Source organism: Lonchura striata, chromosome 18, assembly GCF_046129695.1.
Source record: "Lonchura striata isolate bLonStr1 chromosome 18, bLonStr1.mat, whole genome shotgun sequence".
Lineage (NCBI taxonomy): Eukaryota > Metazoa > Chordata > Aves > Passeriformes > Estrildidae > Lonchura > Lonchura striata.
The window spans coordinates 13,744,813-14,033,170 of record NC_134620.1 but is presented as its reverse complement, the minus strand read 5'-3'; the positions used below and the strand labels follow the sequence as shown (position 1 = coordinate 14,033,170).

Below are 288,358 nucleotides of genomic sequence, written 5' to 3'. Positions count from 1 at the left end.
CAGAACATTCTCTCTCTGCCCTGCTGAGCTCTGGCCAGCAGCTCGGCCATGGCATTCTGTCTGCCCTCAGGGGGTGTTTGCATTTTATACCAAAAACTGCCTGTGCCATGTTTGCAATAACGTGCCATTATCTGTCATTTATGATGGGCAGTGTGTCTGTGCCTCAAACCAGCAGAAAAGTGTCACCAGCACAGCAAGGCATGGAGGGCAAGGAGAAGGAGAAGAAGGTCAGGACATGCCCAATCCCTCCATCTTGTCCCCCTGAATCCCATTCTAAAACCCCCAAAATTCTGCTTTTTCACCCTGTGTTAATTCAAATATCACACTACTCAAACCCTTGTGGTTTGTAATTGCTCACACAGAGTTGGCAGCTTTTTCCATGGGCTAAAATGGAAGCCACAGGTGTTTGTGACTTGGTGCCAAGGTCTCTGAGCCCCTGCAGGGTCTGGGGCAGCCAGAGGATGTGCTGGCTCCCAGAGGAGCTCCCTTCCCCTGGCAGCAGGAGATGTCTGGGTGCTGGAAGGGGGAAGGATGCTCGGGGCTCTCTGAGGCTCCTCACACCCCTCAGCTGCCTCCCATGGGTGTGCCTGGCTCTGGCTGAGTGTGAGAAATGATCCTCACCTTCAAAAAATGTAAAAGGTTGATTAAACCTTATCAAAAATACAGCAGGAGACTGAACAGAGGAAGTATCACAGCGCTGGGAGCAGAGGATCTGTCTCACCTCGTGCTCACCCACAGGATGGAGGTTTTGCCTTTTCACTCTTCAGCTCTCCCAAATTTCTGTCCATCCACTCCTCCTTCGCTGTCCAGTGCTGGAGTTTTAATTCCTCAAATCCTGACTGGAGCTCAGGTGCTGCCACAGTGGCAATCCCACCCTCCCAAGTGTCCCAAACCCAGCTGATAGCAACTCAAGGGGCGGGGGGGTGTAAAACATAACAATAAACCTATAAAACTTTTCCTAACATATCCATAATATTTGCCTTTTAATTGTGAGAGTCAACCATGGCATCACTCCTCCATCACACGAGTTTTTGGCTTCCCCTGGGATCCATCTCTGGTTCCCCAAACATTTCCCTGGGTGGGACAGGAGCTGCCTCACTTCTGCAGCTCAGTCAGATCAAATCTGCATTCCTGCAGGAGGCAGGAAAGATTTGCAGTTGTTGAGATAGCCTGAAGACCATTAATTTAAAAAACCCCAAATAAATAAAATCATTAGTGCCATCTCTTCTCCTGACCGAGATTTTTCACTGGAAGGGACTCAGCAACCCCACGTTGAGGTGGGAGCTGGAGGATCTGCTGAAGTGGTATTTCATGTTTAAACAGACTTAAATTTACCAGATCTAATGGATAACAATATTTCAAAAAGAGACTTAATCTATTTCATTGCATTTTATATTCCTTTGTTTAATAAATCATCTTCCACTAGGAGCCCAGTCTAAGATGAATTTAACAGACCTTATAAATGATGGGTCAATATCAACTTCGTCATAAATTCATTTTTACTTTGGATACAGGCCTGATGGGTACTTTTGTATTGCTTTATTTCAAATGATCCATAATTCATGGTTAACTTTGACTTTAAAATGTGACAACGTATTTTCTTTTTTCAAGAATGGTATTTTTCCCTTTAATTTTCCACTGAAGAAAAATTAATACCATTTTAATTAGAGGTTTAGATAATGCTAATTTCAATTTACTTTTCTTTGTTGCATAGGATGGTTTGAAACCCATCCAGCAGCAGGAAGAGCAGGATTAATAATGAGCACTGGCAAAAACAATGCACGAAGGAACAAGGGTAATGATTGTCAATGGTTCAGGGAGCTGTAGGGGGAATTAAACTTCCTTAATGCAGACAAAAATATTTGGTTCTGTTCTCTTTTTACTCAGATATTGGCTTTTGCAGGTATTTCCAGCAAATAAATCCTTGTGTTAGCAGGGAGACGAGGTGCAGGCAGAGGGGTTGTACTGGTGAGAGAATTAATTGGAAAAATTCCATCTCTGGGGGGACTGGAGTAAATGGTGGTGATGCAGTGTGGAAAGAAAGTCACCTGCACAGATGGAATATTGTCCTCAAGCATGGGTTGTACAGGAGTGAGGAATGGGGACAGAAATAAATGTAAAAAACAACATGTGGAGACCTGTGTAAGGGAACCGAATGGGACAAAGTCACAAAAGTCAGCTGAAATCTGAATATCCTTTTAGGCTCGTCACAAAACTTGAGCAAAGGCTGAGTCCTCTGCCTAACAAGGATGTTCAGGTAGTTTAGAGACAATTAATTACCAGATCTGAGAGCAGAATCTGCTGCAGGAAGGCAGGCAAGTCCCCCAGAGGTGGTGGAGGTGGTGGAGGTGGTGGAGGTGCTGCTCCATGGCACAGCTCATGGTCAGGGGCTGCAGTTCGTGCCAGTCCCAGAGTGAGATGGTGTCAGAACTCCAAATGTCCCTCAGACATTTTTGGAGGTTCCAGGCCCGGGTCAGAAGCATTTGAGACCCTGGCAGGCAGCTGTAAACAGCTGGGATTTTGGGTTTGAGCCATGGAATGATTTACCAACCTTGCAGGAAGAACAAAAGTTTAGATATTAGAGTAGAAGTAGTCACAAAGTAGAGGGAATAATTTTTGAGTGCTGTACAGGGGGGTTTTGGTTTTGTACATGGGGGTCAGAGGTTTTAAAATGGATTTGGGATTTTGGCCTGCCCTGTCCTTCCTCTTTCTCCTTCCTCACCTCCATGTTCTTGGTGATGTTGGCACTCACAGATTGGTTTAGAGTAGAAAAACACATTTAATATAGGTAATAGGCATTGGGGAAAACTGTAAACATGTAACACATAATGTACCATATAAAAGACAGAAAATCACCATTTAATATAGGTAATAGGCATTGGGGAAAACTGTAACCATGTACCACGTAATGTCCCATATAAAAGAGAGCAGCAGCCCTGGGTGGGAGAGAAGAAGCAGTCGGGGTCAGAGAGGATGTCAGGGTGTGTGTGTGCCTCTGCCTGAGCTCTGAGCAAACCACAGCAGCCCAAGGAGAAAATCTTTTAGATAACTTGCAATAAACTGCCTTGAGACCCAACAACAGAGACTGCTGAGCCTTTCTTGGGAAGCTCGGGCTGGAGGAGAGACTTTTCCAGCACACGGAGCCACCCTGACCGAGGGTGATCTCCGACAAGATGGAAACAAAGCAGAGCAATCCAAACAAGGCAGAAAAGGTGCAGGAAAGCAAAGCTGGGAGCTGCAACCACCAATGCTGCAACCACCAATGCTGCCTCCTTGTTCTGCTCACAGTGGTTTTCTCCTCTGCCAGCTGGGGAATAAAACAGCCCATGGAGATCTCGTTCACGCTCAGAGAGGGCTCTGGAAGGGAAATGCCACATTTGGGTTCAGACCTGCTGTGCTGCAGCTCCTGTGAGCACCATTCCTGCTCTCTGCCTCTGCTCTGCCATCCCACACCCCAAAGGCAGCTCTGAGCCCCCCACATTGGCCCAGCCTTTGATGGAGAACGGTTTTAGGAGCTCTTTGATCACTTTATGAGGTGGCAGCCAGCAGCACCTACCAGCACAGGGATGAGAGAATCCACATTACACCTTCTCACTCTTTTTTCTGGTCTCTTTTTAAGCATAATTCCTCTGTTTTCCTCTCTGCCCTGAAATGAGAGCATCTGGAGGTTTCCTTGCCTTGTTATCCTGTTTGGCTTCACTGATCAGATCCCAGCCTGGGCAGGGTCCTCTGGGGAGGTGTTTGGAGGGGTGATGGATGAGCTGCAGAGGAAATGAGCATCTCTCTCCAGAGGGGCAGCCCTGGTGCTGCTGTGTCCTGGGCACTGATGTGTTTGCTGTTCCTCACAGCTGCCCCCAGTGCTGCTTCAAAGAGCTCTCTTCTCCTGCCGTTCATCATCTCTGGCACATGGCTGCAGTTTGCTTTTCCCTGGGTTCAAGGTCAGCCTTTTGCTGTGACAGAGGAGCACAGGCTGTGTCTTTCAGCCCTAGCTCTGTGGAACATGTGCAGCTTCATTTCTGAGCCTGGTTCATGCGAGGAACGTTCTGCTGAACTTCCCCTGCGTGAGAAGTGCGTCCCAAGCCCATCAGCAAGCACTTCCCAGCTTTTCACCCCAAATTCTTTCCTTTTCCAAGGGAAGATCTGGCTGAGATCAAAGCTGGCTCTGTGCTTCAGCTCCCAGCCCTCTGGAGTGTTTGCTGGGATCCTGGTGAATTCTGCTGATGCCTTTTCAGGATCACCTAAAACCAGGTGGTTTTAATTTTTCATGTTTTATATGAAAAATACAAAAGCTAAATTCCTGAGGCATCATTGCAAGAGCTTTGAGATGGGCTGTCCCAGGTTTTCCTGTTTGAATTGGATGCAGAAACATTTACTCAAGGCTTGTATTATCCACTGTTTGCATCAGCTGTTAATCTGATCACCCCAAAAATGCAGGACTTAAAACCCAAGTCAAGTTAGGAAAATCCCTTCTCTTGGCATAAGGAATTGCCACTCATCAGATGCCATCACACTCCAGTCCTGTGATGGCAGGATGCTCTTCAGGTATTTCTGTGGTAGCCAAACATCATGAAAAAAGTGTCTAAGCAAGCAAATAAACGCAGAGCCTTTATAAGCTAATAAATAATGTTATAAATATTATTTGTATTGTTATGTACGGTATATTATTTATACATTATAAATAATATTTGTATTTCAAAATTCCCCAGGGAGTTTCAGGGACTGTGCTTCTTATTGCAAGGACCTTTGAACAGAGCCTCAGAACTGAATCACCAGCCCTTTTCAGTTCCAGAAAAATGTTTATTTCAGAGTCTTGGACAAAGCCTCGGAGGTGCTGTTTTGTATACCTGTCACATTTCAGACTGCCTTTGAATGTCATATTTAAATGGGAGTTTCATGTAGATTTGGGCTGGCTGCCATTCTCCAGGCAGAATTCTCAGGGATCTGAGAGGGAGGCCCAGTAGAAAGCTACCTGGCAGAGGCTCTGTAGTTTTAATAAGTGACAGAAAACCTTTTTTCCCCCTCTTTTTGGAAAAGCCAGGCGACATTCTACAGCTAAAAAGTGAAAATGTTCTGCCTGATAACATAAACAATTGATTTTTTTCCAACTTTGCAGCAGTTGTAATTGGGAGAAACATTTTATCAAAAAGAGCCACGAGCTCCTGTGGAGAACTTTGCCATTTAATAAATAACTCCCAGGTGAGGAAAGGTGAGGGAAGGCAGGGATGAGCTGTGACAGGCTGGCACAAGTGCTGACCCCATGCTCAGGTGATTCTAATGCAGGAGAGCTTCAGAGCTTTTCTCTTTCATTAACATAAATCCAGAGCTATTTGCTGGATTCATCTGGATTTGGTTTTCCTTGGCTGCAGGAGCAGAGAACAAGTGATTCAATTCACTGGTGATTTTTGGGTGCACAGCTTTCCTTGTGCATTGTCCTTCACTCACCAAACTTCCTTTCCTCCTGCTGCTGGGCAAATCCAAAATAAATGAAGACCAAAGAGCTGAAAAAATACTATCAGTGGCTGCCAAGTTGCTGCATGGAGTTGAGTTGCACCTGTGCAATTGCTCACTTGGGTTTTACTGGGGTTTTCTGTTGTTTTTTACAATTCCAAGCTCACTCCTGCCCTCTCTGGATTCAGTCTTCACTGGAAGCAAAACTGAGCCTTGAGATTTTGTGCCACAACAGCCCCTTTTTTCCCCCAAGATTGTTATCTTGAGAGAACAATCCTGGAAAGGAAAACGTGTTGTGTTTCTGAAGTACAGGAATGGATATTTCACACAGGGCGCTGCCTTCAGCTGCCATCTGCAAAACTGTAATGATGATGATGATGATGATGATGATAATAATAATAATAATAATAATAATAATAATAATAATAATAATAATAATTGTCCCTGTGCATTTGGGTAGAAAGCTCAGGAGAATGAAAGTGTCTCTGGTTTTCTTTGTGGGCAGTGGCATTTTGATCCTGGTGAGGCCTCAGCAGGCAGTGACCAAATAAATAAAATGTCAGTGGTGACTGAGCCTTGCACAGACCCCTCTGAACCCCATTCTAAAAACCCAAAATTCTACTTTTTCACCCTGTATTAATTCAAATACGAGAGTACTCAAACCCTTGTGGTTTGTAATTGCTCACACAGAGTTGGCAGCTTTTTCCATGGGCTGAAATGGAAGCCACAGGTGTTTGTGACTTGGTGCCAAGGTCTCTGAGCCCCTGCAGGGTCTGGGGCAGCCAGAGGATGTGCTGGGCTCTGACAGCTGGGGAATGTGGCCACAGAGCAGAGGTGGCACTTGCACCAGCTCCACTCTGACACCAGGGCTCTCAGCTTTCTGTTTGTAAAAGTGCTTTCCACTCTCCAAAAAAGAGGAAAAAACGAACATTTAATGAGCTTATGCCAATGACTGGATGCCCAAATAATTATTCTGACACTGGGTTGAAGCACATATATTCTGCTTTTGTGAGAAAACCACTCCCAACCCCTCAGCACTCCAGCATTAACATCCCTGAGCAGAAATTTAGCTCTGCAATAATCCAAACCTCTCAGTGGAGGCAGAGTGCAGTGATTAATTTTTTGTGTTGCAAAGGGAAAGGAGGTGATAAACAAGGAATGAGGGAGATCAAATTACCTCCCAAATACCTTGGGGTGCTCACAAGGTCAGGAGCAGAACAAGGTAAATGTGATTTGTTCCTTCCTCCCAGGAACCAAACCTCACTTTCTATCACACAGTGTGGAGCTCAGCCTGAGCTAACACAGCAGTGAGACCTAATCTGAAACCCACAAATCCAGGGAGCAAAAGCTACAGTGGGATGAATCCAGGCTGCCCACTGGAAATATCCAACCCTATGAGGAATTTAGGGTTCCTGCTCTTCCCTTCCCATTCCCTGTGTCCCAAAATGCCACGTGATTTATGTCCCCCTCATCCTCAGCTCTTTCCTCATGAGCACAGAGCCAGGAATATGATTAACTGAAAATCTAATCTGTGTCAATTTATCTGCAGCTTGCTGTCGGTAGCATGCTGTGAGTGAAAGTGTAAACTCCCTCATTTCTTCAATCCTGCACCCATGTCAGAGCTGCCACATTCCCGAGCTGCAGTCAGAGGGAAAAGAACTGGAACGTCCTCCCTGGATCAGCCCTGTCTCTGCTGACACGGCAAGATGCCACAAAAACTGGAGAGGAAAAATGCTCACTGCACACAGAAGTAAATTAATGCCAGTGCAGGGAGGGCAGGGGTTCCTCAGCTCTGATGCCACCAGCTCCATCAGAGCCCACTGAACCCATGGCCCCACAGGCTCTGCCCTTCCCCTGTGGGACCCAGCACATCCTCTGGCTGCCCCAGACCCTGCAGGGGCTCAGAGACCTTGGCACCAAGTCACAAACACCTGTGGCTTCCATTTTAGCCCATGGAAAAAGCTGCCAACTCTGTGTGAGCAATTACAAACCACAAGGGTTTGAGCAGTGTGATATTTGAATTAAAACAGGGTGAAAAAGTAGAATTTTGGGGTTTTTAGAATGAGGTTCAAGGGGACAAGATGGAGGGATTTGGGCATGTCCTGACCTTCTTCTCCTTCTCCTTGCCCTCCATGCCTTGCTGTGCTGGTGACACTTTTCTGTTGGTTTGAGGCACAGACACACTGCCCATCATAAATGACAGATATTGGCAGGTTATTGTAACCATGGCACAAAGATCAATCCATCATTTCTCCCCACCCACAGAGAAATCTGTAAACTATTCTATTTTACATGAAATTGTGTGGGAACTCTGACTCTCAAATACATAAACATGATCAGAAGGTTAAAGAAGTTTTATGAGAGGTTTAAAACTTTCAAAAGAACTATAAAAGAAAATTAACACTTTTAAAAATCAGGGCAACAGGAGAGGAAGTGCTGAGGCACAATCTGCCCCTGGCTGAGAGCTGAGCTCCAGGACTGCCCTGAGAGGCACCAGAAGGAGCAGCCCCAGCCCCTGGGAGGATTTCTCCTCGCTGTTCCCATCTCCTGGCATCCCAGGCAGCAGGAACTTGGCTAAGCAGGTCATGGGCTTATTTCAGGGATGGTTTCCTCTGTATCCTCAGAACATCTGGCTGAGCACATCTGTCCCTCAGCCAGAGGCTAGAGGAGGGTTTGCAGTTCCAGTTGTGAGCATAAATATAGCTCTAAATAGCATCTGGACCATGAAACCAACTATAAAATACTGAATTGCAGGCATTTAGGGGGAAGGCAGCTTGACTGAGCTCAATAATCAGCAATTCCTAATGAAACTCGGGAGGAAAAAAAAGACAAGAGAGATTATGGAGTGATTCTGAATTTCCAAGTAATTGTCATGAATGCAAACTCTGGCGAGTGAATTCTGTTTGGGACTAAAATTGAAGCAAAATTAAAATTTGATTCTAAAATGTGGATTCCTATAGCTTGCTCCATCCTTTTCCCACATCAGTGTAACTTTCTGTCCTCAAGCTACAATCTTCCAAGCAATGCACAGAGCAATGAAATAAAACTCGAGAGAAAAAGCTTATTTCTCCTTTCCCAAAATCACAAACCCTGGCTTTCAGCAAAAGAAGAACAAAAGCAATAGCTTCAGGACAAAGGTAGTTGAGATCAAATGAAGCCAATTTGAGATGTGATTAAAATAAAATTAAAAAAAAAAATAAAGTCATAATGAGAATATTCAACTTCTTTCCCAGAAGAAGGGCCAGTGAATTTAATGGAGAATATTTTCCTTTTAGATCTTTGTGGATATTAGTAATACAGCTAAGCAGCAGCACCCATACATCATGGTGATGGCAGCAGCTGGGTATAGAAATGTTAGAAAATTCTCTGTGTGTGCAAGTTTGTTCCCGGTAATATCAGAAAAACAAACCTCCTCCAGGGAGGAAAAAAAATTCACCTGAAACAATTTTTTAAGGGCAAAACCATGAATAAAAAAGGAAGGTTTCCTACTGCTTATCCACAGTTTATGATGATGGACTTTTAAAAAAATATCTTTAACCAGAAATATCAGGTATCCTTAAGGAGCTCACTAATGCTGAGATGCTCTTGTTTAAGCTTTAATAATTCCACTAAAGTTGTGGGTACTAATCACCTGTCTTGGCTTTAACCTGTGCTGCTGCCCAGCACTGCCAGGCACAGCAATTCCTCCCAAAATTTAATGGTTTTCATCCCCTCTGAGCCCATTGTTCCTGTGCTGCTGAGGAATAGGGGGTTCAATAGAAAATCTGCTCCTGGATACAACCATCTGGGTGAACCTCTGAAATTTTCACAGCCTTAAAATATTCTTAAAAAAAAAAAATCTAAAAAAATCTTAATTTGAATTGTGAGAGGCAGTAAAATACCAGAGATTTTTAGATGAGGGGAAGTAACTTAGAGCCCATTGCTCTGAAGGACCATGAAGGAGATAGCCTCTCCCTAAATCCTGGCTTATTTTCTTTTCCAGCTTCCCTGGAAGCTGAAATTGGCTGTCCCCATGCTGAAGGTGAGGTAAATAAAGTGTTTATTGACATCCCAACCTGCCACTCTGGGATTTCTGATTTGGGAAACCCAGAGAGGACTCTCTAAGATCTCATTATATGAAAGAAAAAGTGGTTTTAGTTGCAAAGTGTGAGTTCCACGGATGAGTGAGCATCAGTAAACAAGCTCAGTCTGAGCTGGTACCTTGGAGAAGCAACTCCTAAAACAATTAGTGATGGATTAGTGATGAAGGTCATTAAAGTGTTCCCTACCTTGGCAAGTACAAAGAACATTCCCAGCTCAAAGACGGGGATGGAAATCTCCCAGGTGTTTTCCAGCCAAGGGAATTTTCAGCTGGGGAACAAAAACCATTCCTGCATTTGGTGTGGGGAGTTCAGAGGGGCCATCAAACAAAGATTTCCAAATCTTCCCACGGCTCTCAGGCTTCACATTCATCCTAAAAATATTCCAGGACTCCAAAGGGGCTGAACTGAGGTGCTTTTGTGCCACTCCAGCAGTTCCAAGCCTCACCCATTTGCCCCCTCCTGCCCCGTGCCCACCTTGGCACTGCTGAGGCAGAGGGACAAAAATGGGGAGCCCACGGAATAAATTAATAAATGAATAAATGCAATAAATCTCCTGAGGAATCGCAGCTGAGTGTTGGCATCTGAAATGTCAGAACCTCTCAGGACTTTGGGCCTGTCAGCCAAAGCTGAGAATTAAACCCAGGGTTTGATCTGAGACCTTGGAAAGGCTCCCAAATTGAGGTGCTAAAAGGGAGAATGTGGATTTATAGTTCAAAGCAGAGACACGTTAAGCTAAGTAAATTTTAGCGTTTTAGAGTTTAAGATATAAAAATAAAAGTAGGTAAACAAGAAGTTTAGAGTACAGCACTGTAGGTTTGTGTGCCATAACATGGTTAGCTCCTGAGTGTGTGTAAACAAGTTGGTGTCTGATTCCATTTGTACCTCTGACACTTGCTCTTAAAAGAGGCAAATTGGGCATTTTTACCTTAGGTAAAACACCCGAATAAATCAGTGCATGGAAGGCCCGGGGACAGGGGAAGGAATGAAACTGAGATCCTCTGGGCTACAGAATATATGAATTCCTTTTAATGAGATTTTGATTACCAGCAGTAGTGCCTTGCAGCAAAAACTCCAGCAATAATCTCTAATGTATTATTTTGCAGAAGAAATTTCAACATGATAATGTTAATCCAATGAATGTCCATTTAGGCTGGCTAATGATGAAACACTGGATATTACACAGTGCTCACCACGAGTATGAGGAGAGATGTCCTTTATGGGATTATATAAAAAGAAATCAGTTTCATCAAGAATGCAGTTACTCACTTGGAAGCCTTCTCATTTACTGAGTCTCAGGCATCATGGGGGATCAAAAACTGATATAATGAGATCATTTCCCCCAAGTAAAAATGCAATATGTGATTAGCCACTATTGACTATTACACCAAATGAAAAGGAGTTCAATCCCACATCCATATCCTCTCACATGCTGAAACCTGCTTATAGAAAGAGGCCTATAAATGTAATTTTTTTGACTGGAGGAACCAGGGTCTTTCATTACAGAGACTTATTTTCAAGGGAGAGTGGTGTCATTATGGAGTACTGACAGATTTTTTGGAGAGGAGTGCAAAACCTCCACATCAAACACCAAAATGTGCAAATTCTCGAGGAGTTTTATCACTGGTGATGGCTGCGGCTCCTGGGTGAAGATACACCCAGAGATGCTCCTGTGCCTCTGGGCAAATTAAAAACAGAAAGAAGAACTTGGATTCTGAACGCAGGAGGAATGAGAGGAGCACTGGGCCAAGCAGGAGATGCTGCAGAACATCAGAGGAGGCCCCCAGTGGTCTGTGAGCACTGGAATAATGGAGAGCAGTGCTGGGACAGTGGCCAGGACATTCACTGGCAGTCCCTGCTCCCCCTGAGAGGGCAGGTCTGCTCTGGAGGTCAGGGATGGGTTGGCTTGGCTTGGTTTGGGTTGGATTGGGTTGGCTTGGATTGGGTTGGATTGGATTGGATTGGATTGGATTGGATTGGATTGGATTGGATTGGATTGGATTGGATTGGATTGGATTGGGTTGGGTTTGGTTGGGTTGGGCTGGGTTGTGTTGTTTTCAGTTGGATTGGGTTGCGTTGGGTTGAGTGTTCCCCAGCCTGTCCTGTTGCTGTTAATTCCATTTTCCATCACTCTCCGACTCTCAGCCTCCTTTCTGCTGAGTTTTTAAGCCCTGCAGTTGGTTTTGGCTGCAGGACCCTCCAGTGGGGTCACGCCTGCCCAAAATAAGGCCGAGGCAATGAGCAGGCAGGTGTGGAGAGGGAAGTGAGGGATGGGAGTGGAGCCAGGTCCTGCCTTGGCAGGCAGTGCTCCATTCTGGGGTGGAAATGGTTGGGGTTATGTCCTGTGGGGTGATAAATGAGGGTGGTTTGGGGTGCTGGGTTTGGGGTGATAAATGAGGGTGGTTTGGGGTGCTGGGTTTGGGGTGCCAGCCTGGGCTGGGCATTCCACCCTTCCTGGGCTTCCACGAGCTCCAGAGGCTGGCAGTTGTGCATGGGGTGCCGTGCCAACATCAGCTGATGTTTTCATGATATAATTAAATAGCAATTACTTCCCTTCCTTCCTTCCTTCCTCTTCTGTCTTCCTACAGCAAGCTGTGAATAGAGCATGGTGAGATCTATTCTTGGTGAAACCCTACAGTTGTGCTTCTTTTTATTTTAATTATTATTTTAGCAGAGGCTTTCTCTGCAAAATTCCAAAATAGGAAACTTGACAGCTCGTATTTGAGGCTTCCAAAATCTGATCTTTGTTCTCCTGGGTCAGAAGCAGGGCATTAGTAATGACTGAAATAGATATTTGTTGGATTTATTTTATATATTCTGTATCCTTTTACAAAAATAACAGCTAGATCATTGGACATTAATAGGCTACAGGTTTTGGAATTTTGTTCTTGCTATAAAATGAGTTTATTTGGGTTAACTTCTTGCCTGGTCATGCTTGTCTTCAAAGTTCATGGAGATTTTGTGTTGTCAGATGACAAATTTAAGGTAATTTGTGATGGTCAGACTGATTTGCTCATCTCCCATTTGTGTGTGTATGACCTGAGAACTTCACTCTTGCTGGAGTTCGTTCCTGGGAATTTCTTATCTCACAATTAGCAACAAGGAAATTTGACATTTTTCATCTCAGAACGATGACAGGTACCAAGTCTTCTATTTTGGTAATCTGAAAAAAAAAAAAAAAACATAAACAAAAAACAAACAAACAAACAAACAAACCCCAAAAACAACAACAAAAAAAATACCACCAACCAGGTCACTCAGAGCAATCCCAACTCTCCTTTTCCCAGGAGTTAAATCCAGGCTGTTTCTCCTGAGCCCCCTGCAGCCTCAGCTCTTGGTGTTTGGCGTCAGGTTTCCCCTTCCCTGCAGAATTCCCTCATGTTTCTTTTCTGACTGAATAACCCAGGTCTGCAAGAAAAAAGTGAAAAATAAGGTTCTTACCCACCCACCCGAGGAAGGAGCTGTCCTGAAATGCAGAGCTTGGCCCAGCTGGGGCTCAGGGCTTTTGTTCCTCCTGTGTTGCAAAGTCCCACCAGTTTAAAGTGAAAAACGTAGCCACAACTGGCTCCACATGAAATATTTCCAACCAATTCCCCTTTAGTAATTTATCAATGATGGCTTTTCTATCTGCTGCACCCTGTCTGAAGGATGTGGGACTTTGGTGTCTCCTCTGTGCTTGGAACGAGGTGTAAAATGAAAAAAAAAACAAACAGGAAAAATGTCCTCAGGGTCTCTGGAGGCTGAGCAGAGCCAGCTTTTTGGAAAGGTCTGCCCCACACTGATACTCCAATAAAATCACCTTTGGTTTTTTGGCTGCACAGCTGGAAGGGCAAAGGGATGTGCCAGAGAGGAAACTGAGCCCTTGAACATCTGCTTGGGATTTTATTCATCCCTGGGACTGAAAATTCCCCATGGCTCCTCCAGAGGAAAAATGGTTTCTAGTTTTTCTCTCAGCTCACCCCTGAGTGCTAAATAAACTTTTGTTTTCAACACTGGATCTCACTGGCACGTGGGGAGGAAGGAAGAAATGCATTTCAGGTTCAGTGTCTGAAGGAAAATTGTCTGTGCCATGACTCAAAAACATGACTGTCCTAGACAGGTTTAGTGAATGTGAGAAGAAATCTTTCTTTTTGGTCATTTAAATATTCTTGTTTTATGTCTGGAAGGGATTTTTGTAGCGCTTGCCTTTCTCTGTATCCAAGCATTTGGTTCCCTGTGTTTTTTGAGCTGAACAATTTCAGAGAAGCCTTGGCCATGGTTCTGTCTGTCCCTGAGAATTTGGGATTTCTCTGCCCCACTGAAACTGCTGCCATTGTGCATCAGCAGAGTCAAAGGGCTTGGGAACATCCATGAATTTATTTTATTTACTGCACAGTGGGAGGGGCAGTGAAACAACAGCAGGATAATTCTCCCAGCTCTCATCACACCTCCAATCAGAGTGAGCAGAAAGAAATAGAATGCAGATTGCTCAATCAGACAGGAGCACTGCTAATCCAGCATTAAGGCTCCTCATTCTTTAATGACAATCACCCACTGCAGGTACCATGGATACCTCTCATTACAGCTCGGCAAATCTCTGTTTGCTCTGCTGTCATTTACCAAATTGGCAGATTCTAGTGCAGGACAGAAATTACTGCTTAGGCAGACGTGCTGTTTATGGCATTTTCCATAGAAATGCAAAGTGGAGCAGAATGAAAATGGGAAATTTTTTAGCTTTGTGGAAACGATGAAATTCAGGGTGAAAGTGACTGATTTAAAATCTTCTTTAAAGCTGCATTCAGGAAATTTCAAAAAAAAATTCCTGCATTCAGGAAACTTTATTCCTCATCAAGGTTTTGTTTTGAGAAGCTTTTCTTCACTGATGTTTTCTTGCATAAAAAAAAGAAAATAATAAAAAAGGAGTAAATGAAAGCTGGAGCCAAAATAATTTTAGAGGAAAATGTTAAAATTTAACTAGAATACTTTTGGAAGAAGCATTTTGGCATTTTCAAAAATAACTTCAATGTGAAATTTGGCAGAACACTTGAAATTTCCCATCACTGTTATGGTGTGGAATCAGCGTGTTAATTCTCTGTACAATCCTTATTAAAAATTTTGACTGGCCAGATTTGATCTTGTTGAAATACAAAGAGAGAGAGATCCTTGACAAAATGATGTCATCCCAATCCCATTTCCCTTTGAGACTTACTTGTTTTTCTAACCTTCCCAGACTTGCTATTTAACTTCCATTTCCCTGCTTCCCCCTCACCCACAGCTGCAGTTTGGCACCAGAAAAAAAAAAAAGAAAAAAAATTTAAAAATGTACGGGAGATAAAACTTGTAAAATCTGTTCATGGAAATAGTTTAAATGACAGGAATAACTCGGCACAGAATGTTCCTGAGCGCAGGAAGCAGGATCCAAGTGGAACGCTGTCAGTTCCTGGGATCAGAGGGAGGTTTGGAGTTCTGGAGGGGGTTCAGAGGGAAGAGGAGCTGTGGGCATGGAGGGAAACATGAAAAGAGGAACGGGCAGAGCAGAGCAGTGCTTCCAGACAGAACAGCACAGAAACCTGTGAAGGATCCAGGCACCAAAGAGAAAGTGGAATTCTGACTGCTAAAAAAGGGGATTTTTCATGAAGTCATGGCTGTGGCTTCATGCAGCACTTCAGGAAAATGTGAGAGGCTCAGCTCTGGGGTGCTGGGGAACCCACAGAGAGCTTCCCAATTTTGTTTTCTGACAGGTGGAATGGTCTGGGTGTCATCTGTTGGGTGGCATCTGTCGCTCAGTTTTGGGGAGGAAAATGCATATTTTATGATTGGCTTTTCACAAATGTTGCAATGAATGTTTTATGTGTAATGTTAGAAAGTGGTGCTGTATTAATTCTCTTACGTAGTGTGTTAAGTGTAGTTTTAGGTTACAACATACTGTTAAAATAGAGACTATGTATGTGGGGGGAGTTTTTTTAGGAATGAGATACTCGCTTTGAGGAACTCCTAAATCTTCCAAAGGAGAGGAATTTATGGTTCTTATCAGAAGAAACTAATTTCTTCAGGCCTTGCTCAGACTGGAAGATGCCAGGGGATTAAAGGAAACAGTTGACATCCAACAGACAGAGTTTCTTGTTTTAAATAGAATGTATGCATAGCCATGAAGAATACATGAATGTGCAACAAGTGTATTGGTTTAAGGTTATTCCTTTGATCACAAGTCATGCTTTTCCTGGCTTAGTGTCCAAGAGCATCCAGACATCCGTAATTCTTTACTTTTATTGTCTTGTAATTGTCCTAACTCTAAACTTTATTACTCTAATTGTGTTATTATTTTTATAACCATTTTTTTATTATTAAACTTCCTAAATTTTAAAAACCAAGTGATTGGCAGAGATCCTTCCAAGCCTCCAGGGCTTGACCTTAAACTGAGATCAGCGTAATTTGCACTTTGTGGAGTTTGTAGGGAAGGGTTATTCTGTTTATTGAGCCACCCATTAAACCAGAGAAAGCCCTGCATGTTCTGCTGGTCTTGTTTTTGTTGTCAAAGCTGCTCCAGCTGATTTTTGTGCCTATGATGGACGTGCAGCTCTTCCAGGAGCAGCTTATTTAGCAGGACATTTTCACAGGCTGGATAAGATAAAAAACTTGCATTATTTCAATGGCTGAATTAGTAACAATTTGGCAACTGAAGAACAGCACCTGATTGTGAAAATGCTGCTGTAACCATTAGCAACTCTGATTTGGTGTCAGGCTTAAGTTGTTCCTTCAGATTGAAATGACTTGTCCTTGGAGATGCTGAATAATAGCAGGTGACTGTGGGAGCAAACCCTGCCTGTCTCCACCTCTGCCTCCTTTAAAGGTGGAGGTGATAGTAAAAGGGTTTTAAATTCATGGGGATTTGGGGAGTTAGAAGGAAAATTAAGCTCAGTAGGCCCTAGGAAAATACCCTGGGCCTTGTGCTTGCTAGAACTGCATTTGTGTAACCAGTATATGATAAATGATTATAATTGTTAGATGTGATGGTTGTTTAGTAATTAAATATAATTACTGTTTAATTGTAAGAATAATCATGAGAAACTGTGGTCAGGGGCTTGAGAGAGATCACAAGAAACTCGTGGCAATGTATACAATAGAACAATATAAGTTTAATAATTAATATGTAAGTTATATAAGGACAGAATATAAAATAGGTTCAGCTCGAGAGCCATGTGGGAGTCAGATTTGGGGCTGTGCCCCTGATCCCAGAGCTCCCAATAAAAGCAGCTGTATATAATGATATCCTGTGGTTATGTGTGCTCCTGAACACCAACAGAGGAATTCTTTGAGGTGTGAATACTGCACACAGAAAACCTGCAGCAGCAGAGGCAGGCTCAGGTGGAAACAAACACTTTTCACTTTGATCCTCCTTTCCCAAATACTGATGGAACAATGGGCTCATTAGCGAGGATGGTTTTAGGAAGGAGGTGCAAACTGCCCGAAGTCTCCCGGGAGAGAGATTAGTGGAAATAGGGAAATGGGGATTTAAGAAAAAAGGCAAATACCCGCAGGCAGGAGAAATGCGGATCTGCTGTCAGAATTGTGCAACATTCCATGGAAAGGGCTGGCTCCTTTCAGGGAGCTTTTGCCACTACATTCACTGGGAGAATAATTTATTGCCTTTATAATTCAGGGCAGGGCTCCCACGCAAAGGACAAACCAGCAAATGCAGTAAGTGCTGGGAGCAGGGCTCCAGGAAAATGGGAATTCCACCTGTGCGGAGGGGAAAATACCTGGAACCAGCTGGGGTCAGGAGCTTTGGCATTGCAGTTCCTGAGATTTCTAATTTTCTTTCATGGAGCACAGAAAACCTGGGAGTGTGGAAGCAGTTGGGCAGGGAGGCCAGCTTAATGAAAAATTATTTGCTACAGATAAGGCTTCAAGTCGTTTTTATTCGTATGTCTGCAGCTATCCTATCTCTTCTTTCTTAACAGAGGTCTCTCACCTCCTTAACTTTTACTGGGAAATAATTTTTTGGAGGAGAGTCAGCTTTTCAAAATGAACTCAAGATGAGTATTTTACTTTTTAACACCCCAACTTCCCCCTTGAAAAGTTGAGAACATAATTTGTTAGCTCAAAGCTATATTTTCCTCATTGAAAACTGAATATTTGGCTTCATTTTGGCTTGTGTTTTCATCCACAAATGGAAAGACTTCCATTGGAAGCTTTGGGGACAAAACCAGAAGTATTTAGAAAATTCTCTTGGAAAGTGGTACGTGTGGCTTGGCCAGAAGTCTTATAATGCAATTAAGAGAACTTGTTCAGGCAGAGAATTATAAATGCTGATCTCTTCATGGTTTATTGAATAGCTGCAATATTGTCGTGAGGTCAGTGGTTATGTTTCAGCTAAATGTTTACCCTTTAAATTTTTTTTTCAGAATGAAACTTTCCAGAAATAGGCAGAGATGTCTAAAACGTGTTCTCGTTAAAACTCTATTTATAACACACATGGAAGTGTATTTATAGCCTTACAAACGCATCTGGAAATAAATATTGTCCTGAAAACAGCCCGATTTTGATTTATTCAGGGTGCCTAATAACCAGGCAGATGCATCCACACCCCGTTGGGAAAGCACCAGGAATTTATCAAAATTTATCCAATTTATCACCTGCCCTTGCAAAGCAGAGACAAGGGAGAGCTGTGGTGGAAATAGGTGTGGAGCTTGGACCTGCCTGCCCTTACTGCTGCGGGTCAGGACAAAATGAGCCACATTTTGTGGGGGGAGAAGAACCTTCCTGGCAGGTCTGGTGTTTGTGGAGCCAACATTCCCCCCGTGCCTGATCAATTATAAATAAATAAATTAATTAATTAATTAATAAAGCAGAAACAGCAACAGGAGCAGCGTGGGGAGCTGGGGGGGACCACGGAGCTGCCAGCAGGAGAGAGAGGGGAAAGGAATCAGAATTTCTGCCCAGTTGTCACCTAAACTGGCATAAAAGGAGGAGAAATCTCATTTCCTGCAGCAGTGAACCCAAAGTTCATCGTGCACAAAGTGATGGAAGTGAGGGAAGGGAAAAGGGAAGGGAAGGGAAGGGAAGGGAAGGGAATTATCCAAGATAATTATGTGTGTAACTTTACTTGCCCTGAAAGATCTGCCCAAATATCAAGACAATAGGGATGAGTGAGATAAAACTTTTTCAAAGCATGGGAGAGATTTTTGGGAAGGAAAGGGTCTTGCTGCAGTCCCATTTGCCATTCTGCAACTCCACAGCTGGCAGAAGTTTGGGCATCTGTCTCATGAGGTGATGTAAAGAAAGTCATAGATATGGCCAGCTGCAACTTGTGAAGTGAAATCCATAAAGAAACTTTTAATTACAAGATTTACCACCCAGACTACTTTTTTTTTTTTTCCTTTAGGTTTTTCTCACCTGGGAACCCTAAAGGAGGAAAGAATTTCTGGTGCAAGTGAGAAGCAAGAATTGAAATTCCAGTGTTTCCTGCAAGCTGGAGGTTCTGGATGTGACTCCAGCCCAGCCCAAGGTGAGTTCTGCATATTCCCAGGCCAGCACATGGTGCATTCTTAACCATCCAAGCTATTAGCAAAATATGAAGAAAAGAAAAGTTTAAGTTATGAAAGAAAATGGGCTTTGGATTCCTATTAATGATAAAATTAATTTTATACCCAAACCATTGGACAATGGCCCCCTGGAGAACAATGAAGAGAGTGGAAATCCTTCAGACAACGAATGTTGAAAGCTGCATAATAGTCTTATCATTTCTGTCCAGCCTTGCTTGAGACAGCTGTAATTAATTATAAGAAAATGACAAATGGTCAAGGCTGTGCTGAAGGCAGTGGCCCTGGTACTTGACATTGTAATGCAACTGGGGAAAAGCTTGTCAAATCAAGGTTGTGTTAATTTATTAGGCAGCCATTTGTGTCAAGCTGAATAAAAGGGAGAAAAAATAAGAGGTGAAAAGCTACTGGAAAGATGAAGTATTTGGGTGGATTTTCATCCACTGTAGTTTGAAGAATGCAGTCGTTTCATTCATCTGACTTCTGCTCCAGGTCCTTGTCCCTCCGTGTCACACACTGCTGGAAATCCAGCCAGCATTTTCAGGTTCTGGTACCCTACAGAGGCAAATCTCATTTGGGGTTCCACTCCAATAAACCACAGCTCTGTCCCACTCAGTCTAATTGAGATCCTGCAAAAAGATGTTTCAAAATTCCTTCCTCAGCTCCTGGGGTCCCTCATTCTCATTTGCAGTTAGCTCCCATTTGAGCACTAAGAGCAGAGGGGTGAGGGTGGCTGTCACCAGCCCAGCACTCCTGCTTGCACCATCCATTACATTTTCACCAATCAAAAAATTAATGCACCACTCTGCATCTTGGGTGGTTTTTGAAAATGCATTTGAAATTGTCTGGTTTTGTTTTGTTTTGGGTTTTTTTCCTTTTTTGGGGTTTTTTGGGGTGGTTTTTTTTTTTTTTCTTTTTTTTGTTTGTTTGGTTTGGTTTGGTTTTGGGTTTTTTTCTGAATGAACATTTTTTTTTTCTGGCTGCTTCACCAGTTAACTCCCATTTGAGCTCGAAGAGCAGAGGGGTGAGGGTGGCTGTCACCAGCCCAGCACTCCTGCCTGCACCACCCATTAAATTCTGCTGCAAGAGGTGGCTGCCCAGACTGCAATAACCCCTCCTCCAAACATCCCTCATTTTTCACCTGCTCCGTGGGTTGTGAGATCCGTGTGGGTTTGCAGCGTGGCTCTGGCGAGAGGCACCCCTGGCTGAACGCTGAGCACTGCTGTGCTGCGGGGCAGCTCGGAGCTGGCTGTAAATCTCTTTATTCCAGGTGTCTCACGCATGGGTGGCATTGCAAATCTGTTTGAGTGGATCACCAGTTCCGTGCCCTTTTGCCAGTCTGTGTGCTCAGAGGATTCGTCTTCCTCTTAAACACGGCCTGGAGTGGGCATGGCCCTCTGGGATGTGGTGTGGGGGTTATATTTTATATATTTATGTGCTCAAATTATATGTATTTTATAGATCTAATATGTATTTTATATGTTATATAATATAGGTATTATATAATAAATATTATATATAATATATAATATTATATATCTGTATATAACATAGATATTATATATTATTGTTTAATAATATATAATATATATTTTATTATAACATAATAATATATAACCTATCTTTGAATATATTATTATATAATAATATACAATCTGTATTTTCATATATTATTATATAATAGTTAATCTAAAACATATTATATATTATATTATTATATATTTTTATATATTTAATATATTAATACAATATATAAAATATATAATAATATATATTATATACAATATATATGTAATCTATATATTATATTTATAATATATAATCTATATCTATAATACTAATATAAATATATATAATATATAAATATATCTATATTATATGATATTATATATTATATGATATAATATAATATAATATAATATAATATAATATAATATAATATAATATAATATAATATAATATAATATAATATTATATTATATTATATTATATCATATCATATCATATCATATCATATCATATCATATCATATCATATCAATATATATATTATTATATAATAATACACTAAAATGCAGATTGTATTTTAATCTGTATTTTTATATACTATTATATACTATTTTAATATGCTATTATATAATGATATGTAGTCTAGATTTTAATATGTTATGATACAATACTATATAATCTGTATTTTATATATTTATGTGTGTGTTTTGGTGCTTGTGGATAGAAGCACCTTCCCATCGGTGGTGCCATTAAAAGTGGCCCTGCAGTTCATTTATTTTGTCAGCCCAGGTTTTCTGCCTGGAGATGCCGAGTCTGTGGTTTGATTTTTTTGTTTTCGATGCTCAAGACATCAAAATGTGTCTGAAGCCTTTCATTGCCACCTAGGGAAGTGCTCCGAGGGGAGGAACCAAACAGATGGCTCTCATTAGCACGAGAGTGCTTTCATCTTCTGCACCTTTTAAATTTCATTTTCCCTGCAGCGTTCCTGAGGAAATTTGGTACAAAATTAAGATTTCACCAGAGCAATTGAATTTCACACGTTTCACTCCACGAAAGGAGGGGTGGACTCTGTCCAAACTGGGACAGCGGATGTGATCCTGACCCCACGAGTGCCCATTGTATATTTTATATATATATATATGTGTGTGTGTGTGTGTGTGTGTGTGTGTGTGTGTTTGTATATGTATATATATGTATATATATGTATATATATGTATATATATGTATATATATGTATATGTGTATATATATGTATATGTATCTGTATATGTATAAAATAAAACTATATATAATAAAAATTAAAAGCATGTAGAAAAATATATTTGCATATATAAGATATATTTATATATATAAATATATATGTTATATATAAGTGTATATATATTATATAATTTATAATAAAAGTATTAAAATATGTATAATATATGTTTTATATATCAAACATGTATATATGAAAATATATATTATATAGAAGTATATAGATTGTGTATATTATACATATAATAAAATCTATTAAAAGTATGTATAAAAATATATTTGTATATATAAAATATTTATATAAAAATATATATTATATAAAAGTATATATAGTATATAAAAATCTATAAAAAGTATATATATTAATATATATATAATACATATCTAAATATATATTATGTATCTCTATTCTATAATATATATAATAAAAAATAGAAAAAGTATATATAAAAATATATTTCTATATATGAAATACATATCTAAATATATATTATGTATAAGTATCTCTATTGTATAATATATATAATAAAAAAAGTATATATAAAAATATATTTCTATATATAAAATATTGATACATGTAAATAAATATTAGATATAAGTATATATAATATATATAATAAGAATATATTAAAAGTATATATATATATTTAGAAGAACTTTAAAACTCTCAAATAAAACCCAAAAAACCCCAAAAACCCCAAGGCTGTGAGAACCCAGAGCATCCCTCTGGTTGCCCTGGCAGGGTCAGGAACCCCCTGGACAGAGCCCCAGAGACACTGGCTGTGATCTCTGGCCATGGAAAAGAGTTTTCAATCTTACAGCATGAATTACCAGCTCGGAGTGTTTGATATCAGTAATAATTAAGTGTGGCATGGGTGCAAAAGTCAAATTTTAGGATTCTAGATGAGGGGTCCAAAGGGGACAAGCTGGAGGAAATTGGGTGTGCCTTGTCCTTTTTCTCCTCCTTCATGCCCTCCATGTCTCACTGTGGTGTTGGCATTTTTCTGTTGGCTCAGGCTGGGGACACACTGTCCAACGTAGGTGACAGATATTGGCACGTTCTTGTAAATGCAGCCCAGGGAGTTTCTGGTATTTAATGTTTGTCACATCCCACTGAGGGCAGAGCCCCACACGCTGCCCTGCAGGACAGAGCTGGGCAGGGCAGCAGAACATGTGAGAGATCAACAGAATAAACAACCTGGAAACCAGCACAGACCAATTATGGCTTCTGCTTTGGCAGGGGGCTGACAGACAGAGACTTTCTACATCTCAGGATCATCAATAGCTCAGATTCCCACAGATGCTCTAAAAAGGAGGAGTTTCCTGGTGGCACCGAGGAAATCCCATTTTTTGTGATTTTAGAGGCCCTGCACAAGATGACAAATGCAGGCAGAGCGTTCCTGATGTCTCCCCCTGTAAATAGACTTCTATTCTTTAAGGCTTGTTCTGTATGATGGAAACCAAGGTCTGATCCTCTCCTATTTATTTTTGGACAAAAAAAGGATGGAAATTGGAGAGCTGCTATGTTGGCGACATCGGAAAATGAAGAGGCTCAGGGAAAAAAAGATTTTAATTCTGTTCCTCTTAAAGAAGAATTGTGGATAAAGTGGCTTTTCTACTTCCTAGGAGTTTTCTTAGTTTCTCAAAAAGAATGTTTATTTTTGGTGGCAGTGTACAGCATACTGATTAAAATAAAATAAAAAAAAGGCTTAACATTTCAGTTATGTTGAGGAATTTTGTTTTGAGCCTAACCTTTTCAAATGGGAGCTGTTTTACCAGAAAATGGAATAAATCTCATCCTGGGAAGTTATTTTTAAGTGGGGAAAAAAAAAAAAAGGAGCATTCTCACTTGGCTAATATACAGTTTTTCAGGTTTTCCTATCTAAATTGGATGAGGGAAAATGCTTCAAAAAATACTGTGTCAGAATCTGAATAAGTTAAAAGGACTCGGTGTGTTTCTCCTTGACAAACTTTGCTTTCCTTGATATTTAGAGAAAAAAATGTTCTGTCCTGGGTGCTTTGCACACACTGCTCAGGACAAAGTCAGCTGCTTTGTGTGGGCTCCTGGGAGGCCAGAGAACATCAGAATTTTTGGGGTTTTTTTCCCTCTCAGGATTTCGATTCGGAATGATTCAACCATGATTCACAGCAGGAGAAATTCTCTTTTTTTCCTTCCTGGAGTTGTTGGAGTCAGGTGTAAATGACTCTGGCAGCAGCTCCAAACTCACCCTGAACATTTTCTGCACTTGGAGCTTTATGGATGCCCAGAGGTCCTTCCTGGCAATCCTTGGGCTTTATGGCACGGAGAGAAAAGTGTTGCGTTTCTTATTCCTCCAGAGGTGAAGAGTCCACCCACTCCCCAGCCACTTCGTGCCAGAGCTGAAATAATCCTACATTTGAAAGCCCCTCCAGGTCCCTGCCCTGCAGCTTCTGGGCTGGGCTTTTTTAACCTCATTGCTTTTGTTTCACCTTTCTCCGTGAACATTTGTCTCAGCACCGCTTGCAGATTTATTGGGCAGCCTCAGAAGAGCAAAGAGAGGAGGGGGAACACAGATGAGGTCTTTAAGAATCATAATTTCAATTGAAATAATTAATTTTTTTTACTTTTTTTTTTGGGGGGGGGGGGAAAGAAAAAAAAGATGATTTTGAAAAATCTTCCGTTCCTCCTCTGCTCCTGTTAGCAAACAGAAGGGAATGACTTTGATTTTCTTGGAGGGGTCTGTGAGCTCAGGAAATCATGAAAAGGTAACTGAGATGATGACACCAAAACCTTTAAGTGTAACAATTTATTAGGACCTTCCCACAAAGGTCTGACTGTAACAGTTGTATTTGTCACAGATATTTATACAGCTTTTTTTTTAGTGGAGTTTAAAACATAATAAGTCACAGACCCCCATGTGTTTCAGGCTTTATTGATGGGCTGTACACCAGATATAGCAGCAGATTTTTGACCCCAAATCTACCCTTGGCCAGGTGAGCAGGGCATCAAAAATGTGCTTTTTGCAGGAGCAGGAGCAGAGCATCCCCGTGGTGCCCTGGGTGAGGAAAGGAGCCAGCTCAGGAGGGTGACAATGACAGTGACAGCCACAGGCTCACCCAGCCTTTCAGATTGCTCTAAAAAAAAAAAAAATATTTTAAATTTTGGTTTTTTAAAGGGCTTATGTTGAACCCGTGCTCAAGTTCAGCCCAAGGTGGCATTTGGCTGTTGGGTCTGTTGCAGAAATTGCATTTCAGGCAGCATTTGCTGCAACAGAGGGTCCCTGAGAACAGGGGAGGAAATGAGCAGAGTTCAGCAGTGCCTCTCTACCAAAACTCCAGTCCTGCCTCTGCTGCAGCAGCTGTGCCTTTGAGAAAACACTTCCAGCCACCCGTGGAGCTTGCCCCTGCCTTTTTTCCCAGCCTGCCACTAACCAGTGGAGTGCAGTAATGGAATTTGATGGGCCCACCTTTGTGCTGTGTCCTTTCCCAGCCCAAACATAACATCAGTTATGGGTTGTGCTGGAGGCTGTGATTATCCTCTGTAGATAGAAATGTTCTATTGCCTCAGTCAAAGGCGTTTAGCACATCCACAGAAGTTATTGTTTGGAGGCCAAAATGTCTCCAGTTCATATCCTGGTTCTTGCTTCCATTATTGTATGTGTGTGGTATTAATTTCTGCCTTTGAGGGGAGAGGAAATCCATCCAGTGCCATGAGAAGAGGGCAGAAATGAAGGGGAATGTTGAGGACATCTCCCCTGAAACAGCTTTTCATCTTGGCAATAGCATATATTTAAATTCATAAAAAACTTCTTTAAATATGTTGGAAGGTATCCCAAATTCTATCTGGGCTGACATAGTTTTCTTCTCTAGGACAGGGCTAGTGTTTACCCTTGTGTTAAAAAATAAGAAATAATATCAGGGAACTCAAAAATCCACCATGGTGCAGATAACATATGAGAGAATTAACTTGCTCTGGTGGGTCCTCTTCCAGAGGTTTCATCCAGACAGAAACAGAATTTTGCTGCAGGAGTTGGTAAACAGAAACTGGGAAACAGTCAAGGCAAGTTTCAAAAGAGCTGCCATGATTTATATCTACTTAGGGAAATGCATTATAGTCATCATTGCCTTTTACCTCAGCCATAGTGTAGAAAATTACCTTCCAGTGTCACAATTTATAAAATACTCTTGGAATGTTTATCACCAGTGCACGATCATAACAAGAGCAGCAAATGGCAGGATTCTTTTAACAGCTCTTCAGGAGACTCCAGAAATCTGCACTAGAGGTAGCCAGTAATTGGCAGAGATGGGAAAAAATGTAATAAAGTTGTTGAAGTTGCTTTCCCCTAATAAAAACTCCATTAGTTAAGAAACTCGAAACTTCCTGCAGAGGCAGTGCTTGTCGAGTAGGTGTGAACACTTGGAGAGAAGTGTGAGACAGGTCCAGAGCTGCTCAGGATTGCCAGACTGAGACGCTGCAGATCCTCAGAAGTCCAGTCCCAGCCCTCTCCTCAGCAGACTTCCCCAGCCTTGCTGGAAAAAAGATTGCCCCCTTTTGTTTTTTTTTTCCCCAGTAATATTTGCACTTACCAGTCAGCAAATTTAAAACTTTTTAACTATATTAATTTAAAATAAAATTTAAAAAAAATTTAAAAACTATAGTAATTTAAACTTTATAACTATACTAATTTAAAATTGTATAACTCTAATAGTTCTAGCTCTGCAAACCATGGTTGGCACCCTTCAGCCATCCCTTCAGCCAGAGCCTCCCCAGCCTGAGCAGACACAAAATCCCACAGTGGGGGCAGAGCAGCCCAGTGCCACCCTCCCCTGTGGCAGCACATTTCTTCCCTCTCAGGATTCTTCATAGAGGAGCACAGAGAGAAATGAAAGAAAAACAATTTCTATTTCTGTTCCTTGTTTTTCCCATGTGGAATGTGTTTGGAGAATTGTTTCCCTGGGGTGATGCTTGGTTGGATTCTGGTGAGGACTGTTTGAGCCTGATGGCCAATCCAATCCAACCCAACCCAAACCAACCCAATCCAATCCAATCCAATCCAATCCAATCCAATCCAATCCAATCCAATCCAATCCAACCCACCAGGGGCTGGGCTCTCAGAGAGGGTCACCAGTTGTGTTAGAGTCAGAGAAAGTAGTATGTAGTTTTAGTATCCTCCTTTTATATAGTATATTAATGTATTTTACCATTTATATATAAATATTTATTATATATACAATTCAGAAGGCTGAATTATTTATTATATATATATATATATATATATATATATATATATATATATATATATATATATAAAAAATAATTCAGCCTTCTAAATTGAGTCAGACATCATCATTTCTTCCCATTGGGCTCGCCTGCATTTCCAACACTCCCCTGCCTCTGTGACAGCAGCCAGGCCATTTATTGGCAGTGAAACACCCCAGCCAGCTGGCTGGTGGCACTGGGCTGCCCTTGCAGGGTGTTTGCTGTGGCTGGGGGTGAGTCAGGCACTCGGAGTGTGTGGAGGTGGATTCCCTAAGGCTGTACACAAAATTGAGATTTCCAACACCCTGGCAACGAGGAGCCAGCACAGCCAGCCCAGCCTGACCCTTCCTGCCCAGCCCGAGCCTGTGTGCTGCTGCTGCAGCTCCAGCTCCCAGCTCAGGCTGGATATTCTCTCTTCCCCCTTGCTTTGTGCCTGCACGAGGCCAGACAAAGCAAAAATTCCTGTTCTGTAATTAAGGGATTCATTACGAGGCCTCCTGCTTCCCAAGTGCTCCACAGCACTGGGATTATTTAAACAAGTGGTACCCCAATTTCTTCTGTCCCTTAGAAGAAATTGATGTATTCAAGGTCAGGACTCGAGCTGCATTGATTTCGTGCCAGGGGATTTAGTCTTGAAGTGATGGATTGTGTTGGTGAGCTGATAAATTTTTAAAAAATTAGTGAAACTTCCCGGCGGGGCTTTAATGGTTGGCATTTTCTGGGGGTGGCTGTGTCACAGCTCTGTGTCCTGGGGCTGCTTCCCTCTGCAGGGAGCAAACCCTGGGCATCCCATCGTGTCTGGGAGCTTCTGCAGGGCTTTGCAAGGACTCTGCAGTGTTCAGCTGCCTTCAGTCCCTGCCACCCTGCAGGGATGTCCCCAGGAGCCTCTCCTGGCTGACCTGCCCCACGTGGGCTGAGCTCTGCACCTCAGTTTTGGGCACTGGGAGGCTTTGTGCAAGCCCAGCCAGGGCCAAACAGAGCCCCAGTGCTGCTCCAGCCTCACCTGGAAGAAAAATCTCCTGCGGTTTCTTTGGGGGGCTGCGTCCTCACGTGGGAATAAAGCAGGAGCGTGGTGGTGGCCCTTGAAAAGCAAAATCCCTTTTTTCTCCTCACCTCCTCACTGCTCAGCACTCACCACCACCTCTGGGACTGCAGAGACTCCAATAAGTTTCCATCAGCCACGGTTTTGCAGTCCTGCTTAGAAAAAAAAAATTCAGATTTCATTAAACAACGCTGTGCAATGAATGGATTGGGTAAAATTTCCTGAGATTAACTGGGCTGTAGTTTTGATGCCAGTCATCTTTAAAGCAATGAGTAATGTCAGCATGGAGGAAATAGGAAGCACTGGAGAAATGTCACCACTGGGAACCAGACAGAGACTTCCACGCAGAGAGAGGGATGTGTAGATTTGCTTTAGCAATGTCTAAATGAGAATCTCAGATTTCATTTTTCATGACATCATCAGGCAGATTTGGAAGGCTGATGTTAGTTTTCAGAAAAGGCTCACACCTCTTCTTCTGGAGGTGAGCAGGCAAGAAACCCTTCTGCAGCCTGTTCCTGTTAATTGTAATATTATTCACATGCTCTTGTAATTATTTCAGGATCTGTTCCAAATATTTTTAGCTGGAACCTGATGATAATGAACTTGCAAGGGCTGTTTTCCTCCAGCTTGCAGTGTCATGCTAAATGGACTGCAACAAGAAGTGTTGCTGTGCCTGGGCTCGACTAGAGCCAGATCATAATTTGCAAATGTGTTTTTTGGGAGCTGCTGATATTTCTCACCACCTCCTTGCAGAGTGAGCAGAACACTTCCCACTGCTGAGATTTGAGAGTGAGAACTTTCCAGGCTGATCTTCCTGCCAGTGGCCAGTAAAGCATAAACCAAGGCTTTAAAAGGGGCTGGGGAGCTGCAGCTCCCTTTTCTTCTCTGGCAGCCCCTTGAAAAGGCACCTGGTGGTTTGGAAGGACAGAAGAAATGCCTTCTAACAAATAAACAAATAAATAACAAAAAAAAACCCTAACAAATATCCATTTTGATATCTCAGTTTCCCCAGAGAAAGTGTCTCCAAAACCAGCAGTCGTGTAATCTCAATATTACTGCATTATTTAATGCTTGCCCAGCCACCTGTGGAATGTGTCTGTACATACCATGTTTTCCCCCACACCAGTTTCCCTCTGTTGGCTAAAATGAAGACAGAAATGCTGAAGAGGAGAAGGAGGCAGCTCAAGGATTAGAGCACTGATAGAAGGTGATTCAGAGAGAAGATTTTTAAAAACAGATGGAGCCCAGGAGGCAACGTGGGAGCTGGAGCTGCCCTGCTGCAGCCAGGGCAGGTGAAGGCAGAGCTCAGGGATGCTCAGGGATGCCCAGGGATGCTCAGGGATGCTCAGGGATGCCCAGGGATGCTCAGGGACACTCAGGAATGCCCAGGGATGTTCAGGGATGTTCAGGGATGCTCAGGAACACTCAGGAACACTCAGGGATGCCCAGGGATGCTCAGGGACACTCAGGGATGCTCAGGGACACTCAGGGATGTTCAGGGATGTTCAGGGACACTCAGGGATGCTCAGGGATGCTCAGAGATGCCCAGGGACACTCAGGGATGCCCAGGGATGCCCAGGGATGCTCAGCCCCAGCTCCTCAGGACCAGGGCACAGAGGATGCCCAGCCTGGGTTCAGCACAGGTTTCACTGGCAGCACTGCAGGAGCTCAGGTTCCTGCAAGGGTGAGGAGGACCCTGCAAACCATTTGCACAGGAGCCTCCCAAATTCATTTGGAGGCTGTGTAATCGTCTGGAACGTCGTTACTTCTTTTTGTCCTTTTGAGGTGGTTTAAATCTTGCATATTTCCCCCAAAAAAAACCCAAAAAAACCCCACGCACACAAAAAAACCTACCAGCACAAATGGAGCCAGCCTCACACAAAAGAAAACAACTTGATTTAGCCTGGTGATATTTGCAAAGTAATAAAAGCAGCAACATTCTTAGGTGAAATGATATCATTAACATATTATTCCTGTGTGAGGACAGTGTGTTTTTTTTCTGTAATGATTTTGGTTGCTTGATGGCAAAATTATGAGAGGAAGGTTTATTCTTGTTCTTCAAGGGCAACAATCTGCTAGAGTGAAACCATGCCATCTTTTTTTTTTTTTTCTCCCCCTTATCAGACATTTTATTGCTCAAGAAAAAAAATGTTTCAGGGAAAAAAAAAAAAAAGTAACATGGGGTAAATGAACAATGTGCCTGCTGATCCTGGAGATAAACACCAAACAGACAGACTGGAAATTAAAGACTCTCATCACAAATGTCATTTTTTTACAACAATGGAAATGTTTTCTTCAGCACCGTAACAGAAAATCCTAATGTCAAATATCAGAACACTCCCTCAGAAATAAATTCCAGTCACTTTACAGCAGTTATGTGTCATTTGATGGCTCTCAGCATGTCGGACAAAAATGTTCTTTATTGTCACTAAAAGCATCTTTCCCATGAGCTTTTCCCGTGGATGCTCACTCCCTGTCCCTGCAATGGAGCCCTGCTTTGGGATCCACCCTTGTGGATTTGAAATTTCCACCAGGAAAAGCAGGAAAATCAGACTGACAGCTCCTGTTCTCAGCACTGCTCTATTCTTGGAGAGGAGCTGCATGAGGAGGATGAGTCGTTGCAAAGACTCCGCCAGCAAACGCTAGATCCTCTTCTGGGTCACCAATCCTTGTCACCTCGTGTATTAATAGGATGTGCCAAGGATTTTTCCTGATTTCCCTGTGGGTAACAGAGGCAGCTGTGACCCTGTGCTGGGGAGCAGAGCGAGGAGGAGCTGCAGGAGGACAATTATTGACATCAACGCTGCGTGAGAACTCCTGTAGAAATATGTAAACATTACGAGAAGGCCAAAGAAGTTCCATGAGAACTTTAAAACTTTCAAAAGGACTATAAAAGAAAAAGTTCACACTTTTAAAAATCAAAGCAGCACTGACCCACCCTGGAACGCCCTGCCTGCCCCTCCTCAGCAGCAGCAACCAGCAGTCCTGCAGATTTATTGATTTCTCTCTGGCAAACCCCCCCAAAACACAGTTCCATGGAAGGAGGGAGCCTTGGTGTGCCCCTGGATGGCAGAATATAACAGTCAGCTTTTAAATTAAATGCTAAAGAAACAAATGAATAATTAGCAGATAGATAATGCGAATTAGCCCTTGTGTTATACATTAAATTCTGTTCCAGTTATTGGACTGTAGTGCTCTGTTGCAAAGTGCTAAGCTGAAATCCATGCCCTAATTATTTGCCCTGATGTGAGTGTCTCAGCTTTTGTGCTAAATGAATGTAGGTAAAGATAAAAACGAATTAAAAAAAGCCAGGATTCGAATGTAAGATAGGCCAGTGCTAATTACTGGCTAATCATTGTGTTAGAGTAATTATATTATGTGCTTTCAAAGCCTTGGTTAGTGCCAAGCTGAACACTAGCATATAATTTGTCAGAGAGGAGTTAATTTTTCTTGTTATCATAACAAGAGAGCATTTTCCCTTTTTTTCTCAATATTTTTCAGGAGTGTATAATTTTCCCACCATTCTATAGGTTTTTCCTCTCTTGTTAATCCTGGGGAACTGTTGAACAAATGCTGCTGGGGTCTGGTTTCCTTCTCTGCTGCACTAATGGGAGCGAGCACCACCAGCTCCTGTGGCTGATCAGCGCCGTGGATGTGATCATTACATTTTTCCAACCTGATTATTTCCATTTCTGGCCTCCTTGCTGGAGCCAGGCCTTTTTCTCAGGCAGGTACAGTGGCAAGGAGTCAGTTTTTTGCCTGGAAACCTCCCAGGCCTTCTCTTGTCCCGTGCTTAAAACACACCCAGCATCCTTAAATACCCGAAATAAATACAGTCATGAGAGCTGATAGCACTGAAAGTCAACTCAGTATTTTTAAATAACTGTTTACCCTGATAGCAATTATGGGAAGATGGATGGTTTGAATCTCCAGAGCAAGCAAATAGTTAGAAAGAACTATATTCTTTGCTTAACTTCTGTTCCCATTATTCCACAGACATGTGGAATATATCATTAATTTTAAAGAGGGAAATAAAACCAAATTGAAGGGCCTGGATTCAAAGGCAGCACCTAAGCATCACCATTTATTCTCTCTGTAATGGCTTGGAAATCTGTGTTGAGCTTCCTATGACAGAGCTGGCAGAAGAGTGCTTCCAATTAAATACAGATTTTGTATGGATCAAATTTAGAAACTTTTACTAGTTGAAGGTGCCTGTTAAACTTTGTGGGCACAAATGGTTCTTGGATCCCTAAAAGTTACACTATATCTGCTTTTTATACAGGCACTTCTTTCTGTCTGGCTCACCTAATATAAAACCTATTTTTTTTTTCTTCTTAGTCAAAAATAATGATTTGGTTTGGTTTAATTTATTTCCTACAAAATCTTTCTGTCTTTGACATACTGAATCCACTTCCTGATTTAGACCTCTGTGATCCTGCAGACATGGCTGGGTTGGGGTACATTTTTTTCCAGCTACAGCTATAGCTGAAAAATAGCTCTTTTTCCTGAAGATTTTGGAGCAGGTTTTTTCTTTTTGCATGTTTCTCACGATGTCTAATTGGAAGTAATCTTCAAAGGAGCTCAGGATCTGGTGCTCCTTTCCGAGGAGCTGCTCCCTTATTGCAGCACCTGAGAAGATGAAGAGAATCCTGGCCCAGCTGTGAGTGCTGATCCCATTTCAGGGCCGGTTTGCTGTTTTCTGTCAGAACTCCAAATGTCCCTCAGACATTTTTGGAGGTTCCGGGCCCAGGTCAGAAGCATTTGAGACCCTGGCACAGCTGGAAACAGCTGGGATTTTGGGTTTGAGCCATGGAATGAGTTACCAACCTTGCAGGAAGAACAAGAAGTCACAAAAGTTTAGATATTAGAGTAGAAGTAGTCACAAAGTAGAGGGAAGAATTTTTGAGTGCTGTACAGAGATGAAAACATCTGATTGACATCAAAGTGGAAGCAAAGCAATCTGCAAATAACAATATTAGCAAGCACATGACCAGGATCAGCTTTTCCTGGAAAAGGTGTCCTTCCTCATTCTGCCAGGAGATTTACACTTGGGGAGAGTCCCAGGGCAGGGACTGAGCCTCTGTCCCCAGAGCTGGTCCAGGAATTCCCCTGGAAGGGAGCTGGGCTGGATGCAGGAGCCCCTCAGGCTGCTGGAGTGCAGGAGGATGGAACAAAATGTTGGAAATGTTTGGAATTTGCAAACTGAGAGTCTGCACGTGCCCATGGTTCAGCTAACAAAGCCTTGGCAAGGTGGGAATGAACACTCTGGGGCCATTGAAACCATGGAATTCTTGGCCTCTGCCTCAGCCATGGGCTGCTTTGGTGAAAAAATCATCACCACAGAAATCCATGGGCTGTTCTAGTGATAAAATCACCACAAAAATCCATGGGCTGTTCTAGTGATAAAATCATCACCACACCCCTCCTTGGGCTGCTTTGGTGAAAAAATCATCACCACACCACTCCTTGGGCTGTTCTAGTGCAAAAATCATCACCACATCCCTCCATGGGCTGCTTTGGTGAAAAAATCATCACCACAGAAATCCATGGGCTGTTCTAGTGATAAAATCACCACAAAAATCCATGGGCTGTTCTGAGCTTCAGCCAGGCTCTGGCTGGTTGCTTGGCCCCACTGGCACAGGAGAGGACAAAACCACGGTGGTGATAACACTGCTTCTGAAAACACTGTTTGAAAACACTGCTTTTGAAAACGCTGCTTTTGAAAAAACAGATTTTGAAAAAAACATCTTTTGAAAAAAACATCTTTTGAAAACACACCTCAGTGCCAGCTGCAGTGGAGGAGGCAAAGGGAGAGTGGAATAATCAGAGGAAAATGCTGGAATAGTATATATATCAGAGGAATAGTGCCCTGGCACTATTGGACACGAGAAGTTTGGCAAGTTCAAAGAAGAAAAAAGCTCCATTTATTCAAACATCTAGCATATGTAGAATTCCAGAGGTGACCATAGATTGGAGGATGGAATTATCACCACATGGCAACCACACTGGTTCAAAAATCAAATCAAATCAATCATTTCTCTCCACCCACAGAGAAATCTGTAAACTACTCTATTTCTACATGAAATTCTGTGGGAATTCTGACTCTCAAACATGTAAACATTATTAGAATATAAAGAAGTTTTATGAGAACTTGAAAACTTTCAAAAGGACTATAAAGGAAAGCTTTACACTTTTAAAAATCAGGGCAGCAGTGCCCCATCCCTGGCCTGTGCTCAGTGCAGGGACACAAATATGGAAAGCAGAGAAAATGCTCAGAGGGAAAATGGGGTTAGAGGGAGGGAGAAATTTGGGCAGAACTGGAGCTGGGAGGGTGAGACGTGTAAATTGTGAGGGAGATGCAGAGGGAGAGGAGAGTTGTTCTTTATTTCTGCTTGTGACACGAACACAGGTGCCCAGTGACACTTTGGTTATTGAGATAAAACCCCCAGCTCGTTTCTAATCTGAAAAACGAGCCCCAAAAATGCATTTTTCCTGCTCTGCTGTGGGGATGGAGACAAGGCTGGCTGGTGGATAACGAGGACAATTGGCAGGACCGGGTCCCTGCAGGGCTGGGACAAACTGGGACAAACTGGGGCAAACTGGGGCAAACTGGGAGGCTCCTCCCTGGCAGGATTTGGGGCACTGGACATTCCTGGAGCCTTTTAAGCAGCGCTAACCCCGGGCTGTGCCCCGGCTCCGGCAGCCAGCGGATGGCACTGTTGCTGCAAGGAAACTTGGGGAAAAAAAGGAAAAAAGAAAAAAAAAAGAAAAAAAAAAAAAAAAAAAAGCCATTTAACACTCCAGAACTGTTTGGATGGAAGTTTTCCATTGAAAAGTTTTGCCGGAATGGAAACGTTTCACAGCACATGTCTGTTCCCCATGAATTTTTAATGGAGAAAAATGTAAATTAATCAGTTTGACTTTATAATTGCTGTATAGCTCGGTTTCCTTATTGTATTGAATTGCTTTATTAATTTATAGGGCTACACAATTCCATTATAATTCTTAATTTAATAGCTGTGCGTTTGGGGTTTTTTTCGGGTTTTTTTGGTTTGGTTTTTTGGGGGGGCTTTTTTTTGTTTGTTTGTTTGTTTTGTTGGTTTGGTTTGGGGTTTTTTTCTTTTTTTGTTTTGGGGGTGTTTTTTGTTTTGTTTTGTTGTTGTTTTTTTATTTTAGTTTGGTTTGGTTTGGTGGTTTTCTTGCTTTTTTCTTTTATTTTGGTTTTTTTGGTTGGTTGGTTGTTTTTTTTGGGTTTTATGTTTGTTTTTTTGGGGTTTTTTGTGGTTTTGTTTTGGTTTTTTATTTTGGGGTTTTTTTTGTTTGTCTGTTTTGTTTCATTTTTTGGGTTTTTTTTGGTTTTGTTTGGTTTTTTGGGGCTTTTTTTTGTTTGGTTTTTTTGGTTTTTTTTGTGGTTTTGTTTTGGTTTTTGGTTTTGGTTTTGATTTGTTTTGTTTTGGGTTTTTTGGGGTTTTATTTATTTTGTTTTGTTTGGGGGTTTTTTGGTTTTTTTTGGTTGGGTTTTTTTTTTTTGGTTCGGTTTTTATTTATTTTATCCTAGTGATTAAAATTTTCCAAAATCTCAAAAAAATAAAAAATAAAATGGAATGGAACCATTTTGCCGTGGCGTGCAGAAGGAGCTCTGGCTGTCCAGGAGCAGCAGCACAATTCCTGTGCTCTGGCTCCCCTGGGAGCCCCTTGGAGGAGGAGGAGGAGGAGGAGCAGATCCTCCCCTGGTTGTGTCTGACACAACCAACACCCTTGGGTGCTGGTGTCAGCAGTGCAGCACAGCCAAACCCCTCTGGCAGCTCCCGAGCAGCCCTGCAGAGTCCCCTCTGCTCCCCAGACGAGGGAGAGGAATTCACGCTGTAATATTAATAACCGTGGGGGCCTTTAATAATTAACAAAGTGCTCACTGCAGCTGACTGTTCCTTTTCCTGACTCCAGCTCCAGGGGCTTTTGGCCCAGGCTCAGCTGAGGGAAGTGCCTCGAGCAGAGCCCCAGAGCTGAGAGAAATTGTTCTCCTTTGGCCCACACAGTACATTAAATAAAGCTTTGGGCTCCAGCGGTGGAGAAGCCAAAGCATCAGGTGCTGCAGAAGGAAAAAAGCATTTCTGTGTTGGAATCTGTGTTATTGATGATTCCCAGATTGTAGAGTCTCTGTCTGTCAGCCCCACTGCCAAAGCAGAAGCCATAATTGGTCTGTGCTGGTTTCCAGGTTGTTTATTCTGTTTATCTCTCACATGTTCTGCTGCCCTGCCCAGCTCTGTCCTGCAGGGCAGCGTGTGGGGCTCTGCCCTCAGTGGGATGTGACAAACATTAAATACCAGAAACTCCCTGGGCTGGATTTACAAGAACGTGCCAATATCTGTCACCTACATTGGGCAGTGTGTCCCCAGCCTGAACCCACAGAAAAATGCCAACACCACAGTGAGACATGGAGGGCATGAAGAAGGAGAAAAAGGACAAGGCACACCCAATTTCCTCCATCTTGTCCCCTTTGGACCCCTCATCTAGAATCCTAAAATTTTACTTTTGCACCTGTGCCACACTTAATTATTACTGATATCAAACACTCAGAGCTGGTAATTGATCCTGTAAGATTGAAAACTCTTTTCCATGGGCAGAGATCACAGACAGTGTCTCTGGGGCTCTGTCCATGGGTTCCTGACCCTGCCAGGGTCCCAGGGCAGCCAGAGGGAAGCTCTGGACTCCCACACTTCTGTACCCCAGCCACTCCAAACCAGGGCTGCTGTAACATCAGAGCCTGCTGACAAATGACCTCACCTGCTCTCAGGTAAAATGCAATGTTCCTGCCAGGAGGTGACAGCTGTTCATCCCCTTGCCACTTTTCCCCGGTGTGGAGCTGAGTAGGAGGCTCCTGCTCGTATTTTCTGTCTGAAATAGAGTTGCTAGTGCAGCTTTAACGAGAAGTTTAGCATTTGGAAAACCTGCTATGATCTTTGCAAGGTGATTTACAAGCCTTGAATAAATGTTGTGAGTGTTGTGCTGCAGCACGGTGCTGTTCTGGCAGCACTCCTGCTCCCCCAGACACTGCTGCTGGCAGAGGCCAATTTAGCAGGCACAGCTTCAGTGCTCCTCCAGCCCTGCTTCCAAAGGGCTCTTATGCAACCAGAAGGGAAGGGAACCAGCAAATTCCAAATTGTCGTTACCTAGCAGCTAAAGCTGAGTGATGGAGCTGCCATGGGTTCTGCCTTCCTGCCTCTGGTTCTACAATCCTTTTTCCTTTCCTTGTTCCTTTTTCTACTCCTTTTTCATTTCCATTCCCCTTTCCTTTCCTTTCCTTTCCTTTCCTTTCCTTTCCTTTCCTTTCCTTTCCTTTCCTTTCCTTTCCTTTCCTTTCCTTTCCTTTCCTTTCCTTTCCTTTCCTTTCCTTTCCTTTCCTTTCCTTTCCTTTCCTTTCCTTTCCTTTCCTTTCCTTTTTCCTTTCCCCTTTATCTTTTCTGCTTTCCTTTACCCATTTTCCTTTTCCCTTCCCCCTTTCCCCTTTCCCCTTCCCCTTTCCTTTTCCCTTTCATTTTCCTTTTCCCTTTCCCCTTTCCCTTTTCCCTTTTCCCTTTTCCCTTTCCTTTTTCCTTTCATTTTCCCTTTCTTTTCCCCTTTCCCCTTTTCCCTTCCCCCTTTCATTTTCCCTTTCCCCTTTTCCCTTCCCTTTCCAAAACCAGCCCAACAGAACCAAACCCACTGTTTGGGTGCTCCCCATCCACGCTCGGAGTAGCTCGGGCACTGCCAGCACCGTGCCCAGAATGAGCCAGGAGGGGCCAGGATGCTGCTGGATTTTGTCACATCGTGGATGTTTTCAATAATTCCATCTCTCAAAATTACAATACCAATCTTGCCTGATCCTCGGTGCCTCTCACTGTGGGGCTTGGCCATCGCTGTGCTCTTTTCCAGCTGCCTGGCAGCAATTAATGAACCCCTCAGGGCATTCCCTGATTTTCAAATTGTTTTCTTACCACTTAAATAGGAGGAGTTGTGAGGTGGGAACAGAGCAGGGACAGGAGTGAGAAATTCTCCTCAATTACTCCTGAGGAATGAGGGGTTGTAGGTGGGATCTTCACCTGGATGCAGGGAGGAACTGGAATTTCCCTTTGCAAGCACAGAATTTTCAGTCAAAAGCTGAAATCAGGTATTTAATCCTTATTATTTAGATTTTAATTGTATTTTATAGCTAAATATCTCTGTTTCTTGGCCACTGCCTGCAGGGTTGTTCAGGTCAGGCTGTGCCTCCCACGAGGATCCCTGCTCAGAACCAGAGCCTGGGAAATAAATTGTATTTGCCAAATGTCCTGGAAAGATTTGGGCTGGGAGAGCTCCAGCCATGGAGGAGAGCAAGAAAAAAAAAAGCAAATAAACCCCAGTTCTCAAAGGCATGATTGCAGTATTTCAGAATTAACATATACTTCACTTTGGTGGTTCAGTTTTTCAGTGAGAAAACAGCGTTTTCTGCAAGAATGTTGCTTGAAACTGAAATTTCCATTGGAAATCTGGCTCTGATGGAAAAATCTCTGATGGATCTGTGTTTGTTTTTTTAAACAAGAACTGAAATTCTTACCAGTTTCAACAACACCGAGTGCTGCTGGCTGGCTCAATCTATAAATATAAATAAGAAGTACAATTGTAACCTCTATTCTGTTCTGTGGAAATATAAAAACCATTGGAATGGATGAAAATTAAGATTCTGGGAAGGGTGAAGCTTTGAGGATGATCTGCTGATTCCAAGAGGACATTAAAAAATTTTTGCACTCGTACAGAAAGCCAAAAGAAAAGTTTTTTCAGGTGTTTTTTATTGAAAGAACCCCAGCAAGCTCTAGTTAGGAGACATGAGTACTCATAGGAAACATCAAAATAAAGACAGGATTGCTCCACACATATTTTGAACATTTTGGTAAAGATAATTTTGTGGTTTCTCCAAGCCTGTTCACCCATCTGTGATCTCTTCAAATGCCATTAATTGAAAATTCTGCACCAGCAGTGAGAAAGAAAAAAAAAATAAAATAGAATGAAAAACAATAATTTGTTTTAAGAAGCAAAAGTCGTTTGTCAAGGTGATCCAGCAGAAGAAATCCGACCCTGCAGGGTTTTCCTGAGGGTGCCAGGCTCACCTTGCACAGCCCCACTGCAGCTCCCAGCACCACTGAGTCCCAAAGGAATATTCCACTGGAGTATTTCCCTGCAGAACTCCAGCAGAACCCTGCTTTCTCTCTCTGAGCGTGGGGAGCAAAGCTCAAGTCCCTGCTTTCATCTCCACCTTCATTTTTACCTCAGGTTTCAGTTTTATGTCGTGCTCACAGCCCCAGGAAAGGGAAATTCAGGTGAGATTTGTTCCATGGTTTGTACCAGAAATTCCAGCCCAGACTCAGCCAGTTTTCCCCTCAAACTCATCAAAACCAGCCTTTTGTTCCTGAAAATGCTTTTTTTTGTAAGGAAATGCTCCACCAGCTTCACTCTGGGTACTGTGGCATTAACTGTAAATAATAATTATGAGGAGAGGATTTAAAAAACCTTCACAGGTTCTGATTAGGACAAAGACCTAGATTAAACTTGCCTGAAACACTGGAAAACAGTACTTAAATCCTCAGAGATGCTTTGTTATGTCTGTCTCCTGGCCATGAAGACCTTAGAAAAGAAGGAGATTAGCAGAAAACACAAACCAGAGGGGGGAAATTGCTCTTTAGGAGAAATTTGAAATTATTACACCAAATTTACCCTTGGTGAGAGCAGAGCTTTCTTTAACTTTGAGATGTGGGGCACGAGATGTTTTGCCTCAATTTTCATCCCCAGTTTTTCAAAACCCACAAGAAGGTGCAGGTCACCAGCATGGAAAGTCAGGAAACTCCAGAGGAAAAACAGCCAGCAGACATTTTTAAGATAATCAGAGAAGAATAATCCATGAACAAGTCCCATTAAAATGCTTAGGAGGGGGAGAGTTCATTTTTTAAACTGATCTCTTCTCCTTGCAGAATCTTGCTCCCACCTTATCAATATTTTAGGAAAGAAAGAGAAACCTTGTGCAGCTGCAGAAGCAATTTGGAGGGATTAAAAATTTATCCTGTTTTGAGCAAAGCTTTCAGCAGGTGCTGGAATCACTTAATCACAGGTGGGTGACCTGCACTGCTCCCCTTTGCCACGGCTGGGGCTGGAGTGGAGATCCTGGGAATTCTCCTGCCAGAATTCCAGCCACAGTGGGGCACACTCTTTGCCTAGAAAAGCACAAAAAAAATCAAGTCCAGGATAGAAAAATGACATTTTTCCTGCTGGTTTCTTTCACTTGGTGATGGAATAGAGTCAAGGAGGTTAGATCAGGCTTTGAATTTGGCTCAATAATTAATTAACATCAGGCTGAAACTCAGAATTTGGGTTCTGCAGGAAATTTGGACAATTCCACATTGATTTTCACTCCAGAGTAGAAAAAGCCACGTGGATTAGAAATTTCCAAAATATCCCCCTCACCAAGAATTTTATTGATGTGAAGAAAAAGGAAAATAAGAAACCTCCAGCTGACACAGAAATCAACCCAAAACTTTAATCCCTGAAAGCCTTTAAAACATTTTTTTTTTCCTTTTGCTAAGGGAAACCTAATTAAAACATTTCCTTCCCAGTGTTTTTCAGTGACATTTCGCTGTGGTTGTGATGGTCAATGGAACATTTTCCAGGTGTGGAGAGCCGGGGAGATTTTTCCTCAATTTCCTTGTTCTGTGTGGCACTGGGGCAGTTGGTGGCACATCCCTGAGAGCTGCCCAAGGACAGAGCTGTGGGATTTCCCTGCTCTGAAGAGAACAAGGGGGACGTGGCAGAGCTGGGGCTGTGCAGGGTGACCCCATTGCTGTGTTTGCAGAGCTGCTCCTCATCCTCACCCACCAGAAATAATTGCTTTTAGCAACACCACTCATTAGAGGCAGCAAAGAATAATCAGATTTTCTGCCTGGCTGTGGTAAGAGCTGCTGTGTCACAGAGCTGGGAGGGGTTAGGGCAGGGCAGGGAGCAGACTGGAGGGGGAATCACAGAATAATCACAGAATAATCACAGAATGATCACAGAATGATGAGGTTAGAAGAGAACTCTGAGATCATCAAGTCCAACCCATGCCCTGACACCTCAATAGACTGTAGCACCACGTGCCATGTCCAGAACACACAGAATGTGTTTAAACACACCCAGAGATGTGATTCCACCACCTCCCTGGGAAGACAATTCCAGTACTGTGGCAGGCACATTCTTCTCCCTCTCAGGATTTTTCATAGAGGACCACAGAGAGAAGAAAGAGAAAACAATTTCTATTTCTGCTCCTTGTTTTCCCATGTGGAATGTGTGTGGAGAATTGTTTCCTGGGGTGATGCTTGGTTGGATTCTGGTGAGGATTGTTTGAGCCTGGTGGCCAATCCAACCCACCTGGGGCTGGGCTCAGAGAGGGTCAGGAGTTGGGAGTGAGTCAGATATGGGAGTTAGAAAAGCAGGTTTGTAGTTTTAGTATCTCCTTTAAATAGTGTATTAATGTATTACAGTATAGTTATAATACAGAAATCATTCAGCCTTCAGAGCTGGAGTCAGACATCAGCATTTCTGCCCACCAGCTTCACCTGCATTTACAATACAGTACTTTACAATTAATGCAGGCAAAGATTTTGCTGGGGCATGGAAAAGTGCAAACTGGAATTTCCTGGTGGGAAAACAGCCTGGAAAGTGTTTGTAATCCTGGTGGTCATGGGGTTGGAGCCCTCTGTGAGCCCAGGCTGGGCTTTGCAGACCTGGAGGAGCCTTTTGCTGGGAGGGGTGTCTCAGGTGGAGAAGGGCCAGCGTGGGGCAGGGGGGACAGAACATTTGGGGTGTCAGGAGAGCCAGGGACAGCCCTGGGGTGTCTCCATGCCCACAGGAGAGCCAGGGACAGCCCTGGGATGTCTCCATGCCCACAGGAGAGCCAGGGACAGCCCTGGGGTGTCTCCATGCCCACAGGAAAGTTTCCATCCTCAGGTGGGCAAACTGTGTCCCGTGGTGCCCATCAGCTTTGGTTCTGTCCCAGTACAAAGCTGGGATTTGTTGGAAAACAATTCCCAGCTTGGTCAGGGCTCCAGGGGAAAGAAATCCCCCCCTAAACCCCTGTCTGGGAGGAAAAATGAAATCCCCTCCCTAAACCCCTGTCTGGGAGGAAAAATGTTCTCCTGGCCATGGGGAGTGCTCTGGTGTTCCACTCATCCAAACTGCAAAGGGATCCAGCCCGCAGGGAAACAGCCCAGTGAAAAAATACAAAATACGTCCTTTTCAGTCAGAAGATTCCAGCTTTGGGCCTCAGTGCTGGGCAGGTTTCTGCAGCATTTGTCACAGGTAACACTGGAAATCTATTCCTGGCTGAGCTGTAAATAATTGCTGCCAGAATGCCATCGTGGTGCTGATGAATATTTCGCCAACAGAAGAGAAACAGCATGTTGATTCTTGAACCACAGAAAGCTATAATTGTCATTTAAAATCTGGCACGTTGTTTAAAATACCGAATTCTTTATCTTTCAGAATCTTTATAATTATACATCTAAACCATCACTCTGAATACATTTGCAAGTGTTGTTCCATTTTTAAGATCTTACTCAATTTAAATATCAAGGCCCGAGAGAAAAATGAAATTAAAAATTCCTACCTGCACAGAAAGCAAAGACCATTCTGTTCCAAAGCTATTCACTCCTGTTATACTTACAAAAAAAAAAAAAAAAATAAAAAAGAGGAGTTATAAAATTATAACACTTATTTGAAATGTCTTTTCCTCACACAATAGCAAATGTTCCTGCTCCTCCTCTCCCTATAAAACCACTATATCAAATACCTTTTTTCATGAAATTATAGAAGTGCTGGGAAAAGAAAAAAAAAAACCATAGAATATTAAAACTTCTCAGCTTCAGAGATGCCAAACTGTTATCAAGGCTGTGAGGGGGTATCAGTTTTCAGGAATATTGAAAGGAGAGGGGGAAACCCCCAAGCTTTGACATGAGCAAGATGACAGCAGCCCCTGGCTCTCGTTCACACCCCAGAATTTCAGCAGTGAGAAAATCAGAATTTCAATGGCTCATGTGCAGAGGGCTCTGACACGGACCAGACTCTGATCTTTGGCCTGGCTGTTATGATGTGCACTAATGTGCTGGAAGAGTTTTGATAAAAATAATAATCCCCCTTCCAAGAGCAGGGAGCGTGTGAGACAGGTAAATCAGAGCCTGAATGAGCTCTGCACCCCTGCGATGGCTGATGTGAGCAGAGCTCCTGGAAATCCAGAGCTGTGAACGTCTGGAGCATCTCTCTGGTGCTGATCTCGGCAGGGAACCTTCTGCCAGGAGGGAAAAAAGGAACCAGGCATTGCTCTGCTCCAAAAAGTCTTGTGGCTTCATGCTTTAAAATGGGATTACAGGCGTGGAAGATGCTGGCAGAGCTTGAGGGTTCATAAAGGAATTTCCGTGTGATTTCCACCAGTGGCAGCTGGCAGCCAAAAAGACTGGCAGATGTTCTTTCAGGTCTTTTTCCTGAGCTGATTTCTGAGCCCATGGGTTATCTATAACCCAGGGTTTAAATGGGAACAGGCAAAATGCGTTGGGTACCTCTTGTCGCTGTGAATAATTGAGATTCTGGTGCATATTTGCATCTTAAATCAAAAATTCCTGGTTTTGAAAAAGCAGCAACACTTTAGTGTCGCTGAGTTAATTAATAATAACATGCAGGCTCTGTATTCAGAGACTCTTGAGCAAGGAAAATCATGGAATTCTGTTCCCTGAAGTTTTCTCTTGCTGCCTGTGTGCTGTGCTCTGGCAAAGCCCCGAGATGTGCTTGGGAACACCCCAAGGAACACCCCAAGGAACACCCCAAGTGCTGTCTCTGTGCTCCTGGTACTGCCCTGGTGCATTTTTGGCCAGCTGGAGGAAGAGAGAACAAACCAGCACCACACTTTGCTGCAGGAGGAATTCTTTGCAAGCACTGGTGCACGTGAGCGTTTATGGGAAGGAATGAAATAATGAAATAAATAATGAAATAATGAAATAATGAAATAAATAATGAAATAATGAAATAATGAAATAGTTCCCGTGAAGGAACAGAGCTGAGGGAGTCCTGCAGTGACATCCCTGATTGCTGGGGAGAGGAGATGTAATGATTTTGGACAGCAGCTGTCAGGGTTAAGAAAGTTATTTGTTCCATTGCTTTCTGGCACAGACTAGAAGTATTTTATTGTCAAACAGAATTAGTTTTGGATCAAGAAGAGTGATTACTTGGGTTCGCTGTGCTTGAGATTAAACTTGATGATTTCATGTCCATTATTGATTTAGGTTTTACATTCAGAGGAGTAGCAGTTTATATTTTACTTAAGGGGATTTGATCACAGTAGATGGGATCTTCAATGGTTTCTGCAAAGCAATTAGTAAAGTTGCTGGGCCTTTTACAGTAACTGCAGAAGAAAAGTGAAAGGGGGGTTAGCTCAACAAAAAAAAGTGCAAAAAGAAGATGGCAAAAATGCTGCTGAGGTTTTGCAGGGTGCAGGGGACGTGGTGACACGTCGGAATGAGGTGCAGGGAAGCAGGAGCCACCCAGGATCAGCCAGGGGCAGCTCCAGTCCAGGGGATGCAGGACTGACAAAGGGCTGCCAAAGCCCCAGGGCACTTTATCTCCTCTAATTTATCCTGAAATTGCACCCAAGGAGAGAGGGACATCCAAGGGACATCCCAGGGTCAAAGGGGAGCCAGATGTGGGTGGGATCTGTGGGAGGCAGATGTGGGAAATAATACCTGTCCCTAAAAACTGTGGGAACCCAGGGCACTGGGAATATTCCTCTGTCTGCTCTGGGGTGTCCTGACCCCCAGGGCAGCTCTGCCTTTGACCCTCATCCATGGAGAAAACTCCCAAAGCCTCAAGGTAAACCAGAAACCACAGAAGTGTGAAATAGATTCTGCAGAAAGTAGTGGAGTATGTCACATGGGTGAGAAATCTAGGTTTTAGGATTTTTAGGATGTTATAGACGGGTTCAGGATGGTGGATACAGGGTGTTGTCTTGAGCTCTGTTCTTCTTTCTTCTTCCTCTTTCTTCTTGGGTTTAGGTGCTATCTTGTAATTGGGCAGAAAAATCCACATTGTGGGTCATTTATTGGGTTAGAAAGGGAAATAATTTAGGTGTCACTTCTTAATTGGGTAGCTTAGTTTTTGATTAGACTTAAAAACCTTGCAGCATGAGGTTGTGGCCATTTTTGTGCTGTTTTTCCTGCTCAGAGTCTGGTGCAGACGGCGTGCTGAAGTTTTGATAAGAATAAAAAGAAGCCTCAGCCTGCCCCAAAACCCCCTCAGCCTGCCCCAAAACCCCCTCAGCCTGCCCCAAAAACCCCTCAGCCTGCCCCAAAAACCCCTCAGCCTGCCCCAAAACCCCTCAGCCTGCCCCAAAACCCCTTTAGAGCGATGTCTCCACTCCAGCAGGGAGATAAAAATGAGGAGGAAGCAGAATCATGGCTTTGAAACTGATCATTCACTGAGATGGGTGTTAAAAAGCTGCTGCCAAGAGCATCTTTTTGTTTTGTTTTTATTATTTTTTGCTAATATGGGAGTTTGTTTATCATCTGAGTTTCTCTGCCCAGTGAACTGGTTCATATTTAATGGCTCACTAAGCTCTGCCTGCCATGGAAATGGCAGAGCATGTGTTTTCTAATTCAGGTGTGTGGACAAGTGCCCTTTTTGTGCTGGAATTAGAAGAAAGCTCGTGTGGCAAAGGGCTGGGAGCGAGTTCTGCTCAGGGTGGGGACAAAGGGGGTGGCAGGTGCCTGTCCCTGTGCTCCGAGCTGCTCCTCTTGCTGATCCAAACCTGCCAGTGTGCCCATGCTACGTGTTGTTACCTGTCACAAAAAGAATTTCCAAAAATGATAGCAGGAATCCTTTTTTTTTTTCCCTTCCCTTTAAATCCATGAAAATTGCCAATCTTTTAATTGCACAAACACCTAAAAGCTACAGAACTGCAAATATGAGGCATTTAAATGTGAATCACAGCAGCTTCCCTGGCACAGCCTGGCCTCTGGCTTGAATTGCTGAGTGTGAGGGATGTGTTTGGTCCTGGGGAGAAGGGAATTCTCTCAGGGGATAGGGGGAATTCTCTCATGGGATATGGGGAATTCTCTCAGGGGATAGGAGGAATTCTCTCAGGGGATATGGGGAATTCTCTCAGGGGATAGGGGGAATTCTCTCATGGGATATGGGGAATTCTCTCAGGGGATAGGGGGAATTCTCTCAGGAGACATGGGGAATTCTCTCAGGGGATAGGGGGAATTCTCTCATGGGATAGGGGGAATTCTCTCAGGGGATATGGGGAATTCTCTCATGGGATAGGGGGAATTCTCTCAGGGGATAGGGGGAATTCTCTCAGGGGATAGGGGGAATTCTCTCAGGGGATATGGGGAATTCTCTCAGGGGATAGGGGGAATTCTCTCAGGGGATATGGGGAATTCTCTCAGGGGATATGGGGAATCCAGCAGGATAAATTATTCTCAGGTTTGCTGTTTTCCTCTGAAGCCTGACTGTTGTGCTGTTTTTGTGTCACACACAGGGACCTTCAGGACACTGAAATAACACCATGGCAGGGTGTGTGTGTGCCCTGGGTTTTGTTTTCTGTGCCACCCTCATGTGGGGCACTCAGTGGCATCACTCTTTGTCAAAATTATCGAGGACTTTCCCTTTTAAAACCCTGCTGATTAAAAAAAAAAAAAATTCCTACAGATAATTCCATGGTATAAACGGTGTGTTCTGCTCTGCCTACCACAGGTTTAAATTGGAGGATTAAAAATATCCATTCTACATTTCCACTAAATCCTAAGCTCCTTATTTGGTTTTTCTACCATCAGATCCCATTGTTTTTTAAGCAGACTAACCCAAGATTATCAGAAGGAACGAGACAAGGCTTCATTTGTGTTGGTTTAGAAACCCTGATGCTGATACATATGTTTTTTGGAAGCAAGCTTCAGAACAGGCCTCAAAACATCACCCACTTTGCTTTAATTTCTTAAGCCAGCTGCCTCTCTCAATAAGCTGTTTTATTCTTTAACCAAAGTTCTGCAGAAACTGGGCAAGGGCGAGGAACACAAAGTTGTGCTGGGAGGAGAGCACGGAGAGGGGCAGAAATGCTGATTTTTCACCCGGGCTGCATTTCCTGAGCCCAGCATCTCCTCAGCCCCTCGACCCTGCAGGGTCCCAGGCTGGGCTGGTGCCACACCAGGGATCCTCCAGCCCCTGCTCCTGTCCAGCCCAGCTCCCAACAAGGCCAGGGGGACTTGCAGCTCAGACAGCCTCCAGGATTTGACCTGTTTAATTTGTGACAAATTCCACTCTGCAGACCTCCTGCCTGCCAGATCCTCAGGGCTCCCTTTTTTGGGAAAAAAAAAAAAAAAACAACAAACCCAGTTGTATTTGTTGGGCTGTGTCTCGGATGAATGCAGGGAATTATTTCCAGTTACACAGGTATTGGTAGTTAAAATGTACCCTGGTCAGGTGTTTGGGGAGGTTCATGTGTGTGTGCATGGATAAAACAGAAATAAAGAGTGCTTTTCTGTAAAAAATCTTTGATTTTTCTGTAGAAGATTTTTGATCTCTGGCTGTCACTAAAGGCAGATGCTGCCAAGGGAATGGGTGTCCCAGTAAAGGACAAACAGGGAGAACCACCATGCCAGGACACAAAAAATGTCATTTATAAAAACATTTCTTATTTCAGTGTTTAGAACACCAAGTTGAGTGGAATCTGCGCCTGAAGCACGCCACAGAACTGGTTCTCTGAGGCACCTCCTAAATCACATTTTTCAATCCATTTGTCCAATTGACTTCCCACAAAGGCACATCTCGATGCATTAGAAATTACAGCAGTGCAGGTTAAATCGTTCAGGTGATGTTAAATTACTGCTCCCATGGGTGCCAAGGCAGCCCTTGGCTTTGGGACAGGCGGATCCCAGGGGTGAAAGCAGCAAAAGGATGGAGGAGGCACCTCCGAACTCCTTCCCAGTGCCTGGGAGAGGCTCAGTCCCCGAGCTAGCAGGGGGCTCTGGGCTTATGGCTCTGCCAGAATTTCCAGCACCTGGAGCAAAAAACTGAGGCTCAAATTCCCTTTTTTAGCATTAGCAAAACACCTTCCTGCAGCTCTCGTGATGAGGTCGGTGGCCACTTAAGAATTTTGAGGCTCTTGGAGAGTCTAATGGGAACTTTAGAGAATTCAGAGGGCTGAATCCAATACTGACCTGTGGTGATTCCCACTGGAGAGCTCAAGGGCCAGGTTTGGTTTGTTCATTTTCCTTTAAAACGTGTTCTTTGCAGGGTTCTGCTCATGTGGGAGGTTCACTCTTGGTGCAGGGCAGGAGGACGGGGCTGGAGCAAACCCTTGGCTGTGTGTGGGAACTCAAAATGTCCCTCAGGCATTTTTGGAGGTTCCAGGCCCAGGTCAGAACCATTTGAGACCCTGGCAGGCAGCTGGAAACAGCTGGGATTTTGGGTTTGAGCCATGGAATGAGTTACCAACCTTGCAGAAAGAACAAGAAGTCACAAAAGTTTAGATATTATAGTAGAAGTAGTCACAAAGTAGAGGGAATAATTTTTGAGTGCTGTACAGGGAGGTTTTGGTTTTGTACATGGGGGTCAGAGGGTTTAAGATGGATTTGGGATTTGGGCCTGCCCTGTCCTCCCTCTTTCTCCTTCCTCACCTCCATGTTCTTGGTGATGTTGGCACTCACAGATTGGTTTAGAGTAGAAAAACACATTTAATATAGGTAATAGGCACTGGGGGAAAAAAATATAAATATATAACACAATGTACCATATAAAAGATAGAAAAGTACCATTTAATATAGGTAATAGGCATTGGGAAAAACTGTACCCATGTCACACGTAATGTCCCATATAAAAGACAGCAGCAGCCCTGGTGGGAGAGAAGAAGCAGTCGGGGTCAGAGAGGATGTCAGGGTGTGTGTGTGCCTCTGCCTGAGCTCTGAGCAAACCACAGCAGCCCAAGGAGAAAATCTTTTAGATAACTCACAATAAACTGCCTTGAGACCAACAAGAGAGACTGCTGAGCCTTTCTTTGGAAGCTCGGGCTGGAGGAGAGACTTTTCCAGCACACGGAGCCACCCCTGGCCCAGGGTGGTCTTTGGCAGCTGTGAAAAGCAGGGATTTGTGCTGCTCTGAGGAAGGAAACACACCAAAAATCCACACTGCTGGTTCCTGTTCACCTGGCAGGGGCACATCACCTCAGCCCAGCCAGCAGCTCACCCTGACCAGCATTAACACCAAATGTTTTTAAAAAAAGAAACAACCACATGAACATTATTTTTATTTCTCCAGCATAATCTGTTTCTTTCAGTCTTTCATTTGCTTCTCTTCTGAAGACTCAAGTCTTTATTTCAGACATCTGCCTATAGAAAATAAGTACTTTTTTGAAGGGCACATTAAAAGATGAAAACTGAAGGTTGAATAACTTAATCAGCATACAAATTACACAGATATAAAAGTTCTGTTTCATTGTCTTAACTTACAGTTTATTTTGTACAGAATTCATTATGTTATACATCTAAGACTTATTATATTGTATAAATATCTGGGCTGTGATGTATATACATATTCAGTGTTATAATTCAGCAGTTAATGTATGCATTTCACAATACACTCTCGTGTATTTCAATGTAGTGCACATGATTTCTAGTCCATAAAAGAGCACATCTGCTAGGAAAAATCAGCATTTCATTCGTGGGGCTCTGCCCCCACCTTGCAACAAAAGGTTTTCTCCATTTGAGAATGGACTCTCTGCACTTGTATGGCTGTAAGGTCTTCTTGTACATTCCCCAAGGTGAGTGAAGGACCAGCAGCTCCAAACATGAACATGGGGGTGTTGTAGAGTGGGGCGGGGTCCCTGCGGGGTGGGGAAGGGGCACAGAGTGGTCCCTAAGGGTGGGAAGAGCCCCAAGAGTGGGACAAGGTCCCTAAGGGGTCCCTAAGGGTGGGGAATGGGCACAGGGAGCCCCAAGAGTGGGACAAGGTCCCTCTGGGGTGGGGAAGGGGCACAGGGAGCCCCAAGAGTGGGACAAGGTCCCTCTGGGGTGGGGAAGGAGCACAGGGAGCCCCAGCTGGGCACCGTCGAGTGAATGAAACAAAAGGTTCTGCCCATGGGAACTTGCAGCTCTCCTTTCCCTGTCCTGTGCACACCCGGGCTCTGTCCCTGCTGTCCTCCTGTCCCTGCTGTCCTCCTGTCCCTCCTGTCCGTCCTGTCCCCTCCTGTCCCTGCTGTCCCTGCTGTCCTCCTGTCCCTCCTGTCCTCCTGTCCCTCCTGTCCCTCCTGCCCCCTCCTGTCCCTGCTGTCCTCCTGTCCCTCCTGTCCTCCTGTCCCTCCTGTCCCTCCTGCCCCCTCCTGTCCCTGCTGTCCTCCTGTCCCTCCTGTCCTCCTGTCCCTCCTGTCCCCTCTGTCCCCTCTGTCCCCCTGTCCCTCTGTCCCTCCTGTCCCTCCTGTCCTCCTGTCCCTGCTGTCCTCCTGTCCCTCCTGTCCCCTCTGTCCCCCTGTCTCTCTGTCCCCTCCTGTCCCTCCTGTCCTCCTGTCCCCTCTGTCCCCCTGTCCCCTCTGTCCCCCCTGTCCCCTCTGTCCCCCTGTCCCTCTGTCCCCTCCTGTCCCTCCTGTCCCTGCTGTCCTCCTGTCCCCCTGTCCCTCTGTCCCCCTGTCCCCTCTGTCCCTCTGTCCCCCTGTCCCCTCTGTCCCTCCTGTCCCCCTGTCCCTCTGTCCCCCCTGTCCCCTCTGTCCCCTCTGTCCCTGCTCTCCCAGGTGCCCTGGCAGGCTGGGGCTGGCACCAGCTGGGTTTGTGTGCCATGAGTGCCACGGCCCCCTGCCCACAGCAGCAGCCAGGGACGGGTTTGTGGGGATGCAAGCACAGGTATCGCTTCCCCAGGCTCCTGCTGAAGCAGAATTCGAATTAATCTGACAGTGCAGCTCCTATTTTTCAGCCAATTCTACTTTCCTGCATACACACTTACATACATACATACACTTTGTGCCTTTTGATCACTCGGCTACCATTGCTTTGTTCTCTCAAAAGCAGAGACTCTCTTATCAATGTGTAAATGCTGCAGTTAACAGCAAAGTGGAATATTATACATTCCATGAATAAAATATTGTATTTAACAGCGTCACTTAAAAATATTTAGGTGAATAGAAAAATTGGGGGGAGGAGGAGTTTAAAATAATTGAAAATTGAATTTGCTTAAATTTATAGAGCATGTCGTAATTTTGAAATTAAAATTTGAGATAATAAAAGGAACTGATCAACTCAGAACTCATATTTTGCATCAGATATATTCATGTTGAATATATTTTCCTTTCATCTTATGAGAAGTAGCATAAAGGCTCAAATCCAAAATAACTCCACTTTATTGGTGTTATCCCAGTTTTACTGAAAATAGGGAATTCTATCGTCCCACTTCTTTTCTTTTTTATTGTATTGCTTTTTTCCATGGTTGTATTGCCATTTTCCATGTAAGAGCTTTCATGTAATGACATGTGATGGAAAAAAAAAAAGAAAATTTATGAAAGTGCAGATCTTTCTCTTTCCCCCCAGTGCAAGATTTGGGGATTGGGTCTTTGTGAGGACAGCTGTGCCCAGTTGCAATGTTTAACTAGTTCCCAGTAGCAGCTGTGCTCCTTCCTGATGGGAATTGTCTCCATGAGGAGATGGAACCCAAAGCAGGAGTGAAGGAAAGGTTTCCATGAGGAAATGGAACTCAGGACGTGCAGGAAAGGTTTCCATGAGGAGATGGAACCCCAAGCAGGAGTGGAAGGAAAGGTTTCCATGAAGAGATGGAGCTCAGGACATGCAGGAAAGGTTTCCATGAGGAGATGGAACCCCAAGCAGGGCTGAAGGAAAGGTTTCCATGAGGAAATGGAACCCAAAGCAGGGCTGGAAGGAAAGGTTTCCATGAGGAGATGGAGCTCAGGACGTGCAGGAAAGGTTTCCATGAGGAGATGGAGCTCAGGACGTGCAGGAAAGGTTTCCATGAGGAGATGGAGCTCAGGACGTGCAGGAAAGGTTTCCATGAGGAGATGGAACCCCAAGCAGGACCGAAGGAAAGGTTTCCATGAGGAAACAGCTCCGTGCTCTCCCCGAGGCCACGGCCCCCTGGCACACTGAGGGGTTTGCACTCTGCCACAGTTGGGCTCTTTGCCCTCTGCACCTGCCAGCAGCAGCTTGGCTCCTCTGATTTCAAGACAAAATCAATTTGTGGTCAGTTTATAGTATATTGTGCAAACAATAGTAAATAGGGGTTATTTGTTCTGCTCTCTGGTTGGGCCAAATACGGAATAATGCATTGGAAAGGGAAGTTAAATTCTAAAAAGGGTTTTTTATGTTGTTAGTGATAAGGATCATTGTAGGAATTCATATTTCCTTATTTCCTGGATCACTGAAAGGGGAGAGAACATTTGTTAAACAACCCAAGACTTCATCTGACGAGCAAGTGCTGCATCCCTTATGAAACAGAAGCATATCTGTGCTCTATTATTTCCTCTCCTCCAAATTAGATTATAACAGATGCCATTCCCTCCCTGTGCAGTTCAGTGCCAGCAAAAGCAAGTCTCTAATCACTTATACAAACCTGGTGTCCTCACTTCTAGTCTCAATGTTCAAATTCCTGTATTTTGCAGCAGTGACATTAAATATGTTCCCAGTTGTGGATCAAGACCCAAACACAATATTTCACACAATTTTCTGGTTTTTTAAAATATCACTGCTGAACTATAAATTCAAATCTTGCTTTGATCTACCTAAAAATGGGAACTCCAGTATGTAAGGCAGTTGTAATTTGGCTCATGTGGTCATTGTACAGGATCCAGCACAAAAACATGTGCTTTAATTGGGGGGTTTAAGTATTCTGTAGATTCAGGTTTTTCCTAACTGTAATTTCCCACTTATCTCAGTCATCCTTCAGTAAAAAAAAAAAATAGATGTGATGCATATGAAATGGCAGCTTTGAACTTCCAGCTTGTTTTCCTTGATAAAATCGGATAGTCTCTTGTGTGGCTGCAGTCCCAATGTGTCTTTTCTTCCCTTTTTAATGAAACAGTGGTGCAAAGTTTTTCTCTTTAATGGCTTCGTGCCCACGGATGTTTTAGACAAGGTTTGGGGCTGTTGAGCATGAACCTCTCAGGCCTGCTGAACTCTACCACCATTAGAACAGAGTAACAGTGACTCCAAGCTTTGCTTATTTCCCAGGAAATTTTCCTTCCTACTTTATGAATTTCAATCCTGCGTTTGACTTTCTCACTCAGATAATAACATGTATTGTCAGCCATGCTACTGTTTCAGCAAAGCATTTCCCTTTCAAGTATGTGCTGGGTTTTTTTGGGTTTTTTTTACAGGTTATCTTTTCACATTAGCAATGACAAAAGTGAACCCAGGGCTACTCCTTGATTTTTATTTTCCAGGGTTTATTATTATATTTACAGTTCCCTGTAAGAAGACACAACCCTTTACCAGTAAGAGTTCTAATTCCTTTCTATGTTTCAAAAACTAACGACCCATATGGAAAGGAGGAAGATAATCAGTGATGAAGGAGGTATCTCTGGGGGCTGAAGCAGATTAATAAAAAAACTCAAATCATTATAAATATTACTGTACTACACTTTGGTACAACCCAAAAAAAAAAAAAACAAACCCCTTCAAAGAAAATATTTAATGTTCCCTAAGTCAAATAAAATTCACAAACAATATAAGAAGAAATTAACCACATGGGGTTTTTTATATCTGTAAAAAAGAATAAGACTACTTGGCTGCATTGCACATAGGCAATAAAATGAGATTCATTCCAATCCCTTTTTCCGTGAGCCTCCTCTCAGGCTGTAAGCAAGAAATGTCCACTGTGCTTTACAAAGGACGACGACTAGAAAAGATCAATGCAAACAAACATCCCTTTCTTTTCTGATTTACCGTTTCTCATGGGAGATGACAAACAAATGAAGTCTCCTCTGAGTCTGAGCGCAGTTGGATTAGCATTTTGCTAGTACCAGGCAGTACACAGAAACAGCCATCGTGTGTGACACCTCCAACACCTACAGGGAGCTGTTTTAGGGGCACATCCTGGTTTGTGGTGAAACAGGGTTCACCCAGCCAGCCTCTTGGACCTGCTCTCTGATATCAGGTTCTCATCTCAGTACCTCCAGGCTTGGGCTGTCTTGTTCCTATTGCTGACTGGACTGACTGCTCCACCATCCATAAACAGAAGGCATAAAGGTGATTACAAACATAAGAAAGTAGTTTTACATATTGTCTTGCAGTCTTTCCATATAGTCCCTAAGTTCCTTGGAATCGCCAAGATTCATATCTTGGCATACCCATTTAATATTATCATCACTGTCAAATAGAATTGAGTTGGTGTAGGGGCCTCCATCCTCCGGCAGTATTGTTGTATATGAAGTGAACTTTACTCGCTTCTGCTTTGGCCCAGAAGGATTTATAGGTTCACTTTTAACTTCTTTTTCACAAAGGTACTCAGAAGACCTGAGGATATGATTATGAAGAGTCTTCTGAGAGCTCCCATTAAGGAGAAAGTTGCTTTCTTCAAACTGCATCCCTCTGTCAATCATGGTAGTGCACTCCTCTGATGGGAGCGAAATGTCCACTGGGTTTTCCAGGAGCTCCACCTCATTTCCAAGCCAGACCCAGTCATGGGAATGGGGGATGTTGCCTTGCTCGCTCACAGCAAACCTTTTGTGCCTGTACTTCCAAGCAAATGCCACGCAGTTAATCAAAAAGACCAAGATTGCTAAGCAGAAAACGCAGAGCAGCGCGTACATGCCAATCTCCAGGTCTGTCAATCCTCTGGAAGTCAATGAGAGATCACTGGGATTGTTTTCTCCTGGTATTTCTACTTGGGTGGGGAAACCTGTGAAGGCAGTGGGGTTATTTTGAAGCTGGCCATCCTCCAGGGACTCCTGATCAATGGGATAGATGAAAGTTGTGCTTTTGTTCGCATTGTCCTCGGGACCGGCCATGTCCTCGTGGTTTTTGGACCAGTCTTGTGCTGTCCTCTCCTGTTCTGCAGCTTTCTCTATAGCATTGCTGGCATGGCTTTTAAAATCCTTCTCCACGTCGTCGATGTCGTTGGTGCTCCCTTTTTGGTCCGAATCTTTCTGACCAAACTTCACTTTGACGTTTCCTTTCCCCACGGCCAGAACGCTCTTGCGCTTGGTCTTCTGGCAGGGCTCACTGATCACCATCTCAATTTTGATCAGAGGCCCCTGCCCGTCCCCTTCTGCCACCACCACGGGCCAGAGGGACTGGAGGCTCTGGTGTGAGGACACCACCATCTCATCCAGGGAGGTGATGGACATGGAGAAGTCCTTGGAGTCGTAGATGTCTAAGGGCGTCACCGACCCGTCGCTGAACAAAACCCAAGCGCTCACCACAGCCTCCTGGTGGGGAGAGCATGGGGGGAGGGAAAATAGGTGTGAGAGAGACAGCACAAATCAGAAACTCCGTTGTTAAAGCCTGAAAAAAAATTAGAGTTTAATTTCTGGGCTTGTTTTTGGTTTGTTTGTTTAAAGAAAATGGAAATGTCTACTCTGCTTCTCATTTTCTTGCAGGCTTGTGTTGTCTAGACCACTGAGGCATTTACCTCACCTTCAGGAACTATCAAAGGAAATTTAATAAAAGTGCTGGAAAAAAACAATTGACGATTCTTTTTTCTCAGTCTGAAGTGAGAAGCCTCTTTTGAATGCCAGAGCCTTATGATGAAAATAATCATATTTCCAACACCACGGTCAATTAGGCTTGCAAAGGACCCATAATGGGGAATTTCTCTAATGCTGCAGTTCCAGTGCCTCATGTAATACAATGAGCAGGGCTGGAATGTGTCGGGCCAGCGAGCCCATCCAGCCTGTGGATGGAACAAACTGAGAGGAAAACACATCTCAGTGCAGCACTTTATATTTTCTGTCATGCTTTCAAATATGCAGGACTTGCAATATGCAAAAAGGATTGTGGTCTTTTCCTGGGAACCATAGAAACACTCATAAAAAACACCATTTTTATGTTTTGACCAAACCAATTTGTCTTCTTACTGGAAATTGCTAGTGCAAAAAAATATAGTCACACTTTCTGCACTGATGTAGAACCTCAGCTCTATGATATTTATTAAAAAACCACATATGGAATTTGTTCTGTGGTCTCATTAAAAGCTATTTAATTCCTTGGATTATATGGTTCAAAGCAAGCACAAACTCATCAGCTTTCAGCAATGCAGGTCATGAAAACTTCTGCAGCAGCAGCCAGAGGTTGTTTTGGCTGAGCTGACTTTGTGAGGCAATTAAGGACTGGCACTCCCAGCCCTGCTTGCACAGCTAGGCAGCGTTTCCCCAGAGAAAAGGAGAATTTTGTGGCACGTCCATGCTTTGTCTGGCACTGTGCATTCCCAGACAGGTCCATCCCTTTCCCTGTGCTGTGCAGGTGCCCAGAGCAGCTCTGAGAAGGGGTCAGGAAGATGAACAGCCTTTACCACAACAAGGGACTGCTTTTCACAGCCATACCTTCATTATATCTGCTGCCTGAAATGTACAGCAAATTCCTGTGCCAGAGCAGAGGGAACACCTAAATTATTAATAATTTGCTGTATTCCCTGGGAGCATACCTGCTTGGGAGTGCGCAGGATGTCGTGGGCAGAGGTGGTGGCAACGATGGCTCTCTTATTTCCTTTGCTGCTTTGGAAGGACACAGACAAGCCTGACACCAGCTGCACCCCCAGGTCAGTAATGGTCACCCTGTCATCCAGAACTATCACTGTCTTCTCTGCCAGGATGGAATCCGAGAGAGGGGACAGAACCTGGGGAGAAAAAGGAAACAGCCTGCATGAAACAGCAATGGAGTATTTTAAAGCAAGCTTGGCGTCTAACCAGCACAACAAATTAATCCCGGGTTTGTCACATCCATGCCTAAGCCAGAGCTGATGTTTTCCCCAAGACATTACACTCATTTGCTGCTAAGTTACTTTATTTTTAAAAAATAATTAAATAAAGCAACAAATCACTTCAAAACTGCAGCTCGATCTCGACAAAATATATATAATATAGAATAAATTAAATAGATTTGTTGGGGTTTTTTTGAAAGCCATTTTTGTGGGGTCTATAAAACTCCCTGTTAATGCAGTGCAGCACAGGACAGAGTGTAAGACTGATTAACACTGCAACTCAGTGAGGGGATAAATAAGTGCTCAAAGCCTGGCTGAGAGGAATTTGGCCTGTTGCCTTCCTAGGGACAGAGGCCCTGAATGAAATCAAAGTGAGACTTGCAAAAGAACTTTGAAAATCCCACTGGGTGCCTGCCTGCATTTTTCAATGCCAAAACACTCCTGCCAGTTGCTCTAAGACCTTGTTCCAGAAAGAGACTCATCTTCATACTGGTGACAGAAAGAGCTGGTTTGAGCCCAAAATACTGGGGGTGTGATTTGTCTAAACCAACAAGAGCAGCACAGCTCCCTGCACTGGGGCTTCCTGCTCTTTTAGGGTCACTGGAGAGGAAGAGACATTTTAAGGGCAGAAATCCCTTGACCTCTCTATCCCATTTATTTCAGCTTGAAGGGAGCTGAGCCCTAAAATCCCTGTGTTGACTCCAGAGTGTGACCAGAACATTGCAGGTGTTTGCAGTCCCAGTGCTTCCATTCCTTTATTTTGATTAAGGAAGGTGCATGAATTTGGTTGGAGGTTAGGTGGGGAACATGAACACTCTGAAAGGTGTTTGAAGATTACTTTTGTGTCCATGGTTTGTGATTATAAAAGGACTAATTTTTCAAATATGTTCAAGCATATAAAGGTGCAGGTGTATATTTGGTAAAATTTCCCAACAGTTATTATGGTCGTATGGTCCCACTGAAGTTAAAAGGAGCTGGCTGTGTGCCTCATGTCACCTCTTTCACCAGCCACAGAAATCTTGTGTTCCAGTCACACTAAGATGGATAAATCCCTACAAAAGCTTCACTAAGGCCATTTTAAGGAAGTGACAAACAGCCACAATGAAAACCCGTTCAAACTTCCTTTTCTGTTTAGCATGCCTGTTTTTTTCAGCTGCTTTTTTCCCCCCAAGACCAGTGAATTTTTTAGCCCCAGCCTGAGCCCTGCTGAGGCAGGCTGTGCGAGTGAGCCGAGCCCTGCTGGGCTGTACCTGCACCGTGGTGATGCCCTGCTCACGCCCAGCCAGCACCCGACCCTCCTGCAGCCTGGCAACCCGGGGCTCCTCCACCTTCATGAAATCTGCCACGAGCTCCGTGATGTCAAAGTGCCACTCCGAGCCCAGCAGGAAGCTCAGCTGGCCACCAAACTCCGAGGATTCGGCCACGAACTGCGTCAGGACCCTGACCAGGGCGTGCTGGTACTGCAGGCTGCAGCCTTTGCCTTTCTTCTCGTCATCTTCTTCATCCTCGCTGTCCCGGGTGGGCCTGTGAACACAGGGCTTTGTTAGCCTGGTCCCCCCAGCCAGTCGGAACTCCAAATGTCCCTCAGACATTTTTGGATGTTCCGGGCCCAGGTCAGAAGCATTTGAGACCCTGACACAGCTGCAAACAGCTGGGATTTTGGGTTTGAGCCATGGGATGAGTTACCAACCTTGCAGGAAGAACAAGTCACAAAAGTTTAGATATTAGAGTAGAAGTAGTCACAAAGTAGAGGGAAGAATTTTTGAGTGCTGTACAGGGGGGGTTTGGTTTTGTACATGGGGGTCAGAGGTTTTAAGATGGATCTTTTCTATCTGTCCCCCTTTCAAAACAGAACCTGTGAGATAAAACAGCTTTTCCCAGAGCTCAGAGAGGCATCGCAGTGATTTGTACATGAGAGCACTGCTGTCACACCTGACAGAGTTTTTTTTTTCTGCTTACAGACTCAGTCTACCACCAATATTAATATTTTTTAATTTTTTTTTCTCTTGCTCATTGCCTGGCACAAACACAGGGATCCTCTTATCTCTTCCAAGTCAGGTATTAAGCAGTAGGTGGTCACACTTTTACTCATTATGCCCCCATGCTGTGGATTCATTGCTCAGAAATAATTTCCCTCCCTCCTGTATTTATTGAGCCTGAAGCCACCTCTATATCAAGGGTGGGAAATACAGGGTAAGGCTCTCATTTTTCAAAGTATTGCAGGAGGTAGTTTTGTGGTTACTCTGTCCCTTTATCTCCTCCTTTGAAATAGCAGCTATGAAAAAACTATTATAAAACAGAATTGCTTTTGTTATAAATTGGTTTATGACAAAGCTGGCAGCCAGTAAATATCTAAGAAAAACCCTTGTGCTCTTCAAAATTACTGAAAGTCCCTGTGTTACAGAACCCAATCCACTGGAAATACATTTTCAATGCATCACTTGTTAGCTGAATATTTATATTCAGCCTCAATAAATGGTCTGTGCCACCTTTTGGTTTTGTGTGTGTAAAACAAGTGTCCATCATTACTTGCTGAATGAAATATCATTGAATAACAGTGGAATTGTTAGAGGGAAGGCTACAAAAATAGGGTTTCTATTTCCCAAAGTAATTAGTTTTGCAGAGTTTGACTAGCTGGGTATTTCAGGGAAACTTTCAGTTGTTCTCTCCTTCCCAACACTGGTGTCAGCCTGAAGTCAGCTCACAGCTGGCCAAACAGCCACAAAGAAAGTTCTAGAAGGGGAATGTTCCTCCAGCTTCTGTGCTCCATATCCATCTATGCTGTAAATGAATTCATGGACTCCTTAATGTTCCCACTTTCCATTTATTCTGTGTTCTGACCCTCTTCAGCCCAGCTAAGCCATAACCCAGCTCTGAACAATCCCAGACTTTGGCAGAACCAAGTTCAGCTCAGAGATTTTGGGATTTGACCCTCTCTTAATAACAGACAGTAACATTAGTGCCTGTGCAGAGCTGGGGAAAAACGTGCAAAAGCTGTTCAGGTAAGGAGCACTTCTGGGATTTGGGGCAAAGGAGCCCAGAACTGATGGGAACCTGCCTTGTTATGGGAAAAGAGAGCCACAGTGTTGGGAGCTTTGCAGGAGATGTTCACATACTCAACAGCCAGCATCACTTACACAATTCCCTTTCTGTCCCTGCTTGTCCCTGCCCAGGGCAGGGTTGGAACAAGATAATTTTTAAGGTTTCTTTCAACCCAAACCACTCTGTGAGTCGATGTTTTATTCAGATCCAACTGGGTTGCTGTTATCTTTATTTATGTGCTTGTTTATTTCTACTTTTTGCTGTTTCAAACTTTGCACTGCTGGATTGTCCAAGAGGAAATCTATTCAAAACAACTGCAGGGAATTTGTTTTCAGCCCCAGCTGATAAATATGAGCTGTGCAATGGCCAGAGGGAAGGATTGCAGCTCAGGGGCACAGAGGGAGCACTCCTGTCCTTATCTCCAGGACTGTGTGGGCAGCCAGGATTTACCACAACAAAACCACGATTCAAGTCCAGCCCATTCCTTGGGGTATCTCCAATGCAAAGGCTCCATTTCAGCACAAAAACATTGGAGATGTTGATCTACTTCTCCTCAGAAACATGTTTTCTGTGGCAGACAAATGTGGAGCATCAGAAAAGCCTTCCCAAAGCCCGGGATGAGCAAGGCAGGCTCTTTGTCAGTGCAGAGGAGAGGGAGGTGTCTGAATTTTCAGTACAAGCTTTGCAAGTCTGCTTTGCCAGGTCTCAACTCAAGTTCCTTCTGGTTTTTGGTTTGCTTTTTGGTGTTTTTTTTTGGGGGTGGGTGGGGTTGTTGTTTGTTTGTTTTTTTTTTTTTCCAAAGGATGCAATTTTTTCCACTTTAAAGCCACAAAATCAAGATTTAGGCAGTAAGTCAGTGCTTTGTCTCCATGTGTACAACAAAATGTTTGAGATCCAGTAAATTGCACAGCTCCCTTTAAACTCCTCATTAAAGTGTTCTCAGGAAGCTTAAAATCCTTCATTAAGCAGGGAGCTCATTTTCTGCTCCAGACAAGTCCTGATGAATGTAAGCTCTTGCTGCATGTTGTGCTTTTTTCCTCTTGGTCATCTCTGCAAACCTCTCGCAGTGCTTCTTACCCTATTTCTTGCTGCTTGGCAAATTTGCTTGGAAGGTTTTTTTGCTTTTCTGGAGCGAGCCAAGGTTGCCAGAATTACATTTAATTTCCATTTCACAGAGAGAAAGGCTCTGCCAGGGAGCTGAGTGAAAGCAGCAGCCTGTTCCAAGGGTGCCTGCGAGCACTGATCTCATCAGTGATCTGTCAGCTCCACACCCCAGACCTTGTCTCTGAGCACTTCAAGTGGGTCTCTTTTCATCTGCACCCCTCTCAAACCAGGCATCATCTTGGGCCAGATGCTAATTTTCTGTTTAAAAAAAAAAAAACAACCCTAAAAAAATCAGGGTCACTGGGTTTGGGTTTGAAACACTCATTACAAAGAGTCGTATATTTAAAAAACATTTGCAACTCCCCTAATTGAAAAAGAAATCTCTCTCAGATACAAATTGCAAACCACTAGAAGCTGATTTAGTGGAGGCTACAGAAATAAGCTGCACATAACTCCACTCACCATTCAAGAATAAATGTAATTTGGTACTTTTACAGATCTTGAAAATACAGCCTACCTATTAACAAAAATCTCCAAGGCCTTATCTCCAGAGGACATTAAAATCAATTAACTAGAGGAGCAAATTTACAGCGTGCTCCAGCTTTGTGCAGATGCTGTTACCCACCAATGGAAGGGCTGGAATCCAGTGTCACTTAATTTCCCTTAAGTACAGCTTTACTTCTGAGGGGCAGCACTCACTGAGGGTTTAAATAAAGCACTTTTTTTTTTTGTCCTGCTTTTAACTCAGGCCAGCTTTCCTGCTTTTGTCTCCAGAACTGGACAGGAGCAAAGCAGAGCTCAATAAACTCTGCCCATGCTGGTAGTGTTGGGAGCCTCCTGAAAGCAATGTCCTATCCCAGCTGCAAATATTTACTGAAATTAAATTTCCAGCTTGTTCTGTGAGACTTTGGCCATGCAATTCCTATTAATGCAAGCTGAAGCCACTCATGCCATGTAAATATGTGTGCACAGAGCTGGTGCAGGAACCTCAAGAAGAAGGTAATTATTTTGCAGATGCATGAGGAATAGAAATAAATGTTCTTGTTAGACTAGCAGAGTCTGCCTGGACCTCTTCTACACTCTAATATTTGACTTTAATTTAAATATACACCTACTGTTTGCTGAGGCTGGGGGTTTGTTTCCCTGCACCACTCAGGAGAGGATGGTGGGCTGAATTTCACCTGCCCGGGAGGCCCTTCCTGTCTGCAGCAGCACTCACCAGAGATCCAGTTCTGATAAAATTAAAGATTTGCCATATATTTGCAGCCTGATCTGGTATAGTATCCCTGTTCTTACACAGGGGAGATGAATTGGTTTTGTTTTTTTTTTTTTTTTTCCAGTTTCTGGCATAAAAGCAGCCTGTCTTTTCCTTTCTGTTCTCTGACAAGCTCCTGCTCTTGCAGCACAGTTCAGACCAGCTAAAAACCAGCACAGATCAAACTGTGCAGGGGCTGTTTGTAAAAGTTTTGTAAAGACCCTGCTTTCTCCATGGCTTTGGAAACGATTCAAGAATAGGCAACATGATTCAGATAGGCAAACATGTCTGTAAGTACATGTATTTTACAATTACAAACGTGGCAGGCTTTAGAGGGAGCAGCAAGACATTTTCCTGGGAAGTCCAGCTGTGATCTGGGCACATGAACTCCCCCAGCTCTGAAGGAGAGCAGCTGCATTCAGGAGAAGAACAGCTCTGCTGATGTACAAACATTTCTTTTGTTAACAGCACCAATAAACACGTTTAAAGGATTATTTTCTGTTTTGCCATCTGGCTCAGCCCCTCAGCCAGTGATGAGGCCCTGGGGCAGCCAGAGGGGATGGCAGAAAGTCTGGAGGTTGCTCAAGTGTCTCTGCACAATCCCTATAAAAATACTCCAATATTGATGAGCAACTTTCCAGCAATGCTCAGTTCCTGCTGAGAAGACACAAGGAGTTGTACACAAGGAGGGGGGTGAGGACACCAACCCTGCAGGACAGGAGCAAAGTGGAAAATTGTTTTGTTTGTGGTGAGGTGGGCTGTGAAGAAGCCACACTGCAATCCTGCCACGACCAGAACAGTGACACGGCTTCAGTTGATTTTGGGGCTAAGTTTAAGGCTGCCTAAGCCTCTTGACGGGGACTTTAGAAAGAATCCTTGAGTTTCCTTCAAGGACAGACATCAAAAACCTCGTGCAAATTGCCAATATTGGCTCTCACATGAAGGTGAAGTTGAAACAACACGATGCTATGGCTTCACCTGCTGGGAAATGCTTGGATTTGGGGTTTTTGCAAAGATAAAAGCACTCTGCTCACTCTCAAACCTACAGCTCCTGACTGCAGTCCAAATGTCTTGAGTGCTTCAGCTTATCACTTAAAAACTCATAAAAACTCCCCCTTGTTTAGGATTTTGGGAAAAACACAGGTGGTGGGGGTATAAGCAGATTAAAAAGTAAAGAGAAAAGTCATAATAATAAAAAAGAGCCAAAATGAAAAGCCACTAAATCTCAGGTAAAAACCATCCAAATCTAAAAACAAAGGAAATGTAAAAACCTAATGTGCAAAGTAAATGTCAGCGTGAGCACAACTAATGCTGGCTCTGAACTATTGATTCGGAATAGCCCTGCAAAGGTAAAAATTCCACATGAATGGCCAATAAAAGGAGAGATCATTTATTTCCTGCTGAACCTTTGCTGTTCTCATGGGGATGGACCTTGCAGGGGGGTGGCACAGTGTCCACACTTTGTCTCCTCCTCCTGCAGGACCTGGGCCAGCAGCTCCAGTGCAATCCAAGCAGCAGCAAATGCTTTGCACCAAAACTCTGCAGAGCTTGCCAGCAGAGCAGACTCTCAGACCATTCCCTTCATTTCAGCTGGGCAAATAAATCAGAAGGAGACACCAGGGAGGAAATTTCCAGCGCTGCCTCTAATGGGTTTAACTTGAGAAGGGCCGTGGCTGAATGTCTGCTCCTGCAATAAACTCCAGCCTAATCCTGCAGCTGTATGCTCAGCAAAAATCCCCACAGCAAGACAAAAGTCCCACTGCTGGCAGCAGGATCTGTGCCTCAGGGCTGGGACAGCACAGGCAGGAGAAGGGAGGTTCAGTGAAGATTTCAGCAGTCAGCTCAAATCCATTCATTCCTCACCCAGCACAGCTCTTCCTGCCTTTGCCACTGAAGCAAACTCTGATTTCTCTTGTGCCAGGTTCTCATCACCTCTTCTGTCATAGCCACAAAAATACCCACATCATCAAGAGGTCAGTCATTGCCCGTCTCTGGAGCTGGTGATCTGACTACCCTGCACACTGTGTGCATTCCCTTAGTTTTGTGCCCTCAGAAAGTGTTGGGCAACTCTCCCCCACTGCTCTCTGGGCTCTCCAGCAGCTGAGATGTTCTCCTGGGCACTGGAGAGCTTTAGCTGGAGCTGCCACAGTGTCCAGCCCTCCACTTGCTGCTGCCAGCAAGGCTTTTTCACTGGGTTATAAATCTGAGCTGGTGGCACACCTTTTCCCCACTAATATTTTTCAATTTCACCAAAAATCCACCAACACAGCAGCGTTCCTGGAAGTTCTTAATCTTCCAAATGATGGTTTTTACAGAATGGGCGTTTCCAGTAGGAAATGATGGGATCAGAGCTCAGAATCCCCATTCTCTTCCCTGTCCCCATTCTCTTGACCTCCTTCTTCCCTGTCCACTTTTTCCTGGTGGAACATGGTCATCAGTAGGAATTGTCTCTTACTTAATTCAGAGCTGCTAAGCAGTGCAGCAGCCAGGCTGCTGTTCAGTGCATCTGCACAGGCTGAACAACCACCCAAAGTCACGGGATCACAGAGGGCTTGGGTTGGAGGAGACCTGGGCAAGGCAGTTCACTTGTCATATTGGCATTGAAAAGGTGGAAAGGTCAGAAGGAGGAAGACTTCATTGACTTCCTCATTTTGGGACCCCTCCCCATGAAAGGGACACCGACCCATTCCAAGGGACAAACTTCATACTGAATGGGTTTTGGAGTATCAGCATAGGAAGTGAGGAATGGGATGTACCAAATGATGAATTTGTATTTGTATTTTGGGTATTCAATGCTTGGATGGATAAAAGGACTCTGTAATCACCTGGAAGCTGTGGTGTGGATTTGGGAGCGATCCCACACACAATAAACACAATAAACACACACTTTCTAACTTTAAACCATTAGAGAGATTTTGTCCCTCACAGCTGGATATCGGTACTAGATCGACATCCATATTTTTTTAATAAATCCAACACACCTTTTGTTGGAGGTGACAGGGATCCTCCAGCCCTTGACCTGGCTGAGCTCGGTGTCGGAGATCTCGATCTGCAGCGGCAGCCGCGGCACCCAGACCGTCACCTCCAGCTGCGAGCTGAAGTGCTGGTAGGTGAAGTTCACAATGGTGCCCACTTTGCTCTTCATCTCCTTGCCATTAACGAAGATGGAGTCACAGCTCTCAGAAACCTTAAAAAAACATATCATGTATTAGGAAACAAATAAAAATTCCTGAGGAAGAACAAGGATGATACACGAGCCCTAAGACAACACTGCAAATATAAGTCACGCATATTGCATTTCCAGTTTTCTAATTAGGAGCAAACAGTGATAAATGGACCCCAAGGAAAGAGTTGTGCATTCCTCAAAGGATGCTGCTCAAACTACAAAAATAATTTAACGATGTTATATAACCTGTGTGAATCTTTTATACTAGGCAAATTAAACTCTTCATGAATCAAACTCCATGTGCATCAACGTTTATGTTTACAACTTGCTTAAAGAACCAGGAAAAAATGGGGCCATATGTTAGTAAGAAAAAGACTGACTCAGAACCATAAACCAGAATCTTTTCCCTTTTCCTTGAGCACTGTAATGCTGAAAGACAAAGATCCCCTTATGGCTCATGAGCAGAAGTGCAGCAGAAGCATTATTTTTTAGAACTTCTCAGTAACTGTTTTAACAAAATGTATTCATAGCTGCTTCGTGGCATTCTATGAAATCACTGCTAAAACGAGCGTGTGGGCTGTGTACTACAACTCATCTGCCCTCCTGGTTCCAGGGACCTTCTGGCACAAAATCAAGGTCCTGAGCACAGATTTTATTTATATAAAACCATGATCCTGAAAGACAGGACTCCTTTGTCATGAAGGGGTTTCTAATATATTTATAAATATTATATTTATAAATATATGTGTGTGTAGTTTTAGATACACAAACAATATAGTTTTAGATACACAAACACACAGCCATGTATAACATTCATGCACAATATTCATGTTTATACACATGCATAACATGAGTTATAGACCTGCACGTGTACATGTATTTTATCTTTATCTGGTTTGCATTCTGCCTTGAAGAGAAGGAGGAGATCACACCCCACGGGCTCCATGTAGTGTGGTTTTAATCTTTTAAACCCCGAGCTGATGCCATGTGGTTGTGTTCCTGGAATGCACTTTGCTCTCCTGTCAGGACTGCTCTGTGTCACCAGGGCTCCGTGGGATCCTGCCTGAGCCCGTGCTTAAATTCAGGTTTCCTGGAATTACTGAGAGAACTCATGCAGCCTTCAGTGGGGAATAGGCTGAAACACAGGCTGGGTTCCCTCTGCAAACCTACCTCAAATCTTGTCAGGTATTAACAGGAATTAGGGGTTACCGAGCCAAGAAAAATTAGAGAAAATCTCTGTCAGATCCTTTATTTTGCTCAAAAAATAAACAGTTTTCAGATATGAAGTAAAAGATCTGTCCTTCCATGTTTGCCATATTCAAGTCAGCTTCTCAGATCCTTCTCAATGTGCTGAAACTACAATTTACAGAGGGGCTAAGCCAGGTGATGAGGGATGAGGCAAAGGAAACGAAGTCACTCTTCTGGAGAGAACACTCCTCCACATAAATGCTTAATGAACACAAGAATATAAAAATAATGCATCTAGATAATCTGATAAAGAGCTTAAAATGGACTTGAGGCTCAGGAGTACCACAAATGAGATGGAGCACACTTGGAATCTTTTTTTCCCTCCCTCATAATGTGTCACGGGCGTCTCTGGAAAGTTTAAGCACATTAAGCAAGCCTATTAATTGAATGAGCAGTTGAGATTCTAAACCATAATGCTTACATCTAGGGAGTTATGTGAGAATTAATACAAGACAGAAATAATTAAGAAAAGTCAAAGAGGGAGGGATAAACATCAAGGCTGGATCAGGGGAATAACTAATATCTGACAAGACAGCAGCTAATTTTTCAGATTCTCTTCTTGCTGCAGCAAATGTTCTTGTCAGCAGGCAAGAAAGGTGCTAAATTAGGGAATTGAAATATGGACATTAATTGTAGCTATAAAAATATCAGTCTAGGTGTTGGAGTGCTGGAAGCTGAGAATTTTTAAACTTTCTGTGCTGAGAGGCACAGACCCACAAGAGAACACTGCATTTGACCTGAGGCCGTGAAGGAGGCTTCCAAAACTGATTAACAGCACTGGGATTGTGGAGTGTAGTTTGATTAGAAATCTGTGGTATTTTGTGGTGGAAAATGCAGCGTTTTTAAGGTTTTAGAATATAGCAATATATGTAGAGCAAATGGAGGTTTTAGGGCAGAGGCTGGTCCTTCTTCTTCACCTTTTTCCTTCTCTTCATGGGTTTGGGTGGTATTGTGCAATTGGATAGAAAAGTCTGTAGTGCAGGACACGAGGGTTTAGCTATTGGTTTAAAAGTAAAAATCATTTAGGTGTCATTTCTTAATTGGATAGTTTAGCCTTAAAAGAGCTTGTAAGAGAAAGACAGCCATTCAGCAGCTCGCTAGTAGAATGCTGTGGAACTCAGGACTTGTGATCTCGAGAAGAAATAATAAAATCTGAGTCTGAACACAAAATTACCATCTCGAGAGCTTCAACCCCGACCTTGGAGAGGCAGAAAAGAAGCCAGGAGCAGCAGCGAGTGGTGGGAGGACCCTGATGAGGCTGGGACCTCTCTGAAGAAACAGAGATAACCGCAGCTGTGAGCTGGAAAGGAAAATTCCCCGGGAAAAGAAGGAAAAAGAACTCGGAAATCCCTAAATGCTGTTTGAACCAGAACATGGATGCTGACACCGAAACGTGGAGAAAAATTACCCCCCACATCCATAGTCTTTATTTTAACTACTAAAAATCTTCATTTTGACTACAAAAGCACAACTAACCAATATAACATACTACGTGCAGTAACCATCTGCGCAGTTACTGTATGCAAGGCATATAATGTGCATTTTTCACAGTGCAACGCTGCGGGAAAACTTCCTTTGCCCCGGGTACGCAGTTTGCGCAGCCGGGCACCGCGCGGAGCGCCCCGGTTACGCAATCTGCGCAGCCACCGTGCCCCGCACACCTCTTCCGTACGGAAACATGGCGGCGCCCTGTCCGTGGATGATGCCTGGCGCCATTTTGTGTTCAGCCTCCTGCTGCAGCGCCGCCTCTGGCCGCTTCCATTATTGCACCCTCCAATTATAAAATTCAAACAAGCAAACAACTCCTCACACAGAAGGAATTGATAGATATAAATTATAGACAGATTATAATATTGGTTTTTCGCAAATATTAAAATGGATTTTATATGTGTGATGTTAAAGTAACTTTGTTATAACTATACAGTTTTCTACTGTTATAGTAGAAATATAGTATAGTATTTAGTATTTCTGTAGTATTTCTCCTGTTAATTAAGCTTAGATACAGTAATGAAATAGCTGTGCTTGTGTTAAAATGCCTGCTTGAATGGGATAACATCCAATGAACACAGGATGAGGACACCTGCTACATCTGATATGCCAACATATACATATAGATATGCATATAGATATGCACACAGATCTGCCAACCATCAGCACTCGCCATCTCAAGGCAGTGAGGACCAAGGCCCAAACTGGAAGTGATAAGGAAAAGGAGCCAAAACCACAGCCAAGAAACACACATGCCCTAAAAAAAGGTGGCCCCAGGGAGACGCCATGTGAAATAGCTCCTGGAAAATGTAAATTAGTTGTGGATATGCATAAGGGTTATGAATATGCAACAGATTGGTGTAAGGGAAAATATATTTAAAGGGGAATCCCCAAAGGTGACAGTGTGCTCTTGGCTGAGTGCCACAATGCACCCAGCCATAAATAACCTTTGCTTTATGGTCCTTGTCTCCTCTTGTCCTTTAATAAACTTTTTACATTTTCACAGGAGAATGAAAGTGTTTTTCACCAGGGAAAGGAATGAATACCACCTCGAAACTTGAAGAAAAAACATCTCTGCAGGACACAACCCCACAGGACACAGAGAACTTGTCCCATTTCCTTGGATTCCAGAAGCCATCTCAAATAACAATACAAAAGATCCTTCAAGAGATATACCAAATTCTACCAAATTCTTGTAATTGTCCTAACTCTAAACTTTATTACTCTAATTGTATGACTATTTTTACAACCATTTTATTATCATTAAACTTTTAAAATTTTAAAAACCAAGCGATTGGCGTTTTGCACACTCTTAAATCTCTCCTGCAAACACTACACGCCGTGAGAAGAATCAGTAAAATGTAAAATGCACGGAGCAAGGCTGTTTCAAGCAGTCTGACACCATCCATTGTCACTGCCTGGCAGCACCAGAAAATGCTGTTTGAGACAGTTTGCAGGGGAGCCACCATGTGCTCCCACGTGCAGGTCAAGAGAAAGAGAGCTGCAATTAACCTCTCAGGGCTTTGAAGCAGGTGGTTGGCTCCAATCCCCACAAGTAATTGTAAAGAAGTTCAATTTGCCCTGTACAGTCCGTGACAGCCTCCTCGTTTTAGGCTAATCTAGACCAGAGGAAGACAGCAGCTCAGGAGGAGTAATTGGGAAACCATTCGACGTCCAGGTCACAAAGGTTTCCGCAGCCTTTGGGGGAGCAGGTGAAACACAGGGGACGTGGAGTGCCAGGAAAACAAGTGATGGCTGCTCGTGGCTCATCTCCGCACGCAGGCTCTGCTCCAGGCTCCTCCTGGAAGGAGCCCTCGCAGCAGACAGCACAGTCACAGTCTGATGGCTGTTTGTTATTCAGGAGGTTTTTGGTCGTGCTGAAACCCTGCTGGGCACAACCATTTTTCTCCACGCTCTCAAGCGTGGGAGGGAGAGCGAGATGTGCTCCAGCAGGGACCTGGCCACATCTCCATCCACCTCGTGGCTGCAGCACCTCGGGGTGCCCAGCCCACTCCTCGTCCCCAAGGGCATCTTTTCCAGCCAGCAGGGCACTGGGGAAGCAGAGGCAGGAGAATCTCCAGCCTGCTCAGGGCAGAGGAGCAGAGTGTTGCCCTGATTCTTAGGATTTTCCAAAGCCTTCTGAGTTTACATTCGTGCTCCTCACAAACCCTCCTTGGTGCAAAAGCCCTGCACGAGGTGCCAGGCCTCCCAAGGATCTCTTTCTCTTCCACAAGCAGGGATTTTGCCGTGCAGATAATTCTCACAATAGTTCTGCCTTGCCCTGCCCCAGCTCATCTTGTGCACTGGGCTCTGCAGATATTGCCTGCAAGCAGTTTGAGGCAAATGGTAGATTAGGAATACACAGAGTAAAGGATGGCAAATGACATGATGCTGGAATTTAAACTAATAAAACAAGAGGTTTTATTCCCTTTTAATCTTCCACGTGTGCAGAATAGTCTTGGAAGTGTCATTTTTGAAGCATTCTTTTCCTGTTAATTTGTTTTTATTGGCAAATCAGTTGTCCAAGCACCGTTCTCTGAAATAGCTGCTGTAGTTTCAGATAGAAGTGTTGTCTTTAGGAATCCCCTGAGATATATTCTAAGCTTTCTTTCCTACTTAGAAACAATAGCCGGAGTTTAAGTCGAGTATTCCCCATCCCGTGTGTTCGATATGTGTTTGTTTTTCATCTTATCATTGAATAATAATGTTCCACAGGAGCAGGATACAAACTGCATGGCTCACTGCAGCCCAACAGCTACACCTACAAACAGGATTAGAAGCATTTCCCCCTCCCTACCACCAGAAAAGGGAAAAAAAGAGATATGCCAAGGTGAGCCTGAAGCAGTTCCACTGCTCTTCATCCTAAGTAGTCTTTAACTGCAGCCTCCACCAAGAATTAAATCCCACACTTTGCAGTGGAACAAGAGGTGTCCCTAATTTTGCTGTTTGGGGAAATTGGGATTGAGGCAGGGGAGTTTGCACTGTGTTATCCTGTAAAAACAGGCTGGTCACACCTTCTGTCAGCAGGAACAGGGCTGTGTTTGGGTTGGTTCTTTTCAGATCCATCTGCCCTTTTTTTAATCACCCAAAGGCTTGATCTTAAAACTGCTGAAGTCAATCCTAATGAATCAAGGGGAGGAGGATCCAGTATCAGAGTTTCACTGGTTATCAGACATTTCCAAAACTACACAACCAAATCCATTGGGAAGTCCAGGCCATTTTGAAATCATCATTTTGTAAGTCATTCTTCCCAGTTTTATTGTTCTAAAAGAGTAAAGCAGGAGATCCAAAACTCCTGTCTGGACTTGGAGTGTTTCTAGTGAGATACAGAAGCACAGCCTGGCAGCTGCTTGGGAAAGAGCTGGGAAAGAATGTAAATAATTCTCTATCTCTCTTGTTGTTCACATTGTTCATAGTGAAGTTCTATCACTGTGCATCAAGCACTTTGTACCAATGGTGTAGGTTATTTTCACTGCAGGACCAATGGAGTTGGTTCTCACAAAGCTCTGTATAAAAGCGTGGTGTATTTTGAATAAACCAGAGTTTTACTCTCAACAACTTCTGATCAGTCTTCTCATTCCTGTCCTGCCTCAACAGCGACAGAAGCCTCTGCTGGTTTTCTCTGAGGATCAGTGTTTAACACTGCTGAGGAAGAGAAGCAGGAAATTGAGGGAGATGAGCCCAGGTATAGCCTGTGATGATGTGAATGGGTGTTTGAAGTTTTAGAGTGGTTTTAGCATTTAACCCCCATTGAAATGCACTGAACTCGAGGGAAGGACAGCATGGCAGATATTAACATTTGGGTTTAACAATGCAGACAATTGCTGAGGCTTAGAAAAGGTGCACTGATCCATGAATGCACGATGAGAGTTTAAAAACCTGCTGAACAGAACGGAGTGTGCACTGCTCAAAAACTGTTGATCTGTACAAAATTATTAAACAACACTTGAGATGTGCCAGGATTGCAGTCCCAGGTGCAGAGCAGCTGCTCCCCTTCTCTTCCCAGCATCATGCAGGGGCGTTCCTGATGGAGAGGAGATGTTGGGCAGGGGCACAGCTCCAGAGGGGAAGCTGGGTGTGCACTCACACTCCATCCTGCTGCTGAATTCCAGCAACCCCTGAGCACCCACAGCACACAGCAAGGGCAGATGCTCCATCCTGCTGCTGAATTCCAGCTCAGTAAGAACCCCTGAGCACCCACAGCACACAGCAAGGGCAGATGCTCCATCCTGCTGCTGAATTTCAGCTCAGTAAGAACCCCTGAGCACCCACAGCACACAGCAAGGGCAGATGCTCCATCCTGCTGCTGAATTCCAGCTCAGTAAGAACCCCTGAGCACCCACAGCACACAGCAAGGGCAGATGCTCCATCCTGCTGCTGAATTCCAGCTCAGTAAGAACCCCTGAGCACCCACAGCACACAGCAAGGGCAGATGCTCCATCCTACTGCCCAATTTCAGCTCAGTAAGAACCCCTGAGCACCCACAGCACACAGCAAGGGCAGATGCTCCAGCGTTTCCTCCTTATGGATTATGGAGAGGGAATACTGCAAGCAAATGGGGAGCAGCTAAAGCAGTACATGGGGCTGCCAAAATGTTCTCTGCTGCACGAAATGAGATCCTCTAGCCATCAGCTGAGATCTTAATTAACAAAAAGCAAGTTGGAGCAGAGCTAAGAGCAGGATCTCCTTTCTTCCTTATCCACTTGTGATCAAAATCCTGTCAGTGCCATTCTAGCCCCGTGAGTTTCTGTTTCTTTAGAGCAATCTCACCTGCAAGCCAGCCTGGCTCCTGCTGGCCTCGTCACCACCCTGTGCCTCTCCTGGGCCAGCATCCTTCCCTGCTCATCTCCACACACCCCTTCATTCCCAGCACTGCCATCAAGGATCTCTCACCAGCACAAATTCCGAGCACACGCTCTCGTCCGAGGTGGATTTGTTTAAATATTTGATCCTTCCACTTGTGCATTACCAGCACTTGTTGGTTGATGTAAACATCCACATTTTTCATATTCATCAGCTGCTATCCCAGAAGGGCTCAAGAGCTGTTTCTGTGGTGAAACCCCAGCAGATGGTACCAGCTCCTTCTTGCACCCATCTAATTGCAAACACGGAACCTGCTCTGTAAAAGCTGTTAATTAGGTGAAAATAACACATATGTTTGAGCTATAAGCTAAGGTGGGTTTTCCCCCCCCTCTCTCTGTTTTCCCCCAGTTGAATTGCTCATACGAATTGGGTTATAAACTGACAGAATAATTTGCAGATGGGCGAGAAAAGTAAGAGGGGAAAATACTCAGGCAGCATCAGATGCAACGTTCTTTGCAAAATAATGGGCTTTAAAAGTAATTTTCTGAGCACTAAGTAAACTTAGTGTTCATGATTCATGGCTCTAATCCCTGTGACTGAAATTTAAGATCTAAGTCTCCATGAAATTAAAGAAAAAGAAACAATTACATGCATATTCATTCAATTTCAAGTGTTGCACGTCCTTCAAGTTTCCCAACTAAATTTTAACAGGGGGGAACAGAGGTTTCTGAAGACTGTGTTTAAGAAAACCCAGCAGATCAACTGTGACTGCTGAAGCCAACACCCTGCTGCCTTCTCAGCATTCCTGGGGAATGCAGATATTCCATTCAAACTTAAATTTTAAGGAATTTAGAGATTTTAGAGGAGCTAAGATTTTAGTTAGAGATAAGCCTTACTAGAGTTAATTAAAACAAATGAGTAGGCCTTGATGAAGTTAAGAGTTAATAGTTAACTTTACCTTTTCCAGCCCAGAACCAGCTCAGGCACACAGAACAATCCTTTTCCAGCCCCAGAACCAGCTCAGGCACACAGAACAATCCTTTTCCAGCTCAGCACACAGAACAATCCTTTTCCAGCCCAGAACCAAGGACACCACTGCAGCTTCAGCCCAAAAAGTGTAAAAGAACAGAGAACTGAGGAGAGCAAACTGGGAGGGTGGGACTGCACAACCTGGAGCTGGAATTGGGCAATTTACCCCAATATGGAAATGGACCAAAACTTATAAAAGTGTGAAAACTCATGACATGCCATCCATCCTGGGTGGAGCCACAGCTGGGCTCTGGTGCTGCCCAAGGTGCATCCTTTGAAGGCCTTTCAATAAATCCCTATTTATTAATTTAACTCTGTCCAGCCTCTGCTCCAGGGAGCCTCTCCAGGCATCACTCAAGGAAAAGGAGCCCCAAGCTCCTGCCATGGGACAGAGCATCCCTTCCCCAGACCACTGCAAAGCCCCCAAGAGCAGACAGACAGGCTGTAAAGCTTGGGAGCTTAACAGTATTAAGAGGAATGCCTTAAGTCATGAATGTTTGCCACACTAATCTAGCCTTTAATCTTCTCCCAGTAATGCAAGGATACACCATCCTTATCCCAAAGGATCAACAGAAAACCAGAAAAAATCCCCAGAAAGCTCTTAAATACACAACAGCACACTTTTGTTTTGTAAAGATAGCTCTGGTCCTATGCCTAGACAGAGCTGCATCAACATTCATAAGTCTTCCCAGTTAGTTTTTAGGCTCTGAGCAACAAATAATTCATTAATTAGTAAAAAAGGGACTTTAAGACAGACAACACAGCCAAGAAAAGCAGTCCTTAAACTGCATTCATTCAGCTAAGTGCTTCAATAGAATTATTTGGAGAGAATGTCAAGAGCCTTTACCTAAAAAATTACTTTTGTCCTCTGCTCTTCTGAGACTGGACTGTACTGGACTGCCTTGTTCATCTAATCCAGGATGGCACAGAGGATCAGCATTAGGAGAGGCTCCCTGCTCAGAAAAGGGCTCTGGAATTTCCCTCTGACTGCCAGGCCAGGGAATATTCCTCAGGGAAACACAGGGAGCTCCTCTGGGTGAGAGACTGGAAAGGAAAATCCCTGTGTATCAAAAATCCTGAAAATCTGCTGCTCACCCCAGCAGCTGCCTTTGTGCTCTGCACCTGGAGAGGAGAGAATTGTCCTCTGGTGCAGGAAGGGGAGAGAATGGAACAGAAGAAATCCTGCAGGAACGGGAGAAAGCTCAGGGTGACCTCTGCTCTGCTCCCCCTGTTCCTCCCCTTCCATTGTGTCAGCAAAGCCAAACTCCAGCAGGGTGAAAGGAGCACGCCCCGGCCTCTGCAGGGCACAGCAGCTTCGTAATTACAAACAATTATTTATAATTACGTATATTTATAATTATGAATGTCATTACACAGGCGTAATTACAAATGCCTGGTGCAACTGCAATACAAATGCCTGGCTGCTGCAGGGCTGGCAGGGAATGAGCTGCACTGAACGTTCTGGCAGTGCTGGGCACTGCTGCTGTGTCTCCAGCCCCAAGGGTTGCAGGAGCGAGGGGATCTGACATCTCCTGACACCTCCCACCTCTGTTCCTCCTGCACTGACGGGCTGGAGCTGCTCTGCTGCCCTTGGGGTGTCCTGCCCAGCGCTGGGGAAATGGCCTTGCCAAGGGTGACACCTTTCCCTGCACCTTGCTGTCCAAATCCATCCATCCAGCCCCACACGCCTGCCACGAGCTGTGGGTGCTCTCAGTTCAGTCAGAGAGAAAAAGAGAAATATTTCTGCCAGGCTAAGCCTGGGGAAAATCTGGGAGGAATGGAAACAATCGATTACCTTGCTTTCCGTTCATATTGTTCATAGATCTGTTCTACCACACTGACCTAAGCCCAGTATGCCAATCAGGTTTTTGTTTTTACTTAAGATGTTTACTTTAAGATGTTCACTTTAAATGTTTTTACTTTAAGACCAATGGAATCAGTCTTCATGTTGTTCTCTATAAAAGAGAGAGGTGCTTTTGAATAAACATTCCTTTACTTCTGAAATCACACAAGTCATTTCGCCCATCCCTGGCTCAACACTGTCAATGAGCATTGAGGGGTGTTTCTGTTTCTCTGGAGGTTCCCTGTGAGCCATCCCAGTGTATTTTACAAAATAATTAACTGGCACAATCCTTCTTTTTCCCAGGAAAGGAACACAGCCTGTCAAACCCCTCAAGCAGGAGAGGAGCCCCGAGGACATGTCCCGGGTGGCCCTGGCAGCACAGGGGTGGCAGGTCCAAAACTCCCAAAATCCCAGCAAACCCCAGCTCCCTCTCTTACTTTCATCTCCTACTTGCTAGAGCTACAAAAAAACAAATGAATGTGAAGAACAGATTTAATTTCTTAATTAATGCCCATTTTTTCTTTGTGCTGCTGTTCTCCCCATCCACACTGACCAGGCAGAGGCACTGCAAGCCAGTGCTGTGGCTGTCACATTTCTGCCCAAGCAGAACACAAGTCCTGTGCAGCATTTGCATCCCAGGCATCCCTGCTGCAGGTGCTGCACTGTGCTTTTATACTCTGTGCAATTAGCACTGAAGGTTGAGTAGTTTTTCTTTATTTTCTATAAGAGGCTCATGCTCTTTTAAGTTGTTCTTAATAGTGGCTTCTCAGCTGACATCACAGGGATTTTTTCCCAATGTTTGTGCTGCAGGTGCACTTTGGAGGCCGTGGTAGGACAGCTGTCATCTCCTCCTCTGCAGCTTCACTTCCTATTTCATCCTTCATTTGAAGAATTTTCATACTTCCAATAGTTTCTTGCCTTGATCTCCCACTCCTGTGGCAAAGGAGGGTTTGGTGAAGTTCTGTTTGGGATTTTAACCACGTTTGCTGCCAAAACCCAGACATTTTTTTCTGTCCATTCACCTTATTCTGAGACAATTCCATTTTCTTGCCAGGATTTCAAGGAGGGCTCTGAGTTTTAAGGAAACTCTCTCTCCTGCCAGCAATCTCATCCTTCTGGCACGACACCCCTGCAGCAGGGGGCTCTCAAGTCAGTTTGTGGTGACCAAAGCTGTCAGCTCTCAGAAATAACTCTCCTAAAGTCCCACATTTTATGCAGGTCACTTGAGAGAGGACATTTCTTTGTGGCAGTGAGAAGTTTGTTTGTCACCACGTTGCTGCCTTCACTGCAGCCCCTACAGCTGCTGAAGGACACCAGTCCTCAGTGAACTCCTGATTCAGCATTTGGGGCCATTCTGCACCTTCCAATGCCCATCCATGCTGCCCTTCAGCTCTGGCTACACGCTGCACTTCAGGGGGATTATGCAGCAAATATTTTATTCAGACCAGGATAACCAGAAGTCACTTCTGTGCTCTTGTGGAAAACACACTGGCACTTTGAGGGTGCACCTCACACACCTGGAAGGAGCTCCCAAGGGCCATGGAAAGGATTTGGTGCAAAGGGTCCATTTCTTACGAGGTGAAAAGCCACCCCAGTTGTGACAGATTGTGCCCCTGGGCATCTCCTGCTCCTTGGAGAGCAGCACATGCACGGTGCCTGCAGCTACAGCCCAGGGCTTAGGAAAGGCTGCACCAACATTCTAGGAAGGGATGAGCTGCTCCAGGAAAATCCCTGCTTTTCAGGATACCTTCTGTTTCTTTTCCTTATTTCTCTTCTTGCCTGTCAGTCTCACCCCAGCCTTCTTTATTTAGAATCACCTTCATTTTCAGGTACCGCAGGCTTTTCCCTGAGCTTGCTGCAGCTCCTCCTGGGCTCCCAGTGACAGACAGAGAAAGAATTTTGAAAGACAGGCAGCAGCAGCTCCCTTCAGGATCCCTTCAGTCTCACTGAACAGGATCCCTGACTCACACAAGGTCAGCAGCCTTCTCTGAGGAGCCACACTCCTGTACAAAACCATCTGTGCATTCCTCAAATGGGCCAAAGCTTGGAGGCATCTTCTTACAAGAATTAAGGGGATCAAAGTTGGCAAGAATGGATTTTTCCTCAGCAGAGCTGGTTACACAAGATGAAAATATCAATAATAACATAAGGCAATGCAACAAGCCACACTGTCAAGTTTGTGGGGAACAGAAGGTCTCAGCAAATGGCTGTCTGTGAGATTTCAAACCCAAAAGCTCTGCAAACAGCAAACGGGCTGGGACTCAACAATTCCAGTGGTGTGGCAGCCACAGCAGAGCTGGGGAACATCCCCACCACGAGCAGGGACCTCAGATAATGGGAAAGCTGGACAGGACAGAACGCACATCCAACCAATGTGCTTAATGCAACGTTCTCCCTTCATTCCAGAGAAGATGGCAGTTTTTATATATTTCTGTATAGTTTACAGTTTACAAAGGCACTCTCATTGGCAAGCTAACATTGTTTGTCTTTGTCTTAAGGTGGCCTAAACTTCACACTATAAACCTGTACTGCTTCACACCCAGACAGCCCAGTGCTCCCCATCACACCTTTGTACAATTTCTAACTGTGCCACAAACTCTTAATTTCTAACGGCATCACAGGCTGGAAGGCCTCACAAGGCCCAGATCTGAGGCCTGGACTGGAGTAGCTCAAATCTCATTCCAAACGTAAATCATGGCCTCTCTGTCTCACAAATGCTGCAACACACACCCTGAGGGCTTCTGCTTTGTTCATAGGCAGCACAAGGAGAAGCTCTCAGGTGTCTGTTCTCCATGGCAGCAGCACTGGATGGATCCTCCCCAGGGCAGCAGAACCAGCACCCAGCTGTGCCCCAGGGTCCCTCCCTGTGTCCCCTTCCAGGACCTGTGGGAACCTAGAGCATCCCTGGCAGGTCTGGGACCCTGGCAGGGCTCAGGAACCCCCCTGGACAGAGCCCCCAGAGACACTGGCTGTGATCTCTGGCCATGGAAAAGAGTTTTCAATCTTACAGCATGAATTACCAGCTCTGAGGGTTTGATATGAGTCATAATTAAGTGTGGCACGGGTGCAAAAGTCAAATTTTAGGATTCTAGATGAGGGGTCCAAAGAGGACAAGATGGAGGAAATTGGGTATGCCTTGTCCTTTTTCTCCTTCTTCATGCCCTCCATGTCTCACTGTGATGTTGGCATTTTTCTGTTGGTTCAGGCTGGGGACACACTGTCCAACGTAGGTGACAGATATTGGCACGTTCTTGTAAATCCAGCCCAGGGAGTTTCTGGTATTTAATGTTTGTCACATCCCACTGAGGGCAGAGCCCCACACGCTGCCCTGCAGGACAGAGCTGGGCAGGGCAGCAGAACATGTGAGAGATAAACAGAATAAACAACTTTGGAACCAGCACAGACCAATTACGGCTTCTGCTTTGGCAGTGGGGCTGACAGACAGAGACTTTCTACAATCTCAGAATCATCAACACAGATTCCACATAGACCAAACCCATCCCTGGTGCTGTGCAGGAGCAGGGTGACTCTGGGGTGCTGCAGGATGGGCTGGGAGGAGACACAGCCCTGCCCTAAGGATTCAGGATGTGCAGCTGCTCTTTCCCTCCTGGCCTTTCTTTCCTTCAGTGTCGCTTTGCCTCTGCTTTTTGTCCTCAGATCCTGATCTCCACTTAACAATTTTGAAAGCATTTCCTCGGCATTTATAGTGCACAAAACGTGCTTAAAAACACAGCGGTGAAGCATTTACTCCGAGGAAGGATTTCCTCATTTCACTCTCATAATCTCTCATGCTAAACTCACTGCAGGTTGGGGAAATCTGAAAGTCTCCAGCTTCTGTGTGGCAGGAACTGTTGAAATCTGCAGATTTCCAGTACGGGTGTTTTGAAATCTTTTATTTGTGGGGTGGCAATAAAAGATGTGGAGAGAAAATCTCCCCTGGCAACATGTACTCTTGAAAGGCCCTTTCAAAGCAAACATCCCAGCAGTAAGAAATACTTCAGCACGCCGCGTTCCCATCTTCCCCTTCCTTCCCAGCCTGTGCTCCTTGCATTGGAATAATAAATTTCTTTGTGCCCCATCTTACAAAAGTGTTTCACATCACCTCCATGCACTTGGCTGGGGAAGACCTCGCAATCATAGGTTGGATTCTCTCACACAGCACTGCCAGTATTTCATGTCTCTTTGAAGCCAAGTGTTATCAGCTGGCCACGTAATATTCAGTTTTGGGAAGGAAAAAAAAAGATTATTGTATTCTGAAATACTGATTGCATCAAATGGCAACTAGATTGTGAGACAGTAATCACGCTGAGCTCAGGCGATTAAAAACTCACTTGGAAAATTGGTGCTTGCTGAGTCTTTATGGAAAGAAATGAATTAAGAAGGGAAACAATAAGGAAGGGCATACATTAATTTGGCTCTGCAGTGCATAATGCTGATTGTAAGAGATCTAAGGAAGAACTGTGTCTTAAGTATTTCCTCTTGTGTTTCCAGAAGGAAACCCCAGACCCACCAGAGGGGGATTGCAAATTAAATCCTAACAATAATCTCAGAAGCAGCAATTGGAAAAGAGCAAATAAATAAACAATATAAATAGGAGCCAGCACTTCCTGCTGGGAACTCCTCCTTGTGACAATGCCTGTCACACAAAGGAGTGCCCTTGCTGGCAGCCCTGCAATCTCCTGCATCCCTGTTCTGCTGCTGCCCTGGGTGTTTGCACAAGGAGCTGAGCCAGGCTGAGCTCCCTGATGCCCGTGCTGCAGCCAGCCCCGTGGGGCTCCCGTGCAGCTGCAGGGCACAGCTGCAGGGTGGCACTGCCTGCACAGCCCTGGCACGCTGCAGGGCTGAGCACGCTGCAGCCACCCTGTGAAAAATCCATTGAGCAAACGCCTGTGGGAATATGTGCTATTGAGATGATTTTGAGATTGCAGAAAGTTTTTGTCAGCCCCACTGCCAAAGCAGAAGCCATAATTGGTCTGTGCTGGTTTCCAGGTTGTTTATTCTGTTTATCTCTCACATGTTCTGCTGCCCTGCTCAGCTCTGTCCTGCAGGGCAGCGTGTGGGGCTCTGCCCTCAGTGGGATGTGACAAACATTAAATACCAGAAACTCCCTGGGCTGGATTTACAAGAACGTGCCAATATCTGTCACCTACGTTGGACAGTGTGTCCCCAGCCTGAACCAACAGAAAAATGCCAACACCACAGTGAGACATGGAGGGCATGAAGAAGGAGAAAAAGGACAAGGCACACCCAATTTCCTCCAGCTTGTCCCCTTTGGACCCCTAATTTAGAATCCTAAAATTTTACTTTTGCAACCATGCCACACTTATTACTTATATCAAACACTCAGAGCTGGTAATTCATCCTGTAAGATTGAAAACTCTTTTCCATGGGCAGAGATCACAGCCAGTGTCTCTGGGGGCTCTGTCCAGGAGGGTTCCTGACCCCTGCCGGGGTCCCAGACCTGCCAGGGCAGCCAGAGGGAAGCCCTGGATTCCCACAAATGCCCAGACCCGTGCCAAGAAGAGAAATGCTCATTTCTCAGCCTCTTGCTGACACTTGCCCCAGTTCAGGCCCCTCTGCTCATTATCCCCTCTGGCTCACAAGGGATTTGGGAGATCTCATCCTGCCGCCCAGCAGGCTCCACATCCACATCCACACCTATGGCCTTGGATGCACCAGCACTTTTTGCCTCCCCCTTTGCTGCCAGACTCTGGTTTTGGACCTCATGTTTGGGTTTGAGTCTAAAGTTCTGTATTTTGAAATGAAAGCCAGTTTTTGCCGTTGGGTGGTGAGCGGAGCTGGAGCAGATGTTGGAGCAGATCAGAGCCTGGAGCACCGGGGCACGGAGGCTGCTGCTGTTCCTGGAACTGACTGCTCTCACTGAGCACAAGCACAATGTCCACTTGTTCTGGAGCCATGGAGCACTTCCAGTGCTTTTCCTCGGGAGGAATTCATCAAAGGAGTAAAACTCAGCAACTTAATATTAACAAAAAGTGATTCATTTTCACAGTTAATTCGGTGCAAAGCTGCTTAATTCCCCAGCCAGGCGTCATAGAGTTTTAAATCTGCCCCTCAACTTCTTGCTGAACACGTGCAAATTTTAAAGTTTAATTGCTTAACACTTCTGATATTTTAAAAGATATACCTGGACCATTCTCCAACAGCCTGGCTCAACTCACACAAACAACTCCAGCAATTCAAGAAGTCTTAGATGTGGGAGTAAATGTCTTGGTACAGTGCCATGAGTATAAATCAGACCTTAATAATTGACAACACAAAACAAAATGCTAAATCCTGACATTTAATTAACCATTGAAGCCACTGCTCAAACTGAAGCTGAGAGATCCCCCTCCAGAGTGTGTAATTAATTAGAAGAAGAGAAAAGCCACACCCCAGTGCAACTATACCATACTTCAGGCAAATGGAAAAAGAAATCCACTTATAACTTCATTTTGTTCTTTCATCCTCTTGTAGTGAGATGTCTGACTCAATAACCCAGCATTAAGTACTATTCTTTAAGGCTGGGTTTTCCCATTCCCCTCAGAATCCCAGTCCAACCTGTTAATTCTCCTCCTGTTCCTGATCCTATGAAGAACACCAAACTAGTTTTTCACTCTGAATTCCAGTTCCACGTAATGAGGATGCAAAATCAGAAATAACAAAAAACCTAGCAAGAAACAGCCTGCCTTTGCCCACAGAGGAGAAAGGGAGCTGGTTACTGTCAGCAGTAGGTGCTTCCTCTGCCAAATAAATTAAGTGTACTCCAAACTGATGGTGCTGTGTCAGCCTCCTCATCTCCATCCCCAACTCCAATTCTGTATCTCCAGGGAGAGCATCTCGGAACACGTTACTAGAACACAGGTGTGGCTGAGCTAAAGCACAAAAATAAATACCCAGGCTGCCTTCAAAACCCAGCTGTGACCCACGGAGCACGGGGAATGCAAAGCTTTGGCTGTTGTCACTGCAAATCACTGCTGAGCTGCCTCAGCATTGCAGACAGGTGGACATAGCATAAAAGAAAGGTTTTATAAAATAAGGTTCAGGCCCTGCTACTCGGGCTAAGCTAGCAGCTAGCTTGTAAGTTCCCGTGTGAAAAATTCAGAGGAATGACAATCAGTTTGCAGAACAATCTATTCTTGTAAAGAAAAACAGGTTGCACCTGTAATAACAAAATATATGTCCCACGAGAATCTGTGAAGAAAATATGTAAACTAACCAAAAATAGAGAGAGATTTGATGGATGTACACACAGGCCCTTTACCAGCGAGTAAACTGAGTTTCAGTGTATCGTTAGCCAATTAGATTTAACAGGGTGCCTTCTGATATTTCCTATTAATAAGAATAAAGGATATTGTAATATATATGATATATATATATCATTTTAATATATAATAAAGGATATAGTAATATATATAATATCCTTTATAATATAATAATGCTTTGTGAATGAAGCATTGGCTTTTCTGCATGAAGAAACTGAGTCCTGTGTGTTTGTACTGCAACACCTCAGCAGCAAGTCCTCTGGAAAGGAAAGCACCTGGGGGTGGGTGCATTTTCCCCTGGAAAAGGAAGGAAGGCACTGGGGGTGGGTGCATTTTCCCCTGGAAAAGGAAGGAAGGCACTGAGGGTGGGTGCATTTTCCCTGGAAAAGGAAGGAAGGCACTGAGGGTGGGTGCATTTTCACCTGGAAAAGGAGGGAAGGCACTGGGGTGGGTGCATTTTCCCTGGAAAAGGAAGGAAGGCCCCTGGGGTGGGTGCATTTTCACCTGGAAAAGGAATGAAGGCACTGGGGTGGATGCATTTTCACCTGGAAAAGGAAGGAAGGCACTGGGGTGGGTGCATTTTCACCTGGAAAAGGAAGGAAGGCACTGGGGTGGGTGCATTTTCACCTGGAAAAGGAAGGAAGGCACTGGGGTGGGTGCATTTTCCCTGGAAAAGGAAGGAAGGCCCCTGGGGATGTGGGTGCATTTTCACCCAAGTGGTGCTGCCCAAGCCCTGCTCTGGCTCAGGATGGGATGGATGGGATGCTCTACAGCCCTGTGCTGCCCAGCCCCACATCAGGGAGGGCAGAGGGAAAGGCTTTGGCACCCAGAGCTGACAGCCAAGGGCTGCTTTACCTCTGCCACCAGTGCTCCGTGCCCTCTGCAGTGCCCCTGTCCCTCCCGTGCCTGTCACCACTGCCCTGACTTCAGCTCAGAGCACAGCCTGGCCCCGGGGCTTTTGATGACAACGGGAATCTGAATTAATTTGCCCAGCCAGAATGATAGTTCAAGAGGTATAAAAGCCTTGGAATCATGAGGGTCACATAGCTGCAATTAGAATATTTAAATGGCCAGCTAGGATGAAGTTTACAAAGTAGAGTTTATGTCCTACAGAATCTGGAGAAAAAAAAAAACTGTAAATGTTTGTTATTTTCTCCCAACAACAGCTACTTATTGCTGCCTTTGTTGAGCGCGGACTGAGTTATTTATTTACTCGTGCATTTCTTAGTATAAAATATTCAGAGTTTATCCTAAGCAATGCCGTGGTTTGGGTAATGATTGTTTCCTGGGACTGGGATCTGTGCCCTTTGCATTTCTGCTCTCCCAGCAGCCAAATGCTAAGCCATAGAATTGTTTTCTTCCTCTGAAGTAGCAGCTGCTGCCTTGGAAGACACCATAAGCATCTCTGCCGAAATCTGTGTAATTGCACATGTCGGTGTGGTCTGCTCTGAGCGAATCCTTCTCCCAGACAAAACACTGTTTTCTCAAGCTGGCTTTGAAGACTGTGTGTGTTCAAATATAGCTTCAGGAAGGCACACACATATATTTTGCTATAAACTGTGTACAATGTGTGCTGTATACAGAATATTAATGCCTCAATATGTGATTTTGTGCTGCCTCGTTGGTATCGTTATTGCCATACATGGAGCTGGCTTGTGTGCAAATAGAACTCCAAACACAAAGTTTCAGCTTGGCACAGTCCTAAAACAATATAGATTCCCACCTGTTGTAACAAGATTTTAATTCAAATCTTTAATATGCAGTAAGTGGCTGTGGTCCTCTCTTCTGATCATACTTTGTCAAGCTAAAAAACTAATTAGCAGAATCTGGTGACCTGGATGTCAGAACCTCTGATATTTCAACAAAGAGCAAAATCCTTAATTCAACAGCAGACATATTGTAGAGAGGTCTGATGTGCTCTCCTGCCCACCCCTAATGACTCATAAAGATGAACTCTGTATGGGGACAACGAGAATGGGCTTTTTGTCCAAAATACCCAGAAATTGTAAGAAGCTCTAATTTATAAGTTTGATAAATTGCAAACAGCTCGATGATAATTCATTATTGCCCTAACTTAGGCATATCTCTCTACAGATACAAAAGGCAAGATGTTTAATGAGACAACTTTTTCTTTCCAATAAATCCTCCTGGGACAGGAGTGTCCCTGGCACTGCTGAGACAGAGACAGCAGCAAAACCAGAACTCCTCAGTCCCAAAAAGACTCCTCAGCTCTGACCTCACTGCAATTGAGCAGGTGAGATTAAAAGGACAGGATGGGCAGGGAGAAGGACTCAAATTAAACACTCACACTTCAAAAGCTTTCCCAGCACACAGCCCCAGCCTGGCCCCTGTCACGTCTGCAGGGCTGCCAATCCTGAACCACTCATTCCACTGAAGAAAAAGATCACTTAGCAAATAAGATCTAGCTCAAAATTCACAGTGTGATGAGCCAAGTGGCACCAAAGTAAATCCATCATATAAACAAGCAGAGAGGATTTTCACTGCTTCCAGGAAGAGTTTGGCCTCGTGGAGGAAGGTAATTTCTGCACGAGTGATCACAAAATAAAGCTGTTAGATAATACTGCGATAGGTACTCAAAAATATGATAGATGGAGGAACAAGATTGGCTCTGCTTTATGTACAAGTCCATTGCATTTTTGATCACATACTTTAATGGCAAAGCAGCTGCAGAAGTTGCAGATTACAAGCTCTGGCTTTGTTTTCAGAGCTGCTGCATAAATAGTTGTAGTTAACAACTCCAGGCGGGCGCTTCTTTCTGTAAATTGTCCCAAGAATGTGCCATGAGTCTGCAGCAAGGGATTGTTCTCAAAAATTCAGCGTCATCTACATTGGAGAAGCTCAGTGTCTCTCCATTTCCCTGTTTGTTTTTTGCCCATGGATCCTTGCTGCAGTTTTTGTGCTGGGGTTGGAGATCTCTGTGCCCAGGGCTGTTGGATAAGGTCCTCAGTCATTCATCTGCTTTGTCTGGAAGAGGGAAGAACTCTCCTCAGATTTAATCTATTTCAGCTATTACCTCTCTGCCTTTGTTACACTGGTTTTTTCTGCATATTAGATAAAGCCTGGCTGGCTGCTGCCAGGAAAATTAGGTCTTCTATTGTTTTACCATTAATTATGGAGAGTTCAAGATAAGGTTTGTGTTCGAAAAGTAGAGGGCAGGAACGGTTTGAATTTGACTTTCATTATAATTAGACAGGAAATTATGAAAAGGTGGAAAATAATTCATTGAAGAGCTTTCCTCTAGCAAGATAACAAGGAAGGCACATTCTGGCCCAGATGGAGTTGACGGGGTGTTATTGAGCACCATTGTTCCGTGTGCCTGTGCTGGCCACGGGGAGCCTGTTCCTACTGATTCATGTGTGGGCAGAAATGGGCAGGGGAGGCCCCTGACTCCCTGCTGTTCTACTGAGGGCCTTTTCTCCCACAAAAAAAAAAAAAATATAGGCTAAATTAGTCCTAATGGAGTAAGGCATTGAGTGACTGCAGAGATTAATTGGAACAATCAGTCACTTTCTGTGTAACTTGCAAAGGACACGGAGTTATGACTAATCGAAGGATGAATTAATTGGGCAGCTGTCTCGCTTGCAGTTGAGCACTACTGAGATAAACATTTGGGCTAAGAAGGTGTCCTCGTTAGAATTTCTCCATTTGATGCTGATGGTGATGTTTACAACTACCCTGAGACTCCAGAGTTTCAGAATTTCCCTTCACGTGGAATTGCTGCAGCTCAGGCTCGTAGAGGCATTTTCCAGTGGAGGGCATGAACCTTGCCTGCAGCTCCTGACTAAAGGCTGCCGTGCCAAAGCCCCTCCGGGTCCATTTCCTTCCTCAATAAACCTTCTCCAATCAACTTCTGCCAAGCCTCCACCATTTCTTTCTTTTCAGATTTTATTTAGGGTTTGCAGGAAAAGCAGGACACGGGGACAGAGGTCCTGGAAGAGAGGAGTCCCTGCAGAAGACCGCTGAGGTGAATGAGGTGAAGATGAGGATTTTGGCCACTCAGAGTCAATAGAAGCTTCAGAAACCAAATAATGCAGGTGGAGGAGGGGAGAAGGATGAATTTCTCTCCTTGTTAGCAGATAAGGAAGCAAGATTCCAAGGGGAATGAGTGATTTACCCACAGTCACACAGGAAATCAGCAAGAGATATGGAAATTAATGCTGAGAAGCATTTCAGTGCCTTAATCATAAAGCCAATCTTTTCCCTCAAATGCCAACAGCATTAAACGTTCCTTTTAAATAATGGAATAAGCAGAAGGCTTTCACTGACTTACAGCAATGTTTCTATCCAAATATTTTAGAGGGCAGCCCGTTCCAATTTCCATTTGGTCAGTGGTAGGACTTATGTCCAAAGCTAGGAAAGAGGGATTGGGATGAACTAAATCAAGTTCACCTGTCAGAATCCTTTGAGGATCATATGCTAAAACTGCAAGGTCAAAAAACCCTGTGTGTTTTATTATATTTATGTATTATATTTACCACTAATTAGGTAGGCTTTGGAAAAAGGGGCTGAAATATTCTCTCCTTGGGAAGCTGTTAAACTGTTAAATGGCTGAGAACAGGGAAGATTCCCAGCTCTGGCACACAAATAAATCTCTTGTTCATCTCTTATCTCTTTGCTCGTCTCTGAGCAGCATCAGGTCACTACGCAGAGAAACACATTTTGTATAAATGCATAAGAGCCTGGGTGGAAGCCTGTTTTTATTTAATCTGGCTTCAATTAAATGTCTTAACTGAAAATAATGATGTTAGAGCAGTGATCAAAGAATTATCTCATTAATTGGCTATTAAATCATTAGCTATTAAACAGAAATAAAAGGTTAAGAATGCAACACTCTATTCTGCCCAAAAGAATAGGAATACGTCTCCAGCATCAAAGAAACAATAAAGGCAGAATTAACAGTGAAAAGAAGCTTAAGATAAGGCAATTAGATCCAAAATGCCTGGCAACTCTCATTAGAGGGTTTAGCACTACAACCTATACGGAACAGGCAACAGAAATTCAGAAGCAAAGTCAATATTGACTTTACCAAAGGGGCCTGTAAACAGAATATGCATTTTTCTGAAAAAATATAGGCACATAAACATTGTACTAAATTTTAACTCAGCTAATTAATTGTTATGGATTCAATCTTGCAGCCAATACATATATTTGCAGTTAAAAAATTATGCCTGAACAGCATTTGGTCTCAGTAATTGGTGACTGGAATCATGCAAGTATGCTGCAATTTTCACAAAAATAACATTACTCCCCATTTCTACCACCAGGATAAGGCAATATCAACTCAACAAAGACCACATTCAAACCTCTTGGGTTTGTTCACTATATCCAAATATTTGAGAGACGAGTACCAGGTCTGGGAGAGGGTCCCAGGAGCATTGCCTACTGTCAGTGATTTGAGACCCAAATCATTTCCTAAAGCAGGCAAATGAAGCCCTGATTTATATCAAGTCACTACCAAAAAAACTCAAAAAAACCATTGTAAATCCTGTCTGGTTCAGTCCAGTATTCTCAAAGGACAGCAAGTCCTAGGAACTCAATTAATAAAAGTAAAAGTCCCCACACAGCATCTTTTGGATCTGGTTTTCTGAAGTGCAAAAACAAGACAGTCCCAGCAATATGTTGATGATGTACAACTCGATGCTTGAGTTTATAATCTACAATTCATTGTTCATGTTTATCAACTGATAAACAATACTCACTAATCAGATAATAGCTGTATGCTACGCAGAGAAAAAAAGATAAAGAATAGCAACATTTATCAAGGCAGACTTTTCCTTTGACAATTAATTTAGTCATAAACAAAGATATTTATCCATGTTCCTGTTGTAAGGACCTTTAAAGAAATTTGGTTTCCAGAAAAAGAAAATGGGATCTTTTTTTTGCCCTGATACCTAAGGGAAAATATGGAACCCATAAAAAATACCAAGAAACCCCACCCTGTACAGAATTCCCTGTAGTTCATTTATAAGTTCATCTGAAACAAGAACACCCCCAAACAACATAATAAAACAAATGAATCTATTTAAGATATTCAAGAGCACCTCTTTTATGTCTAAAAGTAGTAATAATAATAATAATAATAATAATAATAATAATAATTAGTATTAGTATTAGTATTAGTATTAGTATTAGTATTAGTATTAGTATAATGAGCTAAAAACTGGAAGCTATGCAACGGTGTCAGAAGTCAGGCAGGCAGAGTCTTGATAAAGTCACAACACAATTTTCATCACAATGTCAGGGACACAAAACCACCTGAACATAATATTTTAAAAAAAACCACTAAAACATAGCACAATATTGTTTAAAAGCTTGCAGCTCTCATTTTAAGACTATTTTTGCAATACGGTTGTTATTTTCTATTTGTGTTACTTTCCTCCGGGTGTTGGTACAGTTCAGGATTAGAAGAATATAAGTTCATTATAAGAAACTCTTGGCTGGCGATGCAGCCAGAGCATGAAGGAAACTTCCTGCCCCCTGAGCCAATATTCTGCATTATTGCTGTGGAACCATGGACAGGGACCCGCCCAGAGGAACAGAGACCCCTCCATGGGATCCATCAGCCACGTCAGAATGAGGCAGAGGAACACCTGGGCAGCTCTGAGCAGCCACAGGACCCTGCAGCACCTCTGGGAGCTCCCTCCTCACCACCAGGGCAGCACTGGGGAACGGCTGATGGAAAATCCTGTTTTAAATCAGGAGAAACCAGGGGGAAGAATTGCTGATGTCTGACTCCAGTTCAGAAGGCTGAATGATTTCTTTATTATAACTATACTGTAATATATTAATATACTATTTAAAGGAGATACTAAAACTACAAACCTACTTTTTCTAACTACCTTATCTAACTCACTCCCAACTCCTGACCCTCTCTGAGCCCAGCCCCAGGTGGGTTGGATTGGCCACCAGGCTCAAACAATCCTCACCAGAATCCAACCGAGCATCACCCCAGGGAAACAATTCTCCAAACCCATTCCACATAGGAAAAACAAGGAGCAGAAATAGAAATTGTTTTCTCTTTCTTCTCTCTGTGCACCTCAATGAGAAAATCCTGAGAGAGAGAAGAACGTGCTTGTCACAAAAGCCCAGTGTGGAGGTGCTGGAGGAGGAACAAAGCCACCAACTCGTGTGGTGCCTCACCTTTACGACGTCCTCGTCGGCGGATCTGCACTCGGTGGAGTCCGAGACGTCGACCACGGCCCCGTCCTCCTGCACAGCGACCACCTTGACTGGCACAGCCACCGTCCTGCCCGTGAGGATGGCTGTGTTGAGGATTTCTGTGTCCTGGGTGCACACACAAACACAGGATGAGTGTTAGAGCAGCACAACACCAGGAGAATGTCACCGGGGTCGTGACAGCGACAGGCACAGGATGGGCCCCCCCCTTGCATCACCCTTCCAGTAACTTTTCAAGGAAAAGCTGCATCAGGAGCACCAAGCCCTGGGTCTGGCAAACGTGGGTTTACTCCTTCTGAGCCCATTTACAGGGATTCATTCCAGGCCCCTCAAAAAGCCTGAGATAGGAAATACTGCTCTGAATCAATCCCCTTTTCATTTTTCAACTTCCATAAAACTAATTGCTTGCCAGTTGCGGGGGGAAAAAATCAAAAAAGTTAGCACCATTTGAGGGCAATGGTACCTGTAACACAGCACTGACTGCTCAGTAGGATCCCCAGGGCATCAGCAGCTCCTCCCACCCCTTTCCAGGGGTCTGGGAGGTGATTCTCCACCATCACAACATTTCTTCCTTCCTGTTCCAGCTAACTCTGCTGTGAACCGACCATTTATTTCCATAAATACATTAGGAGAAAAACTATGCATCCATATGCAATTTTTTTAGTCTTTCCCCATCCAAATCCCACCTAGAGACGCTTAACCATGTTTATCTGCAATCCTGATGAATTCACAGTGCTGGCACTCTAATGACTCCATTACAAAGCCTTCCTCTCTGCCTCACTTTGATGAATTACTCCAAATGAGTTGCTACAGAGGCCCTGCCTGGCATAAGCAGGTCCAGGGTGAGGGAAACAGCCTCTGCAGAAGCAGCGCTGACTGCCAGCCCAAAAGTTGACACACAAGTGGGGCAAGGAATGATCTGGGATTTCACAGGGATTCATTCCGGGCCCCTCAAAAAGCCTGAGATAGGAAATACTGCACTGACTCAAACCCCTTTTCATTTCTCAACTTCCATAAAACTAATTGCTTGCCAGTTGGGGGAAAAAAAAAAAAAAAAGTTGCTTCAAACTAATCTAACTTTAAATTCCATTATTAGAATTGGTGGAAGAAGGAATGGATTTTAGTGAAAAATTTGATGGCAGCTTGCATAGGGAGATATATTCACTATCATTTGCTCTGGCTGCTGGCTAGATTGATAGAGAATAATGGGCATTGACCACAAGCTAAGGACAGCTGGAGAAGACCAATAAATACTTGCAACTAAGATGTATTATTAATCAATATTCGGAACCTTGTGCAAAAAGCGCCCTGAATTAAATGAGCTGCAGCACTAATAACAGCAGTGCCAGCCACCTCTGAGAGCCTACAAGAGGTTTATGGGCAGCCAGAACAGCATCCAGCACAGGCTGGAGTCCATTTCTGATCAGAGCAGCGCTGAAAGGACGTGCTCAGCTCCACGCTCAGACCTCAGTGTGATTTAAGAGTCATCCTGAGCAGAGAGGCTTTGCGGAATAACACCTCAGGAAATAAGTACAGGCTTTGTTCTGTTCTCTGCGAGGCACAAACCAGATGTTTTACACAGTAAATGACTCTCTAGTTTTTGTTTCTGCTGAACGGGGTCATTTATAACCAGCTGCCAGGCAGGAGAGAGGGACACAGGCAAAGAGAGAAGTATGTGACAGAAGTGGAAGTGTGAAAAAAACAACTGAAAATCCTTTACAAAGACTGAGATTTGAACAAGGCTGAGGAGAAAATGCACTGCCAGGTGAAAGACAGCACTTAGGTGCACCTCAGATGGAAAAAGGTTTTATAAGACAGCAAAGAGAAACTGGAGGTAATTCATCCACAAGTCAGAGAAGAGGTAGTTAGATTTCACCACCGCAAACATCCCATATATCCTGAGCCCTGAAAGAGCAGACATTTGATGAAGGCCTGGTGGTCCTGGGTCAAATGGCTCATGAAGAGCAATTCTCCAACACTCTCCAACAATAGATGATCTTCTTCAACGCATCTGGGGCAAATCTATTTTGGCCAAGGTCACAAACAATGAGCACACAACAAACTCCGCTTCCCAGCTCTCTGTTAGCACAGCCATGAACTGCTCCAGGTCAGGCAGGCAGCTTGTGTCCATAACAGCTGATCAAAGCACCAGGGAGTCAGGATTAACCTCTCCTGAGTCGGGATTAAAGGGCTCTCTGCACCTGGTGGCTTGGAACAGCTCCTCAGCAGGCCTGACCCGTCTCTGTTTGCTTTTTGTGCTGTTTGTTCCATCACCTGCCTGTTGACCATCCCGTGGCAAAGCCTCCAGCCCCTTTCGAAGCCTAAGAGCTCTTTAGCTGCCAAAGCTGCACTCAGACTTTGGTGCACTGAAGGACAAGGTGAAGTTTATAAAGGCATTTGCATTCCTTCCAGAAAAGATGAGCGTGGGACAAGCTCAAGCAGCAGACCTGTCCTGAACTTCCCCTGCTTCCAGCACACACAGGAGCCCTCCGTGCTAATTAGCTGGTGCAGCCTCACCAGCCCTGCACTTCTCTGTAAGCACTTCCACCAGAGAAATCAATATCTCAGCTGCCTGATGCCTGCAGCGAGTCTTACACAAATATAATGGGCTGTGTAAAGGCCTTAAGAGCTGGCTATTTATAGACTGCAAAAATATATTTCCTCTGAGGAAGAAATAGGAACTAATTCACTGTCCAGTAGATTTATAAACAGACTTTTTAGTGCTTATTCAACAAGTCATAACATTTTATCGAAATTCTGTAAAGCTTGGTTTGCATTTCCATGGTAGAGTTTCCTGCAGGAAAAGAACTCCTAAAAAACTGCTGCTGAACTTCAGCTCCCTGTGCTGGTGATTTCTGACAGCATCTGCAATGTACAGAGGGGATGTACAATGTACACTGTGCTGATTTAGGTGGGAAATCGTGTGTGACTCCACAGGGCACAGTGAAACATCAGCACCAACACCCAGGGACCACCAGCACCATCCTCCAGCTGTGGGCACTGCAAGGTCCCCAAAGAAAAACTGGGAATCCTTTCCCATTTCTTTTGCTGAGGTCAGATCTTGACCAACTCCTTCAGCTCAGCAGCCTGGGTGGAAGCTACACATTCATATCATAGGTTCCATCCCTGAATAATAATAATAATTATTATTATTGTGTGTGTTTATCTGCAGCTATCTGCACCTGAATGCATTAACACTTCAGCAGAGCTCTTCTTAATTACAACTGTAACCTGCTAATAGCATTTCTTTGTTGTCTGAAGGAATCTACTTCTCATGCAGCCCAGGCTAAATTAAAATTTAATACAACATCAGGTCGCAACAGAACTAGGAAGCAAATGACAGCTGTTTAATTAAAACCTAAAGCTGATTAGATGGCACTACTGAGAGAAATACTCAAGAGGAAGAGCTGAAAACTACTGGAACTCACGGCCGGGATAATGGCTTTATTTAAATATGAATAAACACTGCACACAGCGTAGTAAATGTTTGACAAGTGTTGGGTTTGGACAAAGGTGGAGGAAAAGTGAATGGGAGATGTGTCAGGAGCCATGAGAGAGCTGTGGCTGCAAGCACTGCTGTCACCTGGGGATGCAACCAGGAGCTGGGACTGCTGAGGAGTTGAAACACAAATTTTAAAGAATTTAGAGATTTAAGTGGAGCCAAGATTTTAGTGAGAAATAAGCCTTACTAGAGTTAAATAAAATAAATGAGTAGGCCTTGATGAAGTTAAGAGTTAGTAGTTAACGAATAACAGATTGCTTGTCAGCACAATGTTTAGTTAGCTGGGTTTGTAATCAAGAATACACAAACTGACAAAGAGCTTTTAGGAACATAAGACAATTGTGGCCTCCTCTGTTCTGAAACCAACTGAAGACAAGGAAGGGGAGTTCTACCAAGAGTTCATTTTCATATTTGCATTGAAAAGGTAGAAAGGTCAGAAGGAGGAAGATTTCATTGACTTCCTTATTTTGGGACCCCTCCCCATGCAAGGGACACCGACCCATTCCAAGGAACAACCTTCATGCTGAATAGATTTTGAAATTATCACCATATGAAGTGAGGAATGGGATGTACAAAATGATGAATATGGATTTTTATTTTGGGTATTCAATACTTGTATGGATAAAAAGACTCCGTAATCACCTGGAAGCCGCGGTGTGGATTTGGCAGCTGTCCCACACACAATAAACACAATAAACACACACTTTCTAACATTAAACTGTTAGAGAGTTTTGGTCCCTCACAGTTGGCTATCGGTACTAGATCAATATCCATGTTTTTTAGTACATCAGAGTCACTCCCATGGGTGGGCACAAATCAGCTGAGCAGCTCCAGGCACGGAGTTCCCAATAATTGTGCTTTGTACACCACCCAAACAGTGACCCAAATGCTCCTTAGGCAGGTGCTGATGGCAGCTCACGCAGCTCCCTGCACCATGCAGCACTTCCACCCTATTTTGGTTGAAAAATGAAGACGTGGAGAAATCCATTGCCCATGTCACAAGAAAGCACCTCAGGAGCTGGGCACAGGTCAGCCCTGCTGATTGCTGCCCCTGGGAGCAGCCAGAATCCGTCCCCAGAGCCCGGGCTCCCCTGACAGGTATCATCCCTGTGATTAATGCACCAGCTGCCTGCGTTTTTCTAGAGGTTAACAAAACATGCTACACTACACTAAACCCAATAAACACTCAATTGTAAATCAGGAGGGAAACCTAAAGCCAACCCTATTCCACTGACAAATGCTACAGTTAAATGCCTTTTGGCATTCAGCTGAAATGACTGTCTTTAGTGAGGAAGGCAGAGAGCTGGAACATTTGTCTGTAGAATTGCATTCCTTCATTATTATTTCTTTCCCCAGAGTGTAGCTCACGAAAATACATTTGTAATATTAGAAGGAGTCTTTTAGGAACCAGTTCTTCTGCCTGGAAACGGCATCTCTTAAAAAATGTAAATTACAGGGCAGATTGTGACGTGTGGGCTGGGCTAGGGGAGGGTTTTTTATTTGATAAATTATTCACCACCTTTTGCTTCAGATCAAAGAGCAAGGCAATATAAATCCATTAAGCAAGCTTAATATATAAATTAGATGCTTTGCTGAAATTATTATAATCCACAGCAATTCTGTACTTTTCCCCCCTCGTGGCTGAATACCGTTTTAGGTTTCCAATACATATTAATGAAGCCTGGGTGTGAGAAAACTCCATTTTCCTCCATTCTATCAGGTAAGATATACCATTCAGTCACCCAAAGGCAAGAACAAACAACTGGGATTATGTGTTTATGAAAGATTAGAAAATGTAAACAACCTTGCAAAGAGATTCTTTTCTTTGACCTTTTTTCCTTCCTCATTTCCTTTCCTTCCTCCCTCCTACTAAAGGGAATTCAGCTACTTCCTTACTCTGCAAACATCATTTCAGTGCAGCCAGTGGTGGAATCACTCATTTCCCAAGTTCTCAGATATTCCCACTCCCTCCAGCATTCACTCCCCTGCTCTGGCTGTTCCCTCCTGCCTGCTAGAGGGGTCAGTTTGGCCAGATGGACAATCACAAAGCCCAGCCAAAGGTCATCCTCATTCTTCTTGTTTTCCTGCACGGAGGTTTCAGAGGTTTCATTATCTGTGGGGTGGCTGAGTGTGGGACCCAGCACATCCTCTGGCTGCCCCAGACCCTGCAGGGGCTCAGAGACCTTGGCACCAAGTCACAAACACCTGTGGCTTCCATTTTAGCCCATGGAAAAAGCTGCCAACTCTGTGTGAGCAATTACAAACCACAAGGGTTTGAGCAGTGTGGTAGTTGAACTAACACAGGGTGGAAAAGTAGAATTTTGGGGTTTTTAGAATGGGGTTCAAGGGGACAAGATGGAGGGATTTGGGCATGTCCTGACCTTCTTCTCCCTCTCCTTGCCCTCCATGCCTCGCTGTGCTGGTGACACTTTTCTGTTGGTTTGAGGCACAGACACACTGTCCAACATAAATGACAGATAATGGCATGTTATTGTAAGCCTGGCACAGGCAGTTTTTGGTATAAAATGGGGAGCTGCCCAGGACTCAAGGCAGACTGCCATGGCTTCTGAACTAGGCAGACCTCAGCAGGTCAGAGAGAAAATATGATAGAAAATAAGAAATAAACAACCTTGAAAGCACAATCAGAAGCATTCCAGGCTCCTCCTTTGGCTGTGCTTGGGCTAAGGGAAGCACAGACTCTTTCTGATCTCTCCTGGGGTCACCCTGACCTAGGAACCCCCGAGAGAAATCCACACCAAGGAAGGACAGGCAGGTGCAGGTGTTCTGCAGCAGGAGTTGCTGCAGCTTGAACCTTACTCAGAGCTCCCTAATCACTGCTTCTCACCGAACAATGGAAGCAGCAGCCATTAGCCTAATTGAATATTATTCTAGATGTGTATCAGTGCTGCAAAAACAATTTGCTTCAGCGCAAAAAAGCACGATCCAGAGACTCCAAAGCAGAGTCTCATTTCAGAACTTGTCTTTTTGCCATGGAGACACTGAAGGAAGCTCTGATCTTAGCAGAGTGTACCTGGCACACAGAGCCAGCGGGAGGGGGAACTCTGTCTTGGAGTTCATGGAAACTAAAGCTGAGATTTACTCCATTTCATGTTTTTTCACAAAGGAAATTCAGCTCATTTTGAGGTTTATGTAGGATGAACAAGAAAAACCTGCTGCTGAAGGTGAAACCTGATTAGACACACAGAGACTGTCATTTCTGTGACCTGAGGCAGTTTGGGTTTTTTATTTTTTTTCATAACTCAGAGCAGATCTGCCCCCATTAAGCAAAGGTTCAGAACACAGCCTGGTGCACTTGGCAGAAGTAATTGCAACCTGTCAGGCAGATTCCACTGTGCCTTCTGCATGAGCAAAAGCCTTTTCCTGAGCCTGGGCTCAGGTTATTTCTCCTCAGCACATCATGTCCAAACCCTGCTTTGTGACACCGTCGCTCTCAAGTGCACACCTGGGGCTGGAGGAGCTGGGGAGCAACTATTGTGTCCCTGATCTTAAATGTCTGCAGAGAAGACAGGCAGCAAGAGCCCCTGACTCGTGTTTCAGCCAACAAACACAGGGCCTAAAGTCATCCTGAAAGTCTGGGAAACTCTGCCAGCCATTCACACTGGAATTTTTGCTGTATTCAGAAATCTGTGCAGGATCCGGATGCTCTCCTGACACGCTCAAGCCAGTCCATCTCCACAGCGGGTGACTGGGAACCATTTTAAAGCATATTTAGAGTTTCGCAGTTCATTTAAAGATATTGTTTTCTCCCTGTTTGTTCCAGGGAAACAAAATCATGTTCTGACTTAATAAAATTGTGGCTCCCCTCTGACTGAAATCAAACAATATCCCCCTGCAAGTGGACACAAAATGGGCAGAGTTCTCTACTCGAGAGCAGTGAGTGTACAAACTGATACACTAATGATTGTTTCCAAATGGCCATGAAATAATTAATCTGAACATTCCTCGAAGGCATTGTTTTCTCCGCCGAGCGGTCTAAGGAGAAATGTCTTGCCGTGGAACATAATTATCAGATCCACTTGAGTACCATCAGCAGTCAAAGATACAATTTTCTGGCTCTGTATGTTTGTCCCACAGACTTAATAATATTTAACGACATCAGGGACGGCCATTTGGAAAAGTTTCCTTCAGACACTTCTCTAACTCTTTTTCTTCTCTTGACAATTTCTTTCAGACTGGGATGGAGGGAGGGTTTTTAGAGGAAATTCTCTGCCACTGGTGCAATGGGAGAGCTGGCAACTCAGTGGCTTGAAGAGGCTTCAGTTTCACAAGTGCAAAGCTGCAGCCACTGAAACATAAGGTTGTGCAGCACGTGAGTTCAGCGCCGCAATCTGTGTGCTCGTCTTCTTCCACGAGCACTACCTGGGCAGAAATCCATGTCCTTCTGGAAGAACAGCTGCTTAATGCTATAGAAGGATGCACAAATTAATTGCAGCATGTCTACACCGCATCCCAACATGGTGCAGGAGCAGCAGCACGGAGGGAGCGTGCTTCTCCCCCTGCCTCCTTCCCTTCAGCCCTGCCCAGTAATAGGAAAACCTATTTATGAGCAGGAAAAGGTCCATGGAAAAGCAACAAAGACACTGAGAAAAATCCTCTGAGATCTGAGAGGAGACAGCTGCCCAGCAGGCACTAGACAGGGGGCAGAAGAAATGGGTTTATATCTTCCCCCTCAGCACCAAACACTGGCCAGAGCAGGATGCACATTTACTGGATTTGAGAAGTGCAGGACAGCACCAGAGACACTCAGGAAGATTTATCTCTCCCCATTGCCTATTAGAGGGCTCAGATGTCTCTTTATACTTGAAGTCAAGAATTAGGGGAGAGGATCTTTATCCCTCCATGCTTTCCAAACTATAAACAGTCAGTACCCACGCACAGCTGTTGGTTCTTTCACCAGGAGTTAAAATTTACACCCCTGCATGATCACACAGACTCACATTTGATGCACCTTTTCTCTGCTTCTCTTAATAAAGTTTCCTACTTCTGTATGGGTGTGGGACCCAGCACATCCCCCTGGCTGCCCCAGACCCTGCAGAGGCTCAGAGACCTTGGCACCAAGTCACAAACACCTGTGGCTTCCATTTTAGCCCATGGAAAAAGCTGCCAACTCTGAGTGAGGAATTACAAACCACAAGGGTTTGAGTAGTGTGATATTTGAATTAACACAGGGTGAAAAAGCAGAATTTTGGGGTTTTTAGAATGGGGTTCAAGGGGACAAGATGGAGAGATCTGGGCATGTCCTGACCTTCTTCTCCTTCTCCTTGCCCTCCATGCCTTGCTGTGCTGGTGACACTTTTCTGTTGGTTTGAGGCACAGACACACTGCCCATCATAAATGACAGATATTGGCACGTTATTGCAAACATGGCACAGGCAGTTTTTGGTATAAAATGCAAACACCCCCTGAGGGCAGACAGAATGCCATGGCCGAGCTGCTGGCCAGAGCTCAGCAGGGCAGAGAGAGAATGTTCTAGAGAAGGGAAAATAAACAGCCTTGAGAAGCAAAACCAACACATCTGGACTTCTTTGGCTGCAGGGCTGGGAAATGAGGATTTTACACTCCTGGGGTCACCTCCACACCCAGACCCCAAAATATGGGATGCAGGGAAAAGGAAACAAACAAAAAAACCACATCTACAGCCAGTGCAGCATCAGCCCTTTCCATCCTTCCACACTCAGAGATTCTCCTGCTCTGTTCCCAGATTTTGGGAGCACCCCTGCACTGCCACTCCACTCCAGTGAAGTGCTGCCTTTGACCTCTTCAACACTGAGCTCCTGTTAAACAAACCCCAAAGGAGATTTCCCCTGGCTGTGGTTGGCATTGCCTGGGAATGCTTTTGGCTTGGAGGAAACTAATTAGCTTCCTGACAAAAATAAAGTATAAATAATACAACTTTGAGATTAATTTCTTTTAGAAAAAAAAACTAAAATTGGGGTTTTCCCAAAAACCCTAAAACGGGATTTTTTTTTTCTTTTTTTTCAAATCAGAACATTTATTTATTCGAGTTGAGTTTTTAGAGTTTTCTGACTGATCTAAGAACTACTGGAGGACTTTTATTTCCTTCCTCAGCCTCTTCTTGGCTTGAGTTTTGTTCTTGACATTAATTTGTCAGTCTGCTCACCTTCTGTGACGTTCCACCTTGTTCTGACATGCTCCCGTGTCTGATTATTTCTTTTCCTGCTCAACTTTTACAAAGAACAACCTCTTTTTTATTCAAGTTCAGAACCAAATCCCTTTTTTTTTCATGATTGAATTTCTCAGTGAACTCTTGTGCAGTGTATTTATTTCCTGCAGACTAGGACAATATCATCTGTGTTTCAAAAGCTGGGCTGCTGCTGTCAGAACATCAATATTTTTCCAGAGTCCATCAGCTTTTAGGGAACACAGTCCCACAAATGAAAGAATGTGTTAAGAATCTGTGAGAAGGTAAAAATAAAAAAAAAATAAAAAAAAAAAAAAAGGAGACTGACTGGAGGTAGTAACTATAATAAAGACCAAGTATCCACAGAAATGTAAAACTGCTGTGAATTCAGCATCAAATTACTGAATTTTTCACCTTTCCCCATCTCTATTTCATCTGTTCTATGAATTAGATATACAATGATTTATTTAAACTACTGCTTCTAGTATTTGGTCTTTCCACCATACTTCCAAGCCAGTTCTCAGTTCTGCAAAGACAACAGGACAGTTATTTTAGTTATTTTCATTATACATCTAAAATAACTGAGGCAAAGGAAATCCCACCAGGTCAGAGACAGATGAGGAAAACAATTCCATATTCCCCAGTGCCAGGTCCACGCCTGTTCTGTGGCTACACCCAAACTTGCTGTTGGTTCTGACCAATTCAAACACCAATTTCCACCCCTTTCCTACTAAGTGGCCTTTTTGCATAACAAGAAAATGGGGATTTTATTGGCAGGTTCCCTGAAATTCTGCTGTGCAGCCAAACAAACATCAGTGACTGCAAGGAAATACAGAGGGCTCCAAATGCAGCAACAGATGAAAGGAAAAAATAGAGAATTACTTGCCATCCTTCCTAAGTGGAAAATGATAATGGCATATCTAATGTCTATAATGGCATGTGAGTTTATAATGCCACTGGCAGCTGCAGGAGTTCAAGGGGAAAATCACAGAATATCTCTTCAGATGAAACTATTGCAAAATGTTCCACTTCCAGGGGCTTCCAGTGTCACCTCACAGGTGGCTGGAAATGGGGCAAGGGGATGACATCAATGTTCCTCGGGAATAGAAAGTGACAGTATTATTGGTTTTCAACAGAAGTATTCTGTAAACAGACTAAGGTCTTCCACTTATTATTCTATAAAGGCAAGTAAATATCAAAATCACAGCACATTTCCTTGATAAAGGATTTTAACTGCTCCCTTGTTCTTACACCTCAACAGCAAACTCAGACCAGGCTGGGGTTCCACAGTAGCTTTAATTTTTTTTCATTTTAAGCTGTTTGTAAACTATGTGAAAGAGTGGCTGACTTGGTTTTCCAACAACAGACACTGAAGGACAGAAGGAAAGTGAAAAAAGATTTCTATCTTTGCTTCCAAAGTATTGTCTTCATAATTAGCCTTTAGAAGTCATTAAGACATGATTTAAATTCAAACCTCCCCATCTGTTTCTTCAGAACCTGTTTCATTATGAGGAATGGGAAAAGCACTGATTTTCCAGGAAGATAAACTGGGTACAGCAAGAGAGGAAAAAGAGAATTACCCAGTTTGTGTTGAAGAACTCTACATGAAGGAAAGCCTCTCCCATTTTCTGCCATTTCCCTAATGTGAGACACAAAAATACACACCCCGAGCTGCAGAAAGAAACCAGGTCAGCCCTGCTGGCCTGTTCAAATAAAAGGAATATTTGCTATTCTCCTCCATTAAGGAAATTTATCTCCCTTAAAACTGGCTGCATTCATTCTTTACCTTCCCTCTAAAAATTGGCAGGTTTTCAAATGATAATACATTTATTTCTCCTTTTGCACTGGAAATTTCAAATTGTTGCCTGCTGTAAGGGGGGAGGAAGGCCAGGTGTGAGGCCACGTCCTTTCTGCCCTGCAGCTGATGGGTGCCCTCCCTGCACATGGCTCCTGCTAAATGGACAGAGGAGCACAGGAGAAGGAGCTTTTTGCAGAAAACACAGAAAACATGTGGTTCTCTGGCATTCTGACACATCATTTTAGCAAAGAATTGACAAAGGTGGGAAAAGCGCTGCACTTAAAGGCCTCCACAAACCCGACACAAAATTCCAGCTGCAAAGTGCTTCCACTCGGAAGCACCCCTGCACAATTACCACGCAGAAAAGAGCAAGCTCTCCTCACCTTCCACTTCTCAGCACTCTGGTTTTTCCCTTTTTTTCCCCCACCATGGAATATTTGGGCACGTCCTCCCCTCCTGGTGATATTTCACCCCTCGGTGCTGAAACACACTGGGCACAGATGTGGGGCAGTAATTCCTACAGATTGTTTTCAAAGGCTTCCTCCAAAAAGGGAGGTTCTTACCTAAATCAAATTCAACATAATGATTCAGATATCTCATTTAAACTACTGCATCTCCAAATTTTCCAGGCAACAGGAATGAGCTGGCAATGGATAAACTGGACCTTGAAACAAAAATTATGTTTCTGTATACCTTTGCTCCTTTGTTACGCTGCAAGAATTTTCCAAAAGCCCAAAAATCACTGCCAGAAGGCTCCTCTAACAAAAAGCAAAACAAGGTAATCAAACATTTCCTTCTTGTGTTTGTTTTCATGGCCAATATGATACAAAGTGGTCAACCAGGGCCAAGTGGTCAACCAAGTCACAGCAACTACATCAAACACACCTTTCTATTTGGTTTTAATGTTTTTTTGTCAAATGCCACTGGCATTCAGCTACCTGCCCACCAGTTACACTCCCTCAAATGTGGCACTTCAATGCTGTTTTTCTTCCTCTGGGATAATGAAGGCAGTTGTGCAAGTTGCTGTTGATTTAGTTTGGGATTTTTCTCCCAGCAGTGTGGCAATTAATTCTGGTACCCAGATCCAATGCAATCTGACAAAAGCTATTGTGGAGAACAACCTGGAATAGAACTGCAGCTGCATTTCTTCCTAAAGACAAGTGATGAGAGGAGTGGAAGAGAAGAGGAGGGTTCCTGGCCAGTGATGTGGGGCTGAGACACAGAACAGCCTGGGACAGCTGAGCAGGAGCAGCAGCTCCCTCCTCTGCAGCAGCATTTCTGCTTTGCTTTCCTTTGGTTTCACTCCTTTCTTGGACAGGAATCTCAAAACCAGAGTTTCAATCTAAAAAGCCTCACTCCAGCATGAACTGCAATTCAGTCCAGAGGGGAATAAACTGATAATCTGGGAAAATCAAGGCAGAGGAAAGGACTGCAGGCTCTATTACATATAGCTGTGTGTAGCTGCTGTAGTTTCTATTTCACCAACTTTTGTGATAGCTCTTCCCACTTATTCTGCATGCTCTCTTGGGGTAAGCAAAGCCAGAAACCCTGCATTGGACTGAAAAACACTGACATGAAAGGTGCACTGGGATACGGAATATAAAGATTTTGCTATTTTTACATGTGCAGTGATATTTAGAAAGGTTGGGAATGATGTTTAGATCTTATTTCTTTCTGGTCAAATGGATTGCCAGAGGATTTTTCTGACAGTGGCTGTTTACAATTCCATGGCAGTGAATAATATGCAGAAAATGTGCGAGGTCCTGGGACTTCATTCACAAAGTGCTGCACAATGAATTCAGCTGGGGTGGGAGCTGTAGCCTGTTGGTGAGTGTGACTTTCAGAGCACAACACCCTGAGAACTCTCCTCTCTCCAGGGCAGAGTCTCACTGCAGATGGAGTACTACAACAATCACACCTGTTAATTTTACATTTTGTGTCCTCACCTCTGCAGCACCACGGGAAGGGGGGCAATGTGTGACTTCAGCTGCTCCAAGGGAAGCCCCCATTTATCTCTCCAAGAGCCAGTGTCATTTTGAAGAGATTTTTTCACTCAAAGCCTTCTGACAGCCGTTTCACCGATGACTAAAACTTTATATTCAATATTTTGTTCACGTGCCCACAAGGAAGAGCACAAACATGATTATACATTGAAATAAACCCACAATGATTAATTGAGTAGATTAACCTCCAGAACACTTGGACAGCTGTTTCAACATGCTGTCTTTGAGGGCAATATGCTGAACCAGCTGCTCTTACACATAAGGTAAAATTGCCCGCTTTGTTTTGCAATGTGAACACTCAAGGGCTGCTTCGTGTCTTCGTGGCTTTAACGCACATCTGGAGCGTTGCCAGGGCTCGGGATAACTTGCATACATTCCCTTTTTTTCCACCTTATTAGCAGCCTCACCAGTGTCGAGTCATTTGCTCAGCAGCGTGCTCAAAAGCAGAGTCAAGTGGCTTTGTGTCATCTTGACACGGCGTCGGCGCTCTCGGGCTGCTCCCTGCAGCAAGATCCTCACACAGGGCATGAATGACTGGTTATTTCTGCTTGTGGTTCCACAATAGCACAAGTGTTCCTTAAATGGAAAGCATGTCCTGGTCCATGGAGCTTTCTCTCCTTGTTTCCAAGGCAACTCAATACACAGACACATGCAAACACACGTGCGAGCTATTAATATTCCTTCTGGGTGGGGAAATATCTTCATTTATCAATGAAACACTCAACAGCTTCTGCAGGAGTGAAAGACTCAGACAAACTTCTCACAGAGGAATTCACAGCAGGGAAACATTCAAGAAGCTCTTCCCTTTGATAGTGTGCTTAGACCTCATGTTTTGGAAAGTTTTTGCATCAAGATCTCCTCCAGCCACATAAACGCAGAACCCTGAGTCCACCTTGCCTTGTCCTTGTGCTACAATCAAGCTTTCAGTCAAGCTCTTCCAAAGAGAGGGAATAACCTGGGAGCTTGGTTGGCACGTTCATGTCCCTGGATTGCCTCCCATGAATAAGAAGCTGCCAAAAATGCTGGCCCTTGGTGCCTCAGGAGAGGTTCTGCAGCCTGGCCAGAGCCCAGCTGCAGGAGCTGCTCTGACACTGCACCAGGGCTGAACCTGCTCCACGCTCCCAAATGAAACTCATTTCAGAGCTGCTGAGGTCTGGGCACATAAATGATTTGTCATGCTCAGCACTCCGTGCTAAATCACATTTATACCCTCTAATTCTCAATTGTAATCCTCTTTGGGATTGGCTTAATTGTGCTGCTTTTAAGAGCTGGGGGTCAGGTACAGGCACTGAGTGCTGAGTGAAAATTGCACAGGCTGTGCCTGGCTGATCCTGCTGCTTCTCTGAGAAGGGAGATGTCACAAAGAAGGGAGGCAGCTGGAAATGGCAAGAGATGCTTTCAAAGCACTTTGAACCCTTGTTGGTCAATTGTTGTTTCTGTCTATCTGATTTCCCCCCTGGCATATGAAAGGCCTGATGATTTCTGTCACTGCCTGGGAGGCTGGACTTGTCATTCCCACACTGCTTTGTAGGGTTTCAGAGCACATCACACTGTGAACCAGAGCTGGCTCTTGCCTATCTCAATACCCCCTTCATGCCAACAGAATCTGGTCTGTCCTTAGGGGTCGAGTGCCATGTCCAAAATAAAACCACGGGCACAGTACAGTCAGGGAATTTGCAGTCATACCAAATCCCATAGCAATGCAAGCTCAGGGCAAGGCAAGCTCAGGCAAAGGGTCTTACTCACATCTCCTTATACCAGGTATGGATTTGAAGGGACATAAATGTGATTTACCTCCAAGCTTAACAGCCAGCAATTGTGCTGAAATGGGACGCTGCTTACACTGAATTCAGTTCAGCTTGGGGTTGATTTAGAAACATCTGGCTGTGATTGATGATGTAGGGAATGCAGTAGAATTCCATTAACATCAGCAGAACACCTTTGCATTTCACTGGGGAGCCTGGACCTCTTTTCCATATGGAAATACAGGATGTTCCTCCTCCTTTGCATAAGTATTTGAAGTTGTGCTTTATGCTGCTGTACTCTGGATAAAGATTTGTGTTTTATGTCACCTCTTGTTTGGAATTAAATTTTTAAAAAGAGGAAAATCTTCAGTGGATGCTATGAGAAATCCCTGACCTCCATGGGAACTCCACCATCCTGTACTAAGCAAACAGTTGATGAACCCAATTCTCTTAATTCATGCACTCCCTAACTTTTCAACATTGCTCCTGTTAACTTGCACACCATGTAGCCTTAATGATTTGAGGTTATATTTATACTACATGCTTCTATTTATAAATGGTTTATAAGGCAGACTAATCAATATTTAATAGACATTTTAAGTGTGCAGCAGACACGAGCAGCATGTGTTGGAGAAGGTCAAAGGCACATCGATAGCAGGATTAGGAACACCTGTGAGCTCTGACTTGCAAATAACCCCCTGGGCCAACAGGATTCTGTAACAATATTAATAGCAATTATCCAGTTAGTAGCAGTTGCATTAATAATTGAGTCTTTGCAAATTACTTTAAATGCAATTTAAAATAATGCAATTACACTAGGAAGCAATTCTTATGTGTGAGGTGACCACGACAAGCATTAGGGAGAAATCCATGGGTTAGGGTTTAAATGTCACCCTCCTCCCATTACCCTGAACTAATACTGGAACATTCCAATGCAAACACCATTGCAGTGTTATTTTGGGATTTGGGCATTTTGTCATACATCCTTAGGGTTAAACTCTGCTTTAAGACACATAAATTCAAATCTCACGGGAGCCTAGAGCTGCTTGCTGTGCATATCTGTGCGTGCAGGAGGCCACAACTTTGCCTTTTTATTTACAGAACCATTAATTAAATTACTGCAATTAAATATCAAATCAAATTGCATTAAGATAACATTAAGCACACAGGAAACCAGAATCAGAGCTGGTATTAGGGTTAATGGGAGCTCTACGTGGATGGTTTTTAATGCCCTGTCTATAAGCCAGATCCCAAAGGATGCAGTTGACACGCACAAAACCAACACTTTATGCAAATATTCTTTCACAATGTCCTAGTTTTTGCACCATTTCCAATTGTTTGTGTGGGTTTCCTGCTATTTTCCTCTTCAGGCAAGTCACCTGAAGCGAGATGGAAGAGCTTTATAAATGACAGCTTCTGATCAACTCAGAGCAGCTGAGCACCACAAAATTCCCAACTCCCAATTAGTCCACAGGGCACAAGCTGCAATAATAAATCCACCTGAAATTATGGTTCTTCTACTTTCTTTTCAATCTCTTTTCTAATTAACTGTAACAGTAATAGAGATTTCTGGGAGAAAAAAAAAAAATAGAAGTCAAAAGAACCTAACTCCCTGTTTTCTGCACTGTCACTACCACAGAAGGGAGACCAGCTCCACCCAGCAAATCCCGGCAGGGGCAGATCCCTCCCTGCAGAGGTCCTGCATTGCCTGGGAAATGCAGGAAATCCCCCCAAAATGTTGGTTTTTTGCCACAGCAATGGAGTGGGAGGATTCAGGATTGCTCCCTGAACCCCAGGAGCACAATGCAGCAAACCAGCCCTGAGTGCAAGCCCAGCCCTCCTCAAGGATCCAACCCTGCTGCTGGAAAATCATCCCTGAAATGGAAAATGTCCCCTTGTAGAGTCTTGCTGTGTTCTGAACTTAATGGTTTTCTTGAGAGTTTTACAGCAGAATTAAAATAATAATAATAATAATAATAATAAAAATGTGATGTTTGCTTATGCACTGATCAAACTAGCACAGAACTCTGTGTGCCTGTATTTGCAACTGGAGAAAAAACATTGAGAAGATTCAATATTTATGTAATATTTTATGGAAGTTCAATAGAAAAATCCAATATAATTTCCCAATTAAAATCACCTGCTAGTTGACTTACATCCATTAACTATTATCTCAAGCCACTGTATACTGAACCTATTCACACAACAGTGTTATGTGAACATGCATAGGTTAAAAATTAGTAATTACTGTCTAGACAATTCACTGTTAGCTATAGTTGAGTGAATATAATGAATAATTTATTTGATTAATTTTGCATTCCTTTTCCTCTTTGTCAATTGATCATGACCATGGAAAACTCGAAAATGTACTCATTTATCAGAGTTATTTTCTGTGAATAATTCTTAGCCTGAACATTTTTTCACAAAACAAACTATTCTTACTTGTGGACTGAAATTCACATTATGGGATAGAAACTATGGAGACCACTGGGATTGTTGTTCCTTTTTGCTTAAGCAGTTCATCATGGAAATAGCAGCAATGCTAAAGTGCTTTTACAAAAAGAGAACCCAAACAGTTTGATGCTCATTTTGTTGTGTAAGTTACAAAATAAAGAGAACTTATACAAATGATAAGCAACAGCTAATTCTTGATTTTAAACTACAGATGAAGTGGGAAGACCCTCATCTTTACTTTGGGTTTAAAAGCCCACAACGAAAGAGGGAAAATAAGAAATATCTGAGCTGGGGGAGCACTGGAGGAAGGGTTGGAAAATTGCTGGGTCCTAGAAACCAGATGATGCTACAGGTAAATATTTCTGATTTCTGTGGGCAGAGCTGGATTTGAGCTGCCAATCCAGAGGCAAGAGACTCAGCAACCATCCCAGCTCCTGCTCTGACATGGAATTTAACAGTGCCTTTTTCCCGTTGAAATTTGCTCTTCATTAGGTGAGCTTCAAAACGGAGGCTGAAACAATGAGGGGCTTTGACTCTGCACAGATCAAATGTGCCATCCACACACTCAGGAATAAATGACACACTAATGAGACACGGAGATCAAATGCTCTGTTTGCCACTCGAATCCTCAGCAATGTGAGGCACATCAAGGCTCTTAACCCATTCCTGGCACTGCAGGGTCCAAAGGGCCCCAAATTTTCTCTCTATCACACTTAATTCCCATGGCTCCTCCTCTTCTGCAGGGCCAAGCCAACACCACAGGAATCATCTTGCTCCTGGCCACGAGGAAACAAGAGGAGGAGGAAGGGTGTGTGAAGGAATGGGCATGAATGAAGTTTGATTTTGGGGTTATGACTTCTACAATTTTCCTTCCACTATTTACAACAACCTTACAGGGAACAGCACAAGCAGCAACAGCAAACACTGGCTGTGATCAGTGTGTCAGGGCAAGGAACTGGGGAGGGCAGGAATTGGGGAGAGCAGGAATTGGGGAGGGCAGGAATTGGGGATGACAGGAATTGGGGATGGCAGGAATTAAGGTGGGCAGGAATTGGGGATGGCAGGAATTAAGGTGGGCAGGAATTGGGGATGGCAGGAATTAAGGTGGGCAGGAATTGGGGAGGGCAGGAATTGGGGAGGGCAGGAATCAGGCAGGGCAGGAATAAAGCAGGGTTGGGTTCTCTCCCAGGCACAGCAGCCTCACCAACACTGCTCCCTGAGGTTTTGGGCAGTGACATTCCCAGCTGTGGAGAGCAGCTGGAATGATCAGAGCTGTTGCCATTCCAGTGCATTCAGCAGCCCAGAAGCCCAAGGGATGCAAAACTCTGCTAGCTCCTCCCTGTCCTTGCTCCATGATGCCAACATTTCCCCCCTGGACACTCTCTGGACCTGCTCCTTCCCCTCCAGCCACAGCAGTGACTGCATTTGTTCCCTCTGAGCACCTGGAATTTGCAGTGCTGCTCTCCCTGCCCTCCCCAGTGCTGCTGCCTCTCTCCCACCCCCACCAGGGAGTGCTCTGATGGATTTTGAAAGAGCTCACCAAAAATGCCAACCAGCACAAAATGCACCTCCCAGCCCCACAGGAGGCAGAGCTGGGAACTGCTAATTCCCAAACTCCAGAACTGAGCAATGCAGAATATTCCAAAGCTGTCCCAAAGCTCTGGGTTGGAGTATCCTCACCATATTAATTAAGCTGCAGTTTAGCATTTTCAGTAAAGCTGAGGCACCTTTGCAAGAAATTTTTTCACACACAATAGCTGCTTATAGGCTGCATTGCAACTTCCAAAGCTCTTGAATTGCTCCATCTTTATGCTGCTATTTAAATTTAATTTAAAAAATAGAAATTACATGACAAATAATTCCTGAGCCTAACTGTATTGGGACCATGTAAATCAGAAATAACTACACTGAGGTCAGTGACAGCTTTGAACAGGAGTTGTGCAGAACATAAATGACTGTTTAAAAAGGAAAGCTTTCACTGCAGCCTGTACATAAGAAATATTGTATTATATATACATATATACACACAATACAAACTTAATTTATGCAGAAAGGACTCAACTTGCTGTACGTCTTATAAATGCAGGCTGACTGCTAAATATTCCTAATAATGCTTCCTCTCCAGCTAGCAGAACAGCTCAAAAACAAACATCATTTTGTTCATGTGTGTCCATTATATTCATGTGCTGATTTAATTAACAGTAATTTCAGTATCTCGGAGATTTCTTCTCTGTTTTACAAATGATGCCCTTTTGCTGAGGGCTTTGGTTCGAATTACTGGCCAATCAGCTGTGCACCAAGTCTAGAATGCTAATTGGCAATAAAACCAGAGTGAGCACGCTGGAAAAACTTAAGAGATGAGCCAGATTATGGGGGAATTGTTGAGGAAACAGTGAGTTTTTTAGGCAAAGTGAAAGCTTTGCAGCTCCCTCCAGCAGAGTGGGGCGTCCTGGGAATGCTCTGCACTGCTCAGAGCCCCCGAGGCAGGCTCAGCTCATCCCTCCTGGGTCTGGGTGTGGAGGTGACCCCAGGAGTGTAAAATCCTCATTTCCCAGCCCTGCAGCCACAGAAGGAGTCTGAATGTGCAGGATCAGCTTCTCAAGGCTGTTTATTTTCCCTTCTCCAGAACATTCTCTCTCTGCCCTGCTGAGCTCTGGCCAGCAGCTCGGCCATGGCATTCTGTCTGCCCTCAGGGGGTGTTTGCATTTTATACCAAAAACTGCCTGTGCCATGTTTGCAATAACGTGCCAATATCTGTCATTCATGATGGGCAGTGTGTCTGTGCCTTAAACCAACAGAAAAGTGTCACCAGCACAGCAAGGCATGGAGGGCAAGGAGAAGGAGAAGAAGGTCAGGACATGCCCAGATCCCTCCATCTTGTCCCCTTGAACCCCATTCTAAAAACCCCAAAATTCTGCTTTTCCACCCTGTATTAATTCAAATATCACACTGCTCAAACCCTTGTGGTTTGTAATTGCTCACACAGAGTTGGCAGCTTTTTCCATGGGCTAAAATGGAAGCCACAGGTGTTTGTGACTTGGTGCCAAGGTCTCTGAGCCCCTGCAGGGTCTGGGGCAGCCAGAGGATGTGCTGGGCTCCAACAATCCCCCAGGACCCTGTCAGGAGGGTCCCTGTGCCCTCATTCCTGCCCTGCTGGAGCTCCCACCACTCCTGCTGCTCTGTCCTGAACCTCTCCCTCAGCTTGAACTCCCATCAGAATATCTGTCATAAAAGGAAGCAAACCTAATGGAGCAGAGGTGTCCCCAGCTCAGCAGAAGCCGCCTCTTAGCATTTCCCCTGCACATTTATTATTGGAAACACTTACTTCTAACAAGAATTTAGCACCTGAGCGCCCCTGGAGAGGATTTTCTAAGAACAGTAATTGTCCACATGGATCAGAGAGACCCGAGATTATTCTGGCTGCAAGAATGCCTGATGTCCTCCTACCCTTGATAGATGGGCAGCACATCACCTCTCCCAAAGCCAGCTTTATTTAGAAACCCCTGCCCAAAGCTGCTGTGGATACCCATCCATCAGTTCCAGAGGAGAGCTTCTTTCCAAGCCAGACCTGTGTGGGGCAGAACTGAGGCACCACAGGTCTGGTCCTGAGGAAAAGCTCTGCAGAGCCCTCGCTGCCCTTTGGGGAGGAGGCAGGGCAGCAGAGCACTCTGTGCCAAGGGGATTAACCCCAGGAGCAGCACTGGCTGCAAGCAGGGGGACAGGAAAATGTGCTGCTGGGAGCAGGAGCAGAAATCCCCTTTGTCTGTCCCCAGGGTTGCTTGCCCAGGTGATCATAAATCAGCTCCAAAATTGCATTTCACAGCAATGCCAAAGAGGAACTATTGTAAATGCAGGTGAACCCGATGGGAAGAAATGCTGATGTCTGACTCAATTCAGAAGGCCAGATTATTTCTTTATTATAACTATGCTAAAATACATTAATATACTATATAAAAGGAGGATACTAAAACTACAAACCACTTTCTCTAACTCTAACACAGCTCATGCCCCTCTCTGAGCCCAGCCCCAAGTGGGTTGGGTTGGATTGGATTGGCCACCAGACTCAAACAATCCTCACCAGAATCCAACCAAGCATCACCCCAGGGAAACAATTCTCCAAACACATTCCACATGGGAAAAACAAGGAGCAGAAATAGAAATTGTTTTCTCTTTCATTTCTCTCTGTGCTCCTCTATGAAAAATCCTGAGAGGGAGAGAAATGTGCTGCCCCAAGGAACAGCAAAGCCAGACTTTGGACACCCCAGCCACGCTCAGGACGTGGTTTGTGGGACCAGCACGGGGCTCCCATGGCACAGACAATCCTGCCCCATTCCTGTGCTGGGGAATGCTCTAAGGACAACCACGGGACAGAAAAAGCCAGCCTGCAATGCTGCACTGCTTCACTCCACTTGCATTCATCCAAACTGCAAACAACTGACAATGTGTGGGCAAATCTCTGTAATTTGGGGAGGTTCCGAGTGATTTCCAGGCTGGAAATGCTGCCTGGAGGACTGGATCCTAAAGGATCTGGAGCATCTGGCATCAGCCTTCTCTGCTGAGAATGTTCCTGAATGAACGTTCATTAATGTTGTCTGAATTAATGTTCATTAATATTTTGGACTCTGATTGTAACGAGTATCAGCAAGTGTATCAAATTTCATGAAAGCAAATTATTGGTTCACAGTGGAATAACATGGTGCTTCACTCAAGCATGAGGATGAAAACCTCATATAATCTCCAGCTATTGTCATTCAATGTTTATCATCCAACACAGTAGAATACAATTCTTATCTTTGATGGATGTGGCACACAATAGCTGTTTTCTTGAGTGCATCATAAATATTAATAGTATTCACAGACCTTCTTAAAATTTGTCATGTCACATTGCTTTCATGGAAACACTCAAAATGACATTATTTTTGTCCCACCAATAGCAAATTTTCCTTTAGTTTCTTTCTTTTTCGCTCTCAAAATTAAATGGTAGAGGATGTTTAACTGAGCAGAGGGAAAAAAGGGATAATGGTTCACATTGAGCCATTCCAAAACCTACTTCAGATGCCCAGAATTAGACTGAAAGAGGAAAAAATGTGATATCCTTTGGGAAACACAGTCCAGTTAAAAATGAAACACTTGATGAAATTGAAGAGATTTGTCCGAAATTTCATTTTAGGAAGAAGACTGAGGAAGAATGCTGACATCACCAAAATATTCCTAATCTGCCATATTCAGAATGGGACATTTTCACTTCAATTTAAAAAAAAAAAAAAACCAAAAAAAAAAAAAAAAAAAAAAAAAAAAAAAAAAAAAACAAACCAACACAAAACCACTTTTCTCTCCCAAAATAGAATATTTGTACATTATCTGTCTGCCCTGGGCTGCATGCAGAGCAGTGTGGGCAGCAGGGCCAGGGAGATAATTCTGCCTCTCTGCTCTTGTGAGGTGCCACATGGAGAGCTGCACCAGCTCTGGGACCAGCAGCACCAGGACCTGGAGTGTGACATTGCAGAGACACGATTCTGCCTCTCAGGATTGCACAGGGAGAAGAAGAGAAAACAATCTCTGCCTCTGCTCCTTTGTTTGCCCATGTGGAATGTGGTTGGGGATTGTTCACCTGCAGGGATGGCTGGGCTGGATTCTGGGGAAGTTGTTTGGGGTCAGTGACCAAAGGGACCCAGCTGTGGCTCGGGCTCTCAGCAGAGTCACGAGTTTATTCATTAGTTACATGGGTACGTAAGGAGTAGTACAGTATCTCTTTAATTAGTATATTAATATAATATGGTATAGATTTAATAAAGCTATCCTTCAGCCTCCTGATCTGGAGCACACATCATCATTTCCTCCCTGCCTCTGGGGCTCACCACATCTTTTGTTACACCTGGAGCTGCTGGAGAGAGCCCAGAGGAGCCCCAGAGCTGCTGCCAGGCTGGGACACCTTGGGGGGCTCACCTGGACAGGAGCAGCTCCAGGGAGAGCTCAGAGCTCTTTGCAGGACCTAAAGGGGCTCCAGGAGAGCTGCAGAGGCACTTGGGACAAGGATGGAGGGACAGGAGCCAGGGAATGGCTCCCACTGCCAGAGGGCAGGGATGGATGGGACATGGGGAATTGGGAATTGTTCCCTGGCAGGGTGGGGAGGGCTGGGATGGAATTCCCAGAGCAGCTGGGGCTGCCCCTAGATCCCTGGCAGTGCCAAGGCCAGGCTGGACAGGGCTTTGGAGCACCTGGGACAGTGGGAGGAGTCCCTGCCATGGCAGGGGTGGCACTGGATCAGCTTTAGGGTCCCCTCCAACTCAATCCGTTCTCTGATTCTGTGATTTAATCAAGCTGAATCAAGCACCTCAGTTCTACACAGAAATAAGTTTTCTCTGCTGTGAAACAGCTGTGATCACTAAAAAATGGCTTTTCAGGGTGTCTGATGACAGCACGAGCCCATGAGGACGTTGCTCACATCTGCTCCCCACACATTTCTGTCCCAGAGTGTTTCGGAGTCAAACCTTCCCCTGATCAAACTTAATAAACCTTCATTGCTTTGTGTTTTGGTTGATGTGTTCCAAGAAACCTTTTAAATTTTCATCTTTCTCCATAAAATTCACCCTGTGGTTTTAGGAGCAGCCTGACAAAACAAAACCATTTAATTCTCTATGACAATTAATTTGGAGATGGTAATAATTGCACAAGATCTTATCTCTGCTACAGAGACATAAAACACTCGCTATGGGCATGGGAAATAAAGTAATACAAAAGCAGAATCTCTTCTTTTCCTATTCTGTACTCTCTCCACAGCAGTTAATTTGCTCTGAGTATAAAATCAATCTTTCCAATGTGGGATTTTAGGAAAGCTCAAGGCTTCAATCCTGCTTCCATTAATCAGTGTTAAAATTCACACTGAAATCTGTGATCTGGGAGCCACAGATTCCAGTTTTATTTAAAAATAATGTTGATAATCCCTAATATTTCTGGGATGAAGATCCATTCTAGTTTGAATTTACATTTAATTTTTTTTTTTAATAAAACGGTGAACGTTGGGAAGGACAAAATCCCATTCTGGACAGGTTCCTTTGCATGCAAAGTACAGCAGAAAGACACTGTTAAAAAGGAACTGCAAAGCCAAAGGCCTAAGTTATTTCAAGTGAAAAATATGCATTAAGTGCAATGGATAAACACATAGGGGACAATTTTGCACATAAATGCATTTAACCAACTTCTGAAAGATATGTAAATCTCCTGGGTTTGCTAGAAATGGCTGATCCTATCCTGGCTTTTTTATACTTGAGAATTAAGAGGGTTTGGCCTTTATACCCAACCCCAGAGCAAGCAAAGGAAAAGCTGGCAAAGACTGAGATTTTCAGGTTTAGTTTAAGGTGCAGGTAAGCTGCTTTCTAAGTCTGGGTTACCTTCCAGCTTGGACTGAGTGTGCTCCTTTAATTGGTGTCTGAATGTAAATTCCATTAGCAAACCATGACTTCTGTAGGAAAAATAAATTCTGTAAAGCTTTTTTCCTCAAACAAATCAGCCAAGTGTTGCACTCAGCAATCCCCTTTCAGCCCGAGTTACAGGAATGGGCACCTTTAAGGACAAATTTTCTGGGTGTTCTTGTCTGGCAGCGACCAGAAATGCAATTATCCAAGCTCCCATTTTAGAGAAACCTCACCAGAGCAAGCACAGCCATCTGTGCAAGTGACTCACAAGCTCAGGAAACCATCAGTCCACCAACAGCTCCCATTCTGGGGGGAGGAAAAACAAACTTCCTGAAGACATAGTTCAAATACTTGTAGGAAACAGAGAAGTGTTTGAGGCTGAGGGGCACAGAGCCCTGGGGAAATATTGATTGTTGCATTTGAAACGCTGTGGAACAATGACAGTCTGGGACTCACAATTCCATTCCCACACGGGAGAGGATTTGCAGCGTGGACATCTGAAAGAGCAGGGCTGCCAGCCTCACACCAAGCCATCATTTCCCCAGATAAGAAGACAGTGCCAGGTATTTTCCTATTATTAAATCTATTGTTGCTCAAGCCTTCAGCCCCAGCTGGAGCCCTCCTGTATAAACCAGTTAAGATACATCTCTTCAATATCTTATTCTTTACTTTAACTAAGTTCCTGGTTGCCTAGAAACTCTCTAAAAGACCTGGATTTTAATTTTTTCTCTTTTTTTATATATTTTTGCCAACTGTTAGTTAGATAACAGATTAATCAAATCACAGGTGCTTGTGACAGAAACCTGGATGGCAGACTCAAAGCTGGGGCAGTGTTTGTTTCCTGCATCCCAGCAGTGTCAGACTCCACTGACGACCTTGCTACCAGCAACTTTCCACAGCTATGGAAATTGCAGATGATGTCTGCTTAGATCAAGAGCAATAACTGACAATTATTGATTATATCATCACTGGACAGAACAGATTTATCTGTGCTATCAGTTTCTGTAATTAGCAGGACATGCACTTCCACTTTGCAGGATTATTATATCACATTTTTATATTAAGATAAATCAAGCTGTCTAGTTTAGATCCAACTTTAGAATGTTTTGCTGGACCTTCTGGACACCTCAAACACACCTTCTGCTGCCTCAGACACCAACCACATTTACAACTCCCATCCTCTGTCAATGCCATAAACATTTTTTAAATAATCACCTGCTGTGTTCCGAGTCAGCACTGGTGACAGCAGAAGACAGAACAGCAGATTTTCCCCCTGATATTCAGCAGCACAACAAACAAAGGCACCAAAAAGAGTTCTGGCTGTGCTTTCCTCACCTTGCTCTGTTCTTCTGCTGTTTGGTGGGAATGGATCACCTTTACTTTGGGGGATGTGAGTTCCGCGTGCGTGGCAAGCACATTTCTCTCCCTCTCAGGATTCTTCATAGAGGAGCACAGAGAGAAATGAAAGAGAAAACAACTTCTATTTCTGCTCCTTGTTTTCCCATGTGGAATGTGTTTGGAGAATTGTTTCCCTGGGGTGATTGCTGGGTTGGATTCTGGTGAGGATTGTTTGAGCCTGGTGACCAATCCAACCCACCTGGGGCTGGGCTCAGAGAGGGGCACGAGTTGGGAGGAGTTAGAGTCAGAGAAAGTAATATCAATTTTAGTATCTTCCTTTTATATAGTGTATTAATGTATTTTAGCATAGTTATAATAAAGAAATAATTCAGCCTTCTGAATTGAGTCAGACATCAGCATTTCTTCCCATTAAGTTCACCTGCATTTACAATACACGTGTTAATCTGGGCACCAGATGTGGGAAGGATCAGTGAGCAGAGATGTTTTCACACAATCACCAGGTTGGAAAAAACCTTCAAGATCAAATCAAACCCAGCCCTAACTCCTCAACACAGCCCTGGCACCCAGTGCCATATCCAGGCTTTGTTAAACACCTCCAGGGATGGGGACTCCACCACCTCCTTGGGCAGCCATTCCAGAGCTTTATCACTCTTGCCCTTGAAAAATTTTCCTGATATCCAACCTAAATTTCCCTTGGTGCAGCTCGAGGCTGTGTGCTCTGGTTCTGTCAGCTCCTGGAGAAAGAGCCCAGCCCCTCCTGGCCACAGGCACCTCTCAGGAGTGACAAGGTCACCCCTGATCTCCTTTTCTCCAGGCTGAGCACCCCCAGCTCCCTCAGGGGTTCCTCACGAGGTTTCTATTCCCTCTCCAGCCTCGTTGGTTTATCAGCAACAAGAGGAGAGAAGCTGCCAGGAGCAGAGGGGCTGATGTTTGCCCCTGGAATGTTAACCTGAGCAGGTCCTCAGAGGAGCTCAGGGCCACGTTTTTGTCCCACAGGAGGATGGTACAGCCAGAAACCTGCATGGATCCCAACCTTCCCTCCTCAGCAGCCACTTCTACAGCTAAAATCTCCCAACAACCTTTCAGCTCAAGAGGTTATGACAAAAAAGTTGAGATAAAACTAAATATTCCTTCTACTCCCCTGCAAAGAAACCTCCAGCAGTCAAATATCCCAGCTTCTAATTAATCCTGCTGTCCCTGCTTTTCTAGCTGAATTAAAGCCTAAACAAAACAAGAGTTTAGGTGACAAAACAGCATTTGCATCCTTCAAAGCCACTCATCCCTGCTGTCACTTGTTCTTGAAGGTATAAATTCTACCTCTTTTCTAACCAAAATAGTTTTTAGAGATAGTAAGCAAGAGCTTTGTAAGATCAAGTGTTTTTAAAAGTACCTTTAAGTCCCTTTAAGGGACTTGGAAGTCATTCAGAAACAGGTAAAACTAAATAAGAGTGACTTCATTTCCATTTAATTTTCTATTTCATCAAGCTTAGTTTATTCAGGTCTGATTAATTAATGTCTACAATGAGTTCCAAAAATATAAAACACTACATAAATACTAAGTAATAATAGAGTACTTAAGGAAAAGCTCATTTGTTAATTTGCATGGAGTTTTAGGAATTAGCATTTATTTATTTATTTCCCCTGTGCAAGCAGGCCCATCCAATCCCTTTTAGCTTTTTTAGTAGAAAATACTTTGGCAGCTACAGGACGATGGATCTTCAGGTATTTTATGTGTTCCAGCTCACAGAAAATTGCTGAGACTGGTTGTTTCAATTACAGGGAGCTCAAGGAGCTGGGGAAAACCTTCAGAAAGGAGGTTCTCCTTCAATATGAAAATCTGGTTTCGTTTCTCTCATTAATGCAAAATTTTTATTTATTTACACATGCAGAATTTGCTGAATAATGCCATAAATAAAACTGAGATTTATTAGAGGAGGATCATTCAAATTGAAATGGATAACTTGGGAATTAAAGAAAATTTTTGCTTTGCAGGATTTCCTAGCTAACTTCTCCATTATTTCTTTTCTGGAAAGAAATTTTTCCTTCTTCATGCCACCGTGCTGCACTTTTTCATGCCAGTGCTGATGCCATTCCCTGGAACACCAGGAATTGGGAATCCCATCAAAACATTCCCTCCTGCGAGTCAAGCACTCAGTGTTGTGCTCAGACCTGAAACTCTCAGAGGAACTCTGTGTTTTCATCTGTAAATACTCAGTGCTCCCAGTGAAAGGGTGGATTGAGTATTTATTGAGTAATTGAGTAATTTCTGCCCAGTGCAGTGACAGAGGCATGGAAACTCTGCCTTGGGAATCCTCCTGGGAGCTTTTGAGGGGCCAAAGTCCAGGAACCCCAAACTCTCCTCCACAGACACCAGAGGCTCTCAGAGTGAGGCAGCAAACCAGGCCAATCTTGAGAGGAATGAACATTAAAACACATTTAATTCAGCCAGGAACGCTGGTCCCCAGGAATGTGCTTCTCTGAACTTCAAAGGATGATGTGCACAGTGATTATTTTTTGCTCCTGACCAGGCAATGCGGTGCCAGAACCTGCACCAATTAGTGACTGTTAAACGAAGCAGCACTGAAAGTGCCAAATACAAGGGACAGAAATGCAAATCCAAGCTGTTGTCCCTGCCACTGCCATCAATTCACCAGCTGGCCTTGGGCCGGGCCAGTCAGGGATGTGCACATGCAACCACAAAGGGACAGCCCACGTGAGACCCCATTTAAGTATTAAGCTCATAAATCCACCTAAATAAAACCTTTTTTTTTTACCCCACACTTTACAACAACAAGGTATCAGAGATTAGATCAGCCCTGAATTCAGGTTCAGCCTCAAATTTTATCCAAGAACATTCAGAGAGACTTGAAGTGGCCAACAGCTGCCATAGCTGCAAAGAGATGAAGAAAAACCCTGCAAGACCCTGGCAGAGACAGCAGCAAAGCTCTGAACCAACATTCACAGAGGGCTTTTGCACAGGATTTGCTTTTCCTTTCTATCCATGGTGCTCTGCACCTCCCAAGCTCTGTGTTCTGCACCACAATGCCACATGCAAGATGTTTCTGCACCACATTCTGTCATTTTTATATCTGATTCACCATTACTGCTTGATAATATTCCATCCACACAAGTAGAGTTTTGTTTCATCTCCTACATGCTTAAAAAAAAAAAAAAAGAATAGGAGAAAATTCTCTGTTGGCTTTTCTGCACATAGTATCTTCCCTGTCACTGGGCTGCCAAGTGTAGCCTTTGGCAGTGGGAAGTGGAAATTTAAATTATTTGGAGCCTTGTTTCCATTACAAGCATCTTTCCTTGCTTCTGGTCATGCCAGTGGTCACGCAGAGGAAAACACCAATATTTGGTGGTTATAGGTGGAATAGCAAGAAAATCAGCACAGACCAACTCAGAAAGGAAGGGCAAATGTTCATGAGGAAGCCAGTAAAAAAGAGTGGGTGTTTCTGAGGAAAGTGCTGTAACATCTAGACTTTGGCCAATTCTCTGGTTTTCCACCCGAATTTCCCCACTGAAATCCTTGTTTGTGTGTAAAACTCTGCTACTAAAATTCAGGCCCAAACACAGGTCAAAGGCTCCTCCTGTTAAAGGTGCCTCTGATTTTTGCATATTTGCATTTTAAAAATAAATCATCAGCTTCAAGCTTTCTGCACACATACACCTTAAAGTGATGGATACCTCCATCTTCAGGAAGTATTTTATCCTTTCTGTGCAACACAAACCAAGCCTTTTATTAAATTGCTCCTTTGCAGCTCGCTGGACTATTTGGCTCTTTCGGGGAAAAGCAGAGCAGCAAACAGTCCAGTTGTTTGGTTTAGCAATGAAGTTTCCCACACATGCAATGCTAATTTATTTCATTGAAAATGTCCCCACTATTGGCACCAGCTCCTCTCAGAGCACAGGCGTGGCAGTCCCATTCACAGAGAAAAGACAATGGCTCCAGAGGAGCTATTTCCATGTACCAGGCCAATAACCCACAAAACGGGAAAGGATTTTCACAAAAGGCCCAAAATGGTTTCCAAGGAGCCATTCCAGCACATCAGGTAAATAAAATATTATTGAAATGTATTTTTTGCATTTAAATCGCTTGCAGCAGGTGCATAGGAAGCAGCTTATAATAAAAAGGCTCCCATTCCTGGAATACTAACGAGGATCCACGGAAACATTCAGGAAAAGGGAGCAGGGGCAGGTCCCTACCATGGCAAGGGGAACAATTCCCATAAAATCATACAGGAAGAGGGAGCAGGAGCAAGTTCTTACCATGGCAAGAAGAAGAATTCCCATAAAAAACATTCAGGAGAAAAGAACAGCAGCAAATTCTTACCACGGCAAGGGGAACAATTCCCACAAAAACATTCAGAAAAGGGACCAGGAGCAGGTTCTTAACATGGCAAAGGGAACATTTCCCAAAAAAACATTCAGAAAAAGAATCAGCAACAGGTTCATACCATGGCAAGGGGAACAATTCCCACAACAACATTCAGGAGAAGGGAGCAGGAACAGGTCCTTAACATGGCAAAGGGAACAATTCCCATAAAAACATTCAGGAGAAAGGACCATGGCAAGAGGAACGATTCCCACAAAAAACATTCAGAAAAGGGAGCAGGAACAATTCCCACAAAAACATTCAGGAGAAAGGAGCAAGAACAGGTTCTTGACATGGCAAAGGGAACAATTCCCACAAAACCAGTTAGAAAAGGGAGCAGGAACAATTCCCACAAAAAAACATTCAGGAGAACGGAGCAAGAACAGGTTCTTGCCATGGCAAAGGGAACAATTCCCACAAAACCATTCAGAAAAGGGAGCAGCAGCAGGTCCTTACCATGGAAAGAGGAACAATTCCCATGAAGACATTCAGGAGAAAGGACCATGGCAAGAGGAAAGATTCCCACAAAACCATTCAGGAGAATGGAGCAAGAACAGGTTCTTGCCATGGCAAAGGGAACAATTCCCACAAAACCAGTTAGAAAAGGGAGAGGAACAATTCCCACAAAACCATTCAGAAAAGGGAGAGGAACAATTCCCACAAAACCATTCAGAAAAGGGATCAGCAATAGATCCTCACCATGGCAAGAGGGACGATCCCCACGAAGAGGGTGCGGCTGACGAAGATCTCGGACACCACGAGCTCGCTGACGGAGTCGTCCCGTGGGTATTCCACCTGCCAGGTGATCTGCTGGGCCCCCGCCAGGCTGCTGGTGTTGTCAATCTCAAAATCCATCTGCAGGATCTCGTAGGAGGTCATGTTTGCTCTGGAAAACAAGGCAGAGTTCCCCGCAGCGTCACTGCGATGTTGCCAGCAAAATGGATTTATTTTCATTTCTCTTTCCCACTCATCAGATTTGCCATTAAATTCAACGTGCAGACTTCAGACACTGAGAGACACCCAATTAAAACTGCACATGGACAACAGCAGAACTTTCTAAGTAAGGTGAAACTTCGTCTTTTAGTGTTCCTGAAATGGAGGTATTTTTCCCATTAAACTCAGGCATTCATTCTCTATAATCACAATGAACTTACAGAATAAGCCACAAACCCTTGGAAAAGCATTGCACAGAAGTTGCTAAATTATTTAATATACCATTATTATAATTTTGATGCTGCAAAACAACAGAATATTTGGCCATTCCTCATGTTCTACCAGAAATGAGCCCTTGTGGAGGGAAAAAAAGTCCTTCAAACCCAAACTGGTCTTTATCTCAGTGAAAAAATGGATTTGCAGAAATTATACATGACAATAAATGAGGGGTAGATTATCCCTCTTTTCAATTCATGACAACATTCTCCTCGTCAGTAGTGCAGCCTTGTAATTATATGGCAATCATATATTGCTCATCTGGAAATAAAAGTTTAAAAGTAAAGAAATGGATGTAAATGTACAGCATTCAGAATTGAATTTAAGAATTACTTCTGCTTCCTTTCTCAGCAACAGCTCTTATCACTTTCCTCAGGTCCAAAGCTATGTAAATATAAATAATTAATCCTCAGGTTAGAAAAACAGATCTTGTTTTGTGTTACAGAGAAGCAAACAGACACCAGGATTTAACCAACAGCACTCAATGCATCCACAGCAGGATCTGTTTAGAAATCAGGCCTTTGCTCATCCAAACTTCCCCACAAACTGAGTTGTTTTACAAATCACACAAAGTTTACAGACAAATATTTACAAAGAATACAATTCCTCGCCCAGACTCCCAGGCAGACCCTGCAGTGTGGAGACCTGATGGAGGCCACAAGCACGGCGAGGGGATGGAGAGGCTCTGCCTGCAGAGCCAGCTGCTGCTCCTGATGCAAAATCACCTGACTTGATCAATACTGCTCAAGTTTTGGGGTAAAATCTGAATTTGCTGTATGTCAGGCCGGTGGTACATCCATTGTCTGTGTGTCCCTCCCCAACGCAGCCATTCCAGGAGCTGTGCTCACAGAAGTTTTAGCTTCTGCTGCAGACAACAGAGACTTAAAACATCCTTTTCCACTTCCCAAATGCACAGAGGCAGAATCTGGGTTTGCCATATGTTTCTGAAGGAGAATTGTAAAGGGGGAGAAAAATCTGAGCAGGAATTATTGATTTTCGTGTTTTCTTTCTGACAACAAACAACCTAAACATATGTTTCAATGCCTGGAGGATAAATATTTTCCACACTGACAGAAGATAATATCCACCTCCAGGCAAAACTAGAAGCTATTAAGACATCTTTTGTGTGGCCAACCAGATAACCAGCAAAAATCTTTTAAAATAAATTTTATTACATGATAATAGGGATGTAATTAAACCATTTCTGTTAAAAACATAAACTGAACTTCATTGTTTTTTGTGTACCACCTCCAGCAGTTTGTTTTATCTAAACTGCATAAAATTAATATGCTCACAACACAGAACTAAAATTCAGATATGAGCTTTGCATTAACTATGGATTTACATATTGGGCCCGTCAGGGTGTGTTTAGGTCTGCAATTTCACTCCAGCCTGTTCAGGCCAATAGTTGCCACTCACAAAAGCACCCAGGAGTGGTTTCAAACTGAGAGCAAAACCACCAGTGGAGGATCTGGGTACAGAGACACCAATTCAATGCCAGCTCAGGCTGGTCTGCAATGACAGATCCATTCCATGGGTCCCACTGACTGGAACTTCTTCAATTATTCCTTTCCTGGTTTTCATTTTATATATGCAGAAATAAACCACAACAGGGGTTTGTATCTTATACATAAGCCTTCCTCAGGTGCAGCTACATTAGCAGGTGAATTCAAAGAAAGTTGCATGAACAGGTGAATTCAAACAAAAATACATGAAGAGGTGAATTCAAACAAAACTACACGAAAGGTGAATTCAAACAAAGCTGCATGAACAGGTGAATTCAAACAAAACTACATAAATAGGTGAATTCAAACAAAAATATATGAACAGGTGAATTCAAACTAAGCTACATTAACAGCTGAATTAAAACAAAGCTGCATGAACAGGTGAATTCAAACAAAACTATATGAACAGGCGAAATAAAACGAAGTTCCACTACCAGCTGAACTCAAACAAAGCTACATGAACAGGTGAATTCAAACTAATTTGCATTAACAGCTGAATTAAAACAAAGCTGCATTAAGAGGTGAATTCAAAAAAAGCTGCATTAACAGCTGAATTCAAACAAAGCTGTCCTCCCAGGTCTCGATCCTGGTTCCAAAGAGAATCCTTAGCACCACTTTGAAAACCAACTCCAAATGTCTGCCAGAGGTTTTCTGCTTTGTCTCAGTAGCCAATTATGCAGCATGACAGACAGATGGATATTGATTAAAAAAAGCTCCACTTCTCTCTTGGGCTTCTGCTGCAGGAGATGGCCTTGAACCATCTTTCACCTGCAGAGCCTCCCCTGACTGCACAGCTTTGGCAGAGCAGGATTCAGCTTTCTGCCCTCGTATTCCCCAGCAGGTGAATGAATTTTCTGTGAAATTATGGTCTTCTTTTGTCCTTTTTAGAGACTGAGCCTTGGAGCAATGCCAGCTGCTGTGGTATCTGGGACACCGAGCACCCCACGGATGAATTCACCCTCTTTGTTCTAAGCTTCTTCCCAGGTTACAACTGTAACAAACTCATGATAAAACCTAAAAAGTGAATTCTTTCATGTTCAGACTAGCGCTCACCTACTGGCTGCTGCATCTCTTATCCTACAGAGGTTTCCTGGTAGAAAGACTGGTATTACATTCATAATTCTTGCAATTTATTAACCATCCTCTGTAATACCGTGTGGGAGACCACTGCCTTTTTCTACTGAAATTGATGGAGGTTGCTAAAGTAAAACCAGAGATAAATTAAACCATAATCAAGACCTCAAATGTCAGCATTTACTTATGTCAGCTCCATTAGCTGATAAATTCCCACCCCAACACCTGCATTTAAATGTCTCTCCTGGCTGCATGTCGCTGTCAGGGTTTTTAAAGCCTTGCTCTTGGTGGCCACTGCCCATCTGCAGCTGCCTGCTGGAGACAAAACGCCCCAGTGGGAAAACCCACAAGCAGAGAAGACAAGGGCTGTAACTCATGCTGTTATCAGCCATTAAATCCTGTTAAACCAAACTTTATCCTATCAAGATTTTTCAGCTTTTCCTGGAGACTTATTTCATTTTTCTCTTAAATAAGTTCGCACTCTTGGGGAGAGCCTGATGGAATCCAAGGACTATAAATCACTTCTCCCTTGCAAATCTTTTCTCTCTTTTTAGTTAAGTATTTCTATTGTCCAGTGAAGTTTTTCTCCCGGTTTAGGATTTTGCCAAACTCTAGTTTAGAGAAGCAATAAAAAATAAAAAGTCAAAATTACTTTTATAAAAAAAGATTATTTCCTGCAAGCACAAGGAAAAGACCTTATAATTTTAGGCAGCTGGCATGCTTGCTAATAAGTCCATTTCTATGGAAATGAGTTCATAACTATTAATTTTGCCTGCTCCTGATCTATTCTTGATGAGCCTTTCAAATTTAGAAAAGCGCTTCATGATTCTCTCAATTTGGTAATTACTAACTCCCTTTGATGAATCCAGCCCAGTGTTTCAGACATGAGACATTCATTACACATTTTTCTCTCTGGTGAGAGGAGAAAAAAAAAAACCCCATGGGTCCTTTTGGATTTATTTCTTCTCACAAACTCCTGTAAGTAGGTCCTCTTCTTCAAACGGTGATTTATAATCCTATTTGCGTACCTTCACACTCCTGCCTCTGCTGGGGGCTGGAAGAATGCCCAAATCCTTGAGATTTCTGCACATTTCTCCTGTTGTCTGCCCTCAGACCTGTCTAACGCATCCACCAGGTCCCAAACACACCCAGCACTGGGAGCTGTGGTTGTCACCCCAGCCTGGAGTGGAGTTTGAGCACACAGGGGCAGATCCATGCCAAAGAAAGCCAATTCAGCTCCAAGCAGCTTCAGAATAAAGGAGTTATCAGTGATAGCAAAAGGGTTTTAAAATCATGGGGATTTAGGGTGAAAAGGAAAATTAAGCTTAGTAAGCCCTGAAAAAAAATATAAATACCCATGGTACATGAAGGCCTTGTACCTTGCTAGAACTGCACCTGTGTAGCTAGTACATGATAAATGATATAATTGTTAGATGTGATGATTGTTTAGTAATTCAATATAATTACTGTTTAATTGTAAGAATAATCATGAGGAACTGTGGTCAGGGGCCTAAGAAAGATCACGAGAAACTCATGTCAATGTATACAATAGAACAATATAAGTTTAATAATTAATATGTAAGTTATATAATGATAGAATATAAAATATGTTCAGCTCGAGAGCCATGTGGGAGTCAGATTTGGGTCTGCAGCCCTGATCCCAGAGCTCCCAATAAAAGCACTGCAGATAATGATATCCTGTGATTCTGTGTGCTCCTGAACGCTGACATCAGGACAGGAAAGTGCTGCTAAGTCCCTGAGCTTTCCCAATAGACACATCCATGCAAAGGAGCTGCAGTTTATTTTTACAAAATAACAGATCTCTGTGAGGGTCCAGCACAGCTCTGATGTGAGAGGTTTTAACCAGCACCACGAAATCACCCGGCACTGAAATAACGATGAATTGAATTTGTCTGAGCCCAACATGAATTATTGAATGAATGATACTCTGACTAACATTATGGCAGCAGCAACAGCACAACTGGTCTGTATTTACCTTAAATAAACAAAATTATTCACTATTAAGAAAGATTGGCATTGCTACCCAAGCTGAAGGGCCTGCCCTGTGTGTCTGGGGAGAGAATGAGATGCAGGGTGGCATTTCTGGGCACTGCAGTGCCACACCAGGGCTCTGCTGGCTCCCACTCACGGGTCAGCAGCAGCTGAGTTGAAAAAGTCAGATCCTTCCATTACTGCACTTGGCTATTACAGGAAATCACGAGTTCCATTCACTCATAAAATAATGCTTTCAGTAAATGGCAATTCATTTATGAGCCCACAGCAGTGTAAACAATACCCTCAAAAATGGAGCAGACAAGAGGCATTGGAAAAATTGGAAAATAATACATGTGGGGTATCATGTTGCTTGAGAGTCTTTTCTAGGTTAATAATGGCCAATTCTTACTCTGCCAAATTGTAACCAAACTCCATAAGAATTCAGTGACCTTACATTACCAAGGTACATTATTATTTATAAAATACTTCAGTAAAAAAGGTCTCGCTCCTTTGATCTGAAGAGGATTAATTCTGTAAGTATGGTTTACTGAAGAGCAAACACTTACAAGAGGGGACTTTTGGAAGAGCTCAAGACCCTCATTTCTGCTGAAGCCAAATGAAGCAGCAGATGGCCAGGACTTCTCAGGGAAAATATCCAGACTAAAGGTCCTGACCTTCTCCCCCTGAGGAAATTAAGATCTGAGCAGCCTGAGATGAAGGAAATGAAAGCAAATACCTACCAAGAGCAGTGTGCAGTTTCTGAATGATGAAAATTTGCATATTTGCAGCCCTTCTGCCTTGCTGAGTGCTGCCTTCCTGCCCAGGGCACCTCCAACACCTGGGTGGGATCCCCAGCCCAAAATCCCCACAACAGCTCTCAGAGGGGATGTGACATTCCCATTCTCTGGGCACAGAGACACGATTCTGCCTCTCAGGATTGCACAGGGAGAAGAAGAGAAAACAATCTCTACCTCTGCTCCTTTGTTTGCCCATGTGGAATGTGGTTGAGGATCGTTCACCTGCAGGGATGGCTGGGCTGGATTCTGGGGAAGTTGTTTGGGGTCAGTGACCAAAGGGACCCAGCTGTGGCTCGGGCTCTCAGCAGAGTCATGAGCTTATTCATTAGTTAAATGGGTATGTAAGGAGTAGTACAGTATCTCTTTAATTAGTATATTAATGTAATATGGTATAGGTTTAATAAAGCTATCCTTCAGCCTCCTGATCTGGAGCACACATCATCATTTCTCCCTGAATCCAGGGTTTGACACATTTTTGCTATAAGGGGAAGCTCCTGCTGTTCCACACCAGGCAAAGCATATCAGAGCCTAAACCCTTTTCTCCCAGCATGAATAATTCTGATGAGGCTGTAAGGACACAAAGCTGCTCTCTAACAGAGAACTTGCTTTGTTATCAATGTTTTCCCAAACATTTTTTGGGGCCTGATCTTGGTTTTCTTTCACTGCCATAAAAGTTCACGCTCCTCACAGATGTACAGGCAAAGAAAATGGCTACAGAAGATAAACCCAACCTTCTGAATCCATTAAGAATGTATGGATTGACACAACATGTTTTAATAATCCATTAAAAGCCATAAAAACAACAAGAAAATATTTTTGTTCAAAACACACCACCAAGACCAGGTATTATGATGTTATTTTGCTTAGCCAACATTTTCCCACAACTGAAAACAATAAATCTAGATAATGAGCAAACCTTTTAAGCTCTTCAGCCTCTCCACTGCCAATTCACAACTGTGCTGCTCACTAACAATGTGCAATAACTCCCACTTTATTTGATTTTATCAACATCATCATGACAACCCTGGAGACAACTGAGACAATTGCTTCAATTATTTTTATTTGCTTTCACCCTTGTGACAGTGCACAGAAATGCTTCTGGTAAAAGAGTCCTTAGATACTCTTTAAGCCAACCTTTAACAAAACAACTTTTAGGGCTGAACTCGGGATGGGGTAATTGGTGAGATCCACTGGTAACGCTGCTGGGACTGGGAAACCATTTGTACCTTTGTCATGACTCTCCCCTTTAGGAACAGCATGCAATCTTTTGGGGCTTAAAAAAGCATTTTGATTGCACTGGAATCTTTTTCTGATTACTATTTAGAACTTCTTTATTGCTGTGTTGTGTATTTCTTAAAATAAAGTTCTCTGTCAGGAGGAAGCGTCTTGTTGGGAAACAACAAACACAGTGAGAAACTGGGGCCAGGCTTTAGCTGATGTTGGAGGCAAATACAGAGGGAGCTATTGTTGTTTAAAAAATAAGAATGATTTTGTGATGAAAGACTTCTGCTGAAACCTATCCAGTCAATAAATATCAACAGCCCAAATGGTGCTTATAATTTTTCCGGAACTATTGAGAAATCCTTACATTTTTACATGCCATAATCACGTGGTCTATTTCCAACATTGCTGTGAAAGCAGCTTAAATATATCAAAAAGCAGGGATGAATTTTTAAATAAGCAGTGATTGAAAATTAAAGATAATGAATTCAGTGACATAAGAAGCTCTTGGCAGTGCAGGAACTCACTCACAAAGAGCTCTGCAGGCTCTCCAAAGGTCTTTAAAAGAACCAGAGTGCAGCTCAGGGAGCCTGATGACCCAAGGCATGGGGAACTTCAGCCAAGCTGACAACATTGCACCTCAGGGAAAGCACAGGGGAGGGACAGGGGCATCCAGAGGTTCCATGAGATAGGAAATATTCCCTGGGAATCCCTGGAGGCACTGGGCTGTTGTCTTAGGTTATAATAATGGGATGTATTCCATTACCACCTCGAGCTGCAATTCCATTTTTTTTCCCTTATCTCGTGACTCAGAAATAAGTCCCTCCAAGAAGACCTGCTCTTTTAGCCACAGAACTAATAACATCACAACATTCTATTGTGAGAGGCTCCACCAGAGGGAGGAGCCAAATGATGCCATCAAGGATCTAAGCGGGGTTGTGCAGACAGCAAATAAATCTCATTTTCCAAGAGGAACAGCTGAGACCTTCTCTACACTGGACCTCCAGAGGGAAACTCCATCAGTCTCATATCTGCCACCACTGCCCCAGCAAGTGTCAGGTTGGATCTCTGACTCTGTCAGTGGTTCTTCTTTTGTGCTGTTGTATGTATTTGGTTCTTTGTTCCCTTTTCCTAATAAATTGTATTTCTGACTTAGAGCCTCTCACCGGTTTTGCTTTTCAAAACCAGGACAGCTGTCCATACTGCCACCACACAGGCAAACACCTGAGATTCCTGTCTGCTCTTAACAGCTCCTCCATGGTCCCCACAGCAGGCAGGAGCTCAGCACAGCTCCATCAGAGCCTTCCTCACAGCCATGAAATGGGAGCAGCACCAGTTTCATTTACCTGTGCCTCCTCCAGATGAATTGTGAGCCTCAGGAGCGGTGCTGCGTGGCAGCTCCTGGATGTGCACTCACTGAGGCTCTGGAGTTTTGTATTTAGCAATGCTCACAACTCCTCACCTTCCCAGGCAGAGGTGGGACCTGGGGCAGGTCAGCTGGAGGCTCCCCAGCAGCTCAGACCCCAGCTCCAGCAGGATCCCTTGCCATTTTAAACACTTTACTATTTTAATGTGACATCAGCATAGGTGATGAGACCTTTCCCTGTGCACCAATCCCATGAGAAAAGAAAAGCCCTGCCAGAACCAGGAGGAAGTTCCTTGCAATCCAGTCACTGTTTTGATTTCAGAATTACCACTGAGGCTGACAGCTGAACCTCCTTGGGGAGGAAAATCAGCCAGAGGGGATCTAGAGATGCAAATTCCCCAGGCAGGGAATTTCTGAATGGAAGCAGGAGGGAGCCAAGCTGCAGCCTGTGGCAGAGCACACCTGAACTGCTGCAGGATGCAGGGACAAATGGGGCTCTCCCCGTGAGCATTCCAAAAGTCTTATTCAACACTTAATTGAAAAATTTAAAAAATTTGCAATTTAATCATTTGCTCAATGGGCAGACTGTGTAAATGACTAAATAACAGAATGACAATGGAAAATTAAAAACCAGTCCATATTTTTCTCTCTATAGCTTGCTAAAGCTGCACAGAACTCATAGGTCCGCTGTAGAAGATGCTGTGATGCCATCTGCATTAAATAATTTTAGAAAAAAATCAAAATAGGGGCATGGCAAGAATTATTTTATTCCTCCTACATTCTCTCCAGCTCCAAACAAGTTTAAGCACCTGATGAACTGGATTTGGCTCTCCTTGAATCCAGTGTACTCTTAAATGGAGAGGGAATGTGCAGGGTGTCCTGTGTCTAAGAAATACCTGTCCATGGATAATAAATACCTGTCCATGGATAATAAATACGTGTCCATGGATAAAAATACGTGTCCATGGATAATAAATATGTGTCTATGGCTGAGAAATACGTGTCCATGGCTAATAAATACACGTCCATGGCTAACAAATACATGTCAATGGCTAGGAAATACCTGTCCATGGCTAATAAATCCATGTCCATAGCTAGGAAATACGTGTCCATGGCTAGGAAATACATGTCCATGGCTAACAAATACATGTCCATGGCTAGGAAATAGATGTCCATGGCAACATCCTCCAAGCAGGGAGGGCAGGGAGCAGGGCAGCCCATTAACATCAACACAAACGGGACCTCCTCTCTCCCCACTTCCCTGACAGACACATGGTGTGCACAAAATTGTTTTATTTTAAAGGCTGATAATGTTGTTTTACAAATGAGTTAAGCCCTTCCTCTCGCTGTTGGTACCCACTGAACAGGCAGTAAAAACATGAAAGTGAAACTGGCACAGAAACATCCGTTTCTCATGTTTTAATTAATAAGCAAGATTAATTTATCCAGCTGAGCAAACACAGGGTGGCTCAGGGTCTGCATTCAGAGTATGAACAGAAAGAACATCTGCAGTAAGTCTCTGAACCTCTGTCCTCTGAGCTTAAAGTCCTGATCTTCACACCAGAACTAAAAACACTAGATAAGCAAAGAGTTCCAATGTAAGTCACCCCATTAAAAAAAATATTTTTATCCTAAAAATGAATATGAATTTTCCTAGACATGCAAAGATAACTCCAAATAACAAAATGCAGAGGGGTGGATTTCATATTTCTCTTTTTAAAAATCATTCCACAGTTATTTTTTAATGGCAGAAAAGTAAGGTCAGCACCACAGGCACCCTGTAACATCTCCAGGTCACCTTTCCAAAGGCACACTCACAAGACAACAATTTCCCACCACAGTGACAGCTCAAGGGGAGCTGCTGGGACATTGCTCAAAGCCAAGGTCACCCCCCGAGCAAATGAGTGCAGGCACAAGTAAGGAACAAGTGAGGATCATTCACTCAGCCTCTGAAAAGGAATAATTAGAAAGGAAAGGGGAGAACTGGTGTTCCACCCAGCCTGTCCCACCCATTGTATGGTAAAAGCCAAAACGTGATCCCAAAACTTCATTTAGGGGAATTTCTCCAGCAATGAAGCCTTTAACAGCCTGAGATGGGGTGGGGTGAGTGTCCCAGCTGAGCATGTGGGGAACCATCCCACCAAGGACATCCCATCCCTCCTCTTCCCAGAAAATGACCCAAAATGGCAAAATGACCCCGAGTCAGCAGTGACAGAAATCCTGCTGTGGTGGGTGTGGTGTTCCATTGCCTCCCACTGTAGCAGTCACACAATTTGGGCATGGTTTTGCTTTTTCACTTTTCCTCGCTACTATCAAAAATTTCACCCAAGCAAAAATACCAGCTGTCACAAAGAACAAAGAGACAGATAAAAGGATTTCTAGAAAAAGAAGGCAGGCTCCTGTAAACACTGCAAATCATGCTAAGCTACGTAAAATATCCCCAACATCACGGGTTAATGCAAAGCAGAATGTACAAAACCATTCTCCTTCTATTGCTCTCTTTCCTGAATCTCTTCAGGATTTCATCATCTCTTCCCTTCTCCCGCCCCCCTCCCAGCTCCCTTCCTCCCCAGACAAGAAGATGCTCAGCCCTGGAAAATTGTTGAGCTGAAATCCTTAGATTTTGTCGAGGCCTGGCATTCTTTGGACAGCTGTATTTACACCCCTGGCTGCTGGGTAGTCATGCTGGAAGCAATTAGCTTTCATGCTTTTTCAATATTGCCTTTCAAAAACTTTGAGATCCCTCATCTCTGTCGATTTAAATGTAGAGAAGCACGGGGAAAAAAGAAAAAAAAGAAGGAAAAAAAGAGTTCATCCATATGCTGAGCTCCTTTAGTCTCATTCAAATGCAGCAACTTCAGCTCCCCAGCACCTAATGAATGCCACCACAGCCACAGAGATGCTCAAAGGCCTTGAAAAGCATCACCAAACACTCAAAGGCAGCAGCTTCCAGCACTGCTGGTCCAGGGAAGGTTCAGCAGCCATCCCATGGAGCAGGACAGGTCACCTTCCAGCACTCTGTGGAGTTTAACAACACTTTCAAGTGCATCCTTTATTTTTTCTAAGAGGAAAATCTGTCACTGCTGGGCTATTTAAAAAAAAAAAAAAAAAAAAAAGGAAAAAAAAAGGAATGGAAAGAAAAAACATAAGAGCGTAGCTAAATGTATACTGATTGCAGTAATTGCATCCATTCCTCTGCTGGAAAGTCTTGTATTGTATTTCTAATATGTGCTGATAAGTGCATTCACAACATGATTAACTGCCTCCAGACAAGAATGGCTATTATGTTTAACAGACTGATTAGCAAGTGACAGAGCTGCAAACTGTACTCCCTGTAAATTGGCTGCTTTTAAATTACAGCAACTTTTTTATGGTTCCATTTTTAAAATGCAATGGCTTGTTACACATGTGCAACGTAAATTCCTGTCTGACAGTAAGGAATAGAGGATACTGAGCTTTCAACTTTTAATCTCCAGATCTCAATTACATTGCTCGTTTTCTTGTTAATTACACCAAAACCTGCACTGTACATGGCTCTCATCAGGCATCATCTCATTTTCAATATTGGTCTCTCCAAACCTACCCTTCAACACAGGGACAGTGATTTCAGTCCTTCTCTTCCCAAAGTTCTGCCTCGTTTTTGCTGGTTTTGTAAGCTGATAACTAAGATGAGTTTCAGTGCGTTATTCCCAGGTTTGATTAATTCCCATTTTCACAGCTCCAGGCAGATTTCCATGGACTCCCAGAAGCCCCAGTGAAGGAGTGCAGGCTCTGTCCCTGCTCAGCTCCTGGAACTGAATCACAAATCTCAAATCCTGCTCAGTTCACATGGCCACAGCGTGAGGCTCATCCCTGCCACAGCCAGGACTGCTCCTGCTTCAAGAGAAACGAGCTCCTCATTAATTCCCTCGATTTTATCCCAACAAAGGGTAGGATTTGGGCACCCAGCTCCTTGCAGTGCTCCTGAAAATCCTGCCATGCAGTGCAGGGCTCTGGCTTTTTGATTGCTCTTATTTTTATCTCTGTAATGTGTAAGAGCAGCAGCCTTGTTTTGGGCCCCTGTGCATTTCACACAAACACAGCTACAGAGACAGCCACGACCCCAGAGAGTTTGCAGTCCACAAGACAGAGAGAGAAAAGAGATTTAACAATCTGCACCAATTTAAATTCATACAGAAGGCACAAACCCTTTAAGTACAAATTTATCTAGAGACTTTCAAGCTCAATGACATCATGTACTTCAAACCAACTTATTTATAACATAAAGCTTAGTATAACTTGTAAGGAGATAGAATAAATCAATTTGCTCTATCACAGAACTTCATCAGATACAATACAGATGGCTCTGCTACCACGGTTAAAAATAACCTACACATTTTTACATCAGCTCAAGGCATTTATCAACCCAGGAAACTGGTGGAGGAGGGTGTTGTCTGGCTTGCACACAGAAATGGGAATATCCACCCAGCAGCTTGGGGCTTTTATTAACCTTATATCACGTGTTTATAATTTTATTCTGAACTGAGAGAATTCCGTTTCCAAACTCATTTATCTTTGCTAAATACCAGGAGAGAGCAACTTGAAGTTGTCTATTGAATGTAGATTAAGAGGGGAGAAAATAATCCAAAGGGCAGCCTGATGGTAGAAGGGGACAGAAAACACTGGAGCAATAAAGGCACTCTAAAGCAGAGCTGGCTGAGCATCCAGCACTTCCTGCAGGAGAAAAGAGGGTGGTGGGAATCAGCAGACCCTGAGACTGCAGCACAGCAGTGGCTGTGCAGGTCTGGCATCTCCTGCATGGCCCTCAAGCACAGCTTGTGCCTCCCAGATAATCTGCAGCAGGCACAGCCCCCCATGGCCCTGCAAATAATGCTGCTGGAAGAATGAAATTCATTTGTTTCTCAGCTTTCATCGCTCCTGTTCTCACCTTCCACCCACAGAAGGGAAATTAGGTGTTGATGTGGGCTCAGGATTTATTTACTGGAGGCTCTGCTGTGAGTTCCTCAGGGAGCTCTGCTCAGCTCTTCCCACTGGAAGGAAACCACTGGAGAGAGGGGACAGAAAGCCACCATGGACAAAGGGCTCAGGCTGCAAAAGCCCACAGAGAGGAGCATTCTCTGTGCTGGGGGGAATTCCAGTACCTGTGCAAAACGAGGAGGGAGAGCTGGTGCTGTGACCACTTTTTTACTCTTTTTGAAACCAGGTATAATAAGCTCCCGGGTCAGCCAGAGCTTTGACATCTGCAGCCTAAGATTTTTCTCCATAATGAGCTCCCTAAAGAAGAGCAAAAGCCTTTGTAGCTCAAATAAAGGCAGATTTCATCACAATAAACCTCGAATATGTAACATTAAACAGGGAAAACTCCAAGTAACTGGATCAAACAGAAGGGAAATACAAAGCCGTGTACACAGCCCTCCTCCAGACTGGTGTCACTGCAGGCAAGCCCTCCACACTCGTTTCCAGCTAACCTGGGGACTCCCTGGGCTGCAGCAGAGCTTGTCCTCACCTGGTGGTCCCCAGGGAGATCCCTGAGGTCTCCACAGACACCTGCTCCTGCTCCCTCTGCATCCCTGTTCCCTGTGCATCCCTGTCCATCCCTGCCCATCCCTGTCCATCCCTGTGCATCCCTGTCCATCCCCATCCATCCCTGTCCATCCCTGCCCATCCCTGCCCATCCCTGTCCATCCCTGTCCATCTCCATCCATCTCTGCCCATCCCTGCCCATCCCTGTCCATCCCTGTCCATCTCCATCCATCCCTGTCCATCCCTGTCCATCCCTGCCCATCCCTGTCCATCTCCATCCATCCCTGTCCATCCCTGTCCATCCCTGCCCATCCCTGTCCATCCCTGTCCATCTCCATCCATCCCTGCCCATCCCTGTCCATCCCTGTGCATCTCTGTCTATCCCTGCCCATCCCTGCCCATCCCTGCCCATCCCTGCCCATCCCTGTCCATCCCTGTCCATCTCCATCCATCCCTGTCCATCCCTGTCCATCCCTGTCCATCTCCATCCATCCCTGTCCTTCCCTGCCCATCCCTGCCCATCTCCATCCATCCCTGCCCACCCCTGGCCCCAGCCATTCTCCCTACACTTCCCATTCCCCCTCCCTGCAGGTTTCCTGCAGTTCATGTCCAGCTCTCAGGGCCAGCTCTCCATTCTGAGCCCCCTTACTGAATTATCATTTTGGCCTGCCAGTTCAGCATTTGCTCCAGTCCCTTGGCATCAGAGCAGTGCCCAAAGTCAAGAGCTGGCATCTGTGATCCAGAATTACCTGGGAGATCCCTCTCCCAGCAGATGCTCAATGCAGGACCACGTGAGAAGTTCAACTCTCTGAAGTCCGAGCTGCTTTCACTGGGCACAGACTGAAAATCTGTTTGCAATCTATTCCCTTCTTCTGAGGACAGCCATCAATTTAAAAAAGCAGCTATCAAAATAGAAACAAATTCTGGCTAAAATATCAAGCTCAAAGTTTACTGTTGCCTTTAGAAGATAAATTTAAGGAAAAAATTTACCATTAGAATTCATTAGAGACACAATTTAAACTTATTGCATATTAAACCATAAATTAGTCATTCCCCACTACATCACTTTATCCACTGCCCATGCCCATATTTTGTTTTCCAGGGGATTACCACAGCACAGCTAATTATGGGAATGCTTCTGCAGGTTATAACTGGAAGTGAGATCAGTTGATTAACTACTTTAATAGGGATTCCAACGAGTACTGGGAGAAAGTGGGAAAATCCCTCAGAGCAACCTGGCCTAGTGGAAGGTGTCCCTGCCCCAGCTGGGGTTTGAGCTGGATGAGCTTTAGGGTTCCTTCTTGGATGGTTTTTAGGGTCCTTTCCTGGATGATTTTTAAGGTCCTTTCCTGGATGATCTTTAGGGTCCCTTCCACCCCAGGCCATTCTATCATTCTGTGACCTGATTTTGGTTTATCTCACTTTCCCATCCTCATTATTCTCGTGGCTTACAGACCCATGTGTTCCTCCTCTCCATTTCATTATTATTTCATTCCATTATTTACCAAGCATCCAAAGCCCAATTGAAAATCTGCTCCCAGAAATGAAAGGATCACAAATCTGCTTCCTGAAATGAAAGAATCACCACAGGAAAAGCTGCAAGAAGATCAATCATGGAAAGGTCCAGTGAATAACCCAGCACGCCACAACACTGCTTTGGAGGTCTGCATGCTCTAATTAAAACAGCAAACTGCAAAAGGGATCCAGAAGGTTTTCCTCCCCACCCAGCCCTGCACAGACATCAAGCAATAAACTAAACATCAAGTTGCTCTGGGAGTTGTTTCCATAAACAAAAAGCAGATAATGAGGTATCCCTCAAAACTCTTCTGTTGTTTTAAATTTTCATTGAGAATTGAGAGGAGCGTGTGAATGAAAGGGAAGGTGTCTGAAGCAAAAGGACAGATGGCTGTGCTTCCAGAGAGGTGCACAAAACTGAGGTTTATTACAGCCTTTTATTTTACTTAGGGCTTTTTATTTACTCTTCCTTCTCTCTTCACTCACCTATTCATCTCCCCCTCAGAGCGCTGAAAATTCAAGCTCCCATCGAATTCATCCGATTCAAATTCAAATTGCAACACACGCCAGCACAGCACTGCTTTCAGCCAGAAGTTTGAAGGGTTTTGTTGCAGATTTGGGGTTTTTTGGGTTTTTTTAAGTGTCTAACAAGCCAATTAGAGGCTGAATCAGTACCCTTCAGATGAATGCACAGGAAATGAGAGGAGCGTGGCGGTGGTGACACATCCTGCAGCCTGAGCCCCTGCAACGTGTGGCATGTGCAATTATTTTATGTACAATGAGTAACTGCTACGGGGTGTATCTCAGCAAGAAAACCACTTTCCCTCCTGGCTCTCGCATTCCCTGGGTGCTCAGCGAAGTGCTTTTGCTTTTGATGAAGGTAAAGGCACAAAGAATCTTTTCAGGAGCATGGCTGGGCTCTGCTCAGGGGGCACTCACATCCCTGGCGCCCAGAAAAGCAGCCAGAGCCCGGCTGCAGGGGGTGCAAATCAAACAGGGCAAGCAGAGAGGGCCCTGTGCTACTCTGCTTTCTGAACTGGTGCAGAAATTAGATTTTTAATTAATATATTAATTTTATATATATATAAAAATATATATATTTCTAAAATATATAATTTTATATATTAATTATATATTCTATAAATATATAATTATATATATTATATAATGTTATAAAATATATATTATATAATTATATAATATCTATATAATATATAAATATATTATATATCGATAAATATTATATAATGTGATATAATATTTTATCTATTATATAATATCTATTCATTATATAAATATATAATAACTATTGTATATTTATTAATATATGTATAATAATATGTAGATTGGTTGTATTAATATAATTATATATTAATATTTCAAACATTTATAATTTATAATATATATATTATATTTATATAATTTTTATATATATTATAATTATAATTTTTCCATTTTTCTATATATTTATATTTTTTATTAAGTCCCTGTTCAGCTAAACCCTCTGAGACCCTGCTCACAAGACAATGTTTAATGGGTTCATGGACTGGATTTCAACTGTTCCAGTCCAAGAAAATGAAATATTCCAATTCAGAGCAAATTTCTCTGAAATTAATATAATTAATATGATCCTGGCTGAACACTAAACACTTGCAGGAAAGCCAAGGTATCCTGGATTTCCTCTTGGAAATCCTTTTGTTACCCTGGGAATGTTACTGAGGTGGGTCCTTCCTTCCTGTACCTTCTCTTTTGGTCTTTAACCTTGGGGGGGAAAAATTATGTGCGTTATAATTAAAAAGAAAAGGAAAAATAATTTAAAGCTAACAGTCATTGCAATCACCATAATAAATTGATAGGAAATACATTAAACTATTGCCATGGCAATCAGGAAACTGTTTTGTTATAATTAAAAGGATAATTACCTTTCTCTATTTTAACAAACTCATGAATTAAAAATTTAGGACAGCTTTGCCAGAGTAAATTTATCTGCATACATTACAAATCACACATTCCCATGGCATTTTTCTCTTTATATCTGCATATATTGCAAATCACAGATTCCCATGGCATTTTTCTCTTTAACTCCTCGTGGGTTTTATATTTTATTTTGTATGTTTTTTATATCTTTGTGCCATGTTGCAGAACTCAAGGTCAGGTTGGACAGGGCCTGGAGTGACCTGGGGTAGTGGAAATTGTCCTTGCCCATGGCAGGGGTTGGACAAAATCTTCTTTAAAATCCCTTTCAACCCAAAGCATTCTGTGATTCCACACAGTGAGAAAACTCTGAGTATTTGATTTACCCACAAATCCAAGGAATGAAGGAATCTGTGAAAGTTACTTGGCAAATAATCTCAAATTACAACAAATCTCTCCGAGCCTGAGAACGGAGCAAAGCTTTTGGTACCAATTGTGCATCACAAAATCAGGGTGACTAACTCCCTGCCCTGTTTTGGTTTGTCACCTGGAATAATTCAGCACAAAAACTGAGCAGAAGCTTTGCTGAGCAATAAATGGAGCCCATTTAGAGCTCCTTCCAGCAATGATTTTTTTGTAGTTTGCAGGTGCAGGTCACAGGTGAGATACAGACTATGATCCCTTTTTTTGAAATATAGATCTCTCCAAACAAAACAGGCACTGCCTGGGAAACTGCCTCTTCCTTCTGGGTTTTGTTTGGAAGAGAGAAAATGGACATTTGCTTGTTATTTAGTTGAAATAGAGATGCTTCTGAAGACTGTAAAGGGAAAAAAATATTGAAATTATAAGAAAACATGAGCTGTAAGGATATTTAGTATGTAATTATTGAAGTAGAAGACCTTTAATAAACTGGATACTCAACCCCAGTTTATAAACTCAGTATTTAAAGATTATTTCCATTTCTAGGGAAAAACAAGCCAGGACTAGTGTTAGATCAGTAATATATTTTAGCATGGCTTTTTCTTTTCTACTGTAAAAATGTCTACTATTAAATGTACAGTATTAAATTGGAAGAGAAAGCAAACATTAGCCAGGGCAAAGAATCAGAAATCAGAAAAAAGCACCTAGAGAGAGAATGGACACAGGCTGTGTATAATCAAATGGAAAAACAGAAATAAAGGTGGTGCACCTCTGCTAGAATAAAGTAAAGAAATCCAGGGAGCAGCAGAAGAAATGGAAATGAGCTCCAGGATGGGATCTGGGAATGTCTGGGTGAGACATTTCCAAGCAGAATCAGAGCTTTGCCTCAGGAAAATGCAAATCCTGGGTCAGCCTCCATCAGATGGCTTCAGGCTAAGAACACAGCCAAGGACAACAACACCTGAGTGCACCAAATGGCCCCTGCAGGCCAGGGACCTGCACACTATCAACATAAATAGAAATATATGGACATTATATAAAATGTAAGTAGGTGGATCTATAAATATATACAAATATATAAAATTATAAAAATATATATATACACATATATAAATATTATATATATATTATATATACAATATATATTATATATATATTTTATATATATTTATATTTTTTTTATTTATTTATTTATTTATTTATTTATTTATTTATTTATATTTATATATAAGAAACCAGTAGCCAGCCAGGTAGACGGGAGGGAGAGCAGGAAACATCCCACATGGAGCAGAAGAATCTCTTGATTTTGGAGCTTCTCCTTTCTTCTGGAGACACTGAAAATGAGAAACGCTGGGGATTTGGCAGGTCCCAGCCCCAGCTCTCTCCACCAGCTCAGAATAAAAGAAGAAAAGGCTGTGCTGAGCAGAGGTGCCAGGAAAAGCAAGCAGGGACCCCCTTGGCCAGCAGCAGCAGCCCACAGTGCAGGGACTCAGAGGGAAAAAAGAGAAATGTAGAATAAAACAGGGAATTTTAATATCACTGAATAGATTTTTCCCCCCTTTTCCTTTGCAAACCCACATAAACTTTTATAACCCACAGCATCCCCAGGGCTGCAGCTGGTGGAGCAGCACCTCCTTCCATTTGGAATCTGCCAGCTGCCAGTTTCAAGTGATAGCACCACCTCTTTTTTGGAAAAGACAGTAATTTCCCTATTCACCTGCCACGCTGGTAATTCCTCCAGACCTGGCTCGTTCTCACTGAGATGGGCATCTTCACAGCAGTGGATATATTCCCTTTCCTGCACAAGAGCACAGATGTTGCCTTCCTAACTGCTAATTTTTATCTTTTCTCTTAATTGAAATTACCTTCTGCATCCCTAATCTTATAACGAAATGTCCCATATGTTGATTATAGTGCAGCTTGCAGAAATTCAGTCAAAGAATGTTGGTACATTTATTTAAATAATAATTATTAGGAAAATATCCATTAAGGTAAATTGAAATGACGTTAGTTGGAAATTAAATTGTTAAAAATTATACTTTCAAGTTTAGAAATTATGACTGAGTAATCCTACAACCAAGCACTACAAGACAGGAATTCCAGAGCTCAGCACGATGTCATTTTAGAGGGAAGTGGATATTCTGTTGTGATATGACATAAATGAATATACATGACTTAAACCTCTCCAACAGCTCCTTAACAATAATGAGTATTGATTGCTTAGAGAAATTCCTTCAGGCAACAGTGGTAAAATAAATATAAAATGTTTTCAGTTAAAAAGAGCATGAAACTGGCTCAGGAGCAGGAAGGCAGGGACACCTCCCACTGTCCCAGGGGCTCCAAACCCAGTGTCCAGCCTGGCCGTGCCCACCCTCCCAGGGAGGAACTTCTGTATATCTAACCTAAATTTCCCCTTTTTCACTTCAAACCAAATTAATATTAATATTCCTAATGTAAACCTTGCCACTCATTTCACTCAAAGGTGAAAAGCAAAGCAAACATTGGGGATGTAAGTCTGGGCAAAGGCAGAAAGGTTTGCACGTGTTACAGATATTATCTACGGAACAAATGAGTTTTGAATAGATCATTTCAGGAGCCTCAAACTGTGAGAAGATGTTCAGGGGTTGTAGAAAAGCTAATAAACCCCAGTGTCCCACCCAAGCACTGCTCAGGACACCCGTGAGACAGAATTTCACATGCTGGGAGAAGTTTTTGCATGTAATAAATGAAAAAAAAAACCTGCCACAGTTGATTTTATATAACTTGTTTTTATAAGTTGAATAAAAGAATCCCACACCCAGACAAGAAATTTGGCTGCCACATATTTAAATTAATTGCCCAGTGGAGCTTTCTAACTGCAAAGCAGCAGCAGATTTACTGACAGCAGTAATGCTCAGATGGTCTGAGTGGCAACTTTTAATTGAGACTTATTGGAATTGGAATTCAGGAAATGGAGGCCTGTGGATAATTTAGAAACAATTTGAAGTGCAGAGCTGCAGGTTCTGACTGTCAAGGACTGGTGTCACTGCAGTCACTGTCAAACCCTCCCTGATCCACCAGCCTGCTCGAGCTGCACCTGCACAAAGCTCTGAGCAGTGCTGGGAACTGCAGCATTAAAAATGGGAATACCCCAAAAACCTCTTTGCTAAAGGGAAAACCTGACTTTTAGGATAGTCAATAAATTAATTTTTCTGTTCACTCAGGACAGAGGGAAGCAAACTGGCAGGTCAAAGACCAAGGCAAAGAACAGGTTTTGCTTTCCCTGATCTCAGAATTTGGGATGTGCTGAGCCCTAAAAGGGGTGGAAAGAGAAACCAGTGCCTAAATCAGAAGAACTTCCCCATGGCAGTGCTTCCTTCCAGGCTTGCTCCTCCACCCCCATCCCAGGACTAAACTGCTTCCTCTGGCACCTGATTTCAAACAAAAACCAGATTTGAGGTCCCCTCCTAGGCAAGCACAGGGACAGAGCTGGGCTCTTTAAAGATTCAACTCCACCAGCCCTGAGTGCCAGGGAAATAAATATATGGTATTTTAGAGGCACGGGACATAAATTCTGGCTTGGTTTAGAAGCCTGTGGGCAGTAAAGTGCTCTGCCCATTAAAACATAAATTATCATCTGAGTGGAGCTGATGAGAGGCTGGGACTAATAGGAAGTGGTGCTAAATAAGAATTATAGGAATGCTTTTCCCAGTCTGACTGCAGGAATTTTTCTCCCCCCCAGCACGCCTCAAGGTGGCAGATGAAAATTAAGGCTGGTGTGTACGGGAGCTCAGAAGCAAATTGTTACCCTTCAAACACATCCTTATCAATCAAGCATCTTCTTAATCCCATCCACTGTGACTGGAGAACACTTTGATCCCCAAACTCCCAAATCTTCATGACAAGAAAATGTTCGATGTCCCCCTCACCCCCCGAACCAGGGAGCAGCAGCATTAACAGTGATAGTGGGTGCACAGGAACTGAGCCTTTCAAACAAATCATCCAGAATTTCCCCTGAAATCTGAGCCTGTTTGCCCTGAATCCCCTCAGAAACCCTGGCCCTGTGCAGCAGGACTCAGCACAGCATTAAAGATCACAGCAGACTCGAATTCAATCCAGATCATTTTAACTTTTCTCTGCACTTTTAGCCCAGACCAATTCTGAGCTCCTCTTCTGGGAATTAGGAACAAGCGAGGGTACCAAGTTTGGAATGCTTCATGAGCCCCAAACTGCCAGCTTATTTATGTCCTACAGATAAATCAGTACATTCAGATAAAGTTCCTGATTGCCAGTAATATGTTCTTTGACTCCTGAATTTACCCTTTTCTCCAGAAGTAATAACTCAGCTCTCTTATTTATGGTCCCTCTCTGACATTTTTTTGCTTTTCCTCTCCCAAGAGGGCTCCCAGACCCACTGAGACAGGGCTGCTGGAGAATTCAGAGGGTTGGCAGTGCCACCAAGAAAAGTTTCTCACTGAGACAGGGCTGCTGGAGAATTCAGAGGGTTGGCAGTGCCACCAGGAAGGGTTGCACAAGGTCCCTACAACACTCTGGGCTGGGCTGTGGCCCTGGGCATCACTGAGAGAACAGGATTCTTGACACACAGATCTATTTCTTCAATGAAGATTGAAAGCCAAAATAAATGGAATGTCAGTGTTTAGGAGCAGGGAATAGCTCTGGGTTCCCAGCACCCACGGCTGCTCTGATTGACTGGGCAGGAATCCTTTTAACTCCACTTTTGGCCTCTTGCACCACATAACTGAAGTTACTTAAACTCTGCTGGAGACCTATAAAGAGCAGAAGAGCCCCAAGCTAAAGCAGATTACAGTGGCTCCTTGTTTTTTCCCTACCAACACAGTGATGGCCTATTGTCCATTACAAATAAAGTGGAAAATCAGTCCTGCATTGAAACAGCAGCCTCTGCATCATGCAGCACAATTGGACTCTGTTTCATTCCCATCTCAGCTAAACAGGACTGGAATTGTTGCACAAGTCCCAAGGTGCCCACTGATGTGAGATGTGGTTTTTATTTATTGGAGAAGACACTTGCATGCTCTGGGAAAAAGTTATTTGCTGGCCTTAAATCTTCCATGTAGGAACAACTAAAGAAAGGCTGCAAATACATCAAGGAAGGATTCAGGATTGAACAGGGCAAGACAGGAATGAAGAGCCCACAGAACACGGGGGAAGGGAGGTTTGAAGCCAGGGGTGCAGAAGGGCACATCTTTTGGGATGGAGGAGCAATCCTTCCTGCAGAGCTCCCCTGGGCACTGCTCACAGTCACCCCACAGCCTCGAGGGGCACAGGGGGCACGTCTGCCCCTCTCTGTGCCATCCTGCCACACACAGCTGCAAGGTAAAGAAGAAGAAGGTTTATTTTCTGACTCCAACTTTTATACCCTTCCAAAGGTGACAGTGGATTGGAGAGTGAATGGGCCACCTCTCAAAGACATTGGACAAACCACCAGTACATCAAGTTTCTCCACCCTTAGAAGGAATGCAAAACAATATGCTGTTTATAGAAAATTGTGTGAGAAAGTTTTCTAACAGAATGTAAATTCAGAAAGCTTTAGAAAATCTTAAGAATCAGGACGACACACAGCAGGAGTGGCACGTGGCATCCCACCCCAGAGAGCACAACCCTGCCTGGCCCTGGCATCATTTCCTGGCCATTAACAGCTCCCCAGCCCTGGCATCATTTCCTGCTCCTTCACTGGTCCCCAGCACACCAGAAACTTCCAGTGGGAAGGACTGGGAATGCCGAGGAATTCTGGAATTCAGCAATATCCAGCGTCCTGCTCAGTGTGTATCCTGCATGAGGGAGATGCTGTGGTGAAAAGGCAACCCGTATGTATCTCATATCTCATTTAATGTATGCCCTTGGCAAATAAACCACAGAGCATCTGAAATAAGCACAACCAGCACCCAAAGATGAGATATATTTCTGTTACAAATTTTTTTTCAAAGTTTCTAAAAAAAAAAAAAACCCAAACAAAAAAGAAAAGCTGCTATTTACAGTAAATTAAAAAGATAGCTATCAAATCTCACTTATGGTAATATAAAACTATTTCTGAACTTTAATTATTATGACAAACTGGTCTCCTGTGGCTTGTTCATTTCACGCAGCTAAAAAAAAAAATTGTTAACAGTCTTCTAATTATATCAGTTTTCTGTGTTAAAAAAACTGGCTCACACTTATTACTCTATCTAGAGAAGCTATGGATCATCTTGCTATTCACTTAATGCTTTTAATTTACATATCAGAAATATTAATAAGTGCGGTGTTATTAGATCACATTCTCTTTTGCTTCCAACCCAAGAAAATGGTTCATTTTGTTTGGCTGCCACAATTAAATTAATTTATTTTCCTATGGCATGGTTTTTGATAAGGGCCTTTATCAGAAGTTTGACTGTATTAAGCTTAATAGGACATCTCTCATTAAAATAAAATACGTTTCATTAAAATTAAACAATGGCTTTGCCCCCCTGCCCCCATTTTAGCTTCATTAGCATATTTAATAGAGGAGATAATTGTGCTTTTCATTTGGACAAGAGCCTCAATCTGAAGGCCTGGATTTGTTTAAAATTCAGCAGATTATTTCAGTCTCACGTGATGACTGGCAGGGCTTTGCCCAAGGCAGAAATGTGACAAAGAATTCAGATTGGGCACGTCTGGGATGTGTTCCACATTCCCTTCCTGTGCTGCTCAGCAAAGTGCCCATGAATTTGCCCTTAACTTCCTATCATATTTACAATATATCCAAATGGTACCAATGAAATGATATCCTTTAGCCCCCTGCAGCCACTCCTGGAAGACACGGAAGAGTCTGTTTGGAAAGGAACTGATCCATAGCCTAGAAAATCAACCTCTGAGCACTCTGTATGGGGAGAGCTGGCTCCTGCTTCCAGCAGAAACAATCTCTGGTGATTTCTGGGATCATTACTGGTTAGACCTCCAAAAGGAACAGAAAAATACAAATAATTTTTCAAGAGGCAAAAACATTCCTTACCTGAAAAAAACTCAACTTTCAGAACACAAGAGAGAGCCCAAGGTTTTGACCTCTTGCTGTTTCATCTGCTGTGCTCCCCTGTTTCAGGCAGGGACAGAAATCCCTGCCATGCCTGCCTGTTCAGTGGCTCTGTGCCTTTGAAAATCCCTTTAATTCCCACTCATCAGGGCTGGGAGACTCACCCCAGCCCCAGCAGATACTCACACCTGACAATGGGAGGAATAACATCCCCTGTTTTGGCTTGATGCTGGATAGGAGAGGAAAAGCAGCTTAGCAAAGGTCTTGGGGCTGGTTGTGAGCCAGACAGAGACCCTTGCACAAAGGAAAAAGGCTGGGAAAGGGTCCTGGTGCAGGTGGGATCTGTGCCTCTCACAGGGGAGCAGAACTGCCCAGGAACCCAGCAGGGAACAGCCAGGCCAGGGCAGTGCAGGCTGCACATCAATGTCCTGCACGCTCCCCATCCATCACCAGCTGGGCACACGGGGTGATTCTATCCCAAAAACACAATGTCACTTCGGCTCATTCTTCTGCTCTTCTGGCACCTGCTCAGCTTCCTTTGTTCTTCTGGCACCTACCCCAGTCTTCTGAAGAATTTTCTGAGGTGGAAACTTTTGTCTACCCAGCTCTATTCCTGTCCAAACAGATTTCTGCTCACAGCTGAACAGACATTAGCTGCCCAAACAAAGCAGCAGCCCATATGCAAAGTTTGTTTATTTGCACCGTGGTGTCCTGTGCTTCAACTCAAAGCCAAAATGCCCATATGGCCACTAGAAAAAAAAAAAAAGAGGTGGGAAAGGAAAAAAAAACCAACGAGGAGAGTAAAATATTGAGTTGTTTCTGCAGGAAGGAAAGGGGAGCTGTCAATACAGAAAGTGGGTTAACACCTCAGCAGTGTAAACACAGAGTGTGTCCTCCTGTGCACGCTGCAGAGAGGAGCTGCACAGCAATTTCCCCTCATCCTTCCTCCATCCTTCCCTTTTGGGGCGCAGAGGGACCCGGGAGCCCCGCTGGGATCCCAGAGAGCTCCTGGCAGGTCGGGGCAGCTCCCAGAGGGAGCGTGGCACTGTTGGTGCCAGCAGAATTCCTCACCAAGCTGCAGGCAAAGGGCACCAACACTGCTCAGACATCTCACACATGCTGCTGAACAAACAGGGTTGTTTCAGCATCAGGACCAGTTTTAGAGGAGAACTCAGGCTTTAAGCTAAACCAGAGCTAGGTTGAATTTTTACTCAAATAGCTGCTAAGATACACCCTTGAAATTCTAGCCCAAAATAATGAAAAAAAAACCCCAAACCTTTCTGAGTTCTATGAATCCCTGGGCATCTTTTAGGGTTGTCCCCAAAATTACCCCAGTTTAACATTGTGAAAAATGCATATTTATGATTGGCTTTGCGCAAATGTTACAAGGAATGTTATATGTGTAATATTAGAAAGTGATGCTGTATTAATTCTCTTACATTGTGTGTTAAATGTAGATTTAGGTTCCAACATACTGTTAAAATAGAGACTATGTATGTGGGGGGAGTTTTTTTTAGGAATGAGATACTCGCTTTGAGGAACACCTGAATCTTCCAAAGGAGAGGAATTTATGGTTCTTATCAGAAGAAACTAATTTCTTCAGGCCTTGCTCAGACTCAAAGACACCATGGGATTAAAGGAAAGAGTTGACATACAAGAGACAGTTCTTGTTTTAAATAGAATGTATGCATAACCATGAAGGATGTATGAATATACAACAAGTGTATTGGTTTAAGGTGATTCCTTTGATCACAAGTCATGCTTTTCCTGGCTTAGTGTCCAAGAGTATCCGGACATCTGTAATTCTTTGCTTTTCATTGTCTTGTAATTGTCCTAACTCTAAACATTATTACTCTAATTGTATGATTATTTTTATAACCATTTTTTTATTATTATTCAACTTTTAAAATTTTAAACACCAAGTGACTGGCGTTTTTCACAAGGTGCAGTCCTGTGGGAGACCCAGCAGCAGGAGCACTTCAAGCAGGGCTGGAAACGCTGCCTTTGAGGGTTTGAGGCTGAATTTGGGCAGAGACAGCTCAGAAATGATTGCACAGAGGCAGCAATCTGCCAGCCCCCGTGCAGAGATCCTGCAGCATATGTTCAGGGCAGCATGCAAACATCTCTGACAGTCCCAGGCACATCAACAAGGCTCTGCTGAGCAGTGGGGAGCAGGAGATTGTGGCACCAGGCTTCCCTGGCCCTGCTGCTGCTGTCTGAGGTTATTATATTTATCCATTTTCTGCATCATCACTTCTGCTGGCCGCAGGAGCTGGAGCTGTGCGGGGTGGCCAGGGGGCCTGGGACACACAGGGGGCTCTCTGCTGCTGCTGCACTTTTCTTTAGGCTTGTCTGCAAGTTTATTTGCATTTTCAGTCCTGCTGGTGCCTGGATTTGCTCCTGAGCCAGAGTGAATTCAGGTGCCCTTCCTGCCTGCCTGTGCAAGGTTCCCTTGCTGGCATTTCTCTGGGCAAACCTGACAGAAATACCAGTGCTCCATTTCCTGTTGTGCCCTTGTTTTCTTCCCTAGATGGTTCCTAAGCTCAGCTCTCTGAAGACAGACCCATAAATGTCCCACCTACAGAGAGCTATGCAAAGATTTTTTTTTTTAAAACGTGATTGAATATGAAAAGGAAAAAAGTTGCAATATTTCTTCAGATCAGAACAGACAAAATTAAAAATTTTGTAACATTTTTTCAAGGTCAGAACCCAAACATTTTAAAAAGCCACAGTAAAAATACTTTAAAAGAAAATAACAGCTTCAAACAAGGATATTAAAAGGAAAATAAATGAACAAAACAAAAAACCACTCATCTATTTTTTCCAAGGTCTAGAGAAAACATGGGTCAAAAGTTTTTCCTTATTTATAACCTAAATGGTCTAAATATATAATGACTTCTGGTTGACACAGTGATTCAGGTTTTTTTCAGTGAATAAATAGATTTTTCAGCAGTTCCACAAATAACTACAGACAACTGAGAACTGATGAGACTGTTGCAAAACAAAGCAAGCAAACCAAAACCAGCAAGGAAATGGGACTGAACTTCTGTCTTCTCTGCAGCTCCCAACTCCTGCCATGCTCTCTCCATGCCAAATTTTGCACCCACAAGAGCAAGAGCATAAAGATATTTAGTGTCATTCACTTGCATTTTTAAATGAAAATTAACTTCATAGCCTTCATCAACAGCTTCAGATAATTGAAACAACAGGGGAAATGTTCTATAAAATGTGATTCCCCAAACCACAACTGGGCCAGGAGCTGGGGACTTCCAGCCACATTTCTGAGAAGAAAATGACAACAACCTCTCTTGTATCTCTAAGTATTACAGTCTTACTTCTACCTCTGACAGCAGAAATGAGCACTAAACCTGTGTTTTATTTCCTTTTCTTCCCAAGAGGAAATGCCAGAGCTTTTCCTGGTGTACACAGCATTTCCCTTTTTAGCACTTATTCCATTGATTTTCTGAATCTTGGCAAGACACTAACCTAGTCTGTATAACCACAGGCTACAGTACTTCAACTGCCAGACATTAATACATCTGTTTTAGTCATTCATCCACCCTCAAAATTGACAGTTTGAAAAATATCAGCTTCTGATACATGAAACTTAACTAAGCCTGGACAGCTGAATCAGTGAACAACCCAGATTTCCATGTTAATACATCCCTGCTCGACACAAAGCACTTGAGGAGTTTTATCAGTTTGTCTGTGAAAAGCATTCAATCTTTTCAGAGGTATAAAGCAGAAGGAAAGCCCATTTTGCCTCACTGTGAATTTCCCATGCATCGCTGGGATGCACAGCATCAACTAAAATGAAATTCGCCTGTCAGGTGTGATTGCAGGCACTGACCACACTCCCTTCTCTCAAATGAGAGCCCTGTCCACTCACTGTAACACCTGGGAGAAACACAGAATTGTTCAATGGCTCCTCTGAGAGCCATTGAAAAGCCTACAGCAATAAATACAAAAATCTGCAGATCTGAGAACAAGGAGCAGCCTTGTCACTCCCCCAGCCCTACATCTCTACCAGGGAAATGCAGAAATCCATCCTGCCCAAGTGAAGTGCACACACCATTCCTGTGACATTCTCTGGACACAGAGACACGATTCTGCCTCTCAGGATTGCACAGGGAGAAGAAGAGAAAACAATCTCTGCCTCTGCTCCTTTGTTTGCCCATGTGGAATGTGGTTGGGATTGTTCACCTGCAGGGATGGCTGGGCTGGATTCTGGGGAAGTTGTTTGGGGTCAGTGACCAAAGGGACCCAGCTGTGGCTTGGGCTCTCAGCAGAGTCACGAGTTTATTCATTAGTTAGATGGGTAAGTAAGGAGTAGTACATTATCTCTTTAATTAGTATATTAATGTAGTATAGTATAGATTTAATAAAGCTATCCTTCAGCCTCCTGATGTGGAGCACACATCAGCATTTCTTCCCTGAGTCCGGAGTTTGACACATTTTTTACCATACCACTCCCACCCCACACTGGCACTGCCTCAAAGTTCACTGAGGGTGGGAAAAAGAGAGAATGGGACACGGCTAGAGAACCTGAGGAACAGCACCAAACACAGCAATCAGCTCCCAGCCCAACCCAGATCTCCTCACACCACCAAAAATGCAGCTTCTCAGCAAAGAGGATGTTCAACAATTGGTCAAGGCTGCAACAGGGTAGGGAGGCTCTGAGATGGTAAGAAATATTTGATAATAATGAAAATAAAAACTTAAGTGAAGAGGGCAAAGAAAACCAAACCAACCATCTTTTTCAGAAATCTGGTGAGGGTGGTGAACTGATGCAGAGCAATCTGCAAGAGACTAAACAGCAGAGAACAAGAGCCAAGCAGAGCTTTCAGTGTAAAAAGTCAGAGATGCTTTAAAGTAAAACCACAGAGCTGCAAATTATTGCAGAATGGGGAAAAAAGACACAAAGGCCTTGAAGGGTCCCACGGTGCCAGCAGGACAAAGGGTTGTTTGGCATCTTCCAGCATGGAGCACAAAATGTCATTGTCTGAAATGGGACTCCCTTGGGCTGCCAGTGGGATGCCAGCCCCTCAGGAAATGGGAATCATGGAGAGAAAGGTCACCCAAAGGCAGGCAGGACAGACAAGCTGGAGAGGCTGGGAAAGAGGAAAGAGGCAACAATGGAGAAGGAATAGATTTTCTGGTGCACTACACAGCTATGACCAACTCTATCCTTGTTCAGTTGAAGGAGCTGGGACACTGACTTCAATAAAAATAAAATTTGGCCTTAAAGTTGCCATGAACTGTTTATTAATTAGTATGCCCTAAATGTTCAGAAAAGGCTGTTATTTAAAGGGCATTATTCCCCTCTCCAATCTTCTTTAAATGAAAGTTGATTGAAATGATGATAGGATTGAGAAATGCAGGCTCTTGCCATCTGAAGATGCTCTGTTACATCCTTTTTGCTTAAATTTCATCAAAAGCTTAGCACAAAAGGGGTGTCAATGACACAAGAGCAGAGCCAAATGCATCTGGCTTTACTGAGGATAATTGTAGCATCAAGTGCCTTGTTGGGCTGTGTCTTTTAGAAACAAAAACAATCCATTGTGATACTTTGGAAAGGTTCCTTCTCATCTGCATGGGACTCATTTGAAAAGGATGATTTAAAACAAAAGAAACATTATCCAATATTAGAAGTAAGGGAGAGCAGGGCTCATTGATGCAGCACACTGAGGCCTCAGTCTCTGCCATTCCATGGCACAGCTGAACTGCTGTAATTAAACCACAGCTCCTCTGTGTTATTTAGCAAAGTAAATAATTACACCGTGCCCCTGAGCTTTATTGGTAATTGGTAGCATCGGGCAGAAGCCCTTGCAGTGGTTCCTGAGCCTCCATCCCATGGGGCCATGTCCCTGCTGGAGGCATTTTTGGGCATCCCTGATGTTCCCTGCTGGCTCCAGCAGCCCTGCCCTGCCTCACACACGTGTGCCCAGGGCAGCACCACCACCTCAGCCTTCCCGGAGCTCTGAAAGCCTCTGTGTGGGATTATTGCACAGGGTGGGAAAGGCAGAGTTACCCCTAAGCACCAGAAAGGGTCTGGCTTGGCTCACTTACTGAAATTTAAATTTTTTTTTTTCCAGAAACATAAATGTCACCACAGCAGGACCAGAGTCACTTCCAGCATCATCCTCCTTTGGCTCTTCCTGCAATCCTGTCATCTCCCAGGCAGCAGGACTCATCTCCACTGGAGAACACCCAGTTTTCTACAACATGCTTATACCTCATTCAACTAAAGATGGACAAAAGAGAGACAGGTAATGACAATTGTTTAAAAAAAATACATTCTCTGTTCCCCACCCCTCTCTGTCCCTGAAGATTTTAGGTGGTGCTGGGGGCCCATGTCTGCTCTGGAAGGCTCAGAACTAGAGCAGGGCTGGCAGGGTTACAGCTGTGGAAGGGCTGGGACTGCACAAGGTGACAATCAGCCCATTTTTAATGGCACCCTTAGACAAACACCCAACACCCCCATGCACTTGGTGAGCTTGAAAAGCGCCGTGCCCCGATAATCAGAGTGTTCAACACAAAATAATTGTATTCACCAGTATCCCAACAGGTGAGACCAGTAATTCCCACAGACCAGCAGGAAAATTAATCCAGGTGTCAGCCTCAGTCCTTCCAGTCTGGGAGCTGCAGCGTTTGCTCTGAGGAGGAAGATGTGGCTTCCCTTGTTTTTCTGCTCCTCCCAGTGGCAGAAAGGGAAGGGAAGGAAAGGTCTGTCTGCTGGCAGCACAGCACAGACTTTTCTTCCCTTCTCACTGGCCATTCCCACAGCCCCTTTTAGCCAAAAGCCAGGAAGGGCTCATCATGTGCTCCACATGCCCAGGATGAATCAGGAAAAAGCTCTTATATGACCAAGAATTAATATTCCATTGCCTTGAAAAGCCTGTGACTACATGTAAGCATCTGGGATTCTTCAAAAGAAAAGGCACTGAGCTGTAAGGTATTTCTGTGTGGTCATTATGGTGTGCCATCATTTCTCTTAGGAAACACATTTTGAAGCGGATATTCCAACATGGGTAAAGAGCTGAAAGATTTATTTGGTGAGGTTTTTTTTGTTTTGTTTTTTTGGGAGTTTTTTTGGGTTTTTTTGTCTGGATAAACCATTTTCACCCAAAAAATCAAATCTTAAAGTAAACAAAAATAGATTTCCTGCACAACGTAACACTAACAAGAGAAAGGCATCACATAAAATCTCTACCTCTCTACAACTGCTATTAATCCTGGTGGATCCCTGCAGCTCTGCAGAGCTAATTAGCAACATATCCCATACCCATATCCCCTTAATTTTGAGCTCAGTGATTCCTACACATCAAAAGTTTACCTCTGCAGGTAGCGTGGTGACTTTTAATATCTTTACTTAAGCTGAAAAATGCTGTCACTCCAATCAGCCCAAAGTTTGTCACTCATGGGCTTTTCCCTCACTGCTCTCAAACCTCTGTATTCCCCAAGAAAACAGAAATAACAGAATATGGGATGGCAAAAGACCAGGTATAAGCTATTATTTGTTTTATAGTAATATAGTAATAGGTTTTTAGAGTCCTTCTTTCAAGGTTGGCATTTTCTTTAATGAATCACCTTTCTCCACAGTTATTTTTAATGTACTGTGCCATGTTTCTCATAGAGCCTCACTCTCTTTTGCTTAAATGCCCAGTTGGCATTTAATTTACTGAAACGAAAGGATTATCACCATATCTTACACTTAGATTGGGATGATTAAATGCCTACCACCATACTATTTTTAAGCAGCAGCTCATTTAGCCTCAGTGAATTGTCACATGTACAATCCAACTTCATTGTGTGTTGTCACTGGAGAAGTAAAATATTGTCACTTCTAGGGTAGTTTAGGACACTCTAAATTGACTCAGAGATTTCCTCATGCACCAGCAAGGACAAAGTAGGATTGGAGGTCACCCACTGGATCATCTGGGCCATTTGCTTCCATGCTGCATTTGTGAGCTGTGCCTGCTCTTCAGGGGCAGGGAATGTTCCAGGGCCTCACTGCCAAGGCTGTTGGACTGAAGTGGCCTCAGCTCTGTCACCAAAATAGAACAAAACTCCCCCCAAAATGGCTTTCCAGTGTAAAACTGCTTGTGAATCCTGAACGCTGAAGAAAAAGGTTGACATTTCAAACTGCAAGTGGATTCATTCTCTTTGAGCTGCAGAAAGTGCACCTCTCACAAGATAAATCTCCAACAAATGCCAGCCCCAGCTATCTCTCACCTCAGGCAAAACCAGAGGCTATTAGAGAACCTGTCTGCATGCTGTTGGTACCACATAAAAACAAATATTGCCTTGGATTTTGTTCAGGGAGCTCCATAAACACTCGGCCCTGATGCTCATGATAACTGCAAGCCTGCAGTTAAACATGGGTGGGTGTTTTCCTCTCAATTCCTTTCCACCTGCTCCTGCCCTGTACCAAATCCTGTCCAGATTTCTACCACCAAAAGCCTGATCCAAAAAAACAAGAATTCAGGGAAGCTTTCCCGCCAGCTTGGCTGGAAGGTTGGATTGGGACCTTTGGAAGAAGGTCCAAACACACAGAGTGTGGATAAATGAGCCACTTAGTCCTGGCAATTCATGTCCAGTCTCCTAAAACCACGACACTCCTTTTCCAAACCTCGGGATGGGCTCTCTGCTCTGTCTCTGGTTTCCTGTCCCTGGCCATTGTCTCTTTTAGGAGGAAAAAAGGCTACAGAGTAGACAGGAGGGGTCATTTAGACAGCTGTCCATCCAGCCTGGCCCCAGGTGGGCTTGGCACACAAAATCCCACAGCCCTGCTGCTCCCTGAGCTCTCCCAGCACATCCCCACACAGCATTCCCTGCTCCACACGAGCCCCCAGCTCCATTATTCAAACATCCTGTGTCTTGTGGTCTTGGTAAGTCAGATTATCTCATCAGTGCAGACATTTCACTTTTCCTGTCAGCTCCTGATTTGTTTCAGTAAGTGAAAGAAAGCCAAGGAGTTACATAAGGAAGGACTTGTCTTCAGAAGCTTTGCAGACAGCAATCCCTCATCTTGATGATTTTTAACAGGTAGTTGCTTTCTTCTTTTTCTTTCCCCCCTCCTCCTATCAGTTTCTCTTTTTATCAAAGTACAATTAAGCAGGCTGACTGGCTTGCAAAGGTTTTATAAGAGAAACCCCACTTCTCTTGCCTTTTTGGTTGATCTTTTCAAGCTTGTCCTTAAACAGTGCTTTTAAATGTTGTTGCTATTATGAAAAAAAAAAGAGAGAGAAAGGAAAAAAGGCCTTGATAGGTTGCAGACATGGTCCTTGGAGGCTTATCCCTTACCTCAATCTCTTCAGAACTCAGCCCAACATTTCCTTTACAGCCAAGCTCCTTCCCCAAGGAACTGCAATATGCACAACATCCCCACTTTCTCCCTCTTTGTTCCAATTTCTATTTTCTACTTAAGCCCTGTGGACAGAAGCTTCTCAGCAGCAGGAGGCAAGGCAGCAGAAGTTCACACACCCTGCAACATTTGGGAAACAGCAGCATTCCCATGGCTGATGTGCACCACAACAGCAATAGGCCAGGGCATAAAATTCTCACTTCTACAACAAAAATTGAGTGTTCTCCATCTCAGCCATTAAAAAAAAAAAAATTCTTAGCATGAAGCTTCCCCCTGGAGTCTGGCAGAATACCTCCTTGCCTTTTACACCCTCCCTGTCTTTGCCAAGTGCCCAAATCCATTACCTTGACAACACAGTGCATCACTGTAATGGCATGAGTCAGCCTCGCAGTTTTTGAGACCATAACAAAAGCAGATTCCATCGATTGGCGTGGGGCTCCCTGCTCCAAACTATAATTTCAGAGGGATATTTGCTTTAAATCTCGTCGCTCTGTGCTTTGAGTCTTGCCAAACTTGTCCATAGACCAAAACCAGTGGCTTGTTTTATGGTCTCATTTTAATGGGTTTGTCTGTATTCCAAAGCCCAGCAAACAAAACAGATCAAACCTCTCCATTTAGGGCTCTCCCTCACAGCCTCTTCCTCATCTTCACGTACCCAATCTCCCCAGGCTGAGCTCACTGTCTGCTCCACCTCCCAGAGTTTCCAAGGGATGGTCACAGTGCTCTGCTCCAGACTGGAATCCAAGCATGCAGAAGTTTCACTCAAACCCTTGGGGCATCTGCAGAGCTGAGCCAAAGCCCTGGAGCAGTGGAGGAAGGAACAAGGGGCATAAACCAGCAGGACTGTACAGCAGGTTCCTGTCAGAGAAAACATGGGCTGGGACAGCTCTTATTTCATGCAAGTGTCACTTTTTCAATGTGACTGAGCTCCAGGGAGCTCTCAGCCTGATGTCCACATTGCTGACCACACTGCAGAGGGGCAGGGGCTCCATCTGAGGAAAAACCTAAATAAAGGCAGGCAAAACAGAGAGAACAGCTTCTCTCTGGCTCCGTGAGCATCAGCTGAGGCTCTGTGATGAGCTCCCCAAAAGTCTGTCCCCAAAACAAGCTCCAGCAGGTATTGATCCAGAGACAGGGCTGTCTGCTGGCCAGCACACCTGTGGCTGGCAAGCCAAGAAAGCAAAGAGATTTCAGTGATGTCAGAAATGACTGTCACCACCAGCACACAGCTGTACATCTCCTTTGACAGCAGCCAGGAGAAAAGGGCTCAGATCTCTTGGTTTGCTTTCCTTTCCTTGTCAGCATCCCCTTTTTCAGCAGCTCTGCTTATGGACACAGGGACACCTCTACTCTTCTGCTTTGTCCTGCAAGAGGATATTCCCAAGGCTGTGGATGCCAGGCAAAAAGCAGTGTCTCCCTGGAAACCCTGCATGGCAATGCACAGCCCACACTGTTGATGAGAAATCTGATTATCATGGGATGTCCTGAGCTTTTCCATGTGCTTCTATGGGACATCATTGGAGTGCTCAGCCACAAATTCAGAGGTTTTCATCAGAAGAATGTGTTTCTGCTTAGCCAAAATCCACTTTAAATTAAAAATCCGTGCAGGAAAGATGGGAGGGTCACCTCAGCAGGTCCCTAGGGCTGCTGAGGTCAGGGAGGTGGGAGCACTGCAGGGCCAGGCAGAGCCTGCAGCACTCCCCAGGCAGCAGAGCACACACATTGCCCTGGCACAGCCTCACAGGAGCCTTGATGGGCATCACTGCTTTTGGGAAGGGCTGGAGGACTCCTCCTCAGGTGTCCCAGGAGATCCCAAGTATTTCACAGCCCTGAGCCTCCCATCTGTTCCTGAGAATGGGATGAAGGATCTAATTAAGGGGAGATTAACATGATAGGCTCAAGGCAGCAGAATCTCTGCTGGAGAAAACTCAGTTACCTGCTGGAGCTCTCTCAACAACTTAATGCAATAGTAGAGAATTGTGAGAGGCAACGTAATTTTCTACAGCTTTTCAATAATGCTCCATGTAATAGAGCAAAGGCCCTGTCCTGTCCTTAGGGGGAACTATGCTGTAGTTCAGAGAAAAAAATATAAATCAAAGCAAGACACAAATCAACTTCCAGCCCAACGTTTTGGGCTACTTAGTGACACACAAGCAAAGACAAAGCACTGTGGCCCATGGCCAGGCTGTGCTGGACAAACCAGCCCCTGAAGGACTGAAAGGACTGAAAGTTCTCCAGTCAAGCTCCAAGGGTGACTAATGGTGGTGCAAATGAGGCAACACTGCAAGGGAATAAACAGCCCTTCAGTAAAAATGAAAATAATTACCTAAGTGACCAGAAGACAGAACTACTGAAGGCCTAGTAGAACTTCCTTTCATGCTGCTGCAAACTTCAACCAGAGTTAGATCCAAACATTTCTAAAAATCCCACGGGAGTTAATGTTCATTTTTAGGCAGAGAGTGTCCATTTCACAGCCTTCCCTTGGCTGCCTCTCCTTCTGTGGCTATCAAAGACTTCAGGTTCAGCTGGAGCTTTGCTGGGGAACTGAAGCCAGCACTTGTCCTCGTCTGAGGACATGGTCCAAGCCTGAGTCAGACTCCTGGGTGCTGCTCTGTGCCTGCCTGAGGAGCATGGGCCAATCCCCCAGAGCTCTCAGAGCTCCCTCTGATCACCACACTCATAAATCCCTTGTTGTCAGAACTCCAAATGTCCCTCAGACATTTTTGGAGGTTCCGGGCCCAGGTCAGAAGCATTTGAGACCCTGGCAGGCAGCTGGAAACAGCTGGGATTTTGGGTTTGAGCCATGGAACGATTTACCAACCTTGCAGGAAGAACAAGAAGTCACAGAAGTTTAGATATTAGAGTAGAAGTAGTCAGAAAGTAGAGGGAAGAGTTTGTGAGTGCTGTACAGGGGGGTTTTGGGTTTGTACATGGGGGTCAGAGGTTTTAAGATGGATTTGGGATTTGGGCCTGCCCTTTCCTCCCTCTTTCTTCTTCCTCACCTCCATGTTCTTGGTGATGTTGGCACTCACAGATTGGTTTAGAGTAGAAAAACACATTTAATATAGGTAATAGGCATTGGGGAAAACTGTAACCATGTAACACGTAATGTACCATATAAAAGATAGAAAATCACCATTTAATATAGGTAATAGGCATTGGGAAAACTGCACACATGTAACACGTAATGTACCATATAAAAGACAGCAGCAGCCCTGGGCGGGGAGAGAAGAAGCAGTCGGGGTCAGAGAGGATGTCAGGGTGTGTGTGTGCCTCTGCCTGAGCTGTGAGCAAAGCACAGCAGCCCCAGGAGAAAATCTTTTAGATAACTCACAATAAACTGCCTTGAGACCCAACAACAGAGACTGCTGAGCCTTTCTTGGGAAGGTCGGGCTGGAGGAGAGACTTTTCCAGCACACGGAGCCACCCCCGACCTTTGGCACTTTGTGAGAGAAGCATATTCCCATTTTATGACTAGAAACTGAGGCAGAGAGTCTCAGTGCCTTGGCCAGAGTCACAGAGGGAGCATCTGGCTTAGCAGAGAGCTGAAGCCCAGCTCCACAGCACCAGGCGAGCAGCCAAACTCCTGGAACAGCTTCTGTCAGGAACAATTCCCATATGGAAACATGCCACGAACACAAGGACAGCCTAATTACAATTAAAAAGGAATCTTCCCGTACACAAATAGGGCAGCAGTGCACAATGTACATTTAACCCCTTCCAGCACTGAGCAGGAAGGCTCTCCCCATGCACAAGGGCTTTGGAGAGCACCTGCTGCCAGTGGCTCAGCACGAGGGCACAGCCACAGCCAGGCTGGGTTTGCTGCTCAGGATGGTCCCACAGCTGCAGGCAGCCCTGCTTGTCCCTTTGCTTGGGGCCACCCACCAGCCCTGCCAGAGAATCTGTCCCACTCACTCAGAGCCTCCTCTTGCCACTTCCCTGCAAATACACTCGCTCACTGCAGTTAAATCCCCTCTGCGCTTTCCTTCGGAAGGGAGGATTTCAAAATTTGATTTGTTTTACTCACTAAGTACTCTCTGGTATTCCCAGCAGATCCTTTAGCTGACAAGGTTTGTACTTGTTGCCACTTTGTTGTGTTTTATGAATGGGGCCCCAGCGAAGCCCCAGCCAGCGTTTAGCTGAGCACACATCAGCGTCTCAGTGCTGCACACCAGGCAGTCCCTGCAGGCAGAGCACTGAGGCAGGGAGGAGATTCACTGCCCCCAGCAGGGCGTGGGACACAACTGCTGAGCATCCCTGCAGTCTAGAGCACGGCTGATAAAACATCTGTGCACGTCAGGGAGGTGCTGACCCGGTTCATGCCACGCTGAAGGTGCCCTGGGATGACAGGGAGTGTGGCAGTGCCCACCTCCTCACCTCTTCACTCTTCCCATGCCTGCTCTGGGCTTCCTGATGCTTCTTCCCAAATGCCAGGCTGGGCTGCCATCCCTGACCCCCATGTACAAAACCAAAACCCCCCTGTACAGCACTCAAAAATTCTTCCCTCTACTTTGTGACTCCTTCTACTCTAATATCTAAACTTCTGTGACTTCTTGTTCTTCCTGCAAGGTTGGTAACTCATTCCATGGCTCAAACCCAAAATCCCAGCTGTTTCCAGCTGCCTGACAGGGTCTCAAATGCTTCTGACCAGGGCCTGGAACCTCCAAAAATGTCTGCGGGACATTTGGAGTTCCGACAGGAGATTGAGCCAGTGCTCACCCAGCACTTCAGCTCCTGTCCCACAGCAAGCACGGGATTAAAGCCCCGTGTCAGGAATCACAAGGCAGCTTTGACAATCTCTCTCCTCACACTTCCATGGGAGGATCTTTCACCCCACAACGCTGCATTCAAGGCTGACCACAGAGCCAGCAGTGGGGATTCCTCGCCCAAATTCCTTAACGAAGTTTGCTGCCTTTGGAAGTGTATTTTGTAAATTCTGTTCCGCCGTGCTCGCTGCTGAGCGTGCGTTCAAAGGGACAGGCAGGGTGTCTGACAGAACTCCAGGATTTCTGACCTTACAATCCTCAGGTGCCTTCCATTTCAGCCACAAATCCAGACAAAGCCACCCCTGCTGCTGCCTTGCACTGAGAAAATGTAACTGGACAAGAGCGCTGCAGGTTACTCGGGTTCCCAGTGAAATTAGCAGGAGTTTTTTCACTCACCCCCTTAGGAACAAAACCTCTCTGAATAATTCCTGCCTCCCACCAGTCTGCTGCTCAAAAATCTTTCTGGCTGGGATTCATCAAAGCAAGCCATAAAATTTTAGGGAATTTAATTTAGGCATAGGGTCAAGTGTATAGCACCTTAAATCCCCGAGAATTTTACTTTATTTTCAACAAAATTAATTTTTCAAAGCATGTAATAAGGTGAAAATAAGACCTTTCCAAGTGTCTCTTCCTTTAAAATTTGTCTTGCATCATCTTCATTAGCATCTGTCACATTACACCCCGAGACAGAGTTTGCTGTGAGTGGCAGAACGTGGCAAGTCAGGACATGCAGGTGTGTGACAAACAAAATCAGTGTAATCATGAGGCTCAGAAAATTGCTTTTAATGTTATGTTTATAGATGTAATTCTGTAAAATTACCTGGGCAGGATATAGAAGGATTTTGCTTTACACAAATGCCTGGAAATCCTAAAGTTGCAGGTATAGAGGTGGGACTTCACTCACATTTTACTGCAAGGATATAATGCAGCAAAGTGACATTTCAAGTGCTGGTAAATAAAATGGCATTCAATTCTTTCCAGTCAGTGGTGGGAAAAGGTTTTAAATACAAGTAAAGAGTTGAGGAGGGGACTGGGAACAGAACCTCCCAGCCCATCCCACAGACAGTCTAGGACCTACAGCAAATACATTAAAAACATGGCATTTGTAACTAAAAATAAAATGCCACTTCATTTGGTGGCTGTGCAATAGTGATTTTATACAGTGCCATTAAAAGTAAAATTCAAACGGGAGGAACTGCTGAGTGCTGCTAAACTGCAGAATTTTTAAGTTCTTTTGAGGCAAGAACATGTCAATCTTTTATATGTCTGCAAAATGCCACGACCATCTACAGCAGTCTATAAATCATAAAGGGAATGATACAAGCAAACAGGAATTATGGGATCTTATCTCTCTGGCAGATTTTGCCCTATGGATAAAGTAGCTTACAAAGCAATAATGGAATATTATCAGCAAAATAAAGTTTTAGTGGCTTTTTATTCTTAGCAGCATTTTCCTAGTACCATGTCAATAGAAGCAAAGCTTCATCTGGGACCAAAAAGTTCTGATTTGCATATGTTATCATGCAAAATGAGATTTTATTCTGCCCTTGCCTTCAGAAACACTGAGCCATGCATAAGATCAGATCACAAAACTAAAACAATTTATTGTACTGGAAGTCTCTTCTGTTGGTCTTGGCCAAGTTCCCAGTTCAAGTGATTAGTGAAAGCACAGAAATATTAATTAGCTGGGCAGGCTCTTCAGAACCTGCCCCGTTTGTGTTCATGGGGTATTAGCAGGTAGACTAACCATACTCATATTAAAATTACTGTCTGCTCCATCATTAATCACCAAGACAGGAGATTCAATGAGCACTTTCAGCAGACAGATAATTTATGCCTGGAGTTTAAGCCCTCCCTGCCATGGTGTGGTCCTTCAGCAAGAGCCCCAAGAGCATCAGCAGCACACAAACATCACAAATCACACCCTGCACACGCAGGAGCTCACCCCAAGGGTTCCTACAGCTCTAACTGCTCTTTCTTGTCTCTCATCTTTGGAGTCTCATGAAATTTTCAAGACTTTTCATCAGTCAAAACCAGCAGACTCTTACTTTTTACATTCAAATGCAAGAGCAATCCTTCTTCAAGAATCACTTGACTCCAGAAGTCTGGGATTTCAAATGTAAATATTTGAAAAGACATGATAAAAAATGGGATTTGTCAATATGTATCATCATCACTGCTTAATAAAACCCCTCTGTATATGAGTACCAGCACTGTCCTGGTGTTTTATGGTAAATAGGTGGAACCAAGGCTGGAATACCAAACAAATAAAGCTTTAATTAGCAGGAAACCAAACTAGATTAGCTATGAACAGTAATGGTCTTTCATGCCATCAGATAACGAGTTGCTTCCTGGTTTTTGTCAAGCATCAGCTGCTGGTATGAACTCAGAATTCTCCCAAAATCAAATGGTCCCATAAGCTTTAAGAAAGCCTTGCAGCATGAGACCTCCAAAAAGAAAACTTTCCCCTTGCAAACAGCACTCAGGAAACAACAGCAGAATCGGCTGCATTATAGAAAATATCCCAAAAGCAATCCCAAAAGCAATTAAAAGGCTCCTCCTGGGCTGGGGCCTAACCCTGCCACATCCCAACTGCAACACACACTTCATATTCCAGAAGGCAGCTCCCACATAATGGTTCAGCAACCTACACTGCTGCCAGGAATAGAAAAGTACATCAGACTTAAGCAATTAAGATTTTCTGTGCTACATAAGCCGGAGAAGAACCATACAAAGAAAATAGCAGCACAGAAAATGAACAGGATGAATTACAGGCATCAGCAGTAACACATAAAAGAATAGCTGCTTTCTTTCATTCAATAATGTATTTGGAGGAATAAAGCTTGTGCTGACAATGAAAAATGTAACAAGTGGGACAAATAATCTTGCAGTTGGCGTTCATTTTATCAGAGAGAGTCCAAAATTCAGCTTAAGATTCACATTTTGTAGAAAATTTCTACCTAGGTCAAAGATTATCCTACAATTTAGGGCCAGAAAAGATTTTGAAATTGAATTTTATTTGGAGTGGGAGGACAGATTGGGTTAAGAAAGGCCAGGCTTGCCAAAAACATTTTAGTTTTGTATTTAAGCATGAGTTATGAGCAGGGGGGAAGAAAAATAGTAAAATATCAATGGGGGCTTTTGTGTGTTACTGTGCTTTGTTAAAAAAAAAAATCCTTATCTACAGTATAAAAGGTACTAGAATCTAATCAACTGCTCCCAGCAGGAAGCCAGGAGTAGCACTTACAGAGTGCAGCAGACTGACATATAATCATGGCTGAAGCAGAATTACAGCTCACAGAACCTCAGCACTCCTGTTGATCTCTGCTGGAGCTCTGGGGTGGAGGAAGAGGTGGAGGGAAGAAGTCCAGCAGACATCCCCTCATCAAAAAAGGGAAACTAAAGCATTAAAACTGGTGCCAGCCCCAAAGCTTCACCAATTCATTGAATCACAAGAGGCAAAACCACAAATTGTCCCACTGCAGGTGATCAGCTTCTTGTTCCATTCAATTCCTGCTCCCACCCATCCAGTTCTCCAGCTCTTTACACTATTTATTGCCATATATATATATATATATATATATATATATATATATAGTAAAAAGATTAGAGTTTGTTCTGTAAAACACCAAGAAAGAAGCCCTACAGTGGCTTTCATCACTCATGCAAGGAATAAAGGTACAAATGCCTGCACAGCTCCAAATCAACAGGCATCTGCTGGTATTTTCAGCTTCTGAGAAAACATTTGACACTTTTTTCCCCCTCCACCACAGTCTTTTCAGAACATATCTACGTTCATCTGGCTTGGGGTTGCCATATATGTAAACCATGAGTAATTGGAAAAGCTGAGCTAATTGTGGAGCAGCAAGCAGCTCCTCAAAGGGAGCTCAGATCTTCAGGCACAGCCCCTGGAAATGCTCCTTTGGGATGGAGAGCACAGGGAGGTGAGGGCTTGAACTTCCCTTTCCCTGTGTCCTGGCAGTGCATGGGAAGGATAAAAGGTCCAGGGGGTGCAGGGAGGAGCAGAGCTCTGGTTTCTGCCCGAGTCAGAGGCTGGCCTGGGACAGCTCTTATTTCATGCAAGTGTCACTTTTTCAACGTGACTGAGCTCCAGGGAGCTCTCAGCCTGATGTCCACATTGCTGACCACACTGCAGAGGGGCAGAGGCTCCATCTGAGGAAAAACCTAAATAAAAGCAGGCAAAACAGAGAGAACAGCTTCTCTCTGGCTCCGTGAGCATCAGCTGAGGCTCTGTGATGAGCTCCCCAAAAGTCTGTCCCCAAAACAAGCACGAGTCCACTGGGACTGGGGACAGTGTCCTGCACGTGAGCCCACACCAGCCCAGGTACCAGAGGTGGCTTTTTGGAGCCCTGTGGTATTGAGTAATAAACAGCTCATAACAATAACAGGGTGAAAATTGGTAATCAAATGAAAATATTCGGTATGAAGGAAGTACTTTTCTCCTACCAGGTGTTGTTAAGCAGCAGTTGCAAGGTGTTGTTGACTGAATAAATAACAGTTTTCATTATTAAGGCATTCATAGTTAGTATGTTCCATACTCATCATTGCCATTTTTATTAAAAAAAAAAAATAAATCTACTTTTCCCTTATGGCAAGGCTTGGGAATGACAGATGATCCATCAGCTTATCTGCTGATTTTTAATGACAGCATTTTGCATTCATTATTCACTACTTAAATGACTCTTTTTAAAAGAGGAATAACTTATTTCTTGCTCTTGTTACTAGAGAAATTAAGTGGTACACCATTAAGAAGTGCTTGTCTAACAAGAAGATACACCAGCCACAGACTTAGAAAACCAGCACAGACATAAACTGTCCAAGAGGGAGAGTGCAAACAGGAGCCCATATATCCAAAAACCTCCTCCATCCCCTCCCTGCCAAGGCCAATACTTCCAGATTTCAATCTCTGCACTGAAAACTCCCAAGAGAAAAGACAAAATAATTCTTTTGGCTTGTGCAGGGCTGATGTCTCCCTGAGCTGAGGTGGGGGAGGCAGGGTCCCCGCTGTCCCAGCTGCCAGGAGCAGGGATATTCCCTGGGGACAGCACAGCTCCAGCCCAGCAGGGCTGGGAATCACTGCCAAGCTTTTGAGCCCAGTGAGCCCAACAACTCCAGAAGAATCAGATCAGTTCATTAATTGCACCAAAAAAAAAAAAAAAAAAAAAAAAAAAAAAGGAATTTTTGCAAGATCAAGTTATTGGCAGTTAGTTTTAAGGAAATTTTTTTTGCTAAAGCTTTAGTGAGTGCCTTAATGAATGCAATATTTCACAGCAAAGTCCTGAACAAGTGTCCTGGGAAAATCCACGTAGGCCAACTCGAAGAATAAACACAGATTCTGAGTGTGAGTTCCCAAAGCCAGCACGTCCAGGTTTATAATAAAATGGTGTTTTCAGCCAAGTGCCAAGGGGAGATTCCCCTGGTACAGTGAGATGAGCTGGTGAACAGTCCTGCTGCAAAGAGCTTAACTCCCATGTAATGCTCTTCTCAAATAAACGCTGGGGTTTACAAGAAACAAACAAAAATCACATCCTGACACTGACAAAAGCATCAGCCAATTTTCATTTTTCATTTTACAAGAGTTTATAACTTTTCAAGTTAACCATAAAAACATAAAAAACTTTGTAACTTTTTAAGTTGTAAACACAGGTGAGGCATATTAATGGCAAAATGAGTGAAAAATTCTAACTAAAGCAAATATAATTTATGCAAAGTTAATGCTGGGCTGGTGTATAATGTATTTGGCACAGATGATTCAAATAAATCAATGTAACAAACTTAATATTTGCCTGTCTAGCAACAGCACCTCCTAACAATAAAATGAGTTGAAGTTTTGGCTAAATGCCTAATAAATGAGTTGTTAGCTTTTGTACTTTAATGCACTGGCTATTAAGTAAGCAAGTCAGCACATCACCAATGGAATCCAAATGTGTGCAGTAGGCTTTGCTACAAGCCAAACTCATAAACTGGTAAAAGAGGGAAGTAAACACACCACAAATACCAGCTCCCCGATTTCACATTCATTCAATAATCTTTTCCAGTCTATTATATCAAAGAACAATCCAATTATGATACTTAAGTCCCTGTGCACAGTTGCCAAAAATAAATTCCTTAGTAACACTTGAGCTATCCCCAGCAATGTTCCTGCACTACAGAAAATTCCAGTTTTTGATTTTCACGGTGTGTCAGGTGTGACACACCAACACCTGTCATTATGCAGAACGTGGCTCACCATCAAGACTTGTATTTTCTGCAGATTGGTGTCTGTAATTGCAGGTTCTGAGCACCTCCTTTATCATTACACCTGCCACACACAGAAACCAGCCAGGTACTTCAGAGCCAGTGGGTCCTCAAGTGGCACCCTACTAAAGGGGCTCTCCTGAGTCTGGAACAGGTTTGCAAGCTGGGACTTCATAAAAAATTACAATATTTGCAGAACAATCAGGTCGTGCTTCTGTGGCATAAGGGTTTGGGTCACGTCTCCTCCCTCTCTCTGGGATTTCCGTAAGGATCCATGAAGATTTTCCAACAGTGAGGGGATGGGAAGTATCTCAAGGTGCTGCACAGATGCCTAAACTTGTGCAGACCCCACATTTATAAGATTATTTGTACTAAGAATTGTGTTTCCTGGGTATTCACCCCAGCAGGCACCAAGGAAAAGGCTACTTCAACCTATCAAGGGAAAAATGTGATTATGGAAATTATGGGGGGAAAACCCCCAAAATCCAACACTCCATTTTGTTCCTGGAGCCAGATCTGTTCAGCAGCCATGGTTACCTGGCCTTTATCACTCACACCATCAATTGGCACGGCTGCAAAGTGCCCACAGAACTCTGAAAAGCTCTAGAAAATCCCCACAGTTGGACGGATTTTTGCCATGGACCTCCCGAGGCAGCCCAGGTGCCTCCATGCCCACGGCCATTAGAACCCCCTGCACAGGAGGGGCAGGCAGGAGCCAGCAGAGCCCTGGAGAAGCCGTGGATTGGGAATGGGCCAGCATTCCCTTTGGCACCCAGTGTGCAGAGGGAGGCAAGCTCCACTGGTGAATAAGGATTGCAGCACTGCTCCTCTGCACACACTGCAAATTGGCTCCAGCCTCCTGCCACGTCCTTGCACTCCTAATTATACAGACCACCCTACCCTGAAATTAAACTTTCCCAACTGTTACATCAATATTAAGCTTGACATGGAGGAATGATATGCCCAAAACCGAGGTAATTAGGTCAAATTAAAAAACATGACTAATTTCAGAATGATTTGGTTCGCTTTTGTGTTGCTCAGGATAGGGTTTGGATCAGGTTCTGTGGACTACACTCATGAAGAGTTTATTTAAGCCATTCCTTTGCATGTTCACCTCTGCACCAAGGAGTAGACCGAAGGATCTGGAGTTCCAATGTTTGGGTTTTGTTGCTTTTTTTTCCTTAGTATTTTTCTAATTCACTGTAGTCCCAAATGCTGCCAAAATAAATTTTCTGCATTTTTTCTCTGGATTTGCACAAAGCTTTCTACTGGTTTGGCAAGTCCAGAGATCTTCATCAAACATTAATTTTCTAAGTAATTTTCATGCATCTGTTTGTATTGAGTTCTTCCAACAAAATGTTCCTTATTCTCCAAAATTTCCAGACAACAGAACATTGATTTTGCTGGGGCTCCCTGCACTGCACACCAGGCTGCTCCACCTACCAAAAGTGCATTTGTTCAAAAATATTCTTTTGGGTCATAATATGTGATGGAGTAAGATGGAACAAGAAGAGTGGCTAAGCCATCACCTTCCTGAGCTGGTGAAACGGGGCCAGGAAGGAATCCATGTGGTTTCCAGGATATTAAGCTACCTACAGGAGATGGAGACAATTCCATTGTTCTTTAGAATGGAAAAAAAAAAATCAAATAGGAAAAAAGACCCTCCAGAAATGATATTTGATCCTCACACTGCAGTTTTCTACAATAAGATGTCCCTCCTGCTGCTGGTAATTTGTCTATTATTTTTATGTCCTCTCTAAGCTCCTGTGAGGAGTCAGTGCTTTCATCTAATAGGAACACTGACAGGCTGTCCTGGGTTCTTTCACACAAACTATAAAGAACAAAGGTTGGTTAAAATCCTTCTAACTCAGGATTTCTTTGTGACTCAGTAGAGTCGCTTACGTTTGAAAATGTGTGTGGATGCTTCTCACTGGAACACTCCTCACACTAAGAACAGACTCCAGCACTCACAATAGAGGTCACAGCCTGAACATTGTGCATTAAAGATAAAATCCTCTCTGTCAATGGTCAGGAGACAGAGCTGCCTTGGGGGTGGCCAAAGGCCAGGAAATGAACTCCTGCAGGACCCAAGGGCCATGAGCATCCCACAGCCACTGCACATTTCTTTGTCCATCACACCTCTGTCCCGAGGAAAGCGCCTAACAAGAGGAAGGAAACACCCAAATAAACAGCATCACAGCATTTGTGGCTTCTTCCTACACCTTAAGCACCCCTAATTTTTAATTCAAAACTTTCCTTTCCAAACCAGCTCAAGTCCGGGTTCATGCAAATAAGGCTTTCATGGTGGGAAGAGCTCCCGAAGAATTCCAATGTCCTCACCTACATCAGTCTGGCAGGAGGTGACAGCAGTGGTTTTCCCTCCCCATCTCCCTGCCTTTTTCCCTTTCCATCTCCCTGCCTTTTTCCTCTCCACCTCCTTGGTTTTTCCCCTCCATCTCCTTGGCTTTTTCCCTTTCCATCTCCCTGGCTTTTTCCCTGTCCATCTCCCTGGCTTTTTCCCTTTCCATCTCCCTGGCTTTTCCCTGTCCATCTCCCTGGCTTTTTCCCTTTCCATCTCCCTGGCTTTTTCCCTTTCCATCTCCCTGGCTTTTCCCTTTCCATCTCCCTGGCTTTTTCCCTTTCCATCTCCCTGGCTTTTTCCCTGTCCATCTCCCTGGCTTTTCCCTTTCCATCTCCTTGGCTTTTTCCCTCTCCATCCCCTTGGCTTTTTCGCTTTCCATCTCCCTGGTTTTTTCCTCCCCATCTCCCTGCCTTTTTCCCTCCCCATCTCCCAGGATTTCCCCTCAGCTCTTCATCCTCTCCTGCCTGCTTTCCACACCTCCCTGCGTTTCCTTTCCCCTGCTCCTTTTGCTCATTCACTTTATTGTCCTGGGTGAACTCCGTGGCATCCAGCCCGCTGCCTTTGCATGGCCTAAAACGAGTCGGAGCAAGGCTGGCTGGCTGCACCAGTTGCTGCTCTTTTGTGCACAGCCACACATGCAGCTGATCTGTCAGCCAGCTGCTGCTGCTGGTGGCACTTTACACACTCGGGGTCCTGGGGCCAAGTGGGTTCCTGTGGCAATAAACACATCAGCAAGTGTTGGAGAGCACGGCCCCAGCGTGGGGAGCAGCTCTCAGCTGTGTGCACAGTGCCTGCAGCCCATCTTTCTGGCTTTATTTATCTCCCAGGAGCACCAACTCCTCCGTGCAGCAGCAGCCTGCCCTGTGCTGAGCTACAAGCACAGCTCAGCCTCCAGGAGGCCGAGCCACTGCAGTAAATCAGCTCAGCAAAGCTCAGGCTCAGCCTGGGAGAGGCTTTTCGAGACATCCCCAAAGCTTTGAAAACAAAACCAAATGATGCATCTTCACTCAGCTGATCATCCATGCCAGCAACACATATTAACTTTAAATAAATATATGCACAAGTCTTAACTGGCAGCAAGTTCTACATCTTTCTTTTGGCTGATATTCCTGGTTCAAAGGGTATTCACAAGAACAGGAAAAGCAGTGAATTATTTTAAAACAGGAGGATGTATTTGCATGCCTTTAAGTACATAAAATAACTGCTTTTTCTGTTTTAAACATATATGACAATTACCATTTTATATAATAAGTTAATAATTTGAATTCTGTAGACACCTCTTAAAATAGTAAAGAAACTGAATGATCATAAAGGAATCTTCGTTTTTCATTCAAGTTTAAAGACAGAGGATGTCAAATGTTAGAGCTGAGCTGGACTGCATCAATTTAAAAAAATACATAAATTTTCAGGTAACAGAATAAATACTTCTGAGGACACCTGAAGAAAAGCCTTCTGAAGATTTCACTCTTTCTACTTCTGCATGCTGAGTGCCCCTCATGCAAGTTTAATTTATGCAGTGATGGATATCCTGAGAGACAGAAGCTGTATTAAAGACATGAAGATAAAATAATCCCTAGGTGAGAAGAACCAGTTTGGTCTCAATAACGCTCTACTCAGCACTGCAGGTAAAATCAAATTGATTAACGTTGCTAGTTAGCATAAATATAACCTTCCTGATTAAAATACTAGTTTGCCAAGGACCAGACACTCTTACCTGGTAATAATCCAATCCAATTTAATGGCTGTTCCTGAGGAGGGAAAATGATGTCCCAGTATAATATTCTCTTTCAGAGCTGTTGCAGCTCTCTGGCCCAAGCTTTTGTGCTGGTGCCACCTCCTCTGCCCTGAGGAGGGTCACATGAAGGGTTTGTTCTTCAGCTTCCCAGCAAGGAGAACACCGAGCACCATGAAATATGTTCTGTTCTGGAGCCTTTCAAATGAGACCATGGAAACTCAGCTCCTGCTCAGCACTGATTCGAAATAACCTAATCCTAAAAAATGCTAAATCACTCTGGCAAGGCTCCTGCAGTCCTGCTCCTCAGGATATCAGCCCTGAGCTATGGGGTGCCACAGCTTGCCAAGATGGTCCAGGCTGTCAGGGCATTTTTTTCAAGCCCTCTTGCCCTGGTCTCACTGCAGGTGAATTTGTGGCATGTTCCTGAAATGCTTCCAGAGAACTCCCAGGAGCAAAGGACACAAGAACTGCGAGGCTCCATCCATCTTCTGCAAATGCAGTGGAAAAAACCATGGACCATGCATGGTTCTTACAAAGTGGGATCTGTTTGCAGCAAACCACCAAGGACTCGTGTCTGGTAGGCTCCCAAATTTTGGCTGCACTAATTCAGCACTGGGTAAGATCCCAGCCCTTCAGCAGCTCAGCTGTTGTGCACAGAGGGCTGAAAACACCTGATTTTCAGCAAAGCCCCCCAGCCCCGATTTCCTTGCAAGCCATGTCTGCACTCAAAGCAGAAATCCACACGGGTCCTTCCCCATGGAATGGAAGTTCTGGGTCCCAGCTGCAGGCACAGAGCAGAACTATTTGTGTCTGAAGAATAAACTGTGTTTTTTTGAACCAAAACACTGCTGCTTCAACTATCCCCACCGAAATGAGATTCTCAGAGTTCTGCCCCAAGGAGAGAGCTCGAGGGAGAAGAGATGCAGATGGCAACAACCAATCTCCTCACTCAATGAGCTACAAAAACCTCCCTTGAGAGAGCAAAAGTAAGGGCAAAGCAAGGCTCCACACAGATGAGAAAAGATGTGGGCAAATATACCAGTGTGTGTATATTAAAAATAAATCTCTTCTTTTTATGCTCTTTGTTCAACTGCATTATCAAAAAAGAGGTTTTAAATACAAGCTTGTGGGACTACTAAAGAGGTGAATTTATGAATGTATTCCTAACAAAACACACTCTTGAAGGCTTTAATCTATGAATTGTGACAACCTTGGACAAAATGGATTTTTAATAGAATATAATGTAAACTGCCTGAAACACTGTGATAAGGATTTTTTTTTTAACTAATGCACAAAAAAGGCAACGATGCACTCTGCATGAAAGGAGAAAAGGTCTTAATTTAAAGCATTTTAATGGACACTCAATTTGCGTAGGGAAATGTGAGAAATGGAGATGAAAACCTCCCGATAGCAGTTAACACTGCAGAGGGGAGAGGCAGAAAGATTGGAAAAGTAAGCAAATTTGCAAATGCTCCAGCTGATAACGGGGGCTGAAAGGAATGCAGGCAGGATTAGAAGATGTCACAGCCCAGAGCCACTGCTCTCCTCCAGGCTGGGTCTGTCAGGCTCTTTTCAGAGCTGAGCACTGGGTAAAGCCCAGCCCGAGTGCAGAGCAGACCTGGTGGGGTGAAGGGCACAGGTCTCAGGGTGGCTGTGACTCCTGGGGGTTCCTCGGTGTCCCCAGAGCCGGGCCAGGGGCTGATGGAGCTTTCCACCCTGCACAAAGCCTGAGCGAGCCTCAAACCTGGGCCATTCACATTCTCTCCCTCTCAGGGTTTCTTGGAGAAGCACAGGGAGAAGAAGAGAAAACAATCTTTGCCTCTGCTCCTTTGTTTGCCCATGTGGAATGTGGTTGGGGATTGTTCACCTGCAGGGATGGCTGGGCTGGATTCTGGGGAAGTTGTTTGGGGTCAGTGACCAAAGGGACCCAGCTGTGGCTCGGGCTCTCAGCAGAGTCACGAGTTTATTCATTAGTTAAATAGGTAAGCAGTAAGTATGTAGAATAGTACAGTATCTCTTTAAATAGTATATTAATGTAATATAGTTTTAATAGTTTTACACTTTAAACCTATAGTTTTATAGTTTTAGAAATGTAAGTGTTCAACATTCCAAAGCCTTCTGATATGGAGCCAGAGAGGATCATTTCCCTGTGTCGGGTTTGTCTTCATTCTGATATCAAACCCACCATGAACTCGGCCCAATCTCCCCAGAAATCAGCTAAGCTCAGCCCAGAGGCTCAGTCCTGGCTTACCCACTGCTTCTCTACCCAGCCGGGCGAGTCAGCAGAAGGGAAATTAATTCTGAGAGAGAAAAAAGCATCTCCCCTGAGGTGGGTACGACTGTGTTCACTGGCAGCTTCTGCTCTGCACAAGAGAGGCTGATCCTGCACCCTCACTCAGACACAAACCGCCTTCAGTGAAGCTCCTTGGATTGCTAAAATGGAACACATGACCCAGGTCTAGTGATAATTCTGTCACATTGACCTTAATAGAAGCAAGTTCAGGTCACCCATCATTTAAATGAAACAGCAGAACTTCTACATAAACACTTGACATTCTACAAAAGAAACAGGAGGGCCATCATTATGACCAAAAAGACAAATTAAAGGAAAGATCAAAGTTAAATATTTACTCTAAGCACTACAATATTTGCAAATCTGGAAGTGATCTTTCAGCAGTTTCTATTTGCATACTTTAATTAATCCAAAAATATTAAACTAATCTCACAAAGGAAAGGGTCAAAGTATTAATTAACTTGAGATGCATTGCTTTTGTGCAATTTAACAGTTCAACACAAAGCAAAATTCAGTTTTAATAAAAAGTAAGTTACTGTGACAGGTATAATTTCATGGATTAGTGAAATCACATACAAGGCAATAAGTTTTCAGTGTTCAGCCTATTTTTTTTCCCATCCAACTTTAAAAATAGCCCCTTCATTTTGATTTCAGTAACATCAGATGACCTCAATCTTCCTTTAACCTCAGTATTTCACTTTCAAACTGATGGTTTTCCACCTTGCTCCAAAGGGAACAGAGGTCATGGCTGTTAGAAGGAAAGAACCTGGTGGAGTTCAGAGGGAGCAGAGCCTGCCCAGCCACCTGTTGCTTTTTGGGACTCCCTAAAAACAGGGGGCAGACAAAATTAAGGGAATAAAAAGCAGTTGTATTTATTGAAGGGCCTTTAGGTACATTTAGGGCAGACAAAACCCCCAAAGGACTACACCCAAAATGGATGATGGGTCATGAGTTTTCACACTTTTATAAGTTTGGTCCATTTGCATATTGGTGGTTAATCTTCCAATTACAGCTTCAGGTAATGAAGTAATTTATGCCAAGTTTACTCCCCACAAAATTCCCTTTTGTTTCCATTTCTTGGAACCTGAGGCAGTGAGGTGTCCTTTATTCCAGGCCTGCAGAGGAATTGTTGTGTCTGCCCAACATGGGGGAGCAGCAGCTCACACTGCGTGTGGAGTTCAGTTACACACTAAAGAACTGCAGGATTACCAATAGATGAAAATATAAAAGCTCAAATCCTAAGGCATCACACCCACATGAGCCACTGGAGCTGAGCCCTCCCTGCTGGAGCCACCGTGTCCCCTCCCAGCTCCAGGCCAGGCACAGAGGTCAAGACAACAGTTTGGAGACAAAGTGAAAATGCAGTGGCCAGAGCATTGTCAGCCCATGAAACCTCAGAAAATATTGATGGAAGGTGGCTGGAACTTCCTGCGTCCCCCCAGAATTACAACCTACAAATGTGCTTAGGGAAAAAGAGGGGTCTTCCCCCACCTCCCTTTCTTGCTCTGTTTTATTTCCTTTTGTTTTCCTCTTCTTTCCTATCCTTTTTTTTTTTTTTTTTTCTTTAACTGGGGCACAAGTGCATGGAACAGCAAATGAAGGGAAAGGTTTGCCTGGAATTCATGCCTCGAGGTTGTGTAGCACCTCTGCAGAGACTCTGAGAGGGGAATCACCTCCCCTCACCTCACAGCTTTAGGAGGCAAATCTCTGCATCCCACTTTTCCCTGGTGGTTCCCCAGGCCTGTTTTACACAGCCAGGAGAACTCTCCTCAGCAGCACCTGTTCTAAAAAGTAATTAAATATCTTCCCATTAAATATCTTTCCACATTAAATATCTTCCCCCTCAACACTTCAGTGGCAGGTACACAGGGCTGGATGGGATTTGTTTGCTCCTCAAATACAGCTTCGGAAACTAAACAGAACAGAAACTCTCTTTGTACTCCAGATCTCTGACAATAACCTTCCTCGGTCTAAGCAATTACCAGCAGCCATCTTCCTCCCTTACAGGAGTTTTCAGAAAAAAAAGAAACATGGATGCAAAAGACTCTGCAAATAACAATTTTGACATAAAGTTTTGTGATTTCCTAATTATTATACAATTTCTAGCTAAATTTATGCACGGTGTGCTTTAACTGTAGAGTAACTGCAGGATACTGGGGAGAAATTGCTTGTTTTGTAAAATCCATCATTCTGACTAACACTGTAAATTTCTCAGTATTTTGATCCAGCTGGTGGGAGCATTCCCATCACAAATGTACGGAGCATTCCAAGAGTTCAGAGACACTCCGAGTGTTTTGCAGCATTAATAAATAACACTGAATAGCTGTTACTTTAATGGCTTTCAAATAAAGAAGGCTGCATCGTCCCACATTGCTTTTGATTGTTCTCCATATTTCTCTGGTTTAGTTAATTTTTTGTTCTCCATATTTCTCTGGTTTAGTTAACTTTTTTTTTTTTGTTGGCTCTTTGGCAACAGAAGTTCTGCTGCCCTGAAGGGTCATGAAAAGCAGATGTGAGCTAGGACTGGGGGATCGCCTCCAGTTTAATTCAATCATCTACTCCCAAAAGCTCGGAAGTGAACCAAAGGGGAATAAAGCTCTGAGCAGATCACCTAGAACTTGTGCAGGGAGGCAGAGGAGGAATACTGGAGCTGGTTAAGGAGGGGTGTGTCTCTGGCAGGTTTGGGTTGGGCAGGAGGGGCTCACCTGTCCTCGGCGCCGGGGTCGTTGTGCACACAGGTGAGGGTGGCCGTGCTCCTGGCGCTGTCCGTCTCCTCCTGCACTCCCCACTGGTCAGCATCGCTGACCCTGATGTCCGAGATCCTCACTCCTGAGGCCGTCCTGATCCTGGTGGGGAACAGCAAGGATTGCCTTAGCTACAGATCCGCACATGGACCCAGGCGGGTGAACGAGGAGGCGGAAAGGAAATGCTCCCTCTCCCATCAGTAATCAGCGACACGAGTCACTCTGCTTCAAAAACATGAAACGGACCCAATCATTTAAAGAGGTGAGGTATGAGTTTCATTACGTGCAAAGCCAACTTCAGCTTGAGCAATGTGGAGAGATGAAGAATGGTTTCTGCTCCTGTGGCACCAGTCTGATACAAATGAAACAGATGGGATGAAGTGTAAGTTGATTTAATTTGCTTTGTCTGTCCTGCAGTTTAAGGCGGGGAATAAGAGCAATGTGATAAAAAATACATCCTCCTGCCTGCAAACCTTTGGGAGTGAGGTATCTTCTAATATTAGGGACGTCTGCATGGAAGAAAATGAGTTTCATTGCTCAAAGACCATAATGCAGGAAGGAGAGAAGAGGTGTAAGTTATCCTAGACTGAGGGAGGAAAATAATTATGTCATTGCAGCAGGATCTATAAAACTGGGCACATCAGACTGCTGCTGCTGAAAATAATATGATGCTGACATGGAAAACTTTGATTTCCTGAGAATGGCTAGAGTTTGAGAGCAGTGTGGTAGCTGGTAAATGTCACCGTTTTTTGGCTCAGAAGAAATAAAACTTGCCAAATATAAAAAGTCCATGCTCCAGCGAGGCTCAGCGTTAGGAACAGATTGCCAAGGAATAGGAAACTAACTGCTGTTATTAGCAGGAACTTCATTTGTGCAGCTTGACTCCTGAAACAAGCCTGGGATTGCAACAGGAGTGCTGCAAATATGCCTGGAGAACAATTAGGCAGAGAGAAACTGCTGCAGCGCCACGCTCGCCACTACTGCGACTTAATTAATTAAAAGCAAAGCCAAGAGGGACCTTTCAGTTATATGGTGGAATGGAACAGCACTGCTGGGACCCGGAGTGTTATTTAACAGTGAATTGTGATGGGTTTGCCCCATGCCTCATGGCCACTTGGTGCTCATGTTACACCATTAAAAACTTCCTTGGAGCTCTGGCTGGCTTCATGTGCTTGGATCAAAGTGAGTTCACGGCTCCACGGGTGGTGTTTTCCTCTGAGAAGGAATTAATTCATCCTGCTTTTATGAGATCCTTATTTTTTGCCTGTAAGCCTTTACTGACTTGGTGGGTCACATCCATGCCTGGCATAACCAATCTGATGAAAAATACCCTCTGTAACAGGATTTCACCTGATATTTTTGTAATTGTCTCCTTCCTGCTTTCCCACAGGCATTCATATCTCCAAACAGCATTCCTCAAAGTTGATGTGCCCCTTTCCTATCACCTCCTCTTCTTTTTGTCAGAGGGACATTCACTTATTCTGTAGTAATTACACTGGACCAAATAATTCCTGCAAGACACCTGCATGGCTTCATTTCAGACTGACTTTTAATCTTTTAATTGACATGAGATAGAGAATGAGGCCCTCAGCAATGGATTCAATATTTTCTTTCGTTAGTCAACAACTTTTGAAAAAAAAATCATTAGGGCCTAGCAAAAAAAACCCAAAACCCAAAAAAACCCCCAAAAAATCAAAGTACCAGTTAGTACCAGTTTTTAAATTCTCTCTTCCCCAGCCAATTTTCTTTTTTTTTTTTTTTTAAGAAATCCATATCACCATTCTCTCAAGTTCCCATGTTTTTCTTGACAATATGTCTGAAATCTTCTAACCTGATTTTTCACCTAGGTCAAATCCTAGTTAATGAAAGGTTAATTGAAGGGCAGGAGATGCTGGGGGGACGGGCACACCAGGACAGTTGGGATTTATTCACAATTTCAGGACTCATCAGCCTTTTCCCATCTGCCAGAAGCTCGCTATGTCCTCCTACACAGCTTTGCACTGCAGAGAGCTTCTCTCTGCAGCAGCTACTTTTGTCTGTCCTGAACCAAAGCTGGGAGGAAGAGGATGAGGAGCTACAAGGATGAGGAGCTACAGTGAGGATGAAGAGCTACAACATGGCTGAGGGGTTACAACAAGGCTGAGGAGCTATGCCGAGGATGAGGAGCTATGAGGATGAGGAGCTACAAGGAGGATGAGGAGCAACAATGAGGATGAGGGGCTACAATGAGGATGAAGAGCTATACTGAGGATGAGGAGCTACAACAAGGATAAAGAGCTACAACGAGGATGAGGAGCTACACCAAGGATGAAGAGCTACAATGAGGATGAGGAGCTACAACAAGGATGAAGAGCTACAATGAGGATGAGGAGCTACACCAAGGATGAAGAGCTAGAGGACAGAGTTCCTGCACACCTGGGCAGGATTCAGGACCCCTGTGCAGCTCCTCCTGAAGCTGCTCCCCTTTGCCTCCATCAGTGGTCCTCCCCCAGAGCACAAGGATGCAGGAGCTCCACCATCCCCCTTTCTGCACATCCAGCTGTCCCAGCCTCTTTCGTGGAGCCTGCACCCCAAATCACCAACCTCCCTCTTGGCCCAGCCCCTCAGCTGAGTGTCCCCTCAGCCAGGGAGCTCTGCTGTTCACCCTCCCGTGTCTGAGATGGTTTTTGCCATCAGGTGAGACCCTCCTGCTGGCCCAAGGCTGGCTTCCCTTCAGGGTGACCCCTCAGAGGAGCCCTGTGGTTTTTGGCCGTGCTGCCCTGCTGGCTGAGCAGCAAGTGAGCAGCGCTCGCTGCTCCCCAGCCACGTTTTCCAAAAGTGTCTCAGAACGCTGCATTTTAGGAAAAATTCCAGTCTAATCCCTTGCATTGCATCTGCTCTGGTGGGCTGAGACAAGATGTCATTTTGCATTTTTGGATATCAGTAGAGCCAGGAAGGTTGAAAGAAGGAAGAAACTACGTTCAGCTTCTCACTTAGGAAAAGTCAAGAAATTCAAATGAAACCAGCCTACATATGGGAGTTTGAGCCTACTGCTCCTCAGATAAGTGATTCACATCTTTAAATCTTCCCCCAAACTCCACAGGCACGAAAATCATTGTAAGTGTTGGGGACTGAGGCTTCAAAAAAGAGTAAGAAATTCCTAGCAGAGCTGCCACGAGCTGGAGAAAGGATGGTGAATGGCACGTGTGTGGGCCCTACTCTGTGCCAGGCTTCAATTAGAAGCTTGGGTGGATAATTTCATTTTCTTATACCTCCCTTCCCCACATATAAAATACTGAGTTGCTCTGCCAACTCAAAGGGAACTGTAAGGATAAATGGAATTGCCTGAAAAAAAATCTGATGTCCTTTAAATTTGCCAGCTGACAAGAGTTCTGCCTCTGTGCATGAAAGTGTGGAAAGGAGCTGCTGAAGTATTTCACAGAACCGTGACCCAATAAGCAACTGCTACCACTAAGATGGCTTAATTACTTTTTTTATAAAGATAATTTCTGAAATGAGAAGGGCAAAAAAAGGAAAAAAGGAACAAAACATGACAGCCAATTGGAAATTTGGCAAAAGCAACCATTCATTGCCATGCAATACTTGCTTTCTGAAAAGCAGAACCGTCAGACAGAAAAGTGTCCTGCTGAAAACCCACCTTTAAAACAGTGCAGTGTCCGTGGCATTTGAAAATGCAGTGAGCAGGGATGTGAGGCAGGGAGCTGGGCAGAAATTACCCTGCAGCAGGTTCTGTGTGTTTGGGATATCTCTGCCATAGGGGTGGGGGAGGTCCCCTCCAGCCCTGCCACTGTCCCTGTAGGATTTCCAGGGGATGCAGCTGGGGAGAAGTGCCAGAGCTGCTTCAGAGGGAGCACAGCCCCCTCCTGCAGCTCCAGAGGCACAGAGGAGCTGCTTACAATGTAGATTTTGGAACACATTGGGCAGCCCTGGCAGGACTTTCCCCTGAACAATGTGTCCCCCATTTCCTGCGGAATATAAAGAGACAAACGTGATGGGTTGGATGGAGCAGCACTCCCAGCCTGCCAACCTGGAACCAGAAACTCTTTTAAAATGCAATCCCAGCCTGCAATGGATTTGACCCCGTGAGTTGAGCCAGTCTAAACCTCCTCGCTCAGCTCTCCCAACACAAGGAAAGAAGGGAAAAGTCATCCTCAGGGCTGGGAGGAAACTTGGGAGCTGCAGGAGGGATTTGAGCAGCGAGCACTTGGCAAGGGGAATTCCACAGCCTCCCAGACAATTAAGTGCAAAATCTGAAAGGTAAATCCTTGCTTGTGAATCCTAGCCCCAGCCCCAAGCCTGGCAGCAGCAACTGGGAGGTAAAGTCTTGGCAAAAGGAACTTTAAAATAGAAACAGAAGGAAAAGATATTTAGGAAATAAAACAGAGATGTGCTCACAGTAGATGGGAAATGCTCAAAATGATGAGAAAAATGACTTTTTCAGAGCTATTTTAGAAATCCTCTTATCCCCTCCCCACTCCATTAGGGGGGGAAAGCATGGTCTGAGCTAAATTCACTCTCTATGACGTACTAATAATAACAGTTATGATAAATTTCATTTGTAGTTTCCAGCCATTCCTATAGTCAGCCCTTCCACACACATTTTTAGCCCAATTAAAAATAAAGCCATTATCCTTTCCCTACAGGAAATCCAAGCTGTAACCAGTTTAGTCAACTTGCCCAAAATTATACTCTCTGCAGAGCCAGAATGAGAGTTGATCCATCCCAATTCCCAGCTGGACAGCCCTCCCCATCTTTAAGACCAGAGCAGAGCAGAGCTGAGTAATTCCAAGCCCTCACAGAGCATTTAACATATTTGAAGAATTGCACAAACAGCAAGCAATTAGTTGTGAACCAGGTCCCCGGGGAGTTTTCTAGTTAAAATACATGTGTTTTAGGCTACATTAAACCAAGCATTAGAAATTAAAATCATCATTGAGCTTGGATATAACATCTGGGGAGGTCTGGGTGTGGGTGAGATGGGCAGTGCTTCCAGAAGGGGAGGAACACGAGGATTCCTGTAGAGGTGGAGGAAGGAGAGGGAGCTGGCTGGGAGAGAGAAGCAGGTCAGTGATTCACAGTTCCCACATCCATGGCGTTTGGGAGGGAGGCACAGACAGTCAGGAGTTCATCCCTGCAGGGTGTGAAAGCAAAACCTCCTGGGAAATTCAGGCAGAGCAGAGGGAGCTCCCCCAGGGGGAGTCACCATCCCTCTCTTCTCCCTTCCTGAGCCTCCTGGACAAAATTCTTCATGGGTAATCCAGAAATAGGAGGAAAGGAGGTGATGTAAAGTCACCCAGAAAATAAACAGCAGAACCAGGAGTTAGAGCCAGAGCTGCCAAGGAATATTTTGGTACCTTCACCCTCCTGCTGCAGAGCCACTGATAGCAGCCAGCCATGAAAGACCAAGGCAAATGCCCTTCCTGCTGCTGGGGGCTTGGGGAGTGAGAATCAGGAACCCTGCACTGCCTCACCTCTCACAGAATTCACAACAGCTCTGGGGATCAGGTCCTAAATCTTCCCAAGCTAAGCAAGGGCTTATTTTCCAAAATATTTTCCCAAGAACTTTAGTTCTTTGTTCTTTTATCTTTTAAAAGACCTGTCACAGATTTATGTTCAAATTACTTCCCCATCAAATTCTCCTTAAAATAGCAGCACTGGGCCAGCTGTGCTTGCTTCTGCAATTCCATATTAATGTCACTATAAGCAAAGTTATTTTTCCAAGTATTTAAAATACACTTCAAAATACATAAAGATCCTGCAAAGACCTGAGCCCTCTCCAAAGAGGTCACAAGAGCAGAAACACAAAGAATATTCTGCTTTATAGCAAAGTAAAACAAGCAGCCTACACAGCCCCATGGAGAGGTGTAACTAGATGGCGAGCAGATGGCAATTTGGAAACAGCAACTGCCAGGCACCAAACTGAAGCAAACCCCAGGTAAAAGGGTTTGATGAAGGCAAAAAAAGCAGGCAAAAAGCTCCACATGGCCCTGGGAAAATGCCAGGGCCAGTAGGTGTTGCCAGTGAAACAATGGTGGGACAAAAGCCCCAGAGTGTCCTTGGGGTTAAAGGCAGCGAAGGGCAGCAACCTCCAAAGTCACCTGGGGTTTTACTTCAGATTTGACATCTGAATTTCATCCATGCTAAAAACTGCTCCAGTGTGTCCGAGATTGTAGAAAGTCTCTGATATTTCTGCCCCGCTGCCAAAGCAGAAGCCATAATTGGTCTGTGCTGGTTTCCAGGTTGTTTATTCTGTTTATCTCTCACATGTTCTGCTGCCCTGCCCAGCTCTGTCCTGCAGGGCAGCGTGTGGGGCTCTGCCCTCAGTGGGATGTGACAAACATTAAATACCAGAAACTCCCTGGGCTGGATTTACAAGAACGTGCCAATATCTGTCACCTACGTTGGACAGTGTGTCCCCAGCCTGAACCAACAGAAAAATGCCAACAGCACAGTGAGACATGGAGGGCATGAAGAAGGAGAAAAAGGACAAGGCACACCCAATTTCCTCCATCTTGTCCCCTTTGGACCCCTCATCTAGAATCCTAAAATTTTACTTTTGCACCCATGCCACACTTAATTACTGATATCAAACATTCAGAGCTGGTAATTCATCCTGTTAGATTGAAAACTCTTTTCCATGGCCAGAGATCACAGCCAGTGTCTCTGGGGGCTCTGTCCAGGGGGTTCCTGAGCCCTGCCAGGGTCCCAGACCTGCCAGGGCAGCCAGAGGGATGCTCTGCATTCCCACAGCAGTGATTGACCCCTCAGTGCATAACTGGCTCAAAAAGCAGAGCTGGCTGTGCTGTGTTCTGCCCCATTTCCCCAGAACGCCTCCCCAGCGCCGGGTCAGAGCTCTCCTGTGCTGCCCACCTTCACACCCTGCTGGAAATGTGCCTTTCCCTCCCTCTGCCATACCTCACTTCCTCCCTGCACCAGTTATTTTTAAAGAACCTTTTGTAGCTGCTGTCCTTAACCCTGCCAAGCGTTTGGGGCTGCAGTGATTCCTGTCACACACAGAAATTCTCCATCCAAAAACACCCAAGGAGGAACGGCAACGCCAAAGCTCCACAGAGGATAAAAGAGGTCCAGGGAGGGCAAGGCAGGAACAAATCTGCTCAACACAAGTGGTGGCTGACAGGAAAAAAGCCCAATGACTCACAGGACAGAAAACCCTTTGAAATTATTGAAATGCTGAAGATTTAGAATGATACAATTACCACTCTTCTACCCAAAAAGGTGAAGCTATCAACCTTTTTTTTCCCCCCCAGCCCATCAAATGTTTCAAATTATGTAAAACATCAAGCTCACTAGCATATTGGATTTTGAATAATGAAAAGAGTAAACAGGATTTTAATTTGGATTCTGACAGTAAGGCGCTTTCCATGTGATAAATTAACTATTAGGGAAGACAAATTAACACAACCACCCCTTGAGTATGATGGCTTATGATTCTGAGGAAGCTTTTACAGAAGCATGATAAAAATAAGGCAGGATGAAAAACAGGGTATGATGATGGAGGGAGTATTTTACCAAAAATTCTTCCTCCTTCTTCTCACCAAACTGTGCATATAACTTCTCTTTAAAAAATGCAGCAGCTTCTCTCAAGAGCCCCCCACTTTTCCTAAGAATGACTCAACATTTTAGGAGAGTTCCTCAGCTGCTCTAGATGACCAGATTGATGAATTTTAAAGTGCTTGTTTAACACTGAGATGTTAAATTTGACATCTGTGAAGCAAGGTCAGAAGATGTGTCACCCCTCCTTAGGATTTTTTTTGAAAGGGAAGGTGTCTGAGAAACATTTTCTAGGCATAAGACTGTGCTCATAAAATCAGCAAAGAGGATGTGATCAACTTCAAAGCAGCCAAGCATCATGTTATATTTCCATATCCAAATGAAAACTCCCAAGTTTTGTCAGTTTTTTAAAGGAGAGAAGACATTTTAAGATTTCATCTTCACATTTCAGCAGAAACTCCATTTTTCAAACTGCTCTCTCTCTCTCTCAGGTAAGCAAATACAGCTTAGAAAAACAGCAGAAAGGCATCCTAATTGGCTTGAAATTAAAGCTATTAATTTTTATTCTTATTTATTCCTGTCACAAACCAGACCTGTTTTATATGGATTTCCAACACTGCTATGGAAACCTGAGAGGTTCTGAAGCCTTTATGTAACACGAGATGAAAACGCCGTCTCCCACAGTGAGCACTGTTTTCTTTGAAATATGTCAACAGTGGAATTTTGTCCCTCTGGGAGAAAAAGGGTTGCCAGGCACTGAGACAGGAGACATCAGGTCCAAATCTATTGACTCAAGACATGCTATTAACCATTTAACTCGCTGGGCAACTTCAAAATAAGGATGTTTACTCACCTTTGCTTGGAAATTCATGCAAAGAGATAAAACCCTATTATTTCTATGGAGACACCATGTACTTGTATTCCTAAAAATTGTACAGCTACTGAATTTCAATATATTCCTGTAATTTTCCAGCACTGCTTCAAACTGCAGGTCAGAAAGTTCTGTAACAATTGGCTTGTTCTTAATAAAACTAAAAGTCACCATTTATTGGAGTCCACCTGAAAACACTGTTGTACCTTTGATGTAGAAATTACTTTAATCAAAATATAAGTAAGTGTGGGTCTAGACTGTGCTGACAGCTCCTTGTGACAGCATGGGACAGGCCTGATATTTGGGTTGCCAACCCTGGCAGCTCACTAGCCCAGCTCCAGAGAATCCTGCTACACCAGCATGGAAAGGGAGCAGATCCTCTGTCCTTTGCCTGCCTGGGGGACAGGAAAAATTGCCCAGAATTTGCAAATAAATACAGACAATTCCTAGAACTCATTGGACACTTTACACATATCCAATAAACATGAATGAACCATTCCTGCTGTTAATCAGGAGGAGACAGGTCTTTTTCCAAGCTAAATGATCCTGGCAGTCCCGAGCAGCTCCCACCATCCCTCCCTCCTCAGGGAGCACAGGCAGCTCCCAGCCTGCCCTAAGGCACAGGGATGTTTTCCTTCATCCCAGTGCCCCCGTGGAATTACCTGAGCTGGAGGAAGAAGGAGGAAAAGGACAGGACACACCCAATTTCCTCCATCTTGTCCCCTTTGGACCCCTTGTTAGAATCCTAAAATTCTACTTTTGCACCTGTGCCACACTTAATTATTACTTGTATCAAACCCTCAGAGCTGGTAATTCATCCTGTAAGGTTGAAAACTCTTCTCCGTGGCCAGAGATCACAGCCAGTGTCTGAGCTGGATGTGGATTGCTACTCCAGCTGCTGCCATGTGTCCTCAGACACCTCCAGCACCCAACTGGGTGCCCTCCTCCCTCCAACACAACAATTTGTGCTAAACCTTCTCTGCAGAGAGGAGAGGTGAAAGGCTGGAGTGGTTCTCTGTAACACATCTACAGAATAAAAATCAAAGCCCCTTCAGCCTCTTCAGCCTTTCCCTGAAAGATCTAAAAGGCTCAGACCATGCCCTTTACCTTGAAACCAACACAGTGCTCTAAGAAACGAAACTCTTCCTTAAAACCCAGAAGTTTTAAGGGAGAATATGCATGACCAGCCTGAAGGAGTTCAAAGTATTTGAACTTGGAATTCTTGCAATCATGCAGAAACACATCTTTGGAAACCAGAATGAAAAAAATCAAAGTAAGGCAGAAGTTTCTTCCTGCAAAGACAAAGCTACTTAACAGGTTTCTTTTTATTGAAAGGCTCCTTTTGGAGATCATCTCTGCAATAAACATTTGCAGCCTGAATAGAGTTCAGGCCTCCTGGGAGACAAAGAATTGTTATAAAAGGGTCATTTTTCTGCCTGTACAAATAAAACAAAAAGCTCTGAAGGTCAGAGATTCTGGAAGTGCCTAAACAACAACCAAATAAAAACTTTCCATCCCTCTCCTTGCAAAAGCAGATAACGAGCTCCATGGCATGTCATGGTCAACACTGGATCAGGATTTACAGCATTTAAAATACTCTATCACTGCAGCTGAATTTGCTCACCATCCTGGAGTATCAGGCATTTCCTTTTCAAACTTTATTAAATCCAACAATATATTATTATAATTAATTCTCTTTTACCAGACATCAATAGGGTGAAAAGAACCTTCCTGGGTTGCTTCAAGCTGCACCAGCAGAAGAATAAACTAAAAATGATAATTCAAAAGAGCAATCTTTGAAATCTATATGCACTTCTAATTCCACTGAACTCATCCCAGCCCTTGGCACATCCAGCAGTTGTTTCACAGCATGGAGTGGTCTTTAAGGGATCTGTCCTGCAGCATCCCATGCCTGCTCAGCACTCTGCACACAAAAGCAGCACAGAACAGGTTGTCACCAGGATCTCCACCCAGGCTGGGGCAAGGAGACACTGACCTGAGCACAGGGATGGAGTTAGAGGGAAGTGAAAAAAAAAAAAACAACACAGCAATGAAAAATCCTCCCAGAATTAAAAAGGCCACAAGAACTTTGTCTGAACTAGTAGTTGTTGTTTTTATTGGAGTATTTTATGGGGTTTTATGTTGTTTAATCGAAGAAAGAAAATGGATGCCATAAAATATGCAGAGCTAACTGGGGCTGCAGAGTACATTGCTGAATATTGCTAGTAATGCCATTTCCCCTTCACTGTCAAAAAATAAAAATATCCTTCTTTATATCCCTGTCACATGGAACAGCAGTCCTCTCACGCTTGCCAATCAATCATCCTGGAGTGCACCTTTACCTTGAGCACTGTGCTAGGACGGTGAATAAGGGAACCTTAGGAAATAATCTCCCTTTCCACAAGATAGAATTCAATTTCCAGCATAGCTCAGGCCAGTACTTTTCTTGAAAAGGTGGCACCATATATTACAGCAGAAAAGCATTTTTCTGCTGGTAGTGAAAACTTTAGTGAGCATTATGATTATGTGGTTTGTACTCCAGGCACCAATGACCACCGAGCAGGGCTAATAACGAGCGAGTTCTGATGAGAACAGCCCTCCAGCTGGGATAAAACATCAAAGACTTTTTTCACCCTGGGTTTTTTCCCTCCATTCTCCTTTCTTCACTATGAGATTTTGGTTTTTTTTCCCCTAACCTGCAGACAATTTTCCAGGATCCTCCTCAGGAGTCAGCATTTCGCTCTGGTGCTCAGCTAAACCTTTGGCCACGGTGCCAACAGATATTATCTCTGTAGCCCAGTTTGGTTTCTTCAGGTGATTCTTCTCAGGAGCTCTTTGAACACTCTCTGCAGGTAGATTGAGCCTTCACCAATGACTCTGTGAATCCCCCTTTGGAACTCTGCAGTTTTGAGAAGGATTTTGGTCTCTGGTCTGAGCCCAGCTGTGCAGCAGAGGCTGGCTGGGTCCATCATCCACTGCAATGAAGTCCAGAGAAAACCCCACAAATGGATGGTGCCAAACCCTGTCTGCCTGGATTTGCCTAAAATGTTTCCAGCTATGAAGATGAACGGACAGTTTTTTGCCTCTGGACATCCTGAAGCTCCAATTCCCAACTTCTGCTCTTCAGATCTGGCCAAAATATTATTCTGCAAGCTGATGCCTGACAGACAGAGCCCAGCAGCTCCAGAGCCAAAGATGGGCAAAGAGTTCAGGAGGATTCAGACCTCCAAAGTGAGTTGCTCACAGTGCTGCCACAACTTAGAAAGCTTATCCAGCCTTGCAAAGCTGTCAGGAAAATTTACCAGCCACCACACAAAAATTACTTGCCGTTTACCAGAGTGATTGATGGTAATGCAAGAAACTAATGGCATTTTACTTGCCTGTCGGAAGAAATTACTCACCCTGGACCAGCAGGATTGGGGAAGGATTTTTTTAATCCTTACAGCAATTTTTAAATTAAACTCAAGTGTTCATGGGACTGAAGATCACTCACAGACAGCAGCTGGCTCCAGGATGGGTTCCAACATGATACAGACCTTTTAGACAGGTCTGGCACAGCAACAGCAGGGTGACAGGCAGCTGCACTCTGTGCTTCTGACTTCTTTTTACATATTCAGATTTCAGGAGGCCAAATCCATTTCCAGATCATTAATCTCTAACAAAGACCTAAGTCCTGGACCCGTGCATATAATAAAATGTTGGGGACATAATGGGACAAAAAGGCCATAACCAAAAACTGGAGGCTTCAGTGGCAGAGGAGCGTGCTCCTGCTTTGTGTGTGTGTTCAGAAGAGTATTCCAGGATTAGGGATAAATTCACTTCCTGAATCAGAAGAGGGATGGGACCATTCCCTCTGTAGCTTTCCCCTTCCTTCCTAAAACCATCCTAAAACCTCCTTTAGGTTTTAGCATTTTTGCTTTACCACTGCAGCTGTAGCCACCAGGACTTCTCTGGTTTGGTTTCACCTGCAGAAGCAGCACTCCCCCTGGAAGGACAGCAGATCCTCCACCACACTCAGTCACAACATCCTTGTTAAAGGAGATACTCCTCCAGTTTGGGAGAAAACAACATTCCTTCAGGAGATTGCCAAGGGGGAAGGACTAAAAAAAGGTCCTTGAGCAGCAGCTGATTCTTACAGGCAGAACCACAGGTGGCTCCAGCACTCAGCACTGCCCTGGAGAGCTTCTGGAAGACAAAAAGCAAAGGAAATTCCAACTTTTGAGGATATGAACGAGCCACTCTCACAGCTGTGATTTTGGATAGCCTGTTTTCTTGACCAGTCTTTATGATTCAAGCTCCTTACACATCCTCAGACACCAGATGAAAAACCATCTCTGCCAAAGGTCACAATCAGAAAAGGGAGAGGAGGAACAATTCAGGTTTTCTGAAGACTACACAAGCCAAAGTGCTAGATACCAAGAAGCCTCTTAAACTTTCAGCATGTCAAAGAAAACACTGTTTGCAATAACACTCCAAAACCAGGCTTTCCCACTGAGGGGGGTTGTGGGGCACAGAATCAGCTATTTCAAAATCTAGCCACAATCCATTATAACAATTCAGTGATTTTCAGAGAAAAACACTCACAGTGAGACACTGTATCCAACTGAGCATTAAGCACTTCCCATTTCTATTCTGCTTTCCCAATTTCACTAGTCCCTAACCCTGTTAGTCATGAATTCTTGATTAATGAGCCTTGTTTAGGGGATGTGAATACTGAAATTGCTCTGATATACAGGCTCTAACCACAGAAAGACAATCTAATTCAGCAAGGGAATCTGCTGTGCTTAGGGGGGATTCCAAACCTTCACTAAAGGAAATCAGCTGTTAAGTCACGCTAACAAGGGGCAGCACGCTGTGCTCTCAGCTCCGTGGTGCCATGTGATGGTCTCACAGCTTGGCATCTGGGGGCAAAATCATCTTCATGCACTGGGGATGTTTAACATCTGCTTGTAAATCTGGGGCCAGCCAAAAAACGGCTGTGAGTGAGCGAGGGTGATGCCAGCACGGTTTTACACCAGAATCCTTAACTGTGAGGAACACGAGCACACACACACCTCCTGAGCTTGTGCAGCAAGGACCAATAACCCAGGGCTAAACTAATTATGGCTTGTTATGCTTGAGCAGGAAAACAGCAGCCGCTCCTCGGCTGCTTCAAGGGGATGTGTAAAACAAGTGTCTGCTTGTTGTGGCTCATCTTCCCTGTGCCTGCAGGGGAAGAGCTGTCTCTGGGGAGCCTCCAGCTCCCAGGGTGTCCAAGGAGCACATCTGGGGACAGGCAGGACAGCTCTGCTCCCCAGGCTTGACAGCAGGGCTAGACAAGGCCCTCAGCACGCCAGCCTCCTTGTTGACTCAAACATAAAAATGGATTTCTCAGGACGTGGAAATTCTGATATAGCAGTGGAAAACAAAAAGAATTCTTCATTAAATTATATCCCTCATCACGTGGACATGAATATTCATAACAATTTGGGAGGTGGGGAGGACCTTAATTATACTAGAAATGGTTTATAACATGCACAAAGATGGAAGAAATGCTCCTTGTTCTCCTACATCAGACACTTTTAGACATATTTCAGGAGCCCAATCCTAGAGACCAGGGGATTAATTCCTGAAGACAAGCCCTTTTCCCCCCGAGCTCCTCACCAGCTCTTCTCAGGAAATGACCTTTTCTGATCTTAAAACATCTTGAAAGAGACAGAAAGATTAATTATGCTCCTCCCTACTTCATCTTCACAGAACATTTGAGTGGTTTCTAGAGCTGCAAAACCTTTATGCCCATGGTCCTTTTGACTGCACTGCTGAGATATTCATTAAACCAAAGGGGAAGACCCATTCACTGAGACTTCATATGGAAAGGAGGTGGGGTGGGAGGCTTAAAAATGTCTTCTACTTGAGTTAGCCAGAGACAGCTGGAAAAGATTTATTCGTAAATCAAGCTCACCCCTTTCAAAAAGTCACCAGTTCTTGTGGTGCTCTGCACCCAGGAGAAGATGTTGGGACTAAAAGGTTGAGAAATGCAACCTGATCCAATGATTCTGTTATTTCTACAGAGGATCCGTGGGATGAAGAAACAAAAGCAATCTGCACTGTATTTTTATGGACACAGTTTTGCACCCACAAGTCATAATTGTTTTCCAGTTCCAACATGAACACGGAGTTGGAGCTCACCTTTCAGAGCTCTTTCCTGCAGGGGTGCTGTTTGTTGATGCCTGCCTGATTGTGGCTGTAATTTTTTCCTCCAGCAATTATTGTCACTGTGTCAGATTTTATCCTAGAGTCAAAAGCTGAGGCATTCAGGGACAGTGTCCTCCCAGGAAGTAATTGCTGATACAAAGCCTTATTCTCAATTACCAATGTCAATAACCTGTGGATATTAAAAGTGAAGACAGTGTGCTGCTGGGCTGAGATTGCTTTCTAAGCTGATACCTGGGCTATAAATGATCTGATTTGCTGATGAAGAGCTCAAATTAGAGAGGCACCATTCAAAAAATCACTAAATATGAGGCTGACATCTTCTGATTTTCAGTGGTGCTGAGAGTGCTCCGCTCCTTCCTGGTGGTGTTGCCTTCCTGGCTTGAATCTTCACTGTCAAGACATCATCCTCAATTAACTTCAGGCACAAGTTCTCTCAGTTTGAACACTCTGCCCACCAGACTAGCAGTGGGTTTCAGAAGTGGGTCTGCAAGCTGTAATCTCAAACTCATCTATCAGAAATACCAATATTATCCATCTTTTCTACTTTTTGGAACAGTAAAACCTCAGACATATCATTACATTCAAGTTTTGGCTTAGTCCTGGGAACATTTTATCTTATTTTCACTTGGGGAGCGTCTTTCTTTACTGAATATTCCTGCAGTTGGCTCTCTCTGCAGCTTTATCTGAAATTAAGTAGCCAATGTCATACACATGGTGCTGCAAAGACTAAATCTTGATATTAAGCAAAGTCAGGGTTTAATTTCCCTGCACGCAGCAGGTGAGATGGGGAAAGGCTAGATTTGGAGAATGTAATAAGCAGTCACAGGTGAACATAAAATATAAATGCAAAATGCATTTCCTCATATTTATTGCATTTTTTACATCTAAATCAGGCAGATTTCATTCCACAGATTGAGACTGATCTCAAGTAATTTAGTGGGAGGCTGGTAGTTGAAACACATAATCACATTTCTAGAACAATGTAATTACATTGAATTTAATGTGATTTCCTGCCACAGGTTTAAAAGTGCAGCCTCCTCCACATTCTCAATTTATGCTGAACATGACACTTGATGTAAGACTACTTTTACACAGCCAGGTAGAGCACTGCATAAGGGGAGAAAGTGCTCTGTGACCACTTGAATTCCCCAGGAGCATCAGAAAAATATGCCAGTCACGAAGTACCAGTAAGCTCAAATCTTAAATTTCTAGGATGTTGATGTTTCAGCAGATGACCATTGATTTTAGATTTCATTTTCATTAAATGCCTCACAAGGAACAATTATGCCCACCTTAAGAACTTGTGCACAAGTCAGCTCTGCTCTGTGGAGCAAAGAAATTTGATTGCAAATTCACAGCAGAGGAGTTTTCTGCATTTTGAGGGTTGTAGATGTTCCATAGAGCGCCATGATAAAGACTTTTTATAATGATCAGGCTAATAAATGGATGGGGCAGGTCAAACCCATTAAGAAGTGCGAGGAAATACCAGGGGGAAAAACTAATTGCAACCTGAATACAGACCAAGAGTTTGAATACTAAAATAAACACAAGGACAAAGGACTGGAAATGTATCAAAGCTAGGAATAAAACAGCACAGTCATTGCTGTTTATTTAACTCCTACAAATTAGTCAAAAGTTGATCTAGAGAAAGTGTGCAAGCCAATGCATCAGGACAGTGCTGCCAAAGCACTGCACAAACGAGGATTACTCTTAAAAATAAATAACACTAAGTTACAGCTGATCAGATGAAATTCTGCCTATGAGACAACTCAAGTAATCTGTTTGCAGAATAATTCCAGAGTTGTACAAATGGAGGCATATTTACAAGCAATTTGCAAACAGAAAGAAAAATGAATAAATTGATCAAAAATGCTATTTACTGCTGGCAGTTCATTTGACTCTCTGCAGAATACTTCAACATTTATATTCCTTCATTGGAATAAATAAGTATTGAAATATAATGGATAATGAAGCAGATGCTAAAAGGCAAAGTGCACAGGATTTTTTTTCCCCCAAGATCAATATAAATCTGAATGAAATAAATGTTGAAAAGTGGGTTTTGAAACTGGGGACTTTTACAAAAAGTAAACAAACAATGGATTTAAAATATTATCATTACTGATGAATCACAACACTGTGGAAATGGCCTCAGAGAACTCCAAATGCCTTATAGAATATGGAAGGGGAGGGAGAACAAGGGAGAAGAAAAGGCCCTAAAAGGAGACACCACTGAGCCCTCGCTCAGCCAGCCACCCTGTACTGATGTCACAAAATCTGCTGCATTGAGGCTGTGAAGCCAAATCTTAGGATTACCCCATGCATGGACGTTTTATTTGTCTTGAACAAGAAAAATCTCAAGATGTGCAGGCTTGAAACAAACCAAGGAGAAACCTCAATGTCTTTGAGTGGATTTTTGTCACTCTGTGCTGTGAAAGGCTCCCACAGCCAGCACCTGCGCTGAGGTGGCAGCGACAAATGTGACAAAAGCAGGGACAGGAAAGCTCTGTCTGGAGATGACAACGTGCATTATTGATGGCTCAGCCACCTGCAGACCTCAGAGCTTGGAGAGGATAGTGACTCTGTCCCAGGAGGACTTGAGGAGGGTTGAGGGCAGGTGTGGGTCCCACAGGGCGCAGAGGGACAAGCAGCACCAGCTCAGCCACCACATCCACCCACTACCAACCCCAGCACACACCCAACACACAGCTCAGCCCTTCCTCCTGAGCCTGACCAGCTCCCCAACAGCTGCAGCACCTCCAGGCTTCAAACCCTTGAGCAGGGTTTCTTCAAAGAGGGAGAGAATTTGCTGAAATTAATTTTGGGCTGCAGCTTCTTAAAAGGTGCCCATTTCTACATCAGGCAGATTAGCAGCAGAGCTAGCTGGAAGCTGCAGTCTTAATCAAAACCAAAAATGCACTAAGCAGATTTCCCTTTTTGTTTGGTGGAAAGCTGCTTTCTTCAAGGTGACTCAAGACAAAAGGCAGTTTGCTTAAACAACAAGAGATTTTCCAGAGGTCCCCCTTTCCATCCCTGATCACTCCCTGTGGCTCAGGAAGAGAATTCTGAGACACACAGGAGTAGCACAGTGGAGTAGAACATCACTAACATCAACCAATCAGCCTCAAACCAGAACCAGACAGAAACACGTGGATCCAAGCTTGATCAAAACTGGTTAGAAATGAGAAACAATTTGGCTACTGCAGGATTACCACTACATTAACTGGGAGGTCAACCCAACTCTTCAGAACTTCCATTATGAAGCAAAAGAATGCAAATCTCTGCTTTCCCCATCACCGCTCCAACAGTTACATATTCAGATTTCTTTCTGGAATAAGTGCAAATTTGCTTTGATTCTATGACATTTCATCACTTAATACATTTATAGCATGTCAAGGGAAAACTTGACTGAATTCACAATGCTGTACTGATTGAGTTCCTAATAGGAACAGCTGTCAGAAGGACTTGTAAGGATAAATTTCAAAATGGCATTTCCTAGTTGGCAGAGGACTTGGTGCACTTTCTGCACCTATGTACAGAACTTTCTGGATCAGAGATGGACAGCCCCTCTCTTCCCAGCTTCCATCAGCCCATGGCATGGCAGCTGCTGCAGCCACACCAGTGCCTGCACAAAATCTTGTTTTTCCAGAGTCCTGCACTTGAGTCTCAGAGCTGTGGAGTCAGGAAAAGCTTTGCTGCAGACTCATGAACAAGCTGTGGGACAGGAGTGAGAGATCAGTTGAGGAGAATCCACCAAAATGTCCCCCAGATACAAATACCCAAGCACAGAGCTCAGGTGTGAGCAGAGAACACAGAGCTGGAGGTCAGCATCTACATTAGCTGAAAATGGGCAAAAATGACACAGAAAACCAACTCAATTCAAGTTTAGCCCATGGCCAGTTTAGCCAATTCAAGTTTTGCCCATGGCAGGAAGCCTCAGAGCTTCCTGCCCCTCTCAATCTCTACTGATGAATGGAAAAACATCTGGGGAGTTTTGCTCTGCTCCTGATCCCTCCTCGAAATCTTCACATTTGTTTGGAAAGGTCTTCAAAATACAGCTTCCAAGGGAGCCCAAGCATTTCCAAATTCCTCTCCCTCTCTTCTCTGCAGAGACCTGCAAGGCCCTGACGTGACCCACCTTGAGCACTCGTGACCCTGGTTTAAATAGGCAAAGAGGGGGAAAAAATAGTGCTCTTCAATACTTGAAACCAACCAGTTTCAAATAAATATTTAAAGCTGTTCTGATTGTTAGATAAGCAGCTTCTGCAAAGAGATTGCAAACGTTGCAATTGTTTTGCCATACGGTCGCCAGCAGCTGGAAGCTTTGAGATGCCCATTTCAATCAGAAATTTTCCATTTCAAACACATTTGGCTGTTTGTTCGTAGTGAGAAATGCTTCCCATTACAAGAGCTTTCAGAAGACCACAAGGAGTGAAGCACAGGTGGCTTTTCTTGAAGTGGGGGCAAAGCACAGCTTTCTGTAAGCACTCCTTTTGAGCAGTAAATAAGTAAGAAAAGGTGCTGTGCCACACTTTCTGCACTGCCATTAGGCAGCTGAGGGGCTCCTGCCAGACCAGACAAAGCCTTCAGTCAGTCCCACAGAATATTCCCAAACAAATGAAAAGAACAGGGGGGGGGATTCACTTTAAAGTGCATTCATTGTACTTTCCTTTTCATTAAATATAATAATATGCAACAGCTCCTTGTGGTGTTGAATGGACAATGCTCTTCACTCTTTTTCCATGCCAGCACTTCAACCACTTGTACTTACATTCTTCCACCTAATCATTACCTCGCTGTTGTTAAAATCCATCATGCACTAGGGGCCAAATTTTGAGGTCCCCACTCAAACCCTCACTTAAATGAGCTCTTAGGAGGATTTTTGCATGATTAAGCATCACAGGTTTTTTCTCCTAACTCATATTTGAATAAAGAACACAAGAATTTGCCTTGATCATTACCATAATGCTTTCATGTTTTCCACAATGCCACTCAGAAGCCTAAAAATATGGCATAGAAGCCCTGCAGGGAATTAATGCAAAGTGTCTGCATTTGCACCAGGAACCAATTGCTGAAAGAAAAAAAGGATATCTGAAATAAACCTGGAGGATGCATTAGCAGAAGCACTTGTGAGCAACTTGCCCTTTAAAGTACGCATGGGACAAATTCATCTGGAGAGTCACTTCAAAGAGAATGGTCTGTAATCAAAATTAATCACAATTAATTTCGCCCCAGGTTTCTGCCACAGAGAGCAGCTCCTGCAGTCAGCGCTGCGGGCAGGGATGGCAGGGATCACATCCACAGCGTCCACCTCTGCTGATATTGCCAATTCTGCCCTGCTGGTGCCATCATCAAATGCTGCAACAGGATTCAGGCCAAATTTGCTTATCAGCTCTGAGCCATGAGGCCAGCCAGCAATATGTGCTGAATGGTGCTCTTTTGGAGGATGTCATCTTTCTATTTATATTACCTAATTCTTCTCCTCCAGCTCCCCGTGGCAAACCAACAGTTGAAATCAGCCAGCAGAAGCTAATAGGGTTATGTAAGTGTCCATTTGCTGTGCATATGCTCTCCCCTCTAAGGCAGGCAGTCACATGAGAGAGGTGCACCTTCCACTTTTGATGTCTAAGCACATCAGAGTTTTGGAGATGTTTCAGACAGCGTCTCCACCCTTGCTGGAGGAGCTGAGCAGGAAGCAAGCAGCAGAGAACTGTCACGGGGGCAGGCTCAGAGCCAGGCAGGAGATGCTCCTGGGCTGGACACGGATCCTGGTGTGCCCATCAAACACAGCCTCACTGAAGCAGGCAACGTCAGCTCCACCTGTGACCCCTCTCCAGGCATTGAGGAGTAGACACAACTCTTAAATTTCTTGCCTAGGTTTAATCCCTTGCTCTGCCAGCACAAAAGCAAAACATTTCCTTGATATGGGAAGATGCAGCTTCCCTGCCTCTTGACCCCTCTCAGTCTCTACCATCTGTTTCAAAGTAAACTTGGTTTATGGACCTGGATAATTCTTTTGTTCCAAAAATATTTAACTTACACTTAAAGAAACAATATTAATCCCTACGATCCATTAATTTTCATACTCTTCACCCCAAGGTATGTAAAAATGGCACAGGCCCTATAATTTGAGGGACTGTTGCCACCAGATCTCTTGCTCTCTGGAAGTATCCAGGGTTTAAAATATCAGGAAAACTCTCCAGGAAAGCTGAACTCCTTAACACCAATTTAGTGTTAAAAATATGACATGAAGTCTAAAGTAGGCATTTTAATTATGTACATTCACATTTTTTTCTTTGCTATTCTACCCTGAAACTTTGTCAGAATAGAGCTCACCAATACGCAGCACCAAGGTTTTACCCAAAACCAGAATCTGTAAATTCGGCTCCTCCAAGAGTTCAGTCACGTGAAGACAAAACTGATTCCTGCTGCCCCTTCTCCTCTCTTGAATGTGTATTTTGGGAGTGTAGCTTCCCAAAGTATAGTAGTATCACTTCAAAAATACCCCAAGTTTTTTGCATGTACATTCCCGTGACACATATCCAAGCTAAGTGAAATTCAGCAAGAGCAACTGGAAATGCTGAATTCTTTTCCACTTGCTCCCTCCTGCCAGCAGATGGGCTCTGCTGAACCCAAAGATGATGATCCCAGCCTGTGTCAAGGATACAACACGGCAGAAAAAGAAAGAGCCATCACAGCAAATGAGGAATGTGTCATTTTCCCCACCTTTTCTTGGATGCTGAAGCAGAAGCACAAGGAAAACAAGCAAATCACTCATGACCACAGCAAGAATAGCACCAAAGTCTCCCCAAGCACAGGACACGCTACATACTTGTAGTAACAAAAAATATATCTGTCACTGCATGTCACACGAGCTCATTCAAACTAAAAATTTATCACTTGCTTCGGACCCCAGCCAGGTGACAGCAAATATATCATGGAGCTGTCAACAATCTGCTAATCTGGACTGTGAAGTGTAGGAATACAAGAAGCTTAAAAATATACTGCTCCTTCAGAAACCATAAATTTTGCTGGCTCTTTCTCACATACCACTGGGTAATAGGTCTGCTCCAGCTCCTTCACTCCCACCTCCTGCAGCTAAAGAGTTTCATTTTGCATGTCTATTTGGAGAGTGACAATCAGTCACACGAGGCAGTCACCCATGGGTATAACTCCAAAGCAACACAGACCCTCTCTGGCTCTGTGACTGAGAGGAATTACAGATTTAACTGCAAAGCTGGTACAGAAATCCCAGGACAGACACAACTAGATTTTCAGAGACATCTGGAATAACATTCCTGCCCGTCTGGAAACGTGAGCTGTTGTGCTCTTTGGAACAGAGAAGAAAGCAAAAAGAAGAGAAGGAAGACCTTTCCTCATCCATCTGAAACCAAACCACGTGTCTGGGCTGTACCTTTTTGGAGTGGCACAGTCCCATGAGTGAACACTCAAGGACTCCAGCTTCTCCTAGATTGGACAAAAATTCAAACTGAGGTGGGGGAAGGACTCTGATTACAAACACAGGAGAAGTTTCAAAGAACACTTCACAAATAACAGCTTGTGACATTTCACACTGGGCACATTTCTAGGAGACTACAAACAAAAGCAAACTTCCTTGTTGTCCAAGTCCTGATGCTTTATTGTGGGAACCCAGGGCATCCCTCTGGCTGCTCTGGCAGGTCTGGGACCCTGGCAGGGGTCAGGAACCCCCCTGGACAGAGCCCCAGAGACACTGGCTGTGATCTCTGCCCATGGAAAAGAGTTTTCAATCTTACAGCATGAATTACCAGCTCTGAGGGTTTGATATGAGTCATAATTAAGTGTGGCACGGGTGCAAAAGTCAAATTTTAGGATTCTAGATGAGGGGTCCAAAGGGGACAAGATGGAGGAAATTGGGTGTGCCTTGTCCTTTTTCTCCTTCTTCATGCCCTCCATGTCTCACTGTGGTGTTGGCATTTTTCTGTTGGTTCAGGCTGGGGACACACTGCCCAATGTAGGTGACAGATATTGGCACGTTCTTGTAAATGCAGCCCAGGGAGTTTCTGGTATTTAATGTTTGTCACATCCCACTGAGGGCAGAGCCCCACACGCTGCCCTGCAGGACAGAGCTGGGCAGGGCAGCAGAACATGTGAGAGATAAACAGAATAAACAACCTGGAAACCAGCACAGACCAATTATGGCTTCTGCTTTGGCAGCGGGGCTGACAGACAGAATTTCTACATCTCAGAATCATCAATAGCTCAGATTCTGACACTTTATGAGCAGCAAGCTCATGAAGGTCTCTGTTACCCTGCTCAGCCTAAACGCTCCTGCCCCTCCAGCCCTGTGACCTGGCCTGGCTGGAGAAGGCAGCTTGACTCTGCTCTTTGTGAAAATTCAGCTCTTTAGCTGCATTTCTCTTATGCCAAACACCTTGGTGTGCCTGCCATTCTTCATTTCCTCCTCTGGCCACAAACTTCAATTTTCTCTCCTCAGCTCTTAAACAGCGCGTAATTACAACTAATTATCGATCACTGAGGGATTACTAGATGACAAATCCAATTTCCACGCTGTCACCAAGCATGACTGACTGGGGTCCAGAGGGGATGAAAGGAACCTGTGCTGAGGAGAACCCTGCGGGTGTTGGAGCTGGGTGGGACCAGCGGTGTCACCGAGCCCACCGGGCTGCAGTGGCACCTGAGGGCTGATGTGTTTAGGGACCTGTTACACCAAACTCCATCAATCTAACCAAGTGACAGTCCTCACCCTGTTGCCCTGATTCTTAGGATTTTCTAAAGCCTTCTGAGTTTACATTCTCGTAGAGAACTTTCTCACACAACTTTCTGTAAACAATCTATTGTTTTGCATCCCTCCATAGAGGTGGAGAGATTTGATGTGCTGGTGGTTTGTCCAATATCATTGGAGAGGTGGCACCTTCACCCTCCAATCCACTGGCACCTTTGGGAAAGTAAAAATGCTGGAGTCAGAAAATAAACTTCCTCTTTTTCACCTTGCAGTAGCAGCAGCTCACATCGTGCTTTCACATGTCCTGTAGCAACACTCACCCCAAAGAGATTTACAAGCCTGCAAAAGCCGAGCCTTTTATATCTGTAAATGTATTCAATTTGGCTGCATTTGTACCACTTTTACATTCCATTTCTGCAAATATCCTCCCAAGCAAGCGAGCTGGCAGCAATGCTCAGAGTAACAGCTCATTTCAGGGCAGAAAACACCACTCGGCTTTCCTCAAAGCAAATTTTAAATTTGTGTGCTTTGGTGCTGATCTCAAGAAATCACGAAGGGAAGGGGAGCACTGTGCGACCCCGGAATGCTGCTCACACGCAGCCCATTAATGGCATTTGTGAGCTGCAGCAGGGCAGCTCCCCAGAAATCAGGAGTCTGCTGCCACGTGCTCCGGGTTGTACAATAGAGGCACTGTGCACACAGAGCATTTAAGGAAAAAAAAAAAAAAAAAAAGAATTAAAAAGAGAAATCTGAGAGAAAAATACATGGTGCTGCTCAAACATCACTGAACGGAGTAAAAAAAAGCAATGTTTTAATAAGAAGTCACATGATGAATTGTTTCCCAGTTGTACTTCAATGGAGTTATTCACATAATTCAAGCAGACACAAATCCCAGTGTGAAAATATCTGTGCTCTTGTAGCCCAGTGGCAGCCCTTCCAGCATGACTTACAACAAAAGGCTGAAAAAGTCCACTCCCCTGGTACACACAAATTGGTTTATTATTAAAGCTCATCCAGCACCATTATTTTCTGACAGTAAATGTGTTTTTAACAGAACTGAAATTGCTGTGAAGAACATTTTTCTTGCAAATGTTTAACTTTTCTTTGGGGAAAAACCACATTTTTGTTTTACGTCTGTTTAACATTAAGATACATTTCCCTTTACATTCTGCTCCAAAGGAAGCACGACACAATTTAGAAAATGCTGCACTAAATCTTCCTGGCTCCTAAAAAAAAAAAAACTGAGAATGAGCCTTACATAAAGAAAGATTCCAAGTACCTTACTAAGGACTTTATTCATTAAAAAAGACTCAAGTCTATTCTGCTTCTTGTCTATGGAAGTGAAATATGATTTTATTAAATGAAACCCTTAATGTGTTTGCTAAGACTCTGTCAGGCTGAACATTAACTACATTTCCATTGTTTTTCAAGTCTGAAAAAGAAAGTTGTTCTGCAAAGAGACAATCTCACTTAGAGCTTCTTAACCTTCAGACCAGCAGGGAAATTTGCTTTATGAATTTGCATTTACAATATCCGGCTCACATGGGGCACGGAAGATTCATAAAGAAAAAATGCAACAGCTCTCAGAAATTGTTTAAGGAAGGGAGGGGGGAAAAAAAATAATAAAGCACAGTACAAGCATTTCAGTTTGGGGCAGGAAATTGCAGAGATGCCCTCCTGGCTAGGGCAGCCCTGCCAGCTCTCTGCCCTTTGCAGGGCTTGCACAGATGGAACAGCTCCTAAACATCCCCCCATGGAGGCATCTTTAGGGGAGGGTGTGAAAAATGCACATTCTATGATTGGCTTTTCGCAAATGTTGCAATGAATATTATATGTGTAATGTTAGAAAGTTATGCTGTATTAATTCTCTTGAGTAGTGTGTTAAATATAGTTTTAGGTAGCAACATAATGTTGAAATAGAAACTCTGCATGTAGGAAATTTTTACTAGCTCAAGAAAGATATGAGATAATCAAGAAACTCTTCACACAGAGATGACAGTGACTTGGGGCCCATAAAGAGTTACAGAAAACACAAACATTCTTCCACCTTCTCTCCATCTTTATGCAACCACCAGGATTAAGGGAAATAAGTTGACAAAAACCAGAAAAGTTCTTAATTTGCAAGGAATTGATGCACCATGTATGAGATATATGAATATGCAACAGGATGTTTCTTTTAAGGTTATTCCTTTGTTCACAAGGGATGCTTTTCATGACTTAGTGTCTCAGAGCATCAAGACATCCTTAATTCTTTGCTTTTTATTGTCTTGTAATTGTCCAATTATTTTATTGTCCAATTGTCCAATTTTATTGTTCTAATTTTTACTATTATTATTCTAATTATTACTATTTTTATAATCATTTTATTATTATTAAACTTTAAAAACTTTTCACAAGGGGATGCTCTGAGTCCTTTGCGGGGATCACAAGCGATGCTCCCCCTCCCAGCCGGGCACCTGAGTCCCCCCGAGGCGCATCCTGCATCCTTGCCGGAGCTCTTCCAGGCTCCCTGCTCCAGACACGAGCCCGCTCTGCCCTCTCCTGGCCTGAGTCCGGATGGATCCCAGCCCTGCCGGGATGGAGGGACACATCCAGGCTGCCAGCATCCCCCCTTGGGGGGCACCTCCACGCCCACCGACAATCCAGCACCTCTCTGGGCCATCCCAAATCCGTCTGCCCTGCTAACAGACCCAAGGGACAAAGAGGGAGCTTTCCTCTCACTGGAAAATAACACTTGGAAGGTAGGAGGGGCATTGCCTTCCTCCTTTTGGAAAGCATCTGCTCTTTGAGGTGTATCGCTGGAAGATGAGCAATAAAAACAGTGATTTGTAAAATGAAAGCAATGACAGACGTTTCTTGTACAAACACGGTGAGACATTACAGATAAAGTGACATTGCATAAATAGGCAAAGCATTAGCACTATTATCACCAACAGCAGCACAGGGGACACAGCAGTTTAGCAAAGGAAGTGAAAAATAGCGGATGTGATTTAAGAGGCAGAGAAAATCTGAGCTGGCAAGTTGTAATTACTGCAGCTGAAAGCCAGCCAGGATCCTGGTTGACTGCCTCCAGGCTTAGGAAATGCAACCCAGAATCTTTAAATGACCAAATAATTGGGACCTGCTTTCATGTCCCCAGTGAGACACAACCATTGATGTGGCCAGGCCAAGGTGGAGCTCCAGGAGAGCCACAAGCTCCGTCCTGCCTGGCACTCCTGACTGCAGATCCTACAACAAATATTGACCTGAGCCACATCTGCTCTGCAAGGTCATTTTCCTCCCACACTGGTGCAGCTGCAGGGCTTTTTCAACCATTCTTCAGCTTCAGCAGCCTGTAAGCATCTAATGCCTAGTCAAAGGACATCATTCATCCATTTTATGGTTCCCAGAATGCAAAGATATCTACCCAATTTCCTAAGAAACATTAATATTAAAGGATGGCTTTCGCAGCCCAAATCATGCAAGCTGAACAAAGTTCTCCTGACGTTTCATGACAAGGTGATTAATAATACCAAGAAGAAGAATGAAATGATACCAGATTATAAACTATTGTAAATCTTTCAGTCATCCCAGGAATAATGAATGTAGATTTCTTAGGAGAGCAGTACAGATTTAAACAGAATCATTTTAGTTTCCTTGTCAATCAAGAGGTTATTTATGTAATATCAGAAAGAGACTATGAACTCACATAATCTTAAAAGGAGAGTGTAGCACATGTCTTTAAAAACAAAGGATTCCAAAGATCATCTTATGCTAGAATTTCCAAAATTGTTAAAGAAAATGTTGCACCTTGACCATTATTTTTGATCACTGACCTTCCCTTCTCCAAGCAAGAGCCACAATGAGCAAAATGCAGCTGGACTTCAAATGCCTAAGCTGACATGACCAACCTTCTTCAAGCACTTAATTTAAGGTCAAAAATGTACTGGCCTAAGAATCCACTGGTCCAAAATGCCCCAAACTTCTTCAACGTGGGTTTTGGAGTCAAGCAAAATGCAAATGCAAACTCTCACAAGTTGTTCTACAAATGCTGTTAAATTTCCAACCTCCACCTCGAGACAAAGTTTATGGCCTTACTCTGCTTTTGGCTGCAGGGGAAACCCAGTGCCCTCTGACCCCTTGAGGCAGTCTGTCCTAGACATTACCTCAACACAATAATTAATAAGTAATAATACTGAATTTGAGCTCGTGGAATTTGCTCGGGCTAAATGTTCCAAAGAAAAATGAATAATGCATGCAGAAGAGATTCATTTGGGGAAAAAAATGTAACTTCAGTTAGAAATAAAGCCCTGGTTGCCTTGGCAAAGAGGATTTAATTGCTGTAATCGCTACATCTCACATAAGGTCGCTGTTTGAGGGAGTCCACAGTACTGCTATTCATTCTGTGGCTGCTCGATGGCAAATAAAGGACTACTGGTCCCTAGAGCATCAGGGGAATAATTCTGAAAAGGTTTAAATTATTTTTAAAGGGTTATTAGCTTTGGCAAATGAGTCAAAAGTCATCTTAGCTGAGGAGCACAGGTACTTACACCACATTATGGAGATGGCAGCAGGAAATGCCACAATTAAGAGTGTTCTGCTGGTGTTGCTGTGTGTCATTAAAACAGAGCTCCAAACACGACCGTTCCCTCTCCATCTGTGTCCTGCCCACCCACCCACTCGGGGTCGCCACTGTCCCTAACAAATTTCCCAGAGAAACACGAAGCCAGGACACTGGCACACACACGTGTGCCTTCACACAACCAAATTCAAATCGTTTCACTGGCACGGATCCTAAGGAGCTCTAAGGAAGTCAATTAAATCACCCCTCTTTTGTGGGTAACACTGAGAAGACTCTGGCCAGGCAAATTAAATTAGAGATGGGCCAGAGCCAAATTCCCAGGTCCAAAACTACCCAAAACTCACAATGCATTTGGATCCAGGTCCAGATTCTCACAGTCTGCTACTGCTTCTCCCTCAGCCTCTGCTACCTGCTTGGACAAAACAAACTTTTCAGGCTGTCCCCAGGCATCACTTGGTGCATTTTATCACCATCCTCCACCGGGGATCTGCATCAAAATCTCATCTGTGTGCTCCCTGTGGCTGCCTGGCACATTGCTTGCCCAGACCCTCATTAACTTGAGCAGATGCTTAGAAAGCTCATGAACAAGGCATTGCCTATCCCACACTTCTGCTTCTCTGCCTTTCCCACTTGCTGTCCTTCAGAACCAGCACAATTAGAGATGGGGATTTAGTGAAAATGCATTTGAGGACTCATTAATGCCACAAAAGGTTGGGCCACACAATGAGGAAAAAAAAGGAACTGAGAAAGTTTGCTTGGCAGGAGATTTTTCAGAAGGATGTGGTGGGGAGACAAGGTACATTTTGGTCTTGGTGAGCCATTTAAAGGAAAGCGTGGAGGAGAGGAGAGGAGAGGAGAGGAGAGGAGAGGAGAGGAGAGGAGAGGAGAGGAGAGGAGAGGAGAGGAGAGGAGAGGAGAGGAGAGGAGAGGAGAGGAGAGGAGAGGAGAGGAGAGGAGAGGAGAGGAGAGGAGAGGAGAGGAGAGGAGAGGAGAGGAGAGGAGAGGAGAGGAGAGGAGAGGAGAGGAGAGGAGAGGAGAGGAGAGGAGAGGAGAGGAGAGGAGAGGAGAGGAGAGGAGAGGAGAGGAGAGGAGAGGAGAGGAGAGGAGAGGAGAGGAGAGGAGAGGAGAGGAGAGGAGAGGAGAGGAGAGGAGAGGAGAGGAGAGGAGAGGAGAGGAGAGGAGAGGAGAGGAGAGGAGAGGAGAGGAGAGGAGAGGAGAGGAGAGGAGAGGAGAGGAGAGGAGAGGAGAGGAGAGGAGAGGAGAGGAGAGGAGAGGAGAGGAGAGGAGAGCCACGCTGCCCACGCGGTGCTCCAGGGCTGCCAGGGAATGGTGCAAGGAGTGAAACAGCTTTCACTGAAAGCACCATTTGCTGTGCCTCAGAGTGGCAGGCTCATTTGTCACTGTTTTCTTCTCCTGCAGCTCTTTAGATTCATCTGGGATCCAATAACTTTGTTAATATGATTTCTTTCATAACCTGGCCGAGTACAGCATCCGAGGCAGACGTGGCAGCTATTTGAAGCATTAAATACCTCACACAGCACAGCTCCCTGCTCTGCCTTGTCCAAAACCATTTCTTTTGAGACTTTTATTGACATAAATTGCATGGGGAGCAGGAGCAGCACCCAAAACAAGAAGATATGTTGACAATTTTCTTGCAATATTTGGTTTCCTGCTCTTTCTGAGAGTCCTTTCTCCCCAAAGCTGTCAGCAAACTATCACACTGGCCTTCTTCTATCAGAGCATGCAAAAACTCATGGGTAAACACAAGGACAAAAGCAACTCTCTGTTGCATCAGAGGGATCACGAAGAAATTGAGATCAATGTGCTCACTCAAAGCAATACTTCATTAGCTTCACAGAAGAGTAATCTGGTTTTTATCAGGATAAAATGACAGTAATACATGGCCTAAAACATCTCAGGAAAAAAGGAAATTTCAAAGTAGTGGCATTTTTCTACTTTTAATACTATTCATTACTCTGAATGTAATGAATAGAAGGAGAAGTAACTGCATCAACTGTTGTGTCTGACTTGTTTAAACAAGACTGTGATTTACTGCACTGCCAGCTAATGAAGAGCTGTACAAGAAGCTGATCAATGCCATCATTGTCTGGCAGCACAAAGCAGGGACGACTCAGCATATTGTCCAAAACAAAGGCTCCCCCCAAGCTCCCCACCAGGGACTTGTTGATGAGGACATGCAGTTTGAAGAGAGCCACAGCATGCCCCTAACTTGAAATGATCACTCAAAGACAGGAACCTTTGCTGACCTGTGTTTCCAGCCTGAGTACAAGGTAAAAAATAAAAGAAATGGATGAAGAAAAGGAAGACAGCTGTAAAACATTAAATTGCCCTTTGTGATACTGTGAATTTAAGCAGTTTTGTCACCCCAAGGCAGCTTTGTGTTCGTTAACAGAGGTAACTCAACTCAGAGCTGGCTGCTCACAGGCACAGCTCGGCTCCTAATTCCATCTTCTGTGGTTTCCCTTCCCATTTCAGAGCTGCACCAACACTAATCACAGCAAAGGTAAGACAGGACAGCCCCCAGCAAAAGCGAGTTCTGGAGAAGAGCAGTGGCAATGCCCTGGGCTGGCTGCAGAGCCTGAACCTTTGGGGCCCTGGGATGCAGCTCCATTGTGGGAACCCAGGGCTTCCCTCTGGCTGCCCTGGGACCCTGGCAGGGCTCAGGAACCCCCATGGACAGAGCCCCCAGAGACACTGGCTGTGATCTCTGCCCATGGAAAAGAGTTTTCAGTCTTAAAGGATGAATTACCAGCTCTGAGGGTTTGATATAAGTAATAATTAAGTGTGGCACAGGTGCAAAAGTAAAATTTTAGGATTCTAGATGAGGGGTCCAAAGGGGACAAGATGGAGGAAATTGGGTGTGTCTTGTCCTTTTTCTCCTTCTTCATGCCCTCCATGTCTCACTGTGGTGTTGGCATTTTTCTGTTGGTTCAGGCTGGGGACACACTGTCCAACGTAGGTGACAGATATTGGCACGATCTTGTAAATCCAGCCCAGGGAGTTTCTGGTATTTAATGTTTGTAACATCCCACTGAGGGCAGAGCCCCACACGCTGCCCTGCAGGACAGAGCTGGGCAGGGCAGCAGAACATGTGAGAGATAAACAGAATAAACAACCTTGAACCAGCACAAACCAATTATGGCTTCTGCTTTGGCAGCGGGGCTGACAGACAGAGACTTTGTACATCTCAGGATCATCAATAGCTCAGATTCCGACAGCTCCTGATCCAAAGGGGTCCCAGCCCGTCCCAGGCAGCTCAGCACCCCGGGCAGGTGAGGCACAGCCTGTCCCTGCCAGAGCCCTCCCTGCACATCCCCACCAGCCCCTGAGCAAGCAGGGAGCTCTGCAGGAGCTGCCTGCAGGTAATTAGCAGGAGCTGTCATGTCAAAGCCTTTGGAGAAGGGGTTCAGCCTACAACAAGCTTGTAGAACCCGACCCATTATGAAATGTAAAATCTCTTTCCATTACCATCAACAAGGCAGAGCTGGTGTCAGGTCTCACGGCGTATTGGCACCTTCCAGATCCATGGGAGTGCTTTTCACATCCTCTCCCCTCGCAGAGCACAGCAATGCCTGCTGACACTGGCAGACAAGAGCTTGCCAGGGCTCCTCTCGCAATCCTCATTTGTCAAACGAGCTGCAGAGCCACCAGGGACACACAGCACCACCAACCCGCCTGCAGAGCAGCATGAGGCACCTGCTCCTGCACCAAGCAGCTCAGAACAAACACAGCTACCTCTCTTTTTAACTAATTTATGGCTCTGGAGATGAGATACAGCAAATGAATTGACATGACATTGCCACATCCTTACTGCTCACAGGTGCAGATGAATGAGATAGCTGAGGTGCTGGAATTCAGGGTTTGAATGGAAGGAGAAGTAGCTTTCAAGGCAAACCAAACACCTTTTCCAGTGGGAAGTGGATCCTTGTTTCATTCCAGCTGTCCTCAGAGTTCTAACACACACATAAAATATTCCCAAAGCACAAAAAATTAAAAATAACTGGCACACTCTTCACCTCCTCAGTGAAAAACACTGGTGGGAATGCACACACAGGCTAAATATTTGTAATCAATCTAATTCTGCACTTTGATCCACCCTCCCCTCCAACTCTTACAAACACGTCCAGGACCCCTTTAGCAGTGCAACAGCCATTTCCACCAGGAAACATCTCAATTAAAGCCCTGTTTTATCACCACGAGGCTGCAATCCCATCTGGAAGCGCTTCCAAGCCAATATCCAGCAATTCCCAGGGCTTCCCTCTGCCACTGGAGCTGCTGCTCTGCCTTGCAGTGATCATGGACAGCTGATTATTGCAGCACATCGTTGACCTTTATCTCAAATTCCATTAAAAACCTTTATTGACTGTAGTCTTGCAGGCTCTTTCAGGATTCACTGGGTCATTTATTCCCTGTCGGGGATCCATCGCTTTCTGAGCTTTTAGAATTGCTCCAGCTCTAAGGAGGAGTTATTTCTTTGGTCATTTTGAGCTGGTTTTAAGACTGTATGAGGGGGTGGTTTCTTTTCTTCTCCCTTTCCAGGGTGGCTAGGGCAGAGATTATCTTAAGGCATGTGAGGAGGAGAGAGGAGCTGCCAGTGTGGCACAATGATTTCCAGGTTTTCATGGGTATGGATGCAGCAGAACCATGGACTGCCAGCAGCTCCCAGGGCAAAAAAAACCCTTTTTCCCTTCAGCCAAGAGACATTCGGGTCTAAGTACTTCATACAGCATCCTTGTGAAATTTGTATCTCCATGCCATCATGTCATGTTTTCACCAGCTACAGCCAATTTGTCTGGGCCACAAGCCGGCCTCAAACAGAAAATAAGAAAAATAAAAGAATGTTTCAACCTTTCCTGAAAGAGAATTTATAGAAATGGTTCATTCAAGCCAAAAAAACCATTCTGGTGACAGCTCCCCCAGGCCTCATACAAGTGTCCTTTCCCATTCAGTAACAAAAAAAAAAAAAAAAAAAAAATAGTGGGGGGAAGGCAATATTGGCATCAAATTAAGCAGGAGCTCTAGAAAAAAAATATAGTGTGAATCTGTACTAGAGGAATATGAAATAGTGCATAAGTAAGGTTGCACAGACATATCTGGCATTTCCAGACTTAGCAGTGCTTGATATTTTTATTAACATTATGTATCACTAGTTCATATTTACATTTAGTTCCATGGACATTTAGAGAGGAAAGAGAAACCAAAAATTTCAACATTTCATCCTGGATTTATTAAAATTTTGGGCCAAAAACCAAATTATTCCCAAGCCACGAGTAATGGCTTATTGCTATGATTATTTCTAAATCAGAACCAGCATTTCAGCTTTCAGAAGAGTATTTTTTTCCTTTCTCAACACTTTGATTTCTGCTGAATGTTCATCCTAAAATGATGTTTAGTGAATCATTTCTTTCTCTCCCCAGTAACAATGCCAGTGGCAGTGCTTTCCCATTCCCAGCAGCTTGCTGAGGAGTGATGAAGGCCATGTGGAGCCTCCTCCTCACAGGCAGCCAGGCTGCATTCCCCACAGCCTGTACTCTCATTTTCTATGCATTTCCGGATCCAAAACCTTCTGTTTTCTTTCCCTTGTTTGCTCTTGGCAGCTATTGGCAGGAGACATCCTCTTAATGATCTTTTTCTGGCCTTCTAGACGACTGCTCAGACTTCTCCAGATCTTTCATTATTAACACAGAAGCCTTCTAAGTCACTTTTAATGGTCTGTGCAATTTTTATTCCTTAGCAGGAGACATCACCTCCTCCATATGGATATATGTTTATTAATATAAATCCTTAATATCATTTTGCCTAGTGAGGATAATCAGGAAGGGTTTCCTGGCAGGTATTAATTACATCTTGTGCTGGTTCATGCCCCAATCCCAAGCAATCTTTGTCCTGCTCTGGGTGGAGCAGTGGATAATCCTTCTCCTGGGGCTGCCAGGGCACAGAGGGACAGGGAGGTCCCTGACAGGTCCTGCAGCCACAGCTGCACATGCTGAGCCACTGCTGCTCCCATTTCCCTTCCCAGGCACCCAGGACCTGCTCTCAGCCCCTCACTGTTAATGCTGTTTTTTCTCCAATCTCCAATTTCCCCAGTCTCCAGCTCCATTCTGACCAGGCACAAAGGAAGGATGGCTCCTTGCTGTTGGGGAGCCACGTTTGGTGTGTGACAATTTGCTGTTAATGCTCAGCTTTCATGAGCAGCACATCCTCACTGATAGTTTGGATGGGGAGACTTGGAAAACAGGCCAAAAATCCATTGTTTGCTCCTAAAGAGAGTGTTCTCATTTCTTTCCTATAACCAAGGGGCAATTGTCCATTTATTCCATTAAATGTTCTCCTGCTGTACAAATTGACTCCCATTTTTCTTTTAAATACATCCTCTGAGTCTCAAGATGGAGTTAAATAATAACAAACAGCACACAAGAAATAGAAGCCATTCCCAGTGCTATTAGATGAGATTTCTGTTCTTCCAGTTAAGCAGGAATTGTTTTCTCCTGTCTCTTTTATAACTCCTCCATGTATCAGGAGACTTCTTCTGTTTAGCAATTAGCACTGAAGTTGCTGTTACCCCTTCTGTAGTCACGATTTCCATATTTTCTTTTCCCATTTACTACATTTTATCTAAGTTTGTCAGTGAAGAAGGAAACAGAGATAGTCCAGCACATCAAGGGACAAAAAGTGCCTGAAAATTTGTGACACTAAAGTACACACGAGTCCTGCTGGAATCTCAAAGCTGTCCTTCATTTTTACCTTTTTTTTTTTTTTTTTTTTTAACAAGGTGGCCCATAAAAGAGTTTAATCTTGGCAACATAGCCCATTTCACCTACCTTTACAGTTAAACTATGCTTAGTGACAAGCCACCAAACATAATGGGCAAAATTTATCTTCCAGGATGGTGAATTTTGCAGTACAGATCAGACCAGCAAGGCCACAAATTAATCTCCAGTGTCACGAGCATTTCATCACACACATGTATAGATCATCTGTCAACAAAGGCAGCAATATGAGTGGCAGGCACAGCAAAGGCACTAAATGCACACTCTGTCCCCAATTCTGCCCCTTGACACATCTGTGTCCTTCACACGCTGCCTGCATTCCAGGAGGAAAAGAAAATATATTTTATTTAAAACACAGCACCACTAGGGCTCCAACTCCACCTGAAATTCAGGTTGTTGAACCAAAATAACCAAGACTTAGCTCAAGCCAAGCAAAAGCAGTTTGGACTGATGGAAGGGGCTGGAAGTGATGGCTGGAGCTTACAAACAAGCTGCAGTGTCACCCTGGAAGTGACAGGGCTGGGAGGATCCAGCAAGGGGGTGTCTCTCAGCACAGCACATTGCTGAATCAAAGAACTGCTTCCAACTGCTTTTCACTTCCAAGCTTGCTTAAGAAGCACAGATTTCACCAAAACAAAAAAAGAATCAGCTCCCATATGAGAATTGAAGTCAGTTCTGCTAGGAAAAATCCAGCATAAAATAAAATACTATGCAACACAGCATGAAACAGTAAAGAGGTGCATAAAATTGAGTATATCTCCTCCTTTGCATCCTGTCAGAGCTCAAGGCTGTGCTGAGAATGACTTGGGTTTGATCTATCCTCTCATATGAGCCAGACCCTGCTGCACTTACAACAGATATGATTAAAAACTATCAGTTATATTAGGCAAAAATATATTTCCCAAGGCAAACATTCACTTCAATGTATTTTGCTCTGGCTATAACACACAGAAATTCTATGTATATAAGAACCTTCTGGGTTTTCACAGACATTAACACTGAGCAGAAATCCAGGGAAAGCTGGTGAGGGAAACTGCATAAATTAGATGTAGGCACTGTAGTGCTTGTATTTCCCTCAGCAACATTCCCTGCCTTCCATGGAAACTTCAGCTGAAAATCTCTCCAGGGAGCCAACATATATCATTCAAAATAATCACAGCAACAGTTGCAGGTACTCTTCCCATTCTAAAGGGCAGGTGAACCACCATCAGAATTTCATCCTGCCTCTCAGCATTCAACTGAGGGGTAAATAAAAATACTTTCAGTTTCTCTGATGAAAAGCACAATGCAAGCAAAGCCAAATAAAAGCCCAGACAGGCTAGACTACAGAGAGCCAACAGTGAATTTTCCAAGGAAATATTTCTGGGCACGTAAAACATGCTGATTTATTGTACCAGAAACATTTGCTGGACATGAACAGATCCCATAGACTTTTCAGAGAAGGAAATCCCCATGGAAACCTGCCTTGCCAGCAGCTCAGGAGCACTGAGGTGGACGTTCCACATGTTGGGAGAGCAGCTGGCAGCTGGAGCCACGCAAACCCCACGGGCTGTGGGACGAGGTGAGGTCTCAGCAGCAGCCAGGCTCCTGTGCATCATCCTGGGAGCTCTCTGCTCCCTCAGTTTCTGCTTCCCTGAAAACCCAGGTCAGCCACTTGCTCAGTGCTTCCAGCACCTATTCTGCTTTTGAAAGACAGCATTTCAAAAGTGTCTCTGCAAGAAGTTTTTGGTTATTTCCTGACCAGCAGAAATATCCAAACTCTGCCCTTGCACCATTTGTTACGAGGTAAATGGTATTTTTAAAATTCCAGTGGAAAGAAAACATCCTCGTCTTAGGTTGTCTCTAATACCTAGGGAATTTTATCTGTGATGTGGGGAAGAGAACAAAACCCTGAGAATTAAGAGCTGATGTTAAATCCTTGCAGAGCCTTAGGCAAATTCTATAATCTCTCTGCTATAGCACCGAGGATCAATACACGCCTGCTGAAACCCGACTGCTCCGTGAGGCCAGTCCATCCACTGACGGTGGATCCTGGCCAAATCCATATTTAACAAATTAAAAACAGTAAATCCACAGAAAAGCAAGAATAAGTTGTGTTTAAAGGAAGCCCCTTCCCGACCTAAACCTTTTAAAGTTTGGTTAAACCCCATTATATTTCTCAGACATTTCCCCCGTTAGCAGCACTGTGCTGTGAATCCCTTGTCCCTATTCAGGCAGCAATCTGTAAGTTTATTAATATGCATGTGCTATTTCACAAATGCTGAATGATTTGAAAGTGCTGCATAAGGCTTGCTGTCTGTTTTCTCAACATCTGTCCCCAAAGTGCACTCGTGTCACGTTCTGCTCCCATCCATCTCGGATCAAAAAGTTGGAAGTAAGGCAGGAATGTGCTCTGAGCTTTCCTTGCACGGGCTGCAGCTCCTTCTTTCCCGAGCGTCTGCAGCCTTACAGCAGATGACACTTTCCAATTACCTTCTGGCCCTTTTATTCCCCCAGTCTGGCTCACATTTCTCTCTGAATTTGGTCCCTCTGCAGCTCTGAACGCAGAGTCTGACAGCTAAGGATGTAACAAACACTCAGCACTAACCCTCGGGGTGGTTAGAAATGCCTGAATTCTCTTATTACAGGCGGATTCACAAGGAAAGGTCAACAGAGTCCCCAAACTTGAAACAAAAGTGGGCCACAAAACTAGCAGTAAAAACTTGAAGAGGCAGGATGGGATGATCTTATAGGAAAACTGAAGACAACTTGCAAAGTTTAGCCCCAAAACTTGGCTGTGCCAAGGGATTCCTACACAGGCTGAGCTCATTTTCTCCCCTCTGAACAATGCAGCAAGAGTTCTCACCACATTTGACCTGTGCAGGATGTAGCCCGTGGATTTTGGAAAAATGATGATGATAAAGTCAATAAAAACAGAAGTAACTTCACCAAAGAAATAGAAAACCCTCCTGCAAACTCTTTAGCAAAATACATGACAGCAGTTACCCTGGTTGACTTACAGAGGCAGAATTTAAGAGGCAGAAATATGACTAGAAGCACACAGAATTAAAACAAAAAATAACCAAAGAAAGATTTATAGCCCATACTTTAAAATCAATGCCCATGGTCCAAAAAGTGTCTTCTACACAGATAATTCAAGACTATCTATAGTTTTTCCCTGTTGAAGAGTAAATGCAGAAGTTCTCTCAAGAAAACACTAAATATAACCAAAGATTTACACCCAGCATTGATTTGCCCCTATTTGTTTTGCTTACAACACTTAAAAAATTCTCTTACCTTAATACAAACTGGTCTGCAAGTGAGTAATCAGCCAGGAAGACATGGAAGGTCACAATGTCACCCTCTCTGACCGGGCTGAGTGGTAAGTGAATAATGATATTTTCATCCACCCTCAGCGAAGACTGCTTTAATTTGTCTTGATTTGGGTAAACAACGATGCTACCAATCCTCTCCATAGCTGACAAAGCTTGGTGCTCATTCTCTTCACCTGCATGGATATTGTTTTCCCATTTTGCATCCTCTGGAGAACATTCCCCATCCACTGTATAAAGCTTATAGAAGAGCTCCACAGTAATCCCTTCCAGGGAGGCTGTTTCCTCTGAAAGCAGGGGTGGAGGGGAGCTGAACCAGCTGGGGGATAATTCCAACTCCACAACACATAATCCTAGGTGGCCTGTCAGCCTGCAGCTGGCCACCACTTCCCTCGACTCCAGGAAAGCAAACATCTTCACACAAGGCAGCATCTCCTCAGGGTCGTAGTCATCCCAGTCCTTCCCCGCAATGTAGAACAAGGTTTGTATTTTAGGTTTGTTGGAATAGATTGAGCTGTTGATTATGTGGGATTTTAATTTCCAGTTAAAAGTGAATTTATTTGCGAAACCAAAAGATGCAGAAGTCAGCATGAGGTCCAAGGGAACGGGTTGTTCAACAGAGAAGGGTCCATACGTGGCATTTAGGACAGGCGGCTGTTTGGCTTTGTATATAAAGAATGAATCCACCCTGGACTGCAAACTGGAGTTCCTCATGATATCCTGGTTGGCCTCCTTGAGGAAGAAGAACGTGTCAGCATTGGAGATGTGGGCGCTCGCAGGGAGATACGTTGGCAGGTTGGAGAATCTCTGGATGCTGTCCATGATCCCTCCTCGGCTCTCCACCACTGCGGGCCAAAGAGAAAAGGAAACAGAAACTCAAATGTTTGCTCAGCACGGCCCTCAGCTTCTGACAAAAGCAATGGATTACAGGAGATCAGGGCTGCTGGCCACAGCTACGGAACAATCTGACACGGGTACGTGGGGTAACACTTCTGCTCAAAGCTCAGGCTGGAACCTTTCCACCTTCCCCAGGCTGTTATCTGCTTGAAAGCCATTCACCAAGGACTGGGTACCCCCAAGACAGGATTGATTGGCCAGATCCCAAACTAACTTCCCAAACTTTTCACTGGCAGTCTATTTTATTTTTCTTTTATCATCAGATCAAACTTTCAACTTCTCCTCACCCTTGTTCAATGTGCCTAAGAAACTGGCATATTGAATATTAGTAGCAGCAAAACAGAACCATTTAAGCAGTAAAAAATGAACATTTCCTTTAATCTACCATCACTAACACACCAAGCAATGGGGATTGAACATCTGCATCACTCCCAATCCATTCTGCCAGGTCAGCAGCTTGGAATTCAGTGAGAACCTGATAAAAGCTTCATGTTCTTGAAACCAAAACTTTTTACAAAAAAATATATGGGTTTGATAGAGGTCTCAGTGGGATGGATTTAGAGGCAAGAGTGAACTTGAGAGAAGGAGAAATCCTTTACACACAGAAGGTTCTCAGACACTTAGAAAGATTTTTTGGTTTAATTCCTGAGGAGAATAAAACACATTTGGAAACCACAAAAGTTTCTCTACAACACAATGGTCAATCCTCCAGCCAGCACCGAGCGATTTTTCCCAGGAAAGAAAAGATTCCAGAGGGAGGGAGGGATCAAACAGCCATCTTTGGTTTGGGCTGGTCTCTAATTAATAGTGAGATATATTCAGTCTGGGCTGTGATCCCACCAGAAACAGTGGCTCTTTCAAACTAACAATTCCTACACTCCAACAAAAAGCTGAATCCGAGCTCCTGGGACTGCCTCAGAGGAAACAAACGGAAAGCCAAGGAATTCCAAGGCAGCAGTTCCATAATGCACAGAGATAACAAAGGCACAGTGGCAGAGCTAAGGTCAGAGCTCTCATTGTCTCTCCAGAGCTGAGCAGTGATTTCACTTTTTGTCAGGGCTGGGCAGGGCAGATACACAGCACACAAACAATTACACCTGCTCCAGCCAGATGACTCAGATACTTGCAGCCACGATTTAGCAGAGATAAAAGCTCTAATATTTAAGCTATTTTTTTTTCAGGTTGTGTATTTTTAAAGCCTACATTTATCAAAGACAGATTCTAGGCCAAATCTCATCCATTTGACTTTGCTCCATGCTCATTCTCAGTTGAAATTCTGGTCATTTGTTTTTCCATAGTTTGATATTATCTACACTTGTTTAAAAGCCTCTCATTTCACCACTTTTGCCTTTACTTTTGTGGTATGTTTTCTTGTGTCAAGGAGGTTTTTCAGCCATTGGAATATGCTTTGTGGGAATGAATAAACATGCAAAAAACACACAAAAACAGCAAAAATAAAAACAATTCTCAGCAGGAAATGCTCTGCCAACCATCTCCTCTCTCACCACTGCACCTGGGGATCAGGTCAGGGTTTCCTCTCAGCTTCACAGCCCCAGCTGGGTGTCCCCTGCCTTGCTCTCATCATTAACATCAGCCCAGCTCTGGAACACACCAGCACAGCCCACGGTGAAATGCAGAAACCCGAATGATGAGAAACTGGCAGTGGCATCACACGTGGGACATCAATTTGCTAGTCAGGAAGATTGTCCTTGGTCCTTCCCTGCCACATCTCCCATCCCATGTGGATGATGGGCAGTGGGTGCTCCCCTCCCCAGGCAGAAAGTCACCAAGGGACGTTTCAGCAGCCCCATTTCTGCCTTGTGGTTTATTAACCATTATAATTATTATTATAGGGCACTTTGATACATTCTGCCATCATGCAGCTTCCCAACTCAGGAGCAAAAAGTGAACTTTGATCCTGGGTAAGCTGAGGCAGAAGAGAAGGAAGGGTATTCTTTCTTTGCTAAACATTCAAATGCAGACAAGCCCCTTTCTGGATTAATTGTAAATAAATTGAACTACATTTGAAAGCAATACTTTTGAGAAGTTGCATTTAACCTAAAAACTTTACAGCCATACAGATAAGCAAGCGAGCAGATAAGCAAGGGGCCAGAGCAGCAAGAGTACCCTCTGATTTCTGGAGCAAGAGCTAAAATCTCCTCCCAAGACACGCCAGGTTGCAGAGGAGATTTAAACACTGACATAGTTACAAACCAAAAACAAGACAAGGCTTAAATGCATTTGTGTTTACATTACAGGACTCCCACACTCACTTTATGCAGATATTTTATCTCTCTCAAGCAGTGATTTACAGGAAGTTTAAAAGGGATGTTTTTCCCTTTCCTCCATTTCATTTCAGTGGCAACTTTTCAGTGCCTCTGCTCAGAACTGGCACGAGGACTGGGATATCATCCTGCTGTAACTCAAACAAAATGAGACACAAATTCTGTCTGAAGGCTTATATGGGAAGCCATAAACATCAGCAGACAGGGCTGGGCTTTGTCCTAGAACCAGCCTGCAACAAAATATGATATCTGAATTTAGCAGCATTTTATGATGCTGTAGGAAGATCTAAAAAGAAATACTTCATACGATGGCAGGCCAACACCCCACCTTTTTAATTCAGCACATCAGCACCACAGCATCAATCTCCTTACAGCAACGATCAGAAACCAGACACATTTGGAGCTTTCTGGTGTGCCATAATGCCATGGAAAAATCACCTGCTCCTTTAATAAGCACTCCAGAAAGATCAGAGAGGGCAGAACATTAAATCAGAATGTGGGTTCATTCTAATTAGGCACCAAAAGAGAGCAAGAGCTGAGCAAACGTAAATGGGGTAAATGGGGACAAAATGAGCTTCCCCAGAGCCCAGTGCTTCCTCAGACAGGGCAGTCTGGGGCACTGGGGGTGTTGAGGGGAGATGTGTGGAAATAACACACTCTTGGATGTGAATTGAGATATTTAGATAGAATTTTGGAAAACTTTTCCCTTGTAACAGATTCTCTGCAGGTGCTTTGCCCCTTTTAAGACACTTATTTGGATTAAGGAACTACTGACACCTACAGCAACAGGTCAGCTTTTAAAACATCATCACTGCAATTCTATGCTTAAAATCCTTCCCTCCAGAGTTGGGCACTATCCTCATAGCCCAGCTCATGCTGCAAACTCAGAGTACAGATGGAAAGAAAATCCCCTTGTGATGTTTCTGAGGCACAGAGAGGGAGGAAAGCAGCAGGCACACACAGAGCATGCAGTGCTGAGCATCAGAGATGTCCCCTCCTGGTCCTTACCCTGCCCAGCTCACGCCTCAAATTAAGCTTCTGTTCTGTTCTCTTGATAATTTTTTTATCTAAACATAAAATTATTCACCGTTTTTGGTTTTAATCTCGCTTGTCCCTGGAGTGCCACCACAAAAAGCAGCACAGGACTAATAGAGAAGCAAAGCCACAGCTGCAGGACAGACTGTGCAACAAAAATCTGCCATTCATGGAACTCAAGATTCCACTGAATCTTTCACTGAATTTCTTAGATTTCCTACTTTTTAATAAGAAATCAAACAAGTATCCTGCTGGAAGACAGTGGTGGCAGTGGCAGGTCAGTGTTAGAAACAATGCATCTATTTTGAGATTTAGTAAGAGTAAAGTCTTTTAAAACCATCATTTTGTAGCTAAAAAGGAAAATAGTTCCTGATGGAACATAAAACCAAATTTCACATCTAATCTTCTCTCTGTTTTAGCAAACTATTTAACAGGAGCCAAGTCTTCCATAAGCCATCAGTAATTCTGAAGCTGAAGGTGCAAGGAACAACAACTGTTTAAAATTGCAACTCTTTCAATATCCTCTTTCGCTGAAAACAAACAAGAAGCCAATCCTGCACCTGTGGAAAAACTGTGAAAATGTTAAAATTCATCTTTCCTGCAGCATCATCAGAACTGCAGAGCGAGCTCATAGACACTCCTCTTTGTAAAAGAGGAATCATTTCAAGTAATGTGGTGCCAGTAAGTGCTATGATGTTATCCATGACTCACAGAGGCAATCAATGGCTTGTCTGTACAGGAGAAAAATCACCAGCCCCTCCCACCAGCCCCCTCTGAAACACCACAAAGATCAAACTACACATGTACATTATTCCACTATAAAAATGGCTCTGTTCATAATAATTATTTTGTTCTGGGATTGCAGGCATTAGCCTTGAATAAAAACACACTGTGCCCCAGAATAGGGTGTCTCCACAAGGAAAGCTATTCTGGAACTCATCAATTATAGGAAAATAATTAATTCTGGACCAGCTGTGTGGGTCATTTTGTCTCACGTTGCCAAGGGATGCTGTTCAGAACCCCAGCCAGGCTGCCCAAGGTGATTTGGCCTGGCTACAGCTGGGAAAACTCTGACTCCTGGGGCTGGCAGGAGGAAAAGGAGGAGGATGATTGCAGTGTGGAAGTCTACTACGAGTTTATTCATCCTCTGAGCACTGTGAGTGAGGATGTGGGGATGAACACCCCCCTCTGCTCTCCCTGACTCACTCAGAATGCAGTGAAGTAGCCAGGAAAGGAGGATGTCACTGTTTACTTCCTACATTCAGAGCCCATCCTGTGACTCATCTCCTCAGCTTTACACTCACAAGGAAAATGAGGAGAACCCTCCGCAGTCACCCTGAGGGGTAAAATTCCATCACCCAACTGAAGCAGGAAAAATTCCATCACCTTCCCTTCACAAACAAGCCTCCCTCCTTTACTGCTTGGCTTTGCTATCCAGTGAACCCCACTGCACAGAAAAAGAGCCATAATGACAGTCAGTGTTTCCAGCTGCAGCAGAGGAATTTCAAAGTACAATGACACTGCAAGAAAGAGTTCAGGAGTACATTTTTCACATTAAAGTCAGACCAGAAGCTGTCAGGATACAAAAAAGAAAAGTGTGAGAAAAGATGAAAAAATCCTTAAAACTTTTTTCTCATTCTCTCTTCTTCTTATCCTAATTTCATGGAAGGATAGAACTTGATGTAGGACTTGCCAATTCACAGTCCTTCCATTCAATCTTGATTACACATTTGTGGAGACAGAGATTTGCTTTGCAAAACATTGCCAGACCAGCAGTTTGTTTGGAAAAACAAGAAAAAAGATGCAATTAAAAAAAAAAAAAAAATCCAACTTAATCTAAACATCTAAAACTGAAGAGAGGTTAATTAACTTTTGTTGGCTTGGGACAATGTCTCACATCCTTATCTCCAAAAGTCTGAGTCAAATTTGTGCAGCTGCAGAGGAGTCTGGGCAGCAGATTCTGGCCCCTTCCCATTCCAGAAGGGTGTCAAAGCTCAGCCACGCTCCAGCCTCCCTTTCAGCAGAGCAGGGAATGTCCAGAATTCCCTCAGCCTCTCCTGCAGGGTGAGGGGTCAGTCCTGGCAGGGAGGAGCCCAGGTGACCAGAGCAGAGCTGGGTGTGCAGTGCCCACGGGCAGAGCAGCCCTCCCACACCAGGGAGCTCCTGGCTCCCTCCTGTGGAAAACGCCAATCACTTGGTTTTTAAAAATTTTAAAAGTTGAATAATAATAAAATGGTTGTAAAAATAGTAATACAATTAGAGTAATAAAATTCAGAGTTAGGACAATTACAAGACAATAAAAGTAAAGAATTACGGATGTCTGGATGCTCTTGGACACTAAGTCACAAAAAGCATGACTTGTGATCAAAGGAATCACCCTTAAACCAATACACTTGTTGCATATTCATGTATCCTTTATGGTTATGCATACATTCTATTCTAAACAAGAAACTCTGTTGTATGTCAACTGTTTCCTTTAACCCCCTGGCATCTTCCAGTCTGAGCAAGGCCTGAAGAAATTAGTTTCTTCTGATAAGAACCATAAATTCCTCTCCTTTGGAAGATTTAGGTGTTCCTCAAAGCGAGTATCTCATTCCTAAAAAAAGAAAAAAAAGAAACTCCCCCACCACATACAGGGTCTCTATTTTTTTTAACTACTAAAATCTTCATTTTAACCACAAAAGCACAACTAACCAATAAAACATAATACATAAAGTAACTATCTGCATAGAGCCATATAATATGCATTTTTCACACTCCTCACTAAAGTTTCTCCTCCCAAAAGTTTTAGAGGCTTTTATTGCTCCCTCTGAACCTTGTACAGTGGGAAGCGTAGCTAAGGCACCTGGTTTTATGGGCTGGAGTAACAGAGAAACCACATGCCTATGTTTACCCAGCACTCTGCTTCCAAAAAAGCTTTAAAGCACATCTCTGGCCTCATAAATCTTTTGTCTACCAAAATACATTTTTAAGTGCAAAATTAAACCATGCATATGAATGAAACCCCTGATCAGGACACACATTGAGCCATAAATTGTGTTATTGTGTTCCAAAGCAAGGCAAGTGCTTTGCCTGCTTGCCACTGCCAGCAGATTAAGTTGGGTGGTGAAGTTTCTGAGCTGAGTTTTTAGCTTGCCTGCATTTTGCACAGTCACCCATACTGAAAGACATATGTGCAGCAAGGCCACCTACAGATAGTAATAAAACCGTGCTGTCTGAAAGGCTGCCTATAAATCTTATTAAAGTAATCCCTTCCCTGAACCCAGATTATTACATTCACCTTTATGGTAGAATAAAAATTAATTTTCTCAGCTATAATAAGTGTATGATAAGAAGGCGTCGCTTGGGACTAAATAAAGATTATAATTAACTCCGACTGAATAAATCTAAATTTAGCTTGGACTAGCAATTTGCTTTCATGCCTTTTCCTCTACGACTGAGTGAATAGGTACAGAAGGATTAGCATCCCATGCCAGTTCCAGCACTGCTGTCACAGAAAGGACTGGGACAGAACGTAATCCAATACCCAAAAGGCCTGAAGATTAATTCAGGGTTCTCTATCAGCAAAAGTTTGGAAAACTGGAGAAAAACAAAAAGGCTTAAAATTGCCATTAGGCTGGAGAGAAATGGCAGATTTTTGTTGCACAGTCTGTCTGCTGTTGCACAGAGCTGCTTTGGCTGCCCACACCTCAGAGCAGGGAGGATGCTGAAGACAGGAAACCCCCCAGGAGTTTTCTCATTTCTTGTGGCTGGTGCAGTGGCTCGGGTTGCTCTGCTGGGCTGATCACTGGCCTAACTTGGCATTTTAGTTTTGATCAGGGCTGTTAATACAGTGGTTAAAAGTCACAGGCTGCTCTTGGCAAAGTTCTCTGCATCTCCCATGCAACAGCAACAGAGAATTGTCCTGCCACTTACAATTGGAGGCTAAAGGTCACAAATTCATCAGCTGAAAGAACTGAAGGACAGAGCTACTAGTGTGAATAGAATTAACACCTGATTAACCATGCAGGGATTTTGTTTTGATGACCTGGAGAGGAGAAACAGCTGCTAATGCAGCTGCCAGCACTGACAACCCCTGTGCATCCCTCCTGGCACCTGATAAATAAGGTTTGTCACGGCCACTGGAGGTTCTCATTGCTAAAACGAAGGTTAGGAGAGGGCTCCCTACCCTTATCCAAAGCAAAACTCATTTTCCTTCAGAGATATTTCATAAACAACAGAAAATGAATACATGTATGGGAGTGAGTGGATATGTTCTCCAAATAACAGAGAGGCTTTACAAACCAAACACATTCACTAAAGGCACCAGGTGATTGCAAAAGTAAATCTTTTAAATATATGCTCTAAACCATTATCCAGCTGTGAAATATTTGTATTCTGTGTCAAAACACCTACACGTCACACAAAGCCAAGAGAGTGACAGGAGAAAGGGCAGGATTTATGTGAGCTGGGGTCTATCTGTCATGGAGATAGCAAAGCTGAGCGAGTCCTTTTATTAAAATCACTCTCTGGCTGCAGATATTGATCTAAGCAGCTACAGCTGGACAGCAAAGTGCATCCCCATTTCTCACCAAGCTCCTCCCTGGCACAGCAGGAAAGAACTGGGGTAAATGCCCTCACCCCCCAGGAAATGGCACCCCAAAAGGATGGGCAGGGAACAAGGGGCACTGGTATAAACAGCATCCCACAGCTCCACGGCACAGCTGCCTTCCAGGAACCACAAAGTCCCTCTCAACTCCTCTTCCCAAATTTCCAGGAAGCCTATTTTGCTCCCCAAATCACTAAGGCAGGTTGCCATTACTCCCAGATTGAGTTCAGCATTAAAACAAAGCAAAGAAACACAGTGCTGAATGCATTTCTTGCATTCTCATTTTAAGGAGCAATTATTATTTCAAAGGGATCCTTCCCTAAATCTGCTTCAGCATTTTCCATTTTTCTTCTAAGCAATAATTTCTCCCCTGGTTTGGGCTGAACCCTTGCCTCATGCTCTGGAGGACACAGATTTTTGGCTGTGCTTCTCTTTACAAATCCCAGCTTGTGACTGTAGTCAGTGGTTTTGAGTATTACACCTAAATCCAAAATGAAGGAAAGGAATTAGAAGTGCTACATACCAGAAACTTCCTACACTCCTGCACCCACAGGTAACACAGGTACATCATTTTAGGGCACTCATGATTCTCCTCATGTAAGCATCTCTCTTTGGAGATATTGGAAAATTCCTTGCATGAGCTGAAAATTACAGGATATTAAAATGCCGATTTCTCCAGAGGAACATCAGAAAGGAGGAAAGTTGGTCCAAAGCCTTTCTCCAGAACAATGGGCTTTCATGGATTCTCCATCCTGTTGATTCAAAGCTCTTGGAGCAACGAGCTCTGAACTGATGGGCCCAAAGAGCTGCATGAAACCACAAAAGCAGCTTACAGTAAACCCCCTGTAAAGTTATTAACAACACTGATATGTCTTGAATGCAGAGAAAATCCTCTGTCTCACCAGCACACATCCATATCCCACTGTGCCTATAATCCCAGGAGCAGTCTGTGCCACGCCTGGCCCTGCTGGGGACCACGAAAAAACACCACAGAGACACCCAGAAAAAAACCAGGTGGGGCAGCAGCCCCACAGCTCCAAACTAGGAGCATATTCCCATTTCTGCTCCCCATTTCTGCTGATCTCTGACTACCCATGCTGGTTTTGGGCACTGTTAGCAGTGTGTAGCAGGCAAATTGTTCTCTCTCTCAGGATTTTTTCATAGAGGAGCACAGAGAGAAGAAAGAGAAAATTTCTATTTCTGCTCCTTGTTTTTCCCATGTGGAATGGGTTTGGAGAATTGTTTACCTGGGGTGAATGCTTGGTTGGATTCTGGAGAGGATTGTTTGAGCCTGGTGGCCAATCCAACCCACCTGGGGCTGGACTCTGGAGAGAGTTGTGAGTTAGATATGGGAGTTAGAAAAGCAGGTTTGTAGTTTTAGTATCTCCTTTAAATAGTATATTAATGTATTATAGCATAGTTGTAATAAATAAATCATTCAGCCTTCTGAGCTGGAGTCAGACATCACCATTCCTTCCCACCAGCCTCACCTGCGTTTACAATAGCAGTGTAAATTCCTGCTTAAACCCTGGCACTGTTCAGCTCTGTGGAAAGAAGTCAGCTTTCACCTGGGTCTCCCTGCTGAACTGCAGAGGTGCAGGCAGCTGCCTCCAGCAAGATTTGTGTCCCCATCCTGCACACCCACAGCACAGAGATCATTCCAGGGGAGTTTTCCCACTGGGAAATTGAAGCACAAGATAGAAAATACCAGGACAGAGACCTGTAAGGGCATGCAGCCTTTTGGCTGCTTTAAATAAAAGCTCCATGGCTTTACAGATTCCCCACTGTTAGTTCAGAGATGTCTGGGCCTTTTTTCTCTGAACTCAGGCTTCACCCTGCACTTAGCATGGCTCTCACCAGTAACCAATATTATCATCTAGGCACACAGGCCTAATTCTGCACTTCAGACATCTCTGAGCTATCAATTCACGTCTGCCTCTCAAGGAGCAGCACATGAAAACACAAATCCTTCCTTTCTAATGACAGCCTCTTTCTTTTCCCATGCCCAAAATACCCAGAACAAAAGTTTCTGGTTTGTCTCAGATTTCTTTACTTAATTCAACATTTTATTTTTGGAATGACAACAGCCTCAAGCAACTCCATTAATTTGTTAGAGAGGAGAGAGCTTTGCATTCCAAGTGTGATTGCTGACCTGTTCCCCTGCTCCCCTGCTTCTTGAAACAGCCCTGCTTGAGCACATCCCAGTACCAGAACAAAGCATAATTTCTCATGCTTGAATGCATTATTTTACTTTATGAATACACATTTGACATATTTTACAAATTTACGGCGGGTGCTGTCAGAAAGGACAAAATAACCCTCCCCTGGTACCTCTTTGCTCTTCCTACAGCAATCAAAGGCTGCAGCTTGTCATTCACACCTGGAGAACAGCAGAAGGGGCCTCACCCAGCACTTCTTGGGTGTTTGTTTCTCTCCCTGTCGCCAATTCACAATTTAGAGTTTGATTTTCTAAGCACAATGAAAATTCCCAATAGCTCTGGAGGAGGCAGTTCAAGGAGATCTTGTCAAAATATTTGTGTATAAAGAGATTGAAACCTTTTTGTGACTTTCATGCTGCGAGGCACCAAGTACAGTTACCTTGCTCACAGACAATTATTAACTTACAGGCAAGGAATAAAAACTCTTGAGCAAAACCCAAATCTGGATGAGGTCATGCTTGCTGTGTGGTTCACTCATGTCAATGTATTAATACAATAAAAGATAATGAGCATTAGCTGACAGCATTTTCAAACTCTCCAAGAGTCAAGAGGAGTAAATGAGACCAGATTTGAGATTGCCTGAGAAGGCAAAAAGCTGGATCTAATTCTTTTCTCAATGACAGAGGGATTATACAATTGAATAAGAGTCACAGGACGTCACTATCACAGCCCAACGTGCCTGGGCACAGCGTTTTGTGTGCTGAGAATGCAGCTCATCACAGCTCAGCAGCAGCATCTGCCCATCTGAAAATGCCATCATGGGCAGTGACAGGGACAGCAAAAGAGCCGTGTTCAGCCTCTGCTTCGTGGCATCACCTCTAAACCTCTGTGTGGAAACATCACCACTGCAGTTCAAGTTTGAGTCAATTCAAGTTCAAGTCAGATCTTATTACATCCAGTACTGCTCACCTACCCAGAGCCTAGAGAATGAAACTCTGCAGAAATTCAGCATCCAGGTCACTTCAGCACTCTGCTTTGTCTGGCATTTATATCTAGAGCCAAGTACATAATTCACACTGTATAATTTATCCATGGGATTTTGCCCATGGAACAGCCAAAGCAGATAACAATTTCTTCATACTTATTTATTTTTTAGAAAATTCAGTCAACTTCTCCTCTGCTTCTGAACTCTGCAAAAAGATTATGAACCTCTGGTTTTACTCTTCCAGAGCCTGAGCTCTTGGCTAGCTGTGATCAGACAGATTAATTCACCTCTTGTGCAGTCTTCTGCCTTTAGCTATTCTTGTTTCCTGAGTGGAGGAAAATGTGTACAAGCACTAAATCTCAAACATGCTATTCTAACATTTGGATTCCATTATCCTAGAGATAACATATAATCCTATAATGATATGTAATAAATTAACATTTAATCTCATATCAGAGAGTTCAAAGGGATCAGAGCCAGCTGGTGCTAAAATAAGCATTTGCTGGAGGCTGCAGGACTGGGAGCTGAGGATGAGATGTGAGATCTGAGCTGCTCTGATGCTTTGGCAAGGAAAGGATGGAATAAACCCTGGACACGAAGGGGACCATCTCTGAGACCACCCAACCTGTGCCCATTCCATCAGTGAAGTCCTTGCAGACGTCTCAGCAGCAGGAGAGGAAGATTTCCCTGCTGAGAGCTGGTGAGCAGGGAGGTGACCATCCCACAGGGCTGCTCAGGGGATTTGGTTCAGAGCTCCGCTCATTCCCTGCCTGTCAAGGTGCCTCGAGGTTGGGAACAAGCACCCAAGCTGGGGCTGAGCTCTCTCCAGCTGCAGAGAACCAAAACAATCCAAAGCTTCTCGCCAGCCCTCCCTAATGCACCAGCAGAACTGATGGAAGATGGACACTTTCAACACAGAGAAGGCAAAAATAAGTTTTCGTTTTGCTTCCCTCTCATGTGCCTGCATACACAGAGCTAACACACCCACCGATGTCTCCCTGATTCTTAGGATTTTCTAAAGCCTTCTGAGTTTACATTCTGTTAGAAAACTTTCTCACACAACTTTCTATAAACAACGTATTGTTTTGCATTCCTTCATGGGTGTGGAGAAACTTGATGTACTGGTGGTTTGTCCAATGTCTTTGGAGAGGTGGCCCATTCACTCTCCAATCCACTGTCACTTTTGGGAAAGTATAAAAGTTGGAGTCAGCAAATAAACTTTCTTCTTTACCTTGCAAATAGCAGGTGGCTCACGTCGTGCTTTCATGTGTCCTATAGCGACACACCACTGCACAATCTTCATTAATAATGACAGCTGTTAATAAAGCTTTATCCATAGAGACTCCCTTAAATGCACTCAGTGAGTCTGTGTGAGGGATGTGTTTCTCTGGAGACAGGCATGGTGAAACACCCAGAGAAGAGCTCACTGACAGTTACCGAGGGCTGGGACCCAAAAAGGAGCAGAGAGCAGCCCCTGACTGGATTCCAAGTCCCTACAGCTCCCACCAAGCCCAGATTTCACCATTAGGGGAAGGACATAAAGACATCCATCTTTGTTCGTGGTCAGCAGCAAAAAAAAAAATATATTGACATTGGTGAGATTCAGTCTCTGAATCCAAAGATACACTTCACTGCTCCACCTCAGATTGGAACACGGTATAAAAAGACTCTCAGCCAAGAGAGGCAAGAATCCATCAGACACAACAGTCTTTTAAAAATCTTGTCAATTGTCTCTGTTAGTTTTTAGTGATCACACATCAACTTCACTGCCAAATTAACTTAAAAGCAAAGGCAGATCAAAAAAAAAGGAAAAGAAAGAAAATTAGACAGCCAATAAAAAATATACAGTGAGAGGAGTTTCACAACTTGACACTGACTACAGTTCTGTATCTGAAGAAAACTTAATAAATAAAAATAACACAAAAATTTGAAGTGTTACAGAGTTATCTTTGCTCTGGCATTTGACACACATTTCTATTACCCTTTCTCGATTAGCCAAATGAAGATCAATGTATCTATAAAACTCAATGACATGTTAATGCAAACCTTAAAAAAGATAAAATGCCTTTTATCTCAGTCTTAGGAAAACCTAATAAAGAATTAACAGTCCATGAAGCTGTGGAATTTCACTCAAGGCTTTACTTTATGCCAGGACTTCCTACTCCATTATTTTTTAATGGACAGGTTTCCCCAGGCTTTGGGACATGTCCGTGCAATTGTACATTGTCATTAAAATTGGTTCTGTATTTTCCTTCAGAGAAAACTGCACTGTAGATAGATAAGAACTGCAGTGTAGTATGTGAACTTAAAATACAAACATCCACAATGGCTCAGAAATGCAAATCTAGAGCAAGTATTAAATAAATACAGGGAAAGTTGTAAAAAGTAATGATTTTGATAATGTTCTGACAATTCATGAATTTATGAGGTAAAACTTCCAGCTGCAGGATGAGCACTTTGGATCAGAACTCTTTTGGAACATCAGCATTTCAAATATCTATCAGAAGCAACTGCCAGGAATCTACTACCATGACTCTAGGTGTTGAATCTTGAAAGGAGGCAGACAAATATTAGTCCAGGACTTTGCTCCAGACTGCTCTCAGAATTAACAAGCCTTCAGGGAGTGACACAGGGAGCTGGGATCCATCAAGCCAGACTCCCCCGGGCTCTGTGGGAAGCTGGCCCCATCCAAGTTCCATCTATACTCATTCCTGCTGACAAACACACAGCAGCAGGATCAGAAATCTCACCTTCCAGCACATAAAACACATATCAAATCCAACGCTTCTGCACACATTTAAAAAGTTGCTTGTTCTCAAAAGGGCCTGAACCCCTGCAGCTCCCAGTGAGACTGAAGGAAATGCAGGTGCTTCCCACTCGTGCTGATCGAGGGGGGCTTGGATGCCAAGGAAGGAGCCAGACCTTGGAGACACCCACGGTGGGTGTGAGGCCACGGTGCCCAGCTGCAGCAGGATGCTCGGCACAGGGGAGCGTGCCAAGAGAGGCACAGCACGGAGCCTGAGCTCAGATACTCTTCCAGGCTGGCAGGTTTGGCCTTGTGAATCAGCACAGGGAGAAAAGAGACAGCAGTAGGCAGGAAAAACACTCCCAAGGAAAAGCAGGAGGCAAGAGTCCAGGAGAGAGTGCTGGGAGAAGCAGTGAGCAAAGAGGAGGTGGCAGGAGCAGAATGAAGCTTGACTGTACACAGACTGACAACTCACTATTTCCATTTTAAAAACCCCCAGCCATCAATGACTCCAAAAAGTCACTTTGAAACCTTTCTTTTTCCTCTGGGATGAGGGTGTCTTGCCCTTAAGCCAGCTGGATCAGGGAGAAAAGCTTTCCTGCCTCAAAGGTTGCTCCAGCCCAGCATTCTCCCCCAGGGAGCTGCAGTTTGTACCAGTTTACCTGGGCCCTCCTCACCTCTCCTTCTACCCCTGCTTCTCCCCCTGGGCTGGGAGAACAGCTGCTTCTCCCAGGCACTCTGAGATTAATAATTCTTGGCTCTTCTGCACGGTGCTTTGATCTGGAAAATTTATTTAGATAACTTCTCAAGCAGCATATTTATCTGCTGGCCTCAACATCTGCCTGAGCATAAAAGTCAACATCTGACTGATGTCTAAGTAGAGACTGTCCTCTGCCAACCTCACCACCCTTGTTCTGGTAGACTTGGGTCTCATGGCAAGGAGCCTGGGTGCGTTCCCTCTGTCCCTCTTTAGGAACAAGCACAGATCTCAGAGTGGGAAATCAGGCTTGGGACAAAAGCAGAGGGCACCTCGTCCCATCAGCACACAGGGACCAAGCTGTGTTCAGCCCTAAGGAACAACAGCACTGCTCTGTCAGCCAGAGGCAAAGAGATGAGACCCAATCTGGGACAAGAAGAAAGACCCCAAACACAGCAGGCAGGGAAACCCACACCATCCCCATTTCTGCAGTGCCACCCCAAGCACTGAGGACATTCAGGCTCCCCCACACTGTCCCACCACCACATTCCAGCCCAGGGGAAGGAGCTGACCTGTTGGGAGAGGATGGGAACAAGGCTGATGTCTTGAGCCACAGGCATTTCTGCCTCTCTGTGCATGGATATGGAATAATAGGCCTGGATGTATCTCACACTGCAAAATCAATGGCTGGCAAAAAAAGCTTATTTTGCCATCTTTACTCACCCATCCTCTCACACACAACAAGTACACTTGGATCACCAAGGTGGGATGTGAAACTAATCAACAGGAAGCACTGCCTCCCAAAGGCAGCCTAATCCAGATCTATTCCTGGCCAATCTTCAAGGAGTGTTCTTCTACTCATACAGAAAATGTGTAAGAGCTGCAAATACAAGAAAATATTGCTCTGTGCAGCGGGGTTCAGACCGGTATTCTTTGTTGCCTGATGTGGAAAATTCCATCATCAGACCCCATCTGACAAAAGTCCCTGCCATGAGCCACAACTTTCAAGAGTTCTTATAAAAGCCTACGGTGAGCTTGGAAAAACCAAACAACTAAGAAACAAAGACTTACTTAACAACAAGTAAAAAAGCCCTTCCCTTTTAAACACATTCTTTGATCCTTACCGTCTCTACTGAATTTTGGATGAAACTTAGAGCCAAATATTTATAGGCAGCCAAGTGTAACAACGACCCTCCCTTTTGATGTCACCCTCCTGGCCCTCGGTGCCAGGCTGGGCAGACAGAAACATGGAGATGGAGGGTGAACTAGCTCAGGAGGGGGAACTTGTCAGTCAAAGCTGCTAATGCAAGACCACAGCAAAACTTGGGTTTAACCTCAGCAGTGACCACCTGTCACAGTGTGGCACTTTGCTTGTCAGTGACCTGTTTTCAAAAGCAAGGATGCTGCACAAGTCTTCCTGAAACTCGGCAAGGAAAAATGCACCTGTCTGCTGGGCAGCCAGCAAGGCTTCCCAAAGTCCGCACCCAAAGGAATTCTCAAGTTCCAAGGAAGTTACAGAGAAGAAAAACGTGCAGTATAAATGATTCATACAGACAGGGACTCCACAAAGCTCCCCTGTGCTCCTGGCACATCGTTTCTCAGGAAAACTACAGCACTTCTTGTACAACCACATCTGACTGGGGTATGAGGTTGCACGTGAAGAGATCGTGTGTGTTCTTCACATTGACCATCAAATTTAAAGCACTTGCACACAGGAAGGCAATGTCCACACTCCAGGGAGCTCCCCAGCACATGTCCAGAGAAACTGGAGGTGTCTGTGCAGGAATGGAGGATGGCCCAGAGGAGGAAACCTTCCTCTTCTTCTTGGCTCACAGCTGAATTTTTTTGGGCTTGTCTCCCACACCAGGAGCAGTGCAGAAGTGGACCTGGGCACCTGACATGGACTGCAAGCAGGTTTTATGTCAACCAGTTTATTTACACCAGTACAGACCAAGAGCTCACCCTGTTTTCCCTGCAACACTCCTGCCTTAGAGGCCCATTGTCTGGACATCAATAACTGCAGGATTCACGAGAGATTACAATATTTTAAACAGAACATGTCTGAGGATTTTTCAGGAGTATTAGTTTTCAGAAATGCTGCATGTTTATTCATGCACTTAATTATATAGACCACAATAAAAACAAAAAAAATGTCTGCTTTTTCTAAGTGTAGGAGTAAAAGGAAAAAGTTCAATTCTAACTAATCAACAGTCTTATCTTATTCTTTCCTCCGTTTTTAATCAAAATGTTTCCAGCATATACAGCTAGCAGCAAAGACCCAGACAAATTAATTTTCCTTAAGCACGACACATTGCAAAACCTGCAACGCAAATAAGCCAAGGCTTGCCTTGAATAGAAAGATACCCCACAATATCAGAGAGCTGAGTGCCAGAGCTCACCCTCGGTCAGGGGTGGCTCCGTGTGCTGGAAAAGTCTCTCCTCCAGCCCGAGCTTCCCAAGAAAGGCTCAGCAGTCTCTGTTGTTGGGTTTCAAGGCAGTTTATTGCGAGTTATCTAAAAGATTTTCTCCTTGGGCTGCTGTGGTTTGCTCAGAGCTCAGGCAGAGGCACACACACACCCTGACATCCTCTCTGACCCCGACTGCTTCTTCTCTCCCACCCAGGGCTGCTGCTGTCTTTTATATGGTACATTACGTGTTACATGGGTACAGTTTTCCCCAATGCCTATTACCTATATTAAATGGTGATTTTCTATCTTTTATATGGTACATTACGTGTTACATGGGTACAGTTTTTCCCAATGCCTATTACCTATATTAAATGTGTTTTTCTACTCTAAACCAATCTGTGAGTGCCAACATCACCAAGAACATGGAGGTGAGGAAGGAGAAAGAGGAAGGACAGGGCAGGCCCAAACCCCAAATCCATTTTAAACCCTCTGACCCCCATGTACAAAACCAAAACCCCCTGTACAGCGCTCAAAAATTCTTCCCTCTACTTTGTGACTACTTCTACTCTAATATCTAAAATTTTGTGACTTGTTCTTCCTGCAAGGTTGGTAACTCATCCCATGGCTCAAACCCAAAATCCCAGCTGTTTCCAGCTGCCTGCCAGGGTCTCAAATGCTTCTGACCTGGGCCCGGAACATCCAAAAACGTCTGAGGGACATTTGGAGTTCCGACAGGGCTGGGGTTCCTGGCAGCACCAGGGCCCAGGAGGAGCAGGGTGCCGTGGGGGAGCAGCAGGGGAAGGGGCACTGAAGGTGGAATCCAGCTCCCAGCTCTGGCACTGTGCTGTGCTGCTCCCACGCCGCCTCCAGCTCTTGTCATTTCATCAATGAGAACCAGGAATTTGTGAAGACCAGCTTTCACTGCACTTCATTATGTTTTTAGCATAAACCAGAAATCGATTGTGTCTCGTTAATAAAATTCCACCACAACAAACTAATTAGAGAGCCTCATTAATTTTTTATGCACGTTACCCCTGTGCAGGAAGCTGCTGACCTTTCAGTGACGGGTGTCACATTCATTACACACTTCATGTTTTCTGCCTTCTTTTCTGTGATTTACAGTAGTTGCAACACGTTTTCCAAAAAGCAAAGCCTGTTTTTTCCAGTGAAGCTCAGAGCTGGCTTTTCCCTCCTGCCTTGTAATTCCTGATCACGTCTGCCTAGTCCTGCATGGCCCAAGGAGCAGGGAAGCAAAGACACCTCCAAGCCACCTCCACCTGCAGAACAGATGCCAGCAAAGCCTGGGCACACCTGAGGGTGCAGGGAAACACAGGGATTCAGTGGGCACAGAGAAAACCCATCTCTGCAGGGACTGAGGGTGTGCAGTCTCCATCCTGCTCAGCCCCAGGGTGATGCCAGCTTCCATCCCACACAAATCCAGCCTGCTGGTTTCATAACAAGCAGCCCAAAGGTCAGGCAGTCCATCCCAAAGCTGGCCTCAGCACTGCCCAAAGCCCAGGATGCACCACTACCAAGTGACCATTAAATACTCTAAAGAGAAGTAAAAGAATTTAGGAATAAAATGAAATTTCTGCTTGAGTAAGGGCTCCTGAATCAGGCATTAAATCTGCCTGGTTTCTCTTTCCTGTGTCATCACACACCTATTTTCTCCTTGTAAAGCACAGTATTGATTTTTACATGTTTTCATTCACACTTAGAAGCCTTCCAAGATTGGACTTTATTCTTCAATATTATCTGCTGAACAGTGAAACACTGGAACAGATTGCCTGGGAGCAACCCAAGGTCAACATCATGGGGAAGCCACAAGGACAGGCTGGCTGTAAGGAATTCCACAGGCAGAGCTGAGCTCTCCCTGGGACAGGGGCATGCACAAGGTGATCCTTTATGTTCCCTCCCAGCTCTATGTCTCTACCAAGCACACTCTGAACCTGGAAAAGCCAAGGGAGTTCACCTGCCCTTTGGGACAGCAGCAGCACCTCAGCAGCGGGGAAGAAAAGAGGTTATCCTCCTTTATGTCATCCCTGGAAAATCCAGCTATCTCAGAGCTTATCTGTAAGCCATACTCTGAATTTCTCAGATCTTACCAGTCACCACCACGTATTTAACAAAAAAGAGCAGCCACTTCTCACAACTGAACACCCGTTTCCAAGTATTTCCTGAGCCCAAGATAGTCTCATCCTGATACTGGCCCATATTCACCATGGGCATCAGACAGGTTTGGAGGGTTAATTTGTTAAAACACAGCAAAATGGCAAGTACTAAGAAGCATTATCCAAGTGACAAGTGCTTATGCATATTTTATGAAACATCTTCAACCTCAGTTCAATGTATCCAAGAATACTTCTGAAAAATGGCAGATTCTGGAGGGGATTTGGAGAGGAAATGACATATAGAATAGGAGGACAGATGTTGCTAATTTATGATGCAAAGGCCTTCACTGAAAAGTGCACATTTTGCTTAAGATTCTCTACAAATGCTATTTTAATGCTGATTTCCTCCTCTTTAGAATTTCACGAACTCTTGTCTATAAGAACTTCAGCTTGGCTCAGAAGTTTAGCTTGGATCAAAAGCAGCATCTGTAACCAGCAATTAAACTGGGGCTTCAGCACTGTGCATGTTTTTAAAGCACATCCACTTTTTAGCACGACCACTTGAAAAACACGGCTGAGCTGTACTCTGGGAATGTGAGAGTGCTTTCTGCCTTTCTGCCTTCCACTCCTGCCAGGATTATTGGGACTTTTTGACCTGGGACTAAACTCAGAACAACAACAGAGTAGGAACCAGTGAGATGGATGGATCCTAATACCCAAAGAGGTCAGAAAACTGAAGCTAGATCATCTGTTAAAAAAAGAAAAGCAGGATACAGTGTCAGGCCCAAGTGCTTCATCAGTAATTCCCAATGCCTCATGCACACAATTTTGCTTTTCCCATCAATGCTGAAGAGCTTTTCAGACATCAGTCAGCTGGTTCTCCTCTCCTCCCTTTCTGTTCTACCCAAAAAGGTCTGGACTACAAACGAGGAAGACACTCATGTCCCACATGCAGGAACCTGCTCAGATCCCTTTCTGCATACCAGCCCCTCCAAATGGATGCTTCTTGGCTCTGCTGCAGCTCTCCACAGACAGCCACTACAGAGCAGATTATTTTGTGCAAGGCTGCAACAGAGGGGTCTGTGAAATCCTCCTCATGTGTAAATATCAGTTAAAAATAAAGAAGGGGAGCCATGCACTGACTTCTCCTTCTGGCATTCATTTCAGATGCTGCTGGATCATGCCAAAGTGCAAATAAAAGGCAGCACCATCGTGTGCAGACACTGCACTGAAAAACCAACATCAATCCAGGGCTTTCACTCTATCGACAGGGCAATGTTTGCTCCTCAGTTAAGGCAGCATAATTATTTCACATAAGGTGACATTTAAAAATCAAACACCAAAAACCCCCACAACCTGACAGTTACATAAGTCAGCAATCAAAAAATTTCAAGAACTGGGGTTCCCTGTACAGCTACTATGGAAATGAGAATTTCAGGGCTCAGTGCCAGAGCTGGGGCAAGGCAAAAGCCTCGAACTTCCCCCAGCAGCCCAGGTGCAGGATTTGGGGTGCCTCAAGCTCAGCTCCTTGCTTGCACTGCACAACAGCCCAAGCTCAAATCACAGCCCTGCATTTCACACTAAAGGAGCCTCTCAGCTCTGCTGCCAGCCAGACAGGGCAGGCCCAAATCCCAAATCCATCTTAAACCCTCTGACCCCCATGTACAAAACCAAAACCCCCCTGTACAGCACTCAAAAATTCTTCCCTTTACTTTGTGACTACTTCTACTCTAATATCTAAACTTTTGTGACTTGTTCTTCCTGCAAGGTTGGTAAATCATTCCATGGCTCAAACCCAAAATCCCAGCTGTTTCCAGCTGCCTGACAGGGTCTCAAATGCTTCTGACCTGGGTCTGGAACCTCCAAAAAATGTCTGAGGGACATTTGGAGTTCCGACACTCGGGGAACGTGGCAGTACTTCATGCTCACACACAGCCAGGGTGCTGCTGGAGGAGAGTGATTACCCTGCACAGCACTATCTCTCCCATCCCAAGCAGAATTTATTTACCTTTTTTTTTTTTTGTTTTTATCTGATAAGTTGAAATTTCAGTGCACTTGTCTGCAAAAACACTGCATTACAAAGACATACAACAAATACTGACTGTTTATAGACTCTGTTATTTATTCCCAGTGTATCTTCCTACCTTTTACTGGCCACGTCTTTTATCAGCAATAACCAAGTACCTTTCAAGTTGACAACCTGTTTGCTTTATGGCTGGAAAATGTATCCAAGTGTCTTCCCAGCCTGCTGTGGCTGCATAGAATTCAAATAGCTCAATGAATGGCGTTTTTGCAAAGTTTAGTTTAGATATTATTCACATTTTGCTTCTAGATTGTTTGGAGTTTTTGGGAGGTTTTTTGTTAGTCAGCATTGTCTTAGGATGAGCTTCTTACAGCAACGCAAACTTTTCAAAATTGACAGTGTCAGTGCCAGAACCAGGGTTTCCACTCTACATGGCACCCAAAACTATGGACTTTGAAAAGAAGAATAATCACAATCAAGGCCCAAGCAATTTCAAGATGATAGGCCATTTCTGGTCAGCATTAAAGAGAGCTGGCCACAAGGATATAGGAAGAAAATCAGCTAATGTAGAGTGACAATAGAAAAGAAAATAGTTAGAAACTGACTTGGTGGCAGCAGGCAGGGACACCAGACTGCTGGGACCTGCAAGGCACAACTACAGGATTTCAGGGCAAGAGGAGAAAGCCCAAAAAAAAACCAGAGATCACACGTGTGTTCTACCTACTCAGACATGGACTCCAGCCATGTCCACTGAAATAGAGAAGATGGTCTCAGCTGCACAAAAGACAAAAGCAGCACTGGAGTGAAGGCCAGAGGCTCCTGGGGATGTGTGGTCTCTCCCAGAGCCAGGTACCAGCTGGGAGGACTCTGCCCTCCTCCTCCTCCTTCCCTGCCAGCCTTCCATCTCCTCACCAAGGGCTTGCTTCACGTCACTATTTCCTTTGGAAAGTGCTGTTTCTCAAGCAGTAATCACGCCTTTGTGTTGTAATGTTTTGATTGTACTCAGTCTCCTGCTCTCCCCTAAGCCCCCTCCAGGTTCACAGCAGTGACACCTTTCCCTTTAGATTCCCTCTCCAAGAGCCATCACTTCTCTCCCTAACTGAATTGTTGTCATGGAAATCATTCCTCCTCTCCATCTTTCTGAAAGGCTTTAAAAAAAATAAAAAATAAAAATCCAGCCCCCTGCTCTTCCACCTCTCCAGCAATCAGCCACCCCAGCTCCAGTAAAGCCCCTCTCCCACTGCCCCACCCAGCACAAGAGAATTTCTGGGTCCCAGCACAAGGGAACTTCTGGGTCCCAGCACAAGAGAATTTCTGGGTCCCAGCACAAGGGAATTTCTGGGTCCCAACCCAAGGGAATATCTGGGTCCCAGCCCAAGGGAACTTCTGGGTCCCAGCACAAGGGAACTTCTGGGTCCCAACCCAAGGGAATATCTGGGTCCCAACCCAAGGGATCCTGTTCAGACCCCGTTAGGGTGATTGCCCAGTCTGCCACAGCACTTTGGCTCCCAGATGTAACCCCCTGCCAGCTCAGGAGCCATTAGCTCAGAAATGCAGGGTGCAGCTACAGCCACCTGTTCCCTGTCTATATATACAGATAGAGATGGGAAGTGTTTGGGGATTTTGTATAAAAATGTTTCTGCTTACATAACAGGCAGAAATTCTGCAGTCAAGAAATTCTGGTTTTCCAGGCTGGAAAGTTAATTACTGAAAATTACCTTTGATGAACTTCCAAGACAAAGCTGCTGGCTCCAAAAGTGAAGCGTGGCTGAGCTGCCTCCAAAGAGAAAGGAAGAAACAACTGTGCCCAAAATAAAACCCATGAAACCACTGCTCTGGGCACCCATGCCCAGAAGCTGGGGCCACTGTGAGGAGAGGCTGGGGCCACCAAACCCAGGCTACCTCCTTCAGCTTCATCCGACTGACACAAAGCCAGAGGTCAGTGTGAGGCCAAGGACAGATTTTGGCACTTCCTGCACAGAGAACCAGGATTAAAATACCCTAAATCCCAGCTAGGAAGACACAAGCAGGCATTCAGCCATGACTAATACCCAAATATTCTCAAGATGGAAAACAAGAAATCTCTTCCATGATCATTCACTGACAGAGTCCCATAAAGCTACTAATTAGAATGGTGTTTACAGTCTATATTTCATTTCATCTGATGTTTTTACTCTGATTAGTTATTCTATCACCTGCAGAGAGCTAGTTAGCTGAATGCAAAGATGTCATTGGACTTAATCAAGTAAAGTAGCATTTCATAGAGGGAATTCAGCTGCCTCCATCCTGCTCAGTGCTGTGACCCTGTTAATAACTTCTTTTAAAATTAAAGTTCAATAAAAGCTAAGAAGAGTCAAGTTAGGCCAGTGCTCAGAAGAGTAATATTAAAAAAAAAAAGGGTGAGCCAGAAAAAAGGTGCATTACTGATTCTTTCTTCTGCATAAACACCTCAGCCAAACAGCAGAGCTGCTGGAGGAATTACCAACCAGGGTTTAGTGGCCCTGCATTCCCAGCCTGTCCAGGATAGGCAGCAACACTCCTCCCAGTGTCTTCTCACCCCCAGCCACCCAGAGTCCCTGAACTGCTTTCAGATGTCAAATCTGCTGGGAAGGTGTTCCTCCCTCCCAGACAGGCTGTCAGCGATGCCAGTCTCACAGTGTCCCACATCCTGCTGGGCTCTCCCAGTGTCTGCCCTGCAGAATGGCTCTGGCATTCCAGACACGCTGGTGACTGTGCTGCTGAGAGCCCCTGTAAGCCCAAATCCTGTGCCTGAAGTGCTGCCTCACCTGCTCTGCTGCAATCCTTGCCCCAGGCTAGCACTTGGCCCTCTCATCCCTTCTTCCAGATCACCGTTTCAATCTGTCCAGACTGAAAGGAATTATTTTAAGAAAGCACTCTGGTTCTTCTTCCCTGAGCATCTGCAGTCTCTCCTGACTCTACATCACCTGTCAGTTTAACAAACCTACTCTCCATTCCATTACCCAGATTGATAATGAAAATATTGAACAGAGATGGACAGAAGCCAGCCCTGCAGAGCCTCACAGATTTTTCTGGGAATTCAAGATAAATGGGCTGTTCCATAAAGCCCTCCCTCATCCCTTCCCTCTGTTTTACACTTCCATCATTACTGTCCTGCAGGCAGCTCCCACCTGGCACACACGCCTGGCACACTGTCCCTCAGCACTGCCACGCTGCACCTGCATCTCTGGGCACCCAGAGCCCCCCAAAACCCTGCAAACCCCCAAATCCCAGAGGGTGGGGAGCCCTCCTCCCCTGGCTCAGCAATGTTGGCACCTCTGGCCTTTCCCTGCCAGGGAACCAGCACCCTGGCTGCTAAAAGACACAAATAAGCTTTGGCTTTAGAACAAAAATTGGTGCTTTTTTCCTTCCATTTAGCTTCCTAATCACAGTTAGCCAAGCTTGAAAATGCTATCAGGCATTATGCAATAATCCACCGAGGGCAGGGGATTTTTGCATAAACTGTGTGCTCTAATGAAAAGCATTTCCCCCCTCTGCCAAGGGGCAAAAATCCCCCAACCCACACAAAACAAACAAAACCTCTGTCCTCCAAGAGACTTTTACCAGTTCTTTGTTCAATTTGAGTCATGCATCTACTGACAATACTTCTGACAAAAGCAGAGCAGAAAAAGCTCAATTTGCAAAGAGCTGGGCTGTGTTCACCTCTACAAAAGCCATACACTGATTTGCCCCAAGTTCCACTAAAAAAAAAAACAAAAAAGGCTGCTTCTCCAATTGAGGGGCTGGGGTTTCTTTTCTGAAGGAAAAAAAAAACATTACTTAGTTATTAGAGTGGAGAAATCTCTCTCTACAAGACACAGAGCACTGAAATGTTCTAAAATTAATAAACTGCTCTACTTGGTGCATTTTAAAATTAGATTTCATTTTTCAGAGAACCTGTATGCAAAGTTGCAACCTGATGGAAATTGAAACAGTAATAAACACTTCAAAAACATGTTTATAATAGAAATGCTAACAAATCCTTAACTATAATGATAATGGCTTGCTAGGCAGCTCTATAATGTAAAATTAATCCTTAACATGTCTTAATTTTTTTTCCACTGGGTCATTTAATAATGTGATAACTCATTTCTTTCCTCTGCCTTCATCTCTCACATTGCCATGGAGACAATTGTGAATCAGATATAAATAAAAATACTCTAACACTGTGGCACCACATGTTCTTTTGATCTGTTGCCAACACGATTTTAAAATTACAGGAATTTACAGGAGCTCAATAATTAACAATTCATTTGCTAAGAAATCACTTCTTTTTAGCCAGTTTCCTGGTGATTTGCTAACTCAGGAATGCTCACAAACATGAGCAAGAAATTAAAAGTTCTGTATTTCCTTTCAAATATCTACCTTGCATTTCAATCAGCAGCTCAAAGGAAAACGACTACTGCAGGCTAGAGCCCAAAAGACAACACTGCATTTCCTTTTGTGGTCTCATCAGTCTCGGTGGGATTCCTAATGGGAATCATTTTTTATGTAATTTTTAATTGTTTGAGCTCAGAAGTTACTTGCAAGGAAAATCAGAAGTATGCAGTGAACAGGTTTGTTGCTGGCCTCTATTCTCTGGGGTGTCAAAGCCAGGCCACGGATCCCTGCTTCTGTATTAGTTTGTTAAGTACATACAGCAGCAGAAAGATTAAGATTAATTATGCATTAATGATCTTGACACCCCTTAATTGCTACCCACTGATAGAGGCCACAATCCCTGATATTATCCATGTTCTCTGGGATTCTGATGCAGAACTCTGCCACAACACTGCCATGGCTTCACAGGGGCAGGGCTGGGGCCAGCGGCGCTGGGGCTGAGGCTGCTGAGTGCCACCCGTGCCAAGGAGCCCCAGAACTCACACACCTGGGCACTGCCACTCACCTGGGCACTGCCACACACCTGGGCACTGCCACACACCCGGGCACTGCCACCTCCAGAACTCACACACCTGGGCACTGCCACTCACCTGGGCACTGCCACACACCTGGGCACTGCCACACACCTGGGCACTGCCACCTCCAGAACTCACACACCTGGGCACTGTCACACACCTGGGCACTGCCACCTCCTGTACTCACACACCTGGGCACCGTCACCTCCAGTGTTCACACACCTGGGCACTGCCACCCTATGTGACCTGGAACAAAGTGGGGACAGTCCTGGTGCCTCATAATTAGGGACCAGAGCTTCTCAAAGAGCTCAGCTGTGTGCTTAAACCTTTGAAGACAAGAACTCCCAAGCTGGGGTTTCACAAAGGCTTTCATGCAACTGCCCCATTTTTATTTGCAGTTGCACAAACCCCTGAGTTAAGCAGGGTTATTACACCAATTTTGGGGTGTACCAGCCTCACCAGGTACTCCCTGCCCAGCTTCCCCACAGGAAATGTGTTTCTCTGCACAGCATTTTCCATTGCCTGCTGCCTTAGAAGTGGAAGGGCCAGCATGAACTGACCAAGTTATTAATCACTGCCATGTCTCTTCCACTAAAACATATCAGCTACAACTCTACAAATACCTCTGTGCATCACAGGGAAACCTCACGTACACAAGGTCTTGTAAAAAAGCCCCCAGCTCCAATAACTGTTTTGTCCAAAAGGATTCAAAGTGATTTAAGAGCTCAAGTCTGACTCTCAAGAGCAACATAAGCACCTAAAGAGCTTAAATAATAGTGAGGACTCTGGCTCAGGACTTGCCTTCCCAACATAATTCCTGCTGTAACAGCTAATTATACTTAGTGATACACTTGATACCAGCCCCATCCTTTTGGAGACTTACAATGATCTTCTAGAGCAGGCTAGGGGAGAAAAAGGGAAAAAAAAAATTAAAAAAAAAAAAAAGGAAAGAGAGGAAAAAAGGTCACTCCTTCTGACAGCTGCTCAGAGCTGGTCCATGGGGAAATCACACATGTCAACCAGCCCCACCAGCTGCCTGCAGCCAGAGCTCCACAGCAGCTGCTCCAGCTCTGCCCTCTGCTCCCCTGCCCTCACAGGTGGGCACCTGCACCAGCCAGTGCTTCCAGAAATGGGACAGCACCTGGGGCAGCTCCCTTCTTCTGCCAGCACGTGCAGGGCAAAGGCATTGAAACCCTGCCCCAATCCAAACCCCAAACGTGTGCAAGTGATAATAATTGGATAAAACCTCGTAGGGAACCCATGGCTGGCAACCAGCATGGAAATATAAACACAGAGCAGCAATTTTGTATAAGGTGAATTCAGTGTTTTGTGCCTCCCTGCCACTAGATCTTGGTATTTTATCAAGCAAGCCAGCTGGTATATTAGTGAGGGACAAAAATAACCCCAAAATGCAGGAAAACTGCCTGGTGTTCACTTCTGCACAGTGGATAACCCCACACAGACCTGCTGCACATGGACAGACCACCTTCAGCTTCCCAGGAAATGGCAAACAGCCTCGGGAGGGACAGAAAAATGAAACTCAACTGAGAAGGCAAAAAGCAGGGACAGAGGGGCCTCTTCTTCACTTTTTGCACAATTTGACCTAAATTACATACTCACTTTAAGCAGCCAGGAGTGGATTTGGGGGAAAATAAGTTCCCACAGGGCTTTAGCCTCCTGCATAGCTCTGCTGCAGAAAAACTGCACGACTTCCATATCTCTTAATGGGCAGCTTTTGCCTACTACCTATGTCCAATTTTTCCCTTTGATCTGGTCCAGTAGTCTAAAAATAAAGTTAAATATAAACATCGGCATCTATACCACAGTGTCAAGGCAGGAGGGAGTTTTTAGTTGAGGGAGAGGGCTTAATGCACAAAATAACTTTGACATTTTGTCATACCCGCTGAAAAACTCTTCAACACCTACAGCCTGGATAAGACATTTGAAAACAGAGATGATCTTCCAATCAATACCCAGCCTATCCTTGGAAGGAAAGCAAGGCAAAACAGTGCCATGTTATATATCAACTATCCCAGTCAGACAAATCAATAATTCATGATTTTTCCAAAGGCCAGGCTGTACCACAACCTCCTTCTTCCCTACTGTGCACAGGACTCTCAATTAGCCTGGAAATATTTCCACACCAAAACGAACCAGTTTGGTGAGCTGACCCAGCTGTGGTGTTTGCTGTGAAATTTCCCAGTTAACCCCAGTTTCATCAGCAGGGACTCAGAATAACAGCAGGGACTCAGAATAAAGGCACCTCCCTGAGGAAGCTCCCACTGATGGGTAAGACTGGCATTGCTTGGTCTGAAATCCCATCAGCTCCTACTGTTGAGCTGGAAAAGAGAAAACCTAATGGAAAAACGTACCAAGAGCTTTGGGGAGACACAAGAAGGAAGAAACCTCAGTCCTCAGAGATGGGAATAAAAGCTGGCTAAGTCAATAGGGCAGGCAGATGTGCACAGATGTTTTCCACCATCCAAACCACCTCTTCTCCCATTATTCCTTGCTCCTACACTTTGCTTTGAAAACAAAATCAGGTTCCAAGTGGGGAGCTGCTATGCCTAGATGCAATTACAGGGAAGAAGAGGGAAATCCTGAGATGTTCCCCTCCCAGAGCCCCTGTCTCAGCACAGGGAAAGCCGTGGCACCAGCTCAGGGATGGAACTGACCCAGATCCACAGCAAACAGAGCCCAGGGCTTACCTGGGCAGGGAAGCTCCCACTGTGCAGCTGGCTAAACATGTTTCAACAAAACAACTTTGAGGGAGGACTGGTGGCATCCCCTGGCCCTGCTGCCCAGTGTTTGGAGCCTGTGTGGCGTGGGAAGGCAGCAGGCTGTGGTGGCCCAGCCAGCTGGAGTGCCCTGGGCAGGCAGCAGCAGAGGGGCAGCAGGAGCCATCAGCTGCTGGAGCCACCTCGCTCTGGCCTGGAGGCAGCCAGGCAGGATTTAGGATGGCAGCATAACTTTGCAAACCTCATCTCTGCTCTACAACTGCAGAACTAAGACACGCACAGAGGAAGCGCCCACTGAAATTCAAAGCCCAGCCACTGTGCAGAACTTAACACACCTCTCTTGATCACGGTCTAATAACTTAAAACTCAGGAATATCTCCTGCTCACCTCCATCCAAACACCGCAGTAACCATGAAACATTCGAAAGGGAGCAGCAAAGCCTACACACCAAGTAAATCATGTTTCAGTAAAATGCCATGCTTGTGATTGATGTTCTGTGATATCCTGTGTGCTCCTTCTGTGGGGCTCTGCTTTTCATCAGCTGCTGGAGCATGGGGTTCATAGCACACAAATTCTCACTCCTGGTAGGGTTTTGCTGCCTGTGCTCTCCCACAACGGCTCCCCACATTTATTAGCAGTTTGATAACAGAGTGAAGCACTTGTGAAACTGGCCCCAAGCTCCGCTCGCTGAACTGTGAATTAACTGTAAATATAATTAGAGCTGTACCTCACACTCGGGACTGGGAGGAACAGGAGGTCTGCCCCAGAGCTGTTACTACAGCAGTACACAAGTCCAGGGCTGATAAAAATAGCAAACCCCAGCTAAAAGAGCAGAATTAATTACATCAGCTGTTAAAACAAGGCACACGAAGTGCTTGTTCCTCTACTTCAAAATTAAGAGGAAATTCCTTCCTGCACTCTTTGGGGAAGGAGCAATGATTCGAGCAGCCACAGTCCCCTCCCAGTGCAGGATGGATTTCCAGGAGGTCTGACTCCATAAAGCACTGCTCAGTCACAGAGAAAAATTAAACCAAAATTTTCTTAGACAGACAATCAAACGGGTTTTCAGCAGTACCCATCTGCACCCTTTTAGAAAAATCCAGCCTCCTGGTAAGCTGATGAACACAGGCATCCTGAGCACCCTCAGGCAGCTCCTCCCCAGCGAGGGGACCACTGCTCCCCTAAGACAAGCAATACAAGATGAGCAGGGCTACAATGGCAGGGCAAAGGGAGGTGTGAGCTGTGACAGCTGAAAACCCAAGGTATTTTCAGGAAATTATGTGCTGTTGACACTGTTGGACTGGAGAGCCTCAGCAGGCAGGAGGGAAGGTGGGAACAGGGCAGCAAGGACCAGAGGGAGCAGAATCAGCTCAATTTGAGTGCAATAAATAACAGATGGAGTGATCCCAAAAGGGGATCTGTCAGGAAAACTGCAGTGACAGCCAGAGTTACAGTTTGGAAGACTCAGTCTAGGGGTCAGGAAGGTTTTCCCTCAGAGGGCACAGGGGAGGGATGAATCCCAGTCCCAGGGGAGGAGAATTTCCCACTCAGTTCAGCAAAACCACTGCTCACGTGGGCAACTGTCCTGCTCCAAGCAGGAGCCTGGAAACCTCCAGAAGATCCTCCCAGCTGACATCTCTGCAGTGGCATGAGATTACAACCTGTGTGAGGTTAATTGAGCTGCATTTAGTAGGGGCAGGATGCAGGAAAGCACGTGCCATGAAGAAGAGGAGAAGTGGGAAGCCCAGAGGACGAGATGCCTTTTTACCAAAACTGCTTTTCTGTGGAAACAGCCTGATTTGAGACCCACAGGGGAGGGGAAGCCAGCACAGGAGTCCCTCCCCACTCCTGGGAGGATGGAGGCTCCAAAAGACCTCTCACCACAAGGATGACCAGCACAGAGATTCCCATGCCCCAGCTGCCTCCTCCAGCCCATGGCAGAGGCATTTCCCACCCCCAGGCTGCAGCAGCAGCAGGGAACATCTCTGGGAAGTGCAAGAAAAACCAGGACACTGCACCCATCCCCACATTTCTGACCTAAATCTGTGCCAGCACAGGCAGCAAGGCCATAAATCCAAAAAGCCTTGTAACATAATGTCTCCTTGTGTTGCCTTCTTCCATAAACAAGCAAGATTTATGCATTCCTGGGGCTATTAACAAGAGCCATTTGTCTTTATTTCTGCGTGTAAATAATGGAGACACCAGCAACATTGATGAGCCACGTGGGATTAATTAATAAAGCTGTTTTCAAGGGGGTATCTGTGGACTTGGTTCCTCTCATATTAAAGGAAACATCAAAGCATTTTTTCAAAGCATAGGATGAAATTTCATTTAAGAGACCAATGGCCCATGTGAGTGCAGTCATTACCCAGCCTAGCAAAAAATTATCAGTGTCCAAAAGGTTGATGACATTCTCAAGTTTGCCTTAATTACTGTGTTTTACAGCTGTTAAAGCAGCACAGCAAATCAAATCCAACAAGGCCACAAAAGGGTCCATATGGCTCCACTCTTGAGTTGCTGATGGCCAGAACCAAGGTTGTTCTTTTAGATAATCATTCCAAACCAGTCAGGATGAACCTGGAATTCAGGAATCTCCTCTTCTCCAGGAGAATCACAGAAATCAGAATAATAAAAAAAAAAGAGCTAAAAACCCTCATGATTCCACAATAAATCAAAGGTTGAGCATGGCTTAGTGTCCTGCAGTCTCATGTTTTACATAGATTCATCTTGAGTGACCACGTTGGGACAGAGAATAACCAAATGAGGGGTGGAAGCACAGGACTGACCAGAAATATTGGACACAGTTTAAACTTTGTAAATATGAGCTTTCACCAAGAAGACATAAACAGAATTGAGTCATTAACTTAATTCATTTTATAAAAAAGTGGAATAAAGGTTAATAGGAAATTAATCATCTTTCCTTAGGTTTTTTTCCTATCCATCCTATGTAATTTAATTAAAAACGTGCTGTAGAGTTCCAGAGGATGATTAAAAATAACATCTCATTTTCTATTAAACTCCTTAGGTTTGTACAGGAATTCCTATAGAATCTTATTAAACTTCTGTTTACTTCTGCTGCAATTAATTTCTATTCTATTCTCTCCCATGGCTGGCAGTCCAAACTTTAGGTCAGTGCTGAGCACCAGTGTAAAAACTCTAAAAAGCAATATTAGTAGCTTTATAGTCTGAATGGAACACAGGAAAAGTTGAAAAGAACTTTTATACCTATCACTGCTGTAACTTTGGAAAAGAAGACCCATAGCAACGCACTCTGCAGGCTTGCTGAAAGCCAAAAATGGTTTTTCCCAGTTTTCTGTTCCTGTGGAGGTACAGCACAGAGCTCTGCCGCATTTATTAAAACAAGGCTAGATTGCTTTACAACAGGTAGGATATATTCAACAACAGCAAAAAAGTCCAGAGCTTGCAGGGATTCTGAACCCATTAAAAATGGTGGAACAGCTCTGATTTCCTTACTCAAGCACATCCCTCTTGCTGTCAAGTCTCCTTGAAAATTTGATCCACCTAAATTCACTCAGCTCTTCCTGCGTTCAGTCCATCCAAACAAAATCCAGATAAGTCAGAGGCCCAGAAAGGTTTGTACAAATTCCACAGACCCCAAATTCTGATTTTTAGGGAGCAAATGAACAGCAAACCTCACACACAGCATCCACCCTGCTGCACATCCAGTGGTGCAAGAGTGAGGAACTGGCTTTGGGGCTGAAGACCCAAGATTGGTATCAACAGACTCATGTCCAACTCTGGTCAAATATTATAAGTTTGGCTTCACCAAAACAGGCTTGCTAAAGATCATAATAGGGCTTAGGTGTTTAAATATCTTATTGGAGCTTTGGTTTTTCCATGCTGCTGCTTCATCCCACATGAGCACAGCTGCACTTCCCAGGGCAGATGAGAGGTTAAAAATCATCTGTGAGCAACCAGGCACAAATTTTCACATGGGCTGGGAGGCAGACCTGGTACATGGCACATCCTCACCACCAAGGCTTCAAAAAGTGCCCCTCCAGCAGCAGTGCCAAGGTCTTTGCTGGCCTCCCCAGCACAAGACTGATGCCCAGGATGAATGTGCCTCTTTGAAACTAATTGCACAACAAGAAAAGATTCTTTAATATCATGCAGCCAATCCTAAGGGGAATAATTACTAGGAGATAAAAAGAACAGAGAGGTGGAAAAATAAAAAGGACAGATTTACAGTTTCTACAGGAAACTGTAACTGAACTTTCACTAGGAAAGCCTGTGGATTTGACAGTCACCTTGAGCAGCAGGGGAAGGGAGGAGCCAGGAAACATCCAGAGGCTGTGACACTGCAGTTCTGCCCTCAGGTAACTGCTGCCATTAAAGACCAAACCTAATAACAGCTTGTTCTGCCCTGCAAGGCAGCCAAAGCTTCGATAATCAATTGAGATAAGACTGCAGCTGACTCCTCGTGCACAGACCACTCAAGCCTGGGTCCCTCATCATTTTTCTGGGATCAATATTCATCAATGCCCGGCGGTCTGGCACATATCCATCACCCCAGAGGTTGGCATCCAACACGGGGCTCTGAGCACAGGACAGCAACCATCACCATCCCTCATTTTACACTGCGAATCCAAGCCAAAACCTGAACCACTTTGTTCCCCAGGAATGGCAGAGAAGGAGGACTGAAGAGAAACAGTTTTGTTTAGAAGGAGCACCAAATTATGTGAAAGGAGCCTGTGTTCTTTGAGAGGCAGAAGGAGAATCCCAGCTATGCACAGGAGCTTACAGCAGGTGTCTGACTGCCATGGACCCAGCTCCCTCATGCTTTTACTGCCACTGAGCCTTGCCTAGCTCTCCATCCTAACACAAGATTTTCTCTTCTGAATAGAACAGAGTAATTCCTAATTTGAATTCCACTGCACAACAGAAACAGCCTGCAAAACCTTAAAAATAAGCCAGTTCCCTCTAGCAGAATAGAAGATATATTGGGCTCCAGGACTGTATAGAACAGAACATAAAATTAAAGTAACAGACATCACAGAGTTTGATGGCATCTTCCAGTCTCAAAGATCTCAAAATACATCACTAAGTGCAACAGCCACTGCTCTGCCAGACAACTGCACATCCCCAAAGTGAATCACATATTCAAGAGAGGAGCTGAAAAGTCTTTAGGTAAATGGAAATTACTTTGCTGATCCACAAAATGCTACCAGCTCCGGGAGGGAGCACAGCAGCACAACACAAAGGTCATAACACTCACCACAGGTGTGCCTGTCACTCCAGCTCAGTTTGGCCAGCAAGAGTAAATTAGCATTTACTCTCTCACCAGCAGAGAAAGATCATACCGTAAATGTATTTTCAGCAGCTTTATGTAATTCAGAATCTTCACTTTCTTTTCTCTCTCCAATATTTAATGCCTAAACAACAGATTCTGTGGTTAAAAATTGGTATTGCTATAAAGCAATGTAATAATAATATCCTTCAAGCCAACTCCAACAGGCTCCTCTCTAAATGGTTTAATCGAAAATGATAGTAAACAGTTGTCACAGTGTTTTCATTATTGGCTACTTTTTCCTTTCTTTTTCTTTAAGTTTTAGTTTCTGCAGAGTTAAAAAGAAACAAGCACAACCTGTTCTAAAAAGTTTCTGAAGTTCCCAGCTCAGTGTTGTTGATTCAAAGCAGTCCAATAGACTTTTTTTAAAAAACTCATATTTCTTTTTTTATTATGTGCCTTTTAAGAATAAGCTTGGTTTATCCTTTATCCTCTTTCTGCAGACAGAGGAGAGTCAGATCTATACTCAGTATCCAACTTCTCCAAAGAGAAACTCATTCTAGCAGATTTTTTTTTTTAATGCAAAACCTCAAATTCAATTTTTAGGTCTCTCAAATACCTTCCGATGCTGATAAACAGGAGCATAATCCAAGCAAAATAACTGTCTCAAATCCTCACAGCTAAATTCCAATTTCTGTGCAAATTTTAAATGTTGCCCTCCAGTTCCAAGGAGTTACACGTTGCACAAACAGATAGTAAAGGCACTGACCTGATTTGTTATGCCAAGTATATAAAGTGCCATAAAATACTGCAGAGGGAAGCTCAAAATTCCAGCACCTTCATAAGCAATGGAAAAAGCCACAAGACTCTCCCAAGCCACCAAGCCAGTCTCTAAACTCTGACATTTTCATTATGAAAGCTTGTTTTCCAAGTCATTAATTTGTCAGCATTTCTACAGTCTTTCATAACTCCACAAGAGCAGCAAACTAAAGCATCTTGAGATTTCCCATCCATTGCCACCCACAGAAAACAGCTGGGTTCCACCTAAATATCCACCAGAGCACAGTTGTGCCCTCAGGCAGGGAGTAATGCCCCTAAAAACCAAAATCTGGGCACGCTCTGCCTCCCCCCTCAGCTCCAAGGAGCCTCTCATTTCCCACAGTGGGAGCAAAAAATATCAGCCTGAAAAATCCTGGTTGGAGACACTGAGCATCCATGAAGACATTGCAAGGATCCTCTGGTGGCAAAGCAGAGAAAATCAGCATCCTGCAGGACTGAGCCTGACTCCCAGAGCTGCACGAGCTTCTGAAGATCCAGCCCTTATGCACTCACTCCAAGAAATGCCAGCAGCTAACTTTGCCATATTTCAGTGCAGGGAAAGAAGACTTTCCTGAGCAGAGCCTGACTGATTCATTATTTTCTCTGCTTGCCATAAAGCTTCCCACCAGAAAATCTAAATTTTTTAAGGGAAACTAATTCTTAAAGTTCTCAATACAGCCACTAATCCCTAACCAATCCTAGAAGGCAATCTATACCCAATGCTCTGGAGAGACACAGTTCTGCATTTTTCCTTGACTCAAACTCCTGCTCACTGTGAATAACACAAGAAATCTACAGGTGGCAGACCAGAGACATTTGCAAGCAAAGGACTCCAAACCAGGCTGAAGGCACAATGTGGAAAATCCCGCCTGTGGGGAAAACACCAATTCCATTATTTTACACTGTCCCTGTGAGTGACATCACAAAATAACCCAGGACATATAAAATACATCCAGGAAGCACCTCCTGCCAGGAGGGAATGGCTCATGGGGGTACAGAGGAATGGGGAGGCAGGTTGTCATTGCATGGTGGCATTTCCTACCTGAGCGCAATAAATACCCAACTGGAATTACATACGTACTAGAAATGGGTTTTTGCTTTCGTGCTGCCCTTTGCCATTGCTGTGCTGTAACCACTTTTTGTTGAACTCAGTACAGCCCTAGAAATACAACTGGAACCTTCAAAAGCATCACTGTGACACTGAACCAGCCCCATGTGGAACAGGCCTGGCAGCACCACCTGAGACAGCTGTAAATTGCCCAGCTGACATGGTAATTGCCTCTGCTAGGAGAGGGGAACTATCTCGACAGGAAGAAAAATTGATTTGGGTCAGGATTTTAAACCTTTCAGCTTCATTTAGTCCCCATCCCCACCAAAATAAATCCAGCTTATCGAGCCCCCATTCCTCCATTCAGAGCCTGGCTCCACATATTGATGCGAGGAAAAACTTGTGCATTTTTTTCTGAAACAAAATATTCAAACCATGTGATGTGGCAATTAAGATCATCTTTCAAAAGACTATTAAAAAAAAATACTTGGGATTTCCAAGTCTTCCATTCCTTACACACCCTGCACAGCAAAGACTTGAGAATGTATCACCTCAGAGAGGCTTTTTCCTTGACACAGAGGAAGAAAAATACAATTGCCACATGCCACAACAGCTGCTAGCTGTCCACTGAAATAAAAGGGAAAATGCCATTTCCACTCCCACACCACAAGTGCTGCACCCCAAACCAGAACACAGCCCCCAAAGGTAATTCCTGGCAGAGCTACAGAAACACCACCCTCATGACAACACGTGTCAGCAAATTACTTCTAAGGAGTTTACAGCCTGGAGAATACCAGAAGGAAAAAGGAAATAAAGAAATACACTTCATTTCACCTGCACATGCTGTATGTGCTGCATATTTGTCATATTAGTGTGTGCATCTTATTACCCAGGGATGCAGCAGAAGCTGCTGCCAAGGTAACAGGGTGGCAATAAACAGCAGCCAAGGGAAGCACGCCACCAGGAAGTCAATGCGTTTCCTCAGGTTATATTTTCTTACAGCCTCTTTGGTTATTAACATATCAAATATTGGATTTGTATAATTTGACACCTTTTGTGGTTTTTTTGAGAATTAAGATCAGAGTCTTTAATAGCTCTGCTATAAGACAGGCTCTCATTAAGGACTGAAGATGAAGTGCTCAGAGATTTCCCATTTGAGGGGCTCTCCAGAGGAGACATATTTGTGTGAGTCAACAGCATGTGTCACTCCTGGAAAATAACGCATTTGAATGTGATCTTTTCTCTACTAGTTTTATTTCATGAACAAACAGAACCAATCAGGGAAGGTAGAGGTTGGATATTAGAAAATATTTTTCAAAGAAAGAATAATAAAGTACTGGAATTGTCTTCCCAGGGAGGTGGTGGAATCACCATCTCTGGATATGTTAAAAAAAAAACTGGACATGGCACATGGTGCTATGGTCTAGTTCTGGTGTTAGGGCACAGGTTGGACTTGAGGATCTTAAAGGTCTCTTCCAACCTGATTATTCTGTGATTATTCTGTGATTCTGTAATCTTCAACACTTCATTTCAGAAGGGTGCACGGCAAGGCATGGGTTAAGTTGATTTCCAAACTTCACCAGGACAGGCAGAGAACTTCCCAGTTCTGGCACAGATCTGGGGAGAATGGCAGCACGGGGAAAACAGGATTTATTTCCCTTTTTATGATAAGATGACAATTCAGGAGCCTAGCAAATCCTTAAAAAAGAAGTCTCTAGTGGATGGATGCAAACAGAAATGAGCCCAGGCACCTCTGCTGCTGTTTTGCTGATCACATTTATATACCTGGCCCAGATCAGCAAAGAGAAAATTGAGCTCTTTCAGGGGGCCAGATGGGCTCTCAGTCTCAGGTGTTGACAGTTTTCATTTCTTAACTGTTTTACAAATGAATGTGGATGTTTGGGGACGAATTTCCATTTTTATTCAGTGTATGAGAATGGCCTTTCTGAATATAGCTGTCTCACAAAAGAAGCCACTGCTTGATCATAGCCCCAGCTCATCCAAAAAAGGCTGAGGACTGTAAAGACTTGGCAGGGGAGCACTTGGGAAGGGCTGCTGCTTCCCCAGCCTCTCTTGCCTGTGTGCATTGAGTCAGATTCCCTGGCTTTCGTGGCAGCCCTTTTATTATTCTTATTATTACTACTACTACTATTACTACTATTCCCAAGACAGCACCAAAAGCTGATACAATAGGAGGGAGGTGAGCTGGGCTCTACTTTGCCCTGCTGAACACTAACATAATTACCACGTCCCAAATGCACTACGGTGCCTTTGTGACTAGAAGTGATTCATGAGTCCAAAGGACCTCAACTGGAATTTAAATTCCCAGTGTAGGCCATTTGGTTTACAAAAAAAAAAAAAAAAAAAAAAAAAAAAAAAAAAAAACAAACAAAAAAAAAAAGTCTCAGAATGGGTACATTTGATCTAAATGTCTTGAAGAGATATTGAACTCCACAGCACTATATTTAGACTCACTTTTCAAACGATAAATGCACTTCAAATCTCTTCATTAGTTCTATTCTTCAGCAGTGGTTTATTCTGCCAAGAGCAAACCTGTTGTTTTTTCTGCCAAGAGCAAACCTCCTCTCCTGCTTTCGAGAGGAGTGTGGTGGCCACTCCTCCAGAGCAGAGCTTGAGGGTCCCTTCCCCACCTGAGAAAATGCCCATGAAGGCATGGCAGGGGAGGAGGATATTCCCCTGCTCCAGGGCTGGCTGAGGGCACACACGGGGTGGAGATCCCTGCCCAGAGCAACGCCAGGGCTGCCCCTCTCCCCCCAGCAGCACCAGGGATCCTGCTGCCCTGTGCACAGACACCAGGGGCAAAGCAGGACACGCTGCCTCTGAAGCAGCCCACTCCCTGCAGCGACTGCACAGAGAACCAAAGCACCCTTTCAGGATGACTAATTGTTAGACAAGATCCATCCCACACGTGGCACGCTCCTCCTCAGCACCACCAGCCCAAATTCAGTATGCAAGGGGAAGCAAAAGGCACTGCTGCCTTTGGCTGCCTGTGAGAAGGCACGGGGCACTGACCCAGGGATGGATCTGCACTGCAGAGCCAAGCCGAGCTGCCTCTGGAGCCCTGTCCCCAGAGCAAAACCTCTGAGCATCCTCCTGGAGCCCCTGGGGACGTGGAGTGCAGGATCAGGGCTGGCACAGCAGCTCCAGCCTGGCTGCCAGGGCAGCCCAGCTCCTCCGGGCTGCTGGCACAGCACGGGCACACGGCAGTGCCCGCTGTGCTGGGTGTGCCCCTGCTGGGGCAGCCAGAGCCCTGGTGCCACCTGGAGAAAGCTGGTGCCAGCTGCGAGGTGCCACACGAGAACCTCTGCTGAAGTTTTTACCCAATTTCAGCCCAGAAAGTTGGTCGGCTGCAAGGAGGGCATCCAATTTGAACAGGTCAGGCATTACCTGGAGGAGCAAACACGACAGACTCTCCTCCTACAGCTGCAATAATGTGTTTTACAGAGAGCTCCAAGTCAGCTCAGATTTAAGAAGCTGCATACTTCAGATGTCTCTGAAGAATACTAAAATGAGAACTCGGTCACACTGCACTGTGACTAGTGTGGAGCACCATTAAAGAGAAGCTAACATTTGTTTTCAATTACCCAGTGTATATCTGAAAGACTAAAGCTGTCTCCAAAGTATTGGATAAATGTGTGTGTTTACTGTGCACTTGTGTATGGAAAATGAAAGTTGTCTGACAATCATTTCCAAATACCAATATTTTACCAATATCATTATATCAACATCTAACGAGTCTCCCTGGGCTTCACGCCATGTTAAAAGGCAGAACTAGAAAGCAGAGGTAGCTGAACACTACTCTTCAAGACACAGAATAAATGCAAATTAAAAAGCTAGGCTCTTACTCCCATATTTTCATTTGCTCAGATCACGTTGCCATTTTTTTTTCAAAATCCCCTGAAAAAAAAAATGACAGAAAGCAGCAAAATGTGTGGCAAATGCAGAATGGCATCCATAAATTTATGAACTAACTAGACTGACATTCAGTGCAATGCAAAGTGCTTGCAATCAATAGCCATGAGCATCAATTCCCCGGGAAGAGCAGCCCCGTGCCACTGCCTCCCACCAGCAACAGGCAAAGCCATTTTCTCCTTAACTTCACCATGGCTGCAATGCCCCCCCAATCGATGGCATCCATGGGGCATCGATGGGGCTGCAGGATCAGGAGCTGTGAGGACAGTGGGGGACAGATGTGTGCCAGGGACAGAGTGGTTTGTAGTTTTAGTATCGCCTTTAAATAGTATATTAATGTATTATAGTATAGTTATATAAAAAAAATCATTCAGCCTCCTGAACTGGAGTCAGACATCAGCATTTCTTCCCACCAGGTTCACCTGTATTTACAATAGGCTCTGCCTTTGCTATGTGATTTAAGGAAATTGAACTCCCAGTTCTCTGGAGCATCGCAGGAAGCAGCGGGTGGTGTTGGTTTCTATGCAAAGCTTACCGTGCCCAGAAAGAGACCCAAAAAGCAGCCTGGGAATCAGAGGGCTTGGGCACAGCCCCATCATTTGTGATCAATAATGGATTTGCCTCTCTTTCTTCTGCTAAGTATCAGCAGAGTAAATTTCCCCCAGCTCCCAGAAAGGTTTGCTCAGGATTCACTCGGGACGGATTAACAGCACCAGAGATTGATGCGAGTCCCTGACAGCTGTGACACAGGACAAACATCGTGTTTGAGGGCTGCAGTGACAGGGCTCAGGGCTCTGCAGCACTGCTCAGGGCTGGGAGCCACACGGTGCTTGCAGATGGGGCAGCCTTGCTGCCCAAACCCTCATCCACAGAGATGCTGCTTATACTTGGATAAAGGGAGCTGTGTGACCTGCAGCTCTTGAGACACTGAACACCTGAGCAATTGCAAGTGAACAGGTTGTTTCATATTTTGGTTACTCCTCACATGAAGTCCTTCAATTAAAGATTTAATTCAGATTTGTTAGACACGTATTAGGTGCTAAATTCCTGCTGATAATTGCTGAAAGTGATCTGCAATGTGAATGACGGAATCCTTCTTTTTCTGTATTGCCTCCAAATAGCCCCAAACAAGGCCATGGAGAAAAAAAGCAGCTTTTCAGTCCCCTTTTCAGCACCTGCTGCAAGCAGGATGTTTCTGCTGGGCAACTTGCCCACTTTGCTCAGTTATCAGAACCTTCACTGCCCAGGACCCAGAGATGCCCAGTGGGGACCACATAAATGGTCAGCAGGGACAGAGTGGATTCAGCAGCTCTGTGGAACAGGCACGAGGGATGCCTCAGAGTCCATCACTGAAAATCCCTCTGCATCAAACCCTGTCAGAGCAGTTAGACCATCAGCTAATAACTGTCAATCTCCATTTGTCTGCAATGCTGTGAAGAAGGCTTTCATACTTCTTAGAGATACAAAAGAGGCACTCTGATTTTGCTTTGAATGGAAGCGTGTGATAATGTTAGCTGCTGGTAAGCCTCAAAGACAGTACTTATACAGCATCAGAAATACTTGCAAAGATGGAAAAGATTTAACTTTGGACTGAAAGAGTTTAAAAACTACAACCCCTATTCTGCAACCTTTGGTGCCTCTGCCTAAGCACGCTGCAGGATCTGTGCCTGTACCTTGATCAACAAGGCCATATTGCATACAGGAAGTTACAAAATTTGGAAGTGTAATTTTCTTAAGGATTTGTATTTTTTAAATGTTGAGGAAGATATAGTACACCCAGAAACTAGAGTCTCTAGCCTGTCACAAGAGGCACAGCACAAAAAAACACCTTAAAACCCTTTCCTAAGCATAAGGCAGGACAGCATTGCTAATTTATTGTAGAGCATCGTGTTCTTCCAGGTACCAGGAGAGAAACACTGTCCCTGCATTTCATGCATCAAAACCTCTTAGAAAACAAATCAGGATTCAGGATGTTGTGTTGTGCAGGATTCAGGAGGTAAAGGCTCATCTGTTTTCCTGGCTCTGGCAGAGACCAAGGTTCCTGCACATCTCTGCCAGTTCCCTCTACCTGCAGAACAGGGATAACTGTGCAGAGCATCCTTTTCCTGCAGCTTGCAGAGTGCTTTTTAAAAATAAACAGGTGTGGAGAACTGCTGGTAGAAAGTAGCATAAAAAAAGCCCCTCTAGATAAAAATCTAAAGTATAGCAAACTTACTAAAACAGGATGCAGCCTTTAGCTACAGCAACCCTGTAGCTTCTTTTCTCCCCTGAAGTTAAATTGATATAATTTTCATGAATACGTTAAATTGGCATGAAAACTAAGAATGAAGAACAATTTGTTTCTGCTTTGGAAATCTTTCTCTCCTGGTCTCTTTAGTTTTCTTGCCCATATCCAGCATATTCTTCACTTTTAATTGTGTTATCACACGTTCCATTCTATGATTCTTCTGGAAAAATAAAAAACCCATCAGTAACAAGTCAGCCTTCATTTCAGGGTCACTTAAAGGACATTTCAGTTGCCCAACATGATGCAGCTGAGGACTCCAGATTATTCACTGTTGGTCCTGCAGGTGCTGTTTCTATAAAATGAAGTGCCTGTCTAATGGAAGTTTCCAAGAAGGAGCTGGAGAGACTGTGTACAGCATGGTAGAGAGTGCACCAAGTAAAATTACATCATCCTAACAGGGAAAAAAAACCAAGGAGGATCTGGAACCAGCTCCTTTCAAAGCAAGGCAGAAGTCTGCTGTGCTGAAAATACCAACTGGCTGCTTTCCCAGGTAAAATGCCATTACTTGAAAGAAAGAGTCAATTACCGCCTCAAGGAACCTCCCTGTTGAGGCAAAAAAAATCTATTTCAGACAATGTGTTGAGCCCTCTCCATGATTAGAAAAAGAGAAAGAAATCTGCTTGTGTGTCAAGCCAACACACAGGGAGATGTGGGCACATTTTTCACCAGAGGGTGGCAAAGGGGAGACACATCCTCTGCTCTGGGCTGCTCCAGCTCCACTCCCGAGCACAGCAACAAGGACCAGCCCGATGTACTCAGCATTTGGCAGCCAGAGAGCACAAAACACCTCCAGGGCATCAGCAGGGACTCCCCTCGCCTTGCTCTCTGTGAATCTTGCTGGGTTCTCACAGAGGCAGCTGGGCTGCTGCCATTGACTAACCCACACCAGGTCTTCTCCAAGGGTCTGGTGAACTACCCATGCACCCAGTGACCAAAATCCCAGGCAGGGGTGCAGGGGAGGAGTGCCCCTGCCTTTGAATCAGTCCCAGCAGATACAGCTGGGAGCCCATCAGGGTACCCTGGTGAGAATTTTATCTTCCATCAGCTAACAACACTCAGTTTTGATTAACGAGATGAGAAAGACCTATTTTATCTGAGAGAGAGGAAAAGCCCTATGTATGCACACAGGTATCTCTGTGTAGTGTGGGCCTGAGTATACCGAATATCCATATACATGCACACACTTCACAGCTTTCAGAGAGATGACATCATGTTTTCATATAGCACATCTGAAGAAAAGGTCTTATACCACTGCTACAGCAAAATTCATCTTGAAAATAGAGAATGAAGGGAGAAAAAAATAAAAGAGAGAATGTTTTCCTTCTTCTCATGTCTGAGGAACTTAACTACAGTGATGGGAAGATATAAAACCCCAGACAGCAGAGCGCTGTTCTGGAGACCACGATATGCATAAAAACTCCTGCAAGCCCTTGTTAAATGTTCCTACCCCTCCTACCCTCCAGTCCATCCCTCCAGGGTGCAATTTTCAGGAGACAGGAAGATTTAATGTGCTTTGGTTCAAATAATCCCCTGGATTCTTGCTGCAGAGACTGTCATGACAGTGTGTTCCTCTGGTTTATTATATTAATAAGCAGAATCATTCAGCACTCAACATGATGTGGCTCTCTGACTTGCACACAACTGTGTCCCCAAGCTGCAGCAATACAGTGGCCTGCCCCTAACTCCTATTTGCAAAAAAGGTTTGTTATTTTGAGGCAAAATAACCACAGTTGCCTACAAAGAAGGATGCACACACAGCAGGTTTGAAGTGTGCCGAGGCAGCAGCAGCTGAGTGCAGCCCCAGTCACCTCCAGTTTCCTCCCTGCTCCCTGCCAGGCTCCTGGGGATGCTGGTGATGTCCCCCACTCCCAAACCCTCCATCACACTCCCATGTCCATCTCATCCTGGGCACCCAAGGTGCATGCTGAATATATTTTCTATTGATTAGAGCTAAATAAGAGTAAAAAATAAGGTTATTAAAACAGTAAAAAAAAAATCTCTAACCCATGAGCAAAGCTCTTCTTCCTCTTCCTGGCTTGAAAAACACTGCTATCCTGGCCGGAAATCACATAACTTCCCCTATAACTTCTCATCACTGCTCCCTGCCTTTATTTCCCAGCTGGGAGAGGCAAGTTCTGTTTCTGCACGCCAGGCAGCACCACTCACTTGGCTCTGAAGATGCCCTATGTGCAGCTCTGTTATCACCACCTTCTTCTGGGGAAAAAAAACCAAATTTTGGTTCCAGCACAACCAGAAAGGAGACTGTACTACTGCTGCCAACACTGCTGCTGATAACCACACGTACTCAATCCATGAGGACCCCAGCTGATTTTCTGCTCCCCTTCCCATAAAGGTTTTCTATTTTTCCCCGAAGATGCAGCCTCAGGAAGATGTGGTGTGGCAGAGGTTTTATACCATGTAAATGATGGATATTGTTTATGTACTGATTATGTCGAACCCAGCTGTTTACCTTTGCTAGGACTGCAATTATTTTAACAGTAATTGTAAAAATAAATTGGGGAGAGAAATAGCAGGAACTTCCTAGTTTGGCTTTTGAAACTAGAGCACTGCCAAGAGTGACCTGACCTCAGACAAGTCACATGCAGCCACTTATTTTAAATATCAACTGAGCTCATCCATGCATGGAAAACAGAGTGTTCTGTAGGGTTCTGGGCACAAATGGGTCCCCAAAGGTTCAGAATTCAGCCCAGTCACATCTTCCTCATTTATCACCACCTGCTTAAGCTGCCACACCACCTAGATCTTCCCAGAAGCCAACCAACCACATAACACTGACATCAAACCTGCAGAACACGGTCAAACTGCCCACAAGACAAGCACATTGACCTCTCTTCTCTTCTTTCCAACAGGTTCATTCTCCTCCATACAAAAAATGCCAGTATTGACTAAATATTTTTGAAAGTACTCATTTTGCAACTGGAGCAACCATTTCCCAGCCCTGCATGCAATTCCCCTGCTTCTCCTCCTCTCCCTGGATTGCAGACAGATGCCAAGCCATGGAAGTTATTCTTTCATTCACAGCATCTGGTTCCTTGGCAGACTCCTTGGGTAATTATGTTCATAGCTTTAAAGCTGTCTCTAGCTCTGCTTCATGGGTTTGCTGCTTTTGGCTTGTAGCAGTCTCTTCTCATCTTCCCTGTCCATCACATGGGCTAAACATTGCTCTTAAAATACAGGAATTAGACCACTTGCATCTCCCTCCAACCAGAGCCCAAATAAATGATACCCCACGTTGTTCTTTAAACACAAGTACTTGTTTTACTGCATGGAGAAACCACAAAGCCTTGTGCAAATCCTGCCTTTGGAGAAACCACAAAGCCTTGTGCAAATCCTGCCTTTGGAGAAACCACAAAGCCTTGTGCAAATCCTGCCTTTGGAGAAGCCACAAAGTCTTGTGCAAATCCCTCCCAGCCCTACCTGGCTCACACCTCTCCAGAGCTGGAGAAAATGTGGCTACAACCACAGCCATGATGGGAAAAGCCACCATACGACCTTTTTCTTTGCTTTTAACTAAAAACTTCTCTGCCTCTGTGCAACTGCAGAGGTCTCACCATGAGGAACAGAGGGACAAACATGTAGGGACTGCCAGACAGAGGGACACGAGCGGTGCAGCCACAGCAGCTCTGTTCATTTACCTGGGTTCAGTAAATGCTGCTTGTGCTGGGCAGGTCAGAGGAGCAGGGCTGCTCTCCTCCCTGGCCAGGAGGGAAGCTGGATGCTCTCAGTCCTCATGCCCAGCATCCAAAGGCCCCATCTGGAGCAAACAGAGTGAAAATGCTGCTCCCTCAGCACAAGGGGTGCAGCAGGGCTGGGCTCCCTCCCTGCTTTGGCACAAAACCCCCGTGTACCCTCTGTGCTGCGAGGTGCCAGAGCCCCACCACTGGGCTCATGGAAAGAATTCATCTTGGGCAGGGAGGGACCCTGGGCATAATTATGCTTTTTGAAGGAACAAGCCCATAAAGAGAGAAGTACAACAGATTTAAGCATTTAAATGCATTTCCATCACTGTTTGTGATGATTCCCAGACAGCAGCCTTCATTAAGCTGGAGCTGAGGCTGAGAACACAAATTAGCAGGATTTAAAAACAAAAAGAGGAACTGCTGCAGTTATCCCCAAATAAAGAGTACAGCCTAAATTAGGCCCAGCCTAATTTTTTTATGCCTGGCTTTGCTGGAAACGATGGGAGGAGGTGAAAGCTCCAGGAAGGTGCAGTGCACATCCCTTGGGATGGGCAGCCAGCTCGGGCACTCAGCACCGCTTGGCTGCTGTGAGGGGAAGATGTAAAATGTGGCAGTTCATCCTCACATCCACTGCCACGGAAGCAGGGAAAGAAAGGAAAAAGAGAAATCCTGGCAAAGCACTGGTGGACACCTCTGTCTGTTCATCAAGCCCAGGCAGCTGGAGGAGGAGCACACAGAACTGCCCAGCAGGCCCCAGCAGTCACTCTCACACACTTCAGGAGATGTTTGAGCTACTTTAAAATCACATGGCAAATTAAAGCTACACTTTTCCCCCCCATTTCATTCTGTATTCTGTCAAATTCCTTAACTTTATGCTGTGCAAAACAGTTCTACCAGTGGACCTTGAGAGCAAGAGCCTGCTTCATCCCCACTGCCCAACTCCCACCATGGGAACTGCTTTCCAAAACAGCAAAATTCCCTGGCCAGTCCTCCTCACCCCAGACTCAATCTGCAAAGCCTGCACATCAACTTTGTCCAGTTTATCCTCAACTGGCAGCAAAGACACTCAGCAGTACAAAACACAAAGCAACAGCAAAGATCAAATCATCTGTTTAAAGGGCAAGTGTTATGGATTTTCATTTTTTCTGTAAGAGCCATGAGCAATTATTTTTGAGCACAGAGATCTTAACCATTCATTTATCCTGAGAATAAAAGTGGGAGAAGGGGAAATGATTGCTTTTTCATTATTTGTCGCACTGCCAGTACTGAATCAAAGTCAGAGAACTGCCAAAAGATCTCTTTTGATCCAAATAACTATCATCCTCATAAACGTTTCTACAGGGAGAAAACCCAAAACCCCAGTCCAATCTTTGCACCATGATTCTAAAGATAAATATATAAACAACAACAAAAACAAACAAACAAAAACCCAAATAACAAAAAAAAAATCAAAAAACCTCCTCTTCCTCTGTAAGTTTTTGCCATTCAAGCCAGACACAAAAGCTTTTTAAAAGATGCTGTGAGGGGGAATCCAGAACTGGACCAGAAAAAGCCGAGCTTGAAGATTCCCATCATCAGCCCAACAGTGTAACACCACTCACAGTGACTTAGAGAGATCAAAAAAGAAAAAAAAATTACATATATATATATAAAAAAAAGGATTTTACATCAGGAACCAATTTACTTTTGCTGCTCCACAGAGCAATCATGCCTCAGGACCCACAGCTAAATGGCTGAAGCTCACATAACTGGAAAAGCAAAGAAAGCAGCAGAGAACTTTAATGGCTTATGAAATTCAATTGAAATTGATGGTTGGAAAAGTGAAACATTTAACACCCCACCAACTTAACATCAGTGCATGGACACACAGACAGGTACACGAACCAAAAAAGGTGGAACTCATTTTCCACTCACCCACAGTGTCCTAGGGAAGGAGATGGCACCCTCACACAGGAACTTTAACAGTGTGTAAATATTTTAACTCCTCCAGACCCTTTTCCACTGGAAGCTTTGATAAAAAAACCATCTTTTGTGAAAATGGCAACACATTATTATGACCTGCACCATTCATGTCTCTGAAATATTAGAAGCTGCATTCTGCATTTCAACTTCAGCTGGAGCAGGAACTCAAAAACCCTCCCTGCTATTTGAGCTGACTTTGAATAAACTGTTTGCAGCTGAGGTACTTTCCCAGCACAGATCTTTTCTGTTATGAAGCCTGTCTCTGATGAACAATAGAAAAATATTGTTGACAGGGGTGTACTTTTCCATCTACTCAAAAATATCATTTCGCAGAATATTTTCATAGCTCAGCAGAAGGTGGAAAGAAAGACAATATTATGACTAGATAAGAAAGAAAGAAGACATTCTTTATAATTAGCTTATAGTAGTTTTCTTGTTGGTTTTGGCTTGCTTGAACAAGGTTCTTTACTAGTTAGAGCTCCAATCTGACTTACAAAGCCTTCAGGCAAAACCCATAATTGAAGATTAACCTGGGTAAAAACAATCAGAATTTGGCCAAAACGCTTTAGAGCAATGCTTATATCCACAAAGCACCTAGAACCACCAGCAATGTCACATCATGACTTTGAAGCGCTCCCAGGTGCTTCAGGATGCATCACCCCAGCTCAGAGGCAATGGCCACATCCTGGCAAGGGTCACGCTGTCGTTTTTGGAGTGACTGGGGGCACAGGGACCCTGTGGCCTTGCAGGAGGATGGAACATCAGGAACCAGCTCACTGGAGCCTCCAGGTGCCCCTGGAGCAGGCAGGGAGGTGTTCGTGAGGGCACTCCACACCCTGGTGTGCAGCGCCAGCTGATTCCTGGGGAGGCTTTGATGTGCAAATTAATCCTTATAACTTTTAACTGAGCTAATGTAAGCGTCATATGTTGCTAATTACACAATACAGAGGGGAAAAAAATTGCAAATTAATATAAATGCTTAACCTAATCAGGATGGCAAGTTGTGTTTTAATTACAAATTGTCGTGTAGCAGCGAAGCAGCTGCTGCACTTCAGCAGCTCTGGCTGCACAGAGAAGTTCTGCTGTGCCTCGCTCGTGTGCTCAGGTCCAGTTCTGCTCCCCACAGCCCCAGGCACCCAAAAAACCAAAGGTGGCTGCAGGGGACAGCAGGGACATCCTTCCAGAGCGTGCCACCCACACCTGGCACAAGGAAACGCCCACCCTGAACATCTTTCTCCAGCAATGGCTCACAAGAAGTGATCCTTATGGACACCTTCAAGCTTGGCATGTCCAAACCTCCCCGTTTGCCACCTCTCCTTTAATCTGAATGAACATTTCCACACACAGAGGCAGAAATCAGTGATCTTCCTCCAACCCCATGCTCCTCAATTCACATAAGCAAAAATCAAGAGGCATCTTTGTAGCTTGTTTCCTCTATGCCCTCACAGTTAATGGGAAAGGAAGAATAAAATGAGATTACAATAAATAAATAAACAAACACTCCCGATCTTTGTAGTGCCTGGAGCAAATTTTTACAACCAAATTAAAATGCCTGAATATTTTGCCTGTTATTGGAGACACTGATAGAGCCAAGGAGCTGTAGCATGGCAGTGCACCTGCACGGTGCATCGCCTTGGGAACACACCAGGTGATGGTGACCCTGCTATCCACCCAGCTGACCCTGCACAAAAACACCCACTTGCCAATAACTCTGCTGGTAATTAACCAGAGAGTTGCAGTGAGGACAGAAAAACCTCTGAAATATATGGCAGAAATATGGTTATCTAAAAAAACAAAGACAGTCTATTGTTCCTTATATTATTTTTAACTTGATACAGCCCCTGCTTGTCAAAAAGAGGAGGGGGAAAGCCTCACAGCCTCTGAGAACATTAATTTGCTTTAGATTTTGCCAGTTACCCACAGTAAAGCACAAACCTGCAGTATTTTTGGTTGGGTTTTTTTTGAACACCAGGGGGCTGATTACTGTGAAATGATCTTAGGCTTCTCCCACTAAGTGGACAGATGGATTGCTACTTTTGCAACTTCTTTTTGCAGCCTTGAATTCAGTTGCTGGCGGGAGGCTCCGTTCCAGCTCTCCCCAGCATCATTTCTCTCCTTGCACTTGTCATCTCACTTCCCAGCCCGGGGCTGGGCTATGGAAAAACCTCTCTGCAAGCACAGGAATGTGCACAGAGCCTTTTCCCAGCCCTGTGGCTACCGTGGGGCTCTGCCCCTCGCTGGTGCCCACCCTGGGGACAGGGAATGGCACAGGCACAGCAGAGCCCCACTCCTGCATTTCCCTGCCAAGGTGGTGCTGGAGCCATGGAGACAAACAGCACCAGTGCTAGACAGAGCAAAAATGAGATCTCTCAGCATTCCAGCAAACACTCTGCAATCTAGAGGGTTCTGCAAGGTGAGAAAGAAACAAAAAGCACTGCTAGCCAAAAGTCATCTCCTGAACTGTTTTTTTTTTAAGGACAAATTTTACTGAAATGCTGCCAGGCTCCATCCCTGCTCCCTGACAAGCTTGGAGCAGCTCAGGGATGGTAGGAGCAGTGTGGGTCCCCAGCCAGCAGCCTGTCGTAGTTTGACATAGAATTTTCTCAGAAAAAAAAAGCAAGTCAAGCCAGTCAGTAATTAAGGTTAGATATTAACATTTAGATTAACAAATTGAAGGCTGGACACGCCTCTGAGAACACAGAGGGGTTAAAAACCAGAACTCCCAGGGAAACTTTCTCTCTTTAGTTCCAGTCAGAGTGCAGTACAGACTCTCCCCTGCCTGGCCCATGGAGGAAAAAAAACCTCTATAATCTAACTAAAATAAAACCAAAAAATAAAAAAACCCTAAAACTAAACTAACTCCCTACAAATTAAGAAAAAAAAAATCTAAAATATCTACATTCCCCTCCTAAAATCTCTCTAAAAAAAAAAAAAAAAATCTACCAACAATAGACCAACAAAAAAGTAAAAAAAACCCATAAAAATTAAAAATATAAACTAAAAACCATTCAAAAAATCAAAACTTTTAACCCTTCCTTAAAAAATAAAGAATAAAAAACTTTATAAAAAATTATATAGAATTATATAAAAAACTTTATAAAGTATTACTCCTCCTCAGTTAAAAAAAAAAAAAAAGCTGAAACCTAAGATTTTTTTAAATTAAGAAAAAAAATAAAAAAACTTCTAGCTAAACTTTTTCTTTGCATTCACAACCCAGCACTCCCACAGGCAGTGGCCGGGAGAAGAGCTCAGCATGCAGGGAAGGGAAGTGCTCATTCAGGAGGTGATTTTTGGGAACCATCCCCCAGGGGACACTGCCCCAGCGCAGCCCAGGCAGCGCAGCCCCTCTAAGATGAAGCCAAGGGAGGAAGGAGGAAACACATTTTGGTCCGAGGAAGTGAAAAACCTCGGGAAAAGCAAAGTGCCAGCCCCAGGAATGACTAAGCACAGAGCCGGCAATGCAGAGCTGGCTGAGGCAGCACTAAGCACACACCCCAGCGTGCTGCCTGGGAAAACCATCTCCGGGCAGAGAAAAACAAAAGCCAAACCTAAAAACAAGGACTCGTTCTTTAGCAAGCCACATGAGCTGCCTGAGCGTGTTTATAAGCACTCCTGTCCATCTGTAACTCCAGCTGATGCACAGATAGCAATATAGGGGTCAATAATGGTTTATCTAAAGATGTGTGTCAGCCCATCTCTCCTCGCTCTCTGACAAACCTTTTACAAGAACCACTTACTTTAACCCCGAATTATCTGTCTCTGCTCATCTTCAGGGAGAATCAGCACGGCAGAGAAAGGAGCAGGCAATTCCCTGTGATCTGAAAGCTCACTTTCTAAATCAAATCAATTTTTCTAACATAATTTACCTCATCTAAATCACTGACCCATGCATTTTCTCACCATCCTTTGACAAGGGCTGCACCAATTGAAGCAAAGCTAAAACACTTCAACCAGACCAATTCATAGAAGTCTTTAGAGGAATTCTTTCATCACTGTAATTAATTCTTTAAGTACCACAGTGGGATGCTCTGAATTCAAACCCAGTCCAAGGAGTAATGATTATACTAATGGGAGAAGCAGCACAGTAAATAAATGCAAGTGCCCTGCTGAAAGAGATGATTTTCAATAGGAGACTGCCATTGAGGGAGATAACTGTGTTCTGGAGATAATAACTCAGATGATGAGGTCCCACAGTGGAGTCTGCCACAGCAATTCCCAGACACCTCAGGGGTGAGCATTTTGACAGATATGCATTAGAGCTGGGGCTGCTCCAGCTCTCAGCCCTCTGAGGAGGGTTCAGAGGCTCTAGGGCAGTTTGGGAATCCATCTGAGATTTGCTGGTTGGTGCAGGAACCAAAGCTGTGAGTGCCCTTTGGCTGTCCCCATGAGGTTAAATGCAATAAAGCCTTCTTACACATTTAATGTTTTGGGCTGCACTGTGCTCAGAGAAAGGGAGGGAGATGCTCTAACTCTGGATGAGCAGGACACTTCAAGAAGACACAGGTGAAGCTGCACCCAGGAGCTGGTACTTGTCCCCCAGACTCCAATAATCTCATTGTGACACTATAATAAGTGAAATGAGGTGCACAGCATGGACACTGGGGTGTAAAAGGGCATGTCTGAAGAACAGCTCCTCAGTGCAGTCCCTGAAAATACCCCAATCCCCACGGCCTGTCCAGCTTCATGCCACCAAGGTGATGAGATGGGCACCACCATGTGGGCTCTCCTCTTTAGGGCTGTTTTTGATTTTAGCAATACAGAACAACAATTCCAGCTCTTCATTTCTGCTTATGACTTCCCATAAAAATGGTAATGGGCTGGTGCAAACCAAACACAGCAGAAGAACCAGGTAGTGCCAATGCCAGGGCAGACAGAGAGCCCTTACAGAGAGCCTCAGCACTGCCTGGGATGGGGCTTGGAGGTGCCAAGCAGCTCAGGCACCAGAACAAGCCAGGGCTGAGCTGTGCTCAGCACACCAGGGCTCATGGACTGGCCACAAACCTCAGCAACCTCTGCCCAAGGTGAGCCTCACTCCCTAAAGAGCAGCAGCAAAACCCATCAAAAAATAACCCCAGGGCCCAGCTTCACCCAACAGCTCTGCTCTCCCTGCCAGCAGGGCTTAGACTTTGGGCTGCTGCCCCAGGGCACCTCTTGGGGATGATGCAGAGGACAGACAAGGGCTTCCATGGTACCCACTTTTTCCTCTAAAGCCCGTTGAGATCTACAGGTGAAAGAATGATTAATGATTAATATTTGAAAAGAAAAAAATGTCTCAACTCTAATAAAATTCATGCTATCTTCTGTTTATCCCGTGCTTGTTTTTCCTCTTTAATGGAGTTAAGCCTTTTTTGCAGCAATATTCATGCTAATAACTTTCAGTGGGCTACTCCTAAGCAAAATACCTGAAATGAGTAACTGTGCTGCATTAAGAAAAAAAAAGTGGAAGAAACCTTTGTATATTAATTTTCATAGCTGTCAGAGATGAGGATTTAATAATGTTAGTATCTAAGCTACTCCATTATTTCCAAACACCTTGGAGCAGAATGTCTTAGTGGGAGATGAATTAGATAGTGCAAGTGCCTTCTGAGTGTTTTCAGAGCATAATCTATGGCTCATCACCACGTGTGTTTCAAGTCCTTGGCCTCTCTTCTCCAAATAACCTCCAGCTGTAAATGCATTTACATGCTGGATATTTAAATGCCAGACCCAGCTCTTTTTCTTGAGCATTTCCCACTCCTTGTTTGAGCATTTGTCCCCATTTAATAGATTTGCCTGGACTCAGCTTTGGATGGGTGGTAGGGACAGAGAGTTGGGAACTCAGGTCATCCAATAAATGATGGAATGAAGCAGAGAAGGAAAAGTGTAGGCGGAATGGAGGAGAGGTCTGATGGGCTGCAGACTCTGCCAAGGGAAGCAGCAGAAGTCCTGCATGGCTGAAAACCAGCCGTGCTCAGGAACAGGCTGTACCCAACCTCCAGAGATGGGAAAGGCAGCTTATTTGCCAACTTTTCCAGTGCTAATCCCCATGATTTGGAGACTCTGAGCTTGCCCTGAGAGAGCTCTGCTGGTTCCAGAAAGCTCCTACCATCCTCTCTGGGTGCAACCTTCTAAAAGCCTGTTTCACTGGGTGCCTGTTTCAGTGAAAGACAAATCAGCCCCTGTGTCATTGCTCCCTGCTCCCGAGTGCCCTTGGGAACCCCCCGTGACATCTCAGCCTGCACAGGGTCAGGGACAGAGGCACTGGGGCTGGGTGCCTGCTGTCTTTCACCAGACCAGGTGCTCACACTGCCCAGGGACCTGCCCCACACAGACATCCAGACCAGCTCCTTCCAAAACTCATCTTGGATTTTTTTCCTTTTTCAAACAAAAATCTGGGTACCAAGACCAGTCAGCAGCTATCAACTCTTTACTGAGTTTCTAATTACTGCTTATTGCATAGAAACCTGCTCCATCTGCTCAAGGGCTCCCTTTTAGGGCACAGGGGCTCTGTCTTATTTTTGGTGTGAGTTTCGTTCTTTATTGAAGCTGCAGCATCCATTAGACAGCCCTCCTCCCCCATTGTGACAAGAGTCTTGCTGCTCAGCAAAATCTGGGGCTAATTGACAACAACTCCTAAACTGAGATATAAAGTAGCTGTGTCTGTCACTCATGCAAACAGCAACGGCAGCTCAGCTGCTAAATAATGGAAAAGGGTTCATTTTTCTGACTCAGGGAAGGTCCTTTATTAAAGAAATGAACATCTCCGGTGCTACAGAGCCATGCCCTGATCATTCCTGCATCTTAAAAATCTAACATTGGCCATAAAATTCCTAAGTAACATAAACCCTCTTCCTTTCACTACTCTCCCAATCAGAAAAACTGAGTTTAAATCACCTGCTGGCAGGTTTATTACAGGGCCCACAAGCAGATAAGGTCCTGTGCACCAGCCCTCTGCACTTAACGGGAAATAAATCTCTGCTCTGCCATCTGTTTTTGAAATGTTTCCATACAAGCTAAACAAAAGAACTCAAAGATACGTGCACCTCTCAATCCTTCTGAAGGATTTTATTTCTGAGGTAATGAGGATTACATTTCTCCCCTCTCTAGCAGAAATGCTTTTCCTCCTCAGGCTGATCCCCAGGGCTCCCTCAGCCCACAGCTAAACTCTCCCAGCCTGGATGTGTGCATCAATGGGCTCAGCACAGGGCCAGAGGCACCACCTCCCACACATGCCATGGTGCAAACACCATTTCTGGAGCCTGCTGAGCCCCGTGGCTTGGCCAGAATGAGGATTTCCATCCCTGCTTCTCCATTTAGCCCCAGCTGGAATTGTGTCGGAATCTGAGCTATTGATGATCCCGAGATTGTAAAAGTCTCTGCCTTTCAGCCTCACTGCCAAAGAAGACGTTGTAATTAATTTATGTTGGTTTTTAAGGTTACTTATTCTGTTGATCTCTCACATGTTCTGCTGCCCTGCCCAGCTCTGTCCTGCAGGGCAGCGTGTGGGGCTCTGCCCTCAGTGGGATGTTACAAACATTAAACACCAGAAACTCCCTGGGCTGGATTTACAATAACGTGCCAATATCTGTCACCTACGTTGGACAGTGTGTCCCCAGCCTGAACCAACAGAAAAATGCCAACACCACAGTGAGACATGGAGGGCATGAAGAAGGAGAAAAAGGACAAGGCACACCCAATTTCCTCCATCTTGTCCCCTTTGGACCCCTCATCTAGAATCCTAAAATTCTACTTTTGCACCCATGCCACACTTAATTATTACTGATATCAAACATTCAGAGCTTGTAATTCATCCTGTTAGATTGAAAACTCTTTTCCATGGACAGAAATCACAGCCAGTGTCTCTGGGGGCTCTGTCCAGGGGGGGTTCCTGACCCCTGCCAGGGTCCCAGACCTTCGAGGGCAGCCAGAGGGAAGCCCTGGATTCCCACAGAATTGCATCAGTGGAGTTTTTTCCATCATTTCTTTCCATCACGATGTCAAGCTAGAGCTGCCCAGCACGGGTGGTTTCACACCATCCCCTCCCCATAACCAGAGCTGGGGTCCCTGCACAGCCTTTAAGCAGATGGCAGCAGCATCCCAAGGCAGGAGGACGTGGCCACGCAAGCTCAGAGCACTGAGCTCACCAGGATTTAGCAGCTTTGTCACTAAAAGCCCATTTCCTGCCACTGGTCTGGGGAAGCCATGGGGCAGAGCAGCTCCTGAGGGCCAGCTGGTGCAGGCACGGTGACATGAGCAGAGCTGGTTTAGTGCAGTTTCCAATTAGTTTACTCAGCAGACAGCAGCCTCGTGGAAACTCCTCTGTTCCTGGCCATCCCTCACCCCTCAGGGCACCCCTTTGCTTGCTCTCTGACTACCACCATCACCAAAAAATATCAGGAAAAAAAAAAAAACCAGAGTTAAAATCAAATGCTACACTTAATTTTCTCTCCTTGCCTGAAGTTGCAAGAGACAAGATAGGACATAATCACCACTTTTAAAATCATCTCCTATGACAGGCAAATTGATCAAGTGGAGAGGCTGGGCTGCTTTTGAACTTGAACAAACTGATTTTCCATGAAAGATGGTGTTTACATTGCCTCCCAACAGTCTGCTGAAATATGTATTCCTCCTGCCATTTCATCACCAAAATTTGGGAGGAAAGAGTGTTTTTGGGAAAAAAAAAAAAAAAAAAAAAAAAAAAAAAAAAAAAAAAGGAAAAAAGAGAAAAGGAAAAAAGTGTGCTTGAATCTGGAGCACATCATAAATTCATGAAGCTTTCTGAATGCTGTCAGAAAGAAACATTTATGTAAACAAAGAACAGCTCAAAGCGTGTTGCAAGAGAGTTTTTGGGAAGCGTGGAAAAAACATTAATATTTACCTTGCACCTGAGACTAAAGCGAATTTGTGCACTGCCCAAGCAGCAAAGTCCTTGCACAAGGAGCTCACCCAGCACACACACTCCAGCAGCCCTGGCTTCCTTCCCATCACAGCTCTCTACGTCACGGAGGGCAGTGGGAATACCCAGGGAAAGCAGACACTGAGCAATCCCCATCCCCTCCCCTAAGCTGTCTCCAGGGACCTCTTTGCTTGTCATTTCTGCCTGCCCATCCTGACGTGGGAGCTGCTCCCTCTGAAATGCCAGCTGGGAACTCCCGGCAGCGCGAAAGCGAAGCATCTTCCACGACATCTAGAGCACCACACGGTGCCTCACACCCCACAGCCTCCGTGGCAGCTGGGGAAGCACCACGGGCCAGCACATCGCTGAGCCACTGACAGGGCTGAGAGCTACAGCTCTGCCAACAATCCGAGTCACTGCTTGTCACCAGCTAGCACTCGTTATGTTTAGGCAAGGAGGGAATGGGGAATCAAGATCGGGGAATTAAATTTGTTGAGCTGACGGTATTTGTGTTGGTGGGGTGGCTTCTCTTTCACCCGGAGGTTTATTAAGGGCAGAAGACCTTGGTTTTGCTTGCTTCGTGCAGGACAGAGGGGGCTGCCAGCTCCCCTTTGCTCCTCTGAGACAGGCCAGGTCTGCAGCCACCTCCACGAAGCACAGAGCTTCACGAAGGAAGCCACCTTCCATCACAGCAGAACCTGTGCTTTGTACCAGCATCAGCCACCAAGGTCAGGACAAGCAGCACGTGTTGCCAAACCCAACATCAGGAGTAATGACACTCCTTCCTCCACCTTTCAGCAAAGGGACACGGCCAGCACGGGCCCCCTGAGCAGCCTGGCTGCAAAAGACATTTCTGAGGAGCTGTGGAGATGGAGGAGCCATGGAGAAGGGAAGGATGAGCCCGACTCAGCGTGGGGCCAGCAGGGTGGAATCTCCATCTCCACCAATGGGAAAACCCTGCAGAGCCTAAAGCCCTGTGTAACCCAAATCCCTGTGCACCTCCGTGGAGCACAGACTCTTCCCTCCAGGCACTTTGAAACAAGGGAGTCCTTGCCCAGGGACTGTGCCTTCCAAACTGCTGCCTGGGCTCAAAGAGCGACCAAAGCCATGATGGCAAACCCAGCACAGCAATCAAATAAATGGAGCCATCTCTGGCTCAGGAGCGCATCCTTCATCCAAAAAATCCTTCCCGAGACACAAACCCTGTCCCAGTCTTGCCAACCCTCTGCTCTGACCACCTGCAGCTGCTCCTGGGCTCGCTCATACCTTCCTCGCCACACTAAGCTGCTTTAAACACAGATGATAGGGTTGGGAGTGACTATCATTCCCAGCAATAAAATACAGCAAATTAATTGCATTTAATTGATTTTTATATTTTCATGTAGCTATTTTGGTATTCAAACCACAAAAGCCTCTATTGATCAGCCAGAGTTAGTGAACAGAGTTCTATGACCAAGCCACACATATCGAAGAAAATAATCAAAACCCAAAACCAGTGAGACTTCCCCATTTCAAATACACAAAGGAGGCTGCAGCAGCAGTGACAGGAGATTTTGAATTGAAAAATTCTGTGCAGGGTAAGTCACCGAGTTGCCTCCTGCATTCCCAGAGAGCCCAATACCAATCGCAGCAGCAACGCATAAATCCAGAGTAGCTTCACCGACTTCAGAGCAGCTGGTCTAGATTTATGCTGATGGGAAGTAAAATCAGGGTATCTAAAATATTCTGCTCTAATGGATGCTGGAGCAAAAGGCACTATAATAATTTCAGACTTCTACCCCCAGCCCACTATCCCCCACTTCAGTTTAAACAGTCATTGCATAAAATGTTGAGATCTGCACTAATCTGGGGAAAATAACCGACATTTCAACAGTTTGTACGATCGTGATCTGCAAATCTATTGTACAGTAGACAATACAGGTCTTTCATTTCTGTTCCTAAAGAGTCTCTGCACAAAAAGTGTCTCCATATTAGGTAGAGTGACACAGGGACACATAATAAAATAAGCATCATGTCTCTCCACCCACGCCCCCCTGGAGCCAGAGTGTAAAAGCAATCGCGGGTCCTTCCCGACGCCCGGCTGCCAGCAGCATCCCCCGGGGCCGGGGGAGCGCGTTCCGACCCTGCCCTGCCCCTGGCAGCGGAGCCAGCCGGTGACACAGCACCGGGCAGCAAAACAAAACATCCAGGTAACTCGTCCAGCTCGCTCGCAGGATACCTAGTCATATAAAACCTCGGAGACAGCTCCGCCGCCGCCAGCGAGGAAGGCGGCCAAAACCCTGCCGAGATGCCAGCAACAAGCGGGGGCCTGCTGCCAGCCGGAGACATCCTCGGGCTCAGCGTGAGCGGCACCGGGCTGCCAGGCACACACGCACACCCTCGGCTCGCCAGCAGCCGCAGAGCCGGGGCAGCAGAGTGATCTCTTAATTGCACCTTCACAAAGCTATTCAGGGAACCTGCCTGACAGGCGAACGAACGCCACCCGCTTTGAGGAGGCTGCGGAAACTCAGCCTCGGTCCCCCGCATCGCAGCCTGCCCAAAGCCGGCCCCGGCAAGGGGGAAGGGAGGGAGCGAAGGCACATAAATAGAGAAAAATGGCAAGAGCCCAAGCGAGCGTCTCTGCGAGCTTCGCGGAGATGGCAGCAGCGCGGCGTGACTCGTGCAGGTGTCTCTCCCGTCTGCAAGAGCCCAAACCGAGATGCGGCTCGTTAACCCCTGCAATCCAGGGGAGAAAAGCGACTTGGAGCGGCAGGAAGATCCCCGGGGGAGGCTCCGCCGCTCTCCGAGGAGCTCTGCCCTGACCCCAGAGCCCCTCTGCAGGCACGGCCATCGCTGCGGGCCGCGCCAGGCTGGGACAGGAGGATGCTGAGGCCGGGAGAGCAGAGGCGCAGGCGGGGAAGGCGCTGGTTATTCACAGCCCGAGCTGAGAGCGCGCTGCGAGCTCCTGACGCGCACACTGAGCAGGGAGGGCTCAGAGCAGCGGAGAGGGATGGATGCATGCATGCATTCGTCGGTAGGTTTGCAGCCACAAACTGTTTCAAAGTGGGTTTCCATATGTTTAAGCACTCAGAGCGCTGGAAGAATTACACCCACAGCCCAATCTCACCATGGTAGCTACCCACACAGGAGGAGACGGGAGGGGGGAATATCAGGGAAAAGATTAGCATTAATATGTCAAAGCAATAAATAAAAAAGATTAAAAAAAAAAAAAAAAAAAACCAAAAAAAACCCGGAAACCTGCTCCTTTGCTGCGCCTAACTCCCTCCTCAATAAAAGAGCTGCACGGCACACAGGGCATGGCAGTGACCACAGAAAGCCACCGTTCCGTGGGGCAGTGCCGACCCACGGGCAGCCACCGTTCCGTGGGGCAGTGCCGACCCACGGGCAGCCACCATTCCGTGGGGCAGTGCCGACCCACGGGCAGCCCGTGCCCTCCGTCCTGTGCTCGGTGCCCCAGTCCCCACAAGCTGCGCCTCATTTTCCATGCCCTGCACCCCAAACTCTGCAGCCCGGTCTCCGTGTCCTGCTCAGGAGGATTTCCAGGTGCCGCCGTGGCTGCAACACAGCCCAGCCAAGGAGGGGGCTGGAGGGCAGGGGCAAGCAGTGCTTTTTGGGGCGAGCAGAGCAAGGAGCCCCTGCTGTCCATCTTCTTTGTGTCCCCAAGGTTGATGCCTCCTTCCTAGCGAATCGTTCCTGCTCTTCCTGTAGGAACCTTTCCTAAAACACTTCCCCACCACAAAGCCTTCCCTGTGCCTTCCCCAAGAGCGACAGCTACTGCTATTCCCCTTCCCATGGATCGCTCCTTTCTCACCTAAAATCCTTGCATTTAGGCATATTCCTAAACCCCCCGTGAAGTTTCCCCAGCAGCCCCAGCTCCACGCTACGGCCAAACGCGAGCACCGTCCCGAGAAGCAGTAAGCGCAAAAGAATCCCCGAGCAACTTCAGCACCGATGCACCTTAATTAATTTGCTTTTAACAACCCCTGTTTATTAGGAACAGCATCTGCGAGGGAGCTCACGGGAGCAGGCAGAGGAGAACGTCCCCAGAGTGAAGTCCTGCTAAAGACTTTCCCAGGGGCAGCGCTCTGGCAGCCTGGGGTGAGCCCTTCCCCATAAAACACCCTAAGCTGGACCCGAAACGCTGCTCCCAACTCCAGCTGGGGGGGGAATGAAAAAAAATAAAAATAAAATAACAGAGGAAGAGCATCTCCCAGCCTCACTCCCTGCCTCGCAGCTGGCCGTGATGAGGGAATCCCACCGGAGCCCAGTCAAGGGCCAGACCCCGCTCGCCGCCAGCCCACCGAAACCCGTCCTTCTCGGAAATAAGCGCAAAAAGGTCGCACAAGTATTTTGTTACCGAAGGGGTTTAGCTCCTGCACATCTTTCCCCCCACCCGCGCCCACAGGTAGTCAGAAAGAGCGAGGCGCATCGGGGAGGAACGGGGGTCACTGCCGCGTGGGAAAGCCCAAATCCCACGACCCTTCTCCATCCCCCAGAGCTCCGGCATGCCCAAACTTTTCCTTTCCCCCCCCCCCCCAAATCGGCAGCGGCCGAAGCAGCGGGCAGCCTCCGCGCAGGGGGCCGGGAGCCCGCGACACGCGTGGGGACAGGGGACACGCGTGGGGCAGCGGAGCTGGATGGGGACTCCTGGGTGCGCCCCAGACGGAGCCGGGAGCGCGTTCCTCCCGCAGGGGAGGGAGGGCTGGCATGGGGGAGACGGCCCTAAATAACAGCGGGAGAGGGAGCAGCTATGAAATAAACACAAACAGTTGAAAACAAACACGGGAATGAAGACAAAAAGCAAACGAAACAAACAGGAGCACAGTGGCGGGGTCGCGGCGGCGGGACCGGGTTACCTCGGCACAGGAGCAGCAGCGGCGCCAGGAGCAGCGCGGGGCCCCGGGAGAGCATCCTCTTTGTTCCATGCCCAGAAGTAGTCATGGTGCTGATTTATTTGGAGAGGGGCGGCTGAGCGGGGCGGGGGGGCCGGGAGCCCGTAACCACTCCCCCGCTCCCCGCCCGCTCCGCTCCGGCCGCGGAGGAGGGCAGGGCAGGGCAGGGGAACGGGAACGGGAACGGGAATGGGAAGGGGAAAAGGAAGGGGAAAAGGGAGGGGAATGGGAAGGGGAAAAGGAAAAGGAAGGGGGGTCCCCGCCGGCCCCGCGCTCACGGCCGCCCCCGCCGCATCGCAGCAGCGGCGGCTCCCCCGGGGCAGCGGGCGCCGTGCCGGGGCCGTGCCGGGCCGTGCCGGGCCGTGCCGGGGCCGTGCCGGGCCGTGCCGGGCCGTGCCGGGGCTCACCTGAGCGGGGCCGGGCCCGCAGGTGCCGCTCGGCTCCCCGGGGGGATGCGCGATGCCCGGGGCCGGCGAGCGGGGCAGCCCCGCGTGGCCTCGGCTCGGCCCGGTGGCCGGCGGCCCGCGGGGTCGGTGCCGGTCCCGGTGCCGGTCCCGGTTCTGGTCCCGGTTCTGGTCCCGGTGCCGGTGCCGCTCCCCCGGCGCGCGGGGGGCTCTGAGGGGGGGGCGCGCGCCGGCCGCGAGCCGCGCAAAGAGCGCGCGCGCGCCCTGGCGGCCGCCGGCGGAACTGCGCGCGGAAAAACGGGGAAAACTGGGAAAAACGGGGGAAAACTGGGAAAAGGGAGCCCCAAAACCAGCCAGGGCACCCCAAAAACAGCCAGGGCACTCCAAAAACAGCCAGGGCGCCCCAAAAACAGCCAGGGCACTCCAAAAACAGCCAGGGCACCCCAAAAACAGCCAGGGCACTCCAAAAACAGCCAGGGCGCCCCAAAAACAGCCAGGGCACCCCGGGATGGGTGAGAGCACCCCAAAACCAGCCAGGGCACCCCAAAAACAGCCAGGGCACCCCTGGATGGGTGAGAGCACCCCAAAAACAGTCAGGGCACCCCGGAATGTCTGAGGACACCCCAAAAACAGCCAGGGCACCCCGTAATGGGTGAGGGCACCCCAAAACCAGCCAGGGCACCCCAAAAACAGCCAGGGCACCCCTGGATGGGTGAGAGCACCCCAAAAACAGCCAGGGCACCCCGGAATGGGTGAGGGCACCCCAAAACCAGCCAGGGCACCCCAAAAACAGCCAGGGCACCCCGGGATGGGTCCTAGAATGTATGAGAGCACCCCAAAATGTGTGAGGGAATGCTAAAATTTGTGAGGGTGGCCCGGAACGTCTGAGGGCACCCCAAAAACAGCGAGGGCACCCCGGGATGTGTGAGAGTGCCCCAAAATGTGTGAGAGCACCCCGGAATGTGTGAGAGTATCCTAAAATGTGTGATGGCACCCCAAAATCTGTGAAGGCATCACAAGATGTGTGTGGGCACTCCAAAATCTGCGAGGGCATCCCAAAACCAGTGAGGTCATCCCAAAAACTGCAAGAGCATCCCGAGCAGTAAGAGAACATCCCGGGGGTGGGCAAAGAGCATCCTGCGGGATGTGGGGGCATCCTGAATGGTGTGAGAGCATCCCAAACAGGGTGAGAGCACCCAAAAAAATGTCAGAGCATCCCAAAAAATGTCAGAGCATCCCAAAAAACGTCAGAGCATCCCAAAAAATGTCAGAGCATCCCAAACAGTATCAGATCATCCTGAACAATATCAGAGCATCCTGAATGGTGTGAGAGCAACCTGAACAATGTGCAAAGGGCGTCCCTGAGGATGTGGGAGCATCTTGAACAGTGTCAGAGCATCCCGAATGGTGTGAGAGCATCCTGAACAGGGTGAGAGCATCCCAAACAGTATCAGGGCGTTCTAAAGGGCGTGCAAAGGGCATCCCGTGGGATGTGGGAGTATCCTGAACAATGGCAGAGCATCCTGAACAGTGTCAGGGCGTTCTAAAGGCTGTGCAAGGGGCATCACTCTTCAAAGAGTGTGCGAGTGTCCAAAGAGGTGTGCAAAGGGCACCCCAAGCAGGGTGGGGGTGTGCAAAGGGCTGCCCAGAGGTGTGGGAAGGGAGCCTCGGGAGCTGGAGGGCACCCCGAGGATGTGCCCAAGGCACCCCAAGGATGTGCCCAGGCATCCCAAGGATGTGCCCAAGGCACCCCGAGGATGTGCCCAAGGCACCCCAAGGATGTGCCCAGGCATCCCAAGGATGTGCCCAAGGCATCCCAAGGATGTGCCCAGGCACCCCGAGGATGTGCCCAGGCACCCCGAGGATGTGCCCAGGCACCCCGAGGATGTGCCCAAGGCACCCCGAGGATGTGCCCAGGCACCCCGAGGATGTGCCCAAGGCACCCCGAGGATGTGCCCAGGCATCCCAAGCATGTGCCCAAGGCACCCCAAGGATGTGCAGCGGGGTGAGGAGCGTGCCCAGGGCAGTGCCAGCCGCAGCAGCGGCATCGCCCCGGTGCCAGCGGAGCCAGGCGCTGCCCGTGCGCTCTGCCTTGGAATGCGAGCACATCCCAGTGCCGGAGCTGGAATTCCGCTCCTCCCAAGGCGCTCCGCCCGAATCGCCGGGAGCTGCGCTGTGCTCGCAGTGAGAGCGGCGAGGCAGGGAAGGAAGAGGAGAGGGAACTCTAAACCCCTCCCCTGGGCTCTCCTAGAGTTTTGCAAACACGTCTCCAAGTCTGATTTTTTTCCCTCCCTGCATAAACAAGCTTTTCTGTAGTACTTGCTGTAATCTTGTTTGCTCCATAACCACTCCTAGGAATGTCATAAAAAATTTAGCTCTAATATTTTACCGCTCCACACAAACATGAGCGTGAATAAATGCTTATCTCCCAAGTACAGCTGCATGAGAGCACCTGGGAATCAACTCAGGCTGGAGGAACTGGACCCACAGAGCTGGGGAGAAAACAAAACCTTCGAGGAACCCAAAGATTTGGGTTCCTCAAAGAACCTAAAACTAATAAATAAGTATATAAAACGAGTAAAAGGCAGTAATGAAGAGCATCTTGCTGTCTGCTGTCAGTACCTGATCTAATAAAATACAACTGGAACGTTCAGCAGCTCATGGAAATCTGGCGATCCAAAACAAGGGGATCAGCTGGTTTAGACACCCCATTTCTTTCCTCGGGAGTGTGGGGGGATCTTGGGTTTTCCAGCTGGAGGTACAGGGACTGCTCCTGGCCCTGGGGAGGAGGATCACTGTGTGATGTGTGCAAGGGGCATCCAAAGCTGTGTGAGCTCTGCCCTGTGGCTCAGCTGCACTCCCTGGGGAAGCAGCAGGGCTCAGGGGAGTTATGGGGCACAGGGAAGTGGGAAACAATTCCCTTGTGCAGCTCAAACTCAGGGCTGAGCCTCAGCTGGGGAACACAGGACCCTGTCCCCCTCACCAGCCCAAACCCTGCACGCAGCCAAGGGCCTCGCCTCACCTTTAGGGCAGCACTGGGAGGCATTTAGACTTTACTCCAGCACTGCTGCACATTTTAAAGTGGGATTTTGTATCCGACATGTGAAAGAAAACCCAAAGTGAGAAATTTTGCAGGCTGCCAAAGTGCTGACAGGGAAGTGATCCCGCTTGCAGAGATCCAGGTGCACTGGCTGAGAGGTGCTCATCCCCCATCCCATTTGTTCCATGCAGGACCAGGCTGGCTCTTCCAAAATTTACTCCCCAAACTGGTGCTTGAGATGTTAGTAAAGCTGTAGTGGTCCATTATGTGCCTCTCAGCCCAATAAAGCTGTAAGGTCTTCTCCGTCCACTACAAAATGCTTTAATGCTTTTACTGCCTTTTAATGAAAGGCAATATTCTGGTAAGAATGAAGTGGAAACATGAATTAAGTGGTGTCTGCAGACTGTAGGAAGGTTCCTTGGCAGTGCCCTCGCTCCTTCCCACAGCTTCCCTCGTTTGTGTTGCAAGAAACAAACCAAAACAAAACCAAATACAAACAGCAATAAACTCCTTGGTCGGCTTTGGGCTGAACACGAGGGGCTGTGTACAAATTAACATGTAAAAGGAAGACCTCATAGGAAAAATGCATCAGAATTGGGGATTTTGCAGACCAGAAAGCACCTTGTGGGGTGAGCCCGTGGCACAGCAGCTCTCCCATGACAGCTGGGGGTGCTGAGGTGTTTTGGGGAGCAGCGGGGGCAAACCCCTTGGAGACCCAGCTGATCACAACTACAGGGGCAACCAGCATTGATTTGCCTCGCTGAGGTTAAAAAAGGAGGCCTGGAAAAGCAGAAGGGGATTATTGGGAGATAGAAAAAGCGTGAGGAGGAACTGCAGCTAAATCACCAAAATCACAGCCAGCTGCTGGAGCACAGCTTCCTCACGGGAGCAACAGGACAATGAGTGCTCCTTGAGTGAATTTGCACAGCTCATGCCGGGGGTTTCTGGTTTCCAGATCAATGCTGAGCCGTTTCCAAGCTCCTTAGCTGGCTTACAGCACGGCTTGTCACTCCCTGTCTTCTTCTGGTGTGGGAGCATCCAAAGGTTTGTGGGGAGAGAGCCCAGACAGCAGAGCCGCCCATGGTGCTGTAATCTGGGCCTCCCATATGTGATCCTCGAAATAATTCTTTTCCCAAAGGAGATTTTTCTTTTAAGTTATTCCGGTGGGATGTTGCTACACTTGCTTTGTGCTGGCGTGACTTTGCACACAGAGGCAACCTGTGTTATGAAAGACTTGAAAGACTTTGCAGCATTACAGAAAGCTGTTGATTTTCACATCACTCACATGTCAAAAGATGGGAGGCTTGGGGAATGCCCCTAGGAGAACAGAAAGAATGGGAATTTTAAAGATGCCTTAAGGTATTAGGAGGCAAAACAGCAGCTGGGAGTTAAGGGGAGGTAAGGATGGGGGCCAGATCCAGAGCTGTGTTTAGACCTTGATTTCCTGGAGGGAATAAGGAGCTCGAGTAACCCTGGAGCTCTGCACAGCACGAGATACTGATCAGTGCTTTGCACAAACATTATAGGACAATTTCCTTGTCCTATAATGGATGTGGAGCTTGAGATTTAAGTCTTGTGTGTGCAGAGAGGCAGAAACTCTGCCACTGGGGCATCTGAGGAAACCCTGCTCCACTTTGAGCATCGTAAGCCAGGCTGTCCCACTGACCACGTCTGCCCACTGCTTGCTTGCAAGCTGCAACAAAGTGTTAGAGAAAGCTCAGATTCCGCCAAAAATTAATGGCATCCACTGAGCAACGCTGAAAATCACTGGGGTTATGAGTCCCTGGGGTGCTGGATGGAGGCTGGGGCTGCTGGAAGTTACCGGCGGCCTTGGAACATTGTGCCCCGATACAAAGGGTGGGATCCTCCGGGGATCTGTCCCTGCCCCATCCCCAGAGGAGGAACCGAGGGGACCAGCGGGGAGGAGCCGCTCTGAGTCACAGGTGAGTGATTCACGGAGCCCCGGCAGGCAGCCAGCCTGCGAGCCAGCAGGAGCTGAATCACAGCGCTCCTCTGCTGAGGCTTTTGCTCCTTTTAATCATCTTCTCGCTCATTATCCTCCCCAGAGGGTGAGAGGGCTTCGCTCGCCAGAAGGGAGCGGGTTAATCACCCCCAGGAGGAAAAGCGCGGAGCGGGGGGAATGGTGGTGCCGCCGAGCACCTGCAGAGACTAAAAGGTGATGAATTGCCGTAATTTCTGCTTCCTTCTTCACCTGTAGATCATTCAATTGGTTTAAGACAGGTCTGAGAGGAGACTGGCTGGTTTCTCCCTGAGTCATTTCAAACACCTGTATGGGGTAGGTGCGGGGGGATGCCCGGCAGGATCCGTGTGTGAGGCCAGCTGGAAATGCTCAGAGACTGGCGACTGCCCACAGCTGTGGGGCAACCAGCCGTGCCCCCTGCCCTGCCCGGCGAGCCCGGCCACCAGCAGGAGCCACCTGCAAAGGACAGGGGCTCCTGTGCCTGGTCCACGCCCCGCTGGCGATGTCTCCTCTCCTCCTCTGCTTGGGAAGCACAGGAGGGGGAGAAGAGGGGCTCAGAGGCAGAGGAATGGGGTTTGTGCTTGTGGGAACAGAGGGGCTTCGCTCCTGTGTCTCTGTGAGCTCGGAAGAAGCTGTGGCAGGGCCGGGAGGGCGCTGGGGGAGCGGGACACTCTCCCGGGCAGTGGGATGCACAGAAGGGCTGGAGGGAGCGTGCCCATCCTCCCGCAGGCTCCAGCCGGAGAGGCTCAAAGGATGGAGCAGGAAAACCCCGCTTCCACCAAGTCCCGGAGAGCTCACGGGAGCCCCTCAGTCCTGGGGAGAAACAGAATAAAACCCCTAAAAACTGAGCAGGAGAAGAACGGGCAGGTGCTTCCCCCAGAGCTGCCGGGGGTTCCAGCCTTGGCCGGGCTGCACCAGCCCAGTCACATCCCATCCTTCCAAATTGCCAAAAACCAGCCCCCGGTCCTCCTCTCGTGTTCGCTCCAGCTAAACCGAGACGAGGCTGGAGCCCTCCAAGGGGCTGTTTCAGAGGCAGCCCGGAGACAGAAAGGGAGCGAGGGCGCCTCGCTAATCGAGGCACCGGGATCCGCCCGGCTCCCTCCTCCCCGAGCCTTCGAAGCCCCGTCATCCGTGTCGCCGCTGCGCTTCAACATTCACACCGACAATTCCTTTTTGCCTGGAATATATGTGGGTTTATGGCTTTTTTCTTTCTTGCTTGCTTGCTTGCTTGCTTTGTTTATATTATGATTATTTTTATTTTTTTAAGCCATGCCGCCCGCCTTCGCCTCTCAGCGGAGCTCGGGGCAGGAGCATCGCAGAACCGTAAATAAAACGCAGGTCCCACCCAGGCCATCAGCTGTGTAAACAAAGGGATTTTTTTTCACAGCGTGAGTGCCAAGCAGGCCGTGTCGAGCACCGGGATCTTTAGAAATCCGGGTCTCTCTAATGAAAAGGAGGGACTTTTGCTCCCAGGAGCACTACAAAAATTAATGGATATGATGACTGTAACTACTTGAATCAAATGCAAAGCCATGTGTCACGCAGCCCTTTTGCGATTTCCGCAGCTTATTACAAGCCTGTTTACATCTGCCCCTGCCTGATTTAAACCCAGCAGGAATAAAACTAATATCGAGTGGGCAGAGTGAATTAGGAGCAGCGATGCTCTTAGCAGGACTTACTCAAGTGCTGGCACTGGGTCCTGCTGGCCTAGGGAGAGGCTCACAGCCCAGAGGGTGTCGGAACTCAAAATGCCTCTCAGACATTTTTAGAGGTTCCAGGCCTTGGTCAAAAGCATTTTAGACCCTGGCAGGCAGCTGGAAACAGCTGTGATTTTGAGTTTGAGCCATGGAATGAGTTACCAACTTTGGAGGTGGAACAAGCAGTCACAAAGGGTTAGATAGTATAGTAAAAGTAATTACAAAGTAGAGGGGAATTTTTTTTTAGTATTGTACAAGGGGGTTTAGCACCTGTATAGGGGGGTTTTTACTTTGTACATGGGGGTCAGAAGTTCTAAGATGGAGTAAAGTGGGCTGATCCTGTCCTTGCTCTTTCTTCTTCCTTACCTCCATGTTCTTGGTGATGTTGGCATTCACAGATTGGTTTAGAGTAGAAAAGCACTTTGTAATATAGGTAGTAGGTATTGGGGGAAAACTATAAACATGTAATATGTAATATATCATATAAAAGATAGCAGCAGCCCTGGGTGGGGAGAGAAGAAGAAGACAGCAGGCAGAGAGGATGTCAGGGTGTGTGTGTGCCTCTGCCTGAGCTCTGAGCAAACCACAGCAGCCCCAGAAGAAAATCTTTTCGATAACTCACAATAAACTGCCCTGAGACTGAACAGCAAGAGCCTGAGCAGTTTTTCTTTGGAATCACGGGTTGGAGGAGAAATTTCACCACCATATGAGACCCCAGAGCAAGGCTGGGGTTCTCACAAGAGGGTACCAGGCACATCCCAGTGCCTGGAATGGGTCCTTGGTGCCTGGTGCCACCGTCCCACGCGGGCAGGGGACATCACAGTGCCCTCGGGGTGCAGCGCCCACAGGCTGCTCGGGGCACGGAGACTGGAGTGGAAAACAATCAGGGAATGATTCCACTAATCAGGGAATCATTCCACTAAAACATGGAATCCTGTGCTTCGTGCAGCATCTCCAGCTGCAGCTGGGTGCCTTCATTAAACCCAGCAATGCCTTTGGGTGGTGTTTGAGGAGCTGATGGAGCTGTCTGTGGTGTGAAAAGCAGAGGTGTGAATTTTCTCCCTTTAATGCGAGCTGCTGGCGACCAGGCTGGTGGGGCCAGAGACCAGAGCCAGCACCAAGGGCTGGGATTTGCAGCTTCTGACCCCCCTCCCTGCATGCAGCCAGGAGCCTGGGTGAAATTTTAGGAGTTCGTATCAGCAGGTCGCCAAACTGGTGTCAGGGATGGGTTCGGTGGGTATTCTGCAGGGAAATTCGGATTGGGACTGGCACTTGGCACCACCAGCTTGCCCTCACTGCGGTGTTTTATGAATTACTTACAGGTGCTTGTAGTCTCTGTGCTGGTTTAATGTTTTATGGTGTTTCCATCCAGATGCAGGACAAGATCCCAGAGAAATCCAAATCCAGGCCTGAGCCTGTTAATGCCTCCAGTTTGCTGAGGCGCTGCCCCGGTGCTGCTCGCCCCTGAGAATTGGATGTGATGCACATGACGTGCAGGAGGAATTATTCATACCAAATTATCACTCTTGCCCAAATTAGCTCCTGGGAAAGGTGGCTGTAAATCCACCGGACCGTAGGAGCCAGGAGCTGCTGCTAAGCAGCTGCTTAAGGGGAGCAGATTCGAGCACTGAGTGACAAAAGGGAAATCTGGCAAAAAACAAAAAGTCACCTCGGGGTTATCCAAAAGTCACAGCAAAACCAGGTGCTGGGCAGGGCTGAACCCAGCAGAGGGCTCAGACTGAGCTCTGGGGCTGCCCAAAGCCCAAAGCTCAGCCCACCTGAGCTCCACCCGCAGCTCCTGCCAGGGCGTGGCTGGCACCGCCCAGGTGGCATCCAGGTGATGCCTCAAGGTCCCTTCTGCCACCAACCACTGCGACACGGAATTCTGTGGGGTTCTGAGGAGATAACAGAGCTTAGGTCAGAGCTGACCTCCCTCCTGGCAGTGACTCCTCCGCAGGGCCGGGACTGGTGGCCCCGCTCAGCTCTGGGTGAGCCAGGGCAACCTCCCTGCACCTTGCTGAACTCCCAGGAGCAGAACAATTGATTTTTTTTTTTTTCTATTCTAATAAATGAGTGGGAAATTTCCACTCCTTGGATCAGGAGATGCTCTGAATATTTATGTTATTGTTCACCAATTGGAAAAAAAAAAAAAGAGAAGTGCTATAAAGGAACATATTTGGTGACCCAGTTTGAGTGGCTCATTACGATTAGATCAAGCTAATTGCCAGCCTTGTATTTCATTTGGCAACTTGTTAAGCTAATTGAACCAAATAAAACTAATGAACAATTATAATGAAGTTTATAATTAGACCATTGGAAAAAACTCAGCGTGAGAATATTTAAGGCATAATGAATGTGTGGGAGGTTTGGGAGGGGGGCAGTAAATTATGTCACTCTCTCCCACCAAAATCCTTCTTCCCAGGTTTTTGGTGCGTTACCTATTACCAAACCCTGTCAGCGTGCCATTTTCTTTATTATTAATTACCTTAATGCCTTTAGCATCCGTAGATGGCATTTCCAGGGATCCTAAATCCTGGAATCAGCCTCTTAGTGAGGCAGCTCAGAGTGGCCATTATGTGACACCCCCAACTCCACCTTTGCAATTCCAGGTCTCCATTAAGGATGTTTGTGATCCCAAAAGTGAAAAACGAGCACGTGGAGCAGGCAGAGGAGTTCACAAACCCCAGCAAGCCAATCTGTCCTGTCAACACAGAAACCTGGTACAGCAGCCAGGGAGGCTGGAGGGAGAAGAACAGAAAGAAAATGCTGAAAAATGCTCTCTGACTGATTAGAGCCGTTTTTTAAAAATAGTTATTTTTGTCTCATATCTGAATAAACCCATTCTAGCCCCCTTTCACCCCCTGCTGCTGAAGCACAGAAAATTAAATACCATGATAAGACTTTCTGGAGTTTCAATTTACAGGTCAAGCAGGTACCCACCAAAACCTAATAGAATTGTCACACCAGGCTCTGCCTTGCTTAAAAACTTCTCTTCCTCCTGTTTGTACATGAAAGTAATTAGTTCATCTAGAACTCAGTGGTAACTGAGGTTTTGCATCAGGGAATAAAGGCAGAAACTCTTCAGCTGGGGAGGAAATGTGTTCAGCCTTTTCTCCTGGATGTCTGGAGGTTCTCAGGGGTTCTGGCACTCTGAGCACAAATTCTGATTTCAGCAGGAGCCCGTGGTGCCAAGGGCCACAGGCACAGGGCAGGGATGAAGCAGAGGTCCCAGAGGAGCAAAGGGTGGGAGAGGAGGAGAATCAGCCCTGGAGATATTGAACAGCTCAGCCCTGATCCCACTCTCTGCCTGCAACCACCGTAATCCCACTTTCACTGCTTTATTTTCACAGAGATTAAGATAATACACTGACTCAGGGGAAAAAAAAAAAAAAAAACATTTTTATGAGCTATCAAAATCTCCGTACTCCTCCCCTGTTGTAATTTGAGCTGCATTAGGAGAAAACCTCTGTTTCTGCAGGCATGTCTCAATATTTTTATGCCATTAGAACCAGCTGTCCTCTTAATGTAATTACAGGTTTCAGCAGGGGAGTGATCAGATCCTGGTAGCAGTGGGAGGTTGTAGCTGTCTGAGGCTCTCCATGTTCCATCACCTTTCCATCAGCCTTGCTTTGGGTTTTTTGGGTTTTTTTGCAGGTGTTTGTTCACCTGCCAGCCTGGAGCTGCTCCCACCTCAGCAGGGGCAGGAGGGAGTTTTGGCAAGGCCATGGCCAGCCCTTGCAGTGGGCATTTAAAAAGGCATTTTTAAACACCAGCAGGGTTTAAAAATGCCTTTCCCCACCCCTATGCTGAGCACAGAGGGCAGGGGCTGCCAGGCTGAGCTCTCCCCCTGCTCCCTCCCTTGTTAAGTTTAACAGCCATTGAAAATAAGGAGGAAATTAGGAAGTATTTTGGGGGGTATGGGCCTCTGATGTACCACAGAGGGCAAAGAGTGACCCCCCCCACAGTAATCAAGCTTAAGGAAGGGACACAACCAGTGAAAATTAAGCAGCACCCCCTGAAAAAAAGATAGGGAAGCAATCAGCCCAATAATTGATAGTACAGGATTGAGGGCTGTCAATAAGATAACTCCCTATTAGCTCCCACACACACACGCAGGGGTTGTGCAGGTTTGGGCATTTCCTGCCTAATTTCCCTCTCCTCTCACATCACACACCCTCTAATTACAAAAAGCTTGAGGAAATGGGAACAAACCCTGAAGTGAAGCATGAAACAGGCCCCTGACTCAGATAGCCAGGGCCATGTAAAGCCTTGCTTGGCATTTGCATTAGAAGAACAAATCCTGTACAGGAATCTCTCCTCTGCTTTCTACTCCTGCATTAATTCATGAAGTGTCATGTATCTAGCATATTTTATTATACATGAGAACCAGACAAATTAAAATTCTCAGCTGAGTCTCACATTTGTACTCTCAAGGCTGCCTCCTTCAGCTCTGGGGAGGGTTGAAGTGACACTGGTTTAAACTCAGCTCACCTTTCAAAGCAAGTCAGTTAAACCAAACAAATTCTCAACATTTTCTTCCGTTTTCTTCACAATTTCTTTCCATTTAGCTTTAACC

General features: G+C 44.7%; 1 protein-coding gene across 2 annotated transcripts; it reads right to left on the bottom strand.

The window, feature by feature from the left end:
- Positions 1-53,523: 53,523 nt before the first annotated feature.
- On the bottom strand, positions 53,524-276,859 carry TMEM132B (transmembrane protein 132B). Of its 2 annotated transcripts, XM_031506201.2 has the most exons (9): positions 276,625-276,859; positions 214,276-215,155; positions 176,309-176,449; positions 121,977-122,163; positions 90,425-90,568; positions 65,406-65,611; positions 58,274-58,547; positions 56,748-56,939; positions 53,524-55,533 (listed from the first exon to the last, which is right to left on the bottom strand). In XM_031506201.2, exons 1-9 carry the CDS (start codon positions 276,707-276,709, stop codon positions 54,379-54,381), a joined length of 3,264 nt encoding a protein of 1,087 aa, XP_031362061.1. In that variant the 5' UTR covers positions 276,710-276,859; the 3' UTR covers positions 53,524-54,378. The 2 variants fall into 2 exon arrangements, with proteins under 2 accessions (XP_031362061.1, XP_021402903.2); XM_021547228.3 differs by lacking the exons at positions 90,425-90,568; positions 121,977-122,163; positions 176,309-176,449; positions 214,276-215,155; positions 276,625-276,859 and adding an exon at positions 68,013-68,394.
- Positions 276,860-288,358: the final 11,499 nt, after the last annotated feature.

What these genes read in the sequence shown, in the direction of transcription:
- TMEM132B (XM_031506201.2), bottom strand. Translation starts at nt 276,709, where the DNA reads ATGACTACTTCTGGGCATGGAACAAAGAGGATGCTCTCCCGGGGCCCC. An exon ending in GCTGCTGCTCCTGTGCCGAG is followed by an intron (nt 215,156 to 276,624) that starts GTAACCCGGTCC and finishes TTTGGCCCGCAG; the next exon opens with TGGTGGAGAGCCGAGGAGGG. An exon ending in AGGGCATCACCACGGTGCAG is followed by an intron (nt 56,940 to 58,273) that starts GTACAGCCCAGC and finishes TTTTCTCCCCAG; the next exon opens with GTTCTGTCCCCTCTCTCGGA.